We start from the raw sequence: 288,358 nt of genomic DNA, 5'->3' as shown, positions 1-288,358 counted from the left end.
CTTTTGTTGCATAAGCTGTATGACAAGTCATCAAGTCTTATGATTACAACATTGACAATGCTTGTATTGTTTACTAAAATATTTTTAAACAAATAACTTGGGAAAATGAAAGAATCGAATTGAAGACCCATCTCTTCAAGTGGCATGTTTTCCAATTCAAAAACACCAACCTTACAAAAAAAAAAAAACATTATAAGCTGAGCTGAGAATAGAACTCAAAGATGCAAATTACAAATTAATAATAGAATAATTACCAAGTTAAAACCACAAATTTAAAATTCAAATCCTATGTAAAACCAGAAGTCAAGACCAAAGACTCCAAAACACAACATGGTCAAAAGACTAAAGTATTGTTAAGTGTTAGCAGAAGCACAAATACAGTTGGTAGAACTAAAGAAACAGGACAAAGTGTATGAGAATCTTTTTTTTTTGCCTACTTTGTAGAGTGGTGGCTCTGAGACTAGGGATTTGCACTGGTAATTGGAAGGCTGCCGGTTCAAATCTCATAAATGCCAAAAGTGACTACTTCGTTGGGCCCTTGAGCAAGGCCCTTAACCTGCAATTGCTCCGTCCTGGGTATGACGTTCATCTGCATCCAGCCCTGCATGTAGGTCCTCCAAACTGCAGGGAAAAACCTGGGGGTTGGCGGCACAATTGCCACTCCAGCCACCATAAAAAACCTCACACTGTTCCATTCCATCTGAACTTGTGTGGTGCTGAGGCTACACTCAGGTGCCAATCTGGGATCCTGAGTTGGTTCGTCATATGGTGTGTGCGGCAATGTGCTGTATCAGCTCGTGCTCCTAACCTCTCTCTCTCTTTTGTACAGAAGAAATATTGTCAGATCATTTTAAACTTTCACATTCGCATATTAAAAGGAAAACTGTATTGAAATGTTGAACTGTGTCAACCACACCATCTTCGACAGGACTGTAATTCAATTTATCAAATACTAGCAAAATACCCGCGCTTCTTAGCGGAGAAGTAGTGTGTTAAAGAGGTTATGAAAAAGTAAAGGAAACATTTTAAAAATAACGTAACATGATTGTCAATGTAATTGTGTTGTCATTGTTATGAGTGTTGCTGTCATATATATACATATACATATACACATATATTATATATATATATATATATATACATACACATATACACATATATATATACACACATATATATATATGTATATATATATGTGTATGTATATATTATATATATATATATATATATATATATTTATATATGACAGCAACACTCATAACAATGACAACATAATTACATTGACAATCATGTTACGTTATCTTTAAAATGTTTCCTTTACTTTTTCATAACCTCTTTAACACACTACTTCTCCGCTGCGAAGCGCGGGTATTTTGCTAGCATATACATACATATACACACATACATGCACTTACAATAACATAAAATCAATATAAACAACATTAACATCATTATCATATGAGAATATGAAGTAATATATAAGAAGCACATTTCATATAAATATAAATTATTAAACAGTAAAATCTTCTTCTGTAATTTGCTACCGTGGCAATTTGTGTGTCTGTCCAGGATTTTAAATCACCTGTAGCTCGCAAACCGTTTCACCTATACACTTGAAATGTGGTACACATATAGTACGTCACGTCTGCTATCCGCTTTATGGGTGATGATTGTATTACTCTTTTTATCTTTATTTTTTTTTATTGTAGAATCAACTCCTATCTGCGCACACCAGGGCGGCCGTGGGCAGATGCGTATGGTGTATTCACTCCATGTTATCGTGCATTGCGCTGTCACTGGTACTTTGATAAAAGAATTTGAACAACATTTAAGAAGCATATAAATTATTAAACAGTAAAACATTAACATTTAAGAAGTAAAGTTACATTAAGTACTACTGCAGTGCCTTCGGGTATACCTCATTTTTTGTTTGCCCATTACATGCTTAAATGTATACATTTTTTGGTGTACCAACCCGAGAACACGCGACATATAACCGAGCGTGGGAGAAGCATGGATTTTAAACACGCGTTGAGTTCATCTGCTGGTCTCCCTCGTGGAATAACTGGTAATGTTTGACTAAAATCTACAGCGAGTAAAACGACATTACCTCCTATTTTTTTTTTCTACGATCTCTGAGATCTTGCTTTTTTCGGTTCAAGGCTTCATAAGCACTTTTAGGTTCTATGGTGTACTTATCCCAAACCATCATCTTTGAATGTTGCAAGACTTTCGCCTTGTATGTAAATCGGGGTAATTACATTCATTGCATTCCTAGTCTGAATCACAATCTGATTGTATGGGTGGTTACCTGGCACTGTAGGGTTGCCACCCATCCTTTAAAGAATGGAATCGTCCCGTATTTGAGAATGAAATTGCGCGTCCCGTTTTGAATCAATACGGGACGGGATTTGTCCCGTATTTTTTTTATCATTTTTTTTAAAGCAGCGTCTCATGCAAATCATCCCACACGCATTTTATGAAGATGCCTCCTTTCCTACTTTTGATTGGGTAATACTTGATGTCATCGTTAGTTTGATTGGTCTTTTTAACTGTCCAGTGAGGAGGGCGGGTCTTTTAAGTAGAGTCTGCAAACGGTTGGCACTGAGATGTGGCCCCCGCTGCAGTATGCGTCCCTTATTTTTTTGTATTAAAAGTGGTAACCCTACCTGGCAGGTAACACTTATGTTTGGTCATGAAGTCGTCTAAAATCCGCCACGTGCCCTCTTTTAATTGCGAGAAGCAGATATATATAGCCAAATTCTCGCGCTTCGTAGCGGGGAAGTACTGCTTTTAATTTTTTAAGAAGAAAAGAAAACCTTTTTAAACGGATCGAAAATGTACCAATAACAATTTGTTAAGGATCTGTTTTTTTGTGAACCTCGCTTTTCACAGCTGTCGCGCTACGGCGTGTGTTTCGTTTATTTGACAGTATGTAGATCGTGGTAATTACATTCATGGCATTCGTTTTCTGAATCACAATCTGACTATATGGGTGGTTACCTGCCAGGTTACGCTTGTGGTTGGTCAGGAAGTCGCCTTACATCCGCCACGTGCCCTCTTTCTGTTCCCAGAAGCTGATCATAGAATGGTTTTAATAGTTTACTTTCAAATAATGCAAAGAGTATGCGACACGTGTTTCTCCCTAATTCTGGGCTCATCAGGCATACACACTAACTGCATCCCCTCTCGGGAATCGAATCTCTATTGTCAGCGGCAGAGTTGAAGCCCCTAACGTTGCGGTCAGCAAGTCGGCTAACATCCGCCATGTGCCGTCTTTCAGTTGCGAGAAGCAGATCATTGAATGGTTGAAACTGTTGCCCCTAACGTTGCGCTACGGCGTGTGGTTCGTTTATACCTCGTGTCTTCTCATTAAACTTTTATCTCGCGAATATGTTATTGCAATCCGCAGCGGGAGCGTTTCTATAAACTTAATTTAAAGTTACGTTTTACACCGTGCTTTGTTTCCCTTATGAACATGCTTGTATGCTTCACTCACTCGCTTCTTATTGTTTCGCTCCCTTCTCAATTGTTTAATGAATTTTTTGTTCTTCGCTGTTTGCGGCTCTTCCTTCATTTCTCCCTACTGCGTTCTTTTATCTCACGAATATGTTATTGCAATCCGCAACGGGAGCGTTTCAATAAACTTAATTTAAACTTACGTTTTACACCGTGCTTTGTTTCCCTTATGAAGATGCTTGTATGCTTCACTCGCTCGCTTCTTATGGTTTCGCTCCCTTCTCAATTTTTTAATGAATTTTTTGTTCTTCGCTGTTTGCGGCTCTTCCTTCATTTCTCCCTACTGCGTTCACAGTCTTTTCACATGATTACGTGGGAGGCGTGATGACGTGACACTCAACTCCGCCTCCCACGGCCATCGAGCTGCCGTCCATTACAGTATATTGTCAAAAAAGAGGTTCCAGTTATGACCATTACGCGTTGAATTTCGAAATGAAACCTGCCTAACTTTTGTAAGTAAGCTGTAAGGAATCAGCCTGCCAAATTTTAGCCTTCCACCTACACGGGAAGTTGGACAATTAGTGATGAGTGAGTCAGTCAGTTAGTCAGTCAGTCAGTCAGTCAGTCAGTGAGTCAGTGAGGGCTTTGCCTTTTATTAATTAGTATAGATTGGTATCCAAAAACAAGTTATTTCAAGTTTCTTTATTATATACCAAATGTGCATAAAAGTATTTCTTATTTATGTGTGTGTTCACTGTAATTACTCCGTAATTACCTCCCTATCAACTTCATAATCAGGCATCACTGAATAAGTAGTATGAAAACAGAGACAAGGAGTGCATCAGGTAAGCTAACTTGTGTTTTTTGTTAAATAAAATGGAGTTTTGTACTTTGCTACATTCTGGTGCATGATGTTATGATGCACATTTTTTGTATAGAGAGAAAGAAACAGAAACATCAGGTGATAATAATGCAAACTAGAGTCAGAGTCAGGCAAAAGGCCTAACCTTGAGATCAAAAATATATCGAGTACACTAGGCACTGGGGAAAACCAAAATTCAAAGACAAAAGTTAGATCACAAAACCTAACCTAGTGAACCTAAGACTTAGCCAACTTGAAAAGATAAACTAACTACTGCTAGAGATTTAAGATTTATCCAACTGAAGGATACTTTTCTACTTTTACCACAGCCATACTTATGAAATTATTGACATGTAATGGGCTAGAATTCAGTATTCTAAAGAAAATGACATTTCGGTGTGTTGCTTAGTGTAATGGGCTATAAACCAGTGTTTTAAAGGAAAATTCTGCTACAGGTTATTGCTGATGGCTATCGACAGGACACAGATATTTACCTGTCTTGCTAAAGAGTCACCTGCTTTGAATAGTCAGACTGCTTTGATTTAGTATCTTATCTACGCACAATGTGTAGATACAGAACTGTCTGCTTCCTTGGAAAATTAACGAGTTCTGGGGACATTGGTTTCTAATCAAGTACTCAAAGTAAATGTGTTTACACTATTTGTTATACAGAGTCAATTGGCTTGCACTATTGTTTTCACTGATTACCATGTTCATCTATGCAGAAATTGAAGCATATATATATTTCTGGGAAAAGGAGAATAAAAGTAGAAGAGAACAGAGAAGTATGGTCTGAGACTCGGGACTGCTGTCTGTTTCTTTTATGCTCTACACCATATCGCTGTGGCTACACCCTGTAGCAACAGTGGCTTGTAGCTAGCCCAGGTTCCCCTAAACCGTTAGGCTGGTAACAGACACAATGAATTAAAGTCACATGGCTCATCAATCTCTGTGTATAAATAATAAACAAACAGAAATAAAATACATTAAAATAACATGTTTCATAATATCTGTCATGATCAGGGCTGAATTTTGGGGACTTATAGCATTTTCCTATAGTGGAAGCCATTTTGTGTACCATAGTTAGGGTCACGACATGCATTTCTAGGGGCGTGGTCTCCGGAATCGTGACCTTGAGTTCATCAGCAGATGATATAAACGTCAGTGGTTGCACTGAGCTTTATCCTTCAAAACTCTTATAGTATTCTCTTTGTCATTGATTTTTGTGTCTTGCCTGTTTCTGACTTCATGCCTGACTTTTGACTGTGATTTTTGCCTCTCATCTGGGTTTTGGTCACTTCATTTTATTTTGTTTGTTTTGTTTTGCTTTTTTTACACATCTCCTGTAGAGCCAGGACAATCCCAGAGAGTGGCAATATGTTTAAAATTGCATCGTCCTCTGTACACATGACAATAGTACTACTACAGGGAGATTCACTAGAAAGAGGCCCTGAATATTCTGTAATAACTCTTCCTAGGAGCAATCAATCTGAACGAAAAAACATGCAATGTGCTCCTCAGTATATGAAGTTTCAAAGAAGCTGGGATGCCCTGTGTCGGAGTAATGAGGTAGGTGCTGAACAGCCGTTGCAGCATTTAACCTCTGTTTGCAACTTCTGGGTGCATCCTGCCCATACCCCTTCACTCAGTCACTCGACTTCTCATCAGGATGGTGGTGTACAGTATTGAGCAGTGTGTCTTCATGGTGCGAACCTATTGGGTCACCAATTTGTTTAAGCGATTTCAGAATCAGCTGGATTATCATGACTTAATGGAAGGTTACTTCCAACAAGATGGAGCAACATGTAACACATCGGCAAGGAGCATGGCAGAAACTGAGTTCTTCTTCGGCAACAGGGTAATTTCAAAGGGGCTTTGGCCACCACGGTCGCTGGAACTGACACCGCCAGACTTCTTCCTTTGGGGTATGTTCAAAGGAAAATTCTACTGGTACATGCCTCTCACTGTGGAATATTTGAAGGAAAACATACAACAAGAAGTTGTTGCTATTGGATTGGTCTCGTCCATTACAGGAGATGGATGTCTGAAGTGGAGCTCCATTAGCAGTGGCTTTATTTTCTCACGTATTTCTTATTACTTTGAGGTATCCTGTATTTACCCGACCCGAGGAGCTTCCACTACAGTATATAAACATGAGTAACAAGAAGGGAGGTCAGAAGGGAGGTCAGAAAGAACCAGAAAGGAAACTTAAAGCTACATCAAAGACTAGACAGACATCAAGCCCAAGTGCGAAAAACGGCCTCTCAGAGACTGACCTGGAACAGGCAGACGAATGCGCAGACTTCCTAGGACCCCGCTCCACTGCATCGTCTCCAGTCAAGAGCAAAAACGGGAGCGAGGGTGCAAGTGATGCAGGTCACGATGGATCGCCCATTTCAGAAGATAACTCGAAACAAGAAGTTGTTGCTATTCCCCCTTAGATGCTATGTTTGGGAACATGGAGCACCATGTTGAAATGTGTCTGGCAGAAAATGGAAACCACTTCCAGCATCGTATGTAATGCAATTGATTACACATACGTCAAGGTATATAGCGTATTTTTTTTGGTCCAGATTGCTTCATCCTAACAGGAGTTACAACAGAATATTCCGGGCCTCTTTCAAGTGAATCTCCCTGTACTACTACTCAGTGGCGGAGCAAGGATTTTGAACTGAGAGGACAAACTAATTTCTGCACCCCAACTTCATGCACACACAACATGTTCCAAGCATTTAGTATTAGATCAATAAAAGCTGTTATGACATCAGGGTGAACGTCTGATTTTGGAGCCTATACAGACTGATGAGACAGTTTTTTTGAGTGTTAATTCTGAAGGTGGGTTCCAAGTGAGAAATGTCAGCACTGCTAAACTATGATATGCCAGTGACACTGTTGGTTTTATCATTTGCTACACATTCATAACTTTCTTATTACTTTACTATTCATATGCATTCATCACTCTGTTTTCTGTGTTATTTGTGTGGTCACTTTCTTCATTGGATGATCCGTCTCTCTCTGCATTGCCACTTTACTCTTCTTCATGCACTTTATCATTTCAGCCTTACCAGGTGTTGTTAAAAGTTGGCTAGAAGCTAGTCTTGCAGGGTGCAAATTCTCAAAGCAGAAGACACTTCTGGGAGACAACTGATTAGAAAGTTTGTAGTGGACAGCTAAGTAATTCACCACTGAAAAGGCTATGACCACATGGCTTCATCCCTAAAACACCCACACCCCCAATTTCTCTATTCCTTGCGCTTTAACCTTCCAGGCTTTCAGGGAGAGAGCAAATGAAACTAAACTGAAGAAGACTTGACACTGAGAGAAAATAAAAAGCTAAAATTGCTGTTATTCTTTCAGGGGCTCATTAGCACACAGTAACTGAACCTTAATGAATCATTTGTACTTTATAATGAGCGCAGCAACAGAAGAGACAGAGAGATGTAAACCACTGCTGCTACTTCGCTCCACATACTTGAGATGTGCATCTGTTTGCTGCGGTATCTTTCTGTCATTTTCACAATTGCATAACTATATTGTGTAACAACAACAAATAGAGTTTAGAGAAACATTGTCTTCTACGTTTTTACTACGTGTTAATATATTCTGGAAAGGCGTGATTGCAATTAGACAGTAATGTTAACTTATTTTAGTTACTTGTTTAAATGTGCGGTCAGAAGGTGGATGCAGTACAGCCTTGTCCATACATCTCCTGGTGTTATTAGGCAAATTTGTTGAATCAGGTATTTTTATTACTGAAATTTGCATCTCCTGTGGCTCCGTATCAGCTCTCTTCACAGCAGTTCTTTCCACCTCCATTTAATGGGGTATGACACATCGTTTATTTCAAGTGCATATTTTATAACTCATATTTTTATGAACATAGCTGTCAATTCTTTCAACCTTACATCAACTCTGACACTATCATTGCAAATGAACAACAGAGGGCACCCACAACACATCATTCACTTTTACCACTAGTCCATTGTTGTCTTCGATGACAATGTATAATCTGATGTTACATAAAATGTTTTCCCTTACAACAGGTTAGGTTTATTTTTAATATATGCAATTTGCTCCCTGCACATGTGCCACACATTTATATATTTAACAGGGATCTTTTTAGGAGACGTTTTGGCTGTAGACAGTTTATCATAATCAGAAGCCTGCTCTATCTCAGACAAGATCAACAAGGTCAACTCTCCTCTTTGTCGTTCAAAATCACCGCCTCTAGTTTGAATGCCACCTTTATGAGGCATTGGATTGGTTTAGAAATGTGACACTCAGTGAGCTGCTTAATTGTTCCCACCCACTTTTAAACAAAATTCACCCCGAGCCGTCTCCAGTTGTATATTATACATCTGGTTCAGCAAGACTAGCTAGAAACAAACACTGTAAATGTGTGAGCAGAACTAAAGTCAAACTACAGAGAACTCTTTTTCACTGTTTTGTGCCCTCCAATGTGCCTGACATGTGCTTGACAATTTTTTAATTAGGATAGAATGGTGGGGGAACAGTCTTATGGCAACACGAGGGTTTACACAATCAACATGTGCCCTTTTTAAACTTCAAAACTGTGTTTTGTTTTATATATAGTATATATATATATATATATTGTGGAAGATAGATGGCGCTCTAATGCGCTAACCCAACACAAACAGACGCTAGAGGCACAAGTCCAAAAAGCACAAGTGAATTTTATTTTACAGTGTCCCCAACAGCCCAAACACACGCCTTCTTTACTCTTTATCTTTGCTTTCTTATTTTCTCTTTATCTCTCAGTCCTTTTCTTTTTTCCTCCACTCCTTCTCAGCAAGCTTCATCCTCCTCCTCCCGAATCTGGCTCCTGGAATACTGCTTGCTGGCCCGTTATATAGGTCATTCAGAAGTGCTCCAGGTGCTCGATGACCTACTTCCGGCAGCATTTCTGGGTATGGTGGAAGAGCTGCTCTCCAAAGCTCAGCACCTCCTATCTCAGCTGCAGCACTCCCTGGCAGATCCCAACAGGGCAGCACCAAACTCCTACTCTCATGAAGCCCTGCGGGAGTCCGAGGCACCGCTGTAACCCAGGGGGGCTGACATCTAGTGTTCCGGGGAAGGTAACGTTCAGGCCAGGCTTGCTTCCCTGGTCCTTCCAGCGTGGAGGAGTCCTGGCCGGACAAGGGTCCCGGCCGTCCTCCACAATATATATATATATGTATCATTCTAACCATGCTGTAACAGACTTCTTTTGAAGAATGCTCCCTTCTAAGGCATTTTGGCGAGGAGTAATTAAAAGATACAATGAACAGCTTTTCTCCTGCCTGATAACTGACTTGTCCTGTCTGTTAGGGGATGTTTCTTTCTTTAATAAGTTGTTAAATTTCTACCACACTAGCATTTTGATTTTCTTGTTTTGATCATTTCTTTTTTTGGTTGTTACTGCAGCCTCAATCGTTCATTTTGAATATTCCCTCACCTCCTGGTTACTGTTCTTAAAATTTTCCTTTTTAGTACAAAACTTTTCTTCTAGACATCATGGTCACCTGGTTACCAGAGGGTTATTTTCCCTGCCACCTCAGACACATTTCTGCAGTATTAGTAATGGGAGTCCCACAAACGTGACCTAAAAAAAAATCTATTTAACAACATTCTGGTACATCCTAATATAAAGCCACATGTAAATTATATACATACATATATATTGTGATGGACGGCCAGAATTTCAGTCTGGCTGGGACGTCCCTCAACTAAGAGAGAGAGCCTATTTAGTACACTACATCCCCCGGGACACTAGATGGCAGCTCCCCTGGACAGAAATGGTTCCCCGGATTCCCGCAGGACAGCATGGGACATGGAGTCCGGTTCTTCAGCCCTGTTGGGTGCCGTGGCTGCCGCCAGGGGGAGCTCACCAAGAACCCAGGGACTATTATGGTGACGTTAACTTGGAAGTACTTAGGTGTCACAAGGACGGAAACGCCTTAGAGGGAGAATTCTTCAAAAGAAGTCTGTTACAGCATGGTCAGAATGATCAGAATGGTCAGAGAAACAAAGAATACAGCTTCATTTTATAAACTAATGAATTCACATACACTGTCAATCAATGCATACATTTACTCTAGTTGGTTCATTGGTTTACACCCAAATGATTTATATAAAATAAATTCTTATGCCTTTTAAGATGAGCTAGCCCCCTTGAAATTTCTGTGCATATAACAACTGTCCATTCTGGTTCTTTACAGGACATTTGCTGATTTCTTAGTCATCTCTTAGTCATCCTTCAGTACAATTTGTATATTTCATGAACCTTTCTTCTGGTTCATTCTTTATTTACTTGACCATCTCAGTATTTGTCCTACACCAATTCTTATATTTTAGTGTACATTTTGTTGTTCACTTGATCTTTATCTGGTTTCCTGGTGTCTTTGAACAGGTTTCTGACATTTATTAACCCTGGGTGGTGTGGTGGCTCTGAGGCTAGGGATCTGCAATGGCAATCAGAAGGTCTGAATCCCATAAACGCCGAAAGGGACTCTGCTCTGTTGGGCCCTTGAGCAAAGCCCTTAACCTGCAATTGCTCCGTCTTGGGTATGACGTTCATCTGCATCCATCCCTGCATGTATGCCCTCCAATCTGCAGGGAAAAACCTGAGGGTTGGTGGCAGAATTGGCACTCCAGCCACCATAAAAAACTGAACTAGTGTGGTACGGACGTATCATTCGTTGCATGGCTGCACTCAGGTCCTAATCTGGATCCTGAGTTGGTTTGTCTTATGGTGGGTGCGGCAATGTGCTGTATCAGTGCGTGCTCCTAACCTCTCTCTCTCTCTATGCAATTTCTTTAAGATGAGTGTTATGTTACCATACAATTATTCTTCCTCACTAGGCAAATGTCAAAATCAAAAAGGATGGTAAAAATATCAAAGATTAAGAATCAAAGTGCCAAAGTAAGCGTGAGGTAAACCAAGAGTTGTTTAGATGTAAATCAGAACTGGGAATGCATTGTCATATAGGTGTGCGGTAGTGACACGACATCCGTCGCTTGACCGGTGGTTGCTGCTGTGATGACAAAACAAAATGGGAAAGCCCGTGAACCTGGAGTACAAAATGACAATGAAATATTTTAAAATAGTAAAAAAATAAATAAATAATCAAATTCATACATTTAAAGAAAACGAAGAGAAATTACATTCCTAATAATTGCAGCACCTGCAGCTGTTAACCAAATTACAGGTCCCCTTCTCATTAACAAACAAAATAGCATAAAAGGCAGACAGTAATGACAAGGAATTAGCATATACAGTAAAGAACAATTAACTTAGTTGTAAATTTAGAAAAAAGAAAGGGAACAAAGTAAAGAGAGGTAACAAAGCTAAACTCAGGGACAAGATCCTTGTGAAATCCTGAATGTTATGATTCTGTTTTTTCTTTAATAATTTATGGATTTAATTTGCAATTGTTTCAGGTTCATTGTGTTTGGAATATGGAGAATTCATATTTAAGGTTTATTTTGTTCTAATCGTTTAAATCATTTAAAATCTTAGTGTGATGCCATTTTCTTTCTTGTGGATGCCTCCGTTTTGGACTTGGCTTGTGTACAGCTGTTGGACACGCTACTATGCAGGACAACCTGAGGTCACAACCCTTGGCCTATCACTGAATAGAAGGTCAAAAGGTCAGGGTCATGAACTTCCTGATTATCTGAGGTTAGATTTAAGCCTAAAAGCTTGGAGTGTGTCTGTATTAGTTATAGTATTCTTGTTTTTAGAAACTCTGCAATGCTATTTTGACTACTTCTTTGTTTAGTGATTTGACTGTGACAACAGTTGGGAAAGATTCACAATTTGTTTGTTTTGTGTCTTCTCCCATTCTCTATTTATAACATATCTCAGTCTTTTCCCTCTGATTTCATTTCATTGACATTCATCAGGAGGTCTCAGGCAGGACACAAACAGAACATGCTGGGCTGGAATGGAACGAGGCTCCACTGCTCTGAAATAAAGAAGAAGAAGGACATGGTCATGGTGGAGGTGATAAAGATGGAAGAGAAGTGGTTCAAGGTCAAGGTTGTGATACCAGGGCACCAAGGGAGCTGGATAACATGGCAGTCCACCGTTAAATGGCCAATTAGTTGGTCTGACCTGTAGAGAATCCAACAAGCCCAGCTTAGCTTTCTAACAAGATCCACCTAACGCTAACTTGTCCTCACAACTTACAGCAATAAGAGAACTGCTCCCTCTGTGATGCCCCAAATGCAAGCCTCCAACATATTCTCACTGGCTGTAAGACTACACCATCACAGGGACATTATAGGTGGAAACATGACCAAGTCCTGAAGAAGCTGGCCAAAGTGTTGGGCATCAGTAGGCAGGATACAAACAGAAGTGTGGCACTTTCATTAGAACAATGTCTCCAGTTTATTAAGCAGGGGGAGAGAGCTCAACCTGAAGAGAACCAACAGGGCACCTTGTACCTAGCAAAGAGAGTCAACCTCAGACAACAATTCCCCCAGGAGACCATCTATAGCTAGACATAGTGGTATGGTCAACTGTTACCAAAACAGAGCTCCTCATTGAGCTGACCATCTCATGATAGGAAGGAGTAGAAGCTGCTCATGAGAGAAAAAGGGCCAAGTACTCAAAGCTGACTGGTATGTGCAGGAAAGCCAAGTGAAAACCCATCACTTGCCCTGTTGAGGTAGGATGCCGTGGATTACTGGAATCAATCGACAGAGAGCAATAAAAGAACTGGCAGAAGAGGCAGACTTTTGGTTGTGGCTCAGCATGAAAGACAGGCTAGCTGTCTGGGGTGCCAAGGAGATTCTCCACCAGCAGGAGATGTACTGGGGCTGAGAAGTGAAGCATCTCCGGCTTGTGACCATGTAGCTGGACAAAGGGCACTGTTGGAGGTGCACCATGCAGAGATGACAAGCAGCTGATAACCTCTACTTGAAACAGATATGTCAAGATTTAGCTAGGATCCTACATATGGCTCCTGCCTTATTTGTATGTTTAGTTAATTTTGTTCTCTTTAATAGTGTGCTATCAGTCCTCTAGTAACCTAAGGCGGTATCTCCAATTACTTGTTGGAAAGGCACACATGTTCAGAAGAAAACATCAATGCTACACTCTGAGTTTCTATGACACAATAACACTATGGACTTAATAAAGCCTAATCCAAAAATGTGTCTTAATTAACTCAGTTTTCCTTAATTGAAAACAATGTTGAACATTTTAATATAGATTGAACAAAAATGATTAAGAACAAAGATTTTAAAAATGTAATTGGATAAAAGGGCAATTAAACTAGGAAAACTAAAGGTAATAAACCAAAGTTAACACACTTTCAAGGAGATAATTGGTCCTTAAGTACTTCAACCAATTACAGGATTAAATGTCACAGGCAGAATCCCAAAGTAAACTAATAAATAAAAGCCATTCAAAAATTAAAAGAAAAATGAAACTTAAAGAATAATTGATCAAGGAATCTAAAACTAAATAATTCATTTTTTAATTAAAAAACATCACAAAGCATAGATATCATCAATCTCCAAAATGATTTTCTAAAGGAGGAAAGTTAAGCTTAACCCTGATCCTAGGATTAGGATCCTAATTTTTCAAATAATAGAACTATATATCTAAATAAGAAACAAATGGGAAATAAAGTGTGATACTTGAAGAAGAACACATGAAGTTGAAGCCGCATAACCGAATGTCCCAAATAATATATAAAGAGACTCACAAAAATATTTTTCTGTGAGAAAAAGGCATAACCAGAAACCAAAAAAAACAGTCAAAACTGGGAAGGACAGCACACTATTACCTAAACCCAAAACGCTAGACAAAAAAGTAAAAAAATTGGAAGAAGAGAAAGAGTGAAGAACTTTAAGGCACAAAAATCGGGAGTGGTCTCCCTTAGACTTTCTTGTACACTCAAATACTGGGATTGACTTTTGCGGAGTAAACCACAAGATTATGATTATATTTTTATATTATTTACATTAAAGAACCACCACCAACAAATCAAATCAAATGAATAATATAACGAACAATTATTATAAAAGTAAAGTTGAATAAATCGGACTCTGCAGCTGCATGAATAAAAGGTAAAGTACCACTTCCTGTTAACGGAAATAGTCCAAAAGTTGATAGAAATCTACGTTTTGTACCTAATACTTGTATGCAAAATTTGGTTGACCTAAGTGAAAGTGTAGTCAAGTTATTGTGTTTACATACACACACACACACACACACACACATACATACATAATTCCAAATATGGTATTTTCAGATTTAGGGAGGTCTAAAACATTGAGATTCATCAAAATCTTGACATCAAACCTTTGAACAATTACAATACTTTCCCTATACTTTGTATACGAGAAAGTAAAAAGGTTATATTTTGGAATTTACAAACTAGGGTAGGGAATGAATCTGTTAATGACCATTTCAGCCCATCAAGTCATTGACAAAGTGATGGGAGCTTAAACTGGCTATAAGTGTAAACAAACAAAATGGTGTCAAAATGGCCTGAAAGAATTAAAATTAAAACCTCCGATTGCAAAACTGATGTTAAATTCACATTCTAGGGTATAAAAACACAAAATGAGTTCAAACCTTATGAAAAAGTGAAAGAAATAAATTACAAATTATTAACACATAGGCACTGCACCCCGTTTTATTGAAGAAGTCCTGTCTACCTGCTAATTGTCCCAAAGTTTATTGATATTAGGACCACCTGGGAAAGTGGTCAACATAATTGACTTAAGCTGTAGAACACACTCTGGATGCCCTGGAGGTCATAGGAAAGGAGAGAATTAAAACAAAACTAGGTTCCATTATGAACAATGTTGCACATCCTCTCACTGACACACGGACACTGAGGACTTTCAGCCAATGAATCATTCAGCAGAAGTGTGTTAAGAAACACTACTGGGACTTCTTTATACCAACAGCAATACATCTGTATAATGTCTCACTGGGACTAGGACTGCCAAGTCAATCGTTTTTTTTTTCTTTTTAATTTTCTTGTTTTATAGTCATTCTGATGCGAATTGACACAAAAGTGTGTATGTATACTTATTTATTAATTCAGTTACTTGTTTACCTATTTATGTACTGTATTTATGTATTTAATGAACTATAAAAAAGATAATTTGCCACTGGGGACAAATTAAGTTCTATCTATTCTATCCATCTAAATTCAAATAAGGCTAAAAATACATAAAGATGGCATTATCCACAGGGTTAGTCCAGGCTAAACCCTAAAATATGGTTGTAGATATTTTCGTTTAAGTGTTATGTAAAATTTCCCGTTTTTATTTATTTATTTTTTTTTTATCTGTCTCATTGTTATGAAACAAATGAATTATATTTGACAATAATTTTAATTTGGGTGGCTTATTTTTAGTGGGTACAATCTTTTCCCCGTTCATTCATTTTGCCATAACTTATATCTGAACAATTTGCTCTTGGCACTCCCATTCCACTTTAGAAATGCCAGGAGGCATCAATTGTGTGGAAGCCATGAGGGCTGCGGATAACCATATCTATCACCTTTTTCTGCAATTATTGAATCATACAACTCCTTCTGAGTTCTGATGTTCTTTATTTCAGTTGTCATGTTACTATATTTTCACCTTCCTTCTGCTTATTGATATTGACTATGTTCCAAATTACTGTGCTCCAAGATTTGATGACTCTGCCTGTCTCACATTACTGCCTCTGATCCTCTGCCCTGCACTTTGACTTTTTTCCTGCTTCTGCACATTGCATTTTTACTCTCCTTTCTATAAGCCTCTTTGGTATATTTTGCAGCAGCTAACTCATTAAAACTGAAAAAAGTGTTTTTCATAGTGTAGGAAAAGAACTCCCTGCAGTTTGTTTCCTATCTGTCACTCTCTGTCTTTTCAAATACTCCATACATCTTTAGTTTAAATGGAAAACTTGGCATAAGAAGATGAGCTTTAACATTGCCGACATCTGCATGACAAATTAATACTATAAACTCTTATGTCATTCTCTTCTGAGTATTTTTTGTAAGCGTACACTTGAAGTTTCCACATTTTGCTTTAATTATGGGTGCTATTTGAAGATCAACTCTGAAAATATAAGAAGAACTTTCTGGGTTATTAATTACAAAAGTGTATGACAGATCGGGGTGCCACTGAGCCCCAAACCCTGAACACAACCAACACAAATACAGTCACGGGTTCAAAACAGAGGTTTCTTCAAGGTTGCACAGGCACAATTACAAACAATATTCTTTTTTCTACCCTTTTTTCTCTCTGTCCACCTCCCACAAAGTGAGTGTTGCCTGCCTTCCTCCCGACTCTGCGTCCAGTGGAGAAGGCTGTACAGCTTCCTGTTATGTTGGACCCACAAGTGCTTCCGGTGTCAGGGCAAAGCCTGATGAAAGCACTTCTGGGTAAAGGAAAAGTCCCAAAAAACAGTGATCATGAATTTCCATGCAACCCCTGGGATCCCGCAGGGCCGATTCACGGCACTACAACTTCCATCACACATGGTTACCACGGTCCTAAAATGCTGACATCTAGCGAATTGGGATCAAACAAAAAGGAGCCTTTCCATATTTGCTTCTTTGTTTTGTCCTCCTACCCAGGCAAGGGTCCCATACCCTTCATGAATGGGATGCCAGTCCATCACTGTCCTTCTATTCCAACTTCCCTTATCAGCAAGTGTTTCCCTTTTCTCCCGAGTAGAATAATGGATAATTGTGCTTGACACTTACAAATGATACTTATGGCTTCTGGTTTAGGAGCACATAGTCTGTCACCATGGTCTCCATCTCTTCGATGCATTTTGTCATAGTTACACCACCTTCATGTGTTGATGGACGGATTAAGGGCATCTGACTTCATCTTCAGGCTTCAAAATGGAGTTTCTGAGTCACACAATTGCAGATTTTCACTTAAGACAGTGCATCCTTTGAGACCACAAAACTTGATCCTGGACCATGTAACCAAAGGAAATATCTTCCCTATCCCTTTAAATGCCTTCTGTTTAACTGTTAACAAACAAGCCTTGATTTGTAACACTGTTTACAATTTTAGTTTTGATAGCGAACCCACCCCAAATGTTTATCATTTCATTCTGCATCCTGACCAGCATAACATAACATTCTCAAATCTTTTGGGAGTATCAAGGCCAGATTTCATTCCAGCTGTATTCAACAAACGGTAGGAACCAGAACAGGACACCAATATAGATTAGATTAGATTAGATTATTCTTTATTTGTCCCCAAGAGGAAATTAGAATTTTGCAGAAGCGCCAAAAATAAATAAATAACTATGATAAAAACAAACAACAACCCAACCCCCCCCAAACACACATAAAAAAACTGGCTTGGATAACAAAGAGCTACTGCTGTCAATACAGGTTTATAGGTGGCAGTAAAATGAGGCCAAATCTACTTGGATTGTGCCAGTGGTTTATATTTAGAGGCATTAATATTTGGATAGAGCAATGTCCATGAAAAGAACAGGCCTAACATACCTTGATTCCTTCTTTGATGTTACCAGCATTACGAATCCATCCATTTTCCAACCTGCTGAAACCGAACACAGGGTCGCGGGGGTCTGCTGGAGCCAATCCCAGCCAACACTGGGCACGAACCAATCCCGGGCAAGGTGCCAACCCACCGCAGGACACACACAAACACACCCACCACACACTAGGGCCAATTTGGAATCGCCAATCCACCTAACCTGCATGTCTTTGGACTGTGGGAGGAAACCGGAGCGCCCAGAAGAAACCCATGCAGACACAGGGAGAACATGTAAACTCCATCTAGGGAGGACCCGGGAAGCGAACTCGGGTCTCCTAACTGCGATGCAGCAGCCGTGCCGCCCAGCATTAAGAATGATTCATCAAAAACATATTGGCACAGAGTGAATCATTTCTGCTGCTGAGTCAGCCAGGATGATGTAGCTTACTTTCCCAGGCAGTGACCTGGATGAATTCAGTCCACAATTCAATGCCTGAATCATACATTTAGTTTTAATTATACTGTGGTCCCTTTTTCCTCACTGAACACTCATAAAAATCTCCAGTCCTCCTCCTGTTGTTTCCACTCATTGTGATGAAATCTGACCAGGCTTCTCCAGATGAGCTTGTAACTTTTCATCCTTGCTCCGGATATTCACCCTTTTGCCCTCTTCATTTATAGATGATCAGCTCTTCCAAAAGGGTATTACGGTTGGGCTCTTTACAGTGGTGATCCCAGGTGAATATGGGAATGTTTAAAAACATCCCACTTTAGATTTTATAGAGTCTTTTATATTCTCTGATGTTATAGAAATAGACAGACATCAGATCTTTTACGCTCACTATGTGACATTCCTCAAGTTTGTAGCTTGTCTTATAGACAGTTAAGGCAGGCTGGTGCATGGGTCTCCATTGACGGCAGCATCTCCTCAGTTTAGTTTAAAACAGTCAGGTCAGGTTGGGCTGGGGAGCTTGTACTGGCCGTACCCACCACATGATGAAACAGCTTGGATCCTGATTGGCAACTCCCCCACTCCCACCCTCCGGAAATGACCCTCTATCTGCCACAGCCATGTGTTACGTGGGTGTCCCCTTGGCCTGGTTGAGCCTCTCAGGTCCTCAACAATGAGGACCATGTGAGCCAGATCACCGTCGAGGAATTGTGCCACATGGCTGTAGTGTTGTAACTGATGCTCCCTCACAATGCAGGTAATGTGCTTTATTTGGGACTCCATGAGCAACCGCTCATTCGACACAAAGTCAAAGCAGCAGTACCCAAGGATTCTCCAAACAGACACAGTACCAAAGGAGTCCACTCTTCGTCTTAGGTCACTGGATAGCATCCATGTCTCACAACTATATACATAGCAAAACAGGAAGCACCAGGACTCTAAAGATGTGGATCTTTGCCCTTCTGAATAGATATCTGGAGCGTCACACACCCAATTCCAGCTACCTCATGAAACTCCATGCTCTTCTAATCTGTCTACTGACCTCATAGAGACATGAATATCACTGCCGAGCCAAGTAAACCTCCAGACAAGGTCAACAGACAGACACACTGCTGATGGCTGTGCCTAAGAGGTCATTAAAGGCCAGGATCTTGGTTTTTATCCAGGACACTCGCAAGCCCAGACACTCAGACTCCTCGCTCCTTCTCTTGAAAGCCCTGATCAGAGCCTCTATGGACTCCGTGAAGATCACAGCATCATTAGCAAAGTCAACATCAACATATCTTTCTTCACCAACAGATGGACCCACCGACCTTGCCCAACACCCAGTCCATGAAAGCATTGAACAGAATAGGAGCAAGAATACACCGCTGGTGAACCCCAGAATCAACTGGGAAAAAAGGCAATGATTCTGCCTCCACTCTGCACAGCACTCATAGTACCAGTAAACAGGCCGGCCATGATATCCAGCAACCTTGAGGGTATCCTGCGAAGTCTCAGGATGTCCCACAGTGCATTTAGTTTAAAAATTCATTCAAAGATTTATGGTAAGAAGCCAGATGCCAATCTTAAAATTACTAATTAATAACATTAAGTAATTATATTAAAACCATTAACAACTCTTCAGTAATAATAATTCTAATATATCAAAAAAACAGACTCACATGGGATCAATTCAGAATTACCTGTTCACCTAATGTGCATGTCTGCAGGATATAGAGAGAACATGTAAACCCCTGAGGATCTGAAACCCAGATGCTGAATCCATGAAGTTGTAGTGCTCAAGATGAAGAGACTCCTCAAGCTCTAGAATTTACTCCCATTGATGAACACACACAGCAATGATTAAATATGTTAAGTTCATAAAACTCGCACTTTATATTTCAGTTAAATACATTTCATTTGTAAGAACATTAAATGACATTGGTAAGAAAGAAATAGTATGAGTGAGCATGCTCCCATTCCTTTAATGCATTAATAATAGAATATTTCAAAGGATGCGATTATCATGTCTTAATTTAGTCCTCTTAGAGGGGTCCAGCATGCAAGGTCAGAACAAACAGCCACCTTACCTTATTATATCGAGTTTGACAGTCTTAGGTAAAGCAATATATATAAATATTCCAACAAATTAGATTATATTCTGAGGATACTTCAGTGTTTTGCCATTTAAGTTAGCCCCACCAAAGCTTTGACAACCTTCTCATCCTAATTCATTCACAACTGCCACAGTATTTTGCTCTAATAATTAATAAATAAGCATTTCAAAGATGATTGTGCTCCTGTTTCAAGAAAATACTCTGAGACTGTATACTCGGGCAGCCATTTTTAGGTTAAACATTTGTCTTTTCACTTTCCTGGTGTGGCCAGGTGTGGGAATGACAGTCCTAAATGCAGTGATTAAATTTTGCAGCACCAAACAGCTCATCCTTTTAATTGTCCAGAGACAGCAAAATCAAACAAACAAAAACAAAAATAGTGCTCCTTCAGATTTGTCCCTTCTGCAGGAAATATAAAAATAGCAGTCACTCTAGCAGAGCTCCATCCGACAGTTTGCTCTGGCCAGTAATGACGCCTCCTTCTAGGATGGCCAGGATTTTATGGTGGCTGGACAGGAAGAGTTGGGGCTAAATGCCTTCACTGGGCAGCTTCTTGGCACTTTGGGAAAAGATTGAGATGACAATGTTAGTATCAGCACCCCCTGTCATCCCAGCGATTTATTATATACCTCAATTGAACATGCGAGGGCTCCTCCAATGTGAATGCGTGACACTGGAAATCTCTTTAAACTTATACAAAAGGACACATAGAAAAGAGTTGGGGGTTCCACTATCAACAGCAGGATTGAGCACAAGGCAGGGAGCAACCATGAAGAGGTTAGTGATATGCTAGTCCATTGTATCGCTCACCATTGTGCTACTCTGCTGGTATAGGCTTTTACAGCTTAAACCTACTGGGGTAAATTTACTATTGGTTAACATATACAGTAGAAAATAAATCAAATTCATTCAGGTGTTTACAAAAGAATACACATTTCATAGTGTGATATTCCTGCAACTGAACTGCATACTGAGTAGCTGTCATCATTTCCCATGTGTTTACATGTTCAGAATGCTATTTGACATAAAGTTGCTGCTAGAAGGATATCATATTCATGTGCTTCTGGGGGATCTCCTCTATCAAAATGATGTGAATTTATTTTATTAATTTATTTTTTATTTTTGTTTCAAGTGGAAGTTATTGGATTTAGAGATGGCGGTAGAGCTGAGAATTCATTAAAATAAAAATGAAGTTAGACTCACATTTATTTGACCGATCCTATTTGAGTCACTTTCAGTCCATCGTCTTAGAAAGAAGTAAAACATGCATTTTCTTTTTTGAAATTTGGAAAGGTTTCTTTATAGTATTCTCAATCCACATGGATATCAGCATTCTGTGAGCTAGCAATATTTAAAATGTTCCACTTTTTACTTTCTCGTATATGAAGTAAAGGGAAAGTATTGGAATCGTCCAAAAATTTGATTTTGAGATTTTGATGAATCTCAACGTTTTAGACCTCCCTGAGTTCGAAAATACCATTTTTTGGAATTATGTCTGTGTGTGTGCGTGGGTGTGTGTGTGTGTATGTAAACATAAAAACTTGAGTATGCTTTCACTTAGGTCAACCAAATTTTGAATACATGTATGAGGTAAAAAAACATAGAGTTCTGTCACCTTTTGAGCTATTTCCGCTAACCAGAAGTGGTACTTTTTTATTCATGCAGCTGCAGAGTCTGATTTATTCAACATTACTTTTATAATAATTGTACAATATATTCTTAATTTGATTTGATTGGTTGTTGATGGTTCTTTACTGTACATAATATAAAAACATAACCATTGTCTTTTACTCCTTTACTCTTACTCCTCTGTCTTTATTCCTCAAATATTCATCCCCATATCTGAGTATATGAGAAATTCTAAGGGAGACTACTCCCGATTTTTGTAAATTAATAATGTATTTGTCTCTTACTTCATCTCCTTGCACTGCAGCATTACAGAGTCCTCCTCACTTTTAGCACTTCATAATAACTCCAAATTGTTGAACTGCAAAGGCTTAGGCAGAACGTGCCTACTTTTGTTTTAAAGAGGCCTACAGTGAGTTTAAGTGGAGACGAATTAAACTTAAATTAAAATACAGATAATGAATGGTTGGATGGACTTACAGTAAACTCTTGCATGGGTCTGCACATAACTTTGGAAACAGAGATGCATTGCCTTTTTATTAGTTCGGGCACCCAAGTCAAAATAAGAAATATGCACGGTTTCAGATTATGATTTATATTAATTTTTCTGGAGTGTTCTGTAATTGTCTGCCTTAAAATAAACAGCAGCTTACACAAGTGTGCAACATACAAGAAAACTGGACAGCCTGGAAGGTTGATACATTTTACTTAATACCTGTTGTATGCAAGGAAAGTACCGCAATCTCAATGAAGAAATGTTGAGGTGCCAACCCAGTTTTCCGCATTTAATTCCACCAACAAAAAGTAATGAACAAAGGCTGTTATGCGCACCAACATAAGAACTCAAAATCAAACAAGGTAGCCATCAGGACAGGCAAATTTTTACCCATATATGCTCACGTATAAGTTGGGTCTTGAAACCCAAAAAATCGATAATAAAATCAGACCCTAATTTATACGGCCATTCAAAAATGCGACACTTAAATTTTTTTTTTACATCCTCTTGCCTCTTCCAATCTCGCCCCAGTTTCTCAGATGCATCGAATTTTGTTGCAGCAGCGCAGTTACCAATTTCTTTCGCTACTTCAACGACGTTTTATTTAAAACCAGCTTCATAGTTTCTTCTGATTGAACGCTCCATCATAGATAAGGGATGCTCTTACGATAAATGTGTATGAGGGTGTGAGATACAAAAAACACAAATCAGTACAAACGTTGCTTCGCAATAGTTCGGGTATCACCGTAGGCACAATACATAGGAAAAAAAAAGGCAGTGTGCTCCATGGTTGAGCTCTCAGGTGGGCATTAGCATATCATAATCTCTTGGACCAATAACGTGAGTTTTCCGCATTCGACTTATACGACCGACATTATAAAATACCGGAAATTATACAGTAAAATCAAGTCCCGACTTATCCGTGGGAGAACTTAAACGTGAGTATATATGGAAGTTCTGGTCAGAGGGAAATGAGGATCTCCATCCTGCAATGCACTCTGTTCAAGGTTGAACACCTCCTTCTGGCAGCTGTGAGCTTTATAGGTGTGGGACTGGAAGGGGTGGAGTTAGCTGCCATTACTGGGTGTCTTTTCTGTACTATAGTGGGAACAAAGGAGGAAAAGGTTAGCGTGACCACCCCCTCTCAACCCGGGGTGGTAGTATCTACCTCAGATGAGCTGAAGAGCGATACACAGACGCTCATGTGTGACACTGTCTATGTACTTGATTTGTGTAGATTTGTACACCTGTCCTGTTATTTTACTGAAATATACATAGACAAGGTTTAAGTGTCCTGCCTTATCTTTAGATACCAGCGTTTCTCCGCCTGTCTTACTGGTGCTTTGGACACATTGGAATGCCTGAATATTATAGTTCCAAGGCATGAAAATCCCAAAACATTGCAAAAGCACTTCCAATAATGCCCATTAGATGGGGATAAACACTGGCTAGATAAACGGGTAAACACAGAAAGCTTATAAAAATAAAAAGGTTTCATGATACACAAAAATGCTCTGTCACACAGTGATTGACGGGTGACTCCATCTCTTGGGGGGCACCCATAAAACACACAGAGCATAACCCAGGCAGCTTACATACCTAGACACAATCAAAAACAGCATAATAATGCAAACAACCAACAATAGTAATATTAACATAAATAAAAGAAACAAAAATGAACAAACCAGACCTGACACATGAGCCATAGTTGGTCCCTGGCTGAATCACAACAGTCGTGATCACTAGAAAAACTAGGAGATAATACACAAAGACAGAGACATGGTGTGGAATAACAAGCAGTCAAAAACTGTGAGATCAAAACAAACCAGGCAATATGCCCAAGGGATAAGCGCATAGTGTGATCACCACCATATTTATGGCATCATTTCTGTGACATCAGCAGTGTGACGTTCAGGACCACATGACATCACGAAATGGCATCACCTACTGTAAACAAATAACAAATCAAGAATTTAAGTTTGTCAGTTCTAATCCAAATGAGTAATAATTGAGTAGAATGAGTAATAATAAGCATCAGAAACAGAATCCTCAAGGAGAAAAAAATCAAAAATACAGAAAAAAAGCAGTTTAAGAATAAATTACAGCTAATTTCTTTTTTGTTCCTACGTTACTGTCTCTGGTATTATCTCTCATTTCCAAGTTATGATCCTTCTGTTATTTTGCAATTTCTCTGATGTTGTGATATTTCTTCTTCAATTACAGACTTGATTCCATTTGTTTTATAGTTGTGAAATTTTTAAAAATGTTTTTATATTTATCCTTCAGCCCATACTTTCTGCTCTGATATCCAGCACCAGCACAACACACTCTCATGAATCACCTAGTATTACACAGACAAACTGCCTCAGACATTGAGTTTGTTTTTCTAGGCCTACCTGAATATCCTGCATTTCAGAAACACCTGAAGGAACAAACACTGGAAGTTGTTTTAAAATGGATGAAGCTGCTTTTGTAATCATGATAGTCAAATTGTTGTGCCTGCTTGCTGAGAATAGAAAACAACAGACATTTGGCCTCATGAAGAACGCTGTGCATAGAATTCACACTAAAACATGGCATATGGACAAAAGCGGAAATGTTCATTTGCACAAAAGAATTCAGATACACAAAACCGTGCATAAGCCAACTTCCACATTCTTCCACTACATAAATCCCGGTCAGTGAGAAAATTAGCGCTTATGCATGCACCTGCCGCCCCTCCCAGACTCCTCTCAGAATTACGCCTCTTTGAATATGCAAATCAATATAAATATTCCCTTAAGTACAGCGTTCTGTGAAAAGACAATGGCAAAAGCACTGGGAAAAAAGAAGAATTTCAGCGAATACCAAGTGGAGGCAAGGAAAAACGTATTATTTGGTGGTTTAAGCAGTGATATAAACAACAAAAGGAAGCTGATAGAAAGTTCAAGATCAGAAAGTCACACAGTGCCTGAAATTAAAAAGAAGTTGTCAGATATCGCCACGAAAAGGCGAGTCATAGCCCACCAACTGAGTATCATATGGAATCTTATTAGAGTACATAGAAAAGAAAAAAAATAGAGACACAGTTGAAAAAAAGCTTGAAATGTCAACTTTAATCTCGAAATTTCCACTTTAATCATGTAGTTTATTTTGTCATTAAAGTAGAACGTCATAATCTTCTCAAATCCAATCATAATTAAAGAAGCATGTTAAATGCTTCGTATTCTATGTGTTCTTCTATCTACTCTATGTTAGTGGATCACTACTTGCTTGTTATTAAACTGGCTTTCTCTTTTGCCGACAGGACACAGAATACATTACATTCATGATATTACAGCTCTCCGAACAATTTAAATACTAAGATGTATGCTTGATATAATTTTCATGATGGAATGAATTAAAGCATGTATTAAACATAGGGCCACAGTGACACGGGTAGTGATGAGCTAGCGCCATGTCCAGAGATTGTTCCTGCCTCCTGCAAGATGAAATAATTTATTGCAGCAGTACTGTCTCTTTCAAACATACTAACCCCCAATTCCTGTCCTTCCTTTTCCTTTTCCAAGTAATCAATCGCCACACAATCAGCTCTTTAATAAAGTCAGAATGCTGATTCTTCAAAACTTTTAAGGAACATTAATATCTTCATAGTACATGTTTAATTATTCCATCCATCTCTCCATCCAGGATCGCATCAGTCCCAGCCAGCATACAGTGTGAGGCAGGAACAATCCCTGAACGGGGCGCCAGTTCATCACTAGCGCTGCTCACTGTGTCCAGACATTTAATTAATAACAGTATACATTATTTAAATGAAGTTAAAATGTATCTGTATATTGTTATTTATATACTGTATTTTATTGCATTTCATCTTAAAAATGATATCAAGAGCTCCAAGAAGATAGCGCCTCGAAATATAAATCGACTTAGAAGCCAGTCGTCATCATCTGTAAATATGCGCTCTCTTCTGTTGAACTGAATTGAATTCCTTTATTGTTATTGTATGGTACAATGAGATTCAATATGCAAATCCTCCATAAACTTATTTTCCTATAAAATGGTAAAATAACAATAACAACATCAATAATAAAATGTACTTAAAAGTACAAACAGTTCTACCGGGAGCACTTAATGGACTGATTGAGTGTGTATAGAGCTCTTGGGATGAAACTGTTTCTGAACCGTGAGCTTCATACAGGAAAGGCTGTGAAGCGTTTGCCGATGGGAGAAGTTCAAATAGACTGTGTTCATGGCTAAGGCAGCATATGCTAGATGTTGTACCCTGACAATTCTCTCCGTACTGGACACAATCCGCTGTAGACCTTTCCAATAGCTGCTGTATAGCTGTGATTCCCTACTCAGATACAATGGGTTAAAATACAGGTGCACTGAGAGTAACAACGCTAAAGCAGCTATGGTATTTAAAATAATTTGGCCATTCTGTGCATCACTATATTGTTACAGGTTAATTACAATCAGATGCCTTAAACTAAAAAACGATATGAGGTTAATTTCAATGTATTTGATAAAGCAGCATCAGGGATGTGAATCAAATAAATAAAGGGAAACCACAAAGGAATAGTAGCACTGCTTTGACGCTGGGTGTCACCTGTTTACAAAACTGAGCTGAAAATTACGTACACTATGGTTTGACCTGGTGTGAAAATGTGCTTGGCTTTACGCCAAGTTTAGTTTTTATATATCTCGAATTGAGCATGGAAACGGGTATATGCAACATTTTTGTTTGTTTATACATGAGGCCCCAGCTCACAATGATTCTGACTTGAATTAAGCAGATATGAGAATGTTATGCTATGTCAATTGTGGAGATTGCCTGACCTTTTTTAGAATATATAAAGATGTACTTGCCAAAGAGGGAAGGTGATAAAATGTATTTTATAATAGAATGACTGTATAATGCAGAGACTATACCATCAGTGTTAGCCATTAAGAAGGAACAAGTTGTGATTTTCTGCAGTGTATATGTTTGTATTCAGCTTTAGATTTGACATTGGACTAGCAGAGCCGGGTACTTACTTTGTAAGCCAGTATCCAAATTTACTTCCCCACCATAAGAATGTAAAGGTTTCAGCAAATGACACGAGACCACTCGTTACATCATGGTCATTAGTTCAGCTAATAATTAAGCAGTTCCTTTTTAAACATTGACTAGTTTTGTGCTCCAGTTGCATTACTTGACAGCTTGTTCCACCTTCTTTTTGGAGAATTGGTTCATGGTTTCTTTATCCTCTTAATTTCCACCGGTGTTTTTAACTTCTATATGAATCTCTGTTTAAGTTGAAGAATTCTGTTGGGTCTTTGAGAATTCAAGGCACTTAGGTTTAGTTCTGTCTTCTCTCTTGAAGACTGAACAATTTTCTTAACCTATCAAAGTCAGATATGTTCTTTAGTTCAGAGATATATAAGTGCAGAATATAGGAAAATAATTAAAGAAACAAAGTAAACCACGCCAAAACAGGCAAAGTGAACCCCTTAGTTTTATATTCAAGGGTATAGAATCTTTCTAGTTCTCCCTTTCTGTGACACCTTGGTAAAGAATTAGCCTAAATCAAGCTCCACCAGAAACTGGCAGCCATATCATTCTGTAACAAGGCCTTGGTGCTTTGGGACTACACATTTTTTATTTTTTCTACATATTTCTATGCTTTCTTTACTGCTCTGCAGTAGCCCTAAAGTTAAAAATGTGTACAACTTCATGTCATCTTTGAAGGTGAAGTCCAACAAAAGACAGGCAGCTTCCACATGGGTCTCACAGTATCTTTATGGTACAAATGGCAATATGGCAAATATATTACCTAAGTATTATCAAAACCTCTTTAACTTATTAACTTAATTACTTATTTAACTGGTTTTATTTATGACATTTATTGAGTAAACATATGTTTGATTTCAAGGAAAAGTTATCCATTTTTATATCCTAGCGTCATCATGGTTGGGACACCAATCATCAGTACACATAACGTAATGTACTGTAACATATATCATTGTCAAATCCACCTAATCTAATTTAGAGTCATGGGCAGCAAGCGTCTATCCCCTCAAATAAATTTTTGTAGATTTATTTTTTTTGCATAGCACTCTTTACTGACTACAAGATTGGTTCAGTTGCACGATAACACATTAGTTGCTAAACAACACATTTACACTTATAAATACACAAACGACATTAAACACACAGTGAATCAGAAGTAGTCTCACTAAATAACAATAAATTCTGACAATATACAGTTAAGTAGATTAATACTATAATTTAGTCCATGGCATAAAGTACCCCTGGACATTGAACCAGCCTAAAGCAGGTAATAATAATCAGATGTTTTGAGCATAAATTGCTAATAAACTGTATAAATATCCACTTATTCCAGTTCAGGGTTGCAGGGTAACTGAAGCCCATGGCAGAAGCCATGAATACAAATTTTTTCTGACACAAACAGCAAGAACTGAACAAGTTTAATGTGGTGTGTGAGAGAATTCACTGGGTAGAGAACACTCTTATTCAAACTGATTATAAATCCAGAGATCCTGTGTGAGTCACCCCTTACATTTTGTACAAATGGCAGTGAGAACAGGTCAGAGATATAAAGCACCATATCATCAGCATAAAATAAGATATTCTTGTTTAAACCATTCCCTTATGATCCCTATTATGTAGGATCGCATCTGAAGGCGAAGAGCTAGAGGGTCCATGGAAATTGTATAAAGTGTTGGAGACAATTGGCATCTGTTTGGTTCAGTGTTCCAGTTTAAATTAGTTAGACCCTATTATTATTATTCCAAGCCAAAGGTTTGAAGCTAGAGTAAAATAATTTAATCCATATCATATACTGGAGCCAAATCCATATTTGAACAGTGCATTCAATAGACAACCCCATCCCACTCTATTAAAGGCTTCTTCTGCCTTCAGAGTTAACAAAACCTCTGGACACTCAGATACTGTAGAGGAATATGTTTCGTTAAATACCCATCAAACATTTTAAATTAAATGGCTACATTTGATACACCCACTTTAACCTTGGGATATTTTAGACAGGATGTATGTTTAGTTAAAATGTGAGCTAGAATTGTAACATTGTTATGCAGAAGATAGATTGTTGTGTGAGATGCACACACACGCACACACACACACAGGTCTTTATTTTTGCTTGAAAAGACAGTGACTGAGGCCCAACAGGTTTTACAATCCAGTTTCCATTAAAGTTGAGATGCTGTGTAAAATGTAAATAAAAACAGAATGCAATGATTTGTAAATCATTTAAACCCATATTTAATTTAAAATAAAACAAAGATAACATATCAGATGTTGAAACTGCATGTGTGTGTGTCTGTGGAAAATATAAAATGCTTTTCATGTCTTAAAATTAGACCTTCTGAATAACTACATCCCAGCAAAGATTAAACATTTTAGCGCAAGCAGTTTTCTGAGGTGTCCACCCTGAACACCAAATACAACAAAAACTCTAAAAAAAATCTTTTTCGAACAAGTTGCACTGCATTTGTTACAAGTTCCAAGCATATCATTTTTGGTCCAGTTTGCTCCAGTGCTTATCCTCATATCCTTCAAAAACAGTTTGACCCATGCCCAACAATAACTATTATAGAAATGATTTACTTTAACTGAATTTTTGAAGTCTGTTCAATTTATTCATGGGACTAAGTCTTTTGATTTACAAACTTTTTGAACAAGCAGCAGAGGTCAGGTCAGGTCAGATCAGGTCAGGTCAGGTTGGGGAGCATACACTGTTACAGCACTTTGCCACAATTCCACCAACGAAACAGCTCGGGATCCTGGCTGGCTACCCCCCAGGCAGACATGTGGTCCAGTCCCACGCTCCAGAAATGACCGTCTATCTGCTGCAGCCAGGTGTTACGTAGGCATCTCCTTGGCCTGGTTTAGTTACTTGGGTCCTCAACAATGAAGATCCTCTGAGCTGGATCACCCTCGGGAATCACACCACATGGCCATAACTGACGCTCCCTCACAATGCAGGCAATGTACCTCATTTGGGACTTCATGAGAAACTGCTCATTCAACACACCAGTGATACCCAAGGATTCTCCGAAGAGACACAATACCGAACAAGTCCAGTTTTCATCTCAAGTCACTAGATTGTATCCATGTCTCGCAACCATATAGCAGAACAAGCAACAGGTCTTGGACCTTCGTCCTTTTGCATAGATATCAGAAGTGTCACACACCCTTTTCCAGCAACTTCATGACCCCCCCATGGTTTCCCAATCTATCTAGGAAGAGTTACCAGAGATATTAATGTCACTGCTGAGGTAAGTAAACCATTCAATGAGGTTGACATTTTCTCCACAGACACACTACTGATGGCTGTGCCTAATAGGTCATTAAAGGCCTCACTCAAAGAAATTTATATGTGCAGATAGATGACAACTTGTTTGCCCTACCAGTGCACATGCTGGATGATGAAGAGAAAGGAATGAAAACACACACCCACACCACAACAGAGACCTTGTGTATAAACGGTGTGCGCGCACAAAAATGTATGCCCGTTTCCATGCTCACATCACGATGTATAAAAACTAAACTTGGCGTAAAGTCACTCATATTTTCACGCCAGGTCAAACCAAAGTGTACATAATTTTTGGCTCGGTTTTGAAAACTGCCGGCACCCAGCGTCAAAGCAGCGCTACTGTTCCTGGGTGGCTTCCATTTATTTTTTAGATTCACATCCCTGATGCAGCTTTATCAAATACACTGACATTAATCGCATATTATTTTTTAGTTTAAGGCGTCTGATTGTAATCATCCTGTAACCATATAATGGTGCACAGAATGGCCAAACTATTCCAAATACTACATCTGCTTTAGCGTTGTCACTCTCAGTGCACCACTCAGAGTATTTAACCCAATGTATCTGAGTGTGGAATCACAGCTTTACAGCAGCTGACTGGAAAGCTCTACCGCATATTGTGTCAAGAGCGGAAAGAATTATTGGGGTACAGCTTATAGCACACACTGCCTCAGCCATGCGCACAGTCTATTTGAACCTCTCCCATTCAGCAAACGCTTCAGAGTGGTTCAGAAACAGTTTCATCACAAGAAATATAAAGGGACTTGATCAGACCATCAAGTGCTTCTGGTAGAACTGTTTGTACTTACAGTATAAGTACAATTACCTCACTGTAAGCTTGCATTACAGTTGTAATATTGCACAACCTGAACCACTTATGCTTTCATATTGTATATTTTTCATTGTTTTGTTATCATATTATTATTATTACTATTATTATCGTCTCTGGATGGGGCGCCTGCTTGTCGCTACCATTGCACCACTGTGTCTCAATGTTTAATACATGCTTTAATTAATTTCATCATGAAAATGATATAAAATATACATCTTAATATTTAAATTGTTCAGAGAGCTGTAATATCATGAATGTAATGTATTCTGTGTCCTGTCGGCATAAGAGAAAGCCCATTTAAGAAGCACGTAGTGATTCACACACATAGAAGAACACATACAATATGAAGCATTGAACATGCTACTTTAGTTACGATGGGATTTGAGAAACTAGTAAATGAAATGATTTTAAGATTAAGTTTATGACTTTCTACTTTAATGACAAAATAAGCTACATGATTACTGTGGAACTTTCAAGATTAAAGTTGACATTTCAAGCTTTTTTTTCCACTGTGTCCCAGTTTTTTTTTCTTGTACCCTAATAAGCTTTCATATGACACTCAGACGGTGGGCTATGACTCGCCTTTTCACGGCAACTTTGATATCTGAGCACTTCTTTTTTATTTCTGTTTATTTCTGTTTATTTATATCTATTTCTTTAAGTGGGGGGCTACTATATTTTAATTACTATAATTTTGTCAATTTTCTTAAGTAATATTTTTATTATAATTTAAGAATACCCCATTCAAATAGGGCAGGATGGAGGACATTTCTTCAAGAGAAATAAAGCCACCAGCAATGGCTAAAAATTTAAATTTCATTCTGAGCTTATTGTCTTGGTTGGTAAAGTGCACCTCCAGATGACACAATGTGTTTTTAATTTTCTGTGCCTTTCTCAAAGTATTCAATTATAGAATAAGTATCAATTTACAGAGACCACAGTAGAGAAGAGTATTCCAGACAGGTGCTCAAGTAAAAATACATTTACCTTAAAAAAAAATAAAGTAAAAGTACTCAACTGAAAAGTATCAGGTGAAAAAGTTACTCAGGTACTCAAGTTACTTTTATTTAAGTTTGGCCTTTACTTTGCAAATCTACCATGGTTTATATGTAGCTGTAGTATTAATATTGTCACATATACTGTGAAATTCTTACTTGTATGTAAAGAAACATTCAACATGTTGCAATCTCTGCCATCATGATAAATAAAAATATGGTGTCCATTATAATATACTACTTCTATTCATTTAGCACATCAAAACCAGATCAGATCAAGACTTATTTTTCCAACTAGCCAAGCTACAGGCCTAATGTTATTCCAGGGCTAATACTGCTATCGAAGTGATATTCAAAAAAGAAGCAGAAGTTTCTATGAACTTAGAGAATGAGTTGGCAGGCTAGCTGCACAACAGGAGAAACCCCAACACAAAAAGCCAAGTAAGCGAGTACATTCTCAAATTTCCATTGCTTTTGGCAAAAAGAAGACGTGTGATATACCTTGTTGTTTTTTTCTATTTTAATCTAAACCTTGATTGAATTTTGAGGTCAGAGAAGCTCACTTGTAGTTGTCAAGTACCTCAATTGACAAACAGTTACCCACACTGTAATCAACAGAATTAGCAATCAAAAAGTGATGAAGCTGCACTACTGGCAGTCAGTACTACAGAAGAAAAACTAACTGACAACTCAAAGTGACCAATGAAAATTCAGAAAGTAAACCAACTGAACACAGTTGCACATTTTCATACATAGGATGTAGCTTAAAGTGCTTTACAAGATGACAAAGAAACAGATACAAGAAAAAATAAAAAAGTTAAATTTGGTAAGATTGATAATGAATAAATGACAAAAAATAAAAAAATAAAAATACTGCCTTATGCAAGCAGATATATAATTAACAGAAAAGTAGAGTTCTTATTTATAGTATTGCATTTTCTTCTTCTTTCAGCTGCTCCCGTTAGGAGTCGCCACAGCAGATCATCTTTTTCCATATCTTTCTGTCCTCTACTTGTTCTGTTACACCCATCACCTGCATGTCCTCTCTCACCATATCCATAAACCTTCTCTTAAGCCTTCCTCTTTTCCTCTTCCCTGGCAGCTCTATCCTTACATTCTTTTCCCAATATACCCAGCATCTCTCCCCTGCACATGTCCAAACCATCACAATCTCGCCTCTCCCAAGCATCCAACCTGAGCTGACCCTCTAATGTACTCATTTCTAATCCTATCCATCCATCAGACCCAGTGCAAATATGAGCATCTTTAACTCTGTCACCTCCAGCTGTGTCTCCTGCTTTCTGGTCAGTGCCACCATCTCCAACCCATATAACGTAGCTGGTCTCACTGCCATCATGTAGACCTTCCCTTTCATTCTTGCTGATACCCGTCTGTCACAAATCACTCCTGACACTTTTCTCCACCCATTCCACCTTGCCTGCACTCTCTTTTGCACCTCTCTTCCACAATCCCCATTACTCTGTACTGTTGATCCCAAGTATTTAAACTCATCCACCTTCGCCAACTCTACTCCCTGCATCCTCACCATTCCACTGACCTCCCTCTTATTTACACATATTACAGTTCCTACTGACCTTCATTCCTCTTCTCTCCAGAGCATATCTCCAGGGTCTCTCAACCTGCTCCCTACTCTCACTACAGATCACAATGTCATCAGCAAACATCATAGTCCATGGAGACTCCTGTCTAATCTTGTCTGTCAAACTGTCCATCACCATTGCAAATTAGAAAGGGCTCAGAACTGATCCCTGATGTAATCCCACCTCCGACTTGAATGCATCCGTCACTCCCACCGCAGACCTCACCACTGTCACACTTCCCTCATACATATCCTGTACAGCTCTTACATACTTCTCTGCCACTTCCGACTTCCTCATACAATACCACAGCTCCTCTTGAGGCACCCTGTCATATGCTTTCTCCAGGTCCACAAAGACACAATGCAACTCCTTCTGGCCTTCCCTATACTTCTCCAAAATCTCTTAAAATGAGTCCAATTGTAAGGTTGAATTGTTAGGAGGACAAGAAAAAAAAACTACAGAAAAGCTGGAGAAAAAAAACCAAACAAAATCTGCAGCGGTTCCAAAGCCAAAAAACTAACCAGCCCACATGAGGAGTAGAAGAGACTTAATGAATTAAAAAAAAAGTGAAACATTCATATGTAATGGCAATAAGTATAAAAGAATATAACAGGGTATTTTTGTTCATAAATGTATTGGAGTTAAAATAAAAAGTATCATTTCCCAAAAGAAACTGTTGAAAGCACAATTTTTACAAAAATGTACATAAGTACAAATAAAGGGACATATCTAACATGTTACTACGCAACTCTGGCATAGGCTAAAATATTATATTTCATACTAAATATTTCTAGGAATTTAATTTGCACAGACTGAGATAAACACATCAAACATAGTTAAAAAAGGATAACAATATCAAGGTCAGGGCTAAAATAAACTTTAGTATTCATCCATCCATTATCCAACCCGCTATATCCTAACTACAGGGTCATGGGGGTCTGCTGGAGCCAATCCCAGCCAACACAGGGTGCAAGGCAGGAAACAAACCTCAGGCAGGGCGCCAGCCCACCGCAGGGCACACACACACACCAAGGACAATTTTAGGATCATCAATGCACCTAACCTGCATGTCTTTGGACTGTGGGAGGAAACCCATGCAGACACAGGGAGAACATGCAAACTCCATGCAGGGAGGACCCGGGAAGCGAACCCAGGTCTCCTTACTGTGAGGCAGCAGCACTACCCACTGCGCCACTCAACTTTAGTATTCTTGAATGGAAAATTGTTATGTCAGCAAACTGATGAGGATTTATAAGGCAACAGGGAGAAATTGCATCTAGTCAGAAAAGGGTCACACAGGGACACCAAAAATATGTGCGCCATAGCCAAAACAAGAGATAAAATATACAGTCAAAACATAACATGAGCAAAATGCAAAACCAGAAAAATGTTTATATCCAAAAGAAATCACAGCAAGTGGTTCGAAAAGTAGGTTTGCTACCTGCAACCTAGATAAGGAAACGATTGTTGGCAGACTTTTTAACCCCTCGTGTTGTTATTGTAAGGTGAAGACCTCCAAGTACACATCCCTAACAACATGGGAAGCCACCCTAATATCAGGCGACCCAAAAATAGTGACAATCACAAAGAAAAATAAAATTGCAGCTGAACCACATCAAAAATGAACTTTAGAATTTTAATCTATGACATATAAGTTAATAAAGAATGTCAGATCTTTGAAATCGGTTCAGAAAAGACAGAAAGAAATAGAAACTAATTCATAGCAAAATTGAAGCTATCATTATGCATTTTAAATGAATAACAAAATCAGAGGGCCAAGGAAAAACTGGAAATACAGTAAAATAAAAAGTTAATTTGTAACAACAAGCACATTTTAACTTCTTAGTTTAGTGTAGAAAAATATTTTTAGCAGCTTAGGAATTAAATTTGAAAAGCTTTTTAAAATTCATTCAACTGTACTTATTGATATTTTAAATAAATCTTAAGTGTACTTTCCAGGACATATTAACACTTGGAAGGAGTTGTGCTAAAGTAATGTGCATCAAGACCCTACCACACAATTGTCACACCCTCGGTGACAATCTCGTGTCGCATTTTAACATTTCACTTTTTATTGAAATTTTGACATCTCATGTGAATAATTTTGAAATGTCACCTTGGATTAGACTCACTGATACTGGAAAAATATGAAACACTCTTCTCTGAGAAGTCCACAAGTATTAACAATATTCTTCATTGGTCTATTGTGAAGGAGCCTCTCTAAAAATGGTTTTAAAATAATAAAGAAATCAAAGTGTATGAAACCAATGTTTGTGCTCAAAAGGTAAGAAAAGCTCATTTAGTGATGAAGTAAGTGCAGTAATTTGCCCTGGTGAAAGTGATGGTACATGTGATATTGTCAAGAGATAACCAGCTATGTAGTTAATTTAATTTGAGATAAAAAGATTGTTTTGATTGTGAATTGTTTGTCATGCAAAGATATTTCGAGCTTGCTATCCCCCATGTCTGACAATGTTCTCCTCTGCTTATGATTATTATCTGTTTCGTTTGAATTTGATTTTGGTGAGCACCATACATTGAGTCATATTCAGTTTTTACTCTTTTTAGTATGTTTTTCTTGACACCACCACTCTTGGAGAGTCCTGTATTTTGAACTGCACATGTTCTACCAGACCTGTAGGCATCTAATCATTTCCATTATCATATCCATTAATTTCGGAAGCTGCCTGATTCAATTTAGGGCTGAGAAGGTCCAACAGCAAGGCAGAATCTCTCTCAGATTGGACTCTAGTCAATTTCAGGACACAATCTTTCAAAGAAAACAAACCCTGACAGAATCTCTGGTGGCTGACCCTCTTAGTCACAGTACTCTTTACACACATCTTGCTCACTTGTCACCAAATTGTCCCCTTCTTCACAACCTGACCTTTCATCTTGTCTCTGATGTTGTCTGCAACAGAGAAAGATGACTACAGGATGCTTTTCCAGTTTTAACTTTTTCTTTTTATTTGCCTGTTTCAGATATGGCTTTTTCTTTGAAAACCTGCCTCATAGGCCAGCACCCTGGAGTTATCACTGTTGCAAATGCCACTGGTGTTTGGTGAGTATTTAATGAAGAAGCCAGCTAAGGACCTGTAAGGAGTTTGCTTCCCAAACTACAACCTCTGATGTTTTTATCCTCTTGTGCAGTTACCCTGGGCCTTCCCCTTCTTTTACTGTCCTGGATAAATCCAGTTTGCCCTCTCCTCTCAAAATTGTAATAATCACTTTTACATTTATATAGCAATTTTCTCAATGCTCAAAGCACTTTTCTTAGTGAATGGGGAGCCACTTCAACCACCACTAAAGTGCAGCATCCAACTGGATAATGTGACAGCAGCCAATTTGCACCAGTACACTCATCGAACATTAGCTATTAGGTGGTGGGGGAGTGAGAGGCAGGGCCATCTTCACAGCATCATAGGCCTCCAGGTAAGGTAGTGTGCTGGGACCCCTCTTTTGAGAGCAAATCAGAAACATACAGAGGCAGCAGAAACATCATGGGCCCCTATGCTCCTTGGGCCCCAGGCCAGTAGCCATTGTGCACATATGATAAGACAACTCTGATGAGAGAGAGAGATAATTAGGGATAGAGGATGATTAAGGGGCCAGAATAACTAGGCCATTATGGGCAACTTAGCCAGGACATTGTGGTATACCCTATTCTTTACCAACAATGTCTAGGGATCCTTTGCAAACAGAGAGAGTTAGGACCTCGGTTTTGTGTCTCATCTGAAGGACAACACCATATTTACAGCACAGTTTCTCCGTCACTGCACTAGGGCATTGGGATCCACATTCAGACTACAGGGTAAGCACCTCCTGTTCGCCTCACTAACACCTCTTCAAGCAGCAACTCAAGCTTTTCCTGGTTGGTCTCCCATCCAAGTACTGATCTGGCCCATGCATACTTAGCTTCAGGTGGATTACTTGTTCTGAAGAGCATGTGGTATGGCTGCTGTCTATAAAATACACTGGCTATAAAGTCTACTAGACAGCTTCGTATGTAATCCTCAGTTTTATTGGCAACCAGTTGAATGGAATTTTAAAAAAAGCAATAGAATGACATGGTTTTTGAGAAATATGTTTCATTTTGGCCATTTTTGAAGCCAGAACTGAACTTAAGGAATACCAGTACCTTGCAGCCAAAGTGAAGAGAGTAACAGATTTTAGCTCTGCTAATGCAATTACAAAGGTTTCTCTAATAACTGATCAGCATTTAAAATGACTAATTAGGGATACGACAGTTTACACCAAAGGAATGGCTGCTGAAAATGGGGCTTTGCAGTTATATATGAATAATAAATGAAAAATCAGTTACTTCAAGCAGTACTAGCCATTAGCAACACAAGTAATGTCTTGACCGTATTTCTAGTTCAATTTAATGGTATCGTGATAAAAAAGATATCAATTATAACCGAAAACATGAAAATTTCTAGGTGTTTTAAATATAGCGTACTAGCAAAATGCCCACGCTTCGCAGCAGAGAAGTAGTGTCTTAAAAAAGTTATGAAAAAGAAAAATAAACATTTTAAAAATAATGTAACATGATTGTCAATGTAATTGTCGTAGGCTTATTTTAGTATTGAGTGTGAATTTGATGATTGTAAAGAGTTTAATTTATGATTGTAAATGTTGTGTATGAGAAATGCACATTTTTAGGATGTAAGGATCTCTTTGTAAACGACATTTGCAGTTTTGCCCTCGGGCTGTAAAATGACCAAGCTGTCTGCTGAGCTTAATCCTGAGCATGTAATGTACAGTTGGCCATGTGAGAAGCAATCTTATGTCAAGTCAATGCTGACCTTTTTTAGAGTCTGGCGCAGTGACTTATTTATTGTCATAGTGAAGCAGACCCTTGCTGGAAATTGGAAGCGTTTGAATTGGAATGGGAGGCCAGAGGGTATGAGAGGGATACGAGGAATAAATACAGTCTCCCCTAAGCCAGTTCCAGTGAAGATGGTTGCCTCAATGAGGTTCCAGTGTAGAGTTTTGATGTGAAGCCTGGTGCCGTTACAAAGTTTTGGTGGTTGTAAGTTTCGTAGTAACATAATTGGTGCGCCGACCTTCAAAAGTAGAGTATATGTAGGCAAGCCCAGAGGATTAAGAGTGTGAAGAAACTAAATGAAAAGACAAGGGGTCACCAGCAGGAAGATGTGAAGCAAGACGAACAATAACAGGCTTGAAGCGGTAGAGTAAAGAAGAAGGGAGCAGTGAGCACAACGAGCAGCTGAGGAAAGTAAGGAAGCGAGTGAGGAGGCACATGAGCGTGGGATGTTGTTAATGTATATACGCATGGAGCCAACCACGTGGTAGGTGTGCGGACAGCGGCCATGTAGAAAAAGGAAGGGGGACCGGGGGCAGCCCTTGTGCATCACTGCTGTGAAATAAATCCTCTGTTAACGGAAATAAGGAATGAAACCGCCAAAAGGAGAGGTCAGTTCCGAAAGTTCCTTATGGCATAATGGTGAGAACCACCAAAAAGAAGACGTTATTTTCGAAAGTTCATTGCGGGGCACAGCGCAAAATGAAACATACTTAACATTTGTAAGTACAGTGTAAAGGATGAGAATGGGAAATGTGGGCTTCCTATGTATATTGGAAGTCGCAGAAATAGTGAGGAGGGGGTTTCCCCTATCTATATTTACAGTTTAGGGGGTACACCCGTTTCCCCCCATTGGGTGTTGCAATAGGACATGAAATATACCTAACTTTTGTAAGTACACTGCAAGGAATGATCATGCGAAATTTCAGCTTCCTACCTATATGGAAAGTGGGAGAATTAGTAATGAGTCAGTGAGGGCTTTGCCTTTTATATGTATAGATGTATATATTACATGTTATTTATTTATTTATTGCATTGAATTTTTACATGCTATTCTGAGGAGACATACAAGTAAGAATTTCATTGTACTGTATACACAAGACAATAAACTTGACTTGACGTTGTCATTTTCCAGTGCACCTTCATCCTATTTCTCATCGTTCAGCAGATCTAAGTCGTCCATTCCTTCCCAGTCCTAGTAAGTTTGTCACTCAATAAACAAGAACTAATGTGGCTCAGACAGTACTGTACTTCAGATTTTGTATAATCAAATCAGAAAAATCTAGCCAACTACAGCATAAACTTTTTTGCATATGTAGATTTATTGATTTTTTTTGGCTTGAAAGTGCTTTTTTGTGCATTATTGTTCATATTAGGGTGGTATAGTTATCCTGCCACACCAGAGTTCAAGTCAAATTCTACATAGAGTATGAACTTTTCCTTGTAATCATGTAAGAGATCCGCTCAGTATGCCAGTTTCCTCGAAACTCATTTGTGTCATTGTATTTGGTCACTTCACAGTGGGAATCTTGGTGGTGGACTGCCCTCCCTCCTGTGATCACTACCTGTCTTCTACCCAGTGAAGTAAGGATCAGCTCTGGCTCCCTAAGACCCTGTGCAGGGATAAATACATTCATAAAATGTATAAATAGACGGACTATTCATAGTGAGTGATATTTGCAACATGCTTTAAGAACCAATTAACATTTTTCCATAATGGTGAATGCTGCTGATTACAGTTACTTAAGCAATTAAGACAAGTAACTGGAGGAGCCTTGCCATTTTTATTCCAATAATATTTCAAGAAAAAGTATTATGTCTGCATTTTTAGCTCAGTAAGCAATCCTTGTCATTTTAATGCTCTTTAAATGTTCTGTTAAATTACCAGAAAACATTCCTGCTTGAAACCTTGAAATGTGACTCTGCAGATTCCAGTTTACATCTTATATCCATTCATCTGTTGAAAGATATCCTCTAACTAGAAGCATTAGGTCCTGTTTATTGAGCCAATATTTGACCGTCAAAGTTATCTATATATTAAAAAATGCTAAGACCTTTCCATCTGTCACGTGATTACTAGCGAATTATTGGGGTTAGAACCTTGTTCTTGGTCTTAATCAAGAGCTTATGACTTGATATTTACTGGAAAATCAATAGTTTTGAGATAGCAGGTTTCTTACAGCCGGTGCTGACTGTAGTTCTATGCCAAGTAGGCCTAGGGGTGACAAACACCATGTCATATGCCGATCGCAAGGGCACTGATCTCCAAGAAGAACCCCTAATAACCACCCCATAGCTCATCGATTTCATATGTGATTGCAATGGCAACAATTTTGAAGGGGGTCCGCTTTGTTCATTGATTTCATATGTGATTATGGGGGATTATCTCCAAGAGGAACCCCCTCCTCCTTTGTTGGTTTCAGTTATTGATCTGATCAAGCAGATCTATAAGAGGGACTCTCTTTTGGATTACTCTACTTGGGCTCTTGAAACCAACTCTACCTAGAGATTTAATGTGCTCTTGAGCCGGCCCTGATCAACAAACAAAATGACATGACAGAAAGAAAAAGAACACTAGCGATATCTGGTGAGAGTTAATCAAATTGCAGATGCTCATGACATGACAATGAAGACCGTAATAGGAAGAAGATGAAGAGCAGAAGCTTCATCTGTTGAGTGTTAAGTGCGCGAAACAGAATTCAAGAATAACAAAGAGGGAGAAAATTAAATGTGAACTAAGCATATTGCAACAACATAAAAATGTATTTTCTGAGATATATCATTCCTATAATTCAGGAGGGAAATATATCTATAGTGTTCCTGAACCTGTGACAATATTCAACCTGCTCCAGGGTGTAAATGGAAAAGAACAGCCTGGTGACACCATATGAGTGTGAGTTTAACTGGTTGCCTCTATAGGACATTCCATGGATTGACCTCTGGCTAGGGTTTGTTCTTGCCATGCACCCTCTATTTTTGAAAAAAGCTCCTTTTTGTCCCCATTACATTATCACTTCATATGTTTTCCCTTGTGGACTTACCTCCATTGTGTTACAGTCATATGAAAAAGTTTGGGAACCCCACTCAACCTGCATAATAATTTACTCTACTTTCAACAAAAAAAATAACAGTGGTATGTCTTTCATTTCCTAGGAACATCTGAGTACTGGGGTGTTTACCGAGCAAAGATTTTTAGTGAAGCAGTATTTAGTTGTATGAAATTAAATCAAATGTGTAAAACTGGCTGGGCAAAAATTTGGGTCCCCTTGTAATTTTGCTGATTTGAATGCATGTAACTTCTCAATGCTGATTACTTGCAACACCAAATTGGTTGGATTAGTTCGTTAAGCCTTGCAATTCATAGACAGGTGTGTCCAATCATGAGATATAAAGGTATTTAAGGTGGTCAATTGCAAGTTGTGCTTCCCTCTGACTCTCCTCTGAAGAGTGACAGCATGGGATCCTCAAAGCAACTCTCAAAAGATCTGAAAACAAAGATTGTTCAGTATCCTGGTTTAGGGGAAGGCCACAAAAAGCTATCTCAGATGTTTAAACTGTCAGTTTCAACTGTAAGGAATGTAATCAGGAAATGGAAGGCCATAGGCACAGTTGCTGTTAAACCCAGCAGGTCTGCAACGCCAAGAAAAATACAGGAGTGGCATATGCGCAGGATTGTGAGAATGCTTACAGACAACCCGCAGATCACCTCCAAAGACCTGCAAGAACATTTTGCTGCAGATGGTGTATCTGTACATCGTTCTACAATTAAGCACAATTTGCACAAAGAAAATCTGTATGGCAGGGCGATGAGAAAGAAGCCCTTTCTGCACTCACGCCACCAACAGAGTCGTTTGTTGTATGCAAATGCTCATTTAGACAAGCCAGATTCATTTTGGAACAAAGTGCTTTGGACTGATGAGACAAAAATTGAGTTATTTGGTCATAACAAAAAGCGCTTTGCATGGCGAAAGAAGAACACCGCATTCCAAGAAATACACCTGCTACCTACTGTCAAATTTAGTGGAGGTTCCATCATGCTGTGGGGCTGTGTGGCTAGTTCAGGCACTGGGGCCCTTGTTAAAGTTGAGGGTCAAATGAATTCAACCCAATATCAACAAATTCTTCAGGATAATGTTCAAGCATCAGTCACAAAGTTGAAGATACGCAGGGGTTGGATATTCCAAAAAGACAGTAGCACAAAACACAGTTCGAATTCTACAAAGGCATTCATGCAGAGGGAGAAGTGCAATGTTCTGGAATGGCCGTCAAAGTCCCCTGACATGAGTATCATTGAAAATCTATGTGATGATTTGAAGCAGGCTGTCCATGCTTGGCAGCCATCAAAGTTAACTGAACTGGAGAGATTTTGTATGGAAGAATGGTCAAAAATACCTCCATCCAGAATCCAGACACTCATCAAAGGCTATAGGAGGCGTCTAGAGGCTGTTATATTTGCGAAAGGAGGCTCAACTAAGTATTGATGTAATATCTCTGTTGGGGTGGCCAAATTTATGCACCTCTCTAATTTTGTTATGATGCATGTTGCATATTTTCTGTTAATCCAATAAACTTAATGTCACAGCTGAAATACTACTGTTTCCATAAGACATGTCATATAATAAAAGGAAGGTGCTACTTTGAAAGCTCAGCCAATGATAAACAAAAATCCAAAGAATTAAGAGGGGTTTCCAAACTTTTTCATATGACTGTATATTTAGCGAAAGGCCATTTTCAGTGGCCTTTAATTCTGTGGCATTCAAGAGCTTGTGTGGCATAAAGAAAGGTGACACCATGACAGGTTGTCCTTCATGACCTTGTTTTCACTGTGTTGCCTTGCACATTCCTAATGTCTCCTTACACTCTTCTAGATCTTCTCTCTGTGGTATCTCACTGAGGGTTTGTTAGCATCTTCTACTGCCAAAGAAACTATTCATTGGTCAAGAGTGTCTCAGAATATTGCTATCTGAACATGCTTACCCCAATAACTGACCTTTGAAAGGTGCTGTATAAATTAATGCAATTATTCTCCCATTGAAAAGATCTCAGTGAGAAAGGAAGGTTAAATAAAAAGTAATCCATCTACTCTTGAAGCAAATATGCCATTATTAATTATTTAACTGCCATGTTTGACACTAATTACACTTTTAAAGATGTATCCAATCTTTGCACTCCTGTGTGCGATCTGCTAATGTCACAGTTTGACTTATCTTGCCTTCATTGACTTCTCCTGATAATTCCTCTTATTTTGCATTAACTATCTTAACTACATCTTAAAAAGTAACATGCAAATGAAATGGGATTCTTCTTTGTATATCATTCAGGATTTAGTAGTCATTTTTTTTTCTATGAGACAAAATAGTGAACAACATACTGACAGACCTTGAACATTTGTGGGGAGTAAATGTTTAATTAATTAAATCGGATATTAACTTTATTAATAACTCCTTTTCTTTGTGATCTAATCGATGATTACATGGTTTTCCCATTCTGTCTGCAATAGCATTAATGATCAAGAGGTTGAAAGGTTGAAACCAGCTTTGGACAGGACGCCAGTCCATTGCTAAGCCAGCTCAGTTTCAGTTTATTTTTGTGTAGCGATTTTCACTAAGTACAGCTGTAGAGTGCTGGGACAAGTTCTCAGGTAAAGGGAAAGTTTACATTTTGCAAATTTCTAAATACAGGATTAGTACACATAAACACACAGATTTGTAAAAAAAGAACAACAGACATTGATTAACATAAATGGAAACCAACAGTATGTGTCCATTAATTAATTGTCAAACTGTGGCCAGTTGAGAATGGAACAGAAGAAAACAAAAATTCAGTCAGCTGCATCACTGGATAAAAATAAACCTCTGGGGATCTGTAGTCAATTGTAAAGGAGAAAATCAAAGGCAAGACACAGTTACAGGAGACCTCGGCCAGCTATCCACCCACCCTCTCCTGGACATTCTGCAAAAGAGTCTGAGTTGGGCTATCCAATCTGATGACAAATCTTTTCTGTCCAATGATTAGAATCCCAGTATCTCAGATAACTTCACCATAGGCAGGTGAACAGCTTGGCAGTAGAGCACTGGCACCGAGTGCCACATAAAGGTACCGAAAAGAGGAACAGAATAGAGGAGTTAGTGAGAGTTTATAAATATGGTATTACTTACATTTTTGTAAAAATGACTAATAAACAGAAATGCAGTATATGCAGCTAATCAGCAGCTCTAGTCAGGGTATGTTAGAGTAAAGTGGTAAGTGTTCAGTTGGGATTTAAAAGCTGAGACTAATGGGGCATCTCATGTATAAGCATGCAGACTGACATGTGCATATACAGAGGGTCGGTTAGGAATCCCAGTTATCCGAACCTGAACATCATGGGGAATTTGAGAGAAGTACCCATCAAGACATGGAAAGAAGGAAGAAAGAACAAAATCTGACTGTTATGTTTAGCAAGGGTTCCTTCCCTAGCTTATGTTTTTTTATTCATTTCTTTTAATAAGGGTGGCACAGTGGTATCTTTGCAATACGAAAACAAGCATTCATGTCCCAGTTCCTCCCTTCGTATAGCTTGCATATTCTCTCTGTGTCTGCATGTTCTAAGGCTTCCTCCCAGAGTCCATGTTGGTTAGATGGATTGGTAATGCTAAACTGGCCCCAGTATGTGTGTGCCTGTACCTGTATGTTGACCCTGCGATGGACTGGCACCCTGTCCAGGTTGTTCCACTCAATGCTTGCTGGGTTAGGCTCCAGATCCACTGTAGTCCTACTCAGAATAATGCAAGTTTGGAAAAAGAATAGATGGTTTTGATAATTTCTGTTACTAATGTTCTATCTTTATATCATTTGTATAATTATGTATCCTCTGTCAATTGTATTCTATTTATTAATTATTTAGTTTCTGTCTAAATATGTTCTATGTTGCTTGTTTTTTGTGCAAGGATGCCCATGAGGCAAGGCCACCGTTACTCCACTGCTAAGGAACTACCTCCAGTCTTTAAAGACAGACTGGCAAAGCGAGTTTCTGGAAGTTCATTGAAAGTTCTTTGGAGGAGCTGTGAGTTTGTTCTTGTTATTCTATTGCTTTTCCTGAATTTGTCTTTGGTGTTCGATTTCTGGGTTTGTGTTTTTGTATTATGAAGTAGTTAACTGATTAATTTTTACTTCTATTTTGGGGTCTTTTTGATTGGTTAAAATTTCTTTTTTTTAATATCAAGGTATCTGATTTCATTATCTGTGTTTTGGTTCAATGTTTCATCTTCATTTAAAAGTTTTATTTTAAAACGGGCCAGATACCATTTAGTGACAAATACTGCCATTTTGTGACAAATGTGACCATTTTGTGACAGATGTCGCCATTTTGACTAACTGTTGCTAATGTGCTGCAGCAATTATTAGGGGTGGAGCCTCAGAGTTTCCAAATTCCTCATCCAACTTTGTGGAAAGAAACACTGCTTATTAGGGTCAAATTTTAATTATTTCTAAAAAATGATTGTGTTTTCTTTTGTGACCTTTTGCTACAAATTTAGACCCTGATTTTCACATTTGGTACTTTTACTCAAGTTTCCGTTTGTCTCCCAGTTTTGACTCTTTTGTGCTCAACCCGTAACATAATAATTTACTCTTTATTGCTGTGGATTATGTTAACTAATGTTGCCTTGTTTAAATTTCTTATTTTGTCTTTTATTTTTCTTTTCTTCATTATGTAAAGCACTTTGTGCTACTTTTTGTATGAAAATGTGCTATATAAATAAATGTTGTTGTTGTTGTTATTTTGAGGCAAATCCATTTTGTGTCCTTTTTTGCCTTTGTGTTTGAGCATTTATTGTTAATAAATACTTTATTCATAAATATCCTTTGTTGCACATCTCTGTACAAGCCAGGGGTTTAAGGTTATCCCCTCTGGTTTTTGCCTTCATGACACACAGTCTCCCTTATTTCCCTCTAGCTGTGCAGCCTCTCTTTAACTTTCCTACCGGTATTTCAGGTCCCCCCACTTCTCTGATTCTCCTGGGGGTCCTCCTCACACAGGTTGTCCTTGCTCACCTCCTGCTGCTGCTGGAAATGCTAGAATGCCAGCCACTAGACTGTGCTCTCTTGAAAGCCATGGAACAGACATAAAGCTTTTTAGAGCAGGGAATACTAAGCTTTTTAATCAGAGGACCCAAATAAGAAAATCGTTTCAATATTCAGACATTAAAAGAGGATTATTACCATAAAGAGAGCAGAAATATTTACAAATAACAAATAACAATGGACATATAAAAAAACAATAAAAGCTGTTGTTTCTATTCAAGAAAATTTCTTACATGAATGTTATTAAAAGAGAAAAATGTAAAGCAAATGTATTGCTAATAAAACAATAATTATCATTCAAAACAGGGAATAGATTCCTTTTAATATATCACTGCCCCTTAACTTAGTGACTTGAGTCTTGGCACTAAAGAGTGATGATGTGTTCCACATTTCTCCTCACAGACATCTTGTTTGTACTTAGATAAGAAATAAAATGGTCATAAACATATTTAATTAACGCAGTGTATTTACCTTGTCTTTTTAAAAATAAGATTTTTCAAATGAGCTCCATCATTAAAAATGCACTGTTCTGAATAAATTTGAAAATTGTTCCGCATATTCTGGTTTTCATTTAACAGTTCAATAAACTGAGTAGGGAAGTTGTGTCTAGCTAAATTATTTCTAAAACTAGTTGTGCTACCCATCTGTGGCGGGTTGAAATCTAAGTAATCAGACTCCAGCGGTAATGTCTGCAGTGCAGTGCTAACGTTTGTGACGCACCATCTGTTGGATATCACAGACATGCCAACCGGATGGACACACAGATAGACATGCAGTGACTTTTCCTTTTATTAAGGTCGATTGTTTACAGTATAGTATTTCATACAGGACATTTGTATTATTGCATTATTTTCATATTATATCATATTATTGTATTATTTTCATACAGGACAATAACAAATTTGGAAAACAATCAAATGTAAAAATTTTAGTACCACCAACTGACAATGAGGTAAATGTCAAAGGCATTTCAGTCTGTCTCTCCCTTTTGATACTTTCTTCTGTTCTTACAGGTCCCAATGATTAAACAAAAACATCCTTTACAATGCCAGTAGATTTAAAATGATCAAACCACTTTAAAATTGGGTATCAATAAGGAAGCTGTCTGTGCCAAGGAATACAAAGTCTTCTTTGTACCTCTTTTATACGTCTGGATTCAAGGTGTGATGTAATGGCAAACACAATGAAGCATCGGACTGTTGTCCCTGGCCACAACATTTCACATATAATACTACTTGCACAATAATGTATGTGTATTTATATATATATATATATATATATATACAGAGTGACATAGGGAAACTGGAAATTTTCAATTCATGTTCAATGCACGAATAAACACATTACAAACTACATTTAATAATGAAATATATTGTACAGGATATGCAATTAATGATGATAATCAATATTCATTCAATATTTATTTTATGTTTTGAAGAAAACATGAAGATTTTGTCCATTTCTCTGTACACATTCGGACAGCCTGTTGTGGAAATTCTGCATTGCTCTACGTAACATGTAAAGAAGAATGAAAGCGATTTCCTCTTCTATCCTCCTTTTTAGTTCTGCAAAGGTTGCAGGATGTTTGCGGTACACTTGGCTTTTAAGATGTCCCCACAGAAAAAAATCACAAACAGTTAGATCTGGGGATCACGGATGCCGTTGAATGTTACCGTTGTGTGAAATGATGCGCCTTCTATACAATCGTCGAATAGCTGCCATCGATTGTAGGGCTCCACCTGGGGACTTCTTTCTTTTTTAAGTCTGAACCCGTTTCTTCAAAATTACTTACCCGTGTTGTAAACGCCTGTGTAGATGGGACACGATTATGACATCCTAACTGGTAAAGATGCTGAAATTCCCTTTGTGCAGGAATCACCATTCTTATAATAGGTTTTCACAGCAAATGCTCATTGTGCACCACTCCACTGCTCCGTTATAACTAATGGCAAGAGGTTATAAATGAGGTTGCATTGGTCCCAAACAACTGCTGATGCCCCAGGGTCGCCAACACCTAGTTCCAAAATTTCCTGTTTCCCTGCGCCACCCTTTACCTCACCCACGTCACGCATTTGTGCATCAGTGGATCATCCTTCGGGCTGTTCTGAGGTATGTACTTCCACCCTAGGTCAAGAGGGGTGCTGGCACTAACCTTATTCTCTTTTGTTTCATCAACAGTGCCGTGAAGATGCCCAGTGAGGGCAATTGACTCTGCCCCTTCAGGTCCTGCCGCTACATATCCCTCAGTTCCTAGAAGAAGACATCACCAGTTAAGACAATGCACTGAAGGATGGAGCTTGTGACTTTAATCAGTCAGTCAGAAATGTTTCTTCATTTCAATTAATTGGGGATGACTGGGCTGGTTGTGGGCCTGCAGTTCTTTCCATCAACCACACCAACCACACGATAGTGAAAATCATCACATCCTTATGTCTCCAAAGTTATTTTCATTTTGACATTTCAAACTAGTGTCATGCTGCCTTCACCTGTCTGTCTCCACTTTCTTCTAAGTGTGTTTGCTGTCATTCATCTCAGTTTGATGGTTTCACAGCTTGTGAGAGGGGTGGTGCTGGTCATAGAAGTAAAAGTTCTCTGTGATGCATTAACAGCATTTGTTATAGACTGAATCTCAAATCACATACTACTGCCAGACTAAATATTCTTCTAGAGTGAGATATAGAACTCATCACAGAGGTTGTGCTTAGATGAACTCAGCTAATTTTATTACACAATCTTATGGTGACCTATCAGAAACATGTCTTTCACTCAGTCAGGGTTGCGTCCCATAATTTAAAAAAACACTGTCCTAGCATGTTTGTAGTCAGTCAGGAAGCTGGCTTCACTGGTTGGAAGTCTATAAGCCCCTCTGCAGGAAATAAGTGCTCTTGTCTGTTGGCCACTACAATGCATTTATTTATTATTAATGCATTTTCTGTAGCTGGGATTGCAAGCTGAGCTGTTTCCTCACACTACCAGAAGACTGGTCACTGTTGGTGAGGTTTGCATATTTTCTGTTCAGATGTAGGAATACTCAAATTCTGTGCTGAGAGTAGCCACACCTCTGGGCATTGCTTCGGTAATGTTTCAGCCTGTTCCCCACTATGTTTACCAAGATCAGTCCCTTGGCACTATTTGGACATCTAAGGCTATCCACAAAGTGCTTTAGAATGCAGTGTAGGTCTTATTCATCCATCATCAAACCTGTTGTATCCAGCCTGTTCCCAGAAGTATTAGGACCACACACTAGATGAGGTGCCAGTCCACAACAGCCTGCAGGCAAGGGTTTACAACAAGTGACATAATAGGGCAAAGTTTTTTATTTTGTGCCTCTATGTGGCAAAATGACACCAATAGATGCAAGATTTCCATAGTTGTAAACTGAAACTTGAATTATAACCTCATCAGTATCCATTCCAAGAAATCCTTATCTTGCTTGTTCTATTGTATGTTCAACAACAACAATTCCTCAGATGACCTCTGATGTCTCCTTAATGGACACTGAGAAATGGCGTTAAGCTGGCACCATGCCCATTCCATAGTATGGGCATTTTATTCTGGGGCATCCACTGAAAGCTAAATTTTATGTTCTGGTTAGACAAAAGAGAAAAAAAATTAGTTTATTATGATATATATTTATTAATGTATGAGATGGGAGCACCGAGTTGTTTCTAAAGTAATTTCATTTTTTTTTTCATTCAGTAGAATTTGTGCAGCACAACATGCATTACAGCAGGAATTTTATAAAAATTAAATCCTGGGCATCTCCATGGATACAGCATTTCAAGAACCAAGCACTGTAAAGTCTTCATGTCTTTAATTTTTCTCATATGATTTTAACATCCAGTTAAATACAGATGATTAAATTCAGCTAAGATAAGAATATAAATACAAACAAAAATATTTAGAAAAAAAACTTCGAATTGGGCAAGCAAACCTGTCCAGATTTGAGTAGGAATCAATCCAGAAATGTGTTTTGTTCTGTAAACTGGTATAATATGGTACTATTTACTCAGAAGGTATACTGTTTGGTAATAATTTTGATATAAGGGTAATATGGTGATGCATTGGCTTGCATTGCAGGCTCATTTATCTAGCATGCTGATTTGGTATTGCCAACCTTGTCACTGTCACTGTGCAGTCAGCTTGTCTTCCCCTTGTTGGTGTTAATTTTCTTCAGATACTCTGGTTTTCCTCATCCTGATAACATGCATGTAAGGTTAACTAGTGACTATAAATTGACCCCGTATAGGCCTGCCACCACATCCTTGTGCTCCTCTCTTGTGCCAGATGCTGTCAGAAAAGATGGCAATCCCTCATCACCCTGAGTTTCATTAGGCTTCATTTAATTTCATTCCATATTTAGGTATAAAGCACATTTAAAAGACAACAAGTGTCAACCAAAGTACCGCACAATAGAATCAAGTAAAACAAACCAATAAAAATAATAATAAAAGAGAAGTGCAAAAAAGACACATTTTAAAAGGAATATAATGACTAACAGATTAAGAAAGCAATAGAAGGAGAGAACCACGATCAACTGACAGCAATACGAAACACACCAAGACCATGAATACACAGTCTTTAAAATAACTCAAAAGCCTGAGAAAATAAATAGCTTTTTTGAATTTGACTTAAAAATATTTAATGTGGAGGGTGACTTAATACAAGATGGAAGACTATTCCAAAGTCTTGGGACAGTTACAGAGAATGCCTGGTTACCTTTAAACCTTGATCGAGAGCGTGGAACTTTTAAAAACATCTGATCGGAAGACCGTAGGGCTCAAGGGGTAGAATGGAGGCTGACAAGGTCAGAGATATAGTTTGGAGGTATGCCATGGAGAGCTTTAAAAACGAATAATAAAACCATAAATTCGACTCTGTATTTAACTGGCAGCTACTGCAAGGATGTGAGCACAGGTGTGATACTCTGTCCTTTCTTGGTACCAGTTAGAAGCCTCACAGCTGCATTCTGGATCAACTACAGGCGTGACAAACTTGACTGGCAGATACCCGGGTAGAGAGAGTTATAATAGTCAAAATATGAGGAAATAAAAGCATGAATGATTATTTACAGATCCTTAAAAGACAAAATATGTTTGAGTTTCGATATATTCCTATTCGCTACTTGTTTGTCGAATTTGTGAGCAGAGTCAAAAATAATACCAAAGTTTTCTTACATTGCTGGGTACATTAGCTGACAACGGGGCCAAGTCATTCACTATAACACTGACAGACTCAGGATTCCCAAATATGATAACATTTGTTTTGTCTTGGTTTAATTCAAGAAAATTCTGAGACATCCAACACTTAATGCCCCTTAGACAATTCAAATAAGCTACAGAGCATCATCTTTACTTGGCTTAAGTGGAAGGTATAACTGTATATCATCTGCATAACAGTGATATAATATATTGTATTTCTGAAAAATGGACCCAAGTGGGAGCATGTACAAGGAGATCAAGATAGGGCCTAAGATGGAGTCTTGAGGTATTCCACATGCAATATTTGCAGAGGAAGAGTGACAATTTCCCATCATAACCGAAAAAGTTCTGTCTCCCAAATAAGAGGCAAACCACTTTAGCGCAGTAGCCTGAATGTCAACAATATTTTTCAGCCAATCCAACAAAACAGTGTGATCAACAGTATCAAATGCTGCACTCGGGTCAAAAAGAATTACAGCAGCACACTTTGCAGTGTCCATAGCTGGAAGCAGATCATTAGTAACCCTCATAGTATAGACTCTATACTATGAAGTGCTCTAAAACCCAACTGGAATTTGTACAGTATTTTATGTGTGTTTAAGAATGAGGACATTTGATAAAAAAAACACTTTCTCCAAAACCTTAGATAGAAATCGGAGCTTAGAGATGCAATCTAAAATTATGAAGAACTGATGGATCCAAGCCAAGCTTTTTTCAAGGAGGCTGAATAACAGCGTGTTTAAAACTTGAAGGGGTCTGTCAAGGTTGCATTATTTATATTGTACTGTATATGTAGTAGGGTGTCTCAGTGCTGTTACGTCATGGATCCAGCATCCTGCCTTCAATTCCCATGGCCGATCATCATCAGTGTTGTACAGTATGTCTCGACAATATTTCTACTTTACTCAAGTATAACATTTTCTGTCTTCTTTCACTTTGACTTCACTACATTTTCCAACACAGATGGCTACTTTTACTCCATTAAATTTTACTAAGCACATTTGTTACTGCAATGCTAAACCAAAAACTAACTTGGCTACACAAATGTGCATAGTTCTTTATGTGATTTATTAAGGAGACAAGCACGCGTTTACATTAGTCAGACATCTCCTTTATTATACTTTATTTGAAAACGACTTCCCCCTTCTGTGCAGAACATTCTACCTACGGCAATAATTTTAGCTCAGTTTTCATAAATTTATATAACCAAATGCCATGAAGCAATTCAGTTAAACAATGCACTTCACTTTACTCAGTCAATTATCTAAATTACAAGCTTTCCTCGCTTAAGGAACGACTGGGTTGTGGAAATTTGTATAAATGAAGAATCTGGGATGATTTTCAAATACACGCGGCTTGCATTGAACACCTGATATTCCACACTGTCTGTCCAAGGTCACCTCATCATAGCCTGATGAATGTGGTGGGGCTGGATATCTTTTTCACAGAGGCTGTCCTCGTGGCAGAATGCCGAATAGGGATGGACTGATCCACAAGCATCAGTGAGGTGTGCTTGTGCGTTCTCATGGTCTGGTTCACTTACCTTGTCACGTGTGTTGGCCATGTGACCTTGCCACTCTCTCTGTCCTTGGCATTACTGGAGCTGCCCTCACGTGGTTTGAGTACTACATCTTGGGCAAATCCTGTGTTGTGGTATAGAGAGATGTCAAGGTTGCACCAGGTGTGCACGGGGATGCCTCAAGAATCAGCGCTGGGCCCTCTCCTCTTCTCCTTATAAATCTCTTCACTAGGCCGTGACATCCAGTCCCATGGTTTCTCTCATCAGTGCTATGCTGATGATACACAGCTATACCTATCATTCCCTTCAGAGGAGCACATATTATCAGCTAAAATCACTGCTTGTCTCACTGATATTGCAACCTGGATGAAGGAGCACCATCTTCAGATTAACCTGGCAAAAACTAACCTTCTTGTTATCCCAGCTTGTCTGTCTATTCAGCACCCCATCTCTGTTGGGCTTGGTTCATTGTCATTAACACCTGCCAAGTCGGTACAAAACCTTTGGGGTGGTGATTGATGACCAGCTATCCTTCAAGGACCATGTTCTTACAGTTTCTCGGTCTTGAAGATTCACTATGTACAATATCTGCAAAATCAGACCATATCTGACAGAATAAGCAGTACAACTCCTGGTCCTTGTCATGGCATGTGTCACCAAACTGCTACAGATGATTCAAAATGCAGCGGCACAACCAGCCAAGATGGGCACGCATCACACCTCTCTTCAGATCACTACACTGGATTCCTGTAGTGGCACGTATTATGTTCAGAGCCTTGAAGCTTGCCTACAGAGTACATTTATTTATTTGGCTGACACCTTTATCCAAAGTGACGTACAACATTTATGATGCAAATGATTACATTTCTTTTGGTTTTCCAATTGGAGCACAGGCAGGTCAAGTGACTTGCTCATGGTCACACAGTGTCAGCAGTGGGATTTGAGCATACAACCTCGGGGTTTGAAATCCAAGCCTTAACCACTACGCCACACTGCCTGCCTATAGTAGCCTATAGGTCTGCACATTTATATACAGAGGCACTTGTGAGGGCCTATGCTCCTTCTCGACCACTCAGATCTGCTGAGGAACAGTGTCTGGTGATGCCACCTGTATAGTAGTATGAAATCACAGACCAGGACTGTTTCCTTTGTAGCTCCTGGTTGATGGAATGAGCTGCCCACCTCCATTCGAAACTCTAACTCCCTCAATGTGTTCAAGAAGTGTTTGAAGAGTTTCTGGTTTGGTGAATTTCCAAGTGATATCCGTTAGATTTTGTAAATCTGGGATTTGTAACTAGCTTGTATTTTGTTCTGAGCTCTTCACTTGCGTTCTCCAATTTTGTAACCTTATCATGTAACACTTGTTCCTAATCAGTCCCCCAGACTGATGTTTACTCGATTATATTGACCTCATTTGTACGTTCTTATGGACAAAGGTACCTGCTAAGCAAATAAATGTAAATGTGTCTACTCACATTATCCTGGGCTTGATAGGGAGACGATTCAAGAAATGTCTCATATTTCAGTTCAATGTTTGGATTAGTGGGTGTTTTTTCTTTTATTAGTTTATTTAGTGGCAGGTTTATGTGTGTTTGTTTTTGTGTTATGTTAAGAGCTGCAGTACTATGGACGGTTGAACGAGAGGAATCATTTTCCACCCTTGGTATTTGGCTGTGCTTGAATACTGAGGCAGGATAGGTCGGAGAGAAAGAGCTTTTCTCTTTATGAAGGTGGCGAGTGCTGAACAAAGGAGGTCAATCGATGCAACCTCAGAGTGAGTGTATGGTGAGAGAGGTATGGTGATTCAGTGATCAGCTGCAAGACAGGAGCTGGGTATTACTCCTATGAGTCAGGTTAGGCTTCTGATTTATTTGGAAAGGAGCTTATTAAACTGTGCTGGGCTGAGTTAAACACTTTTTTTTTTAAACTTTTTATAGAAAGGCTTTCGTTTTGCTATTTAGCCTCATAAGAGCCCTTATACATAGGAATGTTTATATTTTTCACTTTAAGAACTTTCTTTGTGTAACTGAACTTTGTTGGTGACTAAAATAAACCTTCTTCATTTTAATGTCAGCTGCCGTCTCTTTTCTGCCTCTCTATTTAACTTTGGTCTTGCTCAGTTCCAACTACCAGTACATCATTTGCTCCACAGTGGGCTTGTGACACATCCAAAACAGATCGTGAACTAGATCAAATTGTCTCTCCTTTGAATAAAGTCCAGGTTAAAGAGATTATTTGAACATTATTTAATAAGAACAATGTCTTATTAGGGATTTTTGATGGCTAATTTTATTATTAAACTAATGCAATCATTAAGATATTCGCTTAAGCTGCTTCAAGTTGCAGTTTCCTGGCCTATACTTTAGTGATTGTAATGTCACTCTGTGGTAAGACGCATTTGTGTCCATGAAAATGCTGTCACACACGTGCGCATGGTGGCAGCTAAAGGGCATGAGTGACGACAGTTCTGAGGCATGCCGGGAGGTGGCAGAGTGCACTGACTCTTTTTCTCTCTTTCCTGTAAACCATTCTGGGAGATTCCATCTGGCTCTCTTGACGTCACTTCCGGGACCAAGCCAATGGAAGGAGACCTTACCGGCTCCGGCCCCTGTGATGTCATGTCCTGGCCGAACCAATGGCTAAAGAACATGGGCCTGATCCTTATGACCTCACTTCCTATTTTCCCCTTTAAAAGTCTGCCCCTTTTCCCTATTTCCTCAGTCTTGTTTTGGACTCAGTTGTATGCACATCAGTGCTGTTTATTTGATAAAAAAAACGACTTTGCAGCCAGGATACCATATTATACGGGTGGCTGCCTCAAACCTTTATCTGAGTATGTCTCGTTATTGTGACAATGCACAGTTTTAAATAAATTGAAACAGAGTGCTCTGGCTTCGGAGGGGTGTAGGTGTGTGGGGTAGCATGGTGGAGCAGCACTGGGGTGTTGAAGAGGTGATTGGCTGATCATGCATTCACGTACAAACACATGAAATTCAGTTGATTGCCTCATTAGTGCTCTGGCGTCTAATCAGCACCAGCACAACTGCATCCCTAGCAGTATAAAAAGGAGCCTGAGCAGGAAACGGTATGAAGAGAAACACAAAGATTGAGAGAGGGGAGATCAGAAGTTAAATGAAGCGTAAAGGCAGAATCTAAATGGAGCTGGCGCTGATTGGAGAGGAAGCAGGCGCTCAGGAAAGTGAACCTGATGGAACGTGGGGCTGGGAGTCACAGGGGTGGATTGTGCTCTTGAGTGAGAAATTGGGAACGATGCCTGGAGAAAGTTGTGGTAAGACAAAGTCGGGCTCAGCACGGTGTGGCACCCTGCTGCAAGCCTGGGTTGGTGGCGGGTAAAGCCCAAGGTTTACTGCACCTGTTGGTTTTAACTGTGGCTCAGGATTATTTTTTTAAGGATGGAATTCTGCCAATGTATTTTAACTAATTTTTATGGATCTGTTTATTTATTGTGAATTTTAATCTCCATCTGAACACCTTTTTTATTGGATTATTTATTTATTTATTTTTTATATTAGATGGACTGAATTGCAGTTTTAACTCTTTAAGGATTGTTTGGAGTACAAAGCACTTTGCACCATACTCTTGTCTGGTCGTTTGCTCATTGACTGGCTCACTCCCAATTATGAATATTGATGGTCTTGGGTTCAAGGGAGTATGGCAGCTGCAGCAAACTTGGACCATCATAGACTCCTATGCAAAAAGAATGCAGCCTGACTTATTGTAAGTTTGCATGAATGGGTTTGATTATATAACAAAAATAGGGAGAGCTTCTGATACCTAAGTATGTTTAATAACTTTTATTTATCTTTCATTTAACAGAAAGATAATTCTGCTTTGGCTAATGTATGGCTGTTTAGTACTTCATATAACAATGGTTGGTACTTTGCAAATTCACCCCATGCTAGACTGAGGTTTCCTGAAGGTACTTCGGTTTAATTCTCAGGGCATCTGATACCTACTGTACATTTCTATAAAGGTATATTATACACTTGCTTCAATAAGCCAGTTTCACAGTAATTTTTAGTAATGAGTTATTTTTCTTTGCATGATTGTTTAGTAGAGCCTTTAACAGAATAGTGTTGTTCGGATCTCTCTATCATAATGTGTCACACTGTAACAAGGTAAGAGTTGGGGCATCTCCATTGTGGACCCCATTTAAGTATTGGGGGGAAAAAACTCAAAAGATCAGAGGCCACTGCTGGGCGATACGATTGCTCAAGCTTGCTGCTTTTGTAAAGTAAGAACTCCATCTCCTGTCCTTTCAGGTTTAATGGTGCACACCTTCTTCTGGCTGATGGGAATGAACCAATGGGACTTCTAGAGGAAATGGGAGTCACCTCACTTGGCTTCTAAACGTTCTTTGTAACTGTGGAGAAAGTTGGAGATGGCATTAACAAATGCGCCTCCTCTTGGTTTGGAGTGTTACTGCTTACCTTAACAGAGCACTGAAGCTCCCTAAGGCTGGGGATATACTTAAGGCTATGCAACGTGTGTACTTGAGGATGCTGCTGCTGCTGCTACACAAGCAGTGTACTGTCTATACTTACATGTGTACGTTAAGTAAATCTGGAAGGGTCCAGTAGGTAACAGTCTGAAAATCATCACATTGAGAAAACAACATCCAGCTTCGCTGTGTTGTGAGTTGAGGGAAGAAAAATGTTAAAGATAAAAATTGTTTGCATTTTGGTGCTGTTGAGAAGATGCAAAGAAAAAAAATAGACAGCAACATCGACAAAAAAGATGAAACGTGAGACTTTTAAATGTATTGCGTCATTTTGATGGGGAATATGTGATGCTTGTATTGCCTATGCGAGAAATGGATGAAAAAAAGCACCATGAATACATTCACATGTCAGCATTTAAGTTTGATGATTTGCTTCACTGCATCAAGCCATTCATCAAACATCAAAGTATGCAGATTTATCCTGTTGGAGCTGCAGCGCTGTGTGCCGTCACATGCTGATAGTAAACAATGATGCTGACATCAAAAGTTGAACACACATGCCACCGATATCTTTGCTGATACTGCAACACATGCATGCGTCGTGTTAATTTATGATGATGAGCTGGGAGGAGGATGAGCAACACTCAAGTGGAGGAGGGAAGTGCGGTGGAAAGAGAAACTTGTGCTTGGTGCTTTTTTGCAAAGTATTCATATAACAAACACATGTTTATTTGAACCCGGGACTGTCTTGGTGTGCTCGTGTTGGGGTTTGAGGTTCTCTGGCGCCCCCAAACTTTTACATTATGTAACTGCTGATGGCAGTCACACAATGGTTCTACAGTGTATAGAACGCTCTTATCTTCTCAAGGTCCAGTAAATGCTTCCAAATTCAGTAGACAGCACTTCATCGTACAACAAGATAATGATCCCAAACATACTGGTAAGGCAACACAGGTAAAAAATGAAACATTCCTGAATGACCAAGCCAGTCACCTGATTTAAATCCAATTGAGCATGCCCTCGATATACTGAAGAGAAGGGGACAACAGGAGCTGAAGGTAGCTGCCTTAGAGGCTTGACAGAGAAGGTATTCAGCAACTGGTGATGACTATGAATTGCAGATTTCAAGCAGCCATTACATACAAGGGATATGCAGCAAAGTACTAAACATGACTGCTTTAATATACCTACTATTGCTACAGTAAATCCCAAACATTATGGGGGTCCATGTATTAAACGTGTTGTAATTTCTGTGACCAAAATGAATGCAAATATCCTTAAATGAAAGTCTGCAATGTGCACTTGAATCTCATCTGAATTGTTTGATTTCTAATTTTAAACTGTGGAGCAGAGAGATAAATCAAGGAATAATGTGTCTTTGTCCCAAACGATGGGCACTGTACGCTTTTATTTTTATTTCTTTTTTAATTGACTCTCTGGTAAGACATGGCACCTAGCAGTGCATATGTGTAGTTTCTGATGGTCCTACTACAGTAAGTGACGAGGCACTTTCGTGACATTTAGTGTAACTGGTTTCCTATCATATGCTGGATGTGTCATCTATTCCATCTTTTCTCTGTTATAACAAAACCAAATTTATGAGTCGATGAAAGTCTTCTGGCACATTTCTTGTAAAATGCATTGATTTGCTTTTCTTCATGAAAGCTGCTCTGTAAAATAAAGTGTAACCTTCTCAAGTATAAGTCGTAGAGACAGACAAAAGCCATGACAGATGAATGCAATCTTACTGGAAATGAGATTGCTCATTTTTTTCTTTCATTGTATAGCTCCTTTCACCACCTCAAAGTGCTTCCCAAACTAAAATATAATATTTTTATCTCACAGTTCCAAAGGCCAGTGTGAAGGATTTACTATTGTTACATGTCATGGAAATTGTAGCAGTAATAGGATATGAAACACTTCTAGTAAACAGTTTTCATGTCATAGAGACTTGGACTTAAAAAACAGCTTTCAATACATTCAAAGATGACACAGCATGGCAGTAGTTAGCAGTGAAGCGCCACACCTCCAGGATATGGCCTTGATTTGGAGTCTGGTTGGCGTCTGTGGGAGGTTCTCTCTCTGTTTCTTTGTGTAAACATCCTAAAAGCTGCAGGTTAGGCAGACGATACATGCACTTGTGGACGTGTGCATCTGAAAGTGCCCGGCTACACACTGACATCCAGAGCTGCTTCTGGGCATGTACCCGATGCTGCTGAGATAAGCTATGGCTCCTGACAACCCGATAATAGAAATGTGCCTTCAGAAAATGGATGTCTGCGTGATTTGATACATGGGACAGCAAACATAAAAAATATTTATATTCCTCATGATAATGATTTCAAATAGACTGCACTGCATTTTCTCCATATATTGCAGTGCTCTCTATGCATTTTCATTTTCCAAAGCCTCAACAGCGGGTGGGTCGTGAACCCTTTCTCACTGCCTTGCTTATCTTGCAGTCATGTGGCATTTTAGATAAACACCTGTTTGTAATTTGGACTTCTCAAATGTGCTTTTCACTCAATATTACATACAGCACCTTTCACAGTAAACACCATCACTCTACGTACGGCAGGACTGTCAACTTGTTTCTGTTTCTTAATTAAACATTGGAAGGTTCTAATTATTTGTCTGTCTGTGAGATTTCAAACTCCTAAATAGATTTTAAAAGCATAGTTAACTTTATGCTTTATTTTTTCCATGCGAAATTATGTTAATTTTACTACTGTTTTCTCTTAAGGGCTATTACTACCATAACAGGGGTGTCTGGAAAGGAATGAAATTACTATTTTTAAAAAATATAATTCCCTATGTGATGTATTTAGCTAAACACATTGCAGATTTTATGGTGAAAACAAAAGCTCTCTTCACCCTTTAATGGACTGAATTAATCCTGTTTAGGGTCACAGGAGACCAGCGACAAGAACCAACCAATATACATAATGATTTAAAAAACAAGTGAAACACTTATTGTATAATAATAATGTATTATTCAGTAACTAAGTAACATATGGACACACAGTCAAAACCAAATTGTGAAGGACCTTTCACAGTTTTTTCTTAACTATATGCACCCCTCGTATCACACAGCACACGTCTAACCCATAGTTAGTGTTTTAAGATGACACAGCAGCCTCAATAATGTGATCTGAAAGCACCAAAATCTGGAAAAAAAATTAAGGGTTACACTGCAATTAGGTGCATACTGCATATTCATGTGATACCTACTTGCTGAGTAATACATTTTTAGAAGTGCTAAATTAGAAAAATTCCCTTTGAATACACACACGTATAATGACCAGTTCTGAGATTCAGCAGCAGCACGCCTTCTGTAGAGACTGCCAGATACAGTATGCAGATCAAGCAGCTCAGTGAGATGTTAGGCATGGAGATTGACAGGGATGTATAAGTGGAAGGAGGACGTGAGACGCGGGTGTTGATGAAAGGTGCATTTCAGTTGAGAGAAAACAAATATAGTGGAGTTAGAAATGGTTAACACCGCAGGAGTTGATCAGAGAGATGTGTGGGAGCTGAAAGAGAGTTATGGCACAAATGGGGGAGATAGGGCTGAATGTTTCAGAGATGGGACCTTGAAGCAGAGGATGGCCCATAGCCAGAGAGTCAGACCAGTTTGGAGCATGAAGAGAGAAAGGACATCCATCACAAACATATCAGTAAGAGGGGGCCAGATGACAGTGGAGGGTCGGTGGATCAGAAGCCTGTTTTAATCATAGCTCGGGATGTCTCTAATGACCATAGCAATCCGAGTGTGGGGTTAACTGGTAAAGAAATCCTACATTTAATTTTTTTTAAAATTAAATAGTGACTCAACCTTGGTAAGTTTGCATCTCAAGTTCTGTTCTACTTCCCAGCCTGATTGCAGTTACTATATTATTATTGATATTTATAGTGAGGTTTCTGAACTCTTTTGGGACCCCTTCCCCCACAAACGGGATGAAATGATGAAGCATGATTGTTGCGTTTTGGAGGGCTGCTTGTTCATTGTCGAGGCAACCGCAAATAGCATAGTGCCGCAGAGACAACTACGAGCAGATTGTAGTCCTGCTATAAGCACCTGTTGTCGATGGGTGATGCAAGGAATATTATAAATGCAGGGAACAGTATAACCTGTACACTGACCTGGCCCAGACCCTGCCTGTTTGCTGTATATGTGTATAGGAGAGTGGTAGCTCTCGCTGTATTAAATAACCATGCTGTTCCTGTTTCAAGTTGAATAAATCCCCCCCAAAACTTGGTGCCCCAAAACTTTTTTTGTGTGTCGAAGCTATTTATTTCACAACTCTTAATTTTTAATGACATTTCTGGCTGAGTTTTAAATTGATTTTGGACTATTGATTTGCGTGGCAATACTTTTTGCCATTGACCATTTTTGTTCATTCTACAGTTTAGTAACACATGTAGAAGTCTGTACTCTATCATCCATATCTTTATACAGTATGCCACCTCTGGAAAATATTTTCAAGGTAAGAGGGATTTTTTGATTGTAATTATGCTAATGGTGCACAGTTGTGCATCTCTGTTTCTTAATTTATTTTCAGGCCTATGGTTAAATGCATTGATTATGTTAGTTTCTGAATAGCTTGGCACTTGAAACTTAAAAAGGAACTAAAAACCATAGGCCTCATTACTGTAGTAACAGTCCAGAGACAGAGTGTCTGCTTAAAAACTCAGGAATAAAACATCAAGGCTAAAAACCTACATTAAGTGTGGTCATCATGGCTGTTCAAATCATTATTTATACAGCTTTTAGTTAATTCAAAATGCTGTGGCAAGAATTATTACAAGAACTAGAAAGTACAAGCACATAACTTCAGTTCTTAAGTCCTGGCACTGGCTCCTGGTTAACTTTAGGGCAGATTTCATCCTTTCAACTTATAAAACCTTAAATGGTCAAGGTAAGGCTTACTTATCATTACTTACAAACCTGAGCACACATTAAGATCTCAAGATCCCGGCCTGCTTATGATTCCAAAGATTATTAAAATAACAGTGGGAGGACAAGCTTTTAGTTACAGGGAACTGAAGCTGTGGAGTGGTCTGTCTACTATTATAAGAGATGCCCCTTCAGTCTCAGCTCTTAAATCCTGGCTGAAGACTCACTACTTTAGTGTAGCAGTCTGGTGGAGTGGTGGCTCTGAGGCTAGGGGTTTGCACTGACAAAAAGGGACTCTGCTCTGTTGGACCCTTGAGCAAAACCCTTAACCTGCAATTGCTGAGCGCTTTGAGTAGTGAGAAAAGCGCTACATAAATGCAAAGAATTATTTATTATTATTAGCATACCCTGACTCGAGCTGCAGATTAGCTGTGTATACTGCATCTCTGTGGTTAGTCATAAGTAAACAAATAAAGTAATCTGACATACTCCACAACAAAAAAATTTACAATTTTTAAAATGCGGAATTTGCCACCTTTGTTTAACTTAATTCCAGAAGTTACTTTGGTAATGTGTATAGCATTTCCATTAGCAACAGCCACATGCAAAACAAGTGGAAATGCAAATGTCTTTTCTCTCCACATACAACAATCAAGTCAGCAAAAAAGAGAAAATATTCATGTAGGATGGTGACAACAAGAAGGTAAACTGTGAAGGCCAACACAGACACCTGTGCAGCTTTAGAAAGTGAGAGGAGTGGCAGTAGTGGCATATTTGGAGTCGACCTACCATCTCCTTTGTGAGACTGTGGCACCATGCTAGAACACTAAAGTACTTCATGGCAGTAAGACATTCTTTTCACTTTTTCTTGTTGTGCCATTCCAAGCATCCCATTGCATTTGTAACTACATATTAGTAGTTTTAATGCACTATTCTGCATAGATAATCGCAAGTGACCACTAAACCCCCCAAAGCACTGAGTGTATGTGTAGAGTCTGTCTGGAAATGATGTGGACACTGGAGGTGCATTTTAATACCAGGTATAACTGTAATCCAGCTAAGTTCTATGAAACACACTTTACTGAGGGTCTTTGAGAAAGCTAAAGGTCATTTTGGGCCTTTTGTAACATGTTTTGAATATTTAATAAGAATCAGGGCCTTAAGTTTGACACCACTGCTATAGCTTGATTTTCAGTGATTGAAGTATTTTTGAACAAAAGATAAAGAGGAAGAAAAAGCTGCTATTTATTTCATTATTTTCAGTCATCTTGTAACTTTCCTGGAGGCTTACAGGGTCCCTTTAGTGGGCCATGGTCTCATGGTTGAGAAAAATAATAATGATAATTAATTACATTTATGTAGCGCTTTTCAAACTACTCAAAGTGCTTTACATAGATAGAGAGGGGCCACTTCAAGCACCATCAATGTGTAGCATCCACCTGGATAATGCGACGGTAGCCATTCTTGTGTCAGTACATTCATCATACTTTAGCTATTGGTGGTGAAGGGGTGAGAAAGACAATTAGTCAATTAGAGACAGGGGATGATTAGTGGGCCAGAATGACCAGGCTATGATGGGCAATTTAGCCATGTCATCAGAAATTGGCAAACTGTTTTCAAAAGATGTCCTGGGATCTTTTTTGACCACAGAATGTCAGGACCTCAGATTTACATCGCACCCAAAGGACAGTGCCAATATTTACAGCACAGTGTTCCCGTTAGTGCACTGGGGCATTGAGATCCACACAGAGACCACAGGGTAAGCACACCCAGATGTCCTCCATCAACAGCAACCTGCATTTCTCCTAGCTGGTCTCCTATCCAAGTACTGGCCAGGCTGCAGCACACTTAGCTTCAGGTGGATTATGGGTTCTGAAGTGCTGGTAGTGTGGCTGCTGGTCTAGAGATTGTGTTAGAACAGCAGCCTCAGAGCTGTAAGAACTAAGATTTGAGTCCCAACCCATTTACTGTTCTATCAAATTTATTTTCCTTTTGTTTTCATGAGTTTCAGAAGGAGAATCCAATTTTCTCAGTGACCTGAAGATCAGAAGTGCAGAGAAGGAGAAATGAATATGTATTGTGATAGGCTGGTGTCCATTCAGAGCTTGTTCTTACCTTGTTATCAATTTCTCCATTATATTTTTCAGCATTGCATACCATTAATGAAAATCATATTGGCTGGATAGAGGATTTTGCTTCACTTTGACAATAACAAGTATCTTCACATTCATGACTAACATCTCATTCCAACTAAGTACATTAGGATTCCAGATTGTAAAACAAATTAAGTACACATTCAAGCTATGAGTACCTTAAATACCTACTGTGTCTGTGTTTTTTATTTGTTTACACATGTATTCATGGATTTATTTATTACTACATTTCTTATTGGCGGAAAAGATATCTAATTCTGGCCGAGCAACATAACTTAAATTTTAAATAGCCACTGGATTTCTTTCTAATGTATCTTATAAATCAGTGTTTCTAATCATTTGCTTTATTTTTGACGCAGCACTTGGTTGCTGAACATAAGCAAATTTAAAAACTTGTGGACACTGCCATCTTTTGGTGATTTGTTGAAACTGCACATCTTTTTCCAGCCAGTTCTTTTTCATTGCAAGGTATGGGATATGCAATATACAGTAAAGCCTTTTGTTTTAGTCCAGGGGTGTCCAGCCCAGGTCCTGGTGGGCCGCAGTGGATGCAGGTTTTCATTCTAACCCTTTTCCTAATCGTTTTCAGTGCTAATTAACTCCTATTCCCTTCATTTTAATAGCCCTGTTTTTAAGGATTCAGTCCTCTGAATTGATTTGTTTCTTCATTAAATGGCAGCAAAACAGAAATGAGATGTGAAACGAGCCAACAGATAGCCAACTACATTGGAGCATCAAACTCCAGCTGATTTCACTCCATCCAGTTTTTAATGAGAAGCCAGTTCTTGTTGTTAATTAAAGCCGCTATTGAATATCATGACTTGTTGCTGCTCTCATTCTGCCACAGTACTGTCAAGATATTTTGGTGACCTGAGCAGACCAACATGACCAAGACCTTCTCCTTTCTTTATTTTCAGGTTATGTGGTTATGTGGAGGCTTGTTTTGTGTCTCATTATTGTTTGGCTGCTCATTAAGGAAAAAGAAACAACTAAGAGGTCTGAGTCATGTCAATTAAAAGGCAAAACAAGTTCATCAGCAGCAAAAACACCTCACTAATTAAGATGATGATTAGAATGAAAACCTGCAGCCACTACAGCCCACCAGGACCGGAGCTGGACACCACTGTTTTACTCCATCCTAAATCATGAAACATATGGGAAACATCAAAAATAACTTAAAATAAAACTATTTGGAGCTTTCCACTCACAGGTTATAATAAGGCCTACAGTTATCCAATAGTTTTGTTTTCCAAATGATATTAATAAGAACTACAGTGTGTAATTTGAGTATCAATAGCAGTGACCCTGGGCGGCACGGTGACGCAGTGGGTAGCGCTGCTGCCTCACAGCTGGGAGACCTGGGGACCTGGGTTCGCCTCCAGAGTCCTCCCTGCATGGAGTTTGCATGTTCTCCCCGTGTCTGCGTGGGTTTCCTCCGGGTACTCCGGTTTCCTCCCACAGTCCAAAGACATGCAGGTTAGGTGCATTGGCAATTCTAAAATTGTCCCTAGTGTGTGCTTGGTGTGTGGGTGTGTGTGTGCGTGTGCCCTGCGGTGGGCTGGCGCCCTACCTGGGGTTGGTTCCTGCCTTGCTCCCTGTGTTGGCTGGGATTGGCTCCAGCAGACTCCCATGACTCTGTAGTTAGGATATAGCGGGTTGGATAATGGATGGATAGATAGTAGTGACCCTATGAAGATCACATTTCATATTGACTGCAATGTCAGTGTGCTGCTTTTGCTCTGATCACCACATGCTTTTCAATTTATCCATTGTCTCAGCCCTCTAACATAATCAATTGCTTTGTTTGTTGGAAGATCGTACCTACTAACCAAAGTGCAATTGTCTCATTTGGCCCATAGAAGTCATTCTGAAGTCTTTGACTCCAAAACAATCTTTGAACCTCCTTTGGATTCCAGTGAGTCAGTCTCCTTGTACTAGGAGATGATGAAAGACCTCCTCACGGAGGACATGACAACACTGAACCCAGCTATGCAAATTTTCATTTAAATCTACAAGCTAACATTTCCCGAATCAAATGAGAATAATCCCGGATCAAAACAGAGGTGTACACTCCTTACGTCACTGTTGGAGCATTGTCCAGAGACATTATTACATTAAAATTAAAACGGGCAGACCAAGAAAAATGCAGGTGCTGCCAGAACGTATGAACTGTAGGTCTGCCTGAACATTCTGAGAAAGACGATATAATTGCTTGTCTTTTGAAAGCCTGGCAGAGATGGTTTAAAGCAGAGGTCTCAAACTCCAGTCCTGGAGGGCCGCAGTAGCTGCAGGTTTTCATTCTAACCCTTTTCTTAATTAGTGACCTGTTTTTGATGCCAATTAACTTCTTTTGAATTAATTGTAATTAATTTGCTCTTGAAGACTCAGACCCCTTGTTTCATTTTCCTTAATTAGCAACCAAACAACAATGAGATATAAAATGAGCCAAAACAGGATCAGCAAACTGTGTTCATCATGCCATATCTGAAAATAAAGAAAGATGAAGGTCTCAGGAATGCTGATTTTTTCAGGTCCACAAAACATTTGAACAGTGCTCTTAGAAAAGAGAAAATCAACAATTTTGGAAATGTCTGCTATTGCACAATTTATTTATTTATTTATAAAGCACTTTAAAAACAACGTCAAGGCTGACCAAAGTTCTGTACAATAAAACCCAACATATCAGACACACAATAACCAGCAACAAGCCATAGAATTAAAGAACGGGTTTAATTAACAACAAGAATCAGAGCCTTATTAAGCAATTGGTTGGAGTGAAATTGGTTGGAGTTTGAAGCCCTGAATTAGTTGGCCTTCTGTTTGTTGACTCACTTCACATTTCATTTCTGTTTGGGTGCCATTTAAGGAAAGAAATGAAGTAATTCAGAGGAACGATAAAAATTAAGAGTGATTTCTGCCCTGTTAAATTTTTCTGTAACCCATTTGCTCCAAGGGTGGATAATTGGGGGAGATGTAGTGAGTTAGTTGTGAGGTAAGTTATGTAATTGGACCACTGGTAGTGTGGTGACTGAATTCTACTGTTGTTGTTCACTGTGATATGCCTATATCTAATTTATTTTCTCGGTCTTTGTTTTTTTTCTTTTTCTTTTTCTTTTATTCATTCCTCATGGATAATCTCTCAGAAGCCTCTTGAATGTCCAAGTCTGAGATAAATGTTAAGGAGAGGTGAAAGACAGTAAAATTATATTGGGCATGGATGCAAATTCTTTTATGGACTGGCTGACTAATAGACTCCGTCTTTATCTGTCGTCTGACCTTCTCACTGTGCAAATTTGCCTCTGATCTGCATTTGTCTGATTTCTTTCAACCACTTAAGCTCCCACCCAGGGCCATCTTAATGTATGGGCACAATAGGCACTGGGCAGGGGCCTCAAGAGCATAGGGGCCCACGATATTTCTGATGCCTATGTTTGCTTCTGTTTTGCTGTCAAAACAACGCACTACTTTGCCTGGTGGCCTATGATGGGCCCCACCAAGGTATTTTCATTCTTTCCTGCTATTCATCACACATATTCTAGGGCCAACTTTATTTTTCATTGTCAGTCACTGCCTACATTTCTTTCTAATGGAAGTTCAAACAGACATCTCCTTCTGATCTCTGCGGCACGGTATCTCACTTTAATCCACCACTTCTTCCTGCACATGCCACTAGCTGGCAGTTTAGTTCCTCCTTACTTTGGAATTTAGAGTTCTACACAAAGCTTTGCTCTGTTTTGGAGAAGTTCAGAGCAAAAAATTCCATATCTGTTAGGGATCCTAAGTTTTTATAGATGGCTGTAAAATGAGCCATACATGATTTTACAATTGGGTTTGCAGCTGGTGTAACCCATAAAAACAGGTAAAAAATATAGGAACTAAAGTTGTGCCTTGCTGATATCTAATACTAGTTCTGAATTAAAGTCTCATCTCCTATAAATAACTTATCCCATTACTTAAAAAGTCAGACCTAGACCCACACATACTTAATAATTATAGGCATATTTCAAATTTACCCTTTCTCTCTAAAATACTAGAAAAAGTAGTCGCCAGTCAGCTTCAGACACACCTTATGTATCACAATTTATTTGAGAAATTCCAGTCTGGTTTCCGCACTGGTCATAGTACAGAAACGGCACTAACACGGGTTGTAAACGACATTCTGATATCCTCTGATGAAGGAAACTCCACTGTAATTATGTTGTTAGACTTAAGTGCAGCATTTGACACCATCGACCATTCTATTTTACTGCACAGGCTAGAAAATGATGTTGGGCTTACAGGCACCGTGCTCACTTGGTTTAGTTCTAATTCATCCAATCGATTCCAATAAGTACAGAAATGTGCTGACAGTACTCCATCATTATACACAAAGTTCAATATGGTGTCCTGCAGGGCTCAGTACTAGGACCTTTACTGTTTTCACTTTACATGCTTCCACTGGGATCTATCATTAGGAAACATAATGGTTAATTTTCATTCATATGCAGATGACACCCAGTTATACCTTTCATTTAGATCTCTCCAATGTTGTCTTTAATTAGTTGTGTTAATGAATTAAAGGAGCGGATGGATGAGAACTACTTGTCTTTAAACACAGATAAAACAAAGATGTTAATTATTGGAGGGAATGACATTGATTGCAACAATATTTTGTCATCATTTAATTCAGTTGGAATCACCATTAATTTTCCTGAATCAGCCCGCAATCTAGGAGTTATCTTTGACTCTAGCATGTCATTTAAAGCGCATGTTACAAAGTTTTCCAAATCATGTTTCTTCCATCTTCCAAATGTTGGGAAATTAAGGTGCTTTCTAAATAAACAGGATTCTGAGAAATCAATTCATCTATTTATTTCTAGTAGGATTGACTACTGTAATGCGGTGTTCACTGGATGTTCAAATTGTTCTTTATACTGCCTCCAGTTAATCCAACAGTAGAACAAGAACAAGAAAATACGAACATATAACTCCAGTTCTTAAATCCTTACACTGGCTCCCGGTTAAGTTTAGGGCAGATTTCAAAATCCTCCTTTTCTATACTAATAAAAGGCAAAGCCCTCACTCACTCACTCACTCACTCACTCATTCTCTAACTTCCCGTGTAGGTGGAAGGCTGAAATTTGGCAGGCTCATTCCTTACAGCTTACTTACAAAAGTTAGGCAGGTTTCATTTCGAAATTCAAAGCGTAACGGTCATAACTGGAACCTATTTTTTGTCCATATAATGTAATGGACTGTAGCTCGCTGGCCGTGGGAGGCGGGGTTGCGTATCACGTCATCACGCCTCCCACGTAATCACGTGAACTGACTGTGAAGGAGAAAGGACGGCCTTATATGGAGTTCATTAATAAAACAGCGGAAAAGCTGTGTTAAGGTTGCTTCACAAAAAAACAGATCCTTAACAAATTGTTATTGGTATATTTTCCTTCAATTTAAAAAGGTTTTCTTTTCTTCTTAATAAAAGTTTAAAAGCAGTACTTCGCGGGGATTTAGATATAGATATATAGATATAAATATAGATATATATAGATATAGATATAGATATATGTATGTATGTCTATATATATATATGTAGATATGTATATATATATATGTAGATATGTAAATATGTATATGTATATATATGTGTCTGTATGTGTATATATATACAGTGGTGTGAAAAACTATTTGCCCCCTTCCTGATTTCTTATTCTTTTGCATGTTTTTTAACACAAAATGTTTCTGATCATCAAACACATTTAACCATTAGTCAAATATAACACAAGTAAACACAAAATGCAGTTTGTAAATGGTGGTTTTTATTATTTAGGGAGAAAAAAAAATCCAAACCTACATGGCCCTGTGTGAAAAAGTAATTGCCCCCTGAACCTAATAACTGGTTGGGCCACCCTTAGCAGCAATAACTGCAATCAAGCGTTTGCGATAACTTGCAATGAGTCTTTTACAGCGCTCTGGAGGAATTTTGGCCCACTCATCTTTGCAAAATTGTTGTAATTCAGCTTTATTTGAGGGTTTTCTAGCATGAACCGCCTTTTTAAGGTCATGCCATAGCATCTCAATTGGATTCAGGTCAGGACTTTGACTAGGCCACTCCAAAGTCTTCATTTTGTTTTTCTTCAGCCATTCAGAGGTGGATTTGCTGGTGTGTTTTGGGTCATTGTCCTGTTGCAGCACCCAAGATCGCTTCAGCTTGAGTTGACGAACAGATGGCCGGACATTCTCCTTCAGGATTTTTTGGTAGACAGTAGAATTCATGGTTCCATCTATCACAGCAAGCCTTCCAGGTCCTGAAGCAGCAAAACAACCCCAGACCATCACACTACCACCACCATATTTTACTGTTGGTATGATGTTCTTTTTCTGAAATGCTGTGTTCCTTTTACGCCAGATGTAACGGGACATTTGCCTTCCAAAAAGTTCAACTTTTGACTCATCAGTCCACAAGGTATTTTCCCAAAAGTCTTGGCAATCATTGAGATGTTTCTTAGCAAAATTGAGACGAGCCCTAATGTTCTTTTTGCTTAACAGTGGTTTGCGTCTTGGAAATCTTCCATGCAGGCCATTTTTGCCCAGTCTCTTTCTTATGGTTGAGTCGTGAACACTGACCTTAATTGAGGCAAGTGAGGCCTGCAGTTCTTTAGACGTTGTCCTGGGGTCTTTTGTGACCTCTCGGATGAGTCGTCTCTGCGCTCTTGGGGTAATTTTGGTCGGCCGGCCACTCCTGGGAAGGTTCACCACTGTTCCATGTTTTTGCCATTTGTGGATAATGGCTCTCACTGTGGTTCGCTGGAGTCCCAAAGCTTTAGAAATGGCTTTATAACCTTTACCAGACTGATAGATCTCAATTACTTCTGTTCTCATTTGTTCCTGAATTTCTTTGGATCTTGGCATGATGTCTAGCTTTTGAGGTGCTTTTGGTCTACTTCTCTGTGTCAGGCAGCTCCTATTTAAGTGATTTCTTGATTGAAACAGGTGTGGCAGTAATCAGGCCTGGGGGTGGCTACGGAAATTGAACTCAGGTGTGATACACCACAATTAGGTTATTTTTTAACAAGGGGGCAATTACTTTTTCACACAGGGCCATGTAGGTTTGGATTTTTTTTCTCCCTAAATAATAAAAACCATCATTTAAAAACTGCATTTTGTGTTTACTTGTGTTATATTTGACTAATGGTTAAATGTGTTTGATGATCAGAAACATTTTGTGTGACAAACCTGCAAAAGAATAAGAAATCAGGAAGGGGGCAAATAGTTTTTCACACCACTGTATATATATATATATATATATATATGTGTGTATGTATGTATGTATGTATCTGTATATATATATATATATGTATGTGTATGTATGTATGTGTATATGTATATATGTATGTGTATGTATGTATGTGTATATGTATATATGTAGTGTGTGTATGTATGTGTGTATATGTATGTGTATATATATGTTGATATGTGTATATATATATGTATATATATGTGGATGTGTATATATATGTTGATATGTGTATATATATATGTATATATATGTGGATGTGTATATGTATATATATATGTATATATGTATATATATATATGTATATGTAGATATGTGTATATGTAGATATGTATATATATGTATATATGTTTATGTATATATATGTTTACATAACCTCTTTAACACACTACTTCTCCGCTGCGAAGCGCGGGTATTTTGCTATAACATATAAAGCCTTAAATGGCCAAGGTCCGGCTTACTTGTCTGAACCTATCATGATTTTCAAACCAGAGCGCACAATAAGATCTCAAGATGCCAGTCTGCTTATGATTCCAAGGATTAAAAAAATAACAGTGGGAGGTCGAGCTTTTAGTTACAGGGCCCCTAAACTGTGGAATGGTCTGCCTGCTACTATAAGAGATGCCCCTTTGGTCTCAGCTTTCAAATCCTGGCTGAAGACTCACTACTTCAGTTTAGCACACCCTGACTAGAGCTGCTGATTAACTGTTCATACTGCATCTCTATTGTTACTCATTAGCACTAAAACATAAGTAACATGATCGTTATAATTTGAAACTAACCCTCACCTATTCTGTTTCTCTTCTCGGTACTCAAATGTGGCACTTGGTGGCACGGCCCACCTGCTAAATTGTTTTACCTGTATAGGGTAAAGTCATACCTGATGGAGGATCACAGGAATTGTCAGGTAGAGGGTTTTTTTCATCTGACTGGCTGACCCAGCACTGTCTCAGCTGTGGAATGGCCAATTGGGGGAGGCAACTTGATGGCTGAGGTCCCCATGACTCTAAACAAATCCAAATCATATTATGTGATATCATCTACTGTTAAATTCTGCTCTGTACTTGTAATATTTTTATTTTTATACTGTATTGAGGATTACTTGTGATCTGTTCTATGTATTGTAATTACCCTTCTTTTTGACACCCACTGCACGCCCAACCTACCTGGAAAGGGATCTCTTTTTGAATTGCCTTTCCCAAGTTTTCTTTCATTTTTTCCCTACAAGGGTTTTTTTTTGGGAGCCCATTGTGGCACTTCTTGTGTGATTTTGGACTATACAAAAATAAATTGTATTGTATTGTATAAATGCTGAATGTTAGATCCACTGCAAAAGGACTCAATATTATGTTGACAGTGCTAAACATACTAAATTGTTATCTTTCAAATGGTGGAAATTTGAAGCATTTGCATCCATCCGAGGCATTAAAATAAAATGGACACCCTTACCAATAGCCTTCTTCTCAATAATAGTTCTTTTTTCTGAGCTCTACTTTGATTTTTTCTCTCAAATCACAAACACTCTCCTCATTGAGTGTAATGCCTTTCTAGTTAAACTATCTTTTCCTAGGTTAATAATTTAGGATGCACTGAAAACACTGAAAGATGTAAAAATAGCTTTTCATTGAATGTGTCCAAAGAAAGCCCCAGGAGTGGCTGGTTTGCCCCAACAACTGTTCTCTGTTTTTTTTTGCATCCAACCTACACCATCTAATATGCAAAGACTGAAACTCTGCTATTTTTTAACCAAGCTGAAGCCTGGAATAACCTTTGCCATTATCACACTATTTTTATAACTGGACAGAGATTCCACAGATTGTTGTATGTGTCACTCTCTGTCATTGATGAATTCTAATGAAAATTGCTGGCAAAACCTTTAGCCAGACATCTGCATTGGGTTATTTTTAATCTAATCCAACCCCCTCAATCTGGTTTTATTTGATATCACCATGCAGCGGATAATATTAGATGTGAACTGCAAATTTTATATGCAGCTCATACTGTGTTCTATCAAGGAGTCATTCTGTCCATTGATGCAGAAAAAACTATTAGTCCTATGAATTTGCAAATTATGAGCTTGATGGGTTTTTCTGGTCACTTTATTAATGATTAAAACATTATACTTTTACCCAATAATTATAATCAAATACACCATATCTCAAAAATTTCAGATGTACCAAGGTGTCAGTTAAGGTTGTTCACCCTCTCTCTACTTTACTTTTCAATCTCATTCATGAACCCTTAGCCATCACACTTCATTCTCAAGACTGGATTCCTGGTATTGGATTTCTAGCCTAAGGCCCCCAACATTAAAATGTCCCTCCTTTATGCTAATGATATTTTGGTCTTTCTTGGAAATGCTCCATCTGGTCTCCCACATGTGCTTAGCTTATTCAGTTCATTTGAACATGTATGCAGTTACCAATTTAATTGACCCAGATCTCTTCTTCTGCCCCCCAACCATATAGCCTTTTTTAGTCAGTCAGTCAGTCATTGTCCAGCCCGCTATATCCTAACACAGGGTCACGGGGGTCTGTTCTACCTTAAAACTTAGATCTGTTTTTAGGGTAAGAGGTGTACCATGAACTTCTATACTTGCTTCTCAGCCTCTTTAGAACATCTTTTGTTCGCTTTCTTCTACTTTGAAGCCAGTGGCAGCACTTCTTTGTAAGGCATCCTACAGGCCCTGCCTGCATTTTCTATCTGGCAGCACAATCTTCTTCACTGACTTTAAAATAATATATTTTTAAAAATCTTTTGCTTTCCTCTAAAAACCCAAATTGTCATCATTTTCTGTAAGTGTTAAGTGTTGTAAGTGTTATGTCAAAGACCTGCCTATGGATCCTATGCATAATCTGTGGCCTGCTCTCTTTAAATTTCTATTATCCATTCTTTATACGAACTTACCTCCAATCTCAAATATTCTTTCTCTTAGACTTCTCTTTTTCTAACCGTTATCCTGATGAGGTTATTGTCTTGTGGTACAACTGCCACAAAACCAGTGTTAACCTCCCACTAGAAATCATGAGTTTCTTTCATTTAGTTTAAGAAATCTTCCCTTCATAATTTACTTGAACATACCACCACACTCATCTGTAGACAATTGAAAGATGAAAGTTATTGGGGAACCTAGTGAAGGTTCAGATGGCAGGTAACCAGTGAAACAACCTCATATTCCTTTCTCTGCTGTGGAACCTGAATGCATGTGATGGCCCTCTCTGTAGGTCATTTAAGGATTCTCAAACTGTTTCTTTTGCTTCATCTCTATTGGGATGGTTTGATTGGGTTGAAAGAATGAGGAGGAGGGAGTTGATATTTTTCTTAGGTTGAATTCTTCCCTAAAATGGTGACCTTATGAGAAGGACTTAGGAGTCATAGTGGACTCGACACTATCAACTGTCAGACAGCGTTCAGAAGCCATTAAGAAGGTTAATAGAATGTTAGATTATTTAGCTCCCTGATGTGCAGATTACAAGTCCAAGGAGATTATCATCAAGTTTAATAAAACATTGGTGGGGTCTCATCTGGAAAACTGTGTGCAGTTGTGGTCTCCAGGATATAAAAATGACATAGCAGCACTGGAAAAAGTCCGGAGAAGAGCAGCTAGGCTGATTCCAGGGCTACAGGGGGTGAATTATGAAGAAAGATTAAAAGAGCTGGGCCTTTTCAGTTTATGCAAAAGAAGATTAAAAGGAGATATGATTGAAGTGTTTAAAATTATGAAGTGAATTAGTATAGTGGATCGAGACTGTTATTTTAAAATGAGTTTATCAAGAACACGGGGACACAGTTGGAAACTTGTTAAGGTTAAATTTCACACAAACATTAGGAAGATTTTCTTTACACAGAAAACCATCGACACTTGGAATAAGCTACTAAGTAACGTGGTTGACAGTAAGACTTTATGTGACTTTCAAAACTCTACTTGATGTTATTTCAGAAGAATTAAGTGGATAGGACTGTCAAGCTTTTTTGGGCTGAAATGGACTCATCTAAACTGTTGTAATGTTCTAGTGATTGTTTTATCATTGACCTTCTTTTCTACTTGATATTTGAATGGAAATACAGTAGATCAACTTTATATGGGATAGACTCAAATAATAAACAATATAAACAGCACCACATCATCCATTTTCCATTCATATTCTGTGTCAGAGTGTCAGGTAAAGGCATTTTTTTATATTTAAGAATCAATAAGAACATAAAGCTGACACTTGTGCTATAACAGGTGCCAATACATTCACAGTGATGTTGAGCCAGTCACTCTGTGAACATACATCCCAGAAGTGACAACACAAAATTAGGCTACATACACAGCCTATTAAAAAATGGCATTTTGAAAAGAAAATTATCTCCATCCATAGTAGCATTTTCAAATTATTGCAAAAGCATTGTGAATCCAGTTTATTTCTCGTGTGAACCTTCATTTTGGGCTTGGCTTGCTAGTGAGATTGCTATGAAGGGCATCCACAGGGCACGTTCAATGATGTCACTGAATGGAGATGAAAAAAGGTCAGAGGTCATGCACTGCCTGGTTTTTCCAAGATTTGATAGAAACCAGAAAACTTTGAAATGGTCTGTATTAATTATACTCTTCTTAGTTTCAGAATTTACGCAATAGCATTTTGGCTACGTTTTTGTTTAATGGTTTGGCTGCAATGACAGGTAGAAAAGATTCACGATTTAGACTTTTGCTTGTTTTATGACTCACATTTCATCTCTCGATCTCCATGTAGCCATTTATGCACAAGGTGTCCTGCCGACAGGACATTTCTGTATTTCAAAGTTGTTTGTGTACATTGTAATAAACCTAGAAGTCAATCAAAAGCAATGATTGTATTTTTACATATCCAAGGGTGTCTACTTTCAAATAAATCATATGTTTCCATGTTGTCTGTTCTCTTCCATTATTAACACGTATATGCTGAGGTGAGCAGCGTGTCACAGCTGGTGAATCGGCTTTTATCAAAGGTCCCACCTGCATCAAGCCACATACATCGAAAGGCTCTTTACCTTTGGATAGCTGAGGTTCACAGCATTCCAATGACGTTTTGTTATCTATGATGGGTCATTCATATTACACGTCAAAATTGTACATAAAAAGCAGGAAATAAATTGCTTGTGTGACAGCTCATCTTTACGCACCATTATCCACAAAGCTTGAGTCAGATTCTGCTCACAGTTTTCATTCTATTGAGAATGACACATTTGCTGAAGGACTCGATGCTACATTTTATTTGTAAGTATTGCCCACAGTATAACTTTGAAGAGTTGTAGCCTGCAATTTTACAGTTTAAGTGCCACGGCTTCAATTAGTATACCCAGATGCTGTCTGCTGCACATTCTGCCTGTGTTAGCTTTCTGAGCAGTGGTCTTTCAAATTCAACATTTCTTTGTGTAACAGTGACTGTACTTGAGCATTATGGAAGTTTCTCTTGAGGAACATCCCTTCGATCGATCATGCTGCTGACATCGCTGGGTAGCAGCTTGTGTCTTGTTCACAGTATAATTCCCCAAGTCTCCTCTCACAGAAGAGATTGATAATGGTGTGTGATATTTTTTAACTGTTTCTAATGACGCCCAATTAATTCCTCCCACCCCATACAAATACAAGCATGATTACAAAGGGAAAATAAAATCAAAGGGTGGCCTTGGGGTGGTGAGGGAGGTTGAAGTGAGCACTTGGTGAAGAGAGCACCATAAGAAACAGCACAAAAAAATCTCGCACAGTTCTGGTTACCACACTGTGGCATTTAAAAGCTCCACCACCACTCATATCAAATCTGGATATGCTGGAGCACCACAGCCGATGATCTATTTAAACCATTGACTTTTGAAATGTGGCCTTCTGTAATATTCAACCCTTCAAACTTTTCTGAATGTTCTGATAGCACCTGGCCAAGACAGCAGCCCAAGAAAGAGAAGAAGAAAGAGCATCCTGATGGCAAAGCAATGTTCACCTTGCCGTTATTCAAAGGAGGTCTCTCAGTAGCGACTTTTGTAGATTGTACTGTGAAAAAATGATTTAATGCAAGCTAAGTATAAAAATATTATTTGTGTTGTGGTTTATTTTTGTTGTTGTTGTGGTTATTTTGTTACCATTTGGCTCACTGCATGGAATGACTTTCCCACCATTAAGCTAACACTCTGCAATGGTCCCACTATTTATATAATAATAATAATTCTTTACATTTCTATAGTGCTTTTCTCACCACTCAAAGTACTTTTCATAGTGAGTGGAGAGCCACTTCAGCCACCACTAATGTGTAGCATCCACCTGAATGATGCAACAGCAGGCATTTTTGCGCCAGTACGCTCACCACACATTAGCTATTAGGTGATGAAGCAGTGAGAGAGATAAGCCAGTTAGAGAGGGGGGGATGATTAGGGGGCCTGAATAACTAGGCCATGGCGGGCAATTTAGCCTGGACATCGGGATACACCCTTCTCTTTACAAAGGATGCCCAGGGGTCTTTTATGACTACAGAGAATCAGGGCCTCAGTTTTACATTTTTAAAGCACAGTCTCCCAATAGCTGCACTTGGGCTTTGGGACCCACACTCAGACCACAGGGTAAGTACCCCCTGCTGGCATTGACAACACCTCTTCCAGCAGCAACCCAAGGTTTTTCCTGGTTGGCCTCCTATCCAAGTACTGGCCAGGACCAAATATGCTTAGCTTCAGGTGGATGATCCCTTCTGAAATGTATGTGGTATGGCTGCTGGCTTTAAATGTTTATTTAATTTTTAAATATTTTCCTGCCACTTTTTTCAAGGTTGTGTTACTTTTTGCAGCAATGTTAGAATGACTACAGAAGGAACACTGGAGACCATTACAGTATTGTCAGTGACATTTATTGTTCTCTGCCCATCTTCAGTTTTTAGTGCTTTGATGTATGAAGTGGTTGCACATTTTCACCTGTTTCATAATGAATGTACTAGTCATATAAAAATATAAGAGACATGCAGTACTGAGGATCGAGGCAGAAATACAAGTGGCAGCAAGGAGCCTGGCCAGTGCCCTCTTGTTAGTGTAAAATGAATCCATTCCTAAGATGGAGTATTCTGTACCTGTCAGGTCTGTGCAAGTCAGGGCATCCATAAACTGTGGCATACTTTTAGTTTAAAGGTCAGAGTCTCCAATCCAGCAAGAGTTTACAGTTGGAACCTGTCACTCAGTTGTACTTCCTCAAGACGTAAAAGTTACAACTCATTTAAAAATACTTTTTGAGTTATGAGAAGTACTATTAGTTATAAAGTAAAAAAGTAAAGTGATTCCAATGAACAGATTTACAATTAGTATCCATGGTGTCATTGTCACAAGTAATTCCTGTCTTGGGACTGGCTTTAGCCCCCTACCCTGATGTGAATTAATTGGGGATAGTTCACATTCTGCAGCCACCCGTAAACAGAAATGGTGGCTGCTCTGCCGTGTGCACATGCGGTAGAGCCGTTTCCCCCTTATTTCAAATGTGCAGATATTTACTTTGGGGTGGCAGGCTCAAGTTCAGCAGACAGAAGCAGCATGTCTTTCTGTAATTTTAGTTCTGCAGCTCAGTGAAATTTAACACTGGCTTTCTGGAGTGTACAGGTATATATTGGGAATAAGAGTGTTGTGCCAAAGAACTTTCAGCTAGAATTTCATTCCCAGTCAGCTTGAAGACTTTGGCATGAGAATGTCTCACATTGTAGAGCCTTATTTCCTCCACACCCAGATCAGAGCCAGTCTTGCATCCTGACTTGTTAGAGTTGTTCCTTCCCATTCTTTTAACTGATTTTGCAGTTGGAGTCCTAATGGATGTGAAATGTTTCTATCACATACTACTTGCTGTGGCTGCCAGTCGCTTTCATGGTGTCCAACGGCTGCGTGTTTGCTGTAGAAGCTGGAAGATAGAAGAAAATATCAGTCTGAGCTTGTAAAGGGGCCATCCCAAAGTACTTGACAAGATTTCTCACTTTTTATAACATAAACCTTTAGATCAGATAGATCATCTGATCGTGAAATGCACTCTATAAAATAAAGATTTACACACTGCTAAAAAAAAACTTTGCATTGTAGCTTGTTGTCACTTATTCTATATCTGCATGGACAAAAGGAGGGACACCCTGGGGAGCAGTCTGTGAAATGTTGTAGGGAAATGCGGGCTGCTTCAGATGATTTCAGGTGGTCTTCAGAGGTGTGAAACATTACAGCATAAAGAAAGTGACTGTGGCAAACAAATGCCCCAACTTTTGATAGACAGCTGAATTCGGATGAAAGTAAAGGCAAAAGTTAAATGATGGCCAAAAGATTCAAAAAGTCAGTTGTAAAATAACAAGATTAAAAATGGTTGGGTCCCATCTTGCATCCAGCAATGCCAGGATAGACACCATCTCCTCACTACCCAGAACTGGATGAGCAGGATAGAAAATGGATGGACACAAATGAAGCTGCTTTGTTCAAATTACCAATGACCCCTCTCCACTGAAAAAAGTCTTCTTTCTGTCCTCTGCATCTTCACACTTCTATAGACACACAGCTAATATTCCATTTCAATTCAATTTATTATTTACTAGTAACACTCATGTCCTTGCAGAAAGGTGGTTAATGCTGAGGTTGCTGTAATGTCCTTCACTTCCATCCAAAATCACTGCGGCTCCTTTCCTGACAGGCATGCCGCATTGCTTTCACAGCCATTCTTTTCTTAACAGCTTTGTCACACAGGTGCCAATAACATGGCAGGGGAAGCCCGCAGCTCCAGGTCTTTGGTCATGTCTGATTTTCTGTTGCGCTCAGAGTATATGACTTGCTTTTGTGGAGAAAGTGATCAGTTGGCCCATGCAACATGCTTCACTGTCAGCAGATGTCATTGTAGTTCTTTTACTGTCAGCAAGATCATGTGCCTATGTCATAGTACTTTTCCTGTCAGCCATGGTGTATGTCCATGCTGCTGCTTGCTGTGAGAAGGACCCGAAACCCAATTTCATGGCTATGGTAGCCTAAATGTTCAATTCATGGGTTAGCAAAATAAGCTGTTGATTGAGGCAAAGATCTAGGTTCAATGCCCAGTGGTTTGCAAGTTTTTGTGTGACTGACAAACAGTCCTTAGCATTTTATATATATTGTCACACATGTGCATTAAGGATCCCCAGACAAGCTCAACTGAGGAAAACGATACCAGTCCAGGGCAAGATAGATAGATAGATAGATAGATAGATAGATAGATAGATAGATAGATAGATAGATAGATAGATAGATAGATAGATAGATAGATAGATAGATAGATAGATAGATAGATAGATAGATAGATAGATAGATAGATAGATAGATACTTTATTAATTCCAAGGGGAAAGTCACATACTCCAGCAGCAGTATACTGATAAAGAACAATATTAAGAGGACGCGCTGTAGCTAATAGTATCTAGTCCTTTCTCCCCAGGCCAGAGAAGATGCCCAGTGAGGGTGCTGCTGCCCAACTGTGACATCTGGAACAGGCCTGGCCCCTTTCAGCCAGTTCGCCATATTAAACAACGGCATGGAAAAGTGACATCTTTGTGCAGACTTGCACCTGAGACTGCTAAGAGCCAGAGATACATATAAGAAAGAGAGACCAGAGAACAAGAAAGCCTGTGTGACTGACCTTAAATCAGTGTCTTTCCTGTTTCTGTTTCTTTAATTGTTTGATTGATTAAACTGGATGACAGGGATGGTATCCAAACACCTGCTTGCAACTGCTTCCCCATCACCTTTCACAATATTTAGATATATGCTTTCGAACAGTAACATAACTTTGGCAACCTACCCCCAATTTCTGGCCTGGTCACTGGCATGTGGAATTTGCATGTTCTCCCTGTGTGTTAGTTTTCTTTGAATAACCTGGTGTCCTCTCCTCTCTCAAAACATACATATTAACCCCAATAGATTGGCTTCCTCTTCAGAGTTGGTTACAATGAACTTAACAAATGAATAGATGAGAGGTTCTTCACTTTTAATATTATTTATTCATAATATGAGATTACATGGTAATGCCATAAAATTTCTGGCACCTGAGTTAAATTCTTCACTCAATCTACATGTTATGGCTGTGCCCAGGTAAAATTTCTTAAAGATCTGGCTCGAGTTTCTGTCAGCAGTGTCCAAAACAAATATTGACCGAAGGTGGATTGAATACTTACATAATAAGCATTTCAATAATTTAGAATCACAGTGGCACATCACAGATCCAGAATCTTGGCTTTGAATTCTACACCTGGTCACTGCCATGAGTGGAGTTTGTATATTCTCCCTACCCCATGTATTTGTGAGATTCCCTTCCTCCCACCCAATTACAGTAGATATAAAAGGCTGATTGATGATTTCAAATTGGTGCTCTGACAGTGCGGTGTATGTGTGTGGGTGTGCTCACATTACTGCCTTGTGCCCAATTCTACCGGGACATTCTCCTACCTTCCCGAACCCTGAATTTGATCAAATGGGTTTGTGAATATTAGGCTGAGTTATTAACTTACAAGTTCCTATTGAATTTTTGGATGGCACAGTAGCTGAGTAGTTAGCATTTTTACCTCATATCTCTAGACATCTATCTATTTATTTCTTTAATTATTTAATGAGTTTCTGTATAAAGCCAAAATTCCCCTTGGGGACAAACGTCTATCTATCTATCTATCTATCTATCTATCTATCTATCTATCTATCTATCTATCTATCTATCTATCTATCTATCTATCTATCTATCTGGATTGTGGAAAAACTGACTACATTCACTTCATTTTCTGCTGTAATTCTAACTTGAGGTAAGAAATCTTGAATTAAGTTATACAAGTTTAGAGATTAGGCAGTTTATACTCACAGATCATGGCGCTGGAGAGTGGTGATGTGCATGTGTATGTTCATTAGGGCAGTAAGAATTAGTAAGTGAAGACCCTATGAGCCTACTGAAGGTGCATGTCTTCCTCGTGTTCTCATGTTATTATCCAGTTTCCTTCTGTAGCCCAAGCTGGATTACATGATGACTCCTTGCATGTGGGTGCACCTTAAGCCATTACCCTTTAAAACGTTGTATCCTGAGATGTCCTCAGCTCTCCATAACCCTAGTCTTTCAAGATCAAGGAAGGGTCCAGGCTTGCCAGTTTGCCAACAGATGAATCAGTGAGTAATTGACAACTATTCTTTACAAAGATAAATTACTAAGATTTTGGGAATGTCTCTCTCTACAGTACACAAGATTCAAGGAATCCGGTCAAATCTCGGTGTTTAAAAGGCAAGGCCCCAAAACCACTTTTGAGTCATCACTGATCCCTCAGACGTCACCATCTTAAAACATGTCACGTATCTATAATGGATATCATGACATACACTCGGGAATACTTGGGTAAACTTTTGTGTTGCAGTGATGCTAAGTGAGGCTTTACTATGCAAAGCAGAAGCCATAGCACTGTCCAGAAGCATTGCTGACTTTTCTGGACTTGGTCTCATCTGAGATGGAAAGTATCACAGTGAACTAATGTTTTTTTGGTCCAATGAGTCAACATTTCAAATAGTTTTTGGAAAAAATAGCCATCATGTTCTTTGGGTGTGATAAAAATAATGGATGAAATGGCTGAGATGGAGGAATGGTAACCCAACCAGGAGGCCCTCCACAATGGATGGAATACTTCAGTGGATGCATGTCACAGCTGGGATGGCTAGTGTTCACTTTCACAGTTAGGGCAATATAATGGAAGTACAGAGGGTGTGTTACTCCAGTACAATGGATGACAGCATCCCTCTGGCTTAGCTCCAATTTGGATAACACGCAGGGCTGCATGGGAGATGTAGTTCAGGAGAGCAGCCCTAGTGAGGTCCTAGGAGGAATGCTAAAGGGTGCTGTTGGCTTGTGGCTCTCCCACCAGAAGGTGGTTCAGCCTGACCCAGAAGTGCTTCCTCATTACTGTCCTGATGCACCTGAAATTCTCCTGGGTGTGTGCTAAAAGGAGCCCTTCACCTCACCTGTGCAAGATGGAGTTGGAAGAGGAGAAGGACAACACTTGCCTGGGGGGAGTGGAGGAAAAAAAAAGAAAAGAAAAGAAAAAGATTAGTACACTTGAATTGTGAAAGAAACCTGTGACAAGGTATTATGTTCCATAAAAACATTTTTTTTTAACCCAAGACTATCCTAGATCTGGTTGTGTCAGAAGTTTGGGGCTCCACTTTGACCTCTGCAGTTCACATGGACCAAAGAGCAAAAAAGTCAATGAAAGCCATTATCAGCTGTCACGATATGGAGGTTTGTCAGTGCCCATGACTTGGCTAACTTGTACATCTGTAAGGGCACCATTAACGCAGAAGGTTATGTACAAATTTTGGAGAAACACATGCTGACATCGAGGTGCTGTCTTTTCCATGGACATCCCTGCACTTTTTAGGATTCTGCCTGGATTAGCAGTGCATGGCCTCATAAACAGAGGGTATGGGTATTAGTTCGGCCTGCCTGCAGTCCTGCTCCATTTCAGATTAAGAATGTATGGCACATTATTAAGCATAGAATACAACAACTTTGTAAACTTAAGTAACATGTGTCTTCAGTGCTGTTATGCATAGTGAGTGTTATTAGAAGAAACGGTGATGTGACACAGTGGTAAACGGTCAACTGTCCTAACTTGCAGTGACCAGATTTGACATGAGTGTTGTGAAGAAATAAGAGGACAATAAAAACAGATTAAGGGTTGGGGATACATTGTATAATGTATAATGTTGGTGGTCCAGGCAGTTATTTTGAGACTGATCCCATAGTCAAAACTGAAAAAGTAATACAGTTGACACCAAAATAATCTTCAACAGAGCTTTTATATGTGGCAGGAAGTATAAGAGACAGAGGAAATGGGGCTGACGTGGAGAGTGAGTGACAGAGGATATGTCATTATCGGTAGCCAGAGATGAAGACATTGGAAAGGGATCAGAAGTGAAGTCAGGATGGTGTTTACATGCATGGAATTCAACATGATGCGGGCTTCTGATCTTCTGTTTTTCTGGTGAGAAAGAAAGAAAGGCATTAATACTTTGTCTTAAATCCCCATCTTGCGTTCTTTCGTGCCCCATCAGGCCCATTGCCTGCCCCTAATCGCGCGTGTGTGACAGTATAACAGTATATTTCTGAAAGAAAAATTCACAAGGTAAAACATCAAAATGTGTGTTATTGTAATGTTTTTAATACAGTACAGGGTATATAGAATTTGAAAATGATTAATTTTTGATTTTATTGCCATTTTCCATACTGTCCCAGCTTTTTTGGAATTGTGGTATTAATGACAACCCATTTAAGTGAGCAGAACATCAAAGCTGGCTGACTCAGAGTTTTTATGCACAGCGTGAACAACTTACTTAGCACCATCTTCTGAAGATTTCAGAACACTTGTGGATAAAAATGCATAGCACACAAATTTCCACAGTGTGGTGCAAAGGGTTAAGGCGGCAGACACCACAAAGCTGATGACTCACTTCCTGCGTACCCCACCGGTGCTCCAAATCTGCTGTTAATGCATCCTGACCTTACAATGAGCTTGTAACAAAGCCGCCAATTAAATACATAATAATAACAAAGAACATCTGAATTGGAATAAAGAATTCAAACAGCCAATTGGCCTGAGAAGATTTAGCAGACATTCTAGTTTATGTAACTGCAGTACAAACAGAAGTATGCTGTAGAAGAAGAAGAAAAACATTCTATGTCTAAGATGCTTCAGGGTGAATAGAACAAGTAGATCAACTGTTTCCTTGAGACAAGCTGAATGTCGTTTAGCTAGTTGTACCATGCACACATGTCAAAGTGTCAAAAGTGTAAGTTGTGAGACAAATTGATGTGCTGTAATAGCAGATAAGGCTTGTAGCCAAGATGTCTGCTGTGTGAGATTTCATGCATTGCCTCCCAAGTTGGAGGAAAGTTAATTTAAGGACTGAACTACCAGCATGGCGGAAGGGCTAAAAATAGTGAGGCTGAGCCGGGGCTGACACTGCAGCAGAGCACATTCTGGATGAACTAAACTCACTCATGGAAGCCTCCAGTACTTCACGCATTATATTCTTCTGCATAAGACATTTCAATAATTTTATTTATTTTTTTTACTTTAAATTGTACTCTTGTTTGCTTGATATGGGGCCTTGTAATGGTGTCCTCTCTTAAAGCAGCTACACAAAGAACAAGTTGAATTGATTAAAGATGTTAGATTTTTACTCCTATGACTTGGTTTTAGAATAAGGTCACAGCCCCTATTTCATGTCGTAAATGGGAGGCCAAAGTTGGCCGATGTCAGGAAGCACATCTGGCTGTAAAAATTTATACTCAAACATCTCCTTTGAGGATGGCAACTAGCCAATGTAGGTGACTCCTCAAAGTGGACATTGAAGTGGCAGAGATTGTCAATAACGCAAATTCAAGACAAGCCTGTTGATGCCCTTGTGAGTCACCAGCTAAGTGGTTCTTGTCTGAACTAACATCTGTACCCAGACTTCATTTAATTCCAAAATGTAAACTATTTGCAGTGTCATCAGCAGAGAAGTTGATGTGTTCATTTTCTATCCCATATTTTTATTAGTACAGGTTGAGCATCCCTAATCGGAAATGACTGGGACCATAAGTTTTGGAATATCTGCATATTCATAATGAAATATCTTAGGGATGGGACAAAATTTATTTATGTTTCATATACATCTTATAGCCGGAGGGTAATTTTATAGAATAATCTTGTGCATGAAACAAAGTTTATATACAGTAACATCGGCAGAACACCTATATCAGCTGTTAAACAACAGCAGCCTTTCAATCTCCACCTACGATGCTGTGGTTTGATTAAAAGGTTACAGAACACAGAGAATGAGCAAAACACACAGTGAGCAATGCATGCAGGTCTGGCAGTGATGATGGCTGCAAACAAACTGGCACCAACAGAGCATTAGTTTCCTTAAAGCTGGATGGGTGCACTGTGTGCCACACAGCACTTTTGAACTGCCATGCAGCTGTTATCACGTTTGGAAGTGCTGTGCAGCTGTTATCACGTTTGGAAGTGCTGTGCAGCTGTTATCACGCCTTTCACCATTTGGTGATGTACCCACAGCTCCAGAAACTCCACCAGTGATCTCCCAGCCCAACATAGTCATCATTCTACTGTTGGTGGACAGCTTGAAATTAAAAGGGGAACTGAAGAAATCGGTCATAAACAGTAAGTACCAGCTCATTTGTTATTCACATCTGCTCATCGGTAAAAAAAATATAATGGGGAACGGTAGTACAGAGCCCCTCATGGGAATTTTCCACTTGTGGCACTATGTCAGCACTTAAAAAGTTTTGGAATCTGGAACAGTTTGGGTTTTGGAACTTCTGGTTAGGGATGCTCAACCTGTACAAAGTTGTAAGGAGCTGGGAGCCTATGCCGAGAGTAGTATTTGGAATCAAAGCAGGACAAACCTGGAAAGGGCACATGTCCATCACATGGCACACCAACTGCCTCTCAGCTAGCCAACATGGACTTGTCTAACGTAATATAAAATTCTCAAACCTACTTATTTAGATTCTGAGTCATGGGAGAACAGAGCCTAGGCCAGCCACATTAAGCATAAGACAGGACTGGGACATCAGTAATTTAACAGGGCCTACTCATGAACACACACATGAATGACCGATTTAGGGGCACCAGTTAACCAACACACAACAAAAACACTTGAATGTGTAAAAAGCTAAAAAGCAAAATTTCCAGCAAATAAAGCACTATCTATCTATCTATCTATCTATCTATCTATCTATCTATCTATCTATCTATCTATCTATCTATCTATCTATCTATCTGTCTGTCTGTCTGTCTGTCTGTCTGTCTGTCTGTCTGTCTGTCTGTCTGTCTGTCTATCTATCTATCTATCTATCTATCTATCTATCTATCTATCTATCTATCTATCTATCTATCTGGATTGTGGAAAAAACTATGACTACATTCACTTTACCTTCATGTTCTGTTGTAATTCTAACCCAATGAAGACAGTGCTCCCATATACAAAATACCCATTTTAACATCACACTGGGCAGTTTATCACTGGTGGTTTTGCTGTGCGAAGACATCTTTTGGATGCTGGGTGAATGTCAAGTACCCAGAGAAAATGTATGCAAAGTCAAGGAGAACATGTTAACACCACACATGGGTAGTGAAGGGCTCAGAAATTGAACTCTGCTCCCCGAAGTTATTAGACACCACACACCGGTGTAAAGATATGTGGGAAAAACATAAACATACTGTCGATTTTTTTGGTCAGTGGCAAAAAAAAGTGAATCCCAGCAGGAGTCTCCAGAGTGTACTGCTCCATGTTGTACTATGCTACAGTTTCCATGGTTGACTCTTCTTTATGTCTGTCAAAAGTGAATACTTATGAGAGGCACTATAAAAATACACATTGATGTTTGATTGTACATTTAGGAGGTGTGGCTTTGTTTCCTGTGGTGTTTCTCACAATACTTCATTAATTATCATGTTTATATCTACTATATTTAGTATCTACTATTTATTTTTACCATTTACATTAAGTAAAGATTAGGCCTGGGAAAGTTAACGCATTAATTTGTGTGATTAATGTGTCCTGTTTAATGCATTAAAAATATTGTCGCATCCAGGGCCAGCAACAAGGCAAACACCTCCGGCAGTGCTCTAGTCAGGGTGGCATTTTCATTTAATTTTTTTTTAACTGTACAAAACCATAATACAAATCAGTTAAGTGTGCACCTAAAGAATTACATACACATCCAGTACCGTATTTATATACTACATTTAAAAATTTTCTTTTAAAGGTTTAACATTTCGCATTACGCTGTTCTCAACAATATGCCACATGATAATACATAGCACTGGTGTTCATTTTCTTGAGTTATACATACTGTCATATAGGGTGGTCCAGATCTAATTATGCAATTTTCATTATGCTATAACTTATTAAGTTTATCCATATTACTAACCGAGAATGCTAAACCGGATGATGGACGCAGGCACATCCGGCAATGGGCCGTAGCTGCAAAAAGACGTACTGCGCAGGCGCAAACAAAATAGACGGCTATGCAGCATAGGTGGATCTCCTTACAATAAGGCACTATTAACCGTTCAACCGCAAAAAAAGGCTCCATATTAACAGTGAGTGCAATACTCCTTATTACTTATCCATATTTCTAAAAGAAAAAATGACTCGACTCCAAAAACGCAAAGCTCAACTAAAGCTTCTAACTAACGATGTACCTAAAAGTAAAAACTTTATGAACTGCATTAGATCCTACAATACTTCATTTAATATGCACAAATCTACATCCTAGATCCACATGACGCAAACTATCAATCAAAGTGCTGCATCGCAACAGGCACGGATTCAAAACGAAACACCTCCCGTCTCAGACATACGTTAATGGCAGCGAAGGCTACAACGGGCTTCTCACACAGCACAGGCAAATCGATTACAGCTCCAAAACAACACGTCCCAAATACTACACATGCAACAACGCGCCTCTCAAACGGCACAAGCAAAACATACACCAGGAAAATTCATTCGGATTAATGAATGTCATTTGCAATCATTGTCATTTAGTTCACTTCCCTGAAGAAACAACTGGCAATACAAGTTATACATTTACACGTTGTTGTCAAAAGGGTCAAATTAGACTGCCTTCTTTACATTCATATACTGAATATCTACAGAAGCTTATAACTGATGATGTACCTGAAAGTGAAATCTTTATCAACTTCATTAGATCCTACAAATCGGTATCCACTATGAACATTAACGGTGGCACTGCAAGTGACATCCGTCTTGAAAAAATGTTGTTTATTGATGAATGTTCAATGGCATGAACAAACGTTTATGAATAATAATATTCGATTTGGAGGAAAGGTACTTTTATGAGGAGGAGATTTTAGACAGTGATTAGCTATTCTTCCAGATGCCATGCACTCAGCTATTGTTCAGTGCACCTTAAAATACGCAGACAATTGGCATTGCTTTCAAAAGATACAGTTAGTAAAAAAGATACGATGTCCAGAACCAGATCATAACAATTGCTTATTACAAGTGAGAGATGGTACACTCACCAATACAGATGGACTTCAGCTACATATTATTACAATTCCTCAAGCCTTTATCTGCGACGACTTAGTTACAGAGACATTTGGAACAGCAATCTCATTAGACCAAATGCCCCTTTTAACACAACACACTATATTATGTCCAAAAAATATTAATGTGGAAAACATAAATACCCAAGTCATTCCATTACTTCCTGGAAAGACACAACTCTTTCTAAGCTCTGACAGACTTGACTCTGATCACAACAATAACCATCTTAAATGACCGTACAAGTTCTGAGCTGGAATTACCTTTTACACTTAAACGGCGTGTACAAAGAAATTTTCAAATAAACCTTTACACTGTGCCACACACTTTATTGTTTGCTTTCTTTTTGCATCATCTACACCAAGGGTTCCCAAACTTTTTTCAGCCGCAGACCCCTTTACCAAAAACTTTTAAAACCGTCGACCCCCTAATTACATGCAATGATTTTTCATATCCGCACTTGCTTTGATATGTTCGATAAGACAATGAACAGACATGTTTGTGCTACATGTATTTTCATGCATTCTTACGTGTGACACTTTTAATAACACATTTTACCTTTTCGTTCGCAAATTTGGTATGTAATGTGTTTTTTTTAAATGATTTTACTTCTTAATTAGGTACCTATTGGAATCATAGATATTTTGAAGTAACAAACAAATAGCAGTAGTAAGGGGGTCTATTTTTGCTGTCGTTGACCCCCAAATTTTTTCATTGAAACTATCGACCCCTAGAAAGTTCAAATCGACCCCAGGGGGTCAATATCGACCACTTTGGGAACCCTTGATCTACACCGTCACACTATTCTATATCTCATTCATACATCACGCTCTTTGTCAGTCCCAACACCAGGGGTTGGCGAGCGAAGCGAGCAGGGGGCGGAGCCCCCTAGTTACATAGAGAATTCACAGCACCTGCCCTACTCATAGAGATTTCACTTAAAATTATTTTTGTTGCCGATAGATGGCAGCACCTGCCCTGCATTCCAAAATGGAAGGGAGACAGTTGTCAGTCGAACAGTTGCATAAAAGGTGGAAAAGGAGTGGGGAGTAGGGTATACAGCAGTCCTGGTGTAATGCTAGAGAAAAAGTTGCAAAGGTAAAAATTACATTCTTTTTTGTTTCATTTAATTTTTCTGTAAGAAGATTGAATGAATGTCATATCACATAAATGCTAAACAAGTTATCTTTGAGTGGTGCTAAAACCAAACTAAGCCTCTAGTATCTCTATATTTAACTTGGCAGTCTGTCAGCCAGCTTACAGTGCTGGCTACTCTACTATAATGACAAAATTCTCTGAAATTGAAGTGTAATGATTATCTCTACCCATGATTCAAGTTTGGAGTATCTTCGTTAATTTATGCCAAGAACACAACATAACAATTCAAGTAATGTATGATGTCAGTTTTCAAGCGAGATAGCTGCCATGGAGATCTTTTTTAGCGTGCCAGGAGCAAAGGTGCTAGTAAAGTAGTGTTTTCCAACTGTTTTTCTGTGGTGGCAGACTTTTTGTAACCCAAAAAATCCCAAGGTACACTACAATTCTACCATCCATAAAAGCATTAAATCTAAACATGTGCTAAACTGTCGGAAGGGGCAGGACAGGGGGCAGCAGAAAAGGCAGCTTAGAGATTGCCATTCACAGACAGCACTTATTGAGCACTTTGGATGCATTTCTGGCTGTTTCGTCCCTTTGAATGCTCATTCAGGTGGGCCTCTTTCTGCTTTACTCTACTGACCTGGGGGTCAGAAGGATCTTGTATGCCCACTGTCCCTTGGCTCTTCAAGAGAAACAGGTGAGCACACACCCTGGCAGATGGTCCCCCGACTTGGTTTCTCGTTGCTAAAGTGCTCTCTAAGTGCTGTGTCTGCAATACGGCAATCACAGAGCTGCTTCATTGTTGACAGGACCCGAGGCACTACACTGTTATTTCCATGGCACGCCAGTTGAAAAACACTTGTGTAGAGTATAATTATCAAGTCGATGATGGTGATGAACAATTGAGGATAGTATTTATGGAGTTTTAATGTAGCTTTTAATGTATGTCCATTTAAGAGATGCTTATTCTTTCAATTATATCAGTCTTAGGCAGTGTATTCTAAGTCAACGGTCATTTTGATCGTTTAATCTTTATTTTGACACATCTGTGCCTCACATGCTATGCCAATTTCAGAATTAATACTGTGGACCACCAGGGGGCACACCGCCACCTAAACCCGACACAGAGAGATGTGGGACACAAGTGCAAACATATGGTTTTATTTTATTTTTTTCTTTTCCCCGTGGAAAATGCCTTCCCCCATTTCCCATGTTTACAGCACAGTCACAGTACACAAAACACACTTCTCTTCTTTCTCTCTTTTCTTCTGTCTTTTCCTCCACTCCTCCTGGCAAGCTTTGTCTTCTTCCACCGAACTCTGGCTCCCGGAGTTGTGGCTGCTGGCTCCATTTATAAGGCACCCGGAAGTGCTCCAGGTGTTAGTTGACCTATTTCTGGCAGCAATTAAGGGCTCAGCAGCAGCTGCAGCACCCCCTAGAGGCTCCCACAGAACCCAAGATGGCTGCACCAAACTCCAACTCCCATGGAGCCCTGCAAAAGTCTGAGGCACTGCTGCAACCCAGGGAGGCTGCCACCTAGAGCTCCAGGGGAGGTAATACTCTGGATATGCTCTCTACCCCAGTCCTTCTAGTATAGAGGCGTCCTGGCCGTACGTCACAATACGTTAGCCTTGTTTTCTAATTGCCTTCTTTTCATCTTGCCTTTTACGAAGGCATTTGATTTCAGGTTGTATTTGCTCAAGTAGTATTTTGTTAAAAGTTCAGGTTTAAGGTCATTGTTTAAGTTTAAACTATGCCATTCATTTTTTAAATTCCTTTAGGTTGATTCTACATTAAATTTGTGATTCAGTATGTATTTATTAATTATTTAATTACATGTTTTAATGTGGGGTGGCACGGTGGCGCCTGTGCCTCGCAGTTAGGAGACCCGGGTTCGCTTCCTGGGTCCTCCCTGCGTGGAGTTTGCATGTTCTCCCTGTGTCTGCGTGGGTTTCCTCAGGGTGCTCCGGTTTCCTCCCACAGTCCAAAGACATGCAGGTTAGGTGCATTGGAGATTCTAAATTGTCCCTGGTGTGTGTGCCCTGTGGTGGGCTGGCACCCTGCCCAGGGTTTGTTTCCTGCCTCGCGCCCTATATTGGCTGGGATTGGCTCCAGCAGACTCCCGTGACCCTGTAGTTAGGATATAGCGGGTTGGATAATGGATGAATGTTTTAAAGTTAGATGTGATTAATCGTGATTAAATACATGCATCTATGTGATTAATTAATTGTTTTAATTGATTCCCAGCCCTAGTAAAGATACAAATAAAAGTTAAAGCAAATCAAGCATAACCATAAGAACATGCATACATATAAAACACACCCACCCAGGACTTATGGGGAGTATATCTAATATCTCTATGGTAATGTAACATTCTTAAACCCACTTAATCCATTTTAGGAGCTCAAAGCAGGAGCTGTGCAGGGTGCCAATTCATTGCAGTACTCACTCATACATACAGGGCCAGTTTAGAATCTCAAATTGGCTTACACACACACACACACACAATTTTATGTTAGTGACACACAGACAATGAGAGAATCTGCAGACAACAACTGCAGGTCACTAGCAAACTCAGGAAGTGAAAGTATAAAGCAGCAATAGTAACTCTTGTGTAATTTACATGCTTCAGTGTGGATCTTGTAAAATAAAATTAGATCGGGGGATTATAAAGCATTGGGGTCCAGGCACCCTGTTTAATGAAGGTGAGAATAAGAAGGAAAAGGAAAGCAAAGTCCAATGAAAATTACTGGGTGTCTATTGTCCGTTTCTATTGTAGATTAGCCAACTCCTTTAAGACTGAAGGTCCTCAACTAGGAATTTCTCCCATTGGATATGCGTCATTCTCAGAGGTGGCTTTGTCAATGAATGCAGACTTCTGGGGCTAAGGGCCTGCACCGGTATCCAGAAGGTTGCAGGTCTGAATCCCCGTTACTGCCAAAAGGGATCCTACTCTGCTGGGCACTTGAGCAAGGCCCTTGACCTGCAATTTTTCCAGGGACACTGTACAATGGGTGACCCTGCACTCTGACTGCAAGGGGTATGCAGAAACTAACAAATATGTAATATAAGAAATTGTATAAGAAAAAATAAAGAACAAAAAAAATCATTCTTTAAATAGATCTCAGGGTGGAGAGGCAAAACCCAGAAAAATAATAATAATAATTCTTTACATTTATATAGTGTTTTTCTCACTAATCTAAGCACTTCAACATCCATTAATGTGTAGCATCCGCCTGGATGACGTGACAGCAGCTATTTTTGCGGCAGTATACTCACCACACATTAGCTGTTAGGTGGTAAAGTGGTGAGAGAAATAGCTAATTAGAGATAGGAGATGATTAGGGGCCAGAATAACTAGGCTGTACTGGGCAATTTAGCCTGGACACACCCTACCCTTTATGAAGGATGCCCAGGGATCTTCAATGACCACAGATAGTCAGGATCTCAGTTTTATGTCTCATCTGAAGGACAGTGCCATTTTTACAGCACAGTGTCCCCATCACTGCACTGGGACATTGGGATCCATGCTCAGACCAACACCTTTTCCAGCAGCAACCCAAGCTTATGGAAGATAAAAATTTATACATTAAGCATAAATAGCATATATTAGCATTAATAGCCATAAAAGTAATTAACAGCTTATAAAGCATTAGATTTAGCTTAATTTAGACATGACAAGAAAATAGTTAAATAAAGACATTAGTTATATTGCATTTTCTAGTTAAAACTTGAAGGAAAAATTACCAATATTGGGAAAGGAAGGATAGTACAGGAAGAGAATGACGTACAGAAACTACCTGAGGACAAGAGAAGGGGAAATAAGAAGAACACCTGTTGAGTGATACCAATAACAAAAATGTAGGAGAAATGGTCATGATAGGCACGTGTGAAGCCAGCTGGAATAGTTAATCAGCAGAAACAGCAAAAGGCATTGCTACTAACAAGGTCAAGATGATGTAATGCATGAAAAATAAAATTAGTATATTCATGTACTAGTAGAAATAAATATAGAGAAATATATAAGCATTAACCTTAGTGCAGATATTAATGCAAGTCAGGCCTACCAAGCAAATCTATATATATAAAATCCCTATGTGCATCCAGGTGTCCGTGTGTGGGTGTCTTCTGATGAAGTGTGCATGCGCGGGGCACGGTGCGACGCGCGATATTACTGTCAGAGAAAGTTAGAGGCGTTTTACGGAAATACAAACCAGTATTACTGCGAGAGGAAATTAAAGGTACACAATACAGTGATGCATATTTCAGCCACATACAAGCCAGTATTACTGTCAGAGGAGATTAAAGGCATATTACCGACGCGCACGCTTGTATTACCGCCAGAGAAAATTAAAGGTATATTACGGACGTACAAGCCAGCGGACGTACAAGACGGTATCCTTCAATAAGGGCGCGCACAGGCATCCTTCAATAAGGGCGCGCACAAAAAGGTGAGCCTCAAAAGGGCGACCTCAATTGGTCGCAGCAAATAAAGGCTCATAAATAAAGATCTTCACCTTTGTTGCTCTTCACATATTCCAGAGCCATTTGAACTAAATTATCTACGAACGCCTTTATTTGCCGCGCTCAATTGAGGTCGCCCTATTGAAGCTCGCCTTTTTGTGCGCGCCCTTATTGAATAGAGCCATACAAGACAGTATTACTGTCACAGAAAATTAAAGACACACAATACACGGCCGCAGCCTACGAAGAACGGTCAGCTCAGCAAGTAAACATCAACAAAAGAAAGGCTGAAAGAAAGAAAAATACGACCAACAAAAAGAATGAGGTCAAAGTCCCTTGCCATTTAATATAGGCTGTTCCTACTAATGTTTATGCACTACTGTTCTAGCGCCCGTTATTGTAACGGGCTAAATGACTAGTGATTAAATAAAAGCACATGCCATATTTCTTTTTAATTAAAGCTTAGCTTTAAGCTACCAAGTATAAACTAGCTTGCAAGCCAAGGAAAGGGAAGTGATAAGAGAAAAGCCCAAAAATGGAAGAAAGAACTTCTGCCTGGCCGAGGACCAATCAAAATAAACACAAACAGAAAGTAAAAATGAACAATAGACAGTAAAAATACCGAAGGCCAGCTGCAGGGAAAGTCAGGAGAAAATAATGGTTCCCATGAGAACTTGAGGTATTGGCTGAGCAGGTGCAGAGGGGAGTCAGAGAAAAGAGCAAATGAGCTAATTTGAGTGAGGTCGGAGTGATAAGAAATTACTATATAAGTTTGAGTTCTGAACTGTTCAGGGCTCAGCTCAATTTGGCCATATTGGGTTGAGTCCGTGTTATTATTATTGTTGTTTTATTGCAATAAAGCTATAAACTCTGTTTGCCTATCCACTGAGTCCTAATAGGTTTCATTTCAGGTAAAAAGCCTTTTGGTGACAATTTTTCACCACAACAAGCTTTTCTTAGGTGGTCTCCCATCCAAGTACTGGCTGGGCCCGAACATACTTACCTTCAGGTGGTTGACCTTTTTGAAGTGCAAGTGATATTGACATCAGAAGTCAGCTCTGGACTCATGATTTGGTCTGAGGGTGAACAAGAAGGAGGCATTAGTAAAAGCAACATCTCAAGTGCTTAAGGTGGAAGTTTCATCTTACCAGAATCTTGTAGATTTATTTATTACCAGATATTAGTCTTGTAGATGTTCTCCATGCACATGCATGTGATAGTAAAAATGGAAAAATGTTTATATGCCCTCCAAATTCAAGACCGAGCCCCGCCCACAGCACACGCACTACAGAGCCTACAATTCGCGCTAGAGCAAAAGCATTTGCCAAGAATGTTTTCATTAATCAAGAATGAAAGTCGGAGGTTCGAAGAAGATCACATACCGTTGTAGTGATGACCATAAACGACGCCGACTGGTGATCCGGCGGCGTTATTCCCATGACCCGCCGGGCAGCCATTACTCCCACTGGCATGCCTCCGTATAAAGTCAAACTTAAAATTGGTTCAGTCATCATTCTTCTCAGAAACCTCATGCCAGCAAGAAGTCTCTGTAAAGGCACTAGACTGATTGTTCTCAGCATTCACCGCAATGTACTGGAGTGCAAAACAATCGCAACTCCTACCTCACAAACCGTCCATATTCCCCGGATTTCCCTGACCCCATCAGATTCAAATTTGCCTTTTACTTTTACCCGCAGAAATGACAATTAATCAGGCGCAGGGACAAACTTTCAAAAACATATGCCTGTATCTGCCAAAACCAGTTGTCAGTCACGGACAATTGTATGTTGCTCTCTCCAGAGTTCCATCTTTTCATTCACTTACAGCACACAGGCGCGCGCGAGAGAGAGACACACACACACACAGGTGCAAGAGAGAGAGAATCCCTGACCCCATCAGATTCAAATTTTCCTTTTACGTTTACACGCAGACAGTTTCCTGCTATTAATTGTCATTGCAAAGGCCAATCTAAGGCACAGGGACACACTTTCAAAATGATATGCCTGTATATTACAAACCCAGTTTTCAGTCATGGACATATGTTGCTCTCTCCAGAGTTCCATCTTTTCATTCAATTACAGTTGTATCCTCAAACCCACCCCATTTGGATAACTGTGTCTTTCAGGAAGTGTTCACCCATCAATACATAATTATGCAGTGCATGTTACGCCACGGGTTGGCTAGTTCCCATTATTGGGCTTAACTCTCAATTTGTGTGTTGCTTGGTCTTTCCATCTTGGTGCTGTTTACAGTATTATTCTTGATGTTGTTGTGAGATGGCAACAATTAGTGAAGCTTATCACAGTATCCTACCACATTATGTTTTCCTTCGTGTTCTTCACCTTCTACTACTTTAAAAAGTTTTATTGTTATTATCTTTGTGGTGAAGCCTTACCGTTAGTATCAGAAAAATACCAACACTCATCATGATTTCCATTTTGCTGCTTGGGGTTCTGTAAAATCCTAATGTCATTCGTTTTCAGACATGGCCTCCTAATCCTTGCTAGAAATGGGTGTAAGACGCTTCATAACAACTTCTTAAATCCTACTCAGACTTTTAGTGCAATTCCTAGGATTAACTCTGAGACACTTGATAAATACGGGCACAAGGGCAGTAGCCATAATCATAGAGTCATCTAATTCTGTTCTATTCTATTAGTTCTAATATAGAAAATATATGGTAATGCCATTAATTTACAGATGTTTGTTTAATCAGAAACCATCCAACTTTTTTCTTTAAAATTTCATAGTTCCGTCTCTTTACAGGAACTGATATGCTAGAACAAAGACTGAGAACTTCAGGTGTATCAAAGACCAGAAATGTGTCAAAAAATGAGATGTAGCTGAAGGTAGGTTGGAGATTCTGAACCATCAGTCCAGCCCAATGAAGTAGGAGGACTATTGTCCTTCCCACCAGGGTGGAGGATGGTGTTAGAATACATAAACAGAAGCAGGCTGAGGAAAATTGCACTTAGCCATCCTTCCTTTATGAGGCAAGACATCCCTGAGAAAGACTTGCGTGAAAATCAATGATTAAAGTAAGAGAATGATGGCCTAACAACCAGGAAAAGTTCATGAACATGCTGGTATGTCTGCCTTCGAAATAATACTCAGATTAATCAATGCTTCTTTGTCAAGCACCCATCCATGATCACACACAGTTAATAAAATAAATGGCAATGTGCATGGTGTATAATTAACCTTTTATAGGCAAATTCTGGGCCGGAGCCAACACACACTATGCAACTCTTCATTTCCACCTGGGGAGGTAAATGTTAATATTATACAAAGATATTGTCTGTCTGTATACCTGCATTGTTATCACTCTTTAATTTAATATTGTTCTTTATCAGTATGCTGCTGCTGGAGTATGTGAATTTCCCCTTGGGATTAATAAAGTATCTATCTAGATAGATAGATAGATAGATAGATAGATAGATAGATAGATAGATAGATAGATAGATAGATAGATAGATAGATAGATAGATAGATAGATAGATAGATAGATAGATAGATAGATAGATAGATAGATAGATAGATAGATAGATACTTTATTAATCCCAATGGGAAATTCACATCTATCTATCTATCTATGTGAATTTCCCATTGGGATTAATAAAGTATCTATCTATCTATCTATCTATCTATCTATCTATCTATCTATCTATCTATCTATCTATCTATCTATCTATCTATCTATCTATCTATCTATCTATCTATCTATCTATCTATCTATCCATCCATCCATGAAAAGCAGATTAAGGAAATTGCTAAAGAAAAATACAAGAGCTGTGCTATCCGCTCACTGAATGTAGAGCCCTCTGTATATCTCACCAGGTAAGGACTGCCGCAGGACAGCTTATATAATAGGTGCATTTTAAATATCCTTTATGGTCCACTGATTAAACATAAAGGCATTGGAGCTCTCGGGACTGGGCAGGGTTGAGCTGGGTTGGGCAGGGAAGTGCAATTTTTGTTCCAGTGTCCCAGCATTATTGAATTTATTCAGATATATTCAGCCTGAATACGCTTTTGGAATGTGACATGACAGTGTACATCACATCTGGGCAACACATTTATGGGGGAAGGGGAAGGGCCCAATCTAGGTTTGTGTTTTATTTTTTACGTTCTGTATTTGACTATAGGCTATCAGTAAACAATCTCAACATGCTCACTATCTTTACCTTCCAGATGTGCTTAAAATCAAGTTAAGTAGCATTCTATAATCAAGTTTGAAAATTGGTTAAAAACATTTTGAAAAAGTATTACATTTTTTTTTTCCAACTCTTTGTTCCAACTTGTTTGTCTCATTTTAATATATGAGTTACCCATATGTATATCCATCCATTATCTGACCCGCTATATCCTAACTACAGGGTCACGGGGGTCTGCTGGAGCCAAACCCAAACATAGGCCGCAAGGCAGGAAACAAACCCCAGGCAGAGTGCCAAGCCACACACACACCACACCCCAAACACACACTAGGGACAATTTGGGATCATCAATGCACCTAACCTGCATGTCTTTGGACTGTGGGAGGAAACCCACACAGACAAGGGGAGAACATGCAAACTCTACACAGGGAGGACCCGGGAAGTGAACCCAGGTCTCCTAACTGCGAGGCAGCAGCGCTACCGCTGCGCCACCATGCCACCCCCTTATGTATATAGTTTTTAAAATTATACAGTCATAAAAGACCTAGGTCAATTATATGCTTACAGTTTTAAGATCATTATTTATTTATGTGATGAATTTCTCACTTGCATATGCCAATCAACATGCAAGACATCGCCACTCTCTGAGCCAGGATTAGCGAGCATAGCTACCTTATCATGAAACTTCCTTATCTTCAAAACCTCGGAACACATTTGTCAATAGCCTAGCAGTGGCACAGTTTCTAAATTTGATTAACTTAAAGTGTAAGTGTCAGCAGAGTGTCACCAAGCCTCCACTAGTTTTTATTTGAGCACAAAGAAAATGAATGGATGTTTCATAGCATAGACAGATCAGGTAATTAATTCTTAGCTTTGTGGTTTTAAATTAAAACATTACAACAATCTGGGTGAGAGCAGGCCATTCAGCCGAGGAAAGCTCGCCAGTCATATCCACCATATTCCTCCAAAATAACATCAAGTCAGTTTTGAAAGTCTCTAAAGTTCCATCATCTACCAGACTACTTGGTAACTTAATTCCACGTGTCTATGGTTCACTGTGTGAAAAGAAACACTTCTTGTTGTTTGTGCGAAACTTACCCTTTAACATACCCTTTCATAATTTTGAATACTTCAGTCATGCCACCTCTTAATCTCCTTTTGCTTAAACTGAAGAGTCTTAGTTCTTTTAATCATTCCTCGTAATTCATCCCCTGCTGTCCTTGAGTTGCTCTTCTCTGGACTTCTTCAAGCTCTGCTATGTCTTTTCTGTAGCTTGGAGACCAAAACTGCAAACAGTACTCCAGATGAGGCCTTACTAGTGCAGTAAGTGGCATAAATGGTGATGGCGCACACAGTAGATTGTTTGCACATTGTAACAACAGCAATTATAAGACATAGTGTTATAAATTTCAATTAACTTCAAAAATTAATTAGAGAAAGGTTATTATGATAGGAATTTGTTTTTAAGTTTATTTAGCATCTTGGTTTTTGTAGTTTGACCATTGTATAAACATGTTTAAGACCAAAGCCTGTTCTTTGAATAACATTTTGATTTACCCTTTGAAAGGTTTTAATTTGGTGGTCATGAAATTGCTAAATGAACAAATTTTATAACATTAGAAATAAATTTTATGAAGAAACACAATGTTTAATTTCCTGTTGTGGTACCAAAACTCTAGTGGATAAAGCTTCTTGTCTTGTATGATCTCCTAATTTTTTTATCTTCAGGGCATACATTTGGCACATTGTGCAGATTCCCATGACTTAATGCATTGTACAAATTAAGATATTTTACAATCATTCACACAAATCTCTTTGTTTTCTTGGAGTTGCTGGCGTGATTGATGGCACATACATCAAGATCACTGCCCCAAAAGTTAATGAGCATTGCTCGTTACTTGTTTTTGAAAGATTACCATAAAATTTATTTCAGAATCTTCATGATCAGCTACTTTACTTATGACAGGTATTTGTGACCATTATTTTTAAAAATTAGTGAATTATGTTTAGAGTTAGGTGCAAAGATTAAACTAAAAGTACATAATACCAACTCTTTCCAGCAGAAGGCACTTATATTTTTTTTTCTGGAAACTGAAATAATGAAAAAGCTCTGTGCGGAGTGTGTACTTAAATTTGTTTGATTGTGTGACATGAGAAATAAACAAATATAGTCAAGTCCTAAATAAAGCCCAAAGTTATAAGTCCAGTGCAGGGTGTGAACAGATCAACTACTAATTTAACATTAGAAAAATCTAGACAAGAACAGGCCATTCAGTCCAATGAAGCTTGCCAGTCCTATCCACTCAATTCTTCTAAAATAACATCAAGTCAAGTTTTGAAAGTCCCTAAAGTCTTACTGTCTACTACACTACTCGGTAGTTTAACCCATGTGCCCATGATTGTCTGTGTAAAGAAGAACTTCCTAATGTTTGCATGAAATTTACCCTTGTGAATATCAGCATGTCCAAATATAAATGAAGGGTTATACATCTTTATATTGTAAATAAAGAGCAGAAATACTCATAAAGGTTTGGGGTTTTTAGCCCCGTATACTGTAAAGAAATGTTTCCGTCAATTGTTTTTTACAAAAACTCAAAAGACATTGATGGGAGGGAGGACGGACAGTTTATACTGGAGGACCGGAAATTAAACTGTGGGATGCTGGGAAAACCGTGGTGGAGTATGGGAGTATGATGTCATCAATGGGTAAGCAGAGGGAAGAAAGGAACCCGGAAGTGTGCGTCTCTTAAAGCCATCCGGGCGATCTTTATGGCAGCGGCATCCCGGTCTTTCTGAGGAAGCAAAGAGAGAGAGATTAGTACGCTGCCATTGAACCCCTGCGGGACTTGTCGTGAAGCAAACCGGGTCGTTAAGCTGCTCCCCAAGCGCTCATGTGTGACAATATATATATATGCTACCGTGGTTGTTTGTTTGTCTGTTCAGGATTATAAATCACCTATAGCTTGCAAACCATTTGTTCTATTTACCTGAAATGTGGTACACATATATTACGTGATGTCTACTATCTGCTTTTAGAGTGATGATTGACCTTCTAGGTTATTCCTCTTTTTATTTTTATTTTATTTCACTGTAGAATCAACTGTCGGCAGCAGCCAGCAGGGCAGCCATGCCGTTCTCATCACTACCACCTTCGCCATCACTTCCTCTACCTCCTCATATCTTAAATCATTCTTGAGGAAGATTGAAGACTTAAGTGCCAGCTTAAGTGAAAAATTAAAGAAAACATACTAAGTAATTGCAACACAAACACTGATTTAATCAGTTTTAACGTGAAAAGATGCTGACGAAAGAAGAGAAGAAGCGGGTCGCTAGGGTGGAGAAAAGAAGAGCTGCTCATGAAGCAGCAAGGCATCAACCTCTGAGCAAACAAATGCTAAACGTACAGAGAAAGAGGATGAAAACTAGGAATGCTCAAGTCAAGTGTATTCACTGCACGTTATCGTGCAGTTCGTTGTTACTGGTATATATAAAAGTACATTGCTGGGGTAGTAGTGCAGAAATATGTTGGCCTTTGATCAATGAAGGAAGAATATTCAGTGATTAAAGTTTTTATTGTGGATACAATGGCTTTATTCATTTTGAACATTCTGATATTTAACACAAAGAAGCTAAGGACTAAATTACCTGATCTGCTTATGCTGTGAAAACTTGTTAGAATGTGGAAGTTCAAGTAGTCTATATGATGAAACAGACATTTAAGCTAGTGACATTTCATTTAACCTAACACTCTGAAACAAAGAAAAGAAAACAGTTCAAGCTTATAAATTTTAGATACACTTAAAAAAATGAAGCAGAACAATGAAAATGTTACAAGTGAAGAAATTTTTAACCAAATGTTTCATCAGCACTGTTATGGTGCGTTAGTAACTGATTGGATTCTGCTCCCTTATACAGAAGTGAGTCGATGTCATGAAAAATGGCCATTCTGCGTGATGCTGGTCAGAAGTAAAAGGTGACATGGCAGATTTTGCTGATGCAATTGAACTGTGTAAGTGATTGTGTTCTGTACAGGTAATTGGGCATTCCACAGTACCAGAGTAAGATTTTTGAACTGGAACACTTAACATCACCCTTTATTTACCGAGGGGTGTTTTACACACTTAATGTATAAGATTGATAAAATCAATATTTTGAGTTATTGCTACTAAAAATTGTGTTCTGCTGAATCATGGGTCTACTTATTATCTCACATATTGGTTCTTACACAAGTTAACTTTTTTGTTGGATAAATATTTAAAAAAACAAACTGTCATATATTGTTTGTTGCATGAGGTTAGATTAATCTCCTTGGTGTTAACCCTGAGTGTGACTCAGACATGAAATTCTACATAATTACAGTTAACCATGAGTCATACTTGAGGTGCATATAATGATCCACTTTACATGTTTAAGCCCAAATAATGTTCAGGGCAGTAGTTAGCTGCCACCTAGTGGATGAAAAAACATAGAACTGTAAAAAATTATGAATATTTATATGTGTTTTGCCACTCTATAGTAACTCGTCAATATTCATGAGTCGGGCAGAGCCTCCAATGAATAACACAATTGCAATTGAAAAGCCATAAAAGAAGTTTTAGAATGAAACCCAGCCACAGGGTGAATGCACAAACCAGTGTGTTTCTTCGTGCCAGTCCCAAGCCCAGATAAATGGGGAGGGTTACGTCAGGAAGGGTGTAAAATTTTGCCAAATCAATATGCGGACAACAATACAAATTTCCATACCGGATCGGTCGAGCCCCGGGTTAACAACGACTGCCGCCAGTACAGTTAGTCAACAGGGTGCTGACAGACATTGGGCTACTGTTGGCCGAAGAAGAAGAAGAGGAGAGGAGGAAAGTAAACAGAGTGGAACTGAGGGTAAGAACTTTGAATGTTGGCAGTATGGCTGGTAAGGGGAGAAAGTTCGCAGATATGATGGAGAGAAGGAAGGTTGATATATTGTGCATGCAAGAGACTAAATGGAAGGGGAGAGGATTTCAATGGGCATGTTGGTGAAGGGAACAGTGGAGACGAGGAGGTGATGGGTAGGTATGGTGTCAAGGAGGAATGAAAAAGGTCAAAGGATAGTGGATTTTGCCAAAAGGATGGACATGGCTGTGGTGAATACGTATTTTAAGAAGAGGGAGGAACATAGGGTTACGTACAAGAGTGGAGAAAGATGCACACATGTAGATTACATCCTATGCAGAAGAGTTGATCTGAAGGAGATTGTAGACTGCAAAGTGGTGGCAGGGGAAAGTGTAGTTAAGCAGCATAGGATGGTGGTCTGTATGATGACATTGGAGATCAAGAAGAGGAAGAGAGTGAGGACAGAGCCAAGGATCAAATGGTGGAAGTTGAAAAAGCAAGACTGCAAGGTTGAATTTAGGGAGAAGGTGAGACAGGCACTGGGTGGTAGTGAAGAATTACCAAACAGCTGGGAAACTACAGCAGATGTAGTAAGGGTGACAGCAAGAAGGGTGCTTGGCATGACATCTGGACAGATAAAGGAGGAAAAGGAAACCTGGTCGTGGAATGTGGAAGTACAGGAGAGTATACAGAGGAAGAGGATGGCAAAGAAGAAGTGGGATAGTCAGAGAGATGCAGAAAGTAGACAACAGTACAAGGAGATAAGGCACAAGGTGAAGAGAGAGGTGCCAAAGGCTAAAGAAAGGTGTATGATGAGGTGTATGAGAGGTTGGACACTAAGGAGGGAGAAAAGGACCTGTAACGATTGGCTAGACAGAGGGACCGAGCTGGGAAAGATGTGCAGCAGGTTAGGGTGATAAAGGATAAAGATGGAAACATCCTTACAAGTGAAGAGAGTGTGTTGAGCAGATGGAAAGAGTACTTGGAGAGGCTGATGAATGAAGAGAACAAGAGAGAGAAGAGGTTGGATGATGTGGAGATAGTGAATCAGGAAGTGCAATGGATCACCAAGGAGGAAGTAAGGACAGCTATGAAGAGGATGAAAAATGGAAAGGCCATTGGTCCAGATAATATGCCTATGGAAGCATGGAGGTGTTTAGGAGAGATGGTAGTGGAGTTTTTAACCAGATTGTTTAATGGAATCTTGGAAAGTGAGAGGATGCCTGAGAAGTGGAGAAGAAGTGTACTGGTGCAGATGTTTAAGAATAAGGGGGATATGCAGGACTGCAGTAACTACAGGGGAATAAAATTGATGAGTCACAGCATGAAATTATTGGAAAGAGTAGTGGAAGCTAGGTTAAGAAATAAGGTGATGATTAGTGAGCAGCAGTATGGTTTCATGCCAAGAAAGAGCACCACAGATGCAATGTTTGCTCTGAGGATGTTGATGAAGTTTAGAGAAGGTCAGAAGGAGTTGCATTGCGTCTTTGAGGACCTGGAGAAAGCATATGACAGGGTGCCTTGAGAGGAGCTGTGGTATTGTATGAGGAAGTCGGGAGTGGCAGAGAAGTATGTAAGAGTTTTACAGGATATGTACGAGGGAAGTGTGACAGTGGTGAGATCTGCGGTGGGAGTGACGGATGCATTCAAGTTGGAGGTGGAATTACATCAGGGATCGGCTCTGAGCCCTTTCTTATTTGCAATGATGATGGATGGGTTGACAAACGAGATTAGACAGGAATCCCTGTGGACTATGATGTTTGCTGATGACATTGTAATCTGTAGCGATAGTAGGGAGCAGGTTGAGAGACCCTGGAGAGGTGGAGATATGCTCTAGAGAGGAGAGGAATGAAGGTCAGTAGAAACAAGACAGAATACATGTTTGTAAATGAGAGGGAGGTCAGTGGAATGGTGAGGATGCAGGGAGTAGATTTGGCGAAGGTGGATGAGTTTAAATACTTGGGATCATCAATACAGAGTAATGGGGATTGTGGAATTAAGGTGAAAAAGAGAGTGCAGGCAGGGTGGACTGGGTGGAGAAGAGTGTCAGAAGTAATTAGTGACAGACGGGTATCAGCAAGAGTGAAAGGGAAGGTCTACAGGATGGTAGTGTGACCAGCTATGTTATATGGGTTGGAGACTGTGGCACTGATCAGAAAGCAGAAGACAGAGTCAGAGATAGCAGAGTTAAAGATGCTAAGATTTACATTGGGTGTGACAAGGATGGATAGGATTAGAAATGAGTATATTAGAGGGTCAGCTCAAGTTGGACGGTTGGGAGACAAAGTCAGAGAGGGGAGATTGCGTTGTTTGGACATGTGCAGAGGAGTGTATTGGGAAAAGGATGTTAAGGATAGAGCTGCCAGGGAAGAGGAAAAGAGGAAGGCCTAAACGAAGGTTTGTGGATGTGGAGAGAGAGGACATGCAGGTGATGGGTGTAACAGAACAGGATGCAGAGGACAGAAAGATATGGAAGAAGATGATCCACTGTTGCAAACCCTAACATGAGCAGCCGAAAGAAGGAGAAGAAGAATGAACTGAAAGTGAACCATTGCTCAAATCAATTGATAGTGATGACGTTATTAGGTCATCAGGCGTTGACACAGAAAGTGACACTGATGCACTATATGACCAAACATCCACGATATGCCCTGTGAATTTGGTCCCGTGAAGGTTCACTGAGAAGCTGTGTGACAAAAAGGAAAAATAATTGTGATCAATTACAATGACAAGCAAGATATAAGTTCCCTAAACACTGTTTCTAATGCAGGAACTGTCAATGTCCGTGTCAGGGGGAATGTGAAAGTCACCAAGCCTAGCGCTGCGGTAGCCTGTAACAACACAAGGGATACACTGATTTTGTGGATCAGGCACAGACATTCTACTGTCTCACGCGCAAGCAACAGAAAAAACATAAGAAAAGTACACAAAGAAACAAGCTTCTTCACTACATCAGGCTATAGGTTGGTAACTGTTTCAAAATCTGTCACACTAAATTTGCATCAGTACAGCACTGGACACCTAACATATTTTTTCTACTGTATTTTTGTTAATGTATTACTATTTCCATTTTTCTGTTATATGTAATAACATTTTTTCTTGTTGAAAAAAAATCAGCATTTTTGGCTTGTTTTTCCTGGGGTAACCATAATGTTAAGGATGCTACTTGACTAGGTCTTGGTGAAGAGTAGTGATTTTAAGTGATATCTTTGTTTTTATAACCAGAGAAGTGAAAGAGTGTGTCATGGCATTGCAGCACCTCTACAATGACGGGATCTTACTTCATTATTAACAACGAAACCACATTCTATCCTCCTACATTTTGTACTCAGTTGAATAAGATGGTGAAAAAGATGTAGTCAGGAAGAGTGACAAGTTCATACCAGGGGATCAAATGACTGATCTTCAAGGCTCAAATCGCTACTCAAAAATCAAAGTTCAAAACAATAGCAGAGTTTAGAGGCGTTAGAACAAAAATGAAGAAAGCAAAAGTAATCTCAGATGAAGGAGAAGGCATACATTGGGTGTTCTATATGCTTGCTTTATCGATGTCACCTCTTGTTCGATTGTGGAGCATTCTGGAAAGTGATCATCATAGCAACATGGCAATCTATAAATGGAAAATGATGGCACCCCATGAAAACAAAATGGTGTCATGGTTAAAGGCAAAATAATTTTCAATTATTCTAAAACACTTTTATAGAGCAATAAATGCTTGTATAAGATTTCTCACAGTCAAAATCCCCAGAATAAATGTAAACTTTGTTCAAATCCCAAACTGAGCTTTCACAAATTTAGAGACCAACACCCATTATAACATACCAGTAATGGCGTACTGCACGATAACGTGCAGTGAATACACTTAACTTATAGTTTTCATCCTCTTTTTCTGTACGCTTAGCATTCATTTGCTCAGCGGTTGATGCGCTTGCTGCTTCGTGAGCAGCTCTTCTTTTCTCCACCCTAGCGGCCAGCTTCTTCATGTTAAAACTGATTAAGTCAGTTTTTGTGTTGCAATTACTTAGTATATTTTTCTTAATTTTTCACTTAAGCTGGCACTTAAGTGTTCAATCTGTCTCAAGAATGATTTAAGATATGAAGAGGTAGGGGTAGGTGGTAGAGATGAGAACGGCGCCCATATGCATGCACCGCACGGCAGCCCTGCTGTGCGCTGCTGAGAGTTGATTCAACAATAAAATAAAATAAAAATAAAAAGAATAATAAAAATTATCACCCTGAAAGTGGACAGTAGAGGTCACGTAGTATATGTGTACCAAATTTCAGGTCAATAGGTCAAACGGTTTGTGAGCTACAGGTGATTTAAAATCCTGGACAGACAAGCGAACACCCACAGTAGTGTATTATATAAGAAGATTGCGCCTTGTAAAGTATTTCACAGCGTGATTCAGTCTCATTCCATCACCTACGCTGCATCTCATGTAATGTTGCTTGTAAGTTTATTTACTGCTTGTCAGATTTGTTTAATAGTTTGACAGTATTATGATTAATGTTTCAACACACACAAATTGATCTCCTGCACCAGCTCAAGCTCCTTCCCCACCACAGTTGTGATGTCCCAAATTCCCAAAGCCAGTCTCTATTGCTAGGATCTAGTGCACCTCGGTCTTTCCTGCCTATGCCCACCACTATACTGGTATCACACCCAACACTAACCCTTTGTATTGCAAGTGGTGAGTTGTGAGAGGTACTACAGGAACATGATGATCAAACTGCTCTTGCATGCAGTTTGTTTCCTTATATGAACACAGTGTGAGCTGTTAAGTCAAATTTGTTCACTGTGGACATCAGACTCCATCAAGGCTATGTGTTGTCACCACTCCTGTTTGTGGTTTCATGGACATGGTATCAAGGTGCAGTTGAAGGTATAATGGTTTCCATTTGAAGAGGCTAGGTGTAGAATCATTGCTTTATGATGATCTGAATTTGACGTTTGACACATGCTGGAATGATTCCCTGCCAAGTGTGATGTGACTGAGGTGTGAAGTATGAGGTCATGGTTCTCTCTTGGAAAAGAGTGGATTGCTCTTTCCAGGTGACAAGGGAACAACTGTCCTTAAAGGAGTAGTTCAAGTACCTTGGCACCTTGTTCATGAGTGATGGAAAAAAGGTAGCATGATATTGTGAAGTGGCAGTAGCTGTTCTGCAGGCTCTGTACCAGTCCATGGTCATGAAGCGGGAGCTGAGTCTAAAGACCTACCTGTTGATCTACAGTCCTCTCCTTACCTATGATCATGAACCGTGTGTAATGCCTGAAAGAATGAGATCATGAATACAAGCACCAGAAATAAGGTTTATTTGCATGATGGCTGGGCTGACACTCCACAGTAGGGTAAGAAGATCACAGATTCAGGAGAGCCACAGAATAAAGTTGCTGCTCTTCCGGATCAAGAAGAGTCAGTTGAGGTTGTTGTAAGGTTGCCTACCGGACAACAACCCCTAGTGTTGCTCAGGGCATGTCATGCAGGGTTAAGACACAGCAGCAAATACAGGGCATGATGAAGGGACTATATCTCTCAGCAGGCTTGGGAACACACGGGAATTCCTCAGGAAGGGCTGGAATCTATAGCTGGGGAAAAGGGAGGTATGGACTGATCTGCTTGGCTTCTGTCGCTGTGATCCTTGCAAGGAAAAGTGTTTGAGAAGATGCAATGAAATAAGATAAGATGAGATGAGGCAAATTGATACTTTTGTCAGGTGGCTATAAATTATCGACCTGATTAAGGAAATAGATGTGGTTATTTCTTCTGATTTACATTTTAATGTATCTGAAATGATTGTACTTCATTTGTACATAAGCTCATTTTATCATATGTATCTTTTTATAGTTTTACAATATTAGTAATTCAGTACAGAGCAAGATCTTTAAGTAAGGTACTTGACTTCATTTGTCATTTGTTTAGCTATCTGTCGAGTTTTGCAAGCTTTGCATAGCACTGGCAGAATAAAGGATGTATTTACTTTTTCACATCATTGCATGCATATTGTAAAGACTGTCCCAAATATACATATTGTCAAACACACAAGGCATGGGACTGGGCTTATCGAATATTACAGGGAATGATTTGACTGTGAAACTACTGCTAACCAGATTTCTATTTTCTCTAGAATGGAGAACAATCCTGAAAACTGCTGACATCACTTCTTCTGGGAACATTCTGACAGTCTGGGTTGGCTCCATGCTATCCAATTGCTTCCAGGAGTCATCTTAACCCATAACCACCGACAGTCACATACTAAGATGAACTGGGCAAATGGGGACACACAAATTTGACACTGGGTTGGTGCAAATGTGTCAGTGCTTTTATTTAAAATCCAAAAAAGTGCAAACAGTGCAGTGCAAAATCCTCCTTAAATAAATAAATAAATAATCTAATAAAAACAGTGAATAGTTTGTATGTTAAAATTTGGAGATAAAATCAGTATGAAACAAACTGGTATCAGGTCCTTAATGTTCATCTTCTATTTCCATACGAGCCCAGCACAACTTCCTCTCTGTCTCCTTGGCTCACCTATAGCCCAGCTCTTGCATCCTGAGCCTGTAGGCACAACAGGAGCCACAGTCCTCTTCACCAACCCTCATCTTGGCTGCCTCGGTTGGCGTCTGCCACACTGCTAAGGGTCGGTTGTCCTCCTGTTTTCCTCCTCAACCCTTCTGCTGAGCTAATAACTGTTCCGACTCTCACTCACTCTCTGGATGACTTGTCCTGCTTAATCACCCAATACTGCTCTGTCACTGTGATATCTTTCTTTCTTTGTTATTTCTTGCTCTCTGTCGATTTTCCTTTTCTGCAGTGCAGGCTCCCATATATCCTGGCTGACTGGGTGCAGGTGTTGTCCTCCACTCACTCCGAGGTGTGAATACAACACCTGACTGACCTGCTCGCGCGATCAGCTAAGCACACCACTCAGCCCCGGAGTGAGGGCCGGCATGTGCGCACCCACAGCCAATAGGAGCCTGTACACACTGGGACTCAGTTATTTATGTAAAGACACACTTTGCCACGGACCTTTTATTACAAATATCGATCATCTCAACCCTGCTGCTCTGCTATACTGTATAAATAAACTGGCTACAGGAAGTCCTCATCACTTTACACCCATCCTTCATGTGGAGCTTATCTTCAATGGCGTATCAGTACTGAAGCATTTTTTCTACAATTTGAAAATTACAAACTATTTCAGCTTGGACATTAAATGGATTTACCCGCTAGTACCCAAAATCTTTATTGTGTAATTTTTAATTATTCTTCATTATCTAAAAATTACGCAGAACTTTATGGTACTTAATGGGGTAAATTAATATCAGGAATAATAGCAGATTTTTGCTTATCTTATGAATTTATTACAATGAAATCATTTCCACCATAAAGATTACCCAAAACTTTCTGCAGGAAGTACTAATTTAAAAGAGTAAAAGATACGTAAGAGAGCTAGAGCTATTTAATAATACTCTTTGTAGAAGAATTTCATCAGCCCATTCATAGTATCGAATTTTCCTTTTACATAAATGGCTTTCATACATAATAAAATTAAACTGGGCAACTACTGGAATGATCTAAAAGCAGCATTTAAAAAGAAATCGGGAAGATTACAAAACAACCTTACACTTGTCGGATTTTCAATTTAAGGTTGATGCCACAGATCTGAAAACAACATAGAAGATTTATTTCCTTATTTGCATTGTAAATTTCAGGCAGCACTGATCAGATGACATTCAAATAGGATAAAATGAATTTGTGTTCACAGGCTGCTCTAAATAAGCCCCTACCTCAGTGAAGTTTATCATTCTAGAGTCTTGTAAAATGTATTTTCATACATTTCACCAAGGGCAAATTAGTTGGCATTCACATTTCCCCCATGAGTATTCAGTTCTGTCTGAAAAATCACATTTCCTAACCATTAGCTAAAAGTGTAATAGAACCTTAACAAGACGCTTAAAGAGCTGTTGTCCAATTCGCAAAAAGGACAGTTGAAATGCCTTCAACATTCTTTAACACAGTGCTGAAGATCTGTTGGCAGATTGCTTTCCAACTGTACACTATGATCATCTTCCTGCAGGAAATTTACGTCAGAACAGAATGGTCTGGCAGTCAACATCACAAAAACATCTCTGGTAAACCTAACCTTACACTGTGAAAATAAGCTACTTGCATACACCATCTTCTTAAGCACCCTGACGATAGGCAGGATGCATAAATTCAACATCTAGAACTTCTTTAGCTTAGATATGGAGCACAAGTCCTGCCTACTCCTTCAGGACCCTGCCATCAATGACAGGGTCACTTTAACAGCCACTGTTCAGACAGATGATATTTTATATTAGAGGATCTTCTAGACTAGCTAACCAGTAGTGAACTAGCAGTTAATTATGACCCAGGATATTGAGGATCATTCCTTTTAGACAGATGGCAATGCAGTTTCAACTATAAACATAATTCCAGGGTAATTTCTATGAAAAAACTCTAGAATCAATTCTAGGGTCAGAGGTAACCTTTTACAGTTACTGTATAAGGTCATCAGGGGACCACTTCTACTGGACCCTGGTGTCCCTGTACCCTACAGTTCTGCTTGGACTTAACAGGACCAGATCTCCAAGGCAATATCTGGGCTACCGTTCAGTTTAACTATGCAGTATGATCTGACCTGTGCCAGTTGAGAACTGCATGCACCCAAAAAATTGCATGGTGGATGGCACAGTGGCACATTTATTAGTGCTGTCATTTTCACCGATCCAGAATCTGTTGTTCGATTCTTGCACCTGGTTGTTGCTCATGAGGAATCAAGTTCTCCCTATCATTTTTCTCCAACATTCCCATAGGTGTGTAGGATAGGTTAAATTCTGACTCCAAAATTGACCCCTGTGTGAGCTTGATCATGGGTGGATGTGTGTGAGTATGTGCAGCAATGGACTGCCACTTTATCCAGATCTACCTTGTACTCAGAATAGACTCTATCCCTCTACACCTCTGAATTGGTTTAAGTAGGCTTGAGAATATATTGTGAATTGAACTGGCCTCTTATCAGAATTCCCCAAGTCTCTCTTAGGCTTCCTTGTAGGTTTTTCTCAGGCCATATGTATAGGGCCTTATAAAGTGGCCTGATTTGGTATGCTTGTCAGCACTCCCTGAACCCAAATAAGCCAAGGAATCTAAAGTTCTCCAAAATAAATAATTTTATTAAAAAAGAAATAATGACAAGAAATGGAATAACAAAAGGAAACACAAAAATACATAAGTAGATAAAAAGCAACATCCTGACTACTGCACTGGTCTTATCCCCCCTTTCCTAATCACCAACATTGCAGGGGCAGTATAAAAGGAGCCGCCTCACTTCACCCTGAGAGCCAGAGGTGGGAGGGAGAGAGACAAAGCTTGCCAGAGGAGGAGTAGAGGCGGAACAAGGAAATGAAAAAAGGAAAGAAAGGACTGTGTTTAGTGGTATATTTGTGCTGTGTACTCCTATTGTACTATGCTGCTGTGGTTAGTGAGAGAAAAGCAGTTCCTCCACTGGGAAATAAACAGTATGAGTTGCAGAGACTTGTGCCTAGAGTGTGCCCTCTGGTGGCCACTATATACTGTATATATATATATATATATATATATATATATATATATATATACTATATATATTGTGGGGAACAGCCTGGACACAGACAGGTAGACGAGATGGTTTCACCACACACATGTTTATTTACATTATTTACATTCATCTTAGTGCACAATACCCAGTGCCGCAGCACCAATCACCCCTTAAGTCCTGGCCACAACACAATGCCTTCTCCAAGTCTCTGGTCCGCCTCCACTCCTCTTCACCAAGCTTCGTCCTCTTCCACCCAACTCTTGCCCCTGACTGGAGGGAGGCGGCCCCTTTTATACACCCCGGATGGACTCCAGGTGCATCCTAAGGGCTTCTGTAGCCACACCGCTGTGTGGCGGAAGCTCTGTCGCTGTATCCGGAAGTCCTCTGGGTGTCCCCAATACTCTTCCCCCCAGCACTTCCAGGTGTGGCGGAAGTACTGAGGTCCAGGGCTCCCAAGGCATCGGGGCGCCCCCTGGTGGTGACCACGGGCCCCTACAGGGTTGAGCTTCCAAGTTCTGTACCCGTGGCCCCCACAGCAACCAGGGAGGACGCCCCCTCGTGTTCTGGAGGAGGCACAAGCCCTCCTCCGGTCCTCCTGGGCATCCTGGCCAGGCATAAACCCCCGCCAGGTACCACAATATATATATATATATATATATATAGCAGCAAGTCAGCTAACATCCGCCACGGTGCCCTCAGTTGTGAAAAGCAGATCATAGAATGGCTGACTTGCTGACCAACCATAAGCGTTACCTGGTAGGTAACCACCCATACAATCAGATTGTGATTCAGACTACGAATGCCGTGAATGTAATTACCCCGATCTACATGCTGTCAAATAAACGAACCACACGCCGTGGCGCAACATTAGGGGCTTTGCCTCTAGCACTGACGTCCGAGGTTCGATTCCCGTAAGGCAGTGCAGTGAGTGTGTACGCCTGATGAGCCCAGAATTAGGGTGAAACACGTGTCGCGTACTCTTTGCATTATTTGACAGTAAACTATTTCAACCATATATATATATATATATATATATATATATATATCCATCCATCCATCCATTTTCCAACCCGCTGAATCCAAACAGGGTCACGGGGGTCTGCTGGAGCCAATCCCAGCCAACACAGGGCACAAGGCAGGGAACAAATCCCGGGCAGGGTGCCAACCCACCGCAGTATATATATATATATATATATATATATATATATTGAACATGTCAACATTTTTCTCAGTAAATATATTTCTAATGGGGTTATTGACATGAAATCTTCACCAGACGTCAGTAACAACCCAAGTAATCCACACATACAAAGCGGCAAATAATATCGGAGCTGTAAATAATAGCTGAAATGTTATAGTACAGTTCACGTAACTTGATTCCTAAGACACAAAGTCTATTTTTATCTCTTCTATAATAGATAGATAGATAGATAGATAGATAGATAGATAGATAGATAGATAGATAGTGTGACGGATGGGCAGGGCCCATGCCCGGCTGGGTCATTCCTACAACATATGTTCCAGGGGAGCAAGCATGGGAAACACAATATCTCCCCCTGGACACCAGATGGCAGCAGTGCCTCTGACTCCTGTAGGGCTTCATGGGAGTTGGAGTTTAGTGCAGCCCTGTTGGGTTTCGCAGGCACTGTCAGGGGGTGCTGCAGCAGGAGCTGCTACCCCTTTTGGGCACTAGTTTTGTCACACCTGGGTGCCTAATAAAAGGAGCCAGCAACCACCACTCATTGGCCAGAGTCGGGTGGGTGAGGACGAAGCTTAGAGGAGGAGGAGTGGTGGTGCCAGAAGAGAGGAGTGTGTTGTGTTTGAAGTGCTTATTTGTACACTTGGGACTATGTTGTGCCTGTGGGGATTACAGGGAAGACTAAGGGGTGGGGATGGGGATGCCCTCTCGTGTCCCAGGGGAGGTACTATAGGTGATATGTCCATACCCCCGGTCTTCTCCTATTCTTCTCTGATATACAGTGGGGCAAAAAAGTATTTAGTCAGCCACCAATTGTGCAAGTTCTCCCACTTAAAAAGACGAGAGAGGCCTGTAATTTTCATCATAGGTATACCTCAACTATGAGAGACAAAACGAGAGAAAAAAATCCAGAAAATCACATTGTCTTATTTTTGAAGAATTTATTTGCAAATTATAGTGGAAAATAAGTATTTGGTCAATAACGAAAGATCATCTCAATACTTTGTTATATACCCTTTGTTGGCAATGACAGAGGTCAAACGTTTTCTGTAAGTCTTCACAAGGTTTTCACACACTGTCGCTGGTATTTTGGCCCATTCCTCCATGCAGATCTACTCTAGAGCAGTGATGTTTTGGGGCTGTCGCTGGGCAACACGGACTTTCAACTCCCTCCAAAGATTTTCTATGGGGTTGAGATCTGGAGACTGGCTAGGTCACTCCAGGACCTTGAAATGCTTCTTACGAAGCCACTCCTTCGTTACCCGGGCGGTGTGTTTGGGATCATTGTTATGCTGAAAGACCCAGCCACATTTCATCTTCAATGCCCTTGCTGATGGAAGGAGGTTTTCACTCAAAATCTGACGATACATGGCCCCATTCATTCTTTCCTTTACACGGATCAGTTGTCCTGGTCCCTTTGCAGAAAAACAGCCCCAAAGCATGATGTTTCCACCCCCATGCGTTACAGTAGGTATGGTGTTCTATGGATGCAACTCAGCATTCTTTCTCCTCCAAACACGACAAGTAGAGTTTTTTTCATCTGACCATATGACATTCTCCCAATCCTCTTCTGGATCATCCAAATGCTCTCTAGCAAACTTCAGACGGGCCTGCACATGTACTGGCTTAAGCAGGGGGACACGTCTGGCACTGCAGGATTTGAGTCCCTGGCGGCGTAGTGTGTTACTGATGGTAGCCTTTGTTACTTTGGTCCCAGCTCTCTGCAGGTCATTCACTAGGTCCCCTCATGTGGTTCTGGGATTTTTGCTCAACGTTCTTGTGATCATTTTGACCCCACGGGGTGAGATCTTGCGTGGAGCCCCAGATCGAGGGAGATTATCAGTGGTCTTGTATGTCTTCCATTTTTTAATAATTGCTCCCACAGTTGATTTCTGTACACCAAGCTGCTTACCTATTGCAGATTCAGTCTTCCCAGCCTGGTGCAGGTCTACAGTTTTGTTTCTGGTGTCCTTTGACAGCTCTTTGGTCTTGGCCATAATGGAGTTTGGAGTGTGACTGTTTGAGGTTGTGGACAGGTGTCTTTTATATTGATAACGAGTTCAAACAGGTGCCATTAATACAGGTAACGAGTGGAGAACAGAGGAGCCTCTTACAGAAGAAGTTACAGGTCTGTGAGAGCCAGAAATCTTGCTTGTTTGTAGGTGACTAAATACTTATTTTCCACCATAATTTGCAAATAAATTCTTTAAAAATCAGACAATGTGATTTTTCTGGATTTTTTTTTCTCATTTTGTCTCTCATAGTTGAGGTATACCTATGATGAAAATTACAGGCCTCTCTCATCTTTTTAAGTGGGAGAACTTGCACAATTGGTGGCTGACTAAATACTTTTTTGCCCCACTGTATATATATATAATAGTAAAGAAAAATTGATTTGGAGATGTAGCGCCATGTCAAGAGATCTGGAGGTAACAGACAAGATCCCAGTTAGAGTAAGTGTTTTTGATCTGGTTATGGATGTGTTGAGTCATAGGATAAAAGACAAATCCTCCTAGTGCATACCTTTTGCTAATGGCATTGTGTTATGAGAGAACATGTCATAAGAGGGACTGGAGAGGAAGTGGGAAAAGTGGTGAACGGCTTTTTAAAATAGGGGATTAAAAACACATAGGAGGAAGACAGAATATATGAGTTTTAATGATGATGAGGTTTCAGAAGTTAGCTTGAGATATTGAAAAGAGTGGATGAATTTAAATATCTAGGTTCAGTGGTAGCCCAAGATGGAAAACTAGTTGCAGAGGTAACCCATAGAGTGAAGTGAGGATGGAACAATTGGAAGAAGGTATCTGGAGTATTGTGTGATCAAAGAATTCAGGCAAAGGCTAAAGGTAAGGTTTTTACAAGAGTGGTAAAACAAGCAGTGATGTATGGAGCTGAGACATGGGCAGTAAAGGGAGCGCTGAACAAGAAGATAGATGTGGAAAAAATAAGAATATTAAGATTGATTTGTGGAGTTGCAAATAAGAACAGAATACGAAATGAGACAATCAAAGGCACAAAGAAAGTGAGGGAGATATCTAAGGAAGAACAGTATGTTGACGTGGTAAGAACATGTGATCAAGAGAAACAATATGTGGGCAAAAGAGTAATAGGAATGCAAGTACATGGGAAGAGAAAACAAAGGAGGGCAAAGCTGAAATGGATGGATAAAGTAAAAGAAGAGCTGAAGGAAAAGGGTCTGACTGGGGAGGAGGTGCAGAGCCGAACTATTTAGAGAAGGCTGATCAAACACATCGACTCCACATAGAAGTGGGAAAAGATGAAGAGAAGGAAGAAGTATATACCAAACAACAAACTCTCAAACACACATACAAGCTTCTGTCTTGGTTACTGGAGAAGCGCTGCTGTTAATTACAGGAAGTAAGGTGATCAGACCTGTCCAGATGTACATTTGAAGGCATTAACATATAAATACAGCAGTGTTGTGTCCACAGAAGGAGCATGACATTACATGGACGTTTGTTCACAACAGCTCACCATTAGAGTTTTGATTTCAGATTGAATCATTTCAGGAGTTTAGCCAATGAGTGACTTCCATACAGAATATGGCATTGTGAAGAAGCTTTTTGTTTGTTTGCCTTTATACATATACATTTGCCTTTCATTGAGCTATGACTTTATTGCTCAGGTTTGCAAATGAAAGCTGACTCATTTGTCAATGAGTAATGACAGACAGCAGATCATAAAAAAAGCCTTATGTCATATCACACTTACTGTAATTCAGCTTCTGAAAGCCTGAGCAATAAAAATGTTAGATAACAAAAACAAATAGTATGCAAGAGTGAGTTAAGTGGTTTAGTTATCATTATGTTGGCTCTTGCACTCCGAGCTACCTGATTACATGTCGGCTCCCTGTAACACTGAATTGAAATTAAAGTGTTTATTACTTTAACATAGAAATTGGCACCCTGAAGTTTATGAGAGACACCAAGCAGAGGTAACACTATGACAATCAACCACACTCTTAAAAGAAAAGGTGCTAGAGTGGTTCTTCAGAGCAATGCCATTGGGGAACTATTTTTGGTTCCCAAAAGACTCATCCACATGAACGTTCCAGAAAGAATCTTTATTTAGTTGGACACCTTTTATTGGCTAACTAAAAAGATTACAATATGTAAGCTTTCGAGGCAACTCAGGCCCCTTCTTCAGGCAAGATGTAATCCTGAGTTGCCTCGAAAGCTTGCATATTGTAATCTTTTTAGTTAGCCAATAAAAGGTGTCATTTTGCTTGGCTTTTCTCTACATTCATAATGGCTAACATGGTACAACACCCTAGTACTATTCATTTAGACCCATAACAGGCTCCAAAGAGATTTGTGAGATACCAATTAAAAGGATTCCTGTCACTTATGAATGTAATACCGGCTAAATCCAGGTTTTCTTAATCTGTTAGTGTCCTGCTAGGTAGCCTATAATACGTTAAAGATTTGTTTTGTGTTTTTATTTCTACCTAATAGGGAGTTTCTCAAAGCACAAAGAACCAGCTTCATATGTAAAGAACCCCTCCAAGAATGAAATGGTGCTTTGTCAAGCATTGGTTCTACGAGGAACCACACAACCTAGTAAAGAACTATCAAATGCTATTAAAAAAACATTATTTTTAACAGCGCACGTCTTCTATTTGTTGTAAACTTTGTGTTGAAACGCTTCTACATCTATCTATCCATTTTCTGAATTTGGTGATCCAGTCTCAAATCAAAAGACTGCAATGCAGGAACTAAACCTGTAAAGTAGGTTAGTTTAGTGAAGAACACACTGGTATTCATTCATCCTGGACCAATCTACATCTGCCAATTAACTCAAAAGGATGTCTTTGGATGGGCAGAGAAAATAGCAGTCGAGGAAGAAAATCCTTAAAATGTGGGGGGATCACAGACATTACACATAGACAGCACCTCAGTCAGCTTATTTTTTCATGTGGTAGCAACAATTAAATTAAAACAAATTAAAATAAAATTATGTTTGCTACTTTAACTGAAAGGAAAGCAGAAATTATTGTATTATGCTTTTTTTGAATTTTTCTGAATCAGTTTCAGAACTGGATCATCCATTTCTCCATCAATCCATCCATTACTGGAGCTGCTTATTCAGTTCAAATGTAGAGGTCCCGAACCTGAAAGAGACACAGATTTATCTCCATCAGTCATTCTTTATTTTGTGATGTATTGCAGGAGAAAACTCTTATTTTGAAATGCTCTCTGGATGTGGTTATTATTTTGAAATGTCCTCTGTAGCTGTGTGACACGTGTGTTCCATATGGCTGCTATACATAGTCACGTGCCTGTCAGTAACTTGCCATTTCTTGTACAGATTTCCTGAAATGTTTATTATTTATATGCAGTTGTTATCTACAGTTGGCAAGTGTCAGAATTGCAGGGTGACAGAATTTCCTTGCAGTATAAAAGACAGCAATATGTAGTATTAATCTTCAAAGCTTTTTGACAAAATCTTAAACAAAAAGCCTTGAAATCTGTATTTGGTCCTAATCTTTTGCTTTTGTTATTTTGACTCTTGACTGGCAGTTTGTTGTAATTCTTTCATTTCTTTAATCCTCTGGTAGCAACTCCTTGTCCTTCTATTTTCTTCCACCTTATCTCCTAATGGATGAACATCTTAAGGTGGTAGGATAGTGGAACTGGAATAATTTTGACATAAATAGACAAATTGGCCAAAAAAGCTCATCAAATCTGTTTACCTAATTACTACAAAATAAAGGATTAGTTTAGGACAGGATTTGTGCAGTTGTTATAGAAGAATAAAATAAGAACACAGTACAAGTCAAGTTGATTGAAATGCAAGAGAGCAGTGTCACTCCTGCACACTCCCACGCTGATTCAGATGTGGCCAGTTTGCAGAACCTATGCAATGTAGGAGAGAAACAATAAACCCCGTGCAATCATGGAGACAACATGCACACTCCACACAGTGGAGACTGAAAATAAGAGCCAGCAGCACTACTCACTTCACCATCAACTATTCCAATACATAATAACATAAATGAGGCATGATGGGTTCCCTGGTGAAATGGGGACCGCAGGAACGAGAGGGTGCATCAACACAAGGAAAAGGCCCAGCAAGGCCTCTAAGACAGAGAGACAAGCATTCAGCGGAGGAGACAATGCATATTAACTGGTGTCTAATGTTGCTGGGGTAGGCTCTGTCCCCCAACAACACTAAACTGGTTTTATAATATTTTTAGACTGTCAACATTCTTGACATAATTAGGGAAGCCATAATTATTTACAGACCAGGACAAGACCAGGACTACCAGGATTCAATAAGTGTACTTGCCCCAGGCAGTGAGATAATTATTAGTCTTTAATGCCCCTGGCGCATTAGCACCAATTATTTAGGTTCCTTGTTTGTCTGACCGCCTGTAGAGGTTTATTCAAATTAGTTTTATGTAAAATTATTGTACTACACAAGAAAAATATTGTACCTTGGGAAGGTGTCATATCTAAAACAGAGCTATTTGCTGATGTCTTAGTGGGTAAGCAACCATCCCTTTATCCATCCATCCATCCATCCATCCATCAATGTGCAAATATGCTTATACAGAGCAGGCCTGCTGGGAAGCTGGAGCCTGTCCCAACAAGCATTGGGCATAAGGCACGAACAACCATTTATGTTTAGTTTTCCTTTCAATGTTTTCACTTGTAACAGTCTATATTTACTGTTTTGTGCATACACTGCATCGCTCTAAAGCATAATGTAATCTGATTTTTACTATCAATGTATTCTAATTTTACCGTCTCATCTCAATTTGCTCTGTCAGATCAGCCATCATGAGTTGCATATTGCCTATTTTGGAGACATTCTGCTTACCAGCCAGTCTGCCCTTGAGAAGCAGGACACTGCATGCAAACCGTTTTTCTGTTCTGCACTGTCATGTTTCCCTCCAGGTGACATTAAGATATTTTTTCCCTTAGCATTGGACTAACCTTACATCAGTTTGTCAAGTTGTTTACAGCTTTTGCTTTTTTGTTTGAATGATAAGGCAGCTTGAGCTGTAATGTAATCTACTTTTCTTCTGGTCTGACTGAGTGCTAACGCTCTGTATGCACACTGACTATTAAAAGTAAAAAAAAAGGAGCTGATTGCTTTCCTGTTGTGGTCCCTAACTGTTAACATTACTGACATGTTGGTGACATTACAGGCAAGATGGTAAAAACACACAGCAAAGTAGCACAGTAGAAGCCAGGAAATAAGCAAATCAGCACACATAGGGCCTTTCAGTTCTTTGCCTTTATGAAGGATTCATTCAGAAAGGAGTAAAAGCCAAGCCAGAGATTCCAAAAACACAATAAATGGATTTGCATGCCCCAGCAACTGAAAAACTGAAAGAGGATTTGCAGTTTTAAATGGCCAATAGCACTTTAAGGATTTAGGACTTTTAATAGTGAAGTTAAAACCAAATACGAATAGCATTTAATGAAAATTTATTGGGAAAAACATGGGTCCTGCACCTTCTTAAATTTCTTAAAGGCCAGATCATTGAAAGTTCAAGTAATTATATTTTATTAGTGATAAAAGCTTGTACTAATAAAACGTAGGAAAGTTTAGAGATAAATGTACTCTGTATGGCAATTATTCCGTTATAAAATTTGCTGAGCTGCTTGGCTTGTCGCATGACTATTGTGATGGATGACCGGCGTTTCAGTCTGGCCGGAACATCCCTAAACAAAAAGAAGGAGGAAGAGCAGGCTTTTCAGGGCACTGCATCCCCTGGGATGCTAGGTGGCAGCTCCCCTGGATGGCAACAGTTCCCCGGATTCCCTCAAAGCATCCTGGGATGTGGAGTCCCATTTCCTCAGCCCTGTTGGGTGCCGTGGGTATCACCAGGGGGAGCTCACAAAGAACCTGGAGACTCCTACTATTACAACAACCCGTAAGTACTTTGGAGTCATGATGACGGAAGCCCGCAGTACTTCCGGGCTACTTGAAGGATGATGTGGCATTTGACCCGGAGAACGAAGACTTCTAGATTTCTTGGCACAAAATACATTTTCACTTCCTAGTAAATTATATACTCATTGGCCATTTTATTAGGTAGACCTATCTAGTACAAGGCAGAACTCCCTTCTTCTTCCAGAACAACCTGAACTCTTTTTGAGATCTGAGGATTATGCATGTCATGCATGCAAATCAATTGAAATCAATGTTACGATGATGTAGGCTTTGTGGCATTGTGTGTTTTCCTGCCAGAAGCATCAGTTTGAAAAGAAATTGACTGTGGCCAGAAAGGAGTGCATGTGGTCAGGAAAAATATTTAGGTTTGATGAGGCTGTGCTTGAAGGCAGGCATAGATTACCATCCCAACTAGGACGAACTGTGCTCCCTATGGATGGACAACAGAAATGCACGAGCATCCTGACCAGAAAAGCTAGTGTTCCATTTTCTGGCCAGGAGGCTATCAAGACTAGAACGGCATGTGTGAAGGGATGTCACAACCAGGATGTTTGGTGTTTTCTTTCATGGTGGTGAAACCAAAATAACGGAAGAACAGTGGGAAATTGCCTCCTTGGGCACGGTGTTCCCTCAGTATGCAATTTGGCAGCATCCCTCTTGGTGAACTCACATTTGAACACCCACAAGGCACCATGAGAGTTGTACTCCCAATGGGGATTCTTGTTGGGCTCCTTGGGTACCACTGGAGGAAGCTGCCAGAAAGAGGTACCCTTGCCCTAATGATGTTTTGCCTGACCTAGAAGTGCTTTCTGGAGACAATATTATTGCACTTTACGTACTCTCAAGAATGTCTAAGTTGGAAGAGAAGGATGACAAAGCTTGCTATGTGAGATGTGGAGAAGGAATAGGAAAAGAGAGAAGAAGGAAGGAAAGAAGAAAGAGTATTGTGCTTAAGATTCTGTACCCAAATAAAGGAGTCTTTTCTGAACCAAATCCTAAGTTGTGTTTGAGGTTTGGGGTATGCCATGACCCATATTGATCAGAAAGCATTCAAATAATCCTCAAATGGTATTAAGAGATTGTTGTGATATTATAACACATAATGGTCAAAAAAATGAACAGGCCTCATGATAAACTAAAGTCAGACAAGGACCTCACTGGTGCAGCCCTTGAAACAGAGCTCAGCCCAGACTGACTGCCCATAAACTCAAAAGGCAGGCTTCAAAGCCTGCACAGGCCAAAAATGTTATCATAGATCACAGATGTGATCATATTTGGCAATCATGACTCTGTCAGAGGTATAGCAAATGACTTGGCCCCGTTGTCAGCTAATGTAAACAGCCATGAAAAAACCTTGGTATTATTTTTGGCTCTGCTCCCAAATTAGACAAATAAGTAAGCTCAGTTGTTTGCTGTAGTCAATAGGAATATATCAAAACTTTTAAGGATATGGAAATAGTCATTCGAGCTTTTATTTCCTCATGTCTTGACTATTGTAACTCTCTCTACCTGGGTATCTGTCAGTCTAGTTTGTCACGCCTGCAGTTGATCCAGAATGCAGCTGCGAGGCTTCTAACTGGTACCAAGATAAGAGAGAGTATCACTCCTGTGTTTGCATCCTTGCATTGGTGGCAGGTTAAATACAGAGTCGAATTTAAGGTTTTTAAAGCTCTCCATGGTATTGCTCTATTCTACCTCTCGATGCCTATGGTCTTCTGATCAGATGTTTTTAATTCTTCCACGTTCTTGGTTGAGGTTTAAAGGTGACTGGCCCATTATGATATATAGTAGGTCCACGGCTCTAAATGAATGGCCAGTTTTTTAAATAAATAATCGCCGCACTTACAACTTAAGGAGGGAGTATGGTAATGTGGCTGGAGTGGTTCCTGGGCGCAATATGGGCATGGCCATTTCTGCACGGAAGTGCACAGGTGCGGGATCACCCAGGTCCATAATTGATGCCAGGAGCTTCTAATCGCCACACCTGTGCCACATCCCCATTATAAGTAAGAGGAGTGCGAGTGCAGTGGGGGAAAAAGAAAGGAGAGAAAGAGAGACATACAGACGGACGGACGGGGGTTAAGAAGGAGAGACAAAGACTGGAAGCTGTAAGAGCGAGCGAGAGAGCAGGCGCACTGATAAATGCAAGCAGCTGGGAGGAGAGCCCCTCAGGAGGAGTGTAAAGCTGACACTTGGTGGGGGCAGTATGAAGTGGTTGCTCCAGCTAAGCAATCTCAGGAGCTGGAGTGTCCCAGAAGGTGGTTGGCATGCCACGTACGGCCACTGAAGGCAGCAGGAGTCAGGGAGGCTTGGGAGAGTGAGTCCCAGCATGAGTGCCCTGGCTGCTGGGGAACCCGAGTCTCAGTCCGGCAGGAACTGCATGTAGCCAGGGGACTGAAGGCTACGGGAGCAGATGAAGGTCAGCTACAGCTGTAGATAGGGTGACTCCCCTGTTGCAAAGCCCGTTGGGAGAAGTAGGGGAGCCACCAAGTAGAAGGAAGAAGGGTTTTTAATAAAGGACTGTTTCCAGCCTGTTGATTTTAACCTCATTTTAATTGGACTTATTTATTTGGATTATTTTAACCTCCACTTTTATTCATCCTGTTTTATGGATTATTTATTTATTAAATTTGAATCACTGTACTTTTTGGACACTGTTTGAGTATTTTTAATAAAAGCACCACCCCCTTGCTCAGTTTGATTTGTCCCCATCTGCCAGTTCATCTGGTTACATTACCAACAGTGTTGGGTTCGAGGGCTTCCAAATCTGGAGGAAGGAGCGTGGAGCAGGACCTGCATCATCACAGGCCTTCTCTATAGCTGTCCCAAGACTGTCCATCTTTTATTAAGTCACCCCCCCACCTTAAATATTTTTAAGTCAAATTTAAAAACCTATTTATTTTCTCAGGCTTTTAAGTTATTTTAAAGACTGTGTATTTAGCTGTCTGTTTTGTCTTGGTGTGTTTCATATTCCTGTCAGTTGATCATGGTTCTCTCCTTCTATTGCTTTCTTAATTTGTTAGTTGTTTAATTCCTTTTAAAATGTGTCACATTTACACTTCCCTTTTTTTCCATTAAAAAGGGTTTTTTTTTATTGATTTTATTGTGCCGAGCTTTGGTTGACACATGTTGTCTTTTAAATGTACTATGTAAATAAATATGAAATGAAAATAGGTCTTGGACTTTCAAAGTTAAAAAATACTTTAAATGTTCAAAAATGTTCTTGAAGGAAGAAGCTAACTGGAAAGTTATGGCTTAAAAGGACAAAAGCAAAACAGTGTTCTAAAAATTAAAAAAAATTATTTAATAAATGCAAGAAGAGCAAAAATTGAAAAGCAAGGGAAAAACACTGCAAAATGAAGCAAAAGAGGTTTGTCAAAAAGACAAGCTAGGGCTAACAAGTTCAATCCAGACGCAAAGCAAAAATTTCACAATAACCAGAAAGTGTGAGAAGTACTTACAATAATTCATAATCTACAAGACTCTGAGGGTCTATCTGCTCAAACTGAATATAGAGAGTGAGGGCGGTCTCATGGCAGCAACATAATGGAGGCTCCACCTCTTGCATTTCAGCCGCAAAACACAAGGAACATAGTCAGAAGACACATATACTCAATGCATAACTACTAAATAATATTTAAATAAATCAATAACAATACAAACTATATAATAATAAAAAACATGAATATTCATACAAATGACAAGAAAAAAGGACAAAGTCTGGCTGAATTGTGACATAGTTTGCACCAATCAATGTAACATTCTCCACGCCATTACACCAGCAACTGCTACTTATATCTCTGATATTAGCATGTTTTTTATGTGTACATTTGTGTTTGTAGCCGTCATTTATTATTAGGATTATGTAATTTTTGTTTTGAATCATTTTTGAATAAGTTTCTATTTATTCCCATTTTTTTATCATTGTTTACGCAACTCTTTTTGAATGGATCACATGATCATGATTGCAGCATTTCTAACGTCAAGAAACAATGACATAAATATGGCGGCGTCTTCAATATGTGCTATTCTTAATAGATGAAACGCCTTCATAAAAGATCTTCAGCATACCTAGTTTGAACTATAAATAGGCCCTGGCGCTAGGTTTGGTTTCAGCTTTGCTTTAGGTTTTGACTTTGGCTTCTCATGTCACCTTTTTGATCTTTGTTGCCAGTTTTTGCTGATCTTCTGATTCTGATCTCTTGCCTATCTTGACTTTGTTATTACTTGTTTTGCATCTCCTGGTTTCTTTGACTGTTCACAATTATCCTTGGCACACTATGTCTTAACACTCACATTGAAACAAGACAGGATGGACCCAGAGATTTACCCTATTTATGACAACTCCCTGTCGCAGCAGAAAGATCAGATTTCCAGCCTTCACTCATCCAGTTTGGATGATCACATACCTGCTATTGTGGCATTGTCATCTTCATATTTAAGTGGAATACCACCCAGGGTAGTCTCTTGTTGCTGCAGCCCTTCCACTTCACATGCCATATTTGTAAAGAGTTATAATTAACAAGGTGTTGTTGCCCACCAAACTCGTTAGATGTTTTTTTGCTTTTCAAACTATTTCCCATAAATCCTAGAGATTACAGTGTGAGAAATTTCAGATGTCTGTGTCTGAGATTCTGGAAGCACTACATATGATAGCAACACTCATACCAAAGTCAAAGTTGCTTAGCCTTTCGAAATACCGGACTGAACAACAACTAACAGTCTTGACTATGTCTGAATGTGATACATGTTGAGTAGCAGTCACATGACTAGCTGTTTGGAGGAGAAGAGTGTCTGCATAAATGAGTAGGCGTACCTAATAAAACAGCCATTGACTGCATGTCTGGCATGCAAAATAAACTTTTCTCATTAAATAATGTTATACAAATTATGACCTAAAGGGGGAGTTGCAGCAAACCAAACCCCAAGCACAACCTCACAGACACATGTCCCAGGTGCAAATGCAAGGTTAATTATTATAGATTACCTTACAAAAGGCTTATTAATAAACACAATCACAACTGTAATTCTCTCTCTCTCTTTCTTTCTTCTCCACCACTCCTCCCAGGTGAGCTTTGTCCATCCTCCACACCTGATTCCAACTCGCCTAGATGAGGTCGAGGAGCTCCCTTTTATCCTAGACCGGGGAGTACTTACCGGTGCTAGGGCATAACTGATTGGAAGCAGTCCTGGATCAAACAGAAGTTCCACAAAGTAGGGATCACGTATCCCTACAACACTCCCTGGCAGCTCCCACGGAGCCCAACGAGGCTGCCCTATGGGACTCTAGTTCCCAGCATGCCTTGTGGGTGCCTGCACAAGTAGCATCACCCAAGGAGACTGCCACCTACTGTGCTGGGGGAGTAAGTGTACTTGCCAGGTTTTTGCCCTCTGTCCTCCCATCTTTTTGGCATCCTAGCCAGGTAAGAATTTTCGGTCCATCCCTGGCAGAAAGACAACATGCCTACCTGCAAATTGGCATGCTTTTTCAGTCTCTTGTCAAGGGCAGTGTACACCTTGCACTTCTTTGTGCCCACTCAGTGACATGGCCTCCCGGACTGGTAAGGGATCAGAGTCAGCGCATTTGTGCTGTCCATTGCAAAAGATAAGGACAGCATAGAGGAAAAGACCTCAAGAGTGCAATGTGGCTCCTGCGGTCATCCATTTTTTTTTAAATTGTGATTAGCAACTTCACACATCACTGACGTTTTCCTGTTCTTCAGTTCACACCCTGCAGCTGCTGTCTGTGTGGTATCTATGAGGAAATGCTGCAAAATCTGTCAATGTTCAAGCCACTTTGTTAGGTCATAAAGATCAAACACAGCTTTTAATTTTCCATTTATTTATCCATTTTATTTAGCTCTTTTGTGCACTACAGAGGAATGGAAACTCAAAACTTAACCAGGGGTTGGGGGAACAGGACACTAGATAAAAGCAGAATACACTAGCTCACACAAATCAATTTTTTGGAACAAATAGCCCAAAAAATGTCTGTCTGCTAGAGAAAGCCCCCACAGGCAGTGGGAAGATGTACAAGTTCCATACAGTTAGTGATCAGAATGAAAATCAGACCTGAGACCCTCAAGCTCTGAGACCGCAGTGCAAAGTGCTACCAAGCACTGAATTCAAGTTTGCTATATTTGCATGATTTGGTAAATGTACAAAGAAAGAAAACTGCAAATCATAACATTAAGAAGAAAGATGCCTCACGCCTGGACAAACTGGTGAGGAAGGCAGGCTCTATTGTTGGCATAGAGCTGGACGGTTTGACATCCGTAGCAGAGCAACGGGCACTCAGCAGGCTCCTATCAATTATGGAGAATCCACTACATCCATTAAACAGTGTCATCTCCAGACAGAGGAGCAGTTTCAGCGACAGACTGCTGTCACTGTCCTGCTCCACTGACAGACTGAGAAGATCATTCCTCCCCCAAACTATGCGACTCTTCAATTCCACCAGAGGGGGTAAACGTTGAACATTATTCAAGTTATTGTCTGTTTTTTACCTGCATTTTTTTATTACTCTTTAATTTAATATTTTTTGCTGCTGGAGTATGTGAATTTCCCCCTGGGATTAATAAAGTATCTATCTATCTATCTATCTATAAGACTGACCATATCTTTAAAAAAGGTTTGCACAATGCCAGTCCAGAACCGAAACATATAATTTCAACTGCACATTAAAAACATGAGTGACTTAGTAAGCTTTACTAAAATAGCACTTGTTTTTGAACAAGACATTTCAAAAAATCATGAAGAATGGAAAGTGCAGTGTTTTAAATGCTGTCGTGCATCAAGGGGTAAGAAAGTATGCAAAGAATTCTTCAAGACAACAGACACATTCATGCATTTCTAGCCATTTTTCTGGGAGTTCCAGTTTTCTCCCGCATTTACATATATGGTTATTGAATTAATTTGCAATTATAAATTGACTCAGTATGAGTTAACCTCAGAATGAATCAGCGAACTGTCCAGTGTTGGTTCCTCCCTTGATTTAAGAAAGTTTGAGAATGTTATTTTATTTTTTATGATACATTTCTCTAGAGTAGTAGCTTATCTTGTATACTTGACAGTCAACTCTCATCCTGACATATACACAGAAGTCCATGGCTTCATGTGTTTTAGAAGTATTTCATGTAAAATACTCTGCAATTTCTTATTCCTACTCTTAGGATCTTTATAGAGGACAATCCTATGGAATGCTAGAATTCCTTCCAAAAACAAAAACAAAAAACAAATGAAATTAAGACTACAGCAGTTCAGCAAAGAAAGTAACCTATGGTTTTTAAGAGTACATAGGCCTGAAATGTAATGATAACCCTCTATCTAAGGCTGTATATTTGAGTGCCAAAAAAGCCTTCAAGTTTTTGAGAGAGTAGCTAAATTTACTCTAAAACCATAAAACAAATTACGCGATGTCTTTAGATTTTGTGGTTGACAGCATCCAGCCACTGCTGCAAAGTGTTAAATATGTAGTTTTCACTAAACTCTGCATGCTATCCTGTCAGCTATCTCCAAAGATCAAATGTGCAGTTATCTCAACTCCAATGAATAAGAGTCACGTCTTCTTATCTTAAGAGTTTTCTTTAGCTACCCTAAAATTAAAAGATCCAGGTTTTAACACTCAACAGCTACTTTATAGCACAGTCACCAATCTCTGTATCAGAACTTTTTAAAGGATGTTCATGCTACACTTTACTTTATTGGACCCCTGTAATGCCCCAGTGCCCATAGCCATGGGCACACTCTCAGTTCCGGGACATCAATAGTCATGATCGAGATAAACCTTGGTGAGTGACAAGATAAGCAAGATTTTTTTTGTTCAGAAGTAAATAAGAGTTTATTAAAACAATTTTATGTGGATTTTATGTGGATTTGTTCCCTGGACACACTTACTTTTACAACGTGGGCATGGATTTTTACACGCCGAGACTCGCCTATTCAAGTACTCAACTTCAAGCGCTGAGAACAAATGCCAATGCCGGTGTAGTTCCCTATTTACCCGACAAGGTAAGAAAGTGGTATCGTGGCAGCAGAGCGGGCAATAAGCTAAAAATTAAGTGGCTTGCGAGAAAGTGGCATTTTAAGCCTTCGGTGCCTTCTGTGATTCTGGGGAATGTGAACTCAATCTCAAATAAGATCGACGAACTAGCTGCACTGGTGAAAAATGTCAGAACCTACAGAGAATGCAGTTTGTTGTGTTTATGCGAAACGTGGCTAACTACCACCATCCCAGATGCTAATGTGTAGCTACCCTGGTTTAGCACAGTTAGAGCGGACAGAGATGCAAGTACCTGTGGGAAGCACAAAGGAGGAGGACTCGCTCTCTATGTTAATACACGGTGGTGTAACTCTGGACATGTTAACGTCAAAATCTCCACTTGCTGCAGGGACATCGAACTGTTGGCCATAAGTTTATGTCCCTATTACTTGCCCAGAGAGTTTGGACATGTCATTGTTGTTATTGTATACATTCCTCCTCGGGCGGACGTGGAGACAGCGAGTGACATCATCCATTCTGCTGTTGCTAAGTTACAAACGCAGCACCCTGAGGTGCTTGTGCTAATCGCTGGAGACTTTAACCATGTGACGCTGGACAAAACATTACCTGTCTTCTCCCAGTATGTGGACTGTAACACCCGGGGAAATAAGACTATTGATTTACTGTATGCAAATGTTAAAGACGCATACAGCGCCACCCCGCTGCCTGCGCTTGAGAAAGCAGATCATAACCGGGTTCTGCTTCAGCCTCACTACAAACCAAAAGTGAGGGTCCTACCTGCAACCACATGATCATTCAGGAAGTGGACCCCGGAGGCTGAGAATACTCTGAGAGAATGTTTTGGAACTACAGACTGGGATATCCTGCAGGGATCACATAGTGAGAACATTGAGGAAGTTGTTAACTGCACTACTGACTACATCAACTTCTGTATGGACATTGTAGTTCCAGTAAGAACTGTATGCTGCTATGCTAACAACAAGTCATGGATTACAAGTGACATCAAGGGCCTTTTGAACCAGAAGAAAAGTGCTTTTAAAGACGGTGATCAGCATGAGCTCAAGCGCGTGCAGAAGAAACTCCGAGTCCAGCTCAGGGCGGCGAAGGAGCAGTACAGGAGAAAGCTGGAGCAGAAGTTGCAGAATAACAGCATGAAGGAAGTGTGGGATGGGATGAAGATCATCACTGGCTGCAGCTCGAAGTGGGGTACCACCATCGAAAGAGACGTGAAGAGAGCAAACCAAATGAACAACTTCTTTAACAGGTTTGACTACCTTAACTCACTCTCACTTTCACCTCAGAGTACTGCACCCTCCACACATCCTTCTGCTGATACCAGCATAGGAGAGACATCCCCACCCATAAATACAACAGCGCAGGTGAGCAGAGAGCCGAGGAGACTTCGTGCCAGCAAAGCAGCGGGTCCAGATGGAGTATCGCCACGACTGCTGAAGGTCTGTGCATCGGAGCTGGGGGGTCCTCTACAGCGCATCTTCAACCTGAGCCTGGAACAGGGGAGAGTCCCGAGGCTTTGGAAAACATCTTGCATCACCCCAGTCCCAAAGGTATCACGTCCTAGTGAGCTGAATGACTTTCGGCCTGTTGCTCTGACATCACATGTGATGAAGACCATGGAGAGGTTGCTGCTTCACCACCTGAGGCCACAGGTTCAACACGCCCTTGACCCTCTGCAGCTTGCATCCATATTACTAAACGAGAATGGTAAACCGGATATGGACGCAGGGACCTGCCCATGGACGCAAAAGACATAGTGCGCAGGCGCCACACAAAGCCCCCCCTCCAACGAGAATGGTAAACCGGATATGCCCATAGCACACAAAAAAAAAGGAGTCAGACGCAGGCGCCACACAAAGCCCATAGCACACAAAAAAGAGGAATCACACCCACGCCCCAGAGTGAAACGGGACAGACTACGGAGTACACACACTAACATAAATAAGAAATGAGACACAAAGCCCCCCTCCACAGGAAAAGCCACCCTCCACTAACAGAAATAAGAAATGAGGCAACGCATAAGAAATTATGCAACGCGCCCATAGCACACAAAAAAAAGGAGTCAGACACAGGCGCCACACAAAGCCCCAGAGTGAAACGGGACAGACTACGGAGTACACACACTAACATAGATAAGAAATGAGACACAAAGCCCCCCTCCACTAACAGAAATAAGACAACGCGCCCATAGCACACAAAAAAGAGGAGTCAGACGCAGGCGCCACACAAAGCCCATAGCACACAAAAAGGAGGAGTCACACACATGACCCAGAGTGAAACGGGACAGACTACGGAGTCCACACAGTGTCACCCATCAAGCCCGAGATTACAGTGCCCAAACCCAGTGTAAAACGGGACAGAATATGGAGTCGAGAAAGGTTCACAAATCAAACCCGACATAATACGCCACCCCAGAGTAAAACGGGACAGACTACGGAGTCCAGAAAGGGTCACAAATCAATTAGAGTACGGAAAGCGCCAGACAGTACGCAAACACACTACACATGCGTGATCCACGCACCTCTAATAACCTGCAAGCAAAAACACGATATAGTACAGAAACACCACAAATACGGACTCCACAACATATTTGAATCACATTACAGTGATACAATCACACAAACAACAGGAGTCAAAGCCCCACCCCAGAGTAGAACGGGACAGAATACGGAGTCGAGAAAGGGTCACAAATCAATTGGAGTACGGAAAGCGCCAGACACTACGCAAACACACTACACATGCATGATCCACGCACCTCTAATAATTCCTAGAATTCACCTTACAAGTTCTGCCCTTGAATTGCCATTTACACTTGGGCGACGCCAATTTCCCAGTAAACCTGCATTTGCCATGACAATCAACAAATCCCAAGCACAGACCATGGACAAAGTTGGTATATACCTCTCTGAGCGCGTATTTGGACATGGACAACTTTATGTAGCCTTCTCATGAGTTCGGCGTTCATCTGACATTAAACTTAAAGTTATAAATACTCCAATACCAAGAAAAAATCATTCAAGGACAACAAACCATCTTTACTACAAATATTGTATATAAAGAGATATTCCAATAAATCTTTGTGATTTGCCATACAATGCGTTCTTTACTTCCTATCCACCGTCTGAAACTGCGGAGGCAAAACAGGCACGGGTTCAAACCGAACGAGCTCAACTGACAGATATACGCCTACAACGCGCGTCTCAAACCGCAGAAGCAGGGTAAGCACGGGTTCAAAACAACGCAAGCTCCTACAACGCGCGTCTGAAACTACGGCTGACCAGCGGACACGGGTTCAAAACACCGGGGGTAGGCGAGCGAAGCGAGCAGGGGGCGGAGCCCCCTTGTATCAGAAGAAGGTGGGAGCGTAGGATGCCATCATCTATATGCTACACCGATCTCTCTCCCACTTAGACAGAGGCAGTAGTGCTGTAAGAATTATGTTTCTAGACTTCTCTAGCGCCTTCAACACAATCCAACCTCTGCTCCTTAGGGACAAGTTGACAGAGATGGGAGTAGATTCATACCTGGTGGCATGGATTGTGGACTATCTTAAAGACAGACCTCAGTATGTGTGTCTTGGGAACTGCACGTCTGACATTGTGGTCAGCAACACAGGAGCGCCACAAGGGACTGTACTTTCTCCGGTCCTGTTCAGCCTATATACATCAGACTTCCAATACAACTCGGAGTCCTGCCATGTGCAAAAGTTTGCTGATGACACTGCTATCGTGGGCTGCATCAGGAATGGGCTGGAGGAGGAGTATAGGGACCTAATCAATGACTTTGTTAAATGGTGCGACTCAAACCACCTACACCTGAACACCAGCAAAACCAAGGAGCTGGTGGTGGATTTTAGGAGGCCCAGACCCCTCATGGACCCCGTGATCATCAAAGGTGACTGTGTGCAGATGGTGCAGACCTATAAATATCTGGGAGTGCAGCTGGATAATAAATTAGACTGGACTGCCAATACTAATGCTCTGTGTAAGAAAGGACAGAGCCGGTTATACTTCCTTAGAAGGCTGGCATCCTTCAACATCTGCGATAAGATGCTGCAGATGTTCTATCAGACAGTTGTGGCGAGCGCCCTCTTCTACGCGGTGGTGTGCTGGGGAGGCAGCATTAAGAAGATAGACGCCTCACGCCTGGAGAAACTGGTGAGGAAGGCAGGCTCTATTATTGGCATGGAGCTGCACAGTTTAACATCTGTGGCAGAGCGAAGGGTGCTCAGCAAGCTCCTATCAATTATGGAGAATCCACTGCATCCACTAAATAGTATCATCTCCAGACAGAAGAGCAGCTTCAGCAACAGACTGCTGTCACTGTCCTGCTCCACTGACAGATTGAGGAGATCGTTCCTCCCCCAAACTATGTGACTCTTCAATTCCACCTGGGGGGTAAACGTTAACATTTAACATTATACAAGTTATTGTCTGTTTTTCACCTGCATTATTATCAATCTTTAATTTAATATTATTTATTGTATCAGTATGCTGCTGCTGGAGGATGTGAATTTCCCATTGGGATTAATAAAGTATCTACAGTATCTATCTATCTATCTATCTATCAATGAGAATTAAAAGAGTGCAAACAGTGCAATACAGTACAATTTAATAAATAGTTTCCTTAAAATCTTGCCATGAAACAAATCACTATCCTCCAGGTGCTTCAATAAATGATGAATGAATAAATAAATAAATAAATTCTTTAAAAATCACTGTTTTCCTGCATGTCATCATTCCTTTTTCAGGACATCCCTTTCAATCCACAAACAAACTGGTCCACCACACAGACCTGAACTGCCACTTTATCTGGTAACCCGCAGTTCATGGAGCAGCAACCAGGGCATCTTACCCTCTCCCTGGAAACCACCACACTGAGGATCTGCACATGTACCTGTGGCTTTTCTCCTTCCATGTCTTATTCTCTGTTCAGCAGATGTAAACACCAAAACATACTGGAACCTCCACACAGCCATTGGTCTTTCTCCACTTAAAATTGTTCAACAGAGCTGATGCTCCCTGTCTTTCTCTCCCACTATGGATTATTTGACCTGCCCACAAGAGAGTCTCTCTCTCTCTCTCTCTCTCTCTCTCTCTCTCTCTCTCTCTCTCTCTCTCTCTCTCTCTCTCTCTCTCTCTCTCTCTCTCTCTCTCTCTCTCTCTCTCTCTCTCTCTCTCTCTCTCTCTCTCTCTCTCTCTCTCTCTCTCTCTCCCCTTTTCCTTTCCTTCTCCTCCAGCAGTATCCCACCCTGTTTTATTCACATCAACTTCCGGGTGGTACCCATTAATTACCATGCTGCCACTCCTTAAATGGTAATTACTTTTAAATTGCACCTCTCTCATCAGTTTGAGTTAAGCAGATGAGCTATGCTAAAAGCAGTAATAAATTAAACTGTTAAACCACCCCCAGATTCGTTTCACCACAAGGATCTGAGTGTCCCTAAGCTCATTTGGCTTTTCTAAGTTAAAAACCCACAGTAGTGAATATTGGTTGATTTACTGTAAGGACAACAAGAAAACGAATTTGAGGGTTTGGACACCTGCTAGTACCTCAACTAAGCCAGGGGTGGGCAGATTCAGTCCTGGAGGGCCGCAGTGGTTGCAGGTTTTTGTTCCAACCCAGTTGCTTAATTAAAAAACAATCCTTGTCAATTATTTAATTGCATGGCTTGCTAGTGCTTTAACTCTGCCATGTCAGGTCATTCTCATATCCTAGATTTATTTTCCTTTCTAAGGATATCATCCAAATGATTTGAAGTCTAAAACAGATGAGTAATTCTCAGTGCTTCACTTTTTTCTCTTCACTTTCCTTCCAAGTATTTAATTAAACCAAATAGTGCGTGATAAATACACACAGGTGTAAATGGTAACAAGCTAAATGGAGAAATTCTGGTCTCTTTTGTCATTTGCATGGTATTGCTAATTAGGAGCAATTAAAAACCAAGAATACAGCTGTTTAAGACTAAAATAAGCAATAAGGGTTCAAAATCTTAACGAGCGAGACAACTAAAGTGAAGCTGAAGTGTTACTTGAGCAATAAGGGTTTCTTATTAAGCAATTGGGTTGGAGCAAAAACCTGCAGCCACTGCGGCCCTCCAGGAATGAATATGGCCACCCCTGAACTAAGCTAATATTTCTCACATTTTAAGCATATTGAAGATACTGTATGCCAATTTGACAGCAATATAGAGGAAGAGATAAAGTAGTTGCCATTTGTCCAGCAGGACATTTTAAAAATAATTATGCTTAATGGAGAACTCATGTCCATAACATTAAGAGTGAGAGCTTATCAAATACCAACTGAAAAAATGTATTGGGTGTGCTTTTTAGACGAGTAATGCTACCAATAAGCAGGACAGACATGATTAATTCCTTATCATTTTATGAAATTCATAAACAGTAGTTACCACTCTAGTGGCATTAAAAATAAACCTTTATATATGGTAAGCAAAACATTGAGCTACTAAATGAAATTAACACATGCAAGTCATAAGTACGGCTTTCTTTCAGAGATACCTATAGAATATACGAAAGAAACAGCAAACCGGCAGGAGGTAAAAAAACAACTGTATTTCCCATTGTATCACCGTTTAAGATGGGGTGTCGGAGGAGTGATCGCGTCTCCTTGGGGTGTGTTCAGCACCCCTCTTCACAACGCGAGCGGCAGAGACGCCAAGTGGTTGGCGCATAGCACAGGTGTGGGGGGGAGAGAAGGGAGGGTGGGCGAACAAAGCGAGCAGGGGGCAAAGCCCCCTAGTCTTTTATACAGGAATCATGATATCAGCTTCATATGCCCATGGTGGTGCTTTTAGAAACAAGCAGAGAAAATGTCAGCGGCCACAGATACAAAAAATGGCAATGTGATGACACTACCTAATAACTGTCAGTAACCCTATTCTTATAGATTCCATATGATTTGTAAGATTTGTTTTTTTTATTAATATTCATTCTGTGTATTGTTAATAAAAATTTTATCATCATGGCAGTAAGGTCATTTTTACTGTCATTTTGTTAGTTAGTTTTGCCATTTTGTAATGTTCTGCTATGGCAAGTGGCTCGGTTGTGTACTGGTCAGTAGGATGGTTGTCACCACCTATCTTCGTCTTCATGACGTGTGACATCATCATAAGAGTAACTACGAAGGTAAATCTAAAAGCAAAGGCAATTTGAAAATTACACAGTAACCGCAACGGATAGGAACTGGCACAATACAACATGTTGGTGATGGCTTAAGGGTAATATGAACACAGACAGTGGAATGCTCTTCCATTAATCTAGTTGAACAATATGCTACTTTGAATTTTTTTTAGGCAGAGGGTTTGAAATCTGAAGAAATTCACCGAAGGATGTTGATTTGTGCAAATTAGTAAGCTGTTTAGGTACACATCTTGTGAAAACTTTACGGTACCCCAAGTCATCATGCACTATGGCATGTGCAGATCCGTATGTTCAGTAACACTGGACAATGTAATTTGTCGATCTTCTCTGATGAAGGTGTTCGCCATGTCAGTGTGGACTTGTGTGTGCAATGTTGATGGTTAACCAGATAGAGCTTCATCAGCTAAACACTTGTTCTTCCTGCTTTAAACCTTCATACCAATTTATTACTTGAATCATGCTGTTTTCACTTCCATATTGAGCCAAAATCCTTTGGTGAATTTCAGCAGGTTTCACTCCCTCTGCCTAAAGAAATCTCATTATAGAGTGTAGCTCAACAGGGATGGAATCCTGCCAGAGAGTGTCCAAGTTCATTTGACCTTGGCTTTAACTAGATTAATGGTAGAGTGCTGTGCTATGTGTATTTGAACTACCCATAAGCCATTGCAAAAATGTTGTATTTCATCAGCTTCTATCCATTGCCTTTACTTTTTGATTTATCCTCGTCTTTGACACTGCAGCTCCCATGTGTATTATAGTTATGGATATCTGGATATCTTGAAAAATAAACTTTTTATTTGCTTATATTTTTTTGTTGTTTGGTGATCTTAAATTGGTTTTTGACTTTTCCTCTGTTGCCTGGTCTTGAATTAGTTTTGTGCCTTAACTTAGTTCAATATTTTGAGTAACTGAACATTTGGTAGTTATTTCAAACATGAGTTTTCCCACTCATTTATCAAATGTCACTTTCCTTTCCCTGATCCCAGTAAACTCAAAGCAAATATCAGAGTGGGCTGCTTGCCAGTTTATCCTCTACTCTAACAATAAAATCAATAAAAAAATGAAAATAAAATTAATATCAAGTTAAAATAAAAAGGAAATGCAATGACAAAGCTAATATTTTCCTGGAATTGTTAATCTTCAAATTACAGAATTATCCATCCATTCATTCATCAGTTTTCTAAATCCATTCAATCAGAATTTAGGGTTACAGAGACCATTGCCTATCCCAGCAGCCTCAGGAGCAAGGCAGGAATCATCTCTGGACAGGGTGCCAGCACATCACAGGATGCACTCTTTCATTCAAACTGCTAATGAGCCAGTTTAGAGTCATACTTACAACTAGCCTGAATGTGTTTGTGAGGAAGGGTGATTACCCAAGGAAAAACTCATGCGGATAGACAGAATGTGCAATCTCCATGCAGAGGGTGACTAGGCAGTCATTCAAACTCAGTGTTACTGTGGTGAAAGGGAGCAGCTGAAATAATGGTGCCACCTTTGACAAAGTTATCCTTATCTAAATAAACTAGGAACAAATTAATGATTAGCTCAGCATGCTGTTTGAACTATAAAGCTGTCTCAGGACTTGCAATGCACATAATCCATTTGGAACAGATACACAGCAGCTGCAACAGCATACATTTGCAAAGTGAGCTAAAAGTCAACTTACTGTCAACAAGTTTAAAGAAAATTAGTATAGTATAACACTGTAACTGTTCAATCTAAGATTGCAGCATTGTTAAACAGGCTCAACAGCCTGAAGGTTGTATTTGTTAACTTTGGTTTTATTTTTCAGCATGAAGTTAACTTTCACCTATTTTTTGTCTAAGGGAGTGCTTGTCTTGCATAGGAATCAGGATGTCTTTCAGATTACATACTGTATGAAGTGACCTTTGTTACAGGGCTGAATTTATTTGGAAAGCAGGCAGGCTCTTAATTCTGCAGCTGTCAACTTGATTCTTTCAACAAATAAGCCATGTGTGATACTAGCAGAAAGTCTGTGGTGAAGACTTACATCTTTTAAAATACTGTAGTAAGAGAGATAAAAAGGATTTTGATCATTTAGTTCTGACAACTTAAAGGATCTATTTGAACTTTAAAATAATAACAACACACTTATTTTTTCTATTCATTTTCCAAGCCCATCCCTGCAGTGTCAAACACAAAAATTGAATCAGCCAAACAATGTTATTAAAGACCTCAGAGACACCCACACAGTTCCTATTCTTCCCCTTTCATTCTGGCAAGCAGAGCATTACCATAGCACCTACTTCACTAGATTCAGGAACAGTTTTCATAATCAGTTCATATTGCTTCTCTGTCTATGTTAGCGTAGGCTTCACTTTCTTACATTATCTGATTTTATATTTCAGGGTGGACAACTCTGAACCTGGAGAGCCAAAGTGGCTGCAGGTTTTCATTCTAACCATTTTCTTAATTAGTGACTGGTTTTTGCTACAAATGAACTTCATTGAATTTATTTGCTATTTAAGACAAAGACCCTTTGAATGAGGGCCGAGTAACGTCGGTCCTGGAGGGCCACAGAGGTTTCAGGTTTTTGTTCCAACTCAATTGCTTCATGAAAAATCATTCATTACTGATGAAGCACTTATTGCTTAAGTGACATTTTTTTTGGTTCATTTTAGTTGTCTCACTTGTTAAGATTTTAAACCCTTAATTGCTTAGTTTAGTCTTAAACAGCCCTATTAATTGTTTTAAGTGCAACATATTAGCAATCAGATGCAAATGACAAAGGGACCAGCAGTTCTACATCTAGCTTGTCTCCATTTCCACCCGTGTGTATTCATCATTCAGTATTTGGTTTAATTAAGTACTCAGAAGGAAACTGAAGAGAGAGTGAAGAACTGAAAATTACTCATCCATTTTAGTCTTCAAATCACTTGGTTGATACATGTATCATTAGAAAGGAAAAACCTATCTATGATTTAAGAATGAACTGACATGGTAGAGTTAAAACACTAACAAGCCATGAAATTAAACAAGTTATATTATTGGTGATGATTGGCTTCTAATTAAGCATCTGGGTTGGAACAAAATCTTACATCCACTGCAGATCTCCAGAATCGGAGTTGGCCACTGATGTTATATTTAATCTATCTCTGTGTGGTCTTTGCTGTATTCTTTATCTTTGGTTTTTATTATGCTATTGTCATTAGTCTATGAGAGACATGCAAAATATACATTTAAATATTGTATAGTGCACATAACATAATCTTGAACATAAACCTGAACACTGAAAGCAATGCTCAAACTAAGCAAATTCCATATTCTGTGATCAACATTACCTGCACATCTTCAGGATATTAGAGACCTTTCAGCTCATGAAGACATGTGGGAAACATGAAAACTGAACACTTGCATTGCCTAGGCTAGTACAGTATTTGAAATCAGGAATGTAGAGCCGTGAACCAAAAGTGCTAACTACTGTTCCACCATAAAAATAACTAATTACTGAAATGAAAATGACACTGTGAAGTCAATATGAATAATGCGATACTGAAAATGTCAGTAAGGCAATAATGCATGAAACACTATTGACTCTTGTTGCTTACATGCAATTACTCATCTTTCTTAATTGAGCAGTTCTGTCTACAGAAGGCACTATATCAGCCACACTGATTGATGCTTGCATCCTCTGTCAAGAGAGAGATGTTTTTTATATGCTGAAAAGACAATATCCACTATCATACACACAGAAATTGTTCACCTTGTATGGGTACAAATCTAAATCTATAATGTAGGCCCACTTTATCTAAACTTAAAAACTGTTATTGCCATTGTTTTGCTGGGGAATATGATTTCTAGACTCTACCACTCTTTTGCCCACTATTTTTGCTCTACTATATTTTTCTTGATTGCCTTATAAAACACTTCATAATTTCTTCCTTCAGAAAAATGAGATGTTGTAAGACATCTAAGGTCTAGTTTCCAACTTATAATGGGTAAAGTTAATAGCTGTCATACCCTTATGAGCTCTTGAATGGTCTTCATACTCAAAGTATCAACTCTTTACAAGAGATTCAAAATGCTGCCACCAAAGCCCTACATAGGCCAAATACGAGGGCAATCCCAAAGTAAGGTCTCCAAAGTGGTGGGGACGTAGAGAAACTGTTCATATGACTGTTAGCCACACTATTGTGATTGGTGCTTCCTCCACTCCCAAACAAGCATGTGCAGCTTCGCTGGGATGCTCAACCTTGGCTTGGCAGGCTTGAAAATAGAGCTCCCGTTGAACGCTACCGCCAAGTGCGAAGTTCGCGTAGGAGACCATCAATTTCCGACGAGACAGTCGCAAAGGTTGAGGAAAACATGCGTAAAGATCGGCGGTTGGAACTTCATCACCCACCCACCCTATAGTCGGGACTTGGCACCCAGTGACTACCACCTGTTCCCTAAGTTGAAAGAAAATTTGTCCGGAAGGCAATTCTGCTCTGACGAAGAGGTGAAAGATGAGGTTCAACGCTTCCTGAAGGACATGGCGGTGAGCTGGTATGACATGGGCATTCTAAAACTACCACAGCGTCTACAAAAATGCATCGACCGAAATGGCGATTATGTAGAAAAACAAATAAGTCTTCAACCTTTAAAATGATGCAAACATTATAGAAAATAAACGGTTGTTTGTATTTCTAAAAAAATAGGAGACCTTACTTTTGGGATTGCCCTCGTATTATGGAAACATTAGGTTCAAAATTCTCAAGATGACTTCCAAGTATTTTCATTTCAACATGCCACACAAGCCATTTTTGTTGCTTAAATCACACTATGGGAGTTTCCTGAGATCCCACTTGTGAAATCTCACTTTCCCACTCTATTGCATTCATGAAAATTTCCAGTCAGATATCTGGGACGTACAGTGCATCCGGAAAGTATTCACAGTGCATCACTTTTTCCACATTTTGTTAGGTTACAGCCTTATTCCAAAATGGATTAAATTCATTTTTTTCTTCAGAATTCTACACACAACACCCCATAATGACAATGTGAAAAAAGTTTACTTGAGATTTTTGCAAATTTATTAAAAATAAAAAAACTGAGAAATCTCATGTACATAAGTATTCACAGCCTTTGGCATGAAGCTCAAAACTGAGCTCAGGTGCTTCCTGTTTCCCCTGATCATCCTTGAGATGTTCCTGCAGCTTAATTGGAGTCCACCTGTGGTAAATTCAGTTGATTGGACATGATTTGGAAAGGCACACACCTGTCTATATAAGGTCCCATAGTTGACAGTTCATGTCAGAGCACAAACCAAGCCTGAAGTCAAAGGAATTGTCTGTAGACCTCCGAGACAGGATTGTCTCGAGGCACAAATCTGGGGAAGGTTACAGAAAAATTTCTGCTGCTTTGAAGGTCCCAATGAGCACAGTGGCCTCCGTCATCCGTAAGTGGAAGAAGTTCGAAACCACCAGGACTCTTCCTAGAGCTGGCCGGCCATCTAAACTGAGTGATCGGGGGAGAAGGGCCTTAGTCAGGGAGGTGACCAAGAACCCAATGGTCACTCTGTCAAAGCTCCAGAGGTCCTCTGTGGAGAGAGGAGAACCTTCCAGAAGGACAACCATCTCTGCAGCAATCCACTAATCATGCCTGTATGGCAGAGTGGCCAGACGGAAGCCACTCCTTAGTAAAAGTCACATGGCAGCCCGCCTGGAGTTTGCCAAAAGGCACCTGAAGGACTCTCAGACCATGAGAAAGAAAATTCTCTGATCTGATGAGACAAAGATTGAACTCTTTGGTGTGAATGCCAGGCATCACGTTTGGAGGAGCTCATCACCAGGCCAATACCATCCCTACAGTGAAGCATGGTGATGGCAGCATCATGCTGTGGGGATGTTTTTCAGCGGCAGGGACTTGGAGACTAGTCCGGATAAAGGGAAAGATGACTGCAGCAATGTACAGAGACATCCTGGATGAAAACCTGCTCCAGAGCGCTCTTGACCTCATACTGGGGCGACGGTTCATCTTTCAGCAGGACGACGACCCTAAGCACACAGCCAAGATATCAAAGGAGTGGCTTCAAGACAACTCTGTGAATGTCCTTCAGTGGCCCAGCCAGAGCCCAGACTTGAATCTGATTGAACATCTCTGGAGAGATCTTAAAATGGCTGTGCACCGACGCTTCCCATCCAACCTGATGGAGCTTGAGAGGTGCTGCAAAGAGGAATGGGCGAAACTGGCCAAGGATAGGTGTGCCAAGCTTGTGTCATCATATTCAAAAAGACTTGAGGCTGTAATTGCTGCCAAAGGTGCATTGACAAAGTATTGAGCAAAGGCTGTGAATACTTATGTACATGTGATTTCTCAGTTTATTAATTTTTAATAAATTTGCAAAACCCTCAAGTAAACTTTTTTCACGTTGTCATTATGGGGTGTTGTGTGTAGAATTCTGAAGAAAAAAATGAATTTAATCCATTTTGGAATAAGGCTGTAACATAACAAAATGTGGAAAAAGTGATGCGCTGTGAATACTTTCCGGATGCACTGTATGTGAGGTCACTGTTGATATTCTACGTCCATACAAAAACAATTAACAATAAGCTTTCATTTTATGTTAAAATAAAGAGAAAACTAAACTTATAAAAAGCATTTTGCCTTGCCTTGCTGGTACAATTCCACCAGAAAATAGCATTTCTTCTTGAATAGATTTTTTTTTATTATTTTATATTATTGACTAAAGTGAAAACTCGTTATTACAGGTTAGGTAGCATTGTTACCATTGAACTGTCTCACTAGGAACTCACACTATGAAGGTCATTCATGTAAAAATTCCTGTTTCTCATTTATCCAATAGCATTTGAATTTGGCAATATTTATGCTCTAAACAATATACTTAAGACAGACAATTTGCCTAAATCCACTAAAACGGAACACTATTAGATGCGGTGATCATGCTTTCTGTATGAGACTAGCTACTTTTCTTAACAGCTTTAGAAAATTACAATGTTGGTAGAACAATTGAGTCAGCCAGTCAGTCATCTTGATCATTGGATGTAGCAGCCTTCTTACGTAATGAGGCTGCATGATAGGGATTGTATCAATAGGCTGACTCCTTACACTTGCACTGTAGTTTCCCACAGTACGAAAAAGATAAAACTTAGTGAGGTCAGTGCTAAGTGATGAGCTATGGAAGACGTTAGAGTGGAAGAACTGAAGACGAGGAGTTGAGGAGTAACAGAGCACTAAGACTGAAGGTAAGAGGTGAACTTTGTAATCTCTTCTTTGGAAGGAAAACAGCACATGTAAGAGTTGACATCATCAAGACTGTATATTTAAAAAAAAAAAAGCTGAATTGGAATAAATTTGAAATGTGCAGCTTAAGTAAGGTACATTATCCATATTACTAACCGAGAATAAACCGGATATGGACGCAGGTACATGGCATGCCCATGGACGCAGGAGACATAGTGCGCAGGCGCCGACAGCGAGTGAAGTCTGATCCACCGAGAACAAAGGAGTCACAGCTCAATAATGAAGGAGCTCAACTAACGAAAATAAGAAATGAGGCAACGCGCCCATAGGTAACCACACAGCCACACAATAAAGAGGATTCAGCCCACTGCCCCAGAGTGAAACAGGAAATACTACGGAGTCCACAAAGGTCCACAACACACAGCATAATCAAACCCGAGATAGTACAGAAAGCGCAGGCACCTACAACGCGTTTCTGAACCATAGCTCACCACCGCAAGCGAATTCTGATACACCACCAAAACCAAAAGAGCTCAACTAACGGAAATACGAAATAAAGCAATGAGCACAGACAATTAGGAACCCTAACTGTCCACACTACACAGCATAGTCAAACCCGACATAGTACGGAAGGTGCGGGCACCTACAACGCGCGTCTAGCACACCGCAGGCAGGCCCCCGAGATGGTACAGAAGCCCCAGAGATACGGACTCCACAGCATATGTGAATCACATTACAGTAATACAATAATATGAGTACTCACAAAACATACACAACAGGCTTCGGCGTCCCGCCCCACAATCAAACCAGAGAGAGTACGGCGTCCCCAAACGTCCACAAAACACAGCATAGTCAAACCCGAGATAGAACGGAGGGCGCATGTGATACAAACACTACCACATGAAACACACACACGGCACCGGAGGTATAATATTAGCTCAACTAACGTAAATAAGCACCTACAACGCGTCACGGCTCAAAAACAAAGGAGCTCAACTAACGTAAATAAGAAATGAGGCAACGCGCCCATAGGTAACGACACAGCCACACAAAAAGGAGGATTCAGCCCCCCGCCCCAGAGTGAAACGGGAAAAAGTACGGAGTCCACAAAGGTCCACCATACACAGCATAATAGTACGGAAGGCGCCAGTTAGTACGAAAGCCGAAGGCGCCTACAACTTGTAATAAGAAAAAACGAAAGCTCAGTTTTAAACGTACGTCATCCTCACACGTCCAAACTGTAATAAGAATAAACGAATGCTCCGTATTGAACGTACGTCATGCTCACACGTCCAAACTATACAGCATAAGTGAATCACATGCATTATTAACAGTACAACCACAGAAAACGCTCCGTATTAACAGTAAGTGCAATTATTCATATTACTAACGGTAAACAACGGAGAACTAATGGAGTCACGATCACGGCTCCAAAACTATAAAGCTCCACTAACGGAGCTACAAAAACGAGCCGGCATGGACAAAAACAATAGACATCGGCGCCTACAACGCGCGTCTGAAACCACGGAAGCAAAACTGTCTCGGCTCCAAAACCAAACAGCTCGAGTAACGGAGCTACAAACACGAGCCCGCATGGACAGATACAATGAACGTAGACGCCTACAACGCGCGTCTCAAACCACGGAAGCAAAGCAGGCACGGGTTCAAAACGACAGTGTTCGACTGACGGAGATACAAAAACGAGCCCGCCTGGATAAAATCAATGAACGCAGGCGCCTACAACGCGCGTCTGAAACTGCGGAAGCAAAGCAGGCACGCATTCTGTAATGAGTCTACTATTAGTGAATATTCATTAGGATTAATGAATATACTTCCTTTGTTTGTCATCTACACCTTTACACTCCAATATATCTCATACATTCATCAATGTATTTTGGGTTACCCAACACCGGGGGTAGGCGAGCGAAGCGAGCAGGGGGCACAGCCCCCTTGTTATAATATATGCAAGGTTTCAGAGAACATCTTACTATACTTTATGCATGCAATCTCACATTTTATTTGATGTCATATACAGAGAAATTGGAAAGTACAATTCAGGTCATCCAGGAGCTTGACAATGACTCTTTACCCAAGAGAGTGTTTCGTTCGCCTGAAGGCACCAAGTTAAATTGTCTCTACAAGTCTGACAAGAAGAGTTCTCCTCTTGAGCAAGAGCAGAACAAGGTTGTGTGTCTTTCAATGGTATTAATCATAGTGAGCCTTGGGGCTTGTCTAGGAATTTATGATCTTCTAAGACTTTGTGGCACAACTTTTACTCAAATCAGACTTTCTCAAAGTCTTCAGTTGCCTTCTATAAGCCTTTAGCTGCTTGTTAAAGGGCTGATTGCTGTGCTTTCCCAGGCAAACTAGGCACAGTTTTGTTCACAATATACAGCTATATTTTTAAATCAAACAATAAAATTAAAGAAAAAAATTAGAGGCACTTTTATTATAGGACTTTTTTTACACTTGATTTTGCAATACTTTAAAGAGATTGTATCAAGAGGTTTTATGCTCCTGGGAAGGAAATACAGCTGTGATAAGTTTCATTTTTTGTCCAAGAAAGAGGAAACTTAAAATAGTTTATAGGCAAAAATAAAAATATAATCAATGTGAAATGCCGCATTTTTATTTCTCACTGATGTTTTTTCTGTTTGGAGTAAAGCCTGGAATATTACACAGCTGTGCTTCTCACCCTCAGCTTTTAACACATTACCACGTGGCACACCCTGCCGTGTGTTACTCAGTTCAAAAGAGGCTCCTTGAAGCACTTCTCACACCTTGACAGAAGCATATGGGATTGGAGAAGTGAGGAATGGTGCTCCTACAGCATGGTACAGGGACATGTCACTAATTGACTGTCAAGGCCATCACTTTCTTATAATAGGAAGGTGACTACTGAAAACTTAACAGTAATTTACACTTTCACTGTATGGAATGAGTAACTCATCAGTCTGCCTCTAATAGTGTGTGTGTGTGTGTGTGTGAGTGTCCATTTGTGGGTGTGTGTGTGTGTGTGTGTGTGTGCTTTATTACTTCAGAAATAAAAAATATTAAAAAATGTATTATTTTTATATTATATTTATTATTATTACAAAGATATCACGTCCTAGTGGGCTGAATGACTTCTGGCCTGTCGCTCTGACGTCACATGTGATGAAGACCATGGAGCGGCTGCTGCTTCACCACCTGAGGCCACAGGTCCGCCAAGCCCTCGACCCTCTGCAGTTCGCATACCAGGAGAAGGTGGGAGCAGAGGATGCCATCATATACATGCTACACCGATCCCTCTCCCACTTGGACAGAGGCAGTGGTGCTGTAAGAATTATGTTTCTAGACTTCTCTAGCGCCTTCAACACCATCCAACCTCTGCTCCTTAGGGACAAGCTGACAGAGATGGGAGTAGATTCATACCTGGTGGCATGGATTGTGGACTATCTTACAAACAGATCTCAGTATTTGCGTCTCGGGAACTGCAGGTCTGACATTGTGGTCAGCAACACAGGAGCGCCGCAGGGGACTGTACTTTCTCCGGTCCTGTTCAGACTATATACATCGGACTTCCAATACAACTCAGAGTCCTGCCACATGCAAAAGTTTGCTGACGACACTGCTATCGTGGGCTGCATCAGGAATGGGCAGGAAGAGGAGTGTAGGAACCTAATGCAGGGCACTATTGCTAAATGCCTCAAAACACACGTTTAACTGTGATGAATGTAATTAGAGATCAGGCTGATAGATAGATAGATAGATAGATAGATAGATAGATAGATAGATAGATAGATAGATAGATAGATAGATAGATAGATAGATAGATAGATAGATAGATAGATAGATAGATAGATAGATAGATAGATAGATAGATAGATAGATAGATAGATAGATAGATAGATAGATAGATAGATAGATAGATAGATAGATAGATAGATAGATAGATAGATACTTTGTTAATCCCAAGGGGAAATTCACATAGATAGGATAGTTTACTTCTGTTTGAGTAGGAATTACTGTTAAGCATTAAACCTGCACCATTATGAATTCAGTAGGTCAAGCTGCAAGTGAAGGATCTGAAAAGTTGCTGCTAGTAGGTAAGCTTAAGAGTACCACAGAAGGCATGGGCATGAATTCTATTTGATCGCCAGAAGACTAAAAAATGATAAACTTTTTATACTATTTTCCTTATCTCCTTATAGGTTAGGTTCCCTTCCTTCATTTCTACACTAATTTCCTTCCCTACATCACTTCACATGTTTTGCACTTTTCTCGTACTAGATTCCCCATTATACTAGGTGTGGCCATGAACTGTAATCAGCGTATACTCCCAACTCTTGTCTCAACTATGTGCTTTGAGTTGGAAGTGGTGACCATCTCACGCTATTCAGACTACTATCTGTTTTTTTTTTATATACAAAGCCATGGAGTACTGATTTTCCCTCATTAACTTGACAGCTGCATGCTACGGTGCCCTGAAGGTGAATGGTAATCTTTGTATGATGTGCTGAACACCTTGCCAAAATGCTTTGCATATACAAAAAACACTGCAGGATTCAAATCATGAATTGTAAACTGATATGATTTTCAAACAGACGCTCAAACACTTTGAGGTTGGGAGCATGTGGTGATTACAGCACATTGCCACACCCACCACACAATGAACCACCAGGATTGGAATCCGAGTGCAGCCATGCAGTGGGTGACACCTCAGCACCACACTGAACATTGTGAAGTTTTTTTTTACAGTGGCTGGAGTGACAATCTTGCCACCAGGCCCCAAGTTTTCCCTGTAAGTTTGAGGACCTGCTTGCAGGGCTGGACATAGATTAATGTCTTACACATATGCTCCTTCTCCATACCAGACAACAACAGTTCTTCCTTTTCTCTCTTTCTTCTTCTCACCTCTCTCCAGCGAGTGTTGTCCTACTTCCTCCCAACTCTGACTCTCTGAGAGAGATGAGATGCCTTCCTTTATGATGGACCTGGGAGTACTTCCAGTGCCTTGGCACTACACTGTGGAAGCACTTCCTGGCATTACAGAAGCTCAGTAAAACACAGAGCATTTAACTACAAGTCCTAGACAGCCCTGCGGGTGTCCAAACTGGGACTTTGCCAGAACAACACTGCCACTACTCATGTTGGGGGAAAAATTGGATCAGATATTCAAACTCCCTCCATCCATCATTCATTCCCTTTCCCTAACAGGAATTGGAACTGGGAAACATTCTGGCCAGATTGTACCTCTATCCAGGTGATCCTTCCAGGCAGGCTGGTATAATATAGGCTGAGCTTTGAAAAAATGCAAAAGATTTAAGTACTTGTGGTCACACTGAGTTCAAAACAGAACTAACTTGCATGAAACAAAATGGCAGTTTTATGGTCAGTTTTATGGCAGAGGAAGTGAGATCAGCAGAGTCGGAACCTGAAATGAGGTCATTAGGGTCAGAACTAGAAATGATGTCATCGGGCCTGGGATCGGAAATGACATCATTGGGCCCAGAGCCGGAAGTGGCTTCATCAGGGCCAAGTGGAATTTCCCGTAACTGGTCTACAGAAGCTGCGGTGGGTTGGCACGCTGCCCAGGATTGGTTCCTGCCTTGTGCCCTGTGTTGGCTGGGATTGGCTCCAGCAGACCCCCGTGACCCTGTGTTCGGATTCAGCGGGTTGGAAAATGGATGGATGGATGAATGGTCTACAGAAGAAAGTGAAAAAGAGTGCACTCTGCCACTCCCTGGTCTGGCATGGAATTACCCTCATTTGAGCCCTTTAGCTAAATACCATGCACATGTGTGTAACAATATATATATCTTAAATGGATATTTTGTCCAAAGATGGTTTACATGCACTAAAATATATTTAACAAAATGAGTAGCACAGTTAATAGAACTGTCTTCTCATATTGCTTGGATCCCACTTTAATTCGAAACTGTACAGCCTTTTTTGTGGAGATTTTGTGTTTTCCCCATGTTCACTGAGACAGTCTGAAAACATGCATCAGGTAGATTCTTCTTCTTTTTCTTTCAGCTGCTCCCGTTAGGGGTTGCCACAGTGGATCATCTTCCATATCTTTCTGTCCTCTGCATCTTGTTCTGTTACACCCATCACCTGCATGTCCTCTCTCACCACATCCATAAACCTTCGCTTAGGCCTTCCTCTTTTCCTCTTCCCTGACAGCTCTATCCATAGCATCCTTCTCCCAATATACCCAGCATCTCTCCTCTGCACATGTCCAAACCAACACAATCTCGCCTCTTTGACTTTGTCCCCCAACCGTCCAACTTGAGCTGACCCTCTAATGTACTCATTTCTAATCCTATCCATCCTCGTCACACCCAGTGTGAATCTTAGCATCTTTAACTCTGCTACCTCCAGCTCTGTCTCCTGCTTTCTGGTCAGTGCCACTGTCTCCAACCCATATAACATAGCTGGTCTCACTACCATCCTGTAGACCTTCCCTTTCACTCTTGCTGATACCTGTCTGTCACTAATTACTCCTGACACTCTTTTCCACCCATTCCACCCTGCCTGCACTCTCTTTTTCACCTTAATTCCACAATCCCCATTACTCTGTACTGTTGATCCCAAGTATTTAAACTAATCCACCTTCGCCAACTCTACTCCCTGCATCCTCACCATTCCACTGACCTCCCTCTCATTTACACACATGTATTCTGTCTTGTTCCTTCTGACCTTCATTCCTCTCCTCTCTAGAGCATATCTCCACATCTCCATGGTCTCCTCAACCTGCTCCCTACTATCGCTACAGATCACAATGTCACCAGCAAACATCATAGTCCACGGGGACTCCTGTCTAAACTCGTCCGTCAACCTGTCCATCACCATTGCAAATAAGAAAGGGCTCAGAGCTGATCCCTGATGTAATCCACCTCCAACTTGAATGCATCCGTCACTCCTACCGCAGACCTCACCACTGTCACACTTCCCTCGTACATATCCTGTACAACTCTTAAGTACTTCTCTGCCACTCCTGACTTCCTCATACAATACCACAGCTCTTCTCAAGGCACCCTGTCATATGCTTTCCACAAAGACACAATGAAATTCCTTCTGGCCTTCTCTAAACTTCTCCATCAACATCCTCAGAGCAAACATTGCACCTGTGGTGCTCTTTCTTGGCATGAAACCATACTGCTGCTCACTAATCATCACCTCACTTCTTAACCTAGCTTCCACTACTCTTTTCCATAACTTCATGCTGTGATTCATCAATTTTATTCCCCTGTAGTTACTGCAGTCCTGCATATCCCCCTTATTCCTAAACATCGGCACCAGTACACTTCTTCTCCACTCCTCAGGCATCCTCTCACTTTCCAAGATTCCATTAAACATTCATCCATCCATCCTCTTCCACTTATCCGGGGTCGGGTCGCGGGGGAAGCAGCTTGAGCAGAGATGCCCAGACTTCCCTCTCCCCGGCTACTTCTTCTAGCTCTTCCGGGAGAATCCCAAGGTGTTCCCAGGCCAGCCGAGAGACATAGTCCCTCCAGCGTGTCCTGGGTCTTCCCCGGGGCCTCCTCCTGGTTAGACGTGCCCGGAACACCTCACCAGGGAGACGTCGAGGAGGCATCCACCTCATCTGGCTCCTCTTGATGCGGAGGAAATCCAACCTCTTCTCTATCCTGTTCTCTTCATTCATCAGCCTCTCCAAGTACTCTTTCCATCTGCTCAATACACTCTCCTCACTTGTGAGTACGTTTCCATCTTTATCCTTTATCACCCTAACCTGCTGCACATCTTTCCCAGCTCAGTCCCTCTGTCTAGCCAATCGGTACAGGTCCTTTTCTCCATCCTTAGTGTCCAACCTCTCATACATCTCATCATACACCTTTGCTTTAGCCTTCGCCACCTCTCTCTTCACCTTGCGCTTTATCTCCCTGTACTCTTGTCTACTTTCTGCATCTCTCTGACTATCCCACTTCTTCTTTGCCATCCTCTTTCTCTGTATACTCTCCTGTATTTCCTCATTCCACCACCAGGTTTCCTTTTCCTCCTTCCTCTTTCCAGATGTCACGCCAAGCACCCTTCTTGCTGTCACTCTTCCTACATCTCCTGTAGTTTCCCAGCTGTCTGGTAACTCTTCACTGCCACCCAGTGCCTGTCTCACCTCCTCCCTAAATTCAACCTTGCAGTCTTCCTTTTTCAACTTCCACCATTTGATCCTTGGCTCTGCCCTCACTCTCTTCCTCTTCTTGATCTGCAATGTCATCATACAGACCACCATCCCATGCTGCTTAACTACACTTTCCCCTGCCATCACTTTGCAGTCTTCAGTCTCCTTCAGATCAACTCTTCTGCATAGGATGTAATCTACCTGTGTACATCTTCCTCCACTCTTGTGCATAACCCTATGTTCCTCCCTCTTCTTAAAATACGTATTCACCACAGCCATGTCCATCCTTTGGGCAAAATCCAATATCCTCTGACCTTTTTCATTCCTCTCCTTGACACCATACCTACCCATCACCTCCTTGTCTCCACTGTTTCCTTCACCAACATGCCCATTGAAATCCTCTCCAATCACCACTTTCTGTCCCTTGGGTACACAGTTCATCACTTCATCCAACTCACTCCAAAAATCTTCTTTCTCAGCCATTGCACACTCAACTAACATCATTCATCATCACACCTCCAATATCCAGCTCATAATCATTACTCTGCCTGACACTCTTTTCACCTCCAAAACACTCTTGACATACTGTTCCTTCAGAATAACTCCTACCCCATTTCTCCTCCCATCCACACCATGATAGAACAATTTCAATCCACCTGGCCTTACGCACAATATATCAACCTTCCTTCTCTCCATCATATCTACTAACACTCTCCCCTTACCAGCCATACTGCCAACATTCAAAGTTCCTACCCTCAGTTCCACTCTCTTTACTTTCCTCCTCTCCTCCTGTCTCCGGACACGTCTCCCCCCTCTTCTTCTCCTTCTTCTTCTTTGGCCAACAGTAGCCCAATTTCCGCCAGCACCCTGTTGGCTAACAGTACTGGTGGCGGTCGTTGTTAACTGCGGCTTGACCGATCCAGTATGGAAATTTGTATTGTTGTCTGCATATTGATTTGGCAAAATTTTACACCGGATGCCCTTCCTGACGCAACCCTCCCCATTTATCCGGGCTTGGGACTGGCACAAAGAAACACACTGGTTTGTTCATCCCTTGTGGCTGGGGATTAGTGGCAAAAATTGTCCGTGTGTGAAACAGTTAGTGACTGTAGTGACTGTATGTGATCTCTCAATAATGGATTCCATATGACACTTTGGTTCTACCTTCTGGAGTCCTTGACTGGTAAAACAGATGATGTGGTAGATATTGATAATGACCTTCTGTGGCTTTGACTTTTGCTTTGTGATGCTATGTTTAACAGTCAGTATGTAGCTGCTTATTTAAAACTAGTCATGGTGAAATCGTTTGTATTTGGATTATTCATTAATTTTGGGGGTTCTTGATCCTAAAAACAACATCTCAAAAGAAAATGAGTGAACATATGGTGGTGTCAACAGGGCATGCACACTTTCCTCATATCCATGTGTTTGGAAAAGCAGTATAACCATTTGGTTTCAGGGAAAGTGTGAACATACTGTACAGCCAAATGGCATCTTCTTCCTTAAACTAAAAGTCGATATGTTATGGAAATAAAAAGAAATTTGACTTGAGAAACACCTGGTGACAAAGTTAAAATTCAGCCAGAGAAAAATCCAGGCAGCACTCTATACATTTAATCTCTGACAGACTAGAACATTTTTGGTTTGAGAATATCAAAAATATACTCATTAAATTTTTATTGAAATCACAGGGAAAATATTATTTATTTGAAAACACTACTGTTGACTATAGATTTCTATTAACGTGATATAAATTAAGGCATGGTATTTTCTAACATAACATTTTCAAACCTGGTTTATTTAATTCATGGTAGGGGGGCACAGCCTATACCTCACAATAAATAATATTGTTTATTCATTGCATGGGAAAAATGTTAAAATATGCATCCGCTTCTAACATAAGATATTCTGACACACAGGCATCGAAACACATTTTCTCGCGTGGCTCTTGCTCGACACCCCCCTTCTTCCTATCGCGAGAATCCTTGCTTCCATGTTGCCACGTTCCTGTGTTGGCAAATGGGGCGGTCTTACGCAACAGTTTCACCACGGTCATGCAAGAAGCGACTTTTATTGAAAGTTTTCATTGGATAAGAGATGTTAAACACGCCCCGAGAACGAGCAGGTTCTAAAGCTAAATGGTTAAGTTCTGCGTCCATCAGTAATAGCAGGGTTTCGAACGAGTACGAGTCGGGGCGTGTTTAGTTGTGGATGACGTACTAGGAATCTGGATTTGTATCAGGCTAAGAGATTGGATTTTGTCTGGCGACTTTTAGGAAGGCGCCCTCATTAAGTCATTTTTAGGGGGAGTACTTTGTAAATTGTTTCTCTACACGTTATCATGACTTCGAAGAAATCGAAGACCTCCAGTGGTGGACAGAAAAGAGGTTCGTATTAAAGAAATACATTCATTGATTCATTTGATGGGATGCTTGTACTGGAATTTGACTGTGGCCTAAAAGTTACTGAGGCAATGGAAGTGTAGTGAATGGGTTTTGTTTGTGTTACACAGGATGCATACCCCTCTATAATGGATGTGCATGCGTAATTACTTTTAATTTATTACGCTGAAGACTTTATTTTTCCGTCACCGGCAAATTATGTATTAACCTTAAAACATTGTCGCGTCCAACCTTGGACAACACTATCAAGATTTGACTTGTGCGTAGCAGCTTATTAATGTTCATGATCATCAAGGAATACATGTGGATCGCTACATGTGTAAATTGAGATCGCAGTTGTTTAAGAAAAATGCATGTATTGATCAGTAGTATTTTCTTCATTAATGCGCCTGTCACCCCCCCCAAAATGTACAGTTTCGAATAGCGACATGCAGCGGCCTGAGTCCAATATAAAGGATTAACTTGTTAGGTTGTAATGTAATAGTGTGATCTTCACCGCTTTTAATACGAGATTTCCTTTGCTAAACTGCAGCAGCGTTAGTAAAAATAAAAAGGAAAAAATATTCAGCCATCATAAAAGCGCTCATTCTAGTGGTTCGGATATTTATTTGGTTTTAATTTGTACTGCCTTCTCACATGACACGTTCGGTGACTTAAGTATGCCATTCTGCATGAATGTCCTGTTTATTAGAAGCAGTAAATGAAACTGAGCAGATTGGCTAACCTGAGGAGGGCCGCGATACAGTGGGCTTCGGTGCTCTCGCACCGCCTTCTGCTAGACCTCTAGAGTACTCGTACACGTGGCTCTCGGCAGGTCCGCCCCTCGTCTTTAGATGCCCCCTTCCACTGTCTGGGCTTAGTCCTTGATTTTACAGTTGTCTGTATGGTCTTAATAATTTTGGCAAGTAAATATAAATCACACAATTCACAATCACCCATCATTTCCCGAGAATAGACAAATGTTATATTGGTGTATAACTGTAATGTAGCGAGGGTGTGGGGGCGGCGGATGGCACAACAGTTAAACTTGAAGTGCGCCTTTATTTAAATATTCCGCCTGAAGTGTGTGTGTCTACTTAAAGGTGTACAGTTAAGAACAAGTGTTTATGGTTACAACTAATTCTTTCTGTGCTGAAAATCAAAAGGTTTGTCAATAGAGCTACTTTAACCTATTGGTTCTGGTGTGGGCTACTAGATCTTTGTTTTTAATAATATCCTTCATTTTTTTTACAGGACGTGAGCATGAATAGAAATAAAATCCGTTGTTCGTCTGCCACCTTCTGTCATGTCATTTTTTTCTTTCTGCACTACTCTTAATATTAGTGTCCACTTCTTCACCCTATAATTTTCCATCCTTGACTCAGCAAAACGTGTTAACCCCTTTTTTTTTACCGAATGTGATTTGAGTCCTTCACTTTAATTATTTTTCTTAACTCTTCATGCTCCATTCTACATTGATGTGGTCAGTTTCTTCTTCATTCCTTCATACTTTGGTTTATAAACGTCTTGTCTACAATGGGCACTTTTCAATTCCATACATAGTACATCATACAACTTGTGTACAGTTTTCACTTTACTGTTGGAGAAGCTTCTTTTGAAGAGTGGGATTTTCAGTCAACATCTGTCTTCATCTCTAAATGTAGTTTGCATGCAGTGTAGTTTCTTGTCTGGTTCCTCAATTTTCATGCTTCTCCCAATGCGTACTTAATGGTATTTTCTTAACAGACAAGTAGTCTTTTTTTTATCCTTTTCTTTCTCATGCAATCTCTTTTTAAATACCACTTTTAAGCTAACTAAACTGTTAAACTGTCCAAATTGTTATAATCTTTAGGATATTAAGTATAAGGGACTGTTTTAAATAGGGATGTTAAAATCCAAGAACATTTATGATGCCTTCACAGACTTTTGGGCAGAGAAGAAATTTGAATTCCTTTTGATGTGGAAACTACAGAGTCCCAACATCGGTCTGTCCTTCCACCAGTCCATCCGTACATTTTTCAAACCAGCTTATCACACAGTGGGTACGGAAAGTATTCAGACCCCCTTCAATTTTTCACTCTTTGTTATATTGCAGCCATTAGCTAAAATCTTTTAAATTAATTTTTTTAATTTAGCACCCCATATTGACAGACAAAAAAAAGAATTTTTGAAATTGTTGCAGATTTATTAAAAAAGAAAAACTGAAATATCACATGGTCCTAAGTATTCAGACCCTTTGCTCAGTATTTAGTAGAAGCACCCTTTTGAGCTAATACAGCCATGAGTCTTATTGGGAAAGATGCAACAAGTTTTTCACACCTGGATTTGGGGATCCTCTGCCATTCCTCCTTGCAGATCCTCTCCAGTTCTGTCAGGTTGGATGGTAAACGTTGGTGGACAGCCATTTTTAGGTCTCTCCAGAGATGCTCAATTGGGTTTAAGTCAGGGCTCTAGCTGGGCCATTCAAGAACAGTCACAGAGTTGTTGTGAAGCCACTCCTTCTTATTTTAGCTGTGTGCTTAGGGTCATTGTCTTGTTGGAAGGTAAACCTTCTGCCCAGTCTGAGGTTCTTAGCACTCTGGAGAAGGTTTTTGTCCAGGATATCCCTGTACTTGGCCGCATTCATCTTTCCCTCGATTGCAACCAGTCGTCCTGTCCCTGCAGCTGAAAAACACCCCCACAGCATGATGCTGCCACCGCCATGCTTCACTGTGGGGACTGTATTGGACAAGTGATGAGCAGTGCCTGGTTGTCTCCACACATACCGCTTAGAATTAAGGCCAAAACGTTCTATCTTGGTCTCATCAGACCAGAGAATCTTATTTCTCACCATCTCAGAGTCCTTCAGGTGTCTTTTAGCAAACTCCATGCGGGCTGTCATGTGTCTTGCACTGAGGAGAGGCTTCCGACAGGCCACTCTGCCATAAAGCCCTGACTGGTGGAGGGCTGCAGTGATGGTTGACTTTCTACAACTTTCTCCCATCTCCTGACTGCATCTCTGGAGCTCAGCCAAAGTTATCTTTGGGTTCTTCTTTACCTCTCTCGCCAAGGCTCTTTTCCCCCGGTAGCTCAGCTTAGCCGGACGGCCAGCTCTAGGAAGGGTTCTGGTCGTCCCAAACGTCTTCCATTTAAGGATTATGGAGGCCACTGTGCTCTTGGGAACCTTAAGTGCAGCAGAAATGTTTTTGTAACCTTGGCCAGATCTGTGCCTTGCCACAGTTCTGTCTCTGAGCTCTTCAGGCAGTTCCTTTGACCTCATGATTCTCATTTGCTCTGACATGCATTGTGAGCTGTAAGGTCTTATATAGACAGGTGTGTGGCTTTCCTAATCAAGTCCAATCAGTATAATCAAACACAGCTGGACTCAAATGAAGGTGATCTCAAGGATGATCAGAAGAAATGGAAAGCACCTGAGTTAAATATATGAGTGTCACAGCAAATGGTCTGAATACTTAGGACCATGTGATATTTCAGTTTTTCTTTTTAATAAATCTGCAATAATTTCAAAAATTCTTTTTTTTTGTCTGTCAATATGGGGTGCTGTGTGTACATTAATGAGGGAAAAAATTAATTTAAATGATTTTAGCAAATGGCTGCAATATGACAAAGAGTGAAAAATTGAAGGGGTCTGAATACTTTCCGTACCCACTGTATAATGATAGATAGATATATACAGGATATATGCGTGTGTGTATATATAAATATAATATTGTGTGTTGATCCAATCAAAAGAAAATATATTTTATACAAGTTAGTGGTATTTAAAGTGTTTCAGGCCATTTGTTGAAGTGAAAGTGTATTTTTATGTTACAACTAAAACATTTATTAAAGTTAATTATGTTAAAATGATGGATGGATGGATGTTAAAAACACTCAAATTTATTGCAGTGTTACTGGGTTTATTTTTCATTTCCTGGTTTCATCCAGTGATGCATGGTAACTCCTTTGCCTTTAAAATAGCATAACAGTCTGGTAGCACTGATACAGCCAAATAGGCACACCAGGAACTGATATTAATTCCTTAAAGATTACCATGTATTGATTCAATTCCTTAATGGTTCTTTTATCAGTTACTTCATTATGTAAAGCACATTATTGAAATTGATATTGTGCCAACAGTCCCATATAAAAATTAATACAAAATACTTATTACCATACTTTTTTTAAGTTTTTTTTTTTCTTTCTTTTTTCCATGCTTTAAATTGGTCTTGTTAATTTTTTACAAACTGGCTGATGTCTATCATTTTCAAATGTATAATGTGTAACCAATACAATGCAACAGCAGTTCTCCTGGTTGAGGCTGTGGACTAGAGTAGTGCACCATCTCCCTGCTTGAAAATGATGTGATTTTGCAGTGCTCCATTTTTTTTTACCATCTAGTTCATATTAAGCTGTTTTCAGACAGAACAAATATTCAGCAAAATTTCTCTAAATTAATTTCAATAATCCATATTACTAACCGAGAATGGTAAACTGGAAGGCACGGACCCAGGAACACGGCGATGGACGCAGGAGACATAGTGCACAGGCGCCTACAGCGCGCGTCTCATAAACCGCAAACGAAGTGTGATCCACCGCGAACGAAGGAGTCACGGCTCAAACATGAAAGAGCTCAACTAACGAAGGAGTCACGGCTCAAAAACGAAATAGCTCAACTAACGCCACACAGAAAAGAGGATTCTGCACTGCACCCCAGAGTCAAACGGAAGACGCTACGGAGTCCGCAAAGGTCCACAAAGATAGTACGAAAGGCGCAGGTGCCTACAACGCGCTTCTGAACTAAACGTCCACACTAGACAGCATGGTCCGGGTAATAAGAATAAACGAACTCTCCGTATTAAACGTACAGCATCCTCACACGTACAAACCATATAGCATATGTGAATCACATTACAGTGATGCATTATTAACAGTACAACCACCCGCCTGGATAAAATCAATGAACGCAGGCGCCTACAGTGTGCGTCTGAAATGCCGCAAGCAAAGCAGGCACGGCTCCAAAACGAAACATTTCAACTAACGGACATACAGAAGCGAGCCCGCCTGAATACAATTAATGAACGCAGGTGCCTACAACGCGCCTGTCAAACAGCAGAGTCATTAGATACTGCATTATATCCTACGATAAGTTCATTTGCTTTTGCATCTACCAGGGTAAATATAAGGCCACCAGCTGACAATGGCCCATACTACTTTCGCGTATGTGGACAAATATTACATCGGATTGAAACAGTGCACCCTCATCCAAGTCACGAACGCAAATATGCACAAATCTACGTGTTGGATCCAGATGACGCAATCTATCAACGAATGAACCTTCCTGAAAACAAGCAATGCACAGAGCTGATAATGAGAAACATCGCTGAAGTCATAAACAATCACCCATTAGCTAAGTCTATAAAAATGCTACATGAGGTTGAAAGAGAGGCCAATACAAAAGCAGAAGCAGACAAGTTCTGACCTGGAATTACCTTTTACACTTAAACGATGCCAATTTCCCATTAAACCTGCATTTGCCATGACAATCAACAAATCCCAAGGACAAACCATGGACAGAGTTGGCATATACCTCTCTGAGCCTGCATTTGGACATGGACAACTTTATGTTGCCTTCTCAAGAGTTCGGCGTTCATCTGACATTAAAGTTAAAGTTATAGATACTCCATACCAAGGAAAACTCATTCAAGGACAACACACCATCTTTACTACAAATGTTGTGTATAAAGAAATATTCCAATCCATATTACTAACCGAGAATGCTAAACCGGATGATGGACGCAGGCACATCCGGCAATGGGCCGTAGCTGCAAAAAGACGTACTGCGCAGGCGCAAAAAGAGTCCGCGAGGGTCGGCTGAGGAGCCGAGAAAGGCGGATAGAAGAGGGCGAGAGAGGCGGATGAGGGGCCGCGAGAGGCGGACAAGACCACAGAAAAAAGGAGTGAGCACAGGAAAAATTGAGAAATGAGGCGCAAAGAGCACCGAAAAAAGGAAACGGCACATAAAAAAGTATTCAAACGCAAGCAAAGCACGAAACACATTGCACACGAAACTAGACCCAAAAAAAAAAAAAAAAAAAAAAGGCTCGCGCACAACAGCAAGGCACCCCCCCCCCTACAGGCACCGGACGGGACACACACCAAGAGGGGGATTCAACAAGACACAGGAACACAAAAAGAAAGAAGACGCTCGCGCGACAACAATCCTCAAACCCCCCCCCCCCCTTCCCACACACACACACACACACACATCCATAAGAAGTGACACCCAAAGCCACATATTCTAAAGTGAACATCAACACCTTCACACTAGACAGCATAGGTGTCAGCATTGGTGGATCTCCTTACAATAAAGCACTATTAACCGTTCAACTGCAGAAAAAGAAACATATTAACAGTGACTGCGATCCTTCTTATTACTTATCCATATTTCGCATGCTGAGAAAGAAACAAGTCATGAATACACGGTCACGGGTACAAAACGAAAAGGAAAGGATAACAGGAACAAACACACGAAAACGAAAGAAACAACAAAATAGACGGCTATGCAGCATAGGTGGATCTCATTACAATAAGGCACTATTAACCGTTCAACCGCAGAAAAGGCTCCATATTAACAGTGAGTGCAATTCTCCTTATTACTTATCCATATTTCTAAAAGAAAAAATGTCTCGACTCCAAAAACGCAAAGCTCAACTAAAGCTTCTAACTAACGATGTACCTAAAAGTAAAAACTTTATGAACTGCATTAGATCCTACAATGGTTCATTTGCTTTTGCATATACCGGAGTAAATATCAGGCCACCAAAAGGCAATGGCCCATACTACTTTCGCATATGTGCACAAATACTGCATCGCATTGGAACAGTGCACCCTGAAACAAATCAACAACGCAAATATGCACAAATCTACATCCTAGATCCACATGACGCAAACTATCAATCAAAGTGCTGCATCGCAACAGGCACGGATTCAAAACGAAACACCTCCCGTCTCAGACATACGTTAATGGCAGCGAAGGCTACAACGGGCTTCTCACACAGCACAGGCAAATCGATTACAGCTCCAAAACAACACATCCCAAATACTACACATGCAACAACGCGCCTCTCAAACGGCACAAGCAAAACATACACCAGGAAAATTCATTCGGATTAATGAATGTCATTTGCAATCATTGTCATTCAGTTCACTTCCCTGAAGAAACAACTGGAAATACAAGTTATACATTTACACGTTGTTGTCAAAAGGGTCAAATTAGACTGCCTTCTTTACATTCATATACTGAATATCTACAGAGGCTTATAACTGACGATATACCTGAAAGTGAAATCTTTATCAACTACATTAGATCCTACAAATCGGTATCCACTATGAACATTAACGGTGGCACTGCACGTGACATCCGTCTTGAAAAAATGTTGTTTATTGATGAATGTTCAATGGCATGAAGTCACTTACTCAACACCATTCATAAACTTCTACAAACGTTTATGAATAATAATATTCGATTTGAAGGAAAGGTACTTTTATGAGGAGGAGATTTTAGACAGTGATTAGCTATTCTTCCAGATGCCATGCACTCAGCTATTGTTCAGTGCACCTTAAAATACGCAGACAATTGGCATTGCTTTCAAAAGATACAGTTAGTAAAAAAGATACGATGTCCAGAACCAGATCATAACAATTGCTTATTACAACTGAGAGATGGTACACTCACCAATACAGCTGGACTTCAGGCACATATTATTACAATTCCTCAAGCCTTTATCTGCGACAACTTAGTTACAGAGACATTTCGAACAGCAATCTCATTAGACCAAATGCCCCTTTTAACACAACGCACTATATTATGTCCAAAAAATATTAATATGGAAAACATTAATACCCAAGTCATTCCATTACTTCCTGGAGAGACACTACTCTTTCTAAGCTCTGACAAACTTGACTCTGATCACAACAATAACCATCTTAAATGACCTTACAAGTTCTGAGCTGGAATTACCTTTTACACTTAAACGGCGTGTACAAAGAAATTTTCAAATAAACCTTTACACTGTGCCACACACTTTATTGTTTGCTTTCTATTTGCATCATCTACACCGTCACACTATTCTATATCTCATTCATACATCACGCTCTTTATCATTCCCAACACCAGGGGTTGGCGAGCGAAGCGAGCAGGGGGCGGAGCCCCCTAGTACATCTTTCTAATGTGCCATGCTGTGGGTTCTTTACTTCCTTTGTTCGTCATCTACACCTTTACACTCCAATATATCTCATACATACACCAATGTATTTCGGGTTACCCAACACCAGGCGTTGGTGAGCGAAGCGAGCCGCCCCCTAGTAATACAATAATCGGACTGTATTGGAGCAGAAATTGCTGTATAAATTACAGGAAGTAGTGTTTACTACATGTAGAATTTTTTCATTACACCAAAAACTATTCAGAAAAACAAGAAAAATTGCCATCATTTTAAATTCCCAAAAGATTGGTTTAACCTGTTAGTTTTTACATCATCCATCCATCCCTCCATTATCCTTCCTGCTATATCCTAACTACAGGGTCACGGGGGTCTGCTGGAGCCAATCCCAGTCAACACAGGGTGCAAGGCAGGAAACAAACCCTGGGCAGGGTGCTAGCCCACTACAGGTCTAGTTTTCACACAGTATAAAGTAAATCAAGCCATTATATTTACAGATGTGGGATAGTGTGAAGTTAATAAAAAGTTCGTAAGTCACTAGCATGATGTATTTAGATGAAGCTAAAATCCCAGAAATTCTCTGGCATCGCCCAGGCTCCCCATGAAAACCTAATTCTACCTGAATAGGGCTTCAAAAGATTAGTTGGGAATAAAAATACATGCCATTTTCGTAACATTTTATTGTACTATGAAATATATTCTGTCCCTTATTTAATTAGTGGCGAAACACCTGCATTTTGGCTTCCGCTTTTATTACAGATAGCAGCATTAGATGCTTTGCCTGTCTTCAGACATGGTACATGCTTATAAATGGACATTGGGTGTCAGGAGGTGTGGGTGTGTAATTATATTAAATGTGCTACAACCTTTGTACTATAGTTGTATGCAACTCAATAAAAGAAGTTTAGTAAAGTGGAATGGTGGTGGGATAATAGACACATTCCTAGTGGACCTAACTTTATTTAGTAGTGCTAATGTTAGGTAATAGCCTGACTGTTTTATAAATAATACCTCAGTTAAGTATATAGACATCTGATATATCAGAGATTTGAAAATGGTTTTGCTCAGATAGTGACTGTAATTTTGTGAACCACACTTTCAGAGCCACTAACATAAGTTTTCAACCTAATTTCCTGAGGTAGTATTTTACCTAGTATTAGTCACCAGGTTGGCTACTTAAGTTAATCCATTCATACAATGTCATCAGAGAGATTAACTGTCACTTACTATATGTAGATGTGATGCTTAATTGATTATCTAATATTCAAAGCTGAAAATCTGTGTATATATATAACTGTACGTCCAGTATATAAATCCACACTGTCAATCTCAGCCAAAATTTGTACACCTCCCTGATGTAATCAAAGGAAGATTGTAGACTGTGTCCCGACCCAACATTTTGACCCTAAATGTTCTTTTGTTTATTTTTTCCTTTTTACTGCAGTCTGCAAGACAGTGCCTTCTAGTAGCTCAGAGCAAGTGAAACACCAGAACAGAATGAAGCCAGATTAGCGGAAAAATGGACCAAAGCTTAAAATTACTTAACTGAGTAGCGCCAGGTGCTGTTTCTAGTGTAATTAACTAATTAATTTCTAGTGTGGTGGTATTATCATTGTCCATAGTGTTCAGAGCAGGTTTCAACACAGGAGTGTCAAATTTTAATGCATATTACTAAAATTGCATGAATTTCCCGTTTTTTTTTTTTTTCTTTTTTTTTAAAAAGAGACAAAATTGTTTAAGTTGGGGTCATTTTTGCCCCTTGACCTTGATAATTTCTGAAGCTAAAAGTGGTTATTCTACATCAATATAGTCTATCTCAACCAGGTATTTTACGACAGACAGTAGTTTCAAGATATGTTGTCCAAGCTTTTGTGACAGTCACAAGGAAATGGGCAAGATTGAGGACCAGAAACACATTGGTTAGCCACAGAAATGAAGTTCAGCATTTGAGTGATGCATCAAACTGATGTCCCTCCAAACAGCTCTAAATTCCCATAAACTACTGGAAAGTATACCCCTCTGTAGTCTGGAGGAAGCGATCTTTATGGAAGAGTTGCTGCCAAATGGCCATTCTTCTGAACTGGATACAAACCTAAAAGGCTTGTCTATGGACAAAAGCACAAGGACTGGGATGTTGAACAATGTCCCTAATAGCACTGGACCAACAAGTCAAAGTTTAAAATGTTTGGTTTGCACAGGAGGAAGTTTGCCTGTAGAGGAGCTGGAAATCAGTACATAGATGAGTCTGTTGAAACATAAAAGAGGCTCCCTGCAGGTTTGTGGTGCTTTATTTCTTTAAATGGAGTTAGTGATTAGGTCAAGATTTATGTAATATTCAACTCTGAGAAATACCAACAGAGTTTTGATCAGTCCCAGCTTCCTTCTGTAGCTGAGTAATGACCCCAAATGCACAACCAAGGACTATTATCAGCAAAAGGAAGAAAAGGGAGTTTTAGTTTAACTTTCTGAGCTTGCCTTTTAAAGCACTTTTTCACAAGAAGTTTGCTTCAGTTTTTTTTCCTGCTAGTTAAAGAAAGCGGCATTGATTTTTTTTACTTGTCTCCGTTGTGAGAAACATCTTGCTCTGTTTGCCAAGTGGCTCATACAAAGCTGTCTTGGGTGAAAGGTTGGCTGGATGTGTTCAATTAAATATAGTAAATGTCAAAGAAACTGTATATCCTTTAGCAACTCGCATTGTTTTAGAAAGAACAGAATTGCGATTTTACATTTAGAATGCTAATTAAGACAGTGATCATAGTTTTTATAAGGGCTTTTAGTAGAGTGCAGGTATATGGTAGAATATTGCATTTTTTGATTTAGTTTGTGCTTTTATAACAAAATGTATTCCTTCTACATTTTAACAGATGCTATAATGCAGTCTTTGTAAACGTTTTAAGTTGAGAGGTTGGGTTTTTTTTTTTTTATTTTCAGAATGTTGTAAATAAGAAAGTTTAATATAATCAAGTTAGAAAATGTATGCATGACGCAGCATTCGGTGACTTTAACTGATATGAAAGAGTATTTTTTACTTCATCCAAGAGTCGGTTATCACATTTTAGTTTAAATTATTTTTGTTACAATGAGTCATATTCAAAAATAATGGTAATAATAGAATGCAGTTACATGTTTAAGTAGGCTAAATTAAATATGTGCTTTTTAAGAGTACTTTACAGTGTCATGTAGTTAAACATAAACCCTGAATAGGCTTATGGTAGCTCAATAGCTTTCATAGACCGCAAATTCTATTTCAAGTTAAAATGACATTGAATGATGTGTGTTTTAAGGGTGTATAACTAACTGATGTTCAGTTTTCTTAAACATAACATTTGTGAAAGTATACCCAATAATTACCAAAATGAAAGTAGGTTCCCCATCTAGTTATTAATATTAGTTAAAACCAAGTTGTTGTTGTTCTTAATAATACTGATGATGATAATACTGATGTATGGATAACTAAGATCTTGGAAGGGAACTGATTTATTGTACATCAGGAGTATGAAAGGTGACCATTATCTTTAGTATTTTAATTGAAGATACAGAAGCAAAAGTAACTTTTCGGGTCTGGATAAACTAACCTCTGCTCAGTCCGATGTGTTTTATCACTACACTATTCCTGCAAACAGTGGTGTCTGTGGCAAAGTTAACCACGTTTTGTACCACAGTGCGATTCTTTTTGAATGCCCAGCTCCTCTGATCATCTTCCCACAGATCAATTGCAGTTCCTTTTCTAAACCCATTCTGTGTTTATATCAGTTAGAGGAGCTGCTCCTTTTGTGTGTAATTAATTACTTCAGACACCTTTTATCAGCAGGTTGGTAACTTAGCTTCTTTACAATAATAATGTGTAGAAAATATTATTTTAGCCAGTTCAGTCTTTCATATGCTTACTTGATTTTGTCTTCCATTCATTTCCAGAGAAGTGACTTTTATATATGGTTAACTTACCTAAAGCAGCCGAACAAAGATGATGTTCGAGTTTCTTGCATGTGCACCCTCCCCGGGTTACGACTTGGTTGCATTGGGCAAGTGAGAGGCTATGGCTCCAGTACAGGGGGAATATGTACAAAATTTGCAAATAGCTATAAATGGAGTCAAGGTAAATTTGAAACAGTAAAGTAACTTGTATTTAAAGCCACACAGAATGTTTAAGATAAACAAGTTTGTAGATTCGCCAGTGATTTTCAAATGGAAATTTCAAAACTTTGTATGACGTGAACTGTTTGAGATATCTCAATGAAAAATTCTTTGAAGAAAAAGTTAGCCAAATTTCAATAAAATCGGTTCAAGAGTGGTCAAGATGTTTCATGTAGGCAGACAGACATGGCTGTTGCAGTAAGTGCTTCTCGCATTAAATGTGAGCAAACTCTAAAATAGCAATATGCAAGCATTACAATGTTAAAATAAAGACTAAAATAAAGACACTGACTCGCTTCAGACTAGGAGTAATAGTAATACAGTAATCCCTCCTCCATCGCGGGGGTTGCGTTCCAGAGCCATCCGCGAAGTAGAAACCATATGTTTATATGGTTATTTTTATATTGTCATGCTTGGGTCACAGATTTGCGCAGAAACACAGGAGGTTGTAGAGAGACAGGAACGTTATTCAAACACTGCAAACAAACATTTGTCTCTTTTTCAAAAGTTTAAACTGTGCTCCATGACAAGACAGAGATGACAGTTCCATCTCACAATTAAAAGAATGCAAACATATCTTCCTCTTCAAAGGAGTGCGTGTCAGGAGCACAGAATGTCACATAGACAGAGAAAACAATCACTAGCAAACAAATCAATAGGGCTGTTTGGCTTTTAAGTATGCGAAGCACCGCGGCACAAAGCTGTTGAAGGCGGCAGCTCACACCCCCTCCGTCAGGAGCAGGGAGACAGAGAGAGAGAGAGATAGAGAGAGAGACAGAGTTTGTTTTTCAGTCAAAAATCAATACGTGCCCTTTGAGCTTTTAAGTATGCGAAGCACCGTGCAGCATGTCGCTTCAGGAAGCAGCTGCACAAAAGATAGCAACATGAAGATAATCTTTCAGCATTTTTAGACGAGCGTCCGTATCGTCTAGGTGTGCGAACAGCCCCCCTGCTCAATCCCCCTACGTCAGGATCAGAGAAAGTCAGCGCAAGAGAGACAGAGAAAAGTAAGTTGGGTAGCTTCTCAGCCATCTGCCAATAGTGTCCTTTGTATGAAATCAACTGGGCAAACCAACTGAGGAAGCATGTACCAGAAATTAAAAGACCCATTGTCCGCAGAAATCCGCGAACCAGCAAAAAATCCGCGATATATATTTAAATATGCTTACATATAAAATCCGCGATGGAGTGAAGCCGCGAAAGGCAAAGCGCGATATAGCGAGGGATCACTGTACTGTTTATTCCACCTTGTCTCCTCGAGAATGTGTGTCCTGTTTCTTAAATAATTGTGTTCATGGGTCCTTGTGTGAATCTCTGAGCTGTGATGTAAAGGGGTGCGCTCTTTACAAAAGCGAGGTGCGCTTATGGTGGTGGAAGAAGGAACTTGGAGAGACTGTTCATGGGCGCAGCAAAAATGAAAACGGAATACCACCATTTTCGGTCTGGTTAATGTGCATGCCGCTGAGTGTTGGCGAACCATCGAAGGTTGTGTGTGAGAGATGCTGAACACCAATACACCCAGGTGATGATATCAGAAGCTTTAAAGGGTAGGATTCAGCATTATACCAGTGAGAACAATTTATTATATTATAAACTGAAAGTGCATTGGATGATTTCATTATCCTTTTACAGGAATTAATCATGGATTACTAGATTGAATCGGACATTTCAAACTACACAGGAGTTAATGATTCTTGTGTAAAAAGGGACGTTAGGATCTGTTTATTGTGGGTGTAAAAGTTAGGGTATGAGTCTGCCTATAATACATTTAAATATATATGTACTAGCCGTATAAGCCCGTGCAGTAAAAAGCCTGGGGTCCTAGAAACTATTGAAATCACCAGAAAATCGTCTCTTTATTCGGAGGTTTTGTTTTGCCGACGTGCTTGCCTCGTCTTGTGTATTAGCGGTGGGAGGGAAAGTAAAACTGATACCGTTTTGCCGATGTGCTCATTGCGCTTGTGTATTAGCACCTAAGCGAGTTTCTCTTTTCTTGGTGGTTTCACTTTTGTGACAGAGTCCCATTCTTTGAGCTTCATGCTATAGCCTTGCACTTCCAGGATGGACAGACACACAGACTTCCACATGTAGACGTTTATATATAAGATGTGTCATTATATTCATATATGGTCTATCATCAGTTGTTTCTTTTCATTTTTTGTCTGTACTTGGCAAGTTCTGTTATACAAGTTGGTTCTTTATTTGAATTTTGTATTCATTATATTTGGGTTTATCTAAGATTGAATATTTGTATTCATCTAATATAAGCAATGTTTGTTTTGTTACTCTAAGTTGGGATGCCATTTTTTTTCTTTGTTTATAAACACCAATTTCAGAACAGGGGATCAAAATAGGTATAAGTTTTTATCATTTTCTGAACTTATTATATGTTCATCTCTTACTAAGTAAGAGGTTCTTAATGTATGTTGTGGTCATGTCATTTTACTTAGAGGTATTCATTACACTAAAGATATAAATAAAAAAATGTAACAATTTAACTGATTTGAATAAAATGGTTAGCTTTTAACCATGGTTAGACAGATGTGAACATGCCATTTACTTTCTAGTGTGCTTCAGAGAAAACAACCAGACCAGAGATCATTTTGAAATGGTGGTTTTGGTGAAATACCAAGCAAATCTTTGAGCAGTTTGCATAAGGTCTGAATATTAACTGACACAGGACCATTCTAATTCCAGGAAGTACTGTGCCTGGTGGCATGCATTTCAACAGATAATTAGTGTAAAAATAGGACACCTTGTATAGAGTACAAGTCAATCAGATCAGTCCTAACACCTGATTCAGCCGCAGAGCCTCTTTATCTCTTTTGCGATCAGATAGCAGTTGACTTACAAGAGAAAAAAAAGATTTAAATTCACTTGTGAAATGGTAGCTTAAACGACATACAAAATTGTTGAGAAATGAATACCCAGTGCAACCACTGATCAACCCCTTAATTTGAATCAGAAGAGTGATGCATGCCTCTCACTATGATCACACTTAGGCACAAGGTGAACACTGGAAATGCATTAACTTTGGACTGTTTGATTCGGATTTACTAAATATTATCAAAGTGAACATTGTTAATATATAGTTACAGGCCCAAGAGAGCAGACATGTGATTTGAGGTAAACTAAATAAAGATGATGCTTTAGCTATTGGAAAGTAAATATTCAACATCATATAGTGAAATTACAAGCAGCTGATATATTTACTGTATAAATGATATTGAAGCACATCACCGTGTGCCCTCAGCAGAACTTGTACTGTTACCTCTAATCACTCAGGTGAAACATCCTATTTTTAACATGTGAAGTAACACGTCATTTTTCATGTACTCTTCTAGTAATCGTGCAATTGGCATTCTGTTCATAGAGCTACTGTATATTTGGCAAACAAACCGCATCATTATCGCAACTGTGGTGATGCATACACAAAGCTCTTGATGACTTTTCCTGGGAATAATTGTTTCTTCTCAATGAAAGAAATCCATGACACATCTACGGAGTGTTTATTGTTATTTCTGTTTCACTTAGAGTTTGTATAGTATAAAAAAGAACTAACTGGAGATTGAAACAAAATATCTAATCATCTCCTGATTTGACAGAAAGCAAATGGACTACAAATGTGAAAACCCCGTTAGATAATGGGAAATCGTGTAAAACTTTATAACCAATGGGGGCATAGCAGAGCACCAAACACCAGGCACAACTAGACCAATGGGGGCATAGCAGAGCACCAAACACCAGGCACAACTAGACCACACACAATCATGGGTTCAATTAAAGTGCTTTTATTTACAAATACCTTTTAGAATGCATTTCTTGCACAGTACAATCCTCCCTCGTTTCTTCTCTCCTTTCACTCTTCCCCAGCAAGCCTTGTCCATTTCCTCCAGACTCCCAACTCCCTGGGTAAGGTTGAGTGGCTTCTTTGCAACCCAAACTTAGGAGTACTTGGATGTAACAAAACTGCATACTGTCAACTTTTCTGGGTCGGATGGAACCTCCACCTTACAGGGAACCCTGCCTCCATCCGCTCCTCCTAGCGGCACCTGAGGACCCCAACATTTCTGCCAACCAAAGCTACAAAAAACTGGAGACATACCAGAGGAATACTGTCACATAGTGTATTAGGGAAACACATGTCCCTGGGAGGCAGTCTCCTTTTGTCCTCCCCTTATACTTGCCTCCTGACTGAGAAAAGTACCATTAAGCAACCAGGTCGAGATACCTGTCTTGTCATGCCATCCTTTACAACATTTAACACCATTTTGAAATTGCTGCTTAATATGGTTATTATACATTTAAACCTCTGCTCTCCATGGGTAATATCAGTGCTACGTTCACATTTACAAAAAAACATTTGGATGATTTCCCCCTGTCTTTAAATGTTCTATAAACATGTGAGTCAAAAGTAAAATGCTTTGGATGACAGAGTCTCAATTATATCTGGTATAAAGCTAATTCAGCATTTGATACACGGACAACATTGCTACAATAAAAATGTGGGAGTGATAGTGTTTTGGTGTGGGGCTACTTTGATGCCTAATGACTTGGAATACTTTCCATTATTGAAGGAGTCATAAATTCTCCTCCCTACCAGAACATTCTTACAGAGAATGTCCAGTCATCTGGCAGAATATGACCTGAAGGTAATTGGGTTATGCCGCAGGGCAGTTACTCAAAACAGAAAAGTAAGTCTACAACTGAATGTCTCGGAAGAAGAAAAAAAAAAAGAAGTTTTGGATTGGCCTAGTCAAAGTTATGACTTGAACCCAGTAGTGATTCTGTGGCGGGATAAAAAGCAGTTTTAAAAATTTTTGTTTCCCAAAATTCCTTCTACAGCAATCTGAACGACCAATATCAAATTATAGGAAGCATTTAGTTGCAGTTATTGCCACTAAATGAGATGTAACCAAGTATTGAAACTGTAGAGGCAATTACTTTTTTACATAGATGATAGGGGTATTCGATAACTTTAATTTCAGTATTAAGTTTTATTTTTTAAGAATCGTGTGAAAGATGAATAGTATGTAGAAGCTGATTTTCCCATACTTTCCTGGGAAGATTACATTTAAGTCGCTAGAGTTCTAATTAACATTTGGGTTTAATGCACTTGTACCTGCTTATTAGAAAAAAGAAGTTGGTGGACTTAATGAGATAATTAGCATGAATTAGAGACTAAAGAAAGTAACTGCCTTTAGCACACAAAATGTACACATCATCTAGACTGTTGCTCATTTTGTTTTTCTTTTTCAAACTGTAATATGCTTGCCTTATTTATCTAAGGAAGTTAATGCTGTGATGTTTGTCCAATTAAAAGATGCAAGAAATGAGTCTTGTATTTAAATGTTTCAAACACAATCCAAAAAGTCAATGAACTATGTGCATCTTTTTGGTAATCACTTGTCTAATTACATTGGTGGTAGAGATTATAACAGCAAGGTAAACAGTACAGTTTACAGTCATGTATTGTTCTGTATGCAACAGTAAGAGAGTGTGAAGGCAAGACAAAAAGATTAGCTGCATATTAGAAGATTGTGTGTTTGTAGTTTTTCTCGGCATACTGTGACATTTTGGTTGTGGCATCAATTCCAAATTTAAATTTTTACTGTATTTGGTAAACTAACTTAATATTTTATTGATGATTTTAAAATGATTAAACTGCATTTTCTTTTCTAGCCTGTGTTTATAGAATGTTCGATCTGTTCATGTGGTTTTCAATAAATTTTTATTTAGGGTTTCTGACAGTATATTGTATTTTGTTTTTTAATAATACAATATTCTTAAGTGTTTGTTTTAACTTTTGTTGCTTACCAGGTATTAATTGCTACCATGATTCTCCCTTACAGCTTTCATACACTTGTACAGCTCTCAGCTTGAACATAATTGGGTCAGGACTTTTCAGTGGGTATATTTTTGAATGCGTTGTGAACTAGCTGTGCAGTGTGTTGATGCCTCTGCATTTTGTGAGTGGGATCTAGTGCATGCTCCTTTATGTTGTGTGCTGCATGTGTAGCCTGAACATAACCCAAAACACAGATTTACCTTCATTTATCAAGCAGCCTGTGCAGGGGAGGGGGATGAACAAGGCGCTGAGGTAGTAGTAAAAGAAGCGCATTTCCTCCAGTTTTACAAGCAATGTGGACCTTTTTGGAAATGTAAATCTGTGTTTGTTCAGTATAATACACATCTTTTAATATAGTTTTGTCCCTGCAATGAGGCTTACCTTTAAACGCTATTTGCTGCCTTTTCTACTTTGTCTGCTTCTTCCATTTACATTGATGTTCTTTAATATCCCCTACCAGCAATTTGAGCAGTTTTGAAATTTTAATGCTGTAGTACTAACATGCAAGGTGCCAAGTCAAGTTACTTGTAAGAATTAGGTTTATTGTTGGATTTTCCAAAGTCTTGTTTTATCTGGGTGTCACAAGTCTGCCAAGACTACCTTTCTTAACTTGTTTGTTCTCTCCTTAAACACTGTCATTTATTATTTATGTAATTCATTTTTTTACCCAGAAACTCTATTCTGAGAGCGGGATTACGATTTAGAAATTACAAATACTTAAAGCACTACATTATTGACATACTTTTCATTAACCCCAAACCCCCCCCTTAGGCTAGTTGCATGGATAAAGAGAACATTTAAAAACAGGTAGTCTGGCTGTAGATGCTAGTTGTTTCTCTTTCTCACTCGATAGTTTACCGGCCATTGTAAACCATCAGAGAGAGCAGATTTATTAAGTTAAGCTGCTTCTTGATTAACTTTAGGCTAATACACAAATGAGTGGGAGCTCGTGGTATTTCACTTTTGCAAAGTTCATCTGATTATTCAGAAAAATCTGATTACTTGTATAGTTTTATATGTATTTTTTTGTCTTTTCATACTTGATTATTCTGACATATTACTCTGTCGGCTCTATTTACTTAGAACACCACCTATGCCGCCAAATGCCACAAATTTCAATTTGTAAATTATAAATGAAATTAAATACACCTATACACGTACAGTAGAATCTCTAGATACGAGTTTAATTCGTTCCAGCACTGAGCTTGTATAGCGAATTTCTCGTATCTAGAACAAACTTCCCCATTGAAAATAATGGAAATCCAGTTAATCCGTTCTGCACCCCAAATATATTAACATAAAAATCAATTTTCCTAACAAATAACACTGATAAATTATATATACTGTAGTCTACCTTTAATAAATAACACTGGTAAATAATATAACTGATTATTAAAAGAATCAAAACCGGTGTCCAAAGTGCAGTAGAGCATTCAATAAATCTTTAAATAAATAATCCTTAAAACAGTTGTGAAGTGGAGGTTTAAAATACACAAGAATAACAATCCTTTAACACGAGGTTAAAACGTCAAAAGGATGCCGTCTTTAAAAAACAGATGACAATCCCCGGTGCTTCTCTGTTAGCGTCTCACCTGCAGGCTCTGCAACAGGCGAGACACTCTTAATGCAGCTGACCTTCTCTACACCGTCCTGCTTCAGCTGTTTAGCTCGCCTGTTCAGCTCACTGTTCAGCTACACGCGAGCCTGCACTCACTCGCCCGCCCGCCCGCCTGCCTGCCTGCCCGCCTGCCTGCCTGCCTGCGCGCTCTCTCTCTCTCTCTCTCTCTCTCTCTCTCTTTCTCTCTTTCTCTCTCCTCTCTTTTCTTTTACTTTTTCTCCCCCTTAACCGGCTCGCGCTTCTCTATATATGCGGGGAGGACATGGCAGCTGCAGCCCATCAGCCACAGGAACAATCATGGATGTGGGCAGTTTCCCACCTGTGCACTTAAGTGAGAAACGCAGACACCGCAGATCGCGGCTCGCAACTGCTACCACGCCCCCTTGCTAAGCCGCGAGCTATACCCACAGCCTGGCTCGTGGCTCGTTACGCGAGCCAATGCTCGTATTGAGATCTGAATTTTTCGCTCATACTTTCCTCGTATTTTGAATTTCTCGTATACAGAGGTGATCGTATCTCGAGGTTCCACTGTACTTGTTTGATATTTGAATTTGCTAATTGTAAATGTTTTGCACCAAGGTTAACTGCCCTCCAGACTTTTGTTTGTTTGCAGCTTCCCCAGCTTTGTGATTAAACACAGGGTAGGGAGCTACATCTGCTAACCGTGCTATGACGTTTTCCTTCACTCCAAGACATTTCTGTTTCAGATACCCAAATGAGTACCCACATTATGCTACACTTGAGGCTAGATCAGTCTTGTATAATCTCCATAAAGTGCGTGTATATAACAAATAAATTTAGATTTTTATTTAATACACGTTTTCATTAATCCCTGAAGGTGAATTTGTTTTTTGCATGACCTTTGAAGGTCAGAGTACAGGGTCAAGGTTACTGTATATAATACATTTTTTTTTAAGTTTAGGAATAGTTAACATTCTAGCATCATTATATATTTTCAAGTTGGCTGATGGCCTATTTGAAAATGGAAAAAAGAAATTCCACAATTGAAATATTTCTTAACACATTTTTATTGTCAACAATGTCAAATAATCGTATTAGCGTTCATTTTAAGTACGTACATCAAGCATGTCTGTTTTCTCCAGTCCTCTACTGTATTCCTTTTCGAAAAACTCCTAAAGCTAAAGTAGATGGTTACTTTTTTATTTAAAAGGTTTTTGCTTAAATATACTTGAAGTCCAGTTGTATGAGGAAAATATGAGCCTGTGCAATCCTCTATAAATTTGTAACACTTTGCTTCTTGTCAATAAGAATACAATTCTTGCCGCATAAATTCTAAAGGAATTGCGTCTTATGGCTTGAATGAAAAATATTCATAAAGACCTCTACAAAAAGACTTTGCTATTTTGAATATAGTAACAAAACCATTTATAGATTTCTTGACCATCATTGAATTACAAAGGCCTAAAATGGTGAAGGTTTGGAACAACAATAAATCTTTGCAAATGCCAAATTCAGACAGTGGACTGGAAAGCCATACTGAATTTGCAAAATAAGAAAAAGATGCTCGTCTCCATCAGGAAAAACTGTTTGTTTCATTGTACTTTGATATTAAAGTATAGAGCAAATAAACAATTGTAGGTATGGGTACTTCACAAGTGCATCGAAGCTGTTGTCCTTTGCAATTTTAGTAATGGCTAACTGCCAGTCAACCAATTAAACATATGCCTCGAAGTCTCCACATGCTTACTCCACTATTGTCATGTGAGGCCCTTATCATACAAGCTGTTGACTCTCAGAAACTTGTCCACTGATTCTGTTGTGGCTTTGGGTCCACCAGACCAGTTCCTGCCAGTGTTTCCTCAGTTTCCAAGTTTCTTTTGAATGTGTAGGCAACTGTACTCACTAGCAGTGTGGCTTTCTTTGCAATTTATTGATTCATACATATTTAATGAATATATTTAATGAAATTGTTGCTATAATGGCTGAAGTTGAGATAAGTCATGACAAATTTTCCAGCTTAAATTTGAACTTGCTACCAATAATAATTTAGTTTAAAAGTATATATTGCTAGTTAACAGAATAGAACAACTTTTTGTGCCTTGACTACATAAAGATTTACAGATAGAAAGGATCGAAGCAGGCTGTTCATAAAAGTGGTATGCAAGTTCACACAACATGCCCTAATTAAATACTGAATATTAACTGCAAACATATTATCTGAGCTTCTTACTACTCAACAAGCATAGCTGTTTTGAATGAAATGCTGTAGTAGATGTAACGGGCACTCTGTCTTTGACATCTATATCACATTCTGTAGCTTTAGATAAATATATATCATATCAGACTAGTATGGAACACCCAAAAAACTTCTGTTTTCAGATGGTATATGTAAATTAGACTGGTGATGTAGTTTTCATGTCTGTTTGTTTTTTAGGAGGAATAAAAAAACACTAAAAAACCCTGGGGACATTTAGAATATAACGAACATTTAATAATGTAAATTTATAGCAAAGATTTGAAAAAAACATATACATCTAGTACACTTACCAAAAAAAAAAAAAAAAAAAAAAACTTTCAAGTGATACTGTATAATGAGATTACTGTGTCATATTTAACAATTGAATACATAAAAAGGGAAAAATATTACTATGTCAAGCTAAAATATGAAAAGATTAAATATAAAACTGAATAGGGTACAAAGTAACAACAAGACAGATTGAAGAATTTTGGGTAGAGCTTCAAGAGTTTCAGACCAAGTTAATATTATACAATGAGAACGTGATAGTACCACCACTGTGAATAGCAATTACCTTAATATTATACTTCATTTCTCTCTGAAGCTTAGTATTTATTGTATTACTTGCTTAGATTGCAAATTATTTTTTGTTTAAATCACTTTAATGGATGAACTTACCTTGCCAATTTATGAGCAAGATGGTTTTTATGTAGGTTCTATGTCAATGGTGGTGTGGTGCCACCAACCAGGATAATTAGATAATGCATATAATAGGTGATTTTAAGGTATTGAGCAATGTGGCACTCAAATTATGCTTAACATTTTGTTTTCCTTGTTTCCAATTATGTTGGCACATAGCTATATTTTTTTGTAATTTGTAAACCGGCTGAAACTCATATTTGTCCATGCTTTTAAATACTACCACACCTATGGTTAAGTTGCTCTATAACAAATACAAGCTTCAGCCTACATTTCAGGTTTAATGCTGTCTCCACCCAAACGGTACAATGTTTATTTCACGGGCTGTGTATAAAGACAACAAACATTGTAGGGGGTGGGGTGGGGGGGGAGGATAAACATGATCACAAACTATAATGATGATCACTTCTGATGTTGACACAGGGCTAACCCGGTATTAGAAAATTACATTTTTAAGTTTGTAACTACTGGTTCTGAATGAAATGTTAATGTATATCAGCTTATCACAATACAAAAGACTTCTTCTTTTGATCTGTAGCTGGCAATGAGATGGGGTTATCTCTGGACCATGTATGCTGCTGTTAGTGCTGCCAGGTTTCGAATTTCACTCGATACATTTCTAAGTTTTGTGCTCTATTGCGATGGCCTTGGCATCATCATTAAGGCCAAACTGCTAGTTTTTCAAGTCCTCCTCAATTTGCTTGGACCTTGTATTCTTTGGTGCAGATCTTTGCACCTTCTAATCACATGGCTGTTGCTGCCATAGAAGCTGATATGTCATCCAAGTGGGGTTCATTTGGCATTCGAAAGGCTACTAAGTATTTTATTTAAGCGCAATGATTTTTTTTTTACATTGCTATTGCTCCTATCACATTTGCAGTTATTGTGCTTGTATAATTTTATTATCTGCTTTTGATTTTGCTGTTAGTTTTCAGCATTGCTTTATGTAAAACTGCATTAATTTGAATTTATATGGGTGGATTGGCAAAATTTTTATTTACACACCTCTGACTCTTAAGCAATGAAATAAAAACCTTTTTTGTAGACCTTCAAGCAGTTTAGTGTTTAAGTGAAATCTCTGAGGTCATTGAACAGTTTTTAATTTTGGCCTGCTAAACAGATCAAAATAAAGAGAGGTATAGCTTCTTAAGGGATGAAAATGTTCCCTGCCTTACATGGCAAGGTGAGTTGCTTTGGGAAGACCATGGAGAGTGAGATGTTGGAAGCCCAGGTAGACTTAGCCATAGCTCACTTACAGCTTGTGGCGTCTTAGCTAAATTTTGAGGCATACTGTATGTGTCCTCACCTTTAGTTATTTCCAGCAAGTTATATTGTTGATACCTGAAACACCGTGGGAATAATTAAGCAAAAAGTTAGTTTTGGCTCCTTTCTTTGTAGTTTGTGATGCACTGCTTTAGACAGTGATTATAATGCATAGCTGCCTGTGCTCTCATGCTTACATATGGGGTGGGGTTTGGCAAAAAGTCTGACAGACAAAACAGAGAGAGTGAGCGAGAGTGTGCAGTCTTTCCATAAGAGTGCCTAAACTTGTTTGACTAGTGAGGGGGCAGCTCTAAAAATACCATTTTGAGCAGGCTGATCACATATCCTATTTTAGCTGAGTTAGTGCTGAAGAATTCTCTGCCACCACTGCTGCTGTTTGCTGCTGCTGTTTGATCAAGCTTTTGGGGTAGCGTCAAGGGAATTTTATTGCTTTTCAAAGGCTTGTGGCTCAGTTTGACTGCTCCCTTTGGGATTTCTGGATGGATAGGAGAGTCTGATATGGCAGAAGATACAGGTAAAAACTTCTTGAAAGTTAAAATTACTGTATCTACATGGAGTTTCTAAATATCCTGGGAACACCTCAGGAGACAGTGTATGAAATTATGTTTAAGATTGAGCAGTGCATGAAATTGGTAGAATAAATGCTGTTAGTCTATTTTGTACATGCTGCTGTGCTGACCAAGCACAGAAGTGCTTTAAAATGTAGCTTGATGCTATTTGCAGCTCTCTTGCCCTTTTCTGGAAACACATTATGAACTAGACCATAGGAGTGATTATTGTGGGGGGTGGCGGGTGTTTGAATTCTTTCTTTATTTTTCCACACCCTATAAGGTTTGTGTATATATATTGCCATTCTAAGTAGCTCTTAAAATTGACAATTACATATTTTTTTCACTTTACAAAATTAATAAAGTTAGGCTAGTCAAGGTGGTTATTCTTTGTTTGCCAAAGTGTTAAAAGATTTATACAACCATTTTTTATTTTTTTATGTAAATGAAATTAAATGTGTCAGATATGAGCATACATTGTCAAGGTTAACACTTTTGGGGTCATGATGTTTGTTGAAAGGGTAGTCGGCTGCAGTTTATTGGAGAGTCAGTGGATACTTTACTGGCCAGCAATGCTTCAGAAATGACATGATTCAGTTTCACAGAATGCTTGCCCCAGTAAGTGTATACGTGCTTTCTTGTCACTCCGATATTACTATATGAGTTTTTTTCCACTAATAGTAGAGGTGATATTTTTCACTGTGCTGTCTATTCTATCTTAAATACAAGAGACAGACATGAAAAATACTGTTTGCATAGCTTCACAGGAACTTCTAGAGCCATTCTATGTTTCCTAGCTTGCTTGCTTATGGCAGGTGAGAGCAATTGGAATGCAAATATTTATCTGCTGGTCTCATAGCTGTTTTAAATTAGTGAATAGATTAATTTTAGAATTCCTCACTGTCCACAGCTCAGAAAGGCAAAGTTCTCAATGGTCTTTCACACCCTAATTCTATTTATTTGTAGATGATTAGTCCAGCGCAGTGTGCTTTAAAAAAAAAAAAAAAAAAAAAAAAAGAAAGTGTCACACATGTGATCTGAAAGATTTATGTAACTTTCATTTAGATGTGCTCCATTCAAATGCCAAAGTGCCAACATTAAAACACAATCATCCTTTGGTCAACATAGTGCATTAAGACCCCTACCTCTTACCTCCCTTCACACTATGGAAAAGCCACTCCATAAAATGAAACCAACATATTTCATGCAATATTCACAGGAGCACAGCAAATGGATAGCATTGTCCTTCACCACTGTAGCATGCTTAATAAACATCTTGCCTAATAAAATGTCATAGAAATATTAGAAATATTTAACAAATGTCTACTTAAAAATCAAGCTCAGCATGTATTTATTTAAACAGTTACTCTTTTTTTAAATAAGATTTTTCTATTCTCTGAATTTTATTGGTGTATTGTGACAATAGCTGTAATAGTTATGCAGTAGTGTTTAAACATTAATGCATCAACTGCATTATTTCATCTTATTCTTTAATGCAGGAACAAGTAAAGATAGAAACAGAAAATTATCTCAATTTAAAATTGCAAACACAATATTGGTCAAAAATATTGCAGTTAGATGTTTTTTTCCCCCAAATCATACAGACCTGTTGCATTGTATCATTTTATTTATTTACATTCGTGAGAGCATACTAAGCTGTCATGCTTTTTATTTAAATGTTTTATTTCTTATTACAAAGAACTAACATTCTGAATTTATAAAGAAAGAAAACAATTAAAATGCAAACATCAATGTCATGGAAGCCTCTCAGATGTACAAACTTAAACACTGATAAATGGACAGCAGCCTTTTTTTCTTAGTAAAGATTTTATCTTGTGCTAAAGTTTCTCTTTCTTTTATGTAGTTAATAAATTATTAAAATGCATGGACAAAAACATATTGACAGTACATATACTATACCCAAAGTAACAACAAACATTTATTATTATTATTATTATTATAAGTTAGATTTTTTTTCCTAAACAAAGCTCATTCACAGTTGATGTGATGTTTTGCATCATGTTCAAATATAAGTATGATTTATCACTGCATTTTAATAATTTAAAGTTTCATGTGTATCTTTTTTTAGATCATAATTGCAAAGCTTGTGGAAGCTGAACTTGTTGCTTGGGCACTGCTTGCATGAGAAAGAAGTTTATTTTAAAAGTACCTTTTGTTCAGGCATACCACCTACCCCATAATTAGCTTCCTGGAATGAATCCATCCATCCATCTCTCTCATCCAGGGCAGGGCCATTGAGCAGCCGGAACCTATCCCAGCAATCAGGATACAAAGTAGAAAGAACACCTTGGCAGGGTGCCAGGCTATCACACATACTAGGGCCAATTTAACAACTCTAGTTTAACTAATTTGCATATCTTTGGACTGTGGGTGGAAACGCATGTGGACCCAAGGAGAGCATGCATATGCTATATACAGTATATAAGCATTCAGACCTCTTCATTTTATTTATTTTTATTTTTTAGTTTTTGCTTTATGCTCAAGGTCATTATCCTGTTGAAATCTTTGACTCAGTCCGAGGTCTTGGGCAGCATTCATCTTTCAGCATGCCTACTATAGGGCCCTATGATTTCCGCGATGCAGAAAACATGGATAGATTCATGGAATTAACACTTAAAACAGATTTTAGATTTAAAAAACGGAAATGTGCGGAATTTAGAGACTGAAGGGGTGACTGTTACAAAACATCCCAATAAATTAAATTATTGAATAATCTGTAATTCTGTCTTTCAGATACTATTTTCTAGTTTGTTGTTTTTGAAGCAAACGCAATTTTTCATAGAAATTCAGTCGTGCCTCTATCTATTTGTGTGCGTGTTTCCTGTATGTTTTCTCATTAAAGGCATGCAAATTAGCTAGCTGTACAAGACAGAAATGTCGAAGTGAGCAGCATCAGATACCCTAACTATGTTGACAAAACTAAAACACGAACTTAACTGCAAAATTAGGGCACAACAATATCCTGGTGACTTTTATGAATCTGGACAACTTTTCTGCAAATTTTGTCAGCATACCATAGACTGGACACGAAAAGATACTTGCAATGACCACATCAGATCTAAAACCCATCTCAAAAACAAGGAGAAATTAAAATCAAAAAGTGTTCCCCTTCAGGTAACAACAGAGGAAATAACAAAATCATCTTATGCAAGGCACCTGTTTGTGTCCATGTGAGTCAGACATACTGCATGAAAAAATAACGAAGATGTGTCCTTTCTTTATTAAGTATTGTAAGCAAAGAGGCGCGCTGCCAGAAAATGAGAGCAATCTCCGTCAAACTCATTTGCCCCGTGTCTTTGAACATCATAAGGACGTGGTTCTTCAAAAGATTTCTGGCAAGAAACTATAAGTTGTATTTGATGAAATCACTGATAGTCGATACCACATAGTTCTTAACATAGTGATAGGTGAGTAAACATTTGGCTGTATGGTAATTCTTTTATGTAGGCAGTTCCAATTGTACGTGATATATTCACTGTGAATCATTTAACCGATTAAATTATACAGATATTTAAACCGGTATTAACAGTCTTTCCCATAGAATAGTGAATGGCACTGGTTGTTAGTGGGTTCCCTTTTAAATATTTAACAACAATGTTTCAGGATTTAATAAATGTTTTGCCTCATGGTGACAAGGCACACAAGGTCCACATTTGACTCTTCCGTTATAAACTCGTCACCTATAAACATGGGCAGAAGAGCAGGTTTCTCCTCAGATGCAACTAGCCATTAAAAGCAGGTCACTCTTTCTTTTTTCTAAAAAAGAAAAGTTAACCTTCGTCTCAGAAGGATGCATCAATCTAGTTACAGCTCTTACAATTCTGGAGGGCACTCATTTCCTACTGCAATCTCAGCATATAGCATTATGGAGGATCTGGGCTCCTACCTGATGAATGGAACTGCAAAATAAGGTTCAGTTGTGCTAGTGTGCTGTTTCATTAAAGGGAATGTAAAGTGCCATTTCATTATTGTTTGTTTTGTTGTAGCTGTTACTACTTTTTTACAGTTAAAAAAACAAAACAAAACAAAAATGTAAAAACCGAAAAATCTGAATCAAGGAAAAATAAAATGTTGAAAACCAAAAATGAAGAGAAAAAAAAAAAAACAGAATTTGTGAGCAAATAAAACGGATGCCATAGGACCCTACTATCGCCCAAAGCCTATAGCCAAGACAACGTTATAGTTGCTTTTGGACAAGTCTCTGACTGACTGTCCTTGAGTGTCCCACCTAGAGCATATACTTAAACCTTTGAGCTTGAGAGGATCTGCCAGGAATCATGGGATAAACTGAACAAATCCAGATGCATAAAGCTTATAGAGACTTACCCAAGAAGACTGAATAATTGCTGTCAAAGAGGCTTTTACAAAGTACTGAATTACAGGTCTGAATGCTTTTATGAGTAAGAGACTTCAAGTTTTGATTTTTTTTTTTTTTTTAAATAACTTTGCAGACCTTTCTGAAAACATCATTTTGTCATTATGGGTAATTGAGTGTAGATTGATGGCTAAAAATGGGAAATGTAGGGTTTCTGCACACTTTACTTAAATGAATACAAGTTCCTGTATGCAAGGGGATGGCTTCTGGTTACTGAGTAACATAATCACAGATATATATTGGTGATGGTTATCTTTTTGCCGAGAGTTCTAGAGAGCCAATGAGATTGATGCTGATCCTTTCAAAGGGAATATCAATTAAGGGGAAGAGGACTAAGAGAAGCACGGACTCTTTGGGGTGTCTGACAAAGTTGGCAGTCCGGACATGACTGACGAAAGTGTCAGACCTCCTCATTTATTCCTGGCCAAAAGAATCTGAGCTTGATCCGCTCTAGTGTTTTTTCGGAGCCCAAGTGGGCTCCTAGGAAGTGGTTGTGAGCTAGCTCGTGTACCTCCCACGGAAAGGCTTGTGGCAATAACAGCAACAACCTCACCTCCCCCTCGTTTTGTGCTACCCCATACAATAGATCATTTTCCAAAACAAAGTGGGATCCTTGTGGTATGGGATTTTGCGTGGGTTGCCCATCAACTGAAACAACAGCATTCCTAGCGAATTTTAGGGAATCATAATTTCACTGTTCTCGTTTAAAGGAAGAGGGTGTACATTTATATTGAAATTGAAGGGTGGATCTGCAGAGACTTCAAGGGGGTGTGCATCGACTCCAGGGACTTCTCCCGATGTTACTTTCGGGAGGGTCCGGTGTGTCAAGTGGTCGCTTCCCCAAGGTTCTGTATCTGTCGGGACTGTGGGATTACATGGTGCGAGGGCATCCGGGTTAGTAGAAGCTCTATCCATTACAAGGCTCAGTTCTTTCAAAGGAGTGATTTGATCCTTAACGCCATCACAATCAGACCAGTCCTGCCCCAATATAACCAGGTAGGGTCGATCCGGTAACACTGCTACCAATAACTTTTTTGGTATACTGTCCCAGGTTATAAAGCACTTAGTGGACCGATAATACCTTGTATCCCCGCGTATACAAGTCGCACTGGTTTCGGCCCTTAGGAACTGTTGCGTTAGGACAAAGTGGAGAGCAACAATGGAAATGTTGCTCCCAAAGTCAAACATAGCCATAACTGGTGTCCATTCACTAAAACCACTCCCATGTTAGGAACAATCCATAGGTTCTGTGGATAGAGAGGACATGAGTTAATTTATATATGAACCAGCTCCCCACACTTAAAACAGCGGGGAAGACCTGGGATTTTTTTGTTTTTGTTTAACCGGAGACTCTTGAGTTCAGCGGGTGGGCTCAGGGCTAGCAGCACGTCCTTGTCATGCTCCACGAGCAGACCGTTCATAACCCCTCCCGACTTGGCAACCGCCAGATGACGTTCTATTACCTCTACAAGGGTGTCCATATTTTTGTAGGGCTGTCTACAGACCTGCTGGGCGTGATGGACTGGCATTGCATTAATTTATTTTTTGTAGGCGAGCTGCTGTACTTCTTGCCTTGCATTATTCACATCTGGCCTTAGCCAGTGGCCGATCTTACCCTAGATCTCAAAAGCTTGAGCTTTTGCAGGTTTATCCAGATCGAATCTCCACAGCTGCCATTCTCTTGCCTGCTGGCCTGATGTGATGCCGTAGCGCTTGCAAATCTCACCCTTTAATGTACTGTAGTCGGCGGTCTCCTCCTCGGGGAGATGGCAGTAGGCCTGCTGCGCGTCACCCTTCAAAAATGGTGCGAGTATGTGGGCCCAGTCCACCTTGGGCCATTGATTACGAGCGGCTGTCTGCTCAAAAACCAACAAGTAGGATTCAATATCATCTCCCTCCGTTAGTGCCACTAAAGGAGGAGGGGGAGGCTGAACAGCCTCCGGTCTTACTGCTTCTGCCTCTTACTGCTTTCCCCGTCTTGGAGTTTTACGGTCTGTAGTTCCATAAAGATTGATTCCAGGATGGTATGCAGATTCTGCTCTTCAGACTTCCTTCCTTGAGCAATATCCTGCCGACTGCGCTAATCTGTGATAAGACAAAAGAGACAACGACACTCAAAAGTTTGGAGAGCCTTCCCCATATAGTGTGAAATGACCAGAGTAGTCCCTTCAGACTTTTTACAACAGAATGAGACACAATGAACAAATGAAGGCAGGAAGTGACAGAACTTTATACAGATTTAGCTGGAAGTGTAGTACAGAGGAAATTAGGATGGAGATGGAGATGACGTTGGAACCAGAAACCGGAAGTGGCATCATTGGGATGGGACGGAAGGTAAACAATCATTGTGGAAATGAGTTGATCATATGGAAATATACTTCTGGAGGTTTTGAAAGATACAGACTTTATCCTTCTGTTTGGGTTAATAATGCTCTGCCTCATTTCATTTGTTAATTACCATTTTCTTGTCATTATCACTGGAATTTATAACTTTCTACGGTGTAATATTGTCCCAGCAAGGTGTAGTAACACATTCTCCAACTCTGCTTAAAGACACAAGGGTTTTTAAGTAATCAACAGAAGTTCAGACAGCTGTGCAAATTGTTTACTTCAGCTTGTAATACTTTATTAAATTTGTTTGCTGCAAAGAATTCTGCAGATTGTAACCTATTATTTGTCCTGTAAGAAAGGCCCATTTGTAATATTCTGAAATTTCCTTTTTTCAGTTTTTGCTAACCTAAACTTTAAATTTAAACCTCTGGCAGAACTGTTTATATAATCAGAGTATATCATCCAGTCAGTGAAACTTCTGGGATATTGATCTGGTCACTTAAGTAGCTGAAGGGGCTGTTAATCAGTTTCATCTGCTTTGGTTTTAATGAAATTAACAACAAATGCACTAGAGGGGCAACAATGAGACGACCCCCAAAACAGGAATTGTATAACAGGTGGAGGCCACTGACATTTTTCCCTCCTTATCTTTTCTGTTTTTTCACTAGTTTTGCAATTGGCTACGGTCAGTGTCACTATTGGTAGCATGAGGTGATACTTGGACCCTACAGAGGTTTGCGCAGGTAGTCCACCTTTTCCAGGATGGCACATCAATATGTGCCATTGACAGAAGGATTGCTGTGTCTCCCAGCACAGTCTCAAGGGCATGGAGGAGATTCCAAGAGACAGGTAGTTACTCCAGGAGAGCTGGACAGGGCCGTATAAGGTCTTTAACCCATCAGCAGGACCAGTATCTGCTCTTTTGGGCAAGGAGGAACAGGATTAGCACTGCCAGAGCCCTACAAAATGACCTCTGGCAGACCACTGGTGCGAATGTCTCTGACCAGACAATCAGGAACAAACTTCACGAGGGTGGCCTGATGTCCTGACGTCCTCTAGTGGGCCCTGTGCTCACTGCCTGGCACCGTGGAGCTTGACTGGCATTTGTCATAGAATGTCAGAATTGGCACGTCCACCACTGATGCCCTGTGCTTTTCACAGATGAGAACAGGTTCACCCTGAGCACTTGTGACAGACGTAAAAAGGTCTGGAGAAGCTGTGGAGAATGTTATGCTGCCTGTAACATTGTTCAGCATGACCAGTTTGGTGGTGGGTCAGTGATGGTCTGAGGAGGCATATCCATGGAGGGACGCCACAGACCTCTACAGGATAGACAATGGCACTTTCACTGCCATTAGGTATCGGGATGAAATCCTTGGGCCCATTGTCAGACCCTATGCTGGTGTAGTGGGTCGTGGGTTCCTGCTGGTCCCGGCCTCATGTGGCGAGAGTATGCAGGCAGTTCCTGGAGGATGAAAGAATTTATACCATTGACTGGCCCCCACGCTCACCTGACCTAAATCTAATAGAACACCTCTGGGACATTGTTTCAGTCAATCCAACGCCACCAGGTTGCACCTCAGACTGTCCAGGAGCTCAGTGATGCCCTGGTCCAGATCTGGGAGTAGATCTTCCAGGACACCATCCGCCGTCTCATTAGCAGCATGCCCTGACGTTGTCAGGCATGCATACAAGCACGTGGGGGCCATACAAACTACTGAGTATGATTTTGAGTTGCTGTAATGAAATTTTGGCAAAATGGACTAGCATTTACAGTCCAAAGACATGCAGGTTAGGTGGATTGGCGATTCTAAATTTGCCCTAGTGTGTGCTGTGTGTGGGTGTGTTTAAGTGTGTCCTGCGGTGGGTTGGCACCCTGCCCGGGTTTGGTTCCTGCCTTGTGCCCTGTGTTGGCTGGGATTGGCTCCAGCAGACCCCCGTGACCCTGTGTTCGGATTCAGCGGGTTGGAAAATGGATGGATGGATGGACTAACCTGCTGCATCATTTTTTCACTTTGATTTTCAGGGGTCTTTGAATTCAGCCCTTTGTAGGTTGATAATTTTTATTTCCATCAAGCGATATGGCATCCTTTCATTCCTAACACATTGCCCAAGCCATATCAGTATAGATATCCAGCATGATTTTTTTCCCATTGAGATCTGATGTGTTTTCAAAGTGTTCCTTTAATTGTTTTGTGCAGCATGTGTGCGTATGTATATGCATATATGTGTGTGTGTGTATATATGTGTGCATATACGTGTATATGTGTATGTATATATATGTATATATGTGTGTATGTGTATATATGTGTGTATGTGTATATATATATATATATATTATATGTATATGTATATGTATATGTATATATATATATATATATATATATATATATATATATATATATATATATATATATATATATATATATATATATATATATATATAATGTGTGTGTGTGTGTGTGTATATGTGTATAATGTTTCTAATGAGTTTGCACGCAGTTTGTGTGAGGAACTTGCAGATTTAGGTGCAACTGCTGATCCTAATGTGATGTGGGAGACCTTCCGTGACCAGACCCTGAAGCTTGCAGAGGGTTGTGTTGGTGTTACCGGTGTTCCCAGAAGGAGGTGTTTCATCTCGCAGGGCACCCTGGACATCATTGTGAGGAGTCGCAGTGTATGGCTCAATGGCAACTGTGGTCTGTACCAGGAACTGAGGACGGCTCTGAGGGCAGATAGGCATTTGTTAGAGGAATCTGTGAGCAAGTGACACACCATCTGTGGTCTAGCGACCCACGTCCTGCTTACAGAGGAATCGAAGCATTACGCACATCTGAATCTGTTCCTTGGAGAGTCGCAGTCAGGGCGACTGATGGAACGGTCCTTATTGATGACACTGCAGTTGTGACCCGATGGGCTGGCTACTTTGAGCAGTTGTTCAAAGCTGATCATCCAGCTAGGACGTTGGATATCTCTGGGTCTACGATCCTTGAGGCTGATCCTCAAGTTAGCTGTGAACCACCCAATCTCACTGAGATTGCACAGGTGGTGAACCAGCTGAGGTGAGGAAAGGCTGCAGGGATCTGTGATATCCGGGTGAACTTCTCCAGCAGGTGGTAAGGCTGTCCTTCTGGCATTGCAAGCAATCTTTGCTTCCATTTGGGAGACTGGCATCATCCCAACTGACTGGAAAACAGGACTTGTCGTCCCTATCTGGAAAGGGAAGGGTGATCGCCTGGATTGCAGCAACTACAGGGGGATAACACTACTCTCGGTGCCGGGTAAGGTTCTTGCTAGGGTCATCCTCAATAGGATCCGTGATCACTTGCTCACCTACCAGCGACCGGAACAGTCTGGCTTTACGCCTAAGAAGCCTACCATCGACAGCATTCTAGCACTGAGGGATCTCATGGAGCGCAAACGCGAATATCGGTAGTTTCTTTGCAGCCTTTGTCGATTTTCGCAAAGTGTTCGACTCAGTTGATTGAGCTGCCCTGTGGGACATCCTGAGGGTTCATGGGATCCGCTCGAGGTTGCTGGATATCATGGCCGGCCTGTACACTGGTACTGTGAGTGCTGTGCAGAGTGGAGGCAGGACCTCTGCGTTTTTCCCATTTGATTCTGGGGTTTGTCAGGGGTGTGTTCTTGCTCCTACTCTGTTCAGTGCTTGTATGGACTGGGTGTTGGGCAAGGTCGTGGGGTCCAGTGGCTTTGGGACATTTGTTAGTGAAGAAATATCTTGACTTTGCTGACGATGCTGTGATCTTCGCAGAGTCAATGGAGGCTCTGATCGGGGCACTGGAGAGACTGAGCGAGGAGTCTAAGTGTCTGGGCTTGCGAGTGTCCTGGATAAAAAACAAGATCCAGGCCTTTAATGACCTCTTGGGCACAGCCATCAGCAGTGTGTCTGTTTGCGGATCGAGTGTCGACCTTGTCGAGAGGTTTACTTACCTTGGCAGTAACATTCATGTCTCTGGTGACTCTTCCTTTGAAGTCAGTAGATGGATTGGGAGAGCATGTGGGGTCATGAGGTCACTGGAAAAGGGTGTGTGGCGCTCCCGATATCTATGCAAAAGGACGAAGGTCCAAGTCTTTATAGAGTTCAGATGCTTCCTGTCTTGCTATATGGTTGCGAGACATGGACGCTATTCAGTGACCTGAGACGAAGACTGGACTCCTTTGGTACTGTTGTCTCTCCGGAAAATCCTTGGGTACCGTTGGTTTGACTTTGTGTCGAATGAGCGTTTGCTCATGGAGTCCCGAATGAGGCACATTACCTGCATTGTGAGGGAGCGTCAGTTACGACACTATGGCCATGTGGCTCATTTACCCCAGGGAGATCCAGCTCGTAAGATTCTCATTGTTGGGGACCCGAGTGGCTGGACCGGGCCAAGGGGTCGCCCACGTAACACCTGGCTGCGGCAGATAGAGGGTCATTTCTGGAGGGTGGGACTGGATGGCGTGTCTGCCTGGGGGGTTTCCAAACTGGATCCCGAGTTGTTTTGCTGTGTAGTGGGTGCGGCAACGCACTGCACCAGTGCATGCTCCCCAACCTGACTTGATTTGACTTATACATGGCCCCTGATAACGGGTTGGTTTTCTTGAAAGACCTCTTTTATTGTTCATTTCATAAACTAATCCTATCCAAATGTAATTTACCCAGATTCCATTTACACTAGCCGTTAAAATGCATTTTCAGTTTTTGATTGTGTTTGTGTATCACAGCTACTAAACTGTTTGAATTGAAACTGCTAATGATGTAACCAAAAAATGTGAAAAGGTGACACACCACACTGTTAAAAAATTAAAACAAATAAATGCATGTGTATTTGCAGTTTAATTAATGTTTCAGCCACCAATATCAATTAATTATTTCAATATGCAAGAATATTTTATGAATGATTGTTGTATTTCCATAGTCATATTTGGCTGTAACCAACAGGTCTTAGTGTAGTAATCCAGGTTCATTAAGCTCACAAAATGCATGAGAATTTGTTTATGCGACCCTTAAATATATATTTTTATGTGTTTCAGGAGAATCTTGTGCGCTAGTACTTAATAATGGGATCAGTAAAAGTATTTGTCCAAAATTGAGGATTCCTCATGTTTCAGAATACGAAACATGAAAAAAATAAGAAATTAAGAGGAAAGAGAATGACAGGGATAATAGAGAATTATGGTGTATGTTCAAAAGGCATTTTCAAAAATGTCTTGCTAATCCTCTTTAATAGGACACCTGGACGCACACAGGGATTTGTGTGTGTGTGTGTGTCTTCTGGTGGTGCGCATGCGCGGGGCACGGTGCGATGCGCGATATTACTGTCGGAGAAAGTTACAGGCGTTTTACGGAAATACAAACCAGTATTACTGCTTGAGGAAATTAAAGGTACACAGTACAGTGACTCATATTACAGCCACATACAAGCCAGTATGACTGTCAGATGAGATTAAAGGCTTATTACCGACGCGCACGCCTGTATTACCGCCAGAGAAAATTAAAGGTATATTACGGATTTACAAGCCAGCGGACATACAAGACAGTATTACTGCCTCAGAAAATTAAAGACACACAATACGCGGTGGCAGCCCACGAAGAACGGTCAGCTGAGCAAGTAAACATCAGCAAAAGAGAGGCTGAAAGAAAGAAAAATACGACCAACAAAAAGAATGAGGTCAAAGTCCCTTGCCATTTAATATAGACTGTTCCTACTAATGTTTATGCACTATTTTTCTAGCGCCCGTTATTGTAACGGGCTAAATGACTAGTTAAGAATTATGTGTTTAAATGCAAAATAAACCTTAGGCAGAAGTGCAAAAGATCAATATGACAGAAAAGACCTACTGTAGATAAAAGAACTGCTCCAGAATGATTGCCGATTTATTCTTCATTAAGACTGTGTTTACGTTTAGCAGGATTTGTTTTTGTAGATGAGGATTAGGGTGATAACAGCAACTCAGCAGTGAAATTAAAATGAAAAACTGACCATTTAAAAAAAAAAACAAAACTCTAAAATCAAAAATGTCTCATGGTGTTTTAGTAAGACTTGTAAACATGGGAGAAAGGTAGGCCATTAGTGCAGTTCACTGTAAGTGCTTAAATATTGAATTTAATGTGTGTACCATATCCCTCTTTCTAGCATATTTGAAGTGATTACGTGCATGAGTTGAGCCAGCTTTATCTCTGTTTAAAGAATAATTCTGCATATATTTAATGGGATGAACTCCAGATTTGATTGAAGAGCTAGCAGGATAAGAAGACAATGTTCTCTCCCACAGGCTGGATTTGGAAGATCTAGTTACTAGTGACCAATTTAAACCTGTATTTAATTTACTGAAAAATATAATCTGTGATATTTTGTGCATAGTTATAGAGTGTCATATGAAATAATTCAGGTGTAGAGAGTTGTCCAGCTGGGTTTGTGAGAGGAGTGTTTGGTGCCTTCTCATATATATTTTATTTTTTAATTCATCCACAGAGAGTGAAAAACCTGTTAAAGAATTGTATAAATAGCCCATATTTCTGTAACATTCTTAGTAAAATCAAGTAGGTCAAATTTATGAAGTGATTAAGATTAAAATTTTAAATCTTAAGTAGCACTTTTGAATTTTTTGTTGTAATGGTACAGTAAATGGTCACAGCTTCCAGGTTTATCTGTTTTAAGTGTTTCACTGTTGATTTGTTTGTTTTTGGATCATGAAATGTTTTGCAGAATCTTTTAAGTGTTTGGACCTTTTTTTTTTTTTAATTATCGACGTTGCTTTTTTAGTCTTTATCAAAAATAGTATGTTATATTATGGTGCTTCTTTCTGTTTTTTCCCAACAGATGGAAAGAATGTAGGAAACAAAAATGGGAAGAAAGGAGGAGGACTCTCTGGAAAGTCATTTTTTACCTGGTTTATTGTGATTGCATTGTTGGGAGCCTGGACTTCAGTAGCATTGGTTTGGTTTGATGTGGTAGATTATGAAGAAGTGCTTGGTAAGTTGTATGTCTAATCTTTGTTAGTTTAAAATACATGTTATTAATCTTTATAGGTAATTCTATGTAAATGTGTAGAAAGCAGTTTATGTTTAATCAAAGTCTTTCTACAACGATGAAATATTACATCTGTCTAACTGCTGACTTTAATTTATACGTATTTTATGCATGAGGTTTTGGCAATTCATTTTAAAACACTAAATTCTAGGTTTTCAAAACAAAAACACCCAGCATTTCTAGATTGTTTCTGTATATATATATATATATATATATATATATATATATATATATATATATATATATATATATATATAATATATATATATGTATATATTTATTTGGTTTCCAGAGTAATGTAGCAGATATTTTAGCCAAAAAAGTAACCATTTCTGAGTAGTATTTATTTGACATAGACGGCTGTATCACAATTCACATTAGTTTATCTGTCATTGATTCTTCACTTTGTTTGACTACTGTTACATTTGCTTGTCCCTTTTTTGCTGGGTTTTTGTATGTGAAAACAGCAATATGGAAATTGGCCCTGTAAACTGTGTTCTTTCTAATGCCATGGATTATTCTGTTCACTAACCCATAATGCTTCTAATATTTTTTGTGATGCATGCAGCCCGAGCAAAGGACATTCGTTATAACATATCAGAAGTATTACAAGGTATGTAATGTGTAAAATACATAAATTGCCTGTTCTTCATGTATTGTGTACTCTATTTAAGTTACATTTTATGTTTAAATTAGATGTGTCATTTTTGGAATACAGCATTGTGAATGGTGTTGAACCTGTACAATGTAACTCAAAAAAAAAAAATGCAATACAACTGTGATCAGATGCAAACCAGGCTGAGTTATACTGAAAATTTGTTAATTAAATGCATTCATTTTCATTCTGCTATGAAGTTGAACAACACTTTTTTGGCATATAAACCTTCCCATTATAAATCATAAAAGTATTTTCAATCAAATATATCTCATATTTTACTACCTGCTTATCCATTTCTTGTTATGCAAGTTGCTGCCTATCTTGGTAGTGGTGAACATAAGCATGAACCAATGCTTTACAGTTTACCATTCCATATCGGAATGTGCGAATGCATGCATCTACACTCTTACTTGCAGAGGGCCAGCTTAGAGTGGTTAATTAACCAAACAATTACTCACCAGTATTCACAGTATTTTAAGTGTTTAACTGTAAAGTAAGGCATAATATCTATATATCCATCTATCTATGTAATTGGCAATTTGCACAGTGAGAGAGGAATGTTCAAAGTGAGAGAAACATTTAAGCAAGGAGAAAGAACGCTGCGGGCACTTAGTTTCAAGCAAAATATTAAGCCATGAAAAACACTCCATTTTAATCACAGTATTTTTCATTGTGATGCATCATTGATGTACTTGATGACAAGTGTTCTGTTATGTGCATTTTAATTGTTGCACAAAAAAGTGCATTTCTTTTGAAATCCTCTAGATGGCAAAGTGAACTCTTCAATTTTACAGATTTCACTTGTTTGTGTAAATGAAATGATGCCTACTGCTAAAGTTCACCTAATTACTACAAAATTCTAATACAAGTACTGTGTGCATTCATATCAAACTTTGGCTCTTTTTGGGAGTGAGGTGAACCTTAATTGTTTCACATGTTTAATAATCATAAATCTGTTGTGTTTTAAGTTTTTTTTTTTTTTTAAATACAAAAACGTTATTTTTAAATGCATTATTCTTGCTATGCGTATGTTTTGTAACAACTGCAATCAAACAAAAAAATATGGTATTTAGTTTAGTATTGGTTCTGAATAAATCTCCATTTTACAGCATGTTCAATAAATTGTTTATCTAAAAAAAAAAGTGTTTGCGAAAAGTTATAAATCTGAGGTTATCACCATGGCACATTCTATCTCATCAATGATACCTATTCAAGTGATAACTTTAGATACAATAGTTGACCTCTACATTTGTTGTGTGATAGATGAAATGAAAGCACCATAGAGGTGAGTCAGTATCAGAAGTTTTGTCAGTGTGAATGTAAAAAAGTAGTTATTATGAACATGGGAAAATGTTTACTATACAGTAATCCCTCGCTATATCGCGCTTCGCCCTTCGCGGCTTCACTCCATTGCGGATTTTATATGTAAGCATATTTAAATATATATCGCGGATTTTTCGCTGCTTCGCGGGTTTCTGAGGACAATGGGTCTTTTAATTTCTGGTACATGCTTCCTCAGTTGGTTTGCCCAGTTGATTTCATACAAGGGACGCTATTGGCAGATGTCTGAGAAGCTACCCAGCTTACTTTTCTTTCTCTCTCTCTTGCGCTGACTATCTGTGATCCTGACGTAGGGGGATTGAGCAGGGGGGCTGTTCGCACACCTAGACGATACGGACGCTCGTCTAAAAATGTTGAAAGATTATCTTCACGTTGCTACCTTCTGTGTGCAGCTTTTAAGTATGCTGCACGGTGCTTCGCATACTTAAAAGCTCAAAGGGCACGTATTGATTTTTTTATCTGTCTCTCTCTGCTCCTGACGGAGGGGGTGTGAGCTGCCGCCTTCAACAGCTTTGTGCCGCGGTGCTTCGCATACTTAAAAGCAAACAGCCCTATTGATTTATTTGCTCCTTTGAAGAGGAAGATATGTTTGCATTCTTTTAATTGTGAGACTGAACTGTCATCTCTGTCTTGTCATGGAGCACAGTTTAAACTTTTGAAAAAGAGACAAATGTTTGTTTGCAATGTTTGAATAACGTTCCTATCTCTCTACAACCTCCTGTGTTTCTGCGCAAATCTGTGACCCAAGCATGACAATATAAAAATAACCATATAAATATATGGTTTCTACTTGGCGGATTTTCTTATTTCGCGGGTGACTCTGGAACGCAACCCCCGCGATGGAGGAGGGATTACTGTACTACACAATTTCAGTCTGTACTTTCTTGCTAGTGCAATATTAATGTAAACTTGTAGGATTTCCATTGTTTATACAACAGCATGCTCTTGTTAATGTACTGCAGATTTAATGTTTCAGTATTAGTCTTTTGAAATAATAGTTAATTTTATTTGTTTGCCTGTTAGGTAAATTGGGCATCTATGATGCCGATGGGGATGGTGACTTTGATGTGGAAGATGCAAAAGTATTACTAGGCAAGTGAATTTATTTTCATATGACAAAATTATTAATTTATTTCTGCATGACTGACTTTGGTTTACTTCTGTTATTTAAAATATTGTCCCATGCAATTTGAAAGCCTGTTACTGTTTTTGCCTTGTATGCATGGATGCTTCAGTGCAAATAAATCATATAATTTAATCTTCTTCTACATATGTGAATTAGATACACACAAACTACACTCTTTGGGGGGGGGGGGGGAAAGGCTCACAAATTGTAATAATTCCAAATGCGATTCTTTTCTTAAAATGCATTATATTTGTGATTGGGGAGGAAGATGTTATATGCAGATTTTAATAATTTACCAGCAGAGGAGGAAATTCTGCCAAAAATCATGTAAAGATTTTATAGTGCATCTTTAAATTTACTCCCTTTTTATATGGTTGTACTAAACAATTACTGTGATATACAATAATTTAGATGTTGTACTTCTTTGACAAGTTACGTGTTTATTGTTATCAATAATCAACCTAATTGTCCCAAGTCTTGGAACAATTGTCCTTCAGCTCAAAATCACACTTAAATTTTTCTTACCATCTACAATAAGGCTGCATCATCTAACTTTTTTGTCATATTAAAATCAGCTGCATTTTTTTGTCACAGGTACATTTTCTAGCATATAGCTTCATGTGGGGCTGTGCATGTACCGTCACTTTTGCAGACAAGTAAAATTTGGAAAGTAACTAATGCATAGGTCTTTTAAACTTTCCCTGACTGTATTGTCCCCTGTTACCTATGCATTTATAATATGTAACAGAAAGTAAATCTTCAAGTCTTATTGCCAGACTTGCTGCACTCTGTATATTCCCAATATACAAGTCACCTGTTGTTAAGTACACAAGACAATCATCATTTTATTGAAAAGCTTTGTTCTTGGTCTCTCGTTATGTCCCCATAACAAATGGCACTTTCTGGACAGTGTTATTCTTGTATTTAAGTATTTTGTTGTTTGTTTCAGTTTTATTAATGTTTGATAGATCAATCATTTCTGTAGTAATCCTGGTTTTCTGTTACCATTTTTAAAGTAGTTACAATGCCTTACTTGACACTTGAAGCATAAATCTTTCTGTTTTTATACCTTGGGTTTCTTATGCAGAAGAGCTGTAAAGAAGTGGTTAAATATTATTGAATGTATTTGGTTAACAGGGATTTACTGCTTCAATGAGTGTTCACAGGCCAGGCAACGTGATCATCATATGCATTTTTCTTCTGTGTTTGCATGAGTTTTGAACAGATTTCAAATGCATCAGAAACTTATGCACCAAACTTTAAGCATATAAGTGTTACTGTTAGTCATACTTAGAGTGAAAGCTATAGAAGTGCAATTTGTTTTTGGCATTTACTTGCTGCTTGCATTCATTATAATAATTTTGGAAATAAAATTTCAGTTGCAGCATTACGTAGCTTTAACGTCCTGTAGTCTTTTATTGTTTTTGTTATAGCATGATTGCAGTATGTTCCTTGTGTAAAACCAGCCATCTTAAACCAGCAGTTTTAGCTCTTAGTTGTCATTTAAGTGTAAAGTTTAATTTCATTCTAAATTCATCAGACTATTAAAACAATGTTTACCCCCTTAATAATTATTGAGGCTTATACACCAAACGTGCACAAATTAGGTCAAAAAATTAATGCAAGGATAAATCGTTGTTCAGAAAATCAAATTAAATGTTCAGCAGTATTTACCCTGTTTTTGAGGAGAAAAGACACATTCCTTATTTTTTTTTTTTTTTAGCATATTTTACACTTTGTAATATTCTAGTCCCCCCCCCCCCCCCCAGTGCGTGAAGATGGGTCAAACCCATTGCACTATATTTCTTCTAATTATATTCTTTTGATGATGATCTCTATGACATGTGCTAAATAGAAAAAAATCAAAGCTGTGACTTTGGTTTTATGAATATTTGGTTTTATTACATTAGTTTAGTTACAGTTACAGATACAAATATTTCTTTCTAAACATGTAAATTTTCTTTTAGTTAAATAGGCCTTTGACTTGTAAGTTCTGTAGAATATGAGGCATACACTAGTCCCATGATACAGTGCAATTCTTTCATGAAAATTAATCATAATATAAATTGTATGTTTAGTGTTACTTATTACTAGACATTCATAAATCAAAACACTACAAAATAAATTCAAATAAGTACACAAATGAACAAGTTATAATGTAAGTTTTTGTAAGCTTTTTCTTTTTTATTAAAATAAATCTTGAATATCAATGTAAAATAATTGCATTGTGGTAACAGAAGGTACGTTGCAGTGTTGATTAGCACATCCAAATAAGAATTTCACTGTGCTCTGTATAGGTTAGAATAATGGCTCTGTAAACCTATATTATAACGTTACTGCAGTGCAAAGCCATTAACATTTTAAATTTTTATATATATATATATATATATATATATATATATATTTTTTTTAAGTAGGCATCAAATGTTGCCCCAGCAATGACTCTCCTTTTATTTCTTGCTTGATCGCCTTTGTTGACCTGTTAGATGGGGGTCTTGACTGGATCTATGAACAACTTATAATGAAATAGTTTAAGAAAAACAAAGTCAACATTCTGCTAGAAGTTGAGATCTCCCTACTCTGACAATGTCCCCTGCAGTTGAAAAAACTCACTCACTCTGTATAAATATAGCGGCACAGATGTGTAGTTTGACCAAAAAAGCAAGCATTTGGAAATTGGCTGCATTCCCCCTCTGTCATGCTACAGGTCTACTGTTGAGAACAATGCAAAATCTATGCCTAATTCTGAAAAAATGTCTGTGAAAGGTGTATCATTGTCTCAAGCACTTGTACTCACATCTGCAGCTTGTTAAGGCTATAGTAATTACAGCTTGCTGAGTACAGTAGCATTTGAGTATAGTAAGAGAGCTGTTCTAACATGATGATAGGTTTGAGCTGTGACAGTCAATAGATTGGAAAACAAACCTGTGGATGCAGTGGTGCTATCTGTGAAACAGTGTTGTGATTTTGCTGTTTTTCCTCCAAGGGTACAATTCACTTAATTAAATGAAACACTTTACCTGTGGGCCCAGTCTACTTTCACTGACTGTGATGTTAATTTTTCACACCAACAACATTCACCTTCACATTATTTTAAACGTGGTGAATAATGGTTCTGCCAAAGTGCAGTCAGTTTGGCATGTCATACTTTGGTTCTAGATTTTTAATCATATTTTTAAACATCTTGATTTTTGAGAAAAGACATTTAGTTTAACCTTGTTTAATTTCAGTCATTTGTTGAGGTCATATATTAAATGATATAAAGTCAAATTTCATATTGGCAGTACTTTGTGTCATGAAATTTGATGTAACAAAACTTTATCTTATGCCAAGAATACTGGCATTTACAGTATACAAGTTTTTAAATTTACAGCATAGTTTTCTGTTGGTTTTATGAATTATTTTATCAGACATGCAGAATATAGTTCTTTTAATGGATTTATACCATATGCAAAGTGTATAATGTGCAAAGCTTTTTGTGTTAAAATAATTGTTTAACTTGTGCATGTATTTTAAGTTTGAAGCTTTGCTTCTTCTCTGCCTTCCTTTTCCAGCTATAATAAGAAGTGTGTCTTTGTTGTTGAAATGCATGGCACCAAGTTAAACTTGTTTGCAAGGTTTTTTGTGGTTTTTGTTTTTTGAGTTTCAGTAGTTTTCGAAATAAAGCACAAAACTGTCACCCGTTTCCTTTTCTAGACCTTGTGCTCTGTGACAGAAGCTGTATCAGCCTCTAGCATCTGTGTATTTCGGAGGCCCATTTTCCTAATGTGTTACCAAATTGTTTATTACTGCTAGTTTTTTAATAGTGTAGAACTGTGAAAAATCTGCTTTAAGTAGTACACTACTCTTAGCCAATAGAAGGAGCTGCGGTGTTTACTATGTGAACATATACCTTAGAATTTAATTTTCCTTATAATGAACCAAGATTGAATGATTCTTCATTCACTCTCTGAAACCTCAGATAAATATCTTGGTTTTTTTCATTGTTTTGTTAATTTCTCCATTATTTTAATTTAAGAATTTAGCATATTGGGGTTTATTTTATAAAAGTTTTATATTGCATGATGCATATTTTGTTTGGCTGTATGTCTGTATGTTAAAACAGCAATTCATTTGTTAAAAAATAAATAATACATTTCGAAATTGAGTGTTTTGAATATTTTGTGCTTAATTTTATGTTCTAGAATGTTATTTCTAGTCCTAATTTTTGCCTGTAGTTGAAGAACTCTTCAAGGTGGTCAGTCGATGAAGAGATAATCTTTTTTTATTTAATTAACATCTTTTGGTTTATATACACGCAATTACAGATTATGTTTCTGTGAATGACCAATGCTTTGATTTATTGCAGTCAATTAGAAGAGATGCTTGGGGATTTGCTGTCTTTGGCAAAATATACTACTTCCTTCTTGTTTTGTGGTAGTTATTTATTTTTCAATGTGAAAAAAATAACATAAACATGTTTATATTTTTTTATTTTTTATAACGACAGACTGAGTTTGCTATAATAAGTTGCCCAAAGATTACATATGTGAATTCTTTTCTGTTTTTCTGTTTTATTTTTTCTGGTAGGCCTCTACTTCATAAGAGCCTTTCGTTTCCAAACTGTCTGCTTTAGATTATTTGTCTTGTAGAAAGTTTCCTCCCCTATTATCGCTTTCCTGTTTTTTTCTCTCTCCTTTCCTCTTTTTCTAATGTAGGCTTGACCAAAGATGGCAGTAATGAGAATATGGATTCTCTTGAAGAAATCCTTAATCTTTTAGCAGAGGAGGGATCTGATTGGTTTTATGCATTCCTCAGTTTTCTTTATGATGTAATGACTCCTTTTGAAATACTAGAAGACGAAGAGAGTGATGCTGCTGAGGATGTTGCTGGTACGTCACAGAATGAAGGGGTTCAGGGAAAAAAGACTTGCATAATCCTAGATTTACAAAATCAATAGCAGCATCTTTCATTGTCACCATAACATTTGTGTGTGTGGCAAAGGAAAAGGAATTTGAAGTCGGCTTGCTTTTTTTTCAAAGCAGCTTCAGTTCTTTTGAATGCAATTAACTTCCCTATATATGTTTTGTTTCAATAAAAGACATTGAAGAATACTTGGAAGTAATGAATTAATTGATCAAGGACAAAAGAAATAATGTATTTTGTTACCTTCAAAATGCTTCCTGTGGCAAATGTGTACTAAAGTATAAGAAATGTTAACATTGTATGTTAGTGTAATCTTTTCATAATGTTTGTCTCTGCTTTGTGTGCATTATTGGCACAAATTTTTCCTCTTTAATGAATGGCATTTTTTTGTATGTTCATTTTTATAAACATAGTAGCCTGCTCATGTTTTTTCGCTGTCAGTTATGTTCCTGCATGTTGCTACGTTATTAACAGGAGCTTTCTTTTCATTCTCTATCAGTGTCAATTATTAGGTAATGTGTAAAGTGCTACTTATTTACCATTGCTGTTACGTTGAATTTCAGTGTTGGTTTTTAGTCTTGCACCAAATATTGCACCTTGGAATTTTTGAAATTTCAAAATTTATGAATGTTTGATTTTCTTTATTTTGTTTGGTAAAAAATGTATGGAAGTTTAATAGGCCCTGATAGTCTAGCCTGTAACATATATGTCAAACCAAAAAAATACATATCTCTGCTAAACACAGTGCTTATGGTAACATTCTAAAATACCATGTCATTGATCTCTCTGCCTTTTCCTTGACAGGTAGTTTTGGTAATTTTCTGAATTGAAGGGAACCAGGAATGTGCATTATTTGTCATGAACAGAGCTGGGTTTGCCACAAATGTGGACTCCTTGTTTGAACTGCACAACAACACAGTCTTTGGAATGTTTTGTACAAGTGTAATGAATGTGTATAAGCAAATAAGAATACTACACTCAAAACTTTTTCACAAATTTGCTGGTTAAATTATACTTACTGTGATTTGCTAGATATTATTATTATTATTATTATTATTATAATTCATTACATTTATATAGCGCTTTTCTCAGTACTCAAAGCGCCATCCACACAGGGAGGAACCGGGAAGCAAGCCCATAATCTTCCAGAGTCTCCTTACTGCATATAAAAAACAAAACAATGCAAGTGTGGTGTCTAGTGTCCTTGCGAAACACAAAACTGAGCAACTGGCTCATGTCGTCTTCAGTATATGTTGGAGGAAATTGCAGCACAGTTGGCTAACATAATGCTTTAAAACACATGGATGTATACAAAATTGCACATTTTAAGGGATGGATTTAAATTAATTCAATTTTTTTTTTTTTTTTTTTTTTTTTAGCATTTTAATTCTAAATTGATGGCTTTGTATTAATCATGTGATGTGCCCATTTATGCCTTAACAGTTTTAAGCTCAAGGCTAAACTAGGTGAACCATGCATGCTTGTCATAAAAATTCCTATGGAAGAACTGATAGCGATTCATTTATTTACTAGCTGTGGTGGTAATTAACTATAAATTTGCACCAATTATGAAGGCAGTTATGTATTTGAAAATATTTTGGGCAGTAATATCTTTGATAAAAATACTGTTTCCCCTGCCTCTGTTTAAACCTACATTTGTTAATTTTCTCACTTGCCTATACATGTCCATGTTGTAAAGATTATTTTGTAGCTAAAACCATTACCTAACCAGGATGCTGGGAGACTCCTATTACTCACTTTCCACTTCACAGAGAGGCATGTGATCTGGTGTCTACATGCACAGTGGCTTAGATTATCCTGGATCCAATACAGGTTGTGAAATTTGTTTTCCCCTGTGTATTTTATAATTATCTGCTACTGTTTCTACTAAGTCGATATTAGAACACATATACCAATCAAGCATACGTTTAACGCTGCTTGAATGTATGCAAACTGAACAGAATTAGGATGGCTCTACATAGCCACGTATATCATATAGGCTATATCATTAGTGCAATACAGACCATGTTTTACCCATTAAAACAAACTGGGACAAAAAAGAAAATCTGTGCAACTAACTAAAGATATTAAAAATTCCTCCATCCATTTTGAGACAGTATTTTCCAGCAAACCGTAATATTTCTGTTTAAACCACTCAGTCATACACAATGCATTTTCAAAATCTGATTTAAAAAGACCTCTTTAAGTGAAGGTGCTATATTGGTCTTTATTTGTTTTAGAGGTGCATTTTAACTTGATGTGATCATTCACAAATTCATGGCTAAAGTCGACTATCTAGATTGTGAGCAAGCTGACTTAAGTACAGTCTTCCCAGTCACATTACATGCAATTTTAAGTGTCTTGTATACTTTCAATAAAACTGATAAGACAGTTGATTAAGATAAGTGCACTGATTAAAAAAAGTAGCCACAAGGCACTGTGTGCAGTAGTGTGCAGAGACCAAATTTTGATTTAAATTACTGCAGTGAGGAAATTAGTATCAGTGTATGAATGTTAATACATATAGGTCTATCTCTCATTCATGTAAAAAGAATCTTTGTAATTGAAGGCAATCATATATGCTCACAGTCCTGTATTAAAGTTGCTACACCTAAAGAGGTGTTTTGCCTAATATTTCAAGTAAAGCAGCATTCCTAAATAGAATAAGTATGGTTTTTGTAACCTGAGTGCATAAAAAACACAACACTCCATGGTGTTTTAAAATATTCAGCATCATGGGAGTGATTTTACATTGCATCAGTGCTTATACATGAAACATTTTAGTGAGAAGTAGAAGATGCTCTGGCAGAAAATCTTACTGTCTTTACAGTTATGTTTCATTGTTTTACTTGCTGTTTAAAACTTGTTTAAGACCATTTTGTTCCCATCTATAAACACTGTGCCTTGAACTTTTTTTTTTTTTTTAGTTTGATCACAAGTCTCTTATGTAGTACCTTATCAAATGACTTCCTAAAATCAAGATATTTACTATCATATGCACTTCTTTGATCATATGCATTGGTTCCTTCTTTATAGAATTCCAGTGAAATAGGTTTTTTTTTTGTTTTGTTTTAAATTTGAGTATTTTTTTATTGGTTGAGTGTTGTTTCATGGTGCTTCTGCATCATGAGTTATTAAAAAATTCTAGACGTTTGAAAAATTTCACTATAGAGCTGTAGCTGAAGTGGCGTTTGATGGACCATTGGAGCGATTTTAAATTGTACACTTGCAGTAATTTTACTTGTGCATTTTTTGGGTGTTATCAGTTACCAAAACTGATAATTGACTGTAAAGTTGTCAGTTCTAAAGGTCTTTAGTATGTGCTGCTGATTGTAACCTTGAAGGCCAGATCTCATCATTCAATGCACCCTTCCATCTCAATGTCCTATTCCTTTTATTAGTGAACACTATGCCATTTTCAAACCTTTTTCAGAAAATTGCATTTTGGAAAAAAAAAAGAAACCCAAAAAAACTGTTTTCTTTCCCTTAATTGATTGAACATATCCACTATAGACTACTTGTACATCTAAAATGAAATCATGCATAGTCATTTGCAATGTATCTTTCATGTCTGGGGATAAATTAAGTTCTAAGTTTTTTTTTTTATTATTTATTTAGTTTATTCATTTTGAGCATTCTTCCACTGATGAACCCAAAGCAGTATACAAAGGTCATAAGGTAAAAAAATGCATCCTTTACACAAACTTAAAAGTGTCATGCAATATCTAAGTGCAAAATAAAAGCTTTCTATACAAAATATAAATTCCAACTGTCGATTAGTCAAATAACAAATTCATCTGGAAAATGAGGCATATGAAGATCAGACCATCGCATGTAATGATACATCTTATCCAAATGAGATCATGTACTACCATGGACACTAACAAGAAAACAGGAAATGGAAAAGGCAGATCAAAAACAGCACAAATAATTGGAAGTTAATACGATAGTAAAATGAAACAACATCAACAGTATCACTAACTAAAATATTTTATGTTAAAGTAATTTGTCATTAGCTTTTATTTAAACATTGAGGTCAAATGAGCTTCTGTGAGATGAATTGCAAATGTATTTAAAATCAAAAACTGAAATCTTTTATTTATTATTCAGACCATTTGCTGTGGCACTTAAAATTGTGGTCAGTTGCATTGTGTTGGTTTTAATTATTCTTGAGACATCTAGAATTTGATTTGATGTCCACCTGTTACAACTTGATTGCATATAAGGTCTCAAAAGTCACATTGCATATTCGGGGAAAAAAACAAAGCCATGAAGTCCAAGGAACTCTCTTTAGACCTCTGTGGTCCGGTTGTTGAGAGGCATAGATCAGTCTCGCCACAACCAGGTGACCAGACACAGCTCATCACTTTCCTAATACCATTCCTATGGCAAAGCATGGTGGTGTCAGCATCATGCTGTGGGGAGTGCTTGCCAGTGGCCTAGACAGGGAGACTAGCCAGAATTGAGGGGAAGAATGAATGCAACCAAATACAAATTAATAATCTTCTGAATCCAATGTATAGGCTGGCCATTTTTGATGTTATAAATGAGTAGAAGGTTTTTGAAAGAGCTTCTAACTTTTCTTACAAGGCAGTGAAGTGATTTATGCACCATTGTGTTATGGCCATTCCGCTTGGTTTTAGTTGGGCTTCTTGCTGTTGTGAGTAATAAGTGAATTATTTGCACAACCGTGAAGCTTTATAAAAATCGCACCCTTAGTAATAGTACATTGTTTATAATAGTTTTATGTCATGTCTGAAATATTTTTGTGCTGTATTTCTCTTTAATTTTTTCAGTGTCCATTGCAGTTTCTCCAATTAAAAGTCTGTAAATGATGTCTGTTGTAAACCCAGATAGCATACATGAATTTAGGCTAGTCTGCTTTTGCTCTTTGCACAATCAGTTGCTTAATAAATAACAAAGAACCATTCTTGCATCATATAAACAGAATTAAAGGGGTATTTTAGGAATGCTTAACTACAAAAACTAATGCAAGACCGTAAATATAATAAAGCTTTGGCTCTTTTGCTGCATGAATAGCTAGGCTGGTACAGCCTATTATCTATCATTTAAGTCGCAGGAAACGTTTTAGAAGCATAGTGTGAATATTCTGATAAAATCACTGTTTGCTAGTAAATTTTGTTAGATACAATTAATGAAGATAAACCTGAACCCTGTATTTCTGTGACAACCTCAACATTAAAGTATTAATTTTAACACAATATGAATTATTTTGATTAATATTTTAACAAACAATGGTTAATTATATTTATTATCAGAGATGTTTTGTGAGTTTATGTTTACCAGTTTTCTACTTGGTAACCTAGAAACCAGTATTGTTAAAGTAAATTAAAACCTAAAAATCTCATGAATATTATGGTTTTATTATTTTGATGGCTTTTTTCATTTTCTTTAATCAGCTAAAAAACTAACAGGTGAATGCCTAGACATTTTTTAAGGTTAATATATAATGTAACGTCTCATTCCAGAATTTTTTCTTTTTCTGTTATGTAATTGCTAATTAATTTTTAGCATCAAGAGAACACAATCCAAAGTTTAACACTACTGCAAAAGATGGTTTTGTTTTGTGTGGGGTATTGTGCAACAATGCAGGTAATGTGCATAAAGTGGCTTATCTGAGCTGTCTTATGATATACTGTCCAGAAAAGATTGCACAAAATTAGTATCAAATATATTCTAATTTTTGGGATATTGCTGTTTAATGCGTTCCTTATCATTACAGCAGCAAGTAATAATTTTTTTTCACTCTGTTATTTTCTACAGAAAAGGGTATGACAAACTAGTTACTTATTTTTACCCTTTTTAGTAGTTTCATTTGCAAATGTGTAACCTGCTTTATTTTTAATAAACACCAGACGTGAAGCCGGCAAGATTGGCTAAGAAAAAAGTCAAAACAAAAGGTACCTTTTTCAAGCACTTTTCAAGCTCTGTTAACTCTTTACGCTCAGCCCCATTTCTATAGTTTGCTTGGTTTCTCTTAGATTCATTTTTGATTACTGGTTTTAGGTGCATTGAATTTAGCAGTATTTTGCAACAGACTCTGCATTTTACAGTTGGAAATACTTAACACCACTGTTGATTTGTGCAGTTTGTTATCAATGTGAGCAGTGAAAAGAATAAAGCTTAGCAAAATGTGAACTGTGTAATGCTGAATTGCTGACCCTCTAATAATGAAATCCAAAGACAGGAATGAGGCAAAGTTATGATATTTTTATGCATTTGTCATTCATATGGGCAACAATAAGATGCTTCCAGTTTTGTGTTTTTAAGTTATGAAAACTAAGCAGCATGGTGCCATAGTGGTTACTAAGGACATTGGAATTGAATCTGACTTGGTTATTATCTGTGTTTAATTTGCTTCTACTACCTTTGTCTGTATGGGGTTTTTCCTCTGGATTCTCCTGAATTCCAACCACATTTCAAAAATGATGTGTTAGATGGACTGGCTACCATAAATTAGCCCTTTTAGAAGTTATTTGTGGTTGAGTACATGAGTGTTACCTTTGATAGAGTAGTGCCATGTTTGCATTTGGTTCCTTGCTAGGACATAATGCTACAGGCTTAGGCTCCCTGCATCCTTGTAGGTGAAAAAGTGGCTGTTCTTACTAATTTAATTTTGCTTGTATGCATAATGATCTTTTAAGTGCAACCTGGAGGGCCACATAGATATTAAAGCACTAACAAGGATAACTTAAGTTGTCATTCAAATACTGAGTAGATGCTTAACATACATAGAAGAAGTAAATAACTGATCCAGGTACAAGAGCAATAACACACGTTAACATTTTCATTTTTCTTCTGAAAAAAAAAACAAATTATACCAAACAAAATACCAGAGTTAACTTGTAATATGTGGTGGAATTCCCATACTGTATCACCTGCCATTTAATAACAGGAAATAGTAATCTATTTCTAGACATTACAGTTTCTGTTCAGAATACACAAGAAAATCAATTTTTGTTTACCTATCATTTATATTTGATTTTTTATTCCCCTAACAAGATGCTGCCTCATTCCATAACTAAAGTTTTTTCCAATGTATAAGTAGAAAGTTGAACACCTTCAAAGCTGTTTGAGAATTTGGGATATGCAAGATTAACATGAATTAATAACTGTTTAAACTGAACAGTCAAGTGTTTTTAGCAAAGCTAATTTTATTCTGCTCCTCTTTAGCTCTGATGGATAAATCACTTCTGAATGATTGCATGTTAATGGTAATTGTTTAGACAAGATCTGTCAAAAGAGAGTAATCTGCCAATAAGAGAAGATAGTTATGCTTGGCCATTTGTGCCAATGTTCCAGTCTAGTGAAGTTTCAGTATATCCCACCAGCAATATAGCTTTGCTTAGATAATTTCATATACACTATTTTAACAAAATATTTGCGCCATTTTATATATATTATAGAAATAATTTTTTTTTTTTTTTTTTTTTTTTTTAAGTTTTATTGTGAACTCATAATACATTTATTACCTGTATGTATACAGATTAATGAACATTTTGCATTTTTTATTCACTTATCAGTTTTAAAGCCTGTTTATGAACAATTTAATATGTAATTTAAAAAAAATGATATTTCACCATTGTATTGTCCTACTTTACGAATTCCCTTCTGATTAGATACATGGTATCTATTATGCTGGGAAGGAGTGAAAAAGTTTTTTTTTTTTTTTTAATTAATAAATATTTTCATTATTTTGTCCACATGGAAGAAATGGCACATTTTTCTTTTGGTAGCAGTTACATTTTTTTTTTTCAAATTTATATACATGTACAATGGTTTGCCAGTTTCTGTGATATTCAAGGGTATTTATTTTAAAAAAAGGTGATTTATACCATGGGTTGATATAGTATGCATTGTTTTTAGTAATTATTATTCTTAAGTACACATAATACACTGAAATTCACTTATTAAAGAGTTGTGCATTACATTTTTGTCTCATGCTTTGAGTTATAAGAATTATTATTACTTTTGTTTTATTTGCATATTGTTGTTATTGCAATTTTCCTGTTTAGTTAAATTATTTACAGTTTAATGTAGTGGCTACACTGGCAAATTATATTATGCCGGAGCACATCATCTTTGTCATGTATTGTTTTATTTATTTGTTTTTGGTTAGATACGGCATCTTTAAGCAAAACCTAGTTAACACTGTTTATATGGTTCATTCTAATGGGGCAGAATGTAAGGAGTTAATAGGACAATCTGCATTATTTTGTTTCTTTTTAATTTGCATGTCTGCTTATAAGTTTTTGAGAAGTATTGTCCCAATTTCAGAATTTATTTCCCTACTATTGCATTGCTTAATTACAGCATTGGCAATTACCTGGTGTTTCTAACTGTTTGATATTTAGATTTGGGGCTGATACTGAATTATGTTAAAATCTAGATGAGCTGTGCTGCTGGATGGTACAGGCTTGCCACAAATGAGTGTTAATATATGTTCTTTTCTAAACCCAATACTTTACATGCAATAATACTAATAAACATGAAAGATTCTGTGTGTGTGTGTGTGTATTTTTTTTTACTTAAACTTTAATTGCTTTAATGAAATGGCTTTTGTACATTTTACTTTTTCTTTGATAGTCCTTTACCCCATTTGGTTGATTAATACCGGAGTGTTTTTTTTTATTATTATTATTTTTAAAAACTACAGACTAGATGTAGCTCTTACCTTTCTTTCCATATTCTGAGAGATTTTTGGCCTACGTTAAGAATTTGCAACTTACCAAATGGGGTAAAGCTATTTTTATTAGTTTAAGAAAAATGATTTATTGTGAGTATAAATTGCATTTGACCCCCCCCAGTATCATCTTCAGGGAAAGATCTTGGTCAAAGGTTAAGAGATGCATTGAAAGAACAGCTAAGGATAGTGAGAGAGAAGGCATTGGCCAAAAAGAAAGAAAAGTTGATGCTTGCTAAAAAAGAAGAAAAGAAGCAAGCCAAGGCCATATTGGTGGAGAAGGCTGAGAAAAAGGAAAAGAAAAAAATTGAAAAAGCAAAGGAGGTAGTAGCAGAGAAGGTCAAGACCAAAGAAGAGAAAACGATTCACAAGAAAACTGTAGCAAAAGAGGACAAGGCCAAGGAAAAGGACAAGGAAAAGAAGACTTCCACAAAAAAAGAAAGCGCAAAGAAACCTCATAAAGATGCAGTGAAGAAAACAGAGAAGATCCCAAAATCTTCTGCAAAAAGTGCCAAAGCAGATAAACCTTCCAAAGATGTAAAGAACAAAGAGAAAAAGATTACAGCAAATCCAGAAAAGTCTCACAAAAGGAATACGAAAGAAAATAAATGATGTGCTAATGGGTGAGATCTGTGAACGGGGTCAGTAAAGATTGGAAAAACAAATGCGGAGATCCTCCCCCTCTCATGGATGTGGTTGGCATTAGCAGATAATACAAATTTAAACATATCTTAGTTTGTTCAGTTAGCACTTCTTATAGCTTCTTGCTTCTGTAGTGGTTGCCCTCAGAGGGAAAAATTACATCAATTGTTATTTATTTTTAAAGGATCTTATAATGTTTGCATACAGCCTGGTAGCTAGTGAAATGCCTTCTACCAAAACTGTAAATTTATTTATTTTTGTAAGACCTTGCATATTTAAATAGAGCAGAGGAAAAACAGTTAACTCTACAGTGTCAGTATTGTGTTTTATTGCTCTAGATATGCAAATGTACAGAATTTTTCCCGAGAAGAAACTAATTGTATAAATTCTTGTTTGTAATGATGACAAATCATTCTGTCATTTTTAAATTAAAGCTACTGATTTCAGAAACATATCTTAAATATTTGTGTCCTCATTGTTTCTGTCTGTTTTTCTTTGTGTCAGACTTTTAATTGTGAATAGTTTACCTTTTAACCTCACAGTTTTAGAGTGTTACATTTTTTTTGTTTACAGTATTTGTTTTGCATTCTCATTTTGAATGAACATTTGGTTAATCTAAGGATTTATTGATTTTTCTTTAGTTAGTTAATTTAGTTAATTGGTACACATGCTTTTTGTTGGGGGGAGTATACTTCATTATTAGATAACTGCTGAAGATTTTTTTCTTTCCATATTTGATGTTTTTTGAATAATATGGTAATATAAAATTGCCAGTTTCCAGTGCAGACTAAAGTGAACCAAAGTCAGTCATCATAATTGTTTATTTAGGATAACTGTAATAATATATTCAGATTTTTTTAACTATGATAAATCTATTTCTGTTCTTGTGGAAAAAATCATAAATTAAAATATAAGTACAGTACAAGTATAAGCAGTAATCTGATAACCTATACCTTATAAACTATTAAAGATAAGAATGCATTAAATAGTCTTTTAAATTGTGACAGTTAAACTAGTTGCAGACTGGTAACATTTCTTTGAAACTTCATGTCAACATTTAAAATGAATGCAGGATTAAAAGATAGATCCAGCCATGATCATCATTCGGATACCAGTGAGTCTGAAGAGAAGAGCCATTATACTGCTCAAGGTAACACTAAGAATTCTTTAGAATAATTTACATACAAATATCACAATACAATTATATAAGTTATGGTATTAATTTTATAACAATAGGTTATTGGCTGTTTTAGTTTCATACTTTGTTTTAATCTTCATTTACTGATACACATTTCTTGAAACGTGTCAAAAGAAATAGATGCAAGAGTGAGATTTATCAAAAATAAAGTAGAGAAGTTTGTGCTCAATTTTTCAGTTTCTGGACTGGAATGGGCCAGAGGCTATCCTTGGTACCATAGGGTGCATTGAAGCATCAATCTCACCTGAGTTAACATCACTGTGCACATCTTTGAGGTTGATCTACAAAGAGTCAATCAGGAGATTGTGAATCTAAGTTAGCTTCCTGATACTAAAAGGCAACAATACTAATTATTGCACTTCCATACCCATCAGAAATTTTTTATTTGGTAAATGCAGTATTCATTTGATATATGCAAGCCCTCTTTAGGAATTTGCATTACCTTTGATGCGATACATGTTGTAATAATAAGTGCAAAATTAATTTCTGTAGAACACTACTGCTGCCACTTTGCAGTAAGGAGATTGTAGGTTTGCTTCCTGTGTCCTCCCTGCGTGGAGAGCACTTTTGAGTAGTGAGAAAAGCACTATATAAATGTAACGAATTACTATTAAATAATACACAGGTAATATTTTTAACATGGAAGCTTTTATTGCCATGTAAACAATGCACTAAATTACCTACTATTTTATAAAGAAATTTTCCACAGTGAACACCTTTTTTTTGTTTCTGTGACTTTCTCAGGGTTACATCTGCCCATAAACATCTGCTTTAGAGGTTAGTTTATACATACTATTTCAGACGTCATGCAGAAGATATGTTTAGTGCAGTGGACAAAGAGAAAGAAGACCACTCTAATATATTTTTCGTGGGTATTTACTAGTAGTAATATAGCCAACACACAAGACCAGAAAGATACTGCTTTTATTAACCTGTCAGTATGAAAAACAGCAGTGCAAAAGGCAGTCATTTTAGAAGAAATATTTAAGTAATTTTTATAACTTTTGTTTTATCACTGTAAGTGTTATATAAATGTATAATTAAAAATGTGCACCTGAGCAATAAAATACTAATAGTCATTACATACTATTAATGTTAAACAAATCACTTTGAGATGTTACCGACTGGTGCTATCTTCTAATGAAACTTCTAGACTATGAGGAGGAAACTGAAGTTGAGAAAGAAATCCATTCACACAAAGTGGAAGCTGATTTACATGTTTTACCTGGTAAGTATTACCCTTAATAAAAAGTTGGCCAGGGAATTGATAGATATCTATGCAAATCATAGCTTTACTTTGTCAGACTGTCACTGTTGATGGCTGAATTAATATCATTTCTCTGATATCCTGTAGGACCAATCTTTTTCTATTTTCATGAAAATGCTAGGTGCAAAGTATACTGACAAATGTCTAAGGTAACTTGGACAATTCTTAAGTAACATGTGCTGTAAATATTCTCTAGCATTCCAAAGCCTTGTAGCAGTTTATTTGAAAGAGATGTTGTTTTGTTGTGGAAGGGTTTTGGAGTGACCCTATCCTAACACACAGATACTTTTATTTCCCAAACTCAACCCCTCTTTTATGCAGGCACATGCATGCCCTCCACCTCTGCTCTAGTTCTAATGTTCTTGCACTCACCTGGTCTTAATGGAGTAAAAGCTTGCAGATCCAGCTGCAAGTGCGATCTGGACTGTAATTGTGAATATCCAGTGACATTTCAAACCATATAAACAATAATTTTACATTCATCTAACATCAGCTGTACTGAATAGGACTGTCCCTAAATAAAACCAGGTGTTCATAATCATGATCCAAAAGGAACTATCTCAAATGATCTGTGTTATTTAAATTGAAAAATTCTGTACAGTGTGACGGTCTAGGTTGGCTCCACACTCCTGTGTTGCTTCCACGAGCCTCTGACCCATAACCATCAATGCACCGAGATGAGCTCAGCAATTTGAGAATACCTACATTCAGCAAGGGGTTGGTGCACAAAGTGTCAGTGCTTTTATTAAGACCTGAGAAAAAGTGTAAATAGTGCAGTGTATCAAACTGACCAATACTGTAAATAAATCCATAAAATCCATGAATGTCCACTGGAGGTTAGAAATCATCAAATAAATATTTCATTAAATGAGGATAAAACACAAAGGCAGACATTTTCTTTAAAAGCCACGAGCCTCAGTGCTGCACTTTAAAATAAGACATCTCTCTGGCTTACGCTCTTTGGATTCCGCAGCATAGGAGACGTCAACCAGCAGGCGCGGACAATTTTTTTTTTTACCCGCGTGGGACATTGTTGCCAGTCTGTTGGCATGTAAAGGGCAACACACCGACTTATACTCCCTCTGACTCCCGCTGCCATTCCCCAGCCTTGCAGGGCAGTCCTACTGGAGTGGCTTAGTCGCTCATGCTCCCAGGCTGCTCAGCAGGACCATCCCTCAGCCCTATCTTGAAGCATTAATCACACACTCCTTATCTGGGGACACACTTTCCCATCTGCCTGCTTCCCCTCTTTTTCTCACACCGCTTGTATCCCTTTCCTGCTCTTCTCTCCCTTCCTTTAATCTCTCTCTCTCTCTCTCTCTCTCTCCCTATTGTGAATGAAGTCCCTAACTGATTCGATCACATTTTATGTGCGATCAGCCAAACACCCCAATCAACCCCAGAGTGAAGCGCGCTCGTGATGCAATAATTTATTTAAAAATACCACTATCCCACAGACCTCTGATCTCAATGAGGAAGATGACAAAAAAATTCAAAGGTATTATATTGCAAGTATATTTCGAAGGTCATGAAGACTTGCTTGTAGAGTAGCAAATATAAAGCTGATTGTGGATAACCAGTAGTTCAATGGAAACCTTAAAGGAGATGCAGCTGTTTATACAGTAGTAGTGAGAGACTATTCCCTATATACTAAATCCATTTTGTACTTTCTCCAAAAATCTGACCTTTAGAGTAAGATGGCGAGACATAAACCATTCCTCTTTGAAAAGACCATCTAAGCTCCTATACATTTTGCAGCATATCACATTCTTTCCCATCCATTTGTGGGAAAATGTCTTGTGGTTTGATAAGACCAAGATGAAATTTTTTTGCCTAAATCCCAAAATATTTGTTTGACGTAAAAGTAAATCAGCTGATCACCAAGAGAACATATTGCTTACTATCAAGAACATTGGCCAGGACATTACACTATGGTGTCTCTGATCAGGGTAGAGTAGAAAATGAATCTGTCAGAATATCATGGCATTTGGCATAAACCCTTTTGCCATCTGCCTTTAAGAAGAAATTGAAGAATTTAACTTTTCAACATAATGGTGACAAATAGTTCAGAACTTTCAGCTGCCTCAACCAAGACATACACATTGCTATGAATGTTGAATAAGTCACAGAAACTCCATTTGAAGGGTTATGATTTTCTCCGTGAACAGCAGGGTCTATGTTACATTTTTGTGTATGAGGTAATGACAACAATGTCTGAAAATGTGTTATTACATACTAACAACACACAACTAACCACTTTTTCAAAGACACCATCAAAGAATAAACTTTAATACAAATGTCATATTTACAATTATTTTGAAGGAGTCCTTGTACAACCCTAAGGATGTGTATGTGATGTCACATGGTTATAAGCATCCATTATTCTCACAGGAACAATTCTTAGGGTTGCATGTTGTTTTCAGGAAGTACCTGTTGAGATGAAAGATTTGTTGTAAGATTTGAGTCTTGGATACACTAGTGGCTAGTGGATTCTATATTGGGATTTTCTCACTCCAGTAGGAAATAATTTGTATTCAGTGGTTAATACAGTTTTGAATGAAATTATAAAAGTACATAATTGGTAGCATAGCATAATTGTCCAAATCTATATTCTGCATCATTTCAGGTTTGAGAAGCAATGTGAGCTGCATTTCTGTATCAGTCCTATTTGACTGGTAGAACTATACTGTCATTTTTGCCCCATTTAATCAAATTATCTTTAATTGTAGTAGTTGCAATACAGCATATATTTAAGATGGAGATCTCTTATAATGATATGTTTAAAAGGTTTTGTTTTTTTTTATTGTGTGTGAGGGAAGGGTGTGTGTGTGTGTTTTGTCTTCTAGAATGTATTCTTGCCAGTTGGTTACCATAGTGTTGAATTTTATGTGTTATCTTTTTTCTGTTTAAATTAAGAGGTTAATCTTAATTAAGCACACTAGAAAAAGGGCACTGTACTGTTTGAAGCACTTTATTTATGGAACCTCAGTTAACTTGTAGCCTTACAGTTAACTTTTCATAAGTTGGAAGGCAGAAGTGACCTAAACATTCTGACAGTTCTGAAAGTGAAGTGGTGTTTGGGGGAAAAACTTCAACCTAAAATGCATTCAAATCTGTGTGTTTCTTTTAAGATATTCATGAGCATGAACATGAAGAGGACCACGAGCACGACTATGGCCATGATCAAGACCACGGACACCACCGCCATGAGCATGGGCACCACCACGAGCACGACCATGGGCACCACCACCACGGGCACCACCACCACGAGCACGACCATGATCATGACCATTACCATGGGCATGAGCACGAACATGAGTATGATGAGGACCACATCTACGATGAACCTAATGCTGAGGGCAACGTCCACAATGAGCCTGATGCTGAGGACGAGACTGAGAGCCATGACCACAATGAGCCTGATGCAGAGGACGAGACTGAGAGCCATGACCACAGTGAGCCTCATGCAGAGGATGAGACTGTGGGCCATGACCATAATATGCCTGAGGCCGAGGATGACAGTGAGGGCCACGACCAAACCGTGGATGAGAATGAAAATGAATATACCCAGATAACAGAACAAAACCCAGAAGCTCCCATTGAGCAAGAGGTACAGGAATCTGAAGATGAAATACCAGCTGAAGAATTTGTGACTGAAGAGGTTGATGCAGAGTTTCAGGAAGAAGAATCTGATTTGCCTGGTTCAGAAAATGAACTTAACATTCCACCTGAAGAGGACGAAGAAACATTTCAGCATGAAGATGTGGAAAATATAGAATTTGAAACTGAGATACTAGATGAAGAGGCAAAACACGTAGTTGCAGATGAGCCAGTAGTAGATGAGGAAAACAATGAAGTTATTGGAGACCAGACAGAAAACCTGGAGACAGCTAATTACAATGAGGAGAATCCAAAAGAGTCGCTAGAAGTCTCACAGTCAACAGGTAAGAAAACTATTGTCACAGACATGGTCTATACATTTTGTTTAATTTAAAAAAATTTTTAAGTTTACATTTAACAGCATATTCATGCTGTGTATGTGATTGCCATGAAACAACTTGAGTGACATAGATAGATAGATAGTTGTTGTTATATTTTTAAATTATTATTATTTCAGGAATAATGGTGTTTCTTTTTTGGACCAGCATCTGCAAAGTTTTTATGTCAAATGTATCTACAGTGCCCTCCATAATGTTTGGGACAAAGACACATTTTTCTACCCCTCTGCTCAATGGCAACTGCAGACTCCTAAGGTCATCTGTAGGTAGAAGCAAGGCTAGGTACCTTAAGCCTGCACTATTGAAGCAATGAAACACCCAAGTAATCACAAACAACTGTGATGCCAATTCTCCCAAACATTATGGTGTCCTATAACAGGAGGACCATGTATAAAAAGTGTTCACATTTCTACACGGTGTGACCGAAATGTATGCAGGTATGCTTAAATGAAAGTCTACAATGTGCACTTTAATTACATCTGAATTGTTTGATTTTCAATTTTAAACTGTGGCACAGAAAAATGCATCTTCGTCCCAAATATAATGGAGGGCACTGAATAAAATTGAATTTCTGTCTCTCTGTTCAAGCATCACACACAAACCACCACATCCACTTCTGGAAAATTTTGCAGTTATTTTGGGTATAGCCTCACTTTGAATATAGGCTAATAACATTTTATATTTTCTATGTATAAATATATAGAAAAAAATCAAAACTGAGACAGCCTCACTAAAAGTTGTCATTTTTGCTGGACCTTTGTGCATTCTAACCTTAGTATCTCCAGAACACAGTATGATATTGGCATGATTTTTACTTATAAGAATAAGTAACGATTGCGTAACAAAACAACACTAATAGCAGATTTATATGTTGACCATGAAAAAGAACAAGATATTTTTACATTTGACACTGTAACTCAATGGTTGATCATATGAAAATCTGTTCTCACTTTAAAATTTTGTCTGTAACAATTAATAAGTGAGCAAGTGACCCATTTATGATGAGATCCATGTTTGAGTTGGAATAACAGGTTACTGTATGGGTTGGTAATAGATCACAAGATGGATAACTAAAAATAAGATTGAAGGCCTTTTTGTGTTGGAACTGTATCATTTATTGGTTTTCATGCAAAAAATATATTAGCTTAGTGTGTGTAAATATTTTAATTGAAATTCTGTTGCCGTACTGTTTATAAAAGAAACTTTATTACTAATGGTTTGCTCGTAACTGCTTATGAAAGGGGAGGAGCCAAATAGCGTAGTTATTTTCATTTTTCCAGAGAAGATTTGGAGAATTCTCCCTGGTTCAGACACTTTATTTCTTTTTAAGTCAAGTTGAAAATGATGCTTGCTTATTTATGTAATATTTCATTAAGATGATTGTGGGTGTATTTGAATATATAAAATACTAAGATGCTTAACTAATTTCAGGGTTCTGTCAGACATCTTTAAGAATTTGGAGTACTAATATTTTTTCAAGGTGTTCTTGAAGCAAAAATATGTTGTTCTACATAATTATGAATGCACTTCTGTTTATAGGTACAGAAGCATCCCCTGATGAAACTGAAGGTAAGTCGGAGAACTTAACTACATCACTTCTAGATATTCTAGTTTTTACTAATTTTCTGAAGTAAATGAAAATTCTTTTGACAGACAACTTATTTTAATTTAATTGTTTGGAACAGTAATTATACCTCTTGGGGAGTTGGTGTATTAGAATTTGAAATCCAACTCTGCCATATCTTTCTTTAGTAGTTCATTTGTTAATTGTCAGTATCTGCTTTTTCTAGCGCTGTGTTTTTTCTAAAATTACTTTATTTTTATTGTTACTAGTCTTATACAGAATAAATATTTGCAATTTGCCCTTTTAACTTTTGGGCATAATTTGGCTAGTATAATACTAGAGCCTTTTATTCTATACTTACTTCTGAGATATGTCAGCTCTAATCTCATTTTACCAAGCGGATGCTGTAAGCTTCTTTAACATTTTGTTGAACATCTGAATCCTCATTCTGTTTATGGTAAGGTGTTTGAATTACGTGTTTGATGTTTAAGATCTCTGTTAATATTTAGTGATTTGTATCAGCAGTACTTCCCCAACTCTGTTAATTTTTTAAATTTGTTTAAACAGTCGTACTGCAGAATGCAATACCATTTTTTAATGGAGCATATTCTAAAATAATATTGTCAATGTTGCTATTAGAATAGGTTCATACTGCACAATCATTTTGCAGTTTAATAATGTGACTTTGTCAGAATCTATGTTGATTCAACATACATATTATAGAACCTGTGTTAATTAAAAATTGAGTAAAAAATTAATGCTAACCACAGTTTTCATTATTACACATTACTTATGTAGTAAGAGAAAAATACCAATATATGCTTGTTCTAATTCTGTAAAACATGGCAGTTTTCACTTTTAAGGATGAAAATCTCTTTAGTTTATAGCTAAATATATAGATTTAACCTAAAGGTCTCATCGTACTGTATACCATAAAGCCATATTAAATTAGTAAGTTCTGTTATGTTACATCTCATTTTTGTATCAGAATTTTTAATTTTATACTAAAATCCTAACATGTAGACTGTTGATGCACTTGTGCCAATTGGCAGGTTGGTCTTATTTGTCTCTTACCCATATGAGAAAAGTGTAGGACTTATAAGGCTTGTAGGGTGAAATGACTCCCAGTCCAGAAAGAGTTCTTTGATTGTGTTAGTGCTGTGGGGATCACTTTATCATAAAAATAGGTATTATATTAGTAGAATGACTTTGTGAATGGTAAACAAGGAAAATATAATGTTAGAATGGTATGACCTAATGCATCTATAGGAAGGGTATCATAGAGACTTCAGATAGAAGGTACAGGCTTGCGTATAGACTTTAGCAGATGTTCATGTATTTGTGATTAACGTTTACTAGTCTTAGCAGAACTTTAAAAGGAAAGGAGTGTAAAACACGTCAATCAATAAAAAAAACACAAACATTAATTAGATCAGTGTTCAGCGTAGTATGAAAGAGTCCAAAAAAATGGCAGGAAAATGTGTTTTGCAAGTTTTTTAAATAACAGATATGTTTTATTTTCATTTTAATTGACTTATGTAAAAATATTTTTTGTTACCAAAATTCATAGATGAAAAATTTCTTGGTGAAGTTGTAGAAGAAACTTATTTTTTTTGGTAAGCTGGTAATATCGTTAAAGAAGCTTTACCAAGCAATGCTGTAAAGTATTGTCAAAATTCCTTATTTTTACCCATGGATGGAGTGAGAGAAGAAGCGGGACTTTTTAAAGAACTAATGACTATTAACATTTTTCATTTAACTGTAAACAGTGATTTATGCCACCTAGACTTTATTAGAAAAAGCAAGTGTGTTTGTATGGTGCTAGAATCTGTATCCTAACTATATTAGTTTTAATTTTGAATTGAATTAAATCAGCTTTGATAATGGAACAAGTAAGCAAATACTATAGGGATTAAAAGTTGGCAAGCACATTCAGCCACTATTGTGATGTAACTCTTGAACAAAATGCAAATCAGTACATGTAGTTAGCTAGTCCCAAAGTTATTTTTGTGTGCAAAACAGACAGGAACCAACCATGGATGGAATGCCAGTCCATTGCAATGCACACATTCACTCTTAAAGTACCAATTTAGTCACCACTAAGTTCAGCAGATATTTTTGGAGATGACTGTACTTGACTGTGATGGAACAGGTGCATAGGATGTGGGCAATTCATATGCTTTGACTGCTGAAGTCATTTTTGTGCGTTACAGAGTGTTCGTTGATATAAATGTCAAACAAAGAAAGAGTTCTCATATACTTTGGAGGCACAGTGGACAGGCTGAAATTTTTTTGGACCTTTGTACTGTACGGTCTTACTGTAGCATCTATGATTGTTTTCTGTTTCTGTTCTATGATTGTTTTCTGAATCAATATCTTCCTTATATTCATTTCTGCTTGAATATCAAATTGATTTGTTTTATTATTACTGCTTTGGTGAGGCACAAACAAAAACAGTTAAGTTTGAAGATATTATTAACCGCTTAACTTTTTTTTTTTTTCCAAAATTTGCAGTCCATTAACTTATGGTTGTGTATATATCGTAACACATGAGTCACTGTCTTGCACCAGAAAAACAAGGCCGAAGAACAGCTTTATTCAAGTCAAAACAGGAACAACCAGGATATTTATTGAAATGGGAGCTACTACATCAATATGCACAGACACAGCAAACAGGAAGTGACATTATTAGTTGTCCTGCCTTGGCTCCCTTCTTAAATTCAGAAACAGACAGTCCTCCTCGTCAGATCGGTCCTGCATCTTTGGATTAGTGGCTGGGATCAGGTCATCCTGGGTGTATGAGACAGAAAAGAAAAAGTGAGCCAGGTCACTAAAGTACTCCCCTTATCAAACCTTGGCTCATGGACATGTTACGTGGTAGAAATGTGAACTTGTAGTTGTCTCAGTGATGTGGTGAATCTGCCATTGTCTCCTGCAAACAAACAACCCTCGATGGACACGTCGCCTGCATTTCAGCCCCTTTGGTGGGGATAGTTTTTAACAGATCTCACATTCAACAGCTTTGTTTGCACCGAACAAGCTGAAGAGGACAACAGCGTTGATGTATGCAGAACCGGGTTTGACCACGAACATCAAAGGCAAACATCTGTAAACTAATAAAACACTGAGTAAGCCAGGCATTTGTAACTTTCTGTTCTGCCTGTAGAGCCACTGGAGTGGGGAGTGGTCAGTCTCCAGGGTAAGCCACTGATCCCATAAGCACTGCCAGGGGTCTCCACTGCCCGCTTAATTGCTAAACATTCTTCCTCTGTGGTCGAGCAATTGTGCTCTGTGGAAAGCAGTTTTCTGCTGAGAAACATGATGGGGTGTTCTTCCCCAACAAAACATTGAAAAAGTACCATTCACAAACCAAAAGCACTTGCCTCTGTCTTTGGAATAAGTTCCTTCAAAAATCTAGATTCCATAGAACCAGGAATGAGGACAAAGCAGCCTTTTAAGTCTGAGAAGGACCCCTCACAATCATCAGTCCAGACAATGCCCCAATTCTTTCTGCTCTTTTTTGATGTCAGTGAGAGGGGTGGCCTGATGCAAAAAATTTGGAATAATACACCTGTAGTACCCAGTGAACCAGAGGAAGGCACAAACCTGCTTCTGAGTTTGGGATACCCATGGAATATCCCAAATAGTGGGTTTCTGACATACCCAATCTAGCCGTCAACCTAGCCAAACTCAAACAGTCAAGCACCACATTGACTAAGATTAGACCTCCAATCATTACTGAAAATGACCAAATCATTGAGATATGGTTCAGTGTATGCAGAAATGGGATGCAGAGTGTGGTCCATCATTTGCTAAAAAACCAATGATGCCCCATGGAGACCAAATGGGAGTCTGGTGAATTTGAACAACCCATCCAGGGTGGCAAATACAGTCTTCTCGCAGCTAGACTCCTCCAAGGGCACCTGCCAGTAAGCTTTATTGAGATCCAGGGTGAAGATGTACGAGGGTTGCCCGAGTTTCTCTAGCAAGTCATCTATGCACTGCATTGGGTACATATTGAACGCCCAAAATCAATGCAAAATTGAACTGAGCTGTCAGGTTTTGAAACCTGAACAATTGGGCTCCGGCACTCACTTTTACTTTCACAGATTATCCCCCATCTTGAGTGTCTACGTCCGCCCTCATGTATCACCTTTTGTGTTGCTTCAGGAAGGCAGTATGGGTGCACATGCACTTTAACACTGGTTCGGTTACGATCTTGTGTTCAGCAATTTCTGTCCGGCCAGGCATAACTTAAAACACATCAGAGTTCCTTCCAATCTCTGCTAGCAACTCTGCCTTCTGGACATTAGTTCAAATCATCTGAGAGACTGCTATGGATGAGACCAGCACCTTGTGCAGATTATGCCTCTTTCAGAAGAATAATATGCAAAATTTTCACAGGGTTTTTTCGATTGACTCATGCATTCTTCCACCACTGCCGGCCCCAGCCATTTCGCCTGAAATTTCCAATACCCAATCCCCGCATTCTTCCACCACTGCCGGCCCCAGCCATTTCGCCTGAAATTTCCAATACCCAATCCCCTTTTTTTAAATTTGCGGAATTTGCTTTTTCTTGTCATAATTAACTTTTTGCACCTCCTGTTCACGCTGCAGAAATTCTACTGCAATAGAGGAACATTTATAAATCTGTTCTTGGAACGAAATGACTCGATCGACTAATGTCCCCCCCCCCCGTGAAGTGTATCCATTCCTCCCAAAAAAACACCTTGCGTGGTCAACTCAACCCAGTAGACACCTGGGGGAATTCCTAAACAGCAAACAGGAGAAAAGGCAACATTGTATCCCAGGAGATTGGGTCGTCATGGGCCACCCACCAAATCATCTGTTTTAACAGTTTTATTAAATCATTCAGTCAGGCCATTTATCTGCAAAATTATAAACAGTGTTGCTCAGTTGTTTAATTACAAAGCTCTCACATAGCTACTTCATGATGTGAGAGATGAAGGGCATACCCTGGTCAGTTAAAATCTTGAGATGGATGCCAATATGTCTGAAAATTTCTAAAAATTTCTAAAAGTCTTAGCAGCAATCCGTGCGTTAGCTTTCCGCAGGGTGGTCACCTTGTGGTATCTTATCACATAATCAACCAACATGAGCATATACTGATAACCATTTTTTCTGTTGGGAAGAGGGTCAACAATATCTAACCCAACCCTCTAAACGGAGAAATCCAAAAGCGGCATTGGTGAGTGAGGAGCCCTAGCGAGTCTATGAGCAGAAACATCTTGACAGTAGGGATAAGCCCTACACATCTGCTCCACATTTCGGCTCATATTCAGCCAATAAAAGTGTTTCAAAATATTCTCTCATGCCTTCTCCAAGCTGAGATGACTCCCCCAAGACATAGGTGTGAGCAATTTTTAAAACCGTCTCTCTGTGCCCACTTGGGACCACCAACTGCTCAATCTGCAGTTCCCCTATGTAATCAGAAATCACCTGATACAGGAAACCACCCTTAATTAAAAATTGTGGTGTTTTATAGTTTGGGCCCTCCTCCTCCATATAGTAAGAGTCATCCGTGACAGTGATCTGTGCTTGTTTAAATGCAAAGTCTAAATTAATAATTCTTTGCATTTATATAGCGCTTTTCTCACTACTCAAAGCGCTTAGCAATTGCAGGTTAAGGGCCTTGCTCAAGGGCCCAACAGAGCAGTGTCCCTTTTGGCATTTTACGGGATTCAAACCGGCAACCTTCCGATTGCCAGTGCAGATCCCTAGCCACCACTCCACCTAAATGCAAAGTCTAATCTGCTGCTGGCTCGTTGCAGGCATGCAAATTCTGATGCTGTATCTGTCTGTTCTTCCCCTGAGCCTGACGCAGCATACCATTCTTTCCCCGATTTATGGAGGTTGAAGGCATGAGGGTCTGGGTTTTATAACAGGAGATAAATTGAATTGCATTATGAACCTATTTGACAGTAAGAGATTTAACCTTACTATTAATGTAGCACTTGTACATGGTATTTTTAGAATATAAATAAGAACTTTTTTAAGGCTGTGCTGTTTGTGATCACAAAAAATTTGACCAGTTATATATATAATTATATGGTGCCATTTGTTTATTAAGGATAGTTAATTAGATTAGATAGATTGCAAGGTAGAGTACTTTTACAAATTCTTATAGTACTAGGGGGCTTCACCCCTGCTCACTTCGCTCGCCAACCCCTGTGTTTGGTTAATTGGATATACAATTTTACATTTTTTTTTTTTTGGAATTGTTTGGAATATTACTTTAAAGCTTCATATATACATCACCTTTCTTTTTGCCTGTTAAAATTTGCATCGCTTCTCCGAGATCATCAATATACACCCGGCCGAATTGTGTACTCTTTGAAATTTAACTCGTTCCTTTGACTGTTGTGTGACCACAGATTCTCATAGCATATGGTCCAGTATTGTGTGAATCCACGTTTTGTCCATTGCATGATGCGAATGCGAAAAGACTTTGTTGTCTACTCTTTTTTTCAGACCTCAATTTGTCCTGGTATTTGATACTGTAGTGACTGACATGATAAAGTGTCACAAAAGTTCTACTTGAACAATCGCTGACTTCCTAACCCCAAACACAACTTTCTAGCACCCTCTCCAACACCCCCCCTTTACCGCATCAAATCAATACCCCGCTATCAGTCCTCCGTGCTGTACTCCGCCTTCCCTCAATCGGACCTAACAGTCACTTAAAACCAAAAAGCCCTCAACCTGGCTGGGACACTACAATACTTTCGAATTCTACTGCTTTCATATTCTGTACCTTTGTCTGCATGTGTATCATGCCATCGTTTGTTTGAGCCTTTCGAATTCCACTGCTTTCATAATCTCTTATGTCTTTTTTTCTCTCCAATGCCTTTGGGTCTCTATTCTCCGTATTGTCCTTATACGCTTTATATGCGCTGAGAGCACATGATTTGTGTGTACTATGTGCTTTTACACGATTGATTTTTTTTTTTTGATGGGTGTGCTCTTTAGACGTGCGTTGTAGGCGCCTGCACCTTCCGTACTATGTCGGGTCTGACTATGCCGTGTAGTGTGGGCGTGTACGCTTCCGTACTGCTCCATCTGGTCTCGTGTCTGTGTGTTCGGCGCCTGCGCACTATGTCTCCTGGGTCCATCGCCGTGTACCTGCGTCCATGCCTTCCGGTTTAGCGAGTACCTACGTCCATGCCATCCGGTTTACCATTCTCGGTTAGTAATATGGATATTTATAGTCTCTATATGCAATATAGGCAGACTTATTTCTTGCTTTGCCAGGGCTTTTATTTCTCTTTGAGCTCGCTATACAGAAACCAACTAATTCAAATTGAGAATGAGCCAACATAGGATTAAGCTGTCTGTCTCTCAAGCTCATTATATATAGTACTGGGGATGTTCTGAGTACATCTAATAAATATACTAGAAAAAAATGAAAATTAGGATTGTTCCAGTATATAGGGGCACTGGCTAAACATCAAATTTGTTTTTTTTTTAATCAAGCTTATTTTTTAAGAATTTCACATGTACCACCACCATGCCATTAGATTAGCCAGCGCTGTCCGAGTTAGGTGGACATTGCACTTTTCAGAATTGTATTTTGTTTCTGCTTTGTAGTAGGGATGCTCCGATCAAGTGTTTTTTGGCTTATATGTTGCTAGAACTGGCTGATGCTGTTTTAATTTCTTTTACAATAAGCTCCTGCATAACTACAGAAGCCTTGTATTCTACTATATATTTAAATGTTAACCTTGGTTTCATTTTACAATTACAATTTCTTGAATATAAGCTACAACCTTGTATAACCTACTCATTCTTTTACTTTTAGTCAATAAACAAAAAAAGACATAAGCCATGTGTTTGCTGAATTTCATTAAAAAAAAAAAGTCTCTAGAACCAGAACATCAGCATAAATTAACCTGCAGCCATCAGTAGTCTTTATGCACAAATTATTTTACCAACTGTAATCGTCGTATTGGTTACCATAAAAGTTATTAATTAGTGAATAATAGCTTGCTCCCATGCCCACGACATTTTTTAATAAAATTCTCCATCTCATTGATATTTGAGCTGTTAACATCACAGAGCAAAACTCCTCGGCAGTGACACACATTTGCATTACCTGCTCCAAGACAGTCATGAAACAACAACCTTCAGATTACTAACCAGCAGAACTTCATCTACAGGCCAAAATAACTCCTAATGTTTGTGGGTGCTACACTTCTGGGTGAATTGTGGACCTTGTATATTTAATCTGGCATGATTTTATTGCAGAGAAAAATACTGAGATACTTAGAAAAGTATATACTGATACCAGTTGAGTAATTTAAAGTGCGAATCAGCCAGTTTTGATAAATACATCACTAATATTTGACAGTGTGACACAGTATAAATGCAAAGTTTGCTATGTAGCAGTATTCCAACTCTTAAGAGTTATCAAATAATTGCTTACTTCATCAGAGTACTAGCAAGTTAATACTTATTTTTTTTTTCTCTTCTTCTCCAGGGTTAGACATTTTTCAGTTAGTAAAAGAAAAGGGGTGAATGTACAGTGACAAACATGATAACCTTAGTTTTACTGTAGTCAGACATTGGTACAAGACCTGCTTTTCGTGGGAAGAGAAACACTAATAAATAAATTACTTTATTTCTGTTAAAGTAATTTAAAATAGCACCTGGAGTGCATGGTCTGAACTTATTCATTCATTCATGTTTCTTTAATTTAAATTTAATTTTTATATTTTATTTTACAGAAGTGCCTGCCGAAAGCCATGAATCTGATCCTGAAAAAAACATTGAATCTGGTAAATATATTACATTTTTAGAACACATTTCTTTACTTGCTTTCCAGTTGTAATTCCAAACTTCAGTTTTGCAAGACGTGACCATATCTCTTTTAGTACATTCGTCAGATTGGTTGCATTGCGTCTTTGTGGACCTGGAGAAAGCATATGACAGGGTGCCTCAAGAGGAGCTGTGGTATTGTATGAGGAAGTCGGGAGTGGCAGAGAAGTATGTAAGAGTTGTACAGAATATGTACGAAGGAAGTGTGACTGTGGTGAGGTCTGCGGTAGGAGCAACGGATGCATTCAAGGTGGAGGTGGGATTACATCAGGGATCGGCTCTGAGCCCTTTATTTGCAATGGTGATGGACAGGTTGACAGACGAGATTAGACCGGAGTCCCCATGGACTATGATATTTGCTGATGACATTGTGATCTGTAGCAATAGTAGTGAGCAGGTTGAGGAGACCCTGGAGAGGTGGAGATGTACTTTAGAGAGGAGAGGAATGAAGGTCAGTAGGAACAAGACAGAATACATGTGTGTAAATGAGAGGGAGGTCAGTGGAATGGTGAGGATGCAAGGAGTAGAGTTGGCGAAGGTGGATGAGTTTAAATACTTGGGATCAACAGTACAGAGTAATGGGGATTGTGGAAGAGATGTGAAAAAGAGTGCAGGTAGGGTGGAATGGGTGGAGAAGAGTGTCAGGAGTGATTTGTGACACTGATATCAGCAAGAGTGTATGAGAAGTTCTGCAGGATGGTAGTGAGACCAGCTATGTTATATGGGTTGGAGACGGTGGCACTGACCAGAAAGCAGGAGGCAGAGCTGCAGGTGGCAGAGTTAAAGATGCTAAGATTTGCATTGGGGGTGACGAGGATGGACAGGATTAGAAATGAGTACATTAGAGGGTCAGCTCTAGTTGGACAGTTGGGATACAAAGTCAGAGAGGTGAGATTGCGTTGGTTTGGACATGTGCAGAGGAGAGATGCTGAGTACAGTGGGGCAAAAAAGTATTTAGTCAGCCACCAATTGTGCAAGTTCTCCCACTTAAAAAGATGAGAGAGGCCTGTAATTTTCATCATAGGTATACCTCAACTATGAGAGACAAAATGAGAAAAAAAATCCAGAAAATCACATTGTCTGATTTTAAAGAATTTATTTGCAAATTATGGTGGAAAATAAGTATTTGGTCACCTACAAACAAGCAAGATTTCTGGCTCTCACAGACCTGTAGCTTCTTCTGTAAGAGGCTCCTCTGTCCTCCACTCGTTACCTGTATTAATGGCACCTGTTTGAACTCGTTATCAATATAACAGACACCTGTCCACAACCTCAAACAGTCACATTCCAAACTCCACTATGGCCAAGACCAAAGAGCTGTCAAAGGACACCAGAAACAAAATTGTAGACCTGCACCAGGCTGGGAAGACTGGATCTGCAATTGGTAAGCAGCTTGGTATGAAGAAATCAACTGTGGGAGCAATTATTAGAAAATGGAAGACATACAAGACCACTGATAATCTCCCTCGATCTGGGGCTCCACGCAAGATCTCACCCCGTGGGGTCAAAATGATCACAAGAACGGTGAGCAAAAATCCCAGAACCACACGGGGGGACCTAGTGAATGACCTGCAGAGAGCTGGGACCAAAGTAACAAAGGCTACCATCAGTAACACACTACGCTGTCAGGGACTCAAATCCTGCAGTGCCAGACGTGCCCCCTTGCTTAAGCCAGTACATGTGCAGGCCCGTCTGAAGTTTGCTGGAGAGCATTTGGGTGATCCAGAAGAGGATTGGGAGAATGTCATATGGTCAGATGAAACCAAAATAGAACTTTTTGGTAAAAACTCTACTCGTCGTGTTTGGAGGAGAAAGAATGCTGAGTTGTATCCAAAGAACACCATACCTACTGTAAAGCATGGGGGTGGAAACATCATGCTTTGGGGATGTTTTTCTGCAAAGGCACCAGGACGACTGATCCGTGTAAAGGAAATAATGAATGGGGCCATGTATCGTCAGATTTTGAGTGAAAACCTCCTTCCATCAGCAAGGGCATTGAAGATGAAGCGTGGCTGGGTTTTTTAGCATGACAATGATCCCAAACACACCGCCCAGGTAACGAAGGAGTGGCTTCATAAGAAGCATTTCAAGGTCCTGGAGTGGCCTAGCCAGTCTTCAGATCTCAACCCCATAGAAAATCTTTGGAGGGAGTTGAAAGTCCGTGTTGCCCAGCGACAGCCCCAAAACATCACTGCTCTAGAGGAGATCTGCATGGAGGAATGGGCCAAAATACCAGCAACAGTGTGTGAAAACCTTGTGAAGACTTACAGAAAACGTTTGACCTCTGTCATTGCCAACAAAGGGTATATAACAAAGTATTGAGATGAACTTTTGTTATTGACCAAATACTTTTTTTCCACCATAATTTGCAAATAAATTCTTCAAAAATCAGACAATGTGATTTTCTGGATTTTTTTTTTTCTCATTTTGTCTCTTATAGTTGAGGAATACCTATGATGAAAATTACAGGCCTCTCTCATCTTTTTAAGTGGGAGAACTTGCACAATTGGTGGCTGACTAAATACTTTTTTGCCCCACTGTATATTGGGAGAAGGATGCTAAGGAGAGAGCTGCCAGGCAAGAGAAAAAGAGGAAGATACCGAAAAGAAGGTTTATGGATGTGGTGAGAGAGGACATGCAGGTGATGGGTGTAACAGAACAAGATGCAGAGGACAGAAAATTATGGAAGAAGATGATTCGCTGTGGCGACCCCTAATGGGAGCAGCCAAAAGAAGAAGTCAGATTGGTTCATGAATTATGTAGAATCCAACCTTTTGCCTGCAGTGTTAAATCTGAGTATCACTGCTCATTCTCCCTTTGTAAATTGTATGCATGTGCTTTGCTGGTTGAATTTAGCCATTGAATGATTTTCATATTACTTAAAAAATGGAGCCCAGTTAGATTTTATGCAAGGTGATATTGATGCTTCATTTGAGTTAAGGGATTTGATGTCTCTGTGAGGAGAATTTGTGTTTTCTCCTAGTTACACTCCTCCCTAGTTAAACAATTGAGGTTTTTTTTATGTGTACGTAATGAAAAGTTTGTTTTAGCATAGTCATCAGAGTAGGATTGGGTATCATTATTGTTTAATCAATTGGTTAAAAGAACCAATAAAATAGTTGGATGATGAGTAATACCGCATTAATGTCTAGTATATATGTGTTGTAGTCTCCTGTGCAGGATTAGTAAAAGCAACAGTTCCAGTATATTCAGTGCATTGACGTTGCATTTGCATATATTCTTTACGTTCAGTTGTGGTGGGTGTATGCCTTTCACTGGGGGATTGTGGATAAGAGGAAAATTATGTATGTCAGTAGCACGCTTAATGGTTAACGGTAATTACCAATGGAACAAACTTTACCTCCTTTTAGCTCATTTACGGGACAGTTACCAAAATATATTACAATATTTTAAGATGTTGTAGATTGCAAAGGATTATTTTCTTAGATTCTGTTTGTCTGCTGTAGAGCATGTCTTTGATTATAATGCTTCACTTGTATATGCATACTTGTCAGGCAGAGAAAGTATGAAATGAGCAATCATGTATCATAAAACAGCATAGGGAGAGACACACTCGTGCAAACTACACCCAGCCACTGAGTGTGTCAGAATTTGAACACAATCTACTGAAGTTATAAAATCACAACTTTATCTGATGCTTTATCTAGAACAGCCCCTTCTTTTTGAAGGGATAATTTCCTTTTACAATGTGTGAAAAGCTGCTTCTGATATTCTATCAATTGGTTTTGGTAGTATAATGTTGTACACTCTCATCTGCTTAGGGAGTAATTCCAGTTCAGGGGATTCAATACATCTGAATAAACTTGTAAGGAAAATCGGCTATTGTGTAATACAGGAATAACCTCTAGCCTTGATGTAGAAAAGCTGAAGAAAAGGAAAGACATCAAAATTAGAAGCTCTCATGAGATGAATGCTTACCATTCTCTCTAATAAACATTGTTCAGGAGTGTCTTTAACACTAGAATTACCAAAGGCTACGAAAAAACTCATAAATCTGTCCCACCTTAAATCCCTTCGAACCTCTCTGTCAGCGTCTTTTGTCTTTTAAATGTGTCAATAAACAGCAAGCAGCCTGCTATCACATCCCTCCACTGCTGCACAAAGTTTTCTCAGCTCAAGTCTGTTTACCTGCGTGTCAGTTGCTTAGAGTTGTATAGACTAGAGTAAATTTCATGTGTGTTCGGTGTCTACAACAATCTATTTTAACACATCGTTAAAACAGAAACGTTTTCATGTTTTAGTAATAATTGACAAAATGTAGACATGAAGCATATAATGTGTGAAGCCTGAAGTCCGAATATCAAATAAACACTTTCACAAAAGGTACAAGTATAACAAGTGTGCTTTAATTCAAGAATATAACTGCAGAAAAAGAACCCGCGTTAGGGAGCTACATTGACATGCCTTTAACACGACCGTCCGGTCTTGCATCTTTCTTTCAACAGTAATTTGGCAGGTGGATCGTAATGTTATTGCGTAATTTATGTCTGCGTGATGGGCTATGCAATAGGACTAGATTAGCTATATTCAAAATTGGTCAAACAATTCTGACGTAAAATTTTAACAGGCGACAAGAAAGGTAATGTAGTACATCTTCCGCGGATAACATTAGACACCAATGAAATGACTTACACACTGTTTTTCAATATAGTCTCCTACCACTGCAATACACTTGTTCCAGTGCTCGGAGAGCTTCTTAATTCCCGATGAGTAGAAGTCTTTTGATTGCATGTTGACCCATTCTTGCACAGTGTCAATAACTTCCTCATTAGGCTTGAATTTCTTCCCTCCTAAAAATTCCTTAAGTGGACCGAAAAGATGATAGTCCCTTTCTGAATGACTTGCACCAATCATACACTCTCTAGACTGAGAGCGAGAGAGAGACACTGATCCCCAAACAATTTTTTAAGTCTCGAATAAATCTGAGATGGAATGAGTCCTTAATTTGTTAAAAATTGAATAATAATCCGCCTGTGCAACACTACTGTGTACCTCCTGCTTCGACATGTTGAATACAACTGACAGAAAGGGGGGAAAGAACAAGTTCATATATGCGTGTGTTTGGCCAATGAGTCAGGTCTACCTTGCACTATTTATAAGAACAGAGCATGACAATTCCTGTTTATAATTGAACACCCCTTGTATTTTTTTTTATTTGAGTACTGACCACAAACTTCTTTGTGGTTCAGTAATAATTTATATTTGATGTGAAGCCTGACTTCAAAAAATCATTTTTATTTTTTCCTTTTATTTTCTCCTATCCATTTCCTTTATAAAGTGCATTTCAGTAAGTAAAAAGGAAGATATGAAAATGAAACCATGCCGTTGTGTACATTGGGGTTACATGAGCTACAATACATGGCAGCATGGATTCTGCATACAGTGTTTGTGATTAGGCTATAATTTTAAACAGCCTTTAATTTCCATTTTTTAACTTCCAAGTACACTCCCCTAAAACAGTGTTAGCCTGTTTTATATAACTTAGGCAGGGTTTGTTTCTACATGCTTTACCAATAGACATATTTATTGATTTAAATTGTTGCATTTTAAAAATTAGTGATTTGTGCATAAACCGATTTTTGCACGTAATTAATTGTACTGTAACTGAACACTTCTCACCAGCCTCTGTTGAAGTCAAGGCAACTTGTGTCAGATCTTTTAATCTTTAATAAAATCTTGTAACCAACAATATTTGTCTCAAAAAACATATGGATCAATTTAAACAAAAATGATATAAAAGCATAAACTTTAAACGCCTTGGTTATATAAATGTAGACACATTTTTACTAATATATTTGTGGAAGAACCTTTTTATTATATCACAAAGTCTGTTTGGGTAGGTCTTTATCATGCCTGGACTTGTGCTATATAGTATGTCACATTTGGCAGAAGAGCTAAAGACCAGTTAGATTGTAAAGTTTTCTGTAGGGTTCAAGTCCTAGTTTTGATTTTTATTATTTCCTGCTTAACCTTACTATCGAATTCAGTTCTTTGTCATGCTGATAACTCTTCTTTAGCTTTCTAGAAGTAGGCTTCAGGTTACACAACAAAGTATCTTGGAATCTGCATCAATTCACTTATAACTTTCTTTCTGACCAGTGTTTTGTCCCTGCAAAAGAAAAGCAGCCACATAACGTGATGTGGTCATCCCAGAGTAGTTGCTCTGTTTTTTGGTGATTAACTGCTTGGGAGCTTAGACCAATCATTTCTTGAGGCATTAAGGCCAGAATTTTCTGTGTTTGCCTGTAGACCATTATGCATTTTCCATATGATTTTAGAAAAATATTTCCCATTTTTCCCCATTCCCCCCCCCCCCCCCCCCAATCACATTGTGGACAGTACAGATTATGTAAAGTTGTTTTAATATGCAGGAAGTGACTATTTACTACCATTAATTCCTTTGGGTCATTTGTACCTACCCTGAAATACTTTCTGCTTACCTGACGATCAAATCTCGATTCTTTGTAAGGTCTTTATGGTACTATTTTTTTTCTCTTCCAATTCTTAAGGAAGGTTTTCACAGTGCAATAAATAAACTTTAAGGAGAATTGATACTCCCTTTGATGTCTGATGAAGGCAGATTGCATTGGTGTATGAATTGGTATTTGATATATTAAATGTGAACATAGTTACAACTTTAAATGCTTCTACATTAATATAATATAGGTATAGAATGTTTTTTTTTTTCTTTTTTTTCTGAAGACCCATTAGTTTTTCACTTAAAGTTTGGAATCTGCTGCATAGTCTTAGATCGCTTGGAAGATAACAGTGCTTGATTTGTGTTGTTTGTTTGGGCAGTTCAAAGAGCTCTTTGATGTCTGTAGTAACAATTCCTTGTTTTAGTTTTGAGCACATACTCCACTTGTAAGTTTATTAACATCAGATGTGTACATTTAAATGATGGTGTGACCAATAAGTTCTGGTGAATTTAATAAGGGTTACTAATTGCTGGGCCATTGAGATGATTGTTAGGACTTTTGCTTTGAAGCATTAAAGTCTAGTCTGGTCCTTTTAATTTAGAATTTCCCCCTTTCTTTGCAGATACATAAAGAAAATTCCAAGACGTTGAGGACCAGCTCAAATAACATTCCACTCAATGGGAGCAGACAGCAATTTCAACGTTTAAGAGTAAAAATGAGCCTATTGACCTGTATTCTTAAATTCAGTGGGAAAGATTCTTCTGTAATCCACTAAGGGCAAAATTGTATTCTGTTTTGTTGTCAGTTAGATTTTTTTTTTCAATTATGGTTTGGTGTGTAGGTTTCCTTACTTTTGTTGTTTATTTATATTTTTGCATCTTGTTCATTGTCAGTTACAGTGAAAAGACATCTGAACCAAAAGTTGGTACTGAGCTGCATGTCAAAAGCATTAATTTTGTTTAGCGAGTTTTTTTTTTTTTTCTTTTTATGTGGAGAATGTGATATGGATACCTTGGACATTGTTGTACCAGAATAACACTATCGTGTATATACATGATTTATAAATTAGATTTTTTTCATCAATCTTTTTGGTTATTTATCTGTGGAGTATGTGGCATGTTTTTAAATTATTCATAACAGTTTGGTTAATTTGGAAGCACTGACACAGAGCTGCACTGATTTCTCTAAGTTTCATTAACTTGGAAATCCTAACTGTGGTACATGCTGAAGTAAAATTTATATTGGTAACTTCATTTGTTGTTATCTAGAATCTCTGAATTAAGAGTTGTTTGGTTTTACAGGTGACTTTGAAAGAATTCCTTTTTCAGTAAACGTTTTAGAATTTCATTCAGACAGCAGTAGTTGGTAATTCCTATTTAGTTACTTCTCAGTAATATACCCTTGCTTTCATCTTTAAAACTGACATTTCTAAGTTGCTTGTGAATATGCCAATATTGTATTGTTTTATAGTTTTTAGAATGATTTTGTTAGTTACATTCATTGACCTGACTTTATTTACATTATTTTGCCATTTTTTTCTATGTGATTTTAAAATCTTAGTTTGATTTGATTTTATTGTAGACTAATCAGATACTTATGTTTTCCTAAATTACTGCACTATGTAGTTTTCTAAAAAATACATTTTTTGGTATTGAATATTCAAATACAAAGGAAAAAACAAAATGATGCGTCTTCTGCATTAAAGTGAACAAAATGTTTTCTCACTGGAATACATCTTAGCAGAGTTGTCAATGTATTTTTATTACATAACAGAATGCCAATTTTGCTGTAATCGTATAGTAGTAGAATGGTGACGATGAAATAGAATTAAACAGTTCTTTGGGTGGGTTTATATCCTAGCCTTTATAATTTTTGCAACTTCAATTTTCTGTTCTTTTCTAAACCGCTTTGTCCTTAACAATATCACAGGGGTTTGCTGGAGCCTATGCCAGCTAGCATAGGGCTCAAGGCAGGGAACAAACCCTGGACAGGGTGCCAGTCCATCACAGGGCACACACACCAAGCTCACATTAAGGCCAATTTAGGATCACCAGTTCACCTAACCTGCATCTCTTTGGCTTGTGGGGGAAACTGGAGCATGCAACTTAAATTGTCTGTTCTAAAAATGAATGTGAAGAAGACAAGCTGAAAAAAAAATTTTTTTACAAGAAGAATTGTGTTTTAGACATTTAAAACCTTACGAATCTTATATTTTTTAACTAAAAGATTTAAAATGAAAGTGTTAACTTAGAAAAAAAAGCCATATTGATGCTACTTGTTCATTCTTGCTGCTTGAAAAAAAAGGAGATAATTGGTGGGGGGGGCAAACATTGCACAAAATAAGCAATAATTATGGGTGACAATCTTAAGGGGTTTGTAAAGTATTGAGCTTTTGGGGTTTAGGTGCCCCCCTACTGTATAAGACTACCAGGGATAAAATTATTGCGTATTAAAGGTGCATCTTATGTGTGAATATTTGATGAGAAAATGGTTATTACAATTATGTAAACTTTGGTTGATGATGGAATAAAATATGTTTTTAAAAAATGTTTTTGTGGTTCTTATTCTCCTCCCTTGTGCTATGCTCTTAATGACTATATTTACTATATAATTGAACACAAACTTTTATAACTAATTTGGCAGGGCCTTATCCAAATAGACTATTTTAACCAAGTAATAGGTTTTGGATGATGTGCTGTATTTAATTTTTTTTATTTTGATTTTCACCTAACTAAATATTAATTGCATTATAGTCTTAGTTCAGAAAAGTCTAATATAATTTATCTATTAACCTGTACATGAACAAAAGTTAAATTTTGAATAATGGATCATAAACTTTAAATATTCATTGTAGTTGGTTTAACTGTTTATCCACTATTGTTGGTATTCATAGGGATACATATTCTAACTACAGTACCATACAACTGCAGTTTTTGGTTAACCAAAGAAATATTTTCAGGTTCTGAAGAAGAAGTAGGAGTTTTTACTGTTAACCTAACTGAAACATATTTACATTTTTATAGCTTGTAGTTCTCTGGTTTTGATAAGAAGATCATTTCAGTTTGGGCATCCTGTAGCTAAAGGCTCTGTCTACTGCTCTAGTTTTATGACTTCTTATGCTGTGAAGTAACTTTTAAATATCTCTCTCTCTCTCTCTCTCTCAGCAAATTAATGATGATGTAGTTGAAGTATTGTTTGATTTTTAATGATAAATACATGACTGTAATCCAATTCAATTTAATATTTTACTTCCAACTTACATTTACTAAAATACAAAATATATATGAGGGCAATAGGGATGAATCAGTCTTAGAACTAAAACAAACTCTATATGACTTTGTTTAACTGTAAACAGGAATAACTGAGTGAACCTAGCAAGGAGTTTGTTTGATGGGCCAACTAAATTATCTAGCAAGTGGAGAAGGGTACTATGTTTATTAAGGTTAAAAAGCAGGACCTAATACTACAAGCATATAAATTGTGACATTTACTGCATTAGATTAGATTTGAATATAATTTACACTTCAAGTTAAAACTGTTCTCTCATTGTGAGTAGTGCAAAAACTTTGACTGAAATATCTTATAAAGACTTTATTGTAAAGTTATATAATTTTCCCTAGAACTTTAGAAAGAAAAGGTAAATTAGCAATTGACTAATGCTTTAAGAACATTTAAATATAAACCAGATTTCTTTGAAAAGAATGTAATCCTCCCAATCTCCACTTAATTGAGTATAACTGCCTCTTCCTACTAAAGGTGTGACTTTTGTTTATGATCAAAGGACTGTACAGGCTGCTAGAACAAACTGAACATTCTTTCATTTTTGTGAAACCAGCTTGAAATATTGCATCCATTGAGACATGGCACATTATTTCAGTGGAAGTATCCTTTTGGGGATGAAAGGTATAAGGGCAGCAATGTTTTTTGTTTGCTGTAACATTCAGATGATGCTCTGGTGGTATAAAGTGACTTCATGTATGCCAAGGAAACACTATTACACAACCACCAACTGCTTATACCCTTAACACAAGAGATTCTTTTGACTGGGTAACATTTTTCCAATGTTCAATCTTCCCTATCAACATTTGATGATCTTGTGCCCTCTGTGGTCTCATATTTCTGTTCTTAACAGAAAACAAACTTGATGGCATGATCAGTTTGAACTTAAAATTTATCAACATCTAGGTCCAAGTTCTATTGTATGTATCTCCTGAGTATTTGTGGCAGCTCTATTCAAAACTCTTGACTAATCTCATTAAGATGTTGTTTTCACCCACAAAATTTCCACTACCTGTATTTTTTTCTTTTTATTTCAACATCATCAAGAAACTCTAGAGATTGTAGTGTTTGAAAATCTCAGGGAGATAGCGGTTTCTGAAATGCTGAAACCACTATGCCTGACATCAGCAATCCAATCACAATCAAAGTTGCTTTTGTAAAGCATGGTGCTCATTCTAATATTTGCTTGCAAAACCTTTTGACATTTTTAACGCTGTATGTTGAGTTCTACCCATGTGATTGACTGTTTGGAGGAACAGACCATTTGTGCTAATGAGCTGATTGAACAGCCGTGTCAGCTGTGACAGTCCAACAATTCCCAGAGCCTTCAGCATATCTGGGAAGATCTCATCCACCCCCCAGGGCATTGCCACTACAGGGTTGCTTAACTACCTCAGTGACCTCCCTCAGGGAAGTGGGCATTGATTCCCCCATCAGCTTCTGGCTTTGCCTGCTCCACAGAGGGTGTGTCCATCGGGGTTCAGGAGCTCATCAAAGTGTTATTTCAATGCTAGACGACATCCTCAGTCTGGTTAAGCACTTCTCCACCATTGCTGAGAACAGCCTGGAGGAATCCCTGTCTTTCCCTTCCGAGTCGTCTGCCTCATCGAGCCCAGATGGTAATCACTTTCCATGATCTCACTGAAATCCTCCCATACCCAGGTTTTTGTTTCCTTGACCACCGAAGCCCCTTTGGCCTGTTGGTACCTCCTGCTTTGGGAGTCTCCCATGTTAACCATACATGACATCATTCTGACATGACATATTTCACCTCTGGTGTCCATCATTGGTTCGGTTGTCTCCTCGAGATGCACCTATGACCTTCAGGCCACAGCTCTTTGCAGCCACTTCCAAATGGAGGCTTTGAATAAGGCGCATTCGAACTCGATGTCCCCAGTCTCCCCCGAAATACAGGAAAAGCTCTTTCGGAGGTTGATGTTGCAAGCCTTCTGGGTAGGGGCCTCCCCCAGATGTTCCCAGTCCACTCTCCGTACTGTCTTGGGCTTTCCAGGTCTGTCCAGGGGCCTCCTCCACCACTGACCCAACTCACCTCAAAGTGGTCATCAGGTGACAATTCTGCCCCTCTCTCCAGAACATACGGCCTGAAATCTGATGATGCGATTATGAAATTGGTCATAGATCTTTGGTTTAAGGTGCTCTGGTACCAAGTAGTCTTATGAGCCACTTTATGTTTGAACATAGTGTTTGTTATGGACAAACAATGCCTAACACAGAAGTCCAATAACAAAACACTGTTCAGGTTTAGATCAGGGAAGATCTTCCTGCCAATCGCACCTCTCCAGGTGTCTCCATCAATTACCCACATGGGTGTTAAAGTCTCCCAGCAGAACTATGGAACCCCTAGCTGGGAACCCTTTCCAGGATCCCCACCAGTCACTGCAAGAAGGCCTGGTACTCTAGTGACATATCGTGCATAGGCACATATGGTAGTCAAAGTCCTCCCTTCCATGACCTTCAACAGAGGTAGCCCTCTCATTCTCCAGGACAAAATTCAACATGGCATTGACCAGGCAGGGACTCAATAAGAAGCCCACTCACACCTGATGCTTTTTACCCCAAGACAACTACAGAGTAATGGATAGTCCACAGGAACTCAATAAGAAGCCCACTCACACCTGATGCTTTTTACCCCAAGACAACTACAGAATAAAGGATAGTCCACAGGAACTCAATAAGAAGCCCACTCACACCTGATGCTATTTACTCCCAGACAACTACAGAGTAAAGGATAGTCCAGCCTCCTTCGAGGTGTTAGGTTCCAGAACCAAGGGTGTGGGTGAATATGAGCCCAATTATGTATAGTTGGTCTCTCTCTGCTTCACCCACCAACTCCAACTTCTTCCCTCCAAGGGAATTGACATTTCTTGTCCCAAGGTTCAGTTTGTGTGTCTGAATTTCAGTCCAGTAAAGCCTTTGCCTTTGACCGCCACACGTGTCACTTTGCTCCTAAATCCTATTCCTCCTGCAAGTGAGGGTTCCAGAGAAGGGCAGTCCCACATAATGTTTTCAGGTTGTGCCCAATATAGGCCCTGTGCTGGGCCAAGTCACCAGGCACTCACCTGCAGGCACTTCTCCTAGGCCTTGCTGTGGGAGGAGACCCTGGTAACACCATACCGGGCAGGGCCTTTTTTTTTTTTTTTTTTTTTAAATATGGGTTTGCACTATTGGGGTCTTTGAATCAGTCTTTGTCTGACACCTCACCTGGGACCAATTTGCCTTGGGATTCCATATGAGTAGCTTCTACTCCAGAGAAAATAGCTCCCAGAGTCACAGGGCACTCAAACCTCTCATATGTATTCCTTATATGTTTTCCAATTGTGATTCAATTCTGCGCTATATTTAAATGTGCTTTTCTTTTTTGTATTTAAGTGAAGTTTGTGCTGACATCATAGAGTTGAATATATGTGTCAGTCTGCTATACCTTTTAATAAAATACCCTTGATACTGTGGTAAAGTGAGATCTGCAGCTAATTGGCACCATTTTAAATAAATAATCGGCACACTCGCAGCTTTAAGGAGGTGGCATGGTAGGAATGGTTGAAGCACTGCATTTTGGTTTTGGACAATTTAGTTGTGATTGTTTTTAATAAAAGCACTGATCACTTTTGCACCTTCCCCTTGCTTCATGTGGTGTCCCCATTTGTACAACTCATCCCAGTCATGACATCAACGGTGTCTGTTTCAAGTGGTTCCCAAAACTGGAAGAGGGAGCTAGGAGCAGGACCCGGCACTGTCACAGATACAATTCATCCCACTTAAGGGTTTCAAGTATCATCAATCTCCATAGTAAAACTGGAAATATTTAGTTACAGTATACCATACATTATATATTGTCTAAATTTAGCCCTTGGTGATTCCTTGTGAAATCTACCTTTATGGATTTTTTTTCACTTTCTCCAAATCTGTGTTTCTTATATAAAAATTTGTATAATTTTAAAATTAAAATTGCTTTTTATGAAAAACCACTAAAAATGTGTATTTAAAATTTTTGATGAGATAATTGACTTTTACTCTCTTGCCGTCTTTGTTTCTTATCTTATAAGTTAACAGCACCTTTACATCGGAATTTCTTTACATTAGAATTTCTATATTATCTATGGTAATACACAGTAGACACAATTGTTTTGTTAGTATCACTGAAATGGGAAAAAATCAGTGCATCTCTATAATGGGGTGCTATTGAAAAGCTGTAAGAATTTAAATAGGATATTAATTTTCAGATTGATTCTCATAAAAATGATTAAAGATTAATATGAAGCCATCTAAAGAGATCTTGTTTAACACTCTTAAGGTGTTGTGTGATTATGCCACCATAGTGCATAAACGTATTTGAAACAATTAAAAGGAAATGTTCACTGGTGGTTTTGCATGCAGATATTTTAATAGGAAATAATGCACTCTTGCTTAAAAAATGCTGTAAAACTAGAGAGTGAGCTTACTTTTTAGAATATGTTGCAGTGAAGCATCAAAGTCAAATTATATAAAGCAACAAACAATATAATCTGTCCATTATAATTCCTTAAATGTCCAAGGTTGATTATGTAAGTAAATGACATGTGGCTCAGCTACAGTTACAAAAAGAATTGGAGTAGAGGATATTTTTGTGATATTTGTTTTTACATCTAGAGCAATTACATCAGACATTTGCATTGTTTGTATAAACTAAGGCATCAGGGTTAGAGTATAATGATTTATTCCTTCCAGATATGTTAATAACAAACACATATGAAAATAAAATGGCAAATAAGTAACCCTATTCAGCTATGTTGAATGGCTTTCCTACATCTGCAAATAGCAAGGCCTCAAGGTATTCAGATTTACACAAAGTATATACTACAATAAATATGTGCTTAGAGTGAGTATCTGGCTCTAATAAATGTTATTTAATCATGCAAAATAATGCAATGCAGAATTTTGGAGAATACCATAAAATCAGTATTTAAAAGAGAGATTGACTTATAAGGTTCACACTTTAAGGAATTTCAATGTTTTCTTCAAGGTGGATCCTGCTCTCTGACAAACAATTTTAGATAAGGATTTCTATTTAGCTTTGATAAACATTGTAATTAAGGTTTCTTAAATTTGCAAAGAATTAGATGGCGGATTCTCTTCATATTTGATACTTGCTATGGTCATATGTCTAATTTATTAAGGAAGAACCTTAGTCATTCATTTTATTGTATTCCCTAAATTAGTTCTCTTTTTGCTTAAAAATTAGCTTTTGTACCTTCTGAAGTATTGATTTCTGTAATAATATTCATGGCATTTTTACATATTTCTTATACTGATATCCAATATGTTATTTGTCATACAAATGAAGGTAATAAAAGTTGAACTGTAGAATGTTTTTTTTTTTTTTTTTTAATATATGGAAAACCCCAATTGTATCTTATAGGTAAAACTGAAAATGAAATGGAGAAGTTGCAAAAAGAGAAAGGTAAATAACATTTATTCAATGTGGAGGTTCAGTCATCTGTGTTAATTAAATACTATTAATTTATCAGTTTTGGCAATAGACATCAAAACTTTAAAATGAGACTGCATCTTTAGTGTTTTTGAAATACTGTCATGATTTGTGCAACATGTTGATGGCAACACTGAGGTCACTGTGCTGAAAGATATTCAGAGTTGGTTCCTGACATTTTACACTGGTGATGCAGTATTTTCGGTTGAAAGATTTATTTTTGGAAATATATGTAAAGTTTTTACATAAAAGAACAACTCCTTTAATTTACCAACCTGAGTAACATTTGTTTACAGTTTTATTGTGGTCTTTTGGAAAATAGAAACATGTACTTTAAATGTGCCAGATTCCATATGTTTTAATTAGATTTAAGTAACATTTTGTCTTTCAAAATAGTCTACTCATAAATTAATTTAATTGCAGTGAGTGATAACATACTGATATTGTAATTTTTAAAATCACAGTTTAATCACAGTCCATTTTGCCGTAATTTCATTGCAGCAACTCAAAATCGTACTCAGTAATTTGTATTGCCCCCACATGCTTGTATGCATCCTTTTAAGTCGGGGGGGAGGGGGGGGGGGTATGGGGGGTAGACATGTTCCTAATGAGATTGACTGAAACATAATGTCCCACAAGTGTTCTATTGGATTTAGGTCAGGCGAGTGTGGGGCCAGTCAGTGGTATCAATTCCTTCATCCTCCAGGACCTGCCTGCATACTCTCGCCACATGAGGCCAGGCATTGTCATGCACCAGGAGGAACCCAGAACCCACTGCACCAGCATAGGGTCTGACAATGGGTCCAAGGATTTCATCCCGATACCTAATGGCAGTCAAGGTGATGTTGTCTAGCCTGTATAGATCTGTACATCCTTCCATGGATATGCCTCCCCAGACCATCACTGACCCACCACCATACCAGTTATGCTGAACGATGTTACAGGCAGCATAATGTTCTCCACAGCTTCTCCAGACCCTTTCACGTCTGTCACATGTGCTCAGGGTGAACCTGCTCTCATCTACGAAAAGCACAGGACGCCAGTGGTGGACCTGCCAATTCTGGTATTCTATGGCAAATGCCAATCGAGCTCCAAGGTGCTGGGCAGTGAGCACAGGGCCCATAAGAGGACATTGGGCCTTCAGGCCACCCTTAAGAAGTCTGTTTCTGATTGTTTGGTCAGAGACATTCACACCAGCGGCCTGCTGGAGGTCATTTTGTAGGGCTCTGGCAGTGTTCATCCTGTTCCTGCTTGCCCAAAGGAGTAGATACCGGTCCTGCTGAGGGGTTAAGGACCTTCTACGGCCCTGTCCAGCAGGCCTAGAGTAACTGCCTGTTTCCTGGAATCTCCTCCATGCCCTTGAGACTGTGCTGGGAGACACAAGTAAACCTTCTGGCAATGGCACGTATTGATGTGTCATCTTTGAGAAGTTGGACTATCTGTGCAACCTCTATAGGGTCCAGGTATCGCCTCATGCCAGCAGTAGTGACACTAACCGTAGCCAAATGTAAAGCTAGTGAGAAAACGGTCAGAAAAGATGAGGAGGGAAAAATGTCAGTGGCCTCCACCTCTTAAACCATTCCTATTTTGGGGGTCACCTCATTGTTGCCCCTCTAGTGCACCTGTTGTCAATATCATTAACACCAAGCAGCTGAAACTGATTAACAACCCCCTCAGCTACCTAACTGACCAGATCAATGCACTTGATTAGATAGATAGATAGATAGATAGATAGTTTATTAATAAGTAGATATGTCGGTGAATGAATGGATAAAACTTGATTGAATACAGTGAAAAAATATTTAAGGCACAAACATAAATTACAATTATACATTTATTAATAATTCAATGAATGAATGAAATCTGCTGTTTCATTTTCCCTCTGATTTACCCAATCTTTCTGCTTTAGTTTCTTCAATAAAAGACAACTTTGAAAGTAGCAGCTAGCAAAAGAGAAGACCTAAGATTGTTCCAGATGTTGAAAAGGAAAATCTATATTCAGGAAAGTCAATAAAAAATGCTACATATCAAGTGAAAACAACAATAAAAATTTCATATGACAGTAGACCATTCAGTCAATCAAGTTAGTTTGGTTAGTCTCAGTGTTTATTCCAGGTACTTTCTAGTAGCAGAAAAGGTTTTCACTTGAGCTACATCAGTTGGTGGTTTGGTCCAGATTCCCATAATACTTTGGTCAGGACCTGCTTTCTCGATTCTCTCTTAAATTCAGTCAGAACCTAGGGTAGATGCATACACACAGAAGAAATGGCAAAGATGAACAAAACACTGGGCTCCATGACATAGTAACCAATGCAGGGAAAATTTGAAAATCTCAGTGAAGCATACCAGGATGCCCAGTGCTGTATTAAGGAAGGTGGGGGCCCCTGGGCTAGTGGCATTTTTGAGTGCACATCAACTTAAATGAGTAATAAAAGAGTCTTAGCTTTAAAATGAATTGCAAAAATGTGAATAACATAAAAAAATAGATGCACTGTCTTAAAATTATGAGAGACCAAGTATGCTATAGAAATAAGCATGTTACCATGTATCTGTAAATTTTTAAAAGAGCATAATAATTTAAAGTATAGTACTTTCTTAAAGATGTGAATTTGAAATGGCCAGCATGATAATCTTGAGGGGAGTAAAATTTTATTTGAATAGAACTTTGAAGTTCTCTTTTGTTTTGTTTGGGTAAATTCAGGCCAAACCCCAGTCTGCTCAATGTGGAAAATGTATTCAACTTCTTCAATAGCTTTTACTTCATAACTAAATAAGAATGCCATTGGTTGCTCAAACATTGGGAAGTTGTATTTGACTGTAAAATGATGGCAAAAACTGAAAAAATGGTCCTCCTCAGTGTATTACAGTGAGATAATAGAAGGCAAAAATTTCTTTAAATTGTCACGTGAATTCAGAAATAAAATAAAGTATTCAGTGCTATATGCAGATTTTCTACATAATTTTATTTTTCCATGTTACTATATGACAATATTTTTAAAAATATAACTTTTGATTTGTACACTAATGGAAAGAAGCTTTAAAATTAGGTGCTAGGTGGTGGCTAAAAGACTGATACTGTACATTACAGAAATAATATATTTAACATCAAATAAAACAGAATAAACACAGTCGTTGAAATTTTTCCCTCTGTTGGAAATGGCCTGATAAATTAATATTGGTTTCCTACAATATGTGTGATACCTGACAGACCAAACCAAAACTGAAGGCTGTGTAATAAAAGAGCATAATAACTTATATCCCATGCAGTACTTAAACCTTGTAACCTTATAACATGACTAGCTGAAATGTTTTTCATTTTATCTTTTATTCTCAACCCTAAAATACCTACTGACTATTCTTTACATTCTGAACACTAGTAGAAGTACAATTAGTCAGACATGTATGTGGGAAAAGGATTACAGAGAAAAAGATTTCAGTTAAGAATATTTAATAGCAGTAGTATTATCACCTCTATGGATTACAATGAAATTCTAACTTGTATTGTCATTGTGACTGCTAACAGTACAGCGGAACCTCGGGTCACGAATGTCTCGGACCACGTACAAATCAGGTTACGACCAAAAAGTTCGCCAAACTTTTACATCTGTTCATGACCACACACTCAGGTGACGAACAAGCCAGTTTCCCTTCCGGTTCGTACACGCCGATGATTTCCACACATGTTCAGTCTCTCCCTGTGCATTCCCTGTGCAGCGGGCGAGAGAAAGAGCAAGCGAGAGAGAGAGAGAGAGAGGGCTGGCCACATAAGGCCGAGAAGGCAGTTAAAGAATGTACTGGGCTTGTTTTTAAAGAGACTGATTCGAGCATTGTTTTAACCTCGTTGTATTTATTGAAGACTTTTTTCTATTGGATTTTAACCTCCACTTCACTTCTGTTTACAGTGATCGGTTCGTAGCGTGCATTGTTGCAACGTTACGTTTCTTGGTTGTTTATTAAATTACGGATTTTTCAAATGTTCATGTTTTTCCCTGTGCTTAAAACTCATTAAAAAAGTGTTTACAGCGATCGGTTCGTAGCGTGCATTGTTGCAATGTTACTTTTCTTGGTTGTTTATTAAATTATGGATTAATTATTAATATGCATTTCTCTCACTTCATGTGTGTGCTACATACAGTATATTAGATGAAGGTCACAGCTGGGTTGAGCAGGGACACATGATTTTAAAATGTCGTATTAAATATAAAGGATGTTGAGACCCACTTTATTTGTGCCAATAACCAATGCTAGGTAAGTATTATAATTGTACCAAATATTGTATGCCTAGTTGCTTAATAATCAGCACAGTGGTTGATTTGCATAAATTAAACTGGCTGCCTTCTGATTTAAAGCTCAGTTCTTTAGTTACTGCACCATGCTTATTACCTAATAGTTACCAAACACAGTATTTGCAGTGTTTTACTGAATGTTTATGATGAATTCATATAAAGATGACAAGATAAACAGAGATGGAAGTGTACCTACCTCTGCAGGACTTCTGAAATTAAATGTGCTAATATCACTAGACTTTATTGCATTCACATCTACAGCTTTTAACTTAACAAAGGCAAGGTGCCTTAAAACATCACTGTTTAAAGAAAATACAGACAGATGGATTTACATTTTTATTATGCAAATGTACAGGAAAAAGAGCTGAATAAAAATAAGTGTCGGTTTATTGACATGCTTCAGCCAGTTTTTATTTTACAACCTTTTAAGTGAAGCCAATCAAAATACTTTTAATGTTATTGTTGTACTAAATAGTATAGTGTATCTAGCACCCTGCTAGTGACAGAAATGTATAATAAAGATGCAGTGTTATTTTGTTCATTATTCATCAAGCAAGTGTACCAACTGTTTAATTTTACTGTGTATTAATGCCCCAGCAGTATAAAAAACTATCCTTCCCTTTTCCTCCTTTTGTGCAAAAAAAAAAAAAAAAAAACACACACAACAAACATTGTCTCTACTCTAATTACATTGTCCTTGCATTTTGGTAGATAACTCCACACAATGCTCTGAATCTGAGATATGGGGCAGTAGTCTGCACCTACTAAATCTGCAGTGGTGTTATAGGCATGTGATTTGTTCCCTCAAAGGAGTTTTTAAAATGTAATATTCGTTTTGGATTGCGTTCCCATCGTGTTCTGCAATGGTGCTGTAAATGTAAAGCATCACCTATGGCAAACTGCTTCTGTGGTGCTGTAAATGTAAAGCATCACCTATGGCAAACTGCTTCTGTTGGCACAAGTTATAGCTATGACTTTGGAAGGCACAAGTTATAGCTATGACTTTGGAAGAAGATAATCTTTGAGGTCTTGCACTGATATCATATAACAAAACAGAGGCAGACAAATGAAGCTGTTATTGAACACTCAGATCTCTTCCTAGCTATGCAGACTTAAGTATTAGTTTAGTGCAGGGGTTTACAAGTTCTGTCCTTGAGAGTCACAGTGAACTGTAGGTTTTTGTTCCAACCTAAGTGCTTTGTTAGAAGCCAATTATTTCTCAAGCAACATTTTTGTGCTTCATTTTGGTTAATTCAGGTTGCCAGTCCTCAAATGCTGCTTTTGTCTTAAACAGCTGCATTCACAGATTTTACTTATTTTTACTTTCTCGTATACAAAGTATAGGGAAAGTATTGTAATCATTCAAAAATTTGATGTTGAGATCCGTCCTGGGTATGACGCATTAATCTGCATCTAGCCCTGTATGTAAGTCCTCCAACCTGCAGGGAAAAACCTGGGGATTGGTGGCAAAATTGGCACTCCAGCCACCATAAAAAAACCTCACACTGGTTCCATTCCATCTGAACTAGTGAGGTGCTGAGGTTTCACACGTTGCATGGCTGCACTCGGGTCCTAATCTGGGATCCTGAGTTTGTTTGTCATGTGGTGGGTGCAGCAATGCGCTGTATCAGCATGTGCTCCTAACCTCAATGTTTTAGTCCGACAATACCATTTTTGGAATTATGTCTGTGTGTTTGTCTGTTTGTGTGTGTGTATGTAAACATGATAACTTCATTATGCTTTCACTTAGGTAAACCAAATTTTGCATTCAAATATTAGGTACAAAATGTAGATTTCTGTCAACCTTTGGGCTATTTCTGCTAACAGGAAGTGATACTTTACCAGAACACATACTGTAGTTGATTTTTTTTTTATTCAGTTTTACTTTTATAATAATTGTTCAATATATTATTAATTTGATTTGGTTTGTTGTTGATGGTTCTTTCATGTGCATAGTATAAAAATATAATCATTGCCCTACGGTTTACTCGTCAAATATCCATCCCCATATCTGAGTATACGAGAAAGTCTAGGGGAGACCACTCCAGATTTCTTTCTTTAGAAGCTGCTAATTAACAATGAAATGCAAATAACATTATTTTACCTGCAGTTCACCATATAATCTGGTCTGATTTACACATTTGTGTACTCATCATAAAATTCTGAAAGAATTGGAAGATAAAAAACAATTAAACTGTTCTGGTCCACAATTCATGTGGATGATATGTTCAGAAAGGAATAATATGTAATATAAGAATAACCTGATGTGCAGAAAGAAAGAAGCCATAAAAGTTAATAGGTTCTGTTAATAGCAAGACATGGCTTCTAATTAAGCAACTGGGTTTAAAAAAAAGTGCTTTAATTTTTAGTAGGACATTAGTAGTTTGAGTAGGCAAATAGGTTACCTTACATTTGTAGTTTCATTCTTGAGACACAATCTAAAGCACAGTTTTCATCATTTTCTCTTAAGGTTTTGAATGAGCCCTAGGCATTTTATCCTTTATCCCTAGGTTTTATTTTTTTTTTTTAATAAATACCACATATAAAAGCATTAATATAAATAAATAATGTTTGATATTGGAGTCAATGAGTGTTCTAACGTGTCTGAACAATTTATGTCCTACTGTAAAGTCAGTACTTGTAAAAGCAGGAAAATCACATGATTATCTCTATGACTAATTATACTATTGGTTACAATAGCATAGTAATTATCGATCTTATTTGCTGTATACTGCTCAGATTGAGATCTTTGTTCCTGTTCCTGCTTCATTGCAGCACACTGGCTTAGTTCTCCTGTAAAGACTACAGAGGCTGATATCTTTTTAAATTGAAATTCTCCTGGTTTTCTTTTTTTAAAATGCACTACTACAGAGGCCTGTCTGTGTATTCATGGAAAAAGGAATTACAGTAACTGAAGCAAAATGAGACCACAGCATTACTGCCAATATCTTGTTTAGTTTTATCATTCTTGAAGCTGCAATCATCTTTGATAAGAATTTTATTGTTGTAAAATGCATTTAAGCAAATTAAGTTTTCTTCTCTGCTCAATGAAAATCCACTCTCCACCAATTGAACAAGACACAGACATATGGCAGCTCCAATCTTGAAATGTGGTTCCAGTGCTATTACTGTGCCCTTAGACACATTCCTTAAAAGGTAAAGTGATGTCTCAAATCGTGGCACTTCCAGTCTAACGTACCCTGACTTTTCTCCAAGTATGTCTGTCACCTTAAAGGCATTTTAATTTACCCTGCAATATTATTGGTAAATAAATGATTAAGTGAAGTGACTGCAGCAAGGGAATTTTTGTTTAAGATATAATTTTAATAGAAACTTCATTGACTTCTAGGAAACAAAAAATAAGGTACAAGGTCAAGAAAAAAAAAACTATTCTGTTAAAAGCAGTTCACATTTGAAAGGGATTATATCATAGCAGCTTTGCTTGCAACAATTAAGTGTAATTGAAGTACTCAACATTATAAAACCTTTTTTCTTGTTAATTTCACAATGTTGAGAGAACTCTTTGGACTTATAAAGCACAACCCTGTTATGATAATGCACTCCTGAGCCAAAATGGTCATTAGTACAATAAATATTTGCCCCCAGAACACTTAGTTTATGAGTGCATTTTAGTAAATTGCCATCTGTTACAATGTTAAAAAACTGACTTTGCTAAAAAAAAATCCTTATTTTTTGATTTCCTTCCTCTATGCTTTTTTTTTTTTTTTTAAATAAAACATTCCGTGTTCTGCTTATTTTTCTCTACCACATTAACTTGATATTTTTCAATTTTTAAATTATTTACTTATATGCATGTAGAAACTAGCTCAGTATTTTTATTCTTTTTAATTTTGCTATTGTTGTTAATTAGCAAAAAAGAAGAAACCCAAACTGCTGAATAAATTTGACAAAACTATTAAAGCTGAGATAGATGAAGCAGAAAAGCTCAGAAAGAAGGTGGGTTTTTTTTTTCCTTTTTCTTTTTCTAACATAGCTCAAAGAATACAAAATGATACCAATCACTATGCTTTTCTTTGTATCTGCAAAGTGTGAGGTTCAAAGTCAGTTTCCTATAAACAATTCAAAGGAAGTATTGATTTATGTGTATGATCATAAATTCTTGAAAGCGTTCTGTTTGATATGATTCATCATATGCAAATAAGCTCTTTGAAGTATGCTTGCTTCAGTGTTGTAATCTATCCAGTGAGGAAAAACATAAGATGAGAATGCAACTCCTGAACTTTTTGTTTTGTCTTATCCTTTGACAGCACTTTATATTGCAGATAGAAAATAATTATAGAAAAGGGCTTCATGCAGATAGAAAATAATTATAGAAAAGGGCTTCATATTAAAAGATGTATAGTTTGTCCGCTATCTCTTTGTTTTTAATCTTCTCATACAACAGCTGATAATGCTCCATAGTTTATCATAAATAGCAAAATAAAAACATTTTATACTTTTTGTGTGTATATCAGTCTTGCAAAGTATAATGCAGTGAGGAAAACAGTTAAATGCTGTTTATTTGAAATACATGCAATAGTATAAAGAAACCTGGCCTCTGATTGCATGTAGCCATATATCCTTATTGTACTGTACATTACTGAGTTATTTATTTTTACTAGGGACGAATAGAAGATGCAGTGCGAGCATTTGAAGATCTTGTCATCAGGTACCCTCACAGTCCTAGAGCGAGATATGGTAAAGCTCAGGTATGTAATAATTGAGTTATTAATTGCTTTTAATATACTTCTACTGCTTGCCCACTGGAGAAAATGCATGTAGTGCATGGGTGATACCAAGCACATTTGCAAATGGCATTGTGAAAGATGGTCTATGGCATCAGGTAAATTTTAAATAAACAATAACTTCCCAAGAAAGTGCAGGTACCAATTGGGTGTGGGTGTGCATGAGTGTGTTTCGCTTTGCAGGTATCTCCTCTGCTCTGAGGCCTCATGAGAGGTAAGCAGAGGAGACATGGATTTTAGAGGGTTGCACCGGGGACTGAATTTTAAAGAACCTTTTAACGTCTTAGGAATTTAACCTCGCTTTTATGGATATATTTATTTGAATTGTTTTTAATCTCCATGAGCACTTCATTTTTATTGGATTATTTATTTATTGAAGACTTCTGAACACTCTTTTGTTTTTCGGATTTTTAATAAAAGCACTGTTCACAGTTTGTACCAACCCCTTGCTATGTGTATGTGATGGTTACAGGTTCAAGAGGTTCCCAGTCGTGACAGGAGTGTGGAGCCAGCCGACACTGTCATAGGCGTACTTAGGTTTGGTGGCCTACGTATCTGAAGTAAACAGAAGGATTGCTGTTTCTCAATCTTTACACTGCCTTATTTGAATATTTAACCCCATTCCTGATTATTCCAGAAGCTGAAGTGAAGAAGCTAAGTCAATAAAATCTAACATTTTGATGTTCTATGTAAATTGCAGAAGATTCCATAAAAATTCACCCACATGTGGACATTGATAAAGTTGCACACCACACATGACACAGGCCTCAGTCTTGCCACTGCCCTCTCTCTGCAGGAGGCAAAAAATGGCTTATTCTTCACTGGTGTGATATTATCAGACAATGGATGTAATATTCAGAATGACTTTGCTAGATGGAATGTGTACAAAAAAACCTGATAGTTTCTTGACAAGGATCACCTGTTATAGTAACAGGATGAGTTACTGTGGGATAGTCTTGGTTATTGTCGTTTCAGCTTGATTGTTGGAATGTATGACACTGAGTGAAAATGTACTTAGTTCACAGTTGGTTTGGGTGGAGAAAGTTATTACATTAGATTTTTAATGACTCAGCTTGCTCTTGAGGAAAAAAATATGGGAAGCCAAGCCTCGCACCATAGTTAACCAGTAAAATCAGAATCAAGCGAAGAGGAAGCAGTCAGAACTCCAAAGGTGACTGTGCAATACAAATGTGCTCTTGTTTAAGAGTCAGTTATGACCGTCTGCAGTAGATAGAAATGGAAACTGCAAAGGAACAATGCAGCATTTTAAATATGATTTCTCTTCCACGCCTGTCCTCCCTACACCAAGGCTTTCTTTTAACTCTGAGTTCATTTTGCTTTCACTCTGTGGCACTTAACACATCCACTTGAATATTCCGGTAGATCTGCAAAATATTACATTTTAGGAATCTAATAAATGTGAAAACACCGTATTTCTTTAATATGTTTTTCCAGCATAAATAAATGTCACATGTAAAAAATAAATAAATAAATAACTAGTTTCTTTGACAATACACTAAATGTACAAGCAATTAAACTTGATCCAGAAAAAAGCTTCATACAAGCTCAAGTGTAGTGCTACTGCTGAGTTGGGAATTGCTTACATTTACTATATAGCAAATGCCTACATACTAAGTGAAGCCAAGGCAAATACCATTCATGTCTGGTGGATATGGGGCAAAAGTCTCCACCAGTTATTTCTGGAAAATAATTTGGATAAGTTGATAGGTTGCTACTGAAATCTACATTTTTTTAGGCATATTTTCAGAGAAGGTTTTTATTTTATTTTTGTTTGTTTGAATGGTTTTAATTATACAATTGAAAATACTGGTCACTCAAAAAATAATAATGCTTATCAAGTTTATACTTGAGACCCTAGATGGCTGATGAATCTGATCCTTTAGACTGTTGGGGTTGGAGGTTCTCTTTGGAATTGCCTTCTACAAATCTTACTGCTTCTGTTTTTCTGTAGACATCTTTTATTTGCTTCATCAGAGAGGCAGTCAAACGAAATGACACTCAGTGTAGTGCTGGAGGGTGAACCCAATGTGGTTGTGAATATTGTAAACCAAAAGAACCATATATGAGTGATTGAGTAAAATATGGCTCATAAGCTAAAGGTTGTTCAGAACTGTTTTGTAAGTTAAGTTTTCATAATACTTACATCACTCATAAAATACTTTTAACTTTATTTCAGGCACAAGATGACTTGGCTGAAAAGCTAAGGAGCAATGAGGCTCTTAAAACTGCCATTAATACCTATGGTGAGGTTGCAGAACTTCCAAATGCACCATCTGACCTTGTAAAATTGACACTTAAAAGGAAAGCTGAGAGACAGCAGTTCTTGGGTAATATTAACTATTCTTTTTTACAAATAAAATTCCACCAAATAAAACTTTTAAAATCTGAGTTATTAAATGTTTTTAATCCACATCTCTTATTATATCTAATATATTTTCTAATGTTTGTCTCTGTAGTTGGTTTGTTCTTCTTGAGGTGGACATTCTTGTATAGATCATTTAAATCAGTGAAAATGTCCTGTTTTGCGTGAAACAATTACATTGACAAGCTAAAAATTATTTGAGATGAATTTTAATTTCCTTTCAGTGTACAGAAATGTTCGATATAATAGCATGACTTACAGAATTTACTCATTTAGAAACATCATAATGTATCAGTTTGCTTATAAGTTTCTCTTTACATTTATAAAAAAAATGTTTTATAATGTTAAAAAAGGTACTATATCTTACCTACTTACACCACGTAAATTGTAGCAATTCCTATTAATGCAATATGCACCATAGCTGATACTGGCAGTATTATGTGCAAAGGAGGAGCTGGCCTGGCCCAGGGCATTAGTCTACTGCAGAGCCCACTTGCACGTCCCCACATAATAGAATTACCATTTAACTAAACAGGTTATTTGTTTAGGATATAAGAGGAAAAACAAGAGTATGCAGAGATAAAGCTTTGCAGGTACAGAGAAAGAACATACACATTTTAGATAGAGAAAGTCCAAGCCCAGGATTTAATACCAGAACTCTGGAACTATGTGGCAGCAGTACTAAGAACACAACCATTATTTAGGCCCTCAATGTATTTGTTTAATTTGAAATGATTAATTCTTTTGATCCCTTCTCATAACTCGTAGTCCTAAAATAATTTCAATTGCTGTCCTCTGGGCCTTGTTTTAATTAGGTGCAATTTTAAGTGGTGGCTGGTTTCACACTTTTATTTTTCTTGTTACAAAATTGCTAGTGGACCATGTAGTGTTGAATTGAAGAATTTTTTGTAAATAGTGCCAACATTGGTGACATTGTCAATGACATTTGCTTGCTTCACATGTTAGCTATGGTGTCCAGATTCATTTTTGAGTTTGTTTATCAAATAAATGGTACATATTTCTAGGAGTATTACAGATGTGTTCAGATGACTAACAAATTGATAATTGATCGTTGGCATCAAAAATTTAAAAAACTGTCTACTTGTAGTGCATTTTAAAATGTATTGCTGTTGCAAAATTTGCCAGACGTTAAGTCTCCCACCCAATGCTGAGTTATCTGTTCAAAACCTTTATCCTACTGCATTGTGTACCCTGTACCCCTTCTTTACAAGGCAGTTTGTAGTTTAAGTCATTCTCCACCAAACTCCTTTTCTCTACAAAATATTCAAGGGGGCGCTCCTTTAACATTTTGCCAAATATCAATTTTACAACTAACTTCGATACAATAATTTACTGCCTTTTATTATCTAGTCTGTTTTCAAAAAATGTGTAAAACTCATAGCTGGAATTGCAATTCTTCACTGAAATAACTGAACACTACAGAATGCAAAGCTTGTTACACATTAACATGTAGTATTTTTGCCGCATCTCAGTTGTTTTAATTCCCTCATACTCTTTATGGTATGTACTGTATACACTTTACATTTAAGGTGTTACTGCAGCACTTCATGAGCTGACCATATCCTGAGTTTTTTTTTCTACCTGTCCCTTATGAGTTGCAGTTCCAAAATGGGTTATTTCAACAGTTGACAAGGAAAGTTGAGCATGCTAAAAGTCTTGTAGCAGTTAATATATACTATATTTCACCAGTGTTTTCAACAGGAGCAAAATTCTTCTCTGCTTGAAATTATAGTTTATTTTGTACAGAAGAAAAATAAAATATTAAAAATTTGACATTTTAATACATTTAACATTGCTCTTATGTTACTGGGCACAGTAGTCAATTTACATAATGAGTGTTATTGAGCATGATATTATTATTGAGACTATCGGCCATCAAGCAGTCTCTTTTTGACTAGTTGAAGTACTGTACTTCTTTAAAAATGTTACAAGATTAAATGCAATATTAAATTACAACTTTATGTTTTCAGATTGGCATTGTTTCTTCCTTTTCTAGAAGTCTTCTTTTTCTTTCGGCTGCAACCATTTAGGGGTACTTTTACCAAATGAACATTTATTTATTTCAGTAACTGGCATCACTTTTCTACTACTGAATCCATACTCCATGATCAGAAGTCACTGTATTAATTTGATGGTTAGCCTGTCAGACAATGAGAACTTCTATTTGGCTATGATTTGAGTATGATGCAAATATAGAATTAAAACATACTGTAGGAAGCAAATGATGCATAAGTATATGTTTTTTTGATAATTTGTCTTTTTCCTTCTTCAGGACGTCTTCGAGGAGCACTAGTTACACTTGAAAAATTAGTACAACTTTTCCCTGATGATGTGTCTCTCAAGAATGATCTTGGAGTTGGCTTTCTTCTTTTGGGAGACAATAAGAGTGCCAAAAAAGCATATGAAGAGGTGTGTTTGTTTAACAAAAAACAGTTTATTTTTGTGTCACTGTTAGTCATGTTTGTTTGAAAACAAAATAGTAAGTATCATCTTTTGTAACATTTGTAAATAGGTTCTTGCTGTTTCACCAGATGATGGATTTGCAAAGGTTCATTACGGGTTTATCCTTAAAGCAGAAAATCTTATTGCTGAAAGTATCCCTTATTTAAAGGTAAGACTCGCAAGAAACCTGTGCTATAAATTGCTAAATCTCTTAGCAGCCCACCATTAATGAAGTGCTTTAATGGAATTCATTCTGTGTCTGTATTCATCTAGATTGTTTTTAACAATATTTACTACCATTAGTATTAACATATTTTGCACACTTTTATTTTCATGTGTACACAGTCTAGTTCATTGCCTTCCACAATTTATCCATGTGCAGACAATAAGCTGTAACTGATGTCCCTGGTCAGGGATAGCCAACTTACTGACCCTTTGCAGACGCTTAATAGTGCCCCCTGCCATTATCTCATACATGGATAATAATACAAATACTTTCAACATGTATCATGCTGCATTGTTTTCAGTTTTTTTATTCATTCTAATTCATTTATTATACTGAAAGTTAAACTTAGACGTAACTTTATATGTTTGTGTGTGTTCATCCAAGCCAATAATCAACTAGTTTTTACAAAATTAGCAAGAGTGTCACCTTAAATCAAGCTCACATTCTGTGTTAACTTCTATATACTAAATTTCTCATTTTTTAAAGAATGCAGTTATCTTTTAAATTCCTATAGCTTTTTCTCGGCACAATTTGAAGCTTGCACTCATTGGACAAAAAAAAAAAAAATGATTTCCATACATGTGTCAAGGCTAATAAGACCCTCTGCTCCTTACTCCTAAAAACAGGTTTAAGCAAAAATCTGTAGGAATCTTTCCTACAGAAAATATATGTATGTAATATGTAATATATATATGCTCAAGCAACATATATAATGACTAATCCTAAACTTTTCCCTGAGCTGCAGAATTAGTCTAGGCAAGAAGAAAACAAATGCAATCATGATTCTCCTAGTGTTAGTAGGAAACCACATTCTGCGTAGACTTAAAAATTCATGCAAACATGCATAAGTCCCTAGTAATTAACCATCATTCATTATTAAAGGCCATCTTAATTACTCATTGTTAGCAGTTGTTGTAAATGTGTATATTTGTGTAATGTATACGGCATTGATATTATAGTGTTATGTAACAGATATAGTATACTCAGGGAACAGGTGGTATAGGACCATTATATACTGGCCTCTTTTTGGAATTATTTTAGTAGTTGGTTAGCCACGAAAAAAGTATCTTAAAAATTGTGTGTCACCACACAATATAGGCAAGACATTAACACATTCACCAAAATGCTTAATATTATATTCAAAAAGTATAAATTAAGGAGTAATGAAAATAAATCCTTTCTGCTATTGAATTCTTAGAATGCTTTATTGAATCTATCCATGCAGGTAAACAGATTTTTTTCTTCTACTAGAAAAATGTATCCACCACCCAGCAAAGTAAATGGTGGTGTGTGGTTTTGTGTAATGTTATTTTTGCTATGTTTGTTTTTGACTGTTGGATTCATCTTGTTTCCTGTACTAAAAATGCTTATGGCATTGGTGGTCATGGATGGCAAAAACAGGATGACAGTGAACACACCAGTGGATGTCAGACTTCCAGTAAAATAAGTTGATTGCATTTTAATTTGACAAAGGTGTAATGAGTAAAAGTGTACTGCACATGTTGTGTTTCAGCATCCAGTGATTTTGTGCAGTCCTGTTGTCAAAGAGCAATTAATCACAGTTAGCAGGGACCACACAAGAAGTGGCAGTATCCTGTGCCAGCACAGGGGACAGAAACAGCCAGTCTCATGGCACATGGCTTATTGTTGGCAACATGTGATCACACAAAGCATAGGAGAAGCTGCATAATCAGATTACATGAGCCAAAAACACCTTCACAAAGAACCGAAAGTTTATAAATAGTAAGAACATAAACATTTTAGTGTATTTTGTGGGGTTTTTTTTTTTGTATATGTAACAATTATTTCTGTAAGAAAGTTTGCGAAGCTGACATTAGTCTGATATAATGGTCTATTACTCTACTATATATCTGTTTATCCAGCACTGTATGTAAGATGCTTATGATAGCTGGACTTGTGCACGTTGACACTGATTGTCCAAAAGGCAACCTGCAAACTTTGCATAACTGCAAAATTAATTTTCTGTCATGTTTAATTGGAATTTGATTAATAAAAAACAATTAACATGGCAGCTGTATCTAGCTTTTCTCATACTCTTTTACTGCCTTTCTTGCATTCAGACTGTCAGGCCAGTTTCAAGGTGTACTCTGAAATTTAAAATGCTGTTGGGGCATTATTACTTCACAATTGATTTCACATTAAAATTTAATGACTTGTTCTCTTTCAATAAATATAGTTTTCCTTTCCGGAATGTTGTATTTACATTTGTGTTCTTTTTTGTATTGTTTTCTGTTAGTGTTTAAAGTAAGTACAATCAAATATACCATACTATTTATAATTTTAATCTTAATATGTATATAGCAATATTATATGCTTAGAAAAAAACCTATTTAGTGCCTGAAATGGAAATATTTTTTCTTTACAATATTTTAATATAAAGGCAATATTAATGTTCCATCCAACTTTATCAACATTTTATTTTTACTTTTAGGAAGGGCTGGAGTCTGGTCATCCTGGCACTGATGATGGGCGCTTTTACTTTCACTTAGGTGACGCTTTGCAAAGAGTTGGAGACAAAGAAGTACGAAACATAAAATAAAAATTATGAAGTTAACTTTCTTGAATGTTATAAATATTGCAGGGTGGTTATAATTACAATCAATTTACTCAGTTTGCATTTCATTTTATTATTCTTTTTTGTATTAAGAAAATTATATACAATGGCATCATAAAAATGAACTAATTGATAACATTGTACAAAGAAGTTCTTTAATTTCAGATTGTTTATATTATACATATGGTTAGTTAAATGTAATTTTATTTAATATAAATAATTCTCCTTGCATCTGAAGATTCAGTATTATAATTAGAATAAGTAACACCTTGTGATTTTACTCAAAATGACTTTTTGTGTTGTTAATTATATGACGTCAAGCCACAAAGCCATTTTGGTTTATTGCAATAGTAGTTGCATTGCCACATGTACAGAGTAAAGTGAAATTCTCGTTTTCATGTCCAACTAACATGCAACATTTCACCACTCTGTGGTACCATGAAAAATAACAATGTATTAAAATAAATATCTCAGTTTCTTGATGTACCTCTTATAACTTAAGCCTTTTTAGTAACAACAACAAAGTATACTCTAGTAATTATCTGGTATTCTTTCCAAAGTACTGCATGAATACACTTGACTCTGTAAAGACCACTATATGTAGGAAACTATTCATAAAACTGTGTTATTAATCTGCAAAATTAATTATTGTACAGTATTATTTTATGAATTTACTTACTTGGGCCCACTCTGAATAAGTTCCTGTTGTCTTGATAGGTTTTTCTTCATTTCACCTAGACTCTGTTTAGTACAAGCAAGTCAGAAAAATAGGTGGATAGCAAAAAAAAAGTGTTCTTTTAATTTATGCATATGTAACCCAGTAAAATCAATTTTGTTTCCTAGGCCTACAAATGGTATGAAATTGGACACAAAAGAGGACATTTTGCATCTGTGTGGCAGCGATCCCTCTACAATGTAAATGGTCTCAAAGCTCAGCCTTGGTGGACTGCTAAAGATACAGGCTACACAGATCTTGTGAAGGTATTTTACTGACTTTTAATGCAGCGTATCTAATGTCTGTTGTTTTGTTTCTATATTTGTGAATTATGAATCCATTAAATTGGATTACTGACTGTTTAAATATTAGGGAAAAAATCCTCATCTCTTCAGCAACCTTAATAGGTAAATATTGAATGCATTTTCCCATTGTTTCCATGAATAGTTTTCTAAATTTCTGCAAAAGTAATTAGTTTTAATATTTTGATACCTAATAAAAAAAGTTGTAAATGATTTTAAAAATGGCGCTAGCCAAAATTATTTTTCTTTAAAAATCTGTACTGTTCTCCAATCATTTGTTGTAAATATTGGAATCAATGTAGATACAATCATCCTCACTGTTGTACACATCCTTTTTCATTGAAGGTTATAGCCAAGAACTGTTTAAAACCAGTTTATGTAGAGTTCTGGAAAGCTTAGGGCAAGTCAGGTGTAATAGTAATATTAACAAATATGTATAAAAATAAAAATGTAATGAGGCATAATATGCAAGTGTTGAAATTAGTAACCAATGGTGAATATACAAACATAGAATCAGTACCCATTTAGTAACTAAAATGGAATTATACTGTAAGTGCTGCACATATGTAGTGTCACAAAATAGACATTTGCCACCTGCTTGATTTTTTATATATGCCATGTTTTTCGCAGTGAATATTGCCAAATTTTTTAGTCAGATATTGTAGTAGCTGTATATTGCACCAGTGTTTTCATTTTTTTATATACAGCATTTTCAAACATGTAGTGCTCTAGAGTCAAAAAATTACCTCTGCTTTGTGAGCACAACATTTTAAAGGGATATTGGTTTCAATTGATTGAATACTTGTGGCTAAAAATCAAGACCAATTTATGCTGGCCCAGTCCAAAATGTGTCTAACTAATTTTGACCCTTAACGTCAAAGCGACGTTGTCAGAGCACAGGCTGTAAAAGCATATCAAGTCACTATTAAAACAAAGTTCTGAAATCCCCCCAAAAGTGTTATTAGTTTCAGTCATTTTATGCGGTTTTTGAAATCCATTTCTTAGGATCTGGTGAGAAAATAACCCACAAGCATGACCATATTGTCCAAAGGGCAGCTGGATACAGAAGTGAATATACTGTCAAAAATCTCCTCAACAGCAATTCATAAACAACATTTAGGGATCTCTTAAGTTATTCTAGCATTATTTAAGGTCAGTGCTTTGATTTAATAATCAGAAAGACAAATAGTGAAGTGGAAACCACAACTTTGTAATAAGAACAATAGAGCTTGCCTCAGACTTACAAAAAAATACATGCAGATTCTCAGAGTCAAACAATTTGTGGAGACAGACAACAATTAGTTTATTTACATTTTCAATCATATTTCTGCTTTTGAATGAGAGAAATTTGGCTTAAGCTGAAAGTATTACTATAGTGGGAAAGTGAAAGTTGTTTGACTTAACTTTGATATACTATTAGTGTATGGACAAACTGTTAAAAGAGAAATGAAACATTTCAAAAGGCAGTGAGATAATTTGCTAATGACATAAAAGTATCCTTGGCCATACATTATTCTACTGTTAATCTCACACTATAAATTAGTTGGGTAACGTTTGACAAAATAGCTTTACCATGCTCCATTTTTTGTTCATTGCTACAGTATGTATTTCCAGTGCATTGGTCTCTATGGTAACTGCTTTGTTATAGAAGAATGAATGCATTACCTTAATGATACCAAATTCCAATTATAGCCAATGTTGACCTATTTTTTATAATTAATTTCATAATGTTACTAATAAATCACCTTCTTGTCTCATGTATTGTAGTCTGTCTCATATATTGTAGACCGTTTGTTTGAAAAGTTGATCTAGTGTGCATTGCTGTATTATTAAAACTTATATATGGACATTAGGGGATATAAGGATTTCCAAGTTCAGTCGTGGAGAACTGGAATGGTTTTGTTTCAGCAGAATTGTTCAATTAGAAGTCAAAACTTACTGATGACAGGGCTTGTTATTTAATTTTATGGTTTGCTAGCATTTTCATTCTGCCATGTAAAGTTGTGGTATATTGTAGATGTTTACGTTCCAAAGATATTGTCTAAATAATTTGTGGCTCAGAGCAGATTAGTAATTTTCAGTCCTTATTGTCAGTCCTCTTTCATTTCTTTCCAAATATTTTATTAAAACAGATCCTTCATAGTGAACACACAGAGATATAAAGTGGACCAGGTTAGATGATGAACAGATGGGCTCTTTTACATTACCATATAATTATTAGTTGGTAGCTGATTAAAAAAAAAACAAAGTAAAAATTGTGAATGCAATTACTTAAGACTGAAAATGAAACAAATGCGAGTTGGTAATTTTAACAAGCAAGTTAACTAAAATGAAGCATAAAACTGTTGTTTGACTCATAATTGTTTCAGCAGCAATAACTAGCTACTAATTAATAAATTGGGATAGAAAATATAATGTGCAACCATTGTGGCCCCTTCAGGGATAAACTTGGAAAATCCTAATATAACCTAACATTCTCAAACAAATTTAACCCAATTCAAGATTATGGGGAAAGCCAAACCCATCAAAGTAGCGACTTTCATACACTCACACAGTTATTAATTTGAAATTTGTAATTAACCAACATGTGTTTAGAATGTGTGAGAAAAACCTTTGTGTCCAGAAGAAAGTCCATGTAAACATAGAGAGACCACAAAAAATTTGCACATGCAACTTTCAGATATGGAAATTGACATCCCTGGTTCTGTAGTGTAACAGCCGCCCACACTGTCCAACTGTGCCACCTTATGTGCACATTCATAGCACGAAAACATAATGTAGCATTCACTGTAGAATCAAGAAAAAATAATTAAACTGTCATAGATGTTAAAGTCACCCATTAATACGCATCTGTAAATTAAGGAAAGAAATTTACATTAATCAATAATCTTAACAAAATATTTCTAAGTTATTAAGCACTACTGATTTGCTCTTAGATTAAGAGATAATAAATTAAACGTCTGCCATATTTGATATGTAACTTGTTTTTGTGGTTTATATGTCATTTTAATATTGAAATGAACATGCAGCATAATCTAACAAGGGACATTTAATGCATCTCTCCATAATAAAATAATCATAAACATGAAAAAAAATTTCCAGGAAATTCATAAAGAAATCTAAAAATAATCTAGAGATTAAATTAATTTCTTGTTAAGTATGTGTGTCAAATTCTTCCTTAAGTATCTATTCTTAGTCACACATGATTTATGTTTTTCCATATCTAATATTTTTACTATATGAATATTAAAGAAATAACAATCTGATCCTGAAAATTCAACTTTTCACAGGCTCTGGAGAGAAACTGGAGGATGATTCGAGATGAAGCTCTTGCGGTAATGGACTCAGAAAGTGGCATGTTTTTACCTGAGGATGAAAACCTCAGAGAGAAAGGTGAATGGGGCCAGTTCACACTATGGCAACAAGGTAAGAGTATGTGAGTAACTCAAGTGAGACTTATTAGATGGATGGATGGATGGATGGATGGATGGATAGATTCTTTCATTCTGTCTTTCTTAATCCCAAGGGGAAATTCACATACTCCAGCAGCAGCATACTGATAAAAAAACAATATTAAATTAAAGAGTAATAAAAATGCAGGTAAAACAGACAATAACTTTGTATAATGTTAACGTTTACCCCCCCGGGTGGAATTGAAGAGTCGCATAGTGTGGGGGAGGAATGATCTCCTCAGTCTGTCAGTGGAGCAGGACAGTGACAGCAGTCTGTTGCTGAAGCTGCTCCTCTGTCTGGAGATGACACTGTTTAGTGGAGTGGATTCTCCATGATTGACAGGAGCCTGCTCAGCGCCCGTCGCTCTGCCACAGATGTCAAACTGTCCAGCTCCATGCCTACAGTAGAGCCTGCCTTCCTCACAGTTTGTCCAGGCGTGCGTGAGGTGTCCTTCTTCTTTATGCTGCCTCCCCAGCACACCACTGCGTAGAAGAGGGTACTCGCCACAACCGTCTGATAGAACATCTGCAGCATCTTATTGCAGATGTTGAAGGACGCCAGCCTTCTAAGGAAGTATAGTCTGCTCTGTCCTCTCTTGCACAGAGCATCAGTATTGGCAGTCCAGTCCAATTTATCATCCAGCTGCACTCCCAGGTATTTATAGGTCTGCACCATCTGCACACAGTCACCTCTGATGATCACGAGGTCCAGGAGGGGCCTGAGTCTCCTAAAATCCACCACCAGCTCCTTGGTTTTACTGGTGTTCAGGTGTAGGTGGTTTGAGTCACACCATTTAACAAAGTCCTTGATTAGGTTCCTATACTCCTCCTCCTGCCCACTCCTGATGCAGCCCATGATAGCAATGTCGTCAGTGAACTTTTGCACGTGGAAGTACTCTGAGTTGTATTGGAAGTCTGATGTATATAAGCTGAACAGGACCGGAGAAAGTAAAGTCCCCTGCGGTGCTCCTGTGTTGTTGACCACAATGTCAGAACTGCAGTTCCCGAGACGCACATACTGAGGTCTGTCTGTAAGATAGTCCACGATCCATGCCACCAGGTATGAATCTACCCCCATCTCTGTCAGCTTGTCCCTAAGGAGCAGAGGTTGGATGGTGTTGAAAGCGCTAGAGCAGTCCAGAAACATAATTCTTACAACACCACTGCCTCTGTCCAAGTGGGAGAGGGATCGGTGTAGCATGTAGATGATGGCATCCTCCGCTCCCACCTTCTCCTGGTATGCGAACTGCAGAGGGTCAAGGGCATGGCGGACCTGTGGCCTCATGTGGTGAAGCAGCAGTCACTCCATGGTCTTCATCACATGTGACGTCAGAGCGACAGGCCAGAAGTCATTCAGCTCACTAGGACGTGATACCTTTGGGACTGGGGTGATGCAAGATGTTTTCCAAAGCCTTGGGGCTCTCTACTGTTCCAGGCTAAGGTTGAAGATGCACTGTAGAGGACTCCCTAGCTCCAGCGCACAGGCCTTCAGCAGTCGTGGCGATACTCCATCTGGACCCACTGCTTTGCTGGCACGAAGTCTCCTCAGCTCTCTGCTTACCTGGGCTGCTGTAATTGTGGGAGGGGGGAAACTCTCTCCTATGCTGGTGCCAGCAGAAGGATGGGTGGAGGGTGCAGTACTCCGAGGTGAGAGTAGGTTAGGGTGGTCAAACCTGTTAAAGAAGTTTACAACATTCGTGAAATATGTGAATTATGCAATTAAAGATTCAAGCATTTTCTTGCATTAAGTCTAATTTACTGATTATTTTACTGTTGCTGCTATTTTATCTATTTCCTAAATATCACTAACTAAAACTACCACAGTTTATTGTAGTTAAGCAAATGTAAAAATATTGATATGTAGGTAATACCACTAACAGGAAGAGCAGATCATATGAGTTGAATACTTTTACTGTACATTAATTTGTTTATGTATAATTTTGTATGCTAATTAGGGTTAAGAGATGCATAACACTTACTGAAGTACAATATTAATAATTTAGTTCTCTTTTTCTGATATGTTGGTTAATGTATTTAGTACAATAAAAAGTGTATTTTAAAGAGAGGACATTTAAGTTTGCTTCTACACTTAGGTATATAAAGTAATTCTTTCAGTGTTAAAAAGCACTGTAGGAGAGGTATTATACAACTGAAGTCTATGTCTGTGAATCAAGAATTCATGCAAAAAGTCATTTACAATGGTACTTTTGAATAAATAAATAGCTTATTACACATGATAAGATTTATACAACTACTCTATAGTTATTCTAAAGTTGGTTACTGTAATACTCCATACATTATATTAGTGTATATATCCCATCATTACCATCTTAGTAAACTACTTTTAAATCGGTCTGGTCATTGTCCAGTGATGAATAGTGATAAGATTTCTAGGATATTGGGTTTACATATTAACTGACATTAGGACAGGAACAATTTTCCTGGACCCCTGGGCATAGGTGGCACAGGATAGTTCATGAAGAAATTCATGGTATTTGTAAAGGTGTCATCAGTAACAATATTGTCAAGAGTAGCAGCCACAATTCTTGTGTCAACAGTAGGCGGGAAAGCATAATTACTTGAGCAGAGTAGGCCACTCTGAAAAATCAGCTTCCTGCTTCTTCTTCCCACTGCTGGACACAGGACAAACAGGCCTCCTACCTCACCCAGATTTAATTTAATTCACAGTGGCAGCTTGAGCAGTCCTTTTAAAGATAGTGGTCTGAAATCAATCAGAAAGTACATGACTGCATTCTGTTCAATTCAGTTCACCTTATTTTTATATAGAGTTCTTCACAGTGCAGGGACTGTGACACATTCTCTGTGACTGTAATTGCCAAGTTAGAAGTTTTCTTTCTTTTCAGTCATTCTAGTACGTGTGTGTGTGTATTTATTAATTTAATGAGCTTCTATAAAAAGGTAAATTTTCCCCCAGATGGGGACAAATATATCTATATCTAAGTACATTTTACAGATTACCAAATACAAAATTAGCACACATAAAGACATAGATTTATTAAAACATGAAAACAAATCAGAAACTGATTATTATAAATGGAAGCCTACAATATGTATCTCCTAATTAAACAATGGCAAGTTGACAACAGAGAAGTGGAAAACAAAAACTCTAATCAGCAGTATCCCTGGAGAAAATGAATCTCAGCTGGGGACTACACTTAATTGTAAGGGTCAAAGACAGAGTCAGACATAGTCGTGGTCCTGAAGACATCAGCCAAACAACTGCTCACCCCGCCCCCAGGCATTCTACAGTATAGTAGAGTCTTTGCTGGGTCGTCCAATATAATGAAAGACTTTTCAATCTGATGATTTCAGTATCTGAGATTACTTTTCCTTGGGCTGGAGAATAGCTTGTCAGTAGAGCCAAGTGCTGCATCAAGATACCAAGAAGGGAAGCATAATAGAGGAGTGTTAGTAATGGTTTATAAAATTATATTATTTATATTTTTGTACAGATGACTAATAAACAGAGATAAAATGTGCATAGCTAATCAGCAGCTCTTATCAGGGTATAGTAGAGTAAACTAGACTAAAGCTGCTTACACGCAACAATGTATCAAACACTGAACAGTCTTTCAGTCTTGTCTGAATGGGACCTTGTGCATCATGCTAATTTTGCATATGTCAATAATATGCTTCACAACTGTGAAAGCTTGGAGGTGGATTCTTTAAAAATTAGTACAGAAAGATAACACCATCATGCAATCATAAAGAAAAACAGAGTACCCAGATTGTATTGCATGTATTACTTATAACTAATGACAAGTTACCTGCCTAGACTGGACTGCTTTTGATGAAGAATTAACAGCACATCATTTGGGGTAAGACATAGAAATCAATGAAAAACCAGTGCACAGAAACAAAAGCATTGTTTCTGAAAGAAAATGTGCACTAGCAATAAGGCTATATTTCATCTTGAGTGTTAAGAACACTGGTCAAATGCGGTTACTGTCTAGAGTTTTCCTCACCATTGTGTCTTTTTATGGGAGAACACAAACATATGTTACAGAACAGAAAATTAGTACAAATAATTGCATGAAAAGTGCAGACGTCTTTGTGGGGAACATTCCAAGTATATCCAACACATGATTTATTGCACTGTACATTTGCTGGAGGAAACTATTCCCTCAATACTATGCACCATTTCTTGGAAATTATAAGCAAGAGCTAGTTAACAAAACAGGCAATGTTTGCTGTTTTTTGAAGGTCATAATGGAATTAATTCTTCAAACCTCTGTAAATAAATGTAAAAATTTCAAAGTTTACTGCTTTATGTTTAAACTGCCTGGTAGTTTTCAATCTAAAAATATTAGTTTAGCGTCACTTTCTAAAATAAAAAAAGAAGTGAAACTAGACTTGTCCATTTTGATTTTAGTTGTTTTTGTAAAGTGTATTACAATTAAAAGAATGCTTAATAAAACTTGTATAATTCAATCACTACTGTATTTCATGACAAAGGGAGGGAGGCACAGAATTCATGACCCTACTCCAGCTACCTACAATGCAAGCTTTTGTGTCTTTCAGTTTAACTGTAATATTGACATACACACACTGATTGTTACAATTCAGGCTTTCAATAATCTGTCTGCTATCTAATAGTGTATGTCTTATCTCCAAGGTGTTTCCCCACCTTGTTCTCAACCATAAAAATGAAGTTTTCCAGAGAAAGATCATCTCCTAGTAAAATGTTGCACTTTTTACAATTTAACTAGAGTAGAATATGTCATTGTATGAAGAATAGCTCTCCTGAATTGATTTCCTGGTTCTTCTTGATTTTTGAATATTCTGTGATCACTCCACCTAAAAATGGATGTTTCAAAAGAGATTGTTTTTTAGATCTTAAAATGTTAGTACAAATAATGCTTTTAAATGCAATGGTAGAATTGAACATTTACAGTTTTTCTTTAACAGGCTGATGTAAAGCATTTACAGTTTTCAGATTTTTTTTTGGTAATTGTCTAAATGATTTATATTAAAGTTAGATGTTTGAGTGGTAGACCTAAATGATAAAATTGTGCATTTTATTTACTTCTTTTCTCCATAGGAAAACAGTCTGCAAATTCCTGTCAACGAGTTCCAAAAACTTGTACTTTGATGGAGAGATTTCCAGAGGCCACAGGTTGCAAAAGAGGACAGGTGCTTCATATATTAACATATTTCTCTTTTTATTTTTAGCATGTTAAAATAATTCCTCATTTTAACTAATCATTAGGCAATAATGGTACTGAAGGTTCTCATCAAGTGCAAACGTGAATATTGGCAGTTTCTTTGCAGCCTTTGTCAGTTTTCGTACAGTGTTGGACTTAGTTGATTGAGTGTTTTTCCCCAATTCTTCTTGGGGTTCGTCAGGGGTGTGTTTTTGCTCCTACTCTGTCCAGTGCTTGCATGGATTGGATGCTGACCAGGGTTGTGGGATCAAAAGGCTTTTGGGCATCTGTTGGTGAAGAGAGATTGCTGAGTGATAGTGACTTTGCAGACGATACTGTGATCTTCGCAGAGTCAATGGAGGCTCTGATTGGGGCTCTCGACAGATTGAGTGAGGAGTCTGAGTGTCTGTACTTGCAAGTGCCCTGAATAAAAATAAAAATAAGATCCAGGCCTTTAATCCTCATTGCTGAGGACCTGAGCAGCTGGACCAGGCCAAGGGAACACCCACTTAACACCTGGCTGCAGCAGATAAATGGTCATTTCAGGAGGATGGGACTGGACCGAGTGTCTGCATGGGGAGTTGCTATCTTGGATCCCGAGCTGTTTCATCATGTGGTAGGTGCAGCAACATAGTGCATGCTCCTAAACCTGACCTGAATAATGGTTAACTTGCTTTTATAGTAGCCTAACACTTATGTTATACCAACCTTTATCTGTTATGAAATGAGATTTGAATAGTATCTGGTGTATCTTTCATTTCTCAAGTCCACTTTGAGAATGTCTACACTTGTAACACCTGTTTGTTACTCAGTGTTACTGATATATTTTACACAGTTCTGCAGGGTGGGCCCTGGTTAATAAAAGATGTAACATTTGGCACCTTTTCAGCAAACAATTGTATAAACTAATTAATTATATTTAGCTGTACATATATCTTATGTATATTTGAAGTAATAGCTTCTTTCTATGCTAAAATACTTTAAAACAAGCCAATAATGTGTACAACTTGAGAATGAAAATACCAGTACTATTTTCTAAGACCACTTAAGTGGACTCCTTGCTTCAATGTCCATTGATTTTAAAATTTTACAAAGAAGCTTACCACAGCTTTATGACAGTAAAATTGTGCAGCATAAAGGAAAGATTATACCAGGATGGCATACAACTATATTGTTATAAATTGTTAACATATGCTATTTTGGTCATCTATAGAAATAACAAATCAAAAAAATAAAAAATCCCCCCAAAACTCAGATTATCAGCCTAATAAGGAAAACTTGAAAAAAATATTTATGAAATAATGTTATCCTTCTGTTTCCAGCTCCTCATTCAAATATAGTCTAAACTATAGTCTCCTTATTAGCAATAAGATGTAAAAGACAAAGCAGCCAGCAGTTCTCCAGCTAGCTTTTTTCCAATTACATCTGTGTGTGTTCATCATGCACGGTTTGATTTAATAAAACACTTAATAGAAAAATGTGACAGACTGAAAATGATCTGTTTTAGGCTTCAAATCATTTGGATGATATCCTTGGAAAGGAAAAAAATCTACGATATAAAAGTCTTACATTGCACAGACTAACAAGCCATAAAATTAAATAAGGTCTGAGATTGGCAATGATTGGTTTCTAATTAAGCAATTGGGTTGGAATGAAAACCTGTAGCCACTGCGGCTCACCAGGACCGACATTGCCTACCCCTGTTTTACATCTTATTGCTAATAAGGAGCAATTAAAACACTGAATGCAGCAGTTTAAGATTGAAATAAGCAATTAAGGTTGGAGAACCTTAACAAGCGAGACCACTAAAATGAAGCATTAAAATGTCACTTAAGCAATATGTGCTTCATCAGCAATAATTGAGTTCTCGTTAAGGAACTGGGTTGGAACAAAAACCTGCACATACTGTGGCACTCCAGGACCGACGTTGCCTACCCCTGGTCTAAACTCCTACACTTTGACTGTTACATAAATAATACTGCAATTTGTATTATCCAACCAAAGGATATTTCTCTCCACCTATTTTATTAGTCTGTTGGCGTTTTTGTATTGTCTCTGTCACGAACTGTACCAGAAATTTATTGGAATTAAATTGAGTCTCCTGGCATGTTAGTGTTTCTTGGTTGGAATATGGTCAAGAAACCAAAGTATAAAATACTTTTTCTATTTGTTTAAATTGCAGCACTTGTTGCTGTACACTATGGACCTCTGTGCTTGGTCCTACAATACCTAATTTTTATTCTTCCTGAAAGTTTCATTGATTTTTTTGTCTCATCTTATCTGTAGATTAATTCCCATTTTGCCAGAACTGCCTGACAATTTTTAAACAGCTAACTTTAAAAAAAAAATGTTCTTTTTATAAAAACATTTAAGCTTATGTGATTCTTATTTTGTGTTATCTGTAACTGCTGTGAAATATTGCTTGTTAAATCTAATAATTTTATGACTTTATTCACACATGATCACACAGTAAATAACAATCCATAAAATCAAATCAAACTTAACAAAACCAAAATTCAACCCCCACCCAAAAGAAAGAGAGGAGAGCCAGCCATCAAAGCAAATCTTGGAAGCAGCAAGGAAGGAAGAGTATCCTTTTCCCCAATATAGAAGATTATTGTAAAATGTTGTTGATTAGATCCTGCCATATTAAAAAAAAAAGTTTTGGACAGTTCCTCTGAGTGAGAATTTGTCTTTTTCCAATTTCAAATAGTATAGGACATCAGTTACCCATCGACTTGGAGGTGGTGGGTTGGGATTCTTCCAGTTGAGCAAGATAAGTCTGTGTCCTAGTAGTGAGGTAAAAGTAGTTATGGTTTCTTTATGCTTCTCCACTTTAAGCCCATCTGGGAGTACACCAAGCACAGCTGTTAATGGGTTAGGAACCCATGTTAATTTGGTGCACACCCAAAACATTTGTCCCAGTGAGGCGAAACCTAGATTGCAACATTCACAAGTTGAATCTTGCCCTGGAAACATTTAGGATTGTTTTAGTCAAGATCAATGTACTTGATAGAAAATTGAATAATTGAGTGCTTTGTGCATATGGAGCTAGCGTGTATTCTGTACATGGCTGTCTTCCACTCCTTTTCTGAAATGTTAAGTGAAAGATCATTTCCCTAATTGTGACCTGAGATCTGTCAAAGGAAGGGATTTTTAATTGTATAAATGGTGGAGATGCTATGTGAGTCTTCAAGACTGATCAGTATTTCTTCTGGAACAGAAATAGGTGGAAGGTGAGGAAAATTGAGCAGATCCAGTTTAGCAAAGTTTCTAGCTTGAAAATAGTGGAAAAATTGTGTTGATGAGAAATTAAATTTGAAGCTTAATTTCTTGTAGGATGCAAAAGCATTATCGATGTACAAGTCTCTAAATGTTTTAACCCCAGACATTTCCCAATATACCATGCATGTTTGAGAGGATGGAAAAGATTGGTTGTCATGTAAAGGTGCAACAGATTAGAGCTTCTCTGTCTTAAAGTGGTACCTACATTGATTCCATATTCTGGGTGAATGAAGGGCAATTGGATTATTAGTGTATTGATGATAGTTTGTATTTACTGTGGCACAGAGTAGGGAATATAAAGAAGTATTGCAAGATTTTAATTCTATTGTAGACCAGGCTTGTGTATATTCATAGATTTGTGTCGATGTCCAGGCGCCTCATGCATAAACGGTGCGTACACTCATTTCCACGCTCACATCGCGATGTATAAGAACTAAACTTGGTGTAAAGCCACGCACATTCTTACGCCAGCTCAAACCATTGCATACGCAAGTTTTCGGCTCAGTTCTGCAAACTGGCGGCATCCATCATTAAAGCCGTGCTATGGTTCCTGTGTGGGTTTCCGTTTATTTTTTAGATTCACATCCCTGACACGGCTTTATCAAATACACTGAAATTAACCGCATATCGTTTATTAGTTTAAGGCATCTAATTGCAATCAACTTGGAACAACATAATGCTCCATGGAATGGCCAAACTATTCCAAATACCATAGCTGCTTTAGCGTTGTTACTCTTAGTGCACCACTCAGAGTATTTTAACCCACTGTATCTGAGTGTTGAATCACAGCTCTACAGCAGCTGATCAGAAAGAGGATTATCGGGATACAGCGTCTAGCACACGCTACCTCAGCCATGCATACAGTCTATTTGAACTGTACCCATACGGCACACACTTCAGAGCCTTTACTGTAGAAACCTTTAATCATCCTATAAATACACTCAATCAGTCCATCAAGCGCTCCTGGAGAACTGTTTGTATTTATAAGCATAATTACCTCACTGTAGCAGTTGTAATATTGCACAACCTGAGCCACTTATGCTTTCATATTGTATATTTTTCATTGTTTTTATCATATTATTACTATTATTTTATCATTTTATAGGAAAATAAGTTTATGGAGGATTTGCATATTGAATCTCATTGTACCATACAATAACAATAAAAGAATTCAATTCAATAGAAGAAAGCACATATTTACATATGATGATAACTGGCTTCTAAGTCAATTTAGATTTCCAAGACCTATCTTCTTGGAGCTCTTGGTATCATTTTTAAGATGAAATGCAGTAAAGTATGTATTTTACATTATACAGATACATTTTTAACTTCATTTAAATAATGTATACTGTTAATAATTAAACATCTGGACAAGGTGGACAGCGGTAGCGATGAACTGGTGCCCCGTTCATGGATTGTTCCTACCTCGTGCTGTATGCTTTCTGGGACCGGCGCAACCCTGGATGGATAGATGGATCGAATAATTAAACATGAACTATGTAGATATTTCTGTGTTCCTTAAAAGTTTTGAAGAATTGGTGTTCTAAGCTAACAGATGGTTTTACATTTATTAAAGAACTTATTGTGTGGCGATTGGGTATTTGGAGAAAGAAAAGGAAGCACAGGAATTGGGGGTTAGCACGTTTAAAAGAGAGTACTGTTGCAATAAATTATTTCATCAAGGGTCGCACATGGCACAGCAAGCATCTTGCGGGAGGCAGGAACAATCTCTGTACGCCAGCTCGTCACTACCACTGCGCCACTGTGCCTCCATTTTTACTACATGCTTTAATTCATTTCATCATGAAAATGATATCAAGTATACATCTTAATATTTAAATTGTTCAGAGAACTCTAATATCATAACTAATGTATTCTGTGTCCTGTCGGCATAAGAGAAAGCCCTTTTAAAAAGCAAGTAGTGATTCACAAACATACAAGACAAAGAAAAACACATACAATACGAAGCATTTAACGTGCTACTTTAGTTACGATGTGATTTGAGAAACTAGTAAATTAAATGATTTTAAGATGAAGTTTATGACATTCTACTTTAATGACAAAATAAATAAATGTGATTAAAGTGGAAATTTCGAGATTAAATTTGACATTTTGAGCTTTTTTCCACTGTGTTCCTATTTTTTTTTTCTTTTCTCTGTACCCTAATAAGCTTCCATATGACACTCAGACGGTGGGATACGACTCGCCTTTTCACTGCAACTTTGATATCTGACAACTTCTTTATTTCGGCAGTGTGCAACATTCTGAACTTGAACTTTCGAGTTTCTCCTACACTCTGTGTCACTCGATCAACTTCCTTTTGTTGTTTATACCACTGTTTAAACCAACAAATAGCACATTTTTCCTTTCCTTCACTTGGTGTTTGCTGAAATTCTTCTATTTTCCCCATGCTTTTGCCATTGCCTTTTCACAGAATGCTGAACTTAAGGGTTATTTATATTGATTTGCATATTCAAAGAGGCTTAATTCTGGGAGGAGATGGGGTTGCGTGGCAGATGTGTACATGTGTGTTACATTTCATGCTGACCATGATTTTTGTAGTGGAAGTTTGCGTACGCAGATTTATGCATCTGGATTTTTTTATGCGTACAAACATTTCCAGTTTTATCCTTATGCCATGTTTTAGTGTGAATTCTATGCACGGCATTATGCATTAGGCCCCAGGTCCTTATGGCCTGTATATATGCCACCCAGTAAAAAAAAAAAAAAAAATAATGAAGTTAGATAGTGCCATGCTCCCTTCTGCTTTAGTTCAATATAGAGTCACCCTTTGGATGCAGGGATGTTTCGAATTCCAAATAAATTAGGTTATGATTGAGTCTAATTTCTTAAAAAAAGATTTGTTAAGAAGCTTGGGAAGGATGCTTATGTTGACAGTGTTGGTTCTTCCTGCTAATGTGAGATGGACCATTTATTCACATCTTGTTTACCACAAAATTTTGTTGAAAAAGAGCTTTATATTTACTTGTGATATTTACCTCTAGACATTTAAACTGATCTGCTAAGATAAATGGGAAGGTGTCCAGGAGTAGTTTGATCCATGCACTTATGTTTGGGTCGAACCCAAATTTATGCAATGTGGTGAATAGGCAGTCACATTCCACCTCTGCATGCAACATGATATGCTTTGGCTTTTTATGGTAGCACACTGATAGAAACAAGACACCTGTGAAAAATTTTTCAACTAGGAGAAAATTTTGCATATCATTTCTACTGTGCTCTGGCTCATTAGGAAGCCACCTTTGTAACTTGTCTCAAAAGTGATGCTCGTGTTGTGGTTATATATTCTCAGCATAATTAAACTACTGTATATATATATATATATATATATATATATATATATATAATATACAGTATATACACAGTCATGAAAATTTTGGGAACCCCTCTTAATTCTTTGGATTTTTGTTTATCATTGGCTGAGCTTTCAAAGTAGCAACTTCCTTTTAATATATGACATGCCTTATGAAAACAGTAGTATTTCAGCAGTGACATTAAGTTTATTGGATTAACAGAAAATATGCAATTTGCATCATAACAAAATTAGAGAGGTGCATAAATTTGGGCACCCCAACAGAGATATTACATCAATACTTAATTGAGCCTCCTTTTGCAAATATAACAGCCTCTGGACACCTCCTATAGCCTTTGATGAGATTCTGGATGAAGGTATTTTTGACCATTCTTCCATACAAAATTTTTCCAGTTCAGTTAAATTTGATGGCTGCCGATCTTGGATAGCCTGCTTCAAATCATCCTATAGATTTTCATTGATAGGCCTTTGTAGATTTCGAACTCTGTTTTGGGTCATTGTCTTCTTGGAATATCCAACCCCTGCGTAACTTCAACTTTGTGACTGATGCTTGAACATTATCCTGAAGAATTTATTGATATTTGGTTGAATTCATCCGACCCTCGACTTTAACAAGGGCCCCAGTCCCTGAACTAGCTCCACAGCATGATGGAACCTCCACCAAATTTGACAGTAGGTAGCAGGTGTTTTTCTTGGAATGCGGTGTTCTTCTTCCGCCTTGCAAAGCGCTTTTTGTTATGATCAGATAACTCACTTTTTGTCTCATCAGTCCAAAACACTTTGCTCTAAAATTAATCTGGCTTGTCTAAATGAGCATTTCCATACAACAAACGACTCTGTTGGTGGCGTGAGTGCAGAAAGGGCTTCTTTCTCATCACCTTGCCATACAGATGTTCTTTGTGCAAATTGTGCTGAATTGTAGAACAATGTACAGAAACACCATCTGCAGCAAGATGTTCTTGCAGGTCTTTGGAAGTGATCTGTGGGTTGTCTGTAACCATTCTCACAATCTTGCGCATATGCCGCTCCTGTATTTTTCTTGGCCTGCCAGACCTGGGTTTAACAGCAACTGTGCCTATGACCTTCCATTTCCTGATTACATTCTTTACAGTTGAAACTGACAGTTTAAACCTCTGAGATAGTTTTTTTGTAGACTTCTCATAAACCATGATACTGAACAATTTTTTATTTTCAGATCTTTTGAGAGTTGCTTTGAGGATCCCATGCTGTTACTCTTCAGCTGTGACAGCATGGCAAAAAGCACAACTTGCAATTGACCACCTTAAATACCTTTTCTGATGATTGGACACATCTGTCTATGAAGTTCAAGGCTTAACACAGGGCGCAAGGCAGGAAACAAACCCCGGGCAGAGCACTAGCCCACTGCATAAACTTTTTCATATGACTGTATATTATATTATATTATATGTATTTATATATATATATATATATATATATATATATATATATATATATATATATATATATATATATATATATAAAATACGCTGTCCCCAGCGGCTCCGCCTGCAAATTAGTGAAACAGGGCAAACTATAAAAATCAATAAGCAAATAAGTATTGCTAGCTAAGCAGAGGCAAGGTGTGCTCCAACACGTCACGAAAGGTACACTGACTCGAAAGGAACTGTCGCATGAGTGAGGAGGGCCCCACCCGGCTACCCACTCCTGATGTCACAGTTCCTCCTATCCTCAGCCCCAAGCCTGAGTCTCGGATTAGCGTGAATAAATCACTCCTGCAAGCGAACTATGATACTTAGCACGATGTCATCCAGAATGTTGAAGCAAATTATAGAAAAAAAAACCTGATCTTAATCCGTTAAGTAGTTCTCTCATGAAAAGCAGACAGACAGACTTTGATTTTATATATATGTTACGGCCAAAACCCGAAATCGGCCAAAGCAGGAAGTGTCCGGCCAAATCGGGAAATGGCCAGTGTCGCTGTAAATTGACCGGAACAATGTCCGATCTTTTCCTCGATTTCGGGAAGGCCGTCTCAAGTGGCGTCCGCTTTCTGGACAAGACCTGCCTTAAGCAGTTTCTCGTGCACAATGGAAAACTCATTTCTGAATCTGCATCTGAAATTTTTAAGCATCTTCGCACCTTGAGCGGACAGTCTTACATCAGTGCATCAAATTTTGGCCACACCTCTCGGCCAAAATGTGAAACGCCAGGCCAATTCGGGAACTGGCTGAACTTCGGGTTTTGGCTGTAACATATACATATATATATATATATATATATATATATATATATATATATATATATATATATATATATATATAGTGTGACACAAAATGACACCAGAGGCACGGGCAAAATAAACAAAAGATTTATTTTTCTTCACCTGTAGGGCATGTCTTCCCTGCGAACCCCACAGGCTCAACACAGTCCCAAATCACAAATAAAACACCCCCAACCACACTGTTCTTTCTTCCACTCCTACTAGGGCAGCTTTGTCCTCCTCCTCCCGACTCTGGTGCCCTGAGTAGTGCGGGCAGGCTCCTCTTCTAGCTGCACTTCCGGGTGTGGCTGCGCTCCCGTCCAGATGGGCTCGTTAAGCCTTGCAGCTCCCCTGGGCCGTGGCCATGAAGCCCAACAGGGATAAGCTCCAGTGTTCCACCATTGTGGCCCTGATGCAACCCGGGGGGCTGCCACCAAGTGTTCCGGGGGACGTAGCGTGCATCCCATGGCTGCTCCCCCGGACCCAGTGTCGTAGTGTCGTTGTCGTATTGGCAACTTGCGTCCAAGCCTGTGTGTGTCGGGTCATTGTACTGTGGATCATGGACAGTACATAAATAGTATAGTGGCTCAGAGAATGCGCCAATGAGCGCTTTGTGAAAGCCTCTAAAATTGTGTTTTTTGCCATTTGATTTCCAGAATCTTTCTAGCCACATTTGCTAAGCAGGCGTTTAAGCGCTTCAAAAGACTGTGGAATCCTATCCATAATTGTAGATGAATGCGCGCCTATGTCATTAGTAAGTTGCTCGATTGGTTCAAGTGGAGTTAAAACGTTTTCCGGAAGTCCCCACTGATGTGCCATCAGAAAGAAGGGATGCTTGTATTTAGCACCATATGCAGCAAGAGTGCACTTCTGATCAACCAGACTTTTGAGCATATAATATGTGCTGTTCCAAAGAGTCGTTGGGGTACTTAGGTCTGTTTGCATTAATCTCAGCCACGAAATGGCAAGCTGTGAGTGGTTAAAATAAGTGACTATTCATCACCCAATGGCAACGCTGTCGGAAATGCTTCTCTGGTTCAATAAGCCTTCATTTACAGAGAGCTGCAAAGTGTGAGCCATGAAGCCTAAACTTTTAATGCCACCTTCTTCCATAGCTTTTGTAGGTAGAGTAGATAGCAACTCTGTTGTCTTCCTTTTTTACAGAAAAATATGACCACATGGCTGACATGCTCCTCCTACTAACCATACCTGCCCAATGAATGAACAATGCATGCAGTGCTCCTGTCAGCAAAACTAGGAAACACCGTGGTGTTTTTTTTTTTTTCTGTAAGCGTAAGGGGGTGTGCTTCCATTCATGTTTTTCTGCAGCTGAATGTGTGCCTCACTGAACAATGAAAAAAATATTTATTGAACTGACAAGGTTGGCAAGCCTGAATTACATCAGTCAATAGTATTGGTTAAAATTTACACATCTGACCAATTCAGATGTCATTTTTAATGAACATTGGTCCATAAGTATTTGAGTTCCAGAGATATTGTGCATCTCCTTATTAAAATATCATAATGTCATAATGAAACAATCGTATGTCCTTCATTTATTTTCTATAACTGTTTACTTCATTTTACAGTTACAGGGAACAGGAGCTAATTTCAGGTCACCTTGCCAACCTTTGATAAGAGAAAATGTGTACTTAAAATGAAAAGACAGATGAAACAACATGTATTAAATGAAACCGTACACATGTATATAGAATGGTAATAACTAGAACCAGATCATAATGTCAACTGGACAGTACATTAAGCAGACACAACAGAGAATACAAAATGCAGTAGTTTTGTCTAGTTCTGTATGAGAGTAAGTGATAGATGCAAAGAGATGTTGAAGCCAAAGAATTTTTTTTTTTTTGAATAGTGAGAATGCTGTTGTCTGGAAATTTTAGTTGTCACAATAAGCTTATTGCTCTTGCACTTAATTCTTGGAAACTTTCTCTGTGGTATTTCGGTAAGAATTACAGCACTTAATTACGTTTCAAAAATCAAAAAAAATATCTAAATTCATTGAATGTTTTCATTAATAATTTAGCCACATTTCCATATTTGTGCCAGAGGTGGATAAATGAATTTTTAAGTGACATTAAGTACCAACCTATTGATTGTCCTTAATGGACATGGAAAAGGATATAACTTGCACTTAAAACTTTTATTTGTTTGTTTCTTTCTTTGTTTAAAATCTAACTTTAGATCAAGTACTCTGTCATGCACCCTGGAACACATGTGTGGCCACATACTGGTCCCACTAACTGCCGGCTGAGAATGCATCTGGGCCTCGTCATTCCAAAGGAAGGCTGTCGTATACGATGTGCCAATGATACCAGGTGAGTAGTACTTATTAAAGAAAAATGTCAATCTATTCCTTATTTTGGTTGGCTGACCTTTAACATTTATCTGCAATACCGTACCTAGGGACTGATGCCTGCCTCCAAGGTTTTCTTTTCTTTGTTATCCAGAATCCATATCCTGTTGAATGTTCTTGAAATGCATTATTGATAAAAAGCTCATTGCTGAGACCCATTTAATTACTGTATAGTCACAGATGGGGAGACAGACAAGTATCTATCTTGTACTTAGGCTTCCTTTGCCATGTTAAAATTGGTTTATTGAGCTGCATTACTGTCTGACAAGTTTTATCCTCTCTAGAAAACACCACTTACCTCAGATAAGCATACATGTATGTTTATAGTTTTGTATGCCAGAACGTTCATGACCATTTTTAATTATGAATAGAATGCTTCCAAAGTGACTTATAATGTATTTGTTTACCACATTTTGTGAGTATGGGTCAGATCATGTGCCATGTGTAGTATATATTGCTGATCTAGTTATAGCTACAGTAAGAGGAGAAATTTCTTCACAATATTCTAAGGGGTATTGTGACAGAAATATCAGTGATTGATTGGGTGAAAATAAATATTTTGGTGTATTTTATTCTGGTTATAGTTAATGTTTTGACATCATTCATAGCAACTGCAATGCATGTTGAACTAGTACAGTATATTTAAGAGAAATCTCTTATAATAACATATGGCATAGTAGTTCAATAACAGAAGCCATAAAATGCTTCTGCCAGTATCATCCACCATTTGATGCCACCCAGCATCCACTGCTATTATCAACCCCTGCCAGGAAGCCACCAGTTTTATCTAAAGCTGTATTATCCTATTCCGCTGTCATGTTAATCTCACTACTTTGTTAATTTCACAAAATTCTAAGACAAAGTAGCCATTATACCATTACCAAACCAAATCTACTTAATGAGTAAAGCATGCCAGGCTAGTTTAGGCCCAGTAGCAGTTTTTATTTAGTTTAGAGAATAGATTCACAAGTTCAGTCCTGGTGTCCCATTGTGGTTACAGGATTTCATTCCAACCGTTTTCACAAATCAGTGAATCACTCTTATGCCTCATCAATCTAATTGTTTAGCTGCCCTTTTTTCCTTATTCTGTATTAGGGAAAGTGCTCTAGTGTGATTTTTGAATTTAGAGGTATTTCAGAAATGTGTTTTCTTTGTCATAGTTTAAAACATTTCACGTTTGTATGATTTTTATTTTAATTCACCTTATTTCTGTGGAGTTTGTGCCTTAAATTATATCCAAATACTAACAATTAGTGATGAGCAGACTCAGATTCAAATGACAATGAATGTTAAAGCAGAGCTGCTACTTCAGTGTTATACATTCATCCATATGGTAATTGGTAATGAAAGGCTTAACTAGGTGGTCTTTAAGTTCAGTCATACAAACCACCTTAATTGCAGGTGTTCATCCCAACCAACCTCTTCTTTTAAATGGACTCCTTCCTTTTTAAACAAGCTGTTATTTCCTAGTCTGTGCCTTTTTTAGGTCAATTCAAAACATTAAAAAGTGGGTTTACTAAATTTTTATGGGACTGTAGCAAACATTTCTGTATGTGACATTAATTATTGTTCTTTTTCTTGCTTTTTAAGATTTTGCTCTTTATGTTCTGGTCTTTTAAACTATTGCTTATTAATTATGTAACAAGTGAATTATATACTGAAGTAGCTGCTTTCTTTTATTATTTAGTGTCATTTGCACCTGTGTCTGTACTGCTTATCGCTAATTGTCAGTATTTGGATGAAATTAAGGGAGTAGGGAGAAGAAGGCAAGTTAAAAAGAATATGGTAAAAGAAAGTGAACATTAAATATACAGCAAAGAATTCAAATTTCTGATTTTTGTTTACATGTAAATATACTAGCACATATTTCTAAATGCACAATAAGAGAAGAAAACAACTAAATAATTAATCAGATCATTTATAAGTAAGACGGAAACATTTATTTGTGATGACTGGTTGGAATGAAAACCCATAGCCACCGTGGTACCCCAAGACTGTATTTGGTTTTAAAGCATTCCTTTACTTAATAAATGATGAACATTATTAGTATTTCTAACATTAAATATTTCTAATTATACTCCACAGATTTTGGGAGGAAGGAAAAGTGCTCATATTTGATGATTCATTTGAGCACGAAGTTTGGCAGAATGCCGACAGCTACAGACTAATCTTCATTGTCGATGTTTGGCATCCAGAGCTAACTCCTCATCAAAGAAGATCTCTGTCTCCTATATAAAGACTGAAATCTGCCCATCTAGGAAAAAGACACAAAGCTGAGGATTTAAAAATATGTATACTTTGTACAGTAAGCACACTGTTAATTAGTTTAACTTTATTTGCATTAATGTTGACATTAACATGCAAGATTCCAAAAATCTGCAAGATTTTTTTTTATTTCATGCAAGGGTCATTGAGCCTTGATCTCAACAGCTGCTGTGATTTGCTGATTCCGTTTTGTTTTCTTTATGGCCGCAAAGGTAAATTTACCAGCAAGACTGTTTACACAGCTTGGGAAATCAGAGCGCCAGCTCAAAAGGAATGAAGATTAAATAACTTGGCATCTGGCTGTCCTTGGAGATAATGCCTGTTATATGAAGGCTAAGTGTGTATAAAGAGAAAAAAAAGAAATGTTCTTTAAAAGTCTCTGTGTGAATATAAAATCTGTTGGAGCCAATGTCTTGTGAGACATGCATTGTATATTACAAGACGAGATGTAAAAACTTGGCTGTTTAATTGGTACCAAATTACAAAGACATCCTACTGTCAGGCATACTAGTAGAGAATACTCTGGAGACTTAAGCAAATGCACTGATTGTCCAAATTCCACATGAAATCCATAACATCTGTATCAGAGTATAACAGAATGTCTCTCAGTTTTTGTCGTGCCATTTGTTTGAATAGTGCAGTGTTGCATTTATGCAGTAATCACTTACAACTCATGCTTTTCTGCCAGTATGACTCCAAGCAGTCATGTAGAATATAGTCTCAGTTTACTATAATTTGTGCCTTTTGACCTGTGTAGTACTTGATATCTAAAGACTAGGGGAAAAAATGAGATTTTATTTTTAATGCAGAGCCAAGTGATATAAAGTTTATGAGCTAAGTGGTTAAATTAGTATGACTGAATGATTTATATTTTTATAATTATGTCATATTTTCCAAAATTAACTTCCCTTTCATGACTTGCAGTTTTCTCTCTATAATATTACCTACATTTTTCACTGCTTATATGAAAAACCCTCACTTTTCTCATGTCTGTGTGGAGTTTTTCTCCAGGCATTTCAGCTTTCCTTTCACATCTAAAGATCTATATTGGTGAATCTGTATTGGCGTGAAGTGTGGGAGTGTGTGTTAGTGTGCCATGTGCTGGAATGATGCCCAAGATTAAGTTCTGCAGCTGGGATAAGCTTCTGCCCCTACAATCCTAAAGTTGGATTAGACCGACTCGATAATTAAATTGATGGTTATTATTATTTTTTTGTATAAATATCACATTTTTATTTTAACCATTCACAAATGTTCACCACTGATTTCTGCATAGTACTTTATTCATTACATACTTTCAGTAATGTCATGTTTTAAAAGTGAAAGGGAGTTCATTTACTTGTGCTTGCCATTATTTGAGTAAATTAATTTGCTAAGGAAAGTCACAATTTTTCTAGAATGTTAATCTGAATGCTCTATGGATGCTTCATTTTTGTGCCTGCCTGAATGTCTTCACGCCTTTACACTTAGGTATTAATGCACTGAATATACATTTTGCACAGATTTGTAATGAATTTACAGTATGATTAAACTTTGAGAGCATTAAACCAAGAAGTTTCAATTCTGTAAAATATTCTTTTATTCATGTTTCTCAAATGTAACTTGGTATATTTATTTCACTTATTTTTTGAATATCAATTTTAAACTGCATTTTTGTGTTAAATACGGTACAGTTTCACAGTCTGTAATCCTTGTTCTGCTTTGTGTATTTATACTATAAAACTAAAGGTACAACATAAGATTAGAAATTTGTCTTCAAATTGTTTTGTCATATTTGTACTAGGTATATGTCAGTATTATGCACCAATGTGACCTTCATGCTGTTAATCTCTGTGCAAATAATACTCACATACATTTACAATTATTTTGGTTACAGTATATTATATTTGCTGCCATTTTGTGTGTCTATTTCTTGGGGCCAACACCATTTTGGTGTTCCTGATAGTTATGACTGCATGTTGCTGGACATACAGTTCACATGCTGCCTAACATCATGGTGGTCTTCTTATACTCTAAAAGATTGCCACTTGCTCTTAAGGGCATCAGAACTTTCTGTAAGTAAAGTTTCCTACAGATTTTAGTGCTTGAGCAAATCAAATTAATTTAGAATCTTGTTTCTGACTTTTCTTTGAGTTTTGTGGTGTTCTGTGAACTTCTGTTGTCAAACTCTGTTCTTGGTGTTCTGACCTCTCTGTAAAACCTCTCTGTGAAAACTTATATGCAGCATTCTAGACCGTCACTATTTTGTTATTAATTTAATATTAATTCATCGGTATGCTTATAATTTAAAAAATGTGCATTTCTTTTCCGTATGAAGTTCTTTTGTACTTTGAAATTTGATGTAAAAACATGTGAAAGCATAAAACAGTTGTCAGTTTTCTTGAGATTGTTAATATTCATTTTAAATTGGTATCTGTAATGACATGTACCTTATGTGAGTGTATCTGTACAGTATTTACAGTGATATGGGATATGGTGGCTTGTAAAACATTTCATTCAGCTCTAACCCTTCACTTATTTAGAATGCTTAAACATCTTTCAGGTCATCGTGTCAATTCTTCATTCTCCTGTCTTCATTATATTGGTTGAATGTAATAAATATATGAACAGTCTAGAGATCCCAAAAATACTGTTACAATCACCCCGACCTCCCAGAGTATAGCTATAACTTTGTTCTTTTTGTAGGATTGTCAGGGAAAGTATTTTATATTGAATAGAAAAAGTTATACCACTTATAATGTCATGTTTCTTAGAGTGTATCCTGGCTAGCTTCCTGTCAGGATAGTGGTTTCATTGTTGAAATTGTATTTTTCTTGTATCATTTAAGGTTAGTTGGCTTTAATGTGTGAATTGTATTTTTTTTTTTTGCTAATGGTCTATGGTCTTCCCAACAGAAGAAATAGAGAAAGGGACCTGAGCTGTAGTGTGCACAGCTAGTGATATTTCAAGAAATGTGATAGGAGTGGATTGTGTCAACACTCCTGCTACAAGTAAGCAGATTTTTATTAATTTTACTATTATTGTCTCATATGGAGTGTAACTTATTAACTACAAAGACATGAAAGCAAGGTCTGATAATAGGGCATACATGTCACCCGCAATAAATTCTGATCTTTTAAAGCTATGAGGTGATGCTAAAAATAAAGTTGATCCAAGATGTTGAAACACTTGAGCAAATTAAGTCCATGAGTATGAAATATTGTTATGTTCTGTTTCTTACAGTTAGTTTCCAGCTTAATAGCTAAAGTTTTACACGACGAATAAGAAATGAATGTATAAATACATTTAACTCACACATTTTATTTAGCCTGTCTGTTTTAAACAATATTCTTTTCACAAAAGTAGGACACACTGTGATTTGGTATTTACTCAGCTCACACTAACTGGTTTTAATCTGTAATACTTGACTGAATATGCTGGAGATTCATTTTAACAGCTCCTGTAAAATTTCACCTTTCATTGATGTATTCTTTATGATATTGTGAAAAGGAACATTCAATACACTAAAAGTTACCACAGTCTTTAAAGTTGTTTTTTTATGCACAAATGTATGACTGTGCTATATTTTTGTAAAATTTTGATGTTATGTTTTGTTTAATAAAGCTGCTAACTCATATGAGTTGTTTGTTTCAATTTGTCATTAATTTTCAGTGGATGAAGACTGGTGTTCCTCTTTTGCAGCATAGCATGTACTGTTTGAAATATTTCTTGTTTGCCTCATTCTGCTATTTTGACTTTATTTTTTATTTTTTTGGCATAGTTCACAGTAAATATAAGCTGTATGCTTTTTTGATTTATGGGGAAGAAATCTCTTTAGAGATGACGTAAGTATCATCTCTTCAACATTTGTTTTGAAGCAGAGTGTGCAATTTTTTGTTCATATTTTCAGGAGGTTGTCTCT

General features: G+C 38.3%; 1 protein-coding gene across 3 annotated transcripts; it reads left to right on the top strand.

Moving 5' to 3' along the window:
* Positions 1 to 156,693: 156,693 nt before the first annotated feature.
* unm_hu7910 (un-named hu7910) lies at positions 156,694 to 288,076 on the top strand. Of its 3 annotated transcripts, none has more exons than XM_051929166.1 (21): positions 156,694 to 156,916; positions 194,994 to 195,146; positions 195,772 to 195,816; positions 198,226 to 198,294; positions 213,652 to 213,729; positions 214,931 to 215,005; positions 218,176 to 218,988; positions 220,582 to 220,611; positions 229,351 to 229,401; positions 244,577 to 244,618; positions 252,803 to 252,888; positions 253,554 to 253,640; positions 255,874 to 256,024; positions 258,353 to 258,489; positions 258,593 to 258,691; positions 261,201 to 261,290; positions 262,167 to 262,304; positions 265,631 to 265,766; positions 270,855 to 270,946; positions 282,021 to 282,154; positions 284,278 to 288,076. In XM_051929166.1, the coding sequence occupies exons 1-21, from the start codon at positions 156,871 to 156,873 to the stop codon at positions 284,426 to 284,428; spliced, it is 2,703 nt and encodes a 900-aa protein (XP_051785126.1). In that variant the 5' UTR covers positions 156,694 to 156,870; the 3' UTR covers positions 284,429 to 288,076. The 3 variants fall into 3 exon arrangements, with proteins under 3 accessions (XP_051785126.1, XP_028659060.1, XP_051785127.1); XM_051929167.1 differs by lacking the exon at positions 156,694 to 156,916 and adding an exon at positions 181,136 to 181,408; XM_028803227.2 differs by lacking the exon at positions 195,772 to 195,816.
* The last annotated feature ends 282 nt before the right edge of the window (positions 288,077 to 288,358 follow it).

Source organism: Erpetoichthys calabaricus, chromosome 6 (genome assembly GCF_900747795.2).
Source record: "Erpetoichthys calabaricus chromosome 6, fErpCal1.3, whole genome shotgun sequence".
NCBI classification, from domain to species: domain Eukaryota; kingdom Metazoa; phylum Chordata; class Cladistia; order Polypteriformes; family Polypteridae; genus Erpetoichthys; species Erpetoichthys calabaricus.
This window is presented reverse-complemented; position numbering and strand designations above follow the sequence as displayed.

Coding starts and splice junctions, on each gene's coding strand:
- unm_hu7910 (XM_051929166.1), top strand. CDS start 156,871: ATGACTTCGAAGAAATCGAAGACCTCCAGTGGTGGACAGAAAAGAG. Junction 252,889..253,553: donor CAGAAAAGCTCAGAAAGAAG/GTGGGTTTTTTT, acceptor TATTTTTACTAG/GGACGAATAGAAGATGCAGT. Junction 265,767..270,854: donor GTTCACACTATGGCAACAAG/GTAAGAGTATGT, acceptor TTTTCTCCATAG/GAAAACAGTCTGCAAATTCC.